This window comes from Camelus dromedarius, chromosome 4 (genome assembly GCF_036321535.1).
Source record: "Camelus dromedarius isolate mCamDro1 chromosome 4, mCamDro1.pat, whole genome shotgun sequence".
Lineage (NCBI taxonomy): Eukaryota > Metazoa > Chordata > Mammalia > Artiodactyla > Camelidae > Camelus > Camelus dromedarius.
In genome coordinates this window covers 29,195,092-29,483,449 of record NC_087439.1, presented here as the reverse complement: position 1 = coordinate 29,483,449, position 288,358 = coordinate 29,195,092, and the positions used below count along the sequence as shown (strand labels likewise).

The 288,358-nt window shown below is 42.0% G+C and overlaps 1 protein-coding gene across 4 annotated transcripts; it reads right to left on the bottom strand.

Moving 5' to 3' along the window:
* Nucleotides 1-103,846: 103,846 nt before the first annotated feature.
* On the bottom strand, nucleotides 103,847-278,882 carry LYPD6B (LY6/PLAUR domain containing 6B). Of its 4 annotated transcripts, XM_064484767.1 has the most exons (7): nucleotides 278,811-278,874; nucleotides 266,114-266,159; nucleotides 126,012-126,070; nucleotides 111,607-111,758; nucleotides 108,457-108,555; nucleotides 106,032-106,162; nucleotides 103,847-104,575 (listed from the first exon to the last, which is right to left on the bottom strand). In XM_064484767.1, the coding sequence occupies exons 4-7, from the start codon at nucleotides 111,719-111,721 to the stop codon at nucleotides 104,411-104,413; spliced, it is 510 nt and encodes a 169-aa protein (XP_064340837.1). In that variant the 5' UTR covers nucleotides 111,722-111,758; nucleotides 126,012-126,070; nucleotides 266,114-266,159; nucleotides 278,811-278,874; the 3' UTR covers nucleotides 103,847-104,410. The 4 variants fall into 4 exon arrangements, with proteins under 4 accessions (XP_064340837.1, XP_064340835.1, XP_031307233.1 ...); XM_064484765.1 differs by lacking the exon at nucleotides 266,114-266,159 and having other exon boundaries at nucleotides 278,811-278,882; XM_031451373.2 differs by lacking the exons at nucleotides 266,114-266,159; nucleotides 278,811-278,874 and adding an exon at nucleotides 243,802-244,042.
* Between the last annotated feature and the right edge of the window lie 9,476 nt (nucleotides 278,883-288,358).

The following is a 288,358-nucleotide window of genomic DNA, read 5'->3' as shown; positions in this document are numbered from 1 at the left end:
GTATACTTACCCATGCAGTTACCATTTTTGATGCTCTTCATTCCTTTGTGTAGATCCATATTTCTATCTCATATCATTTTCCTTCTGTTTAAAAGACTTCCTATAATTTTTTTTTGTACTGTGGCTCTACTGGTGATGAATTCTTTCCACCTTTGTATGTCTGAAAGAAAAAGGCTTTATTTTTGAAAGATATTTTTGTTGTGTGTAGAAGTCCAGGTAGACAATTTTTCTTTTAGTACTTTAAGAATATTTCTCCACTATCTTCTCCCTTGAATTTTTCCTCTGAGAAATTTGTTGTCATCTTTATCCTTGTTCCTCTGTCTGTCCTCTTTAGTCCCTGGCTGTTTCTAGGATTTTTATCTTTATCACTGCTTTTGACCATCTTGATTGCTATGTGTCTTAGAGTAGCTCTAGTTCTATTTCTGTTTCTTGTGCTTTTGATTCTTTGAGCTCCTTGCATTTGCGGCTTTATAGTTTTCAGAAAATTTAGAAAAATTTCAGCCATTATCCCCTCAGTTTTTTTTGTTTGTTTGTTTGTTTGTTTTTGTCTCCTCTTCTGCCACTTTGGGGACTACAATTATACACTTTCTAGACTGTTGAGTGTTCCCACAGCCCACTGAAGGTCCGTTCATTACTTTAATCCTTTTTTTCTGTCTATTTTTCATTCAGGATAGTTTCTACCTCTTTGTCTTCAGGCCCATTAGCCTTTTCTTCTGTAATGTCCAATATGACAGTAGTCCTATCTAGTATATGCTTTCCCCCTCAGACATTGTAGTTTCCATCTCTAGGAGTTCAGTCTGCATCCTTTTCATATGTTTTTCTTCTCTACGAACAATTTGTAGCCTTTTCTCCACCATTTTGAGCATATGGAATATGGTTATAATAACTGATTTAATATCCTTGTCTACAAATTCTGTAATCTGTGTCAGTTCTGGATTGGTTTTGATTCATTGATTTTTTTTCTCTTCATGATGCTTCTCTGCATTCCTGGCCATTTTTGACTGGGTACCATAAATTGGAATTTTACTTTGTTTGGTGCTGGATATTTTAATTCCTTTTTTAACAAATATTCTTGAACTTTGTTCTGTGATGCAGTTAAGTTACCCGGAAACAGTTTGATCCTCTCAGGTTTTCCTTTTAAGCTTTGTTAGGTGGGACCAGAGCAGAGGCTACGCTAGGGCTAGCTTTCCCCACTGCTGAGGCAATACCCTGCAGAATACCTGACGCTTCTTGCATGCCCTTGCATGACGAGGTCTAAGTGGTGAGACCAGGCTCCCTTTCCTGCCCTTGATGAGCCTTGCTGATTGCTCCCGCTAATACTTCCGGGTGGTTCTTTCCCCAGCCTTGAGCAGTTTCCTCACTGCATGCACTGATCAGTACTCAGCTGAGTACTGGAGGGAAACCTTCTGTTCTAGAGTTTTCTCTCCGTGCAGCTGTTCCCTCTCCAGTACTCTGGCCTCCGCTGACTCCCAGCTCCATTTCCTCAACTCAGGGGAACTACCAGACTCTGCTGGGGTTCCCCTTCCTTCTACCGCAACTGGAAACAAATGAAGTGGACCCTACAATTGTTGCTTAGAGAGAACTGGAAACTCTTCCCAGGCAATAAGCTAAGGGCAATGGTAGGGATCACCTCATTTGCTTCCTCTCTCTCAAGTGTCAGTGCCTTCATTGCCAATGTCCAGCATCTTGAAAGTTCTTGCTTTGACTATTCTGTTTGTTTCCATAGTTTTATCAGGTGGGAGGGTAAATCTGCTTGCTGCTACTCCATCTTGACCAGAAGCAGACGCCTCCCCAAACACTTGTTTAAAGTGAAGAATGGAGTTTATACAAATCAGAGTATTACAAAATTGTTGGCCTAATATCACAGGAATGTGGCAAAAATCATGAAAGTGCTTTGTAAATGACCAAAGTTTAGAAAACACCTGTTCACTCCAAATCACTCACTACACAGGAAAGTAGCTGAGGTCTCCATGGGCCAAGAGATGCAGTGAGGCTCCCACATTCCTTAGTGAGAGAAGTAAAACCAAATTCTTTTTTTCCTCTCACTGTGTCCAGTATTCTTGCCAATACTTCCCTGTTTCAGGCTACCCCAAACCTGCTCATTATAAAGAGAAATTTCATTTTCTTATAAAGTATACCTGATCAAATCATAATGCTTTTTTGCATTTGGAAGCCATGGAAAACAGCCCCTGGTCTGATTTATTTGTATTATTATCAAATCTTTTTTTCAACCTCCTTATAGACATTTTAGGGGCCAAATTGCTCACATCCCTTCCACTGAAATGATATACATTTGCAGTTCATCTGGAAAGGAAAGGGTTGCTGTGTCACATTAGGTGATGGAATCTGACACTGGCTTAAGGCCATCTCCCCTTGTAAACTGCTGTTTTTAGGAGGAGCAGGACAAGTCAGCTGCCACAGAAAGTGTGCATCTGACCCCTAGCTCTCCGTCTGGGCAGGTCCTTTCATCTATTAGGCATCATGAGTATGATTGCCTGGGGCCTTCAAAATTTCCAAGGACCTGTGGAAATACTTGCAATGTGGGGAAAAAAAATTGATCAGTTCCAAGTATTAAAAAGAAAATCACACAATTAAAACTGATGTTTTTATTTTTTAAAATGCAGCATGGGAACCTGTGGCTGCAACTCAACTCTTATGATTTCTATATGCATTTAATTCAATATGTTATCAGTTCATTTTACTCTGCTTGACATGATGTGAGTGAGAAATCCACTAAGGTCTTTAAAATGCCTCATATTCTCTTACTGAAATTCCAGAGAATTATCCAGTGTTGCTGGTCACCTTTGCTCGGAAATAGTGATGAATTCCACTACATCCAAGTTCAGTTACGGTTTTTCTTTTTTCCATTTTACCAAATGGGAGCATGGCTTTGGTGATTCCAAATCGGTTTGCATTTTTGTTTGTTAAATTTGCTTTGCCTGTGAAGCCAGTTCTCAAACAAGATGAGAGAATTCCAGATCCCACAGGAATCTATATATATATATTTTTTTTTTTTTCAGTGATCTTCTGTTGAAGACTTGTAACAGGTCTTAATTACTCCGTGGCTTCTGTAACGCAGTAGCATTTATATTTCTTAATTTTTCTAAATTAAATTAAATTTGCTACCAACACTCCTTTACCAAGGTTGATGAGAAGTTCGGTTACCAGGGCTTCAGCACCACTCTTGGCTCTTACAAGAACCCCAGGCTGACGTCATCCAGGCAAATGGAGGATAACCCAATTGGGGTGGAGTTTTTTCCTTATTTCACAGGCGTTTAAGGACATCAAAGCAACCAGTACTGTTGACAGTCCCTCAAACAATCCTTCACCCCCTCACCAAGCTCAGCCAAGGAAACCTTTGCTGGGCCACCCCATGTCTAAGCTGCTTGGTCCTTAGTTGCAAGGGCACAGAGTCATTCCCATCTGAGGCTGTGCCATCCTTGGAATATCGCATTGCAGCTCCCTGATGCCTCTGCCCAGCTTCAAGAAAATCAGCCATAATCTGGGGTCAGGCTTCTTCCTTCTTCCACCCACAAAGTGCCAAGTCCCCATCTAATTCTCTTTCAGGCAGTGTAGCCCATTCCTTTGATGGAACTGGGGCAGTGTTTCTCATACTGTGATCCAAAGAACACTGGTGATCCCTGGTAGCCCATCAAATAATCTTCTTGTGCTTTACCAGTTTCAGATGAAAAAAAAGCATCCAAGCAATGTTATTCCCATCCACTTCACAAACTGGAAATGTAAGATTCAGTAAGACTTTTACAGAAATCCCTTCATCAGATCCTTTATAATAAACCCAAGATTTCCAATGAAGCCCCTGATGGAATAGATGCCAAAGGGAATGAGATGAGACATAGTCTAAGAAAAGACTAGTGTACGAGTTGGTGGTCTTGTTGGCAGCGTTGGGCATTAACTAATGGGAACTCTTCCAAAGGGCTGCCAAGGGCTCCTGTAAATTTGTTACTTATAGTAGTCTGTTTTCTTCAGCTCCCCAACGAATAGAGAACAGAACAGCTGAGGAAGCATCCTTATTACTCAAAAGGAAATGTTGACACACCTTGGGGCTTTGAGCTTTGAGCTGTGAGATGAACGGCCCAGCTTTACACCGATTAAAGGAGTAACATGGTGGATAGTAAGTGAAATCATGTAACGAAATCTACTCTTTTCAAAAGCCCCTCTGGCACTTGTTCTCATGAACATTGTTAGATATTTTAGGAAAAGCTAAGGAAACATTTTTAAGAGAGAAGAATGAGTTTAGTCAGTGGGATAAAAGCTATCTGGTAAAAGCTTCAATTCGCACCCTTTTCCCATGGTAGACCTCCCCAGGACGCTCAAATTCAGCCTAATACGCTCCAGAAGTATTGGTATGTTCCTTTTATTCCAGACATTAAGGTAACAGGATCTGAGATCAAACCATAAACTACTCACACAGCAATACAACACAACCAAGAACAGGATTTTTTACGTGCTGCCTAAGAGCTCTCCTCAGTTCCCTGACAAACCTGCACGATCCTCTTGAGCAACTGCCTGCCTTTTAAATCGGTCCTGCGCAATTAACACCTCATCCCACCCAACTCTGTTCTCTACACTGGACTCTTGAGCACTTTATATTGTCAGTATGAAATACTGCTAATTATCGCATTGTCTTCTCACCAATTGCTGTTTGAGATTATTTTGTTTCCCCAACTAAATTTTAAACATCTTGTGAACAAAAAGTATTGAATCTCTTTGGCATACCAGAATAACAAAAACAAGCCTAAGTACCTAACAGCTATACAATTAGACAATCAGTAATTACTGGACTCTCGTGTTTAAACTACACATCAAAAATTTTTAAAAACTGGGTCATTTTTTAGGTTCCCTGCCCCCAAATTTGATAAAGCCTCAGATGTACTGCAAAATAGATTATTTGTTATGAAATCTTTTTTTTTTTCCTTTTCTTTTAAAAGTCTTTTTTAGAAAACACTGGTCAGGAAAGTACAATGTTCCCAGAGAGACGGTAACATCACAGGACAGCAAACTAAAAATGGACTTTCGCATAGAAATGGAATTGTTTTAGTTCTAATTTGAGTTCTGAAATTGGATTTATTTGATTAAGAAGAATAGAAGCATTTCTCAGGCTGTGTGAAGAGTTAAATTTGGGGCAGGTGGAAGACCAACCACACAAAGAACAAGACCCAGGTCAAAGGTCTTCCTGAAAGAGAGCCTTCCTCTCTCTGCTGATGAAACCCTTAGTGTCTGCCGCTGCCTTCAAAGCACAGGAAAGTGCACAGCCCTGCACAGGCCCTGGTCCCATCAGCTCTGTGACTGGAGGCGAGCTCACTGAATTGCAGGCAGATGACCTCAGTCGCTGACTGAATCTGTCGGGCTCACTTTTCGGTGTCTTAGCATCCTTTGGTAAATAACCAGAGCTTCCTTCCTCCCCTTCCCATCTGGTTTGCATCACTGACAAATTCCACTTTTCCTCTCTTGAAAAAGACATTCTTCTTCAGCCCTGCCCATGTGGAAGGACACATTCCACTCCAAGAAGAGCTGGAATGCAGTCTTCATCATAAAACAATGGTAAGTGGTTGAGATAAAGCACCCAATAAAGCAGCAGGAAGGAAAAACAGGCAGAAAGAATGTGTGCCTTCGCTTGGAGCATACTGTCCATCCATCAGCTGCAAAGGAATTCTGGAACAGGGCTTAAAGTCTCATTAAAATGCAATAGGGCATCAGGAAGTCAGATTTGGACCAACACCAATGAGATATTTTTCTTACAGTTCCTTTCTTCTGAACAGCCTTGCTGTGGGCTTTAAAGTTCTCTCTCTGACCAAATTTAGTGAAGTTGCTTTTTCCTCCTCTCTTTGATTGAGCCCAGAGCTTTGGGAAGGGCAGCGAAGTAAGCCGAAATGAAATTGCCAAACTTATGGTTCTCAAGTAAATGAGATTTTCTCTAATGCTTACCAACTGTCACCAGGTCAGATGGATTTTTCTGCTTGAAGTCCCTTGATGCATTAATTTCTCTGCCGTCTCACGGTAGCCTTCTGAAAGCAACCCGGGCAGCTGTAAAAACATAAAAAGAAAATGCGTAGCATAACTGGTGCACAGAAGGACAGTAAGAGATGAAAAGTGAGGCGAGGGCAGGGAGAAAGGTCTTCAGACAAGCATGTCGTTTGCTTGGTTTTCGACTCGGAGGGCAACCCACACAGTGGTCTACTCAGACCCACTGGGAAATGGCACCAGGTGCTGGGTCCGGGTCAGATGAACGCGAAATCCTAAAAGGCAGCCGCCACATACTCTCTTTTCTTGATTCATCTAGAGCGGAGACTCTTTAAAAGAAACCTTTGAAGCAGTGAAACCACAATAGATGAAACAGCCGAGAGCGGGGCGGCGCTGGCTGAGGCGGGGTCCCACGAGCAGCCAAACAAGGCGGAGCGTGGGAGGCTCGGAAGTCACCATTCTCAAAGGTCTTCGTAGTCCATGCGGCGGCGGCGCAGGATTGCATTGCTTTGAATACAGACGGCTGACATCTAAGTTGGAGGGCTAGCGGGCATTCTCTCCCATGCTGTCCTGTACAGTTTCTTACTCATTCTGGTTTCTTGGGCTAAAAATTAGTATCACTTTTAACAGATACCTCAAGTCTTATCACCTACCGTCTAACTGCCCTCACCTTCCTTACTTCAAAACACATTTCAGCACATATTTACTGGATGCCTCCAGTGTCCAAGGCACAAGGCACTCTGGTTATTAAAAATATAAGTAAGGACGGTAGGAGCCGCAGCAGCAGTGGTGGTAATGACAACAGCAACACCCACATAGCCTTTCTTAAGGGCCAGGCCCTGCACTGAGCTCTTCACATGTATTGAGTCATTCGGTCATCTGAACAACACCCTAGGAAAGATATGATTATTATTTCCAATTTGCAGGTGGGGAAACTGAGGCATATAGCGATTAAATAATTTAGCCAAAGTCACATATGTAACCAGTGGCAGAGCTGAGATCTGCACCAGTCTGGCTCCTGAATCCACGCCTTTAGGATACTTGCTTTCTGCGCACTGTCTCTGGGGGTTATTGTCTCTGCTGCAACATGGAAGTTTCTGCTCCTAGAGCTTTCAAAGCCCATCTCCTCTCTGGAACCTAGTAAAGGACTGTGGGCAATGGATACGCGAAGGGCTAATGACGTTTGGGGGCCCCTGGAAGCACTCAGAGGTTCTCTAGTACAAGGAGAGAGGATCACGGGAGGAGATCAGACATCTGGCCAGCGAGGCCGGCAGGGGCTTTGGAGCATTGAGAGTCCAGCTATGACTACACATGTGACACGTGTACTAACCATCACTGTGTGACGCCTGGGGCTTACAAATTACACACATGATGTTTGAATTTTAGTCCAAATGAATACGTGGTCCCTGTTTTTTGGAAAGGGGTGATGGCAGTTACATTTCAGTAGAGATCTCTGGGGCCTCTGTAATTCATACTCTTCTCCCTTTCTTCAGTTGGCAGACATTTATTGAACATTGATTGTGTGAAGAATGTCACCAGCCTTTTCAGTAAACAAAGGATGTTGTGGCCCTAAATCCATCAGCCACTGCAGCCGTCCCTGAAGGTGCACCCTGAGGGGAGTTCAGGATGGAGAAAAACAGGGTAGTGGCCCCAAATAGTTAAGATGCATATCAAAGGAATGATTTCAATGAGCCCAGACTCTTGCATCCTCCAATTCATAGAAAAGCACTGAAATCATTAGCTGGAGATGTCTTTTTTGTGTGTGATTAGCAGTAATTTTTCTTATTTCTATTTTTTCAGCAAAAACTCATATATATCCTGACCCCTCCCTGACACCTTTGGAACAGCCCCTCAGAACTACCTGAAAGGCTGTATCCTGGGCCAAAGTCCCCAGTAAGTTCGTTGAATAATTCTCAACATTTAGGTTGTGCTTTTTTTTTTTTCTTCAGTAGACAATTGTATGTCAGACAGTAGGGCAGGGGTTGAGAACACAAAAATACATACACAAACATAGTAGTCGTTGCCCTCAACAATCTCACAGTTTAGTGGGGAATTGACCTATTAAATCATGAACACGCTGATAAGTGATGTGTCACAGGAGAGGTATGGCTATGTGTAGGTCGATACAGAGGAAGGGCTTGGAGGAAGTTAAAGAAGGCAGCTTAGTGGACGTGCTGCACAGGTCTTCATAGGTGACTGTGAGGTTGCTCAGATGGCAAGTGGGGGGAAGCACACGGGATCCATAGGGGCAGGTGGAGAGCGTCCAACACAGCCGCCAGGGTCCTGCTCTCCGCTTGCAGCCTGGACCTTTGATTTCACTGTGTCCTCCCTTGTTATCTGTCTTTCAGTTTTGAATTGCCCAGAGGAGGTGCCAGCAGGGACTCAGAGGACAGGAGGGGAGGAGCATTTCCTCCTCCATCTCTTCTCTGCTCAGCCAGGGTTCAGCTCAGCAGGAGCTGTGTTCTCTACCCAAGACTACACAGCTCTCCTGCGTCCAGTGAGAGAAGGGACGGATACCAGGAGGGGCAGGTTTGGCAGCTTCCTGCTGTTGCTGGCCCCAGGGTAGTTCTACGTTCCCTCACTGCCCAGACCTCTGTAAAGGGTTTCTTGAACCGTCTTCCATCAGTCTTTCGGGTGCACCATCTGTTCCTGTTGGGACCCTGCATGATGCAGCACCCTAAGCTTAGGTGATAGGGTATGCAGAGGAGGTGTGAAATAACACGGCTCATTTCAGGAGCTGCCACTAGTTCAAATGGCCGGAGGCAGAATTCAAGCAGAGACAGGAGCTGTGCTCGCTCGGGAGGCTGGCAGGGGCCAGCTTACAAGCAGCCTCCTGTGCTAGGAGTAAGAACCCTTATTCCAAAGACTGTTAATACCACTGTGGTTTCTGTATTTGGCTTTTCTGGTGATTTCCTCAGGATTCCTCAGAATCTCATGTTATTTATGGCCTTGAATTTAAGGCATTGTTCTCCCCCGGAATTACAGAACAAAGCTTGCAAATAACCTGGATGAGAGGTAACAGAACTCCCTCTATGTTCTGCTGAGAAGCCCCTTGAGTTACTCTTAGGATTGAAAACACAGAACTTAGCTGAAGATGTAGCTTTCCCCTCTCAGTGTGGAAAGCCCTGAAACAAATTGTCTACTGGTAAATGATCTAGGATTGACTGCTCCTCTAGGGTAAAATGTAGTTGTCCTTCTTCACTTTATCTTTCTGCTAAACAACCACTGAATTTCCTCAGGAACGTGAGCCAGTTAGGAGTTATGGTAAACCCTGAGAATAGCATGTCTCAGTATATTCCATATTCCTGCTCAAACTCAGACGTCCATCCCATCTGAGACTAGAAAGGGACCCAAGGGGAAGAGAAAACAGTTCTTTATTACCGAGCACAGTACACTGAACATCATAGGATATTGCTGTGGGACTGATTGCTCTGAAACAGAGATACTTCAATATGCTCTATAGCCAGCCCTGGATGAGACAAATATTATAGGTGGGCTGAGCCAACACCCATCCCCAACCCCTTTATCCTTTGTCATCCTCTATCATGGAGAGGAGGAAGGTTAAATATTCATTTTACCTATGTCCCTTGCATAACGGATATGTGTTGAGATTCTGGCCAATGCAAAGTAAGTGGCAGTCTGCTGGGGGGTTTCTGGGAAAGACTTTGCATTTCTCAGAAAAAGGCACAATTGCAATTGGCATCATCTTCTCCTCCTTTCTTGACTTGAATGTGGAAGGGCTGTCTAGAGCAGCAGCAGCCATCTTGTAAGCAGGAGGAAATAACAAACATACATGAGGGCAAAAACATACAAAGAGATTGGATCCAAAATGGCACTGCTGAGCAGTTAAAAAGAACAACAATGTTCCCACCTCTAGATTTCTGGTTACATTAAATGCTGTTTAGGCTACTATTTGTTGAGTAATCCGTTCCTTTTTCCCTTGAATATTCTTTATTGTTTGTTGTTGTTTCTTTTTTTAAAATATATTTTTATTGAAGTATAGTCAGTTTACAATGTTGTGTCAATTTCTGGTGCACAGCACAATACTTCAGTCATATAGGAACATGCGTATATTTGTTTTCATATTCTTTTTAACTGTAAATTGCTACAAGATATTGAATATAGTTCCTTGTGCTATATAGTATAAATTTATTATCTATTTTATAATTAGTTTTTACAACTAAACACATTCTTAGGTAATATAGAAAACCCATAGCTATTCCATACTTCTCATTTCTCAGTTAGATCAGTGCTTTTTAAGACACTAGTACGGGCCAGCATTTTTTTCCAGAATGACTTTGACACGTCTCCTCACAGAAGTTAATGTTGCCATCCTATCTGACACACATTTGGCAGGAACAGTAAGTCCACTTCCATTCTCGTCCAGCTTGGATTCCATGATCATCATTACAATCAGTTTTGAAAAGACCTTCCTCTCTAACCCCTACTCCCACCCTCATACTCAATTGGCAAAACCCCAACAACAGAGAAATCCAACCGTCCCTCTTCTCATCGTGGGCAGCCAAGCTGCTGAAGGTTGTAGACTGGCTTCACGTTAGATTCATCCTTGCAAACCCCAAATGGGCCCTCGACTCTGCTCCCAAATATTACTACATTTTTTTTTCAGGCTTACTTTTCCCTTCTCAGAGCAGGCTTTTATGCCCTCTTTTCTCTTTGCAAATTTCCTGTTCAGCTTTCTCCTCCCTCACTCTCATCATTTCCTCAGAAACTGTAACTATCAGGTCGCCTTCGCTCCCTGCCTCTGCAGCCATCTGTCTTCTCTGGCCTGCCTCCTGCTAGAACTGCAGAGATAGCATTTTTTCAGTTCAAAGTATATCCCTTTTTGCTCCACCCTGCTCTTTGAGCCAGGAGCATCAGCATCACCTGGGAAACTGTTAGAAATTCAGAATCTTCACACCACTCCGAGACCTGCTGAATTAGAATCTGCCGTGTAACAAGCTCCCCACGGGTTTTGCACAGCCACCTATGTAACAGAGCAGGACCCAGTGGGGCCTTCCCAAGACAGACCCCCTCCCCGATATCCTCTGCTGTAGTTTCTCTCTGAAGTACCCAGATACTATTGTCTCAGATGCTAAAAACCACCACTAAATGGAAGAAATGAACTAGTTGATAATCATGAACACGTAGCCCCCAGACCTTCTGGCTACTAAGGATTGATTACCATCAACCAATCTGAGAATTGTGCACAGCTGATCACATACCCTCGGATGCCCCTCCCTGAGCTAGTCCTTAAACACGCTCAGCTGAAACCCTTCAGGGAGGTCAAAGGTTATTCTGGGCATGCGCCACTCACTCTCCTTGCTCGGCCCAGCAACAAACCCTTCTCTGCTTTAGCCGCCAACGTTCCAGTACCGTTTGGTATCGCTCCGCGCCAGACACGCAAACTTGGATTTGGTAACGATTCTGGTGAAGCTAGTCTAAGAGTCTATGCCCTGGCAGGTCAGGAATCACCCTTTTGGGGCAGCCCCTTCCCTGGGTCCCCAGCAGCTGCCGAGCTCACTTCACTCCGGGGAACTGGGAGAACTCTCCCTGAAAGGCGCTGGCCGCCCTGGCAGGAGGACGTTTGGAGCTGAGAAACATTGGGAACTACGGACCCCATTCGGCATTGCCTGCGGGTGAGTCGCACCAGCTTGCAAAGGCTGGGAAGTTTTTCCACTCCATTTGGGCTGGTTACAAGCCTCTCTGTGTTTGTTCTCTTTTGAGAACTGGTGCAGTCTGTCTGGGGGCTTCCGTCTGGGAGTGGAAGTGGAATTTTTAGAGGACACCTCCTCTGTCCCTGCAACCATAGCTTATTTGTTGTTTGTGTTTTTGTGTGTATGGTTTTGGGGTGAGCCACTGTGGTTTGGGCAGGATGGGAAGATTCTGCCAGCTCCACCTGGGCTCATTCCCTTCCCTCCAGGAAGCAAGCCATTCTGGGCTCATTGGGAGCCACTCCGGGTCCATTCTCTCTCAGGAGATCATCTGTTTGTAGGACCATGTTTGTTGTTGGTATGTGTGTGTATAGCAGCACTTGCGTTGGCCTGTTGAGACAGTCTTTGGTGAGAAACGCGGCTCGCTCGTGGTAACACCAAGGGTATCCTTCCCTGTTGCACTGGCTTCACCTGCAGCTGAGTTTACGGTGGGATTGTCCCTTTTTAGCTTTCACTCGGCTTCATCTCTGATGGGGCACTGGCTGGGAGTCTCCCTTTTGGGGCAAGGGAGGCTGTTTTGAATTGTTGTTTGCTTGATATAACATCAGCTGTGAATAATTATGGATGATCAAAGCTCGGATCCATCTTATTTTGCAAAACTGGGAGATCTTCAGCTATGCTTCTGTAAATGAAAGAAAATGGTATTTTACTGTAACATTGTGTGGGCTCAGGACTCCCTGAGATCTGGAGAACAATGACCCCTGACGGCTTTGCTGTTAAATCGCACTGGGCCTTTTGCAGCTTGGCTTTGATCTTGGCAGTGAATTGTGTGTGTGTCTCAGTCTCAGAGTCCAGATCTTCTTCTGTTCTCCTGGTTTTGCTGAAAGTGAGGCATGTGAATGTAAATGAATCACATATGTATTATTGTCTATTACTGTCATTTCTTTAAATTGAAGTGGGTATTAGGGAACTGAAAAAAAAAAATCCCTGAAAATAGCCAAGACGGTTGGGTTTTGTAAAAAGCAACTACAGAATGAATTGACATTTCTCTTCATGTGCCTTTGAGATGTAAATAATCTACCTGAACTCTCAAGGAAAAAAAAAAAAGGTTTTTTAAAACTCATAGGGAAAAACTGAGATCTGATTCTGTCTTTATGTATAAAAACAATTAGCTTGTAAATGAGCTCTGTTTAATTGACTAAAAGTAAGTGCTTACAAATTAAATACTAAATATAAAAGAATGAGTTTCGGGTTCATGTGATCTGGGAAATGTTGAACATTGAATTGATACCTGATATTAAAACTGGTTTGACCTTGTTGGTATAATCAGTAGAGAGATGTCTTTTATTGTTCCTAGGTCTACTGAAGGTCAATAAGTTCATGTTCTTTCTGTTGCAGTTTGTCAGCAAAGAAACCCAAAAAACAAAAAACAAAAAAACCTTGGTATGATGAAATTCTTATGAGTGAATTAAATGCAAATGACAAGAGCTTTTGGGTGAACTCTTTAGAAATAATTATATTTTAAGAATGTCTACTTAAAAGTGATCTCTCCAGATAATTGGTAATTTGAAATTTTAGAGTTGTGCTAAATTAAGCTAAATGATAGAAGTTTATTGAATAGTTGAATAGGTAGGTCATTTCCAAACAAAATAAGATATTGAAACATTCACTGAAAGTTAAGATTTTTAAGTTAGGATACTTATTTAAATATGTAATTAAAGCTACTAAAGAAAACAAAGGAAACATGCAATAGGAAAGTATGATGTGTGTTTTGAGTGAAAAAAAGGTATGAGAAATTGAATTCGATTTTGTCAAGGGAAAAGAAATTTGGTCCTAGAGCTGGTCGTTTCTAGATGGGGGAAAGAATAAAAAAGGACAAACTGGAAAGGGTAGAGAAATTGTGGAAAATATGTAGAAAGGAAGCCCTAAAAAAGGTGTTCTGTGCATGGTCAGGATGAGATTAGATTGAAGTTAATCAGGTAAATGGATTTTGTTATTAAAAGTAGGCTAGTGCGGGACTAGATTTGGTTCCTCTCTGTTAAAAGAACAAGTTTTCTTAAAATCTTTCTGATAACATACTGTATGAAGCTTTTTTTATATTTTGACAAACTTTCAAATTCTAATTAAAGTTCTATTGACTTCAACTAGCTTTGGGATGCTTCAAAGAGCCCCTGAGGCATCTCAGAGAAAAATGTTTAACTGGGAAAGTTCAGTGTATCGGATTGCACAGGAGGCGTTGTCAATGAGTGACAAGCCTCCGCAGGCTGTACGGTGTGCGTGAGTGTTCTTGATATCGGTGTTCTAGAAATTGTATGGAGCTTCTGAAATTTGGACATGTCCTGGTATAATGCTATAAGTTGTTATCTTGGAATGTTGTACTTCACAGCAACTGATTAAGCTTGTCAAAAACACTAATGAGATCTTTGGCCTTGCCTTTTTAAGTCTTTCGTCACTCATAGTTAAGCTGATGCTTTGCAAAAATGCTTCATCTTCAAGAAGATTCATAAAGGGGACTTGACAAGTACAGGTTTCTTTTCTACTGCAGAGCTGGGTAAGATATTTAAAAGGTCTAATGAAAACACTGATTTTTAAAAACTGTTTGTAAAAAGGATTAATTACACAAAATTGAGTGAACTAATGAATATGGTTGGAATTTTTTGGTCTTGTCTGAAGTATTGCTGGCTTTTGATCTATATTTTTCAATAAAACTGTTTACCAAATGTTTGTCTCCATATCAGTATTACCCCTAAAGTTCACAATAGAAAAATAATTCTCTTATGGAGTTGTCACAGTAAATAACTCATGATGTATAACAATGCTTGCTTTGAGTCTGTTGCTACAAGCACACTTATGCTGCTTGTGTAGCAATTGGATACAAGTGCTAAAATGTATGGCTTATAAAGTGTTTCCCCGCTCGCGTACCTCTGAGCCTGTTCACAGTTTCTGATTAGTTTTCCCCCAAGGTGGATAACCAGGCAGAGGCAGAGGAGGCCTTGCCCCGAGGGACATGATCTCAGCCTGGGGCAGGAGCCACCAGCCCAGCTTCGAGGGACAGATATTTTAATCATCAATGCTTTCTATTCAAAGATTTGCAATCAAAAGGGGAAATGATGGGAAAATCTGCACATACTAAGGTATGGGGAAGTCATTCTGGCTTATGCATGGTTTGACTTAAACTTTACTGACCAGAGGGGCCTGTTTTATGGCCTTTTGGACATGCATTGTTCATCTGTTTTGACGCTGAGGAGGGGAATGTGTCTGAAAGTCAAAATGGAGTAGTCGTGGTTCAGACAGCCAAGGTAAACCTAGGCGGCCGCTGCGGACATGGCTTCAGGCATGTGGTCGAACTTCCCGGGCTGCGTCATACATGGGTTGCCACCCGTCATTCTCAACGCAGTGTCTGCTGGCAGATGGCAGCTGCTACCCTGTGACCTCAGGGCCTCCTCTTGTCACTAAATTTTTAGACAATAAAACTGTTTTAGATCAGATGCTAGCAGAATAAAGGAGATATGCGTACTAGCTCTTGTTAGATATATGTTAATACCACATCAAAAGTTAAAACCTACTCAGATAAAAGTAGACAACTGCCCAGCTGGCTGCAAGTCTCCCCCGAAGTGCCAGGTCCAGACTGGTTTTCAGGCTTTGTCTCCTGAAATCCTCAGGAAATGTGATCTTAATCATGTTAAGACTGGGATCCAGGAATATTTCCAACTTAGTGTCTATTCTCCAGATTGAGGTAGGACTACAGCCTGTTTCAGCAGGAAGCAGCCAGAGTGGTCATCACCCCGTTCCCTGAAGGATTTGGGGAAGGGATGGAACCGAATTGGAGATTGAAACCGAGTTCCTGTGCCGGGTTTACAATTAACCTCTGTATCCAAAAGTATCCAAAATACTATCCCCTTTATTGTCCAACACCTGTTCTCAAGACTGAGGAGGATCAGATAAAAGGGAGGGCGTGTGTCCCAGCAGGACCCGATGGGGCCTTCCTGGGACAGACCCTCCCCCATGTCCTCTGCTGTAGCTCCTCTCTGAAGTCCCCAAATAATAGTATCACTGGTGCTAAAAATAACTATCAGCAAATGGAAGGAGTTACCATCTCTTGGTAATCATGAGTATGTAGCTCCCGGACCTTCTGGTGCCTAAGGATTGGGCACCATCAACCAATATGAGAATTGTGCACAGCTGATCGTATTCCCTGGGTCACTCGTCCCTCAGCTGGCTTTTTAAAATGCTCAGCTGAAACCCTTCAGGGAGTCCAGGGTTTTGGGGGCATGAGCCGTCCATTCTCCTTGCCCAGCCCTGCAATACACCTTTCTCTGCTCCAACTGCCAGCATTTCGGTTTGTTTGGCCTCAGTGCAGGTCAGGCACAGGAACCTGCATTCAGTAACACTTACACCAACATGTGAAAAGCACTGCTCTTGACTTGATTGTTTCTTAAACACTTTCTTCTTCTTGTCATGCTTATTCTCCTGAGTCTTCATTGACTTTTTCCCCTAATTCCTTAGTTTTGATCAGAAAATACTGTCCTATGCTACCTAAGAAAATCAAAACACTCCAGGGCCCACATGTTTTCCAACGACTAGTCTGGTTCCCTACTTCCCTTGACCAAGCCCCTGAATTCATTTTCCACACCTGTTGTCTCCACTTCCTCTTCTTCCATCCGCTCATCAACCTGAGCTGATAACCGTGTCTTCCATTCCACTAGAAACAGCTCTTGTCGTGTCCTCCATTTCCTCCATGGAACATCCCCCAGAGCCCACGTCTCTGATACTTCTAGCTCGCTCCCAGCTGAGCTCTCCCAGCTGAGCTCTGCTTAGTCTGCAGCTATTCCTACACTGGCTTTTCTGACCCTGCGTTCTCCAGGGTTTCCTCCTTAGCAGCTTCTCCGTGTCTTTTGCCAACTTCTCTTCGTTTACCTCAACACTAATTGTTGTGGTTCCTAAGGCATAATCTTGGATTCCTTCTCTACCTTATCCTCAGGTGATCTTGTCCCATTTCATGGATTAAACATCACCTACATGCTGTTTTCCCAAATTTCTCCAGGCTCAGAAACCCTTATTGGTAAATTTACCTGCTTGTGTGATATCTCCATGTGACTCATAATATCTCAAAATAGTTATATTTAAAACTGAACTTTTGATTCCTACCCTCTCCTCTCAAAAACTTTTTCTCCCCCAGTCTTCTCCATCTCAGTAAGTGGTACCACCATCACCCGATGGTGTCAGCCAGAGACCTAGTAATCATTCTTGATGGCTCTTTCCCTCACCTCTACAACTTAATCAGCCAATAAAGCTATTCCTTTTACTCCAAAATAGATCTTAAGTCACTCTCCACCTCTCCATCTCAGCACCCTAGCCAAGCTGCTGTCATCTTTCACTTGAACCACTGTAGAAGCCTCTTAACTGGACTCCCTTTATCATCTTGCCTCCTCGATTCCATTCTGCATATGGAGACCAAATTAGTCTTTTCAAAACACAAATCTGATTAAGCACCTGACCGTGTAGAACTCTTCAATGGCTCCTCATTGCATTTAGAATAAACTTCATATGTCTATAAACGGTCTGCATAACGTGACTCCTGCCGACCTCCTTGCCATTCTCTCCCTCCCCATCTGTGCTCAGCTTCCCTTCAGTTTTTGAAAACCCTGAGTTTCTCGCACACCTGGGAACATAATGTTTTCTCTTCCTGGCTCCTTCTAATTGTTCAGGGCTCAGTTTAGCTGTCTCCTCTTCAGAGACCTCTTCCTTGACAACCATATTTAACCACCACATACTTGCCCTTCACCCTCCACACTGCTCCCTCTTTTCTTTTCAAACTCATTTCTAGGCAGTGCGAAGGAATGTGTCTTACTGAGGTAGCTTGAAGTCTGTGGTATATGTTAAGAGAGACACCTCTTGCTGGAAGGAAGGCCCTGGAGACAGCAATTCAGCAGGATGGGATTGGACTGGCACTCTCCCATGCAAGGTGTCTCTGAAGTCTGAAGGTGCCAGTGTTGGCCAGTGCGTACTGGGCCATTATCCCACTGGCGCCAGCGAGCAAGACCACACTCTTGTGGGTGGCGTGGGCTTCCCCGTGCGGAGAAGGCATTTCCCCTGTCAGTGGCCTAGGTTGCTTCTGGAACAGGAAACAAGGTTTGGAGAGATAGGCCTCCGACTGGAGGAACTAGGAATTGCATCCCAGCCCTGGGCCTTGGCTCTGAGGGCTGGACGTGCCTGCAGAACTTGGCGTGACCTGGCCTCTCCATGTGTGGGCCTGTGGGCTGTGTGTAGGGCCAGTCTGCACCCAGCTGTGCTCTGCTCACCGCTGTGGTGTCCAGATCAGGAGCAGGACCTCTTCCCAGGTTGGAAAGGGAAAAGCATTCCGCCTCACAGGGCCAGATTGGTGTTTGATGCACTGACCTGAGGGAGACAGAGCCCTTGGGCTTGAAAAAGAGTGTCAGAGGCCTCGGTGAGGAACAGAGAGCGGTAGGGACCCTCTGAGGGGCTCATTCCTGAGCACTGCTGACAGAGCACTTAGTAGGTCCCCGTACAGTGGGGGAACACGCGGACTTCTGTCCCCACCTTCAGGATGACAAGAGTCTAGCCCCTCTTATTCACAGCTCATTACTTGTATATGTGAAAGTATATTTCTGGCCATAGGCTAGTGAGAACTTCTCTTGTTGAAGGTGGCATTTCTTGACTTATAAGTTACATCTTGTCAGAAATCTTTTAGAGGCTATGACAGAAACCCAACTCAAAGTAGCTTATGCAAAAGAGGAAACTTATTGGCCCATGGATGTGAGAAAGAGCCTGGGGCTCAACCATGTCGAGGACCCAGTGCAGCCCTCTCTCTCCCAGCTTTGCTCTTCTCTGGGCTGGCTTCATTCCAAGGGAGACTCCCCACTGCTGTGACAAAGAGAACACTTGCCAGTCTTAAGTTTTTCTCTCCTTCCAGTTAGCAATCCAAAGGGAAGCGTAAGAAAGAGCTGCTTTCCTGAAATTACTCACAAAAATCCTAGAGAGGACTCTGATTGGTTGGCTTGGGTCACATACCCACACCTGAACCAATCAGTGTGCAGGCTAAAGGGATGGCCCAGCCTGAGCTGGGCTCCAGAGGAGGTGAGACCATGTGGTCAGACAGCACCACCCAATAGGAGATGGAAAAGATGTGGAAGTGACGAAAAATAGCCGTCTCTTTCAGTGAAGAGCATATAATTAGTTGGTAATAAAACCAAAGGCCCTGACCAGTGGGAAATGGAGACGATCGACTGATGTGCAGACCCAAATGGTGCAGAGGAGCAAAGAGGGAGAAGGAAAAATCCTCAGGGCCAAAAAGAAAAGGGATGATAAAAAGCAAAAAAAGGTAAAGATGTATTGATTCCAAACTAACCGAAGAACCGAGCACACAGTGGAAGATGTACCACAGACTATGTGGATTCCCATGATTTCTGGGAGGTATAGAAACGATTCCCAGAGCTGAAGCCCTGCGATGTACAACCCAAGACAATGTCACCCCCTTTAGCCTGGAGGGAGGAAGGGAATCTATTCACAGACTGGAATTTGAGATACCAGCAGAAAAGTCATACATACGAATTCAGATTTTAAATTTGTCCTCTATTTCCTGAAAATTGAATTTCTGTGCAAGATATTCATATTTTAAAATATTCATAAGAGTTCTGGGAATGGGAAATAAGCCAAGAGTGGCCACTTTGCCTGAAGCAGAATATCATTGGGATTTATATCTTATCAAACTAGTATAGCATTTTGCAGATAATACCCATGTAGACAGATTCTACATGTTGGTGATGACCTTGAGACATGATCTGGTGAGACCTTACCAAAAATTTAAAATCAGGCCCCAAACGGCTACCTCACCAGTCAGTCTCTGGAAAAACAGCCTGGCTGTGGAATCCTGTTACAGATAAATGCCTGGAATGAAAGCAGATTTCATAGACCAGAAACCATCCAGTAGCAAGTATATAAGTGTCTTCACTTCTGAATCCCTTAAAAATAAGAAAAGCCATATGGATAGGGAGGGGCACACAGAGAAGGAGAAAAATTTTAGAGTATATTGCCACTGGCACCTTATTTTTTGCAAAAAAAAAAAAAAACAACAACCTACAGAAATTAACATAGCACCACGGTAGGCATAGGACTTTGTTGGCATAACATCACGTGACAGAAGGGTGGCTTTAGCCAAAACTAAAAAGCTGCCATGGCTTTAGCTGAAGGACCAAGAGAAAGATGTATTTTATTTTCAACATTTTCATTCATCATCTTCCTTCCACAATCCCCTGGTCCCTTATCTACAGCCATGTTCCTCGGCAGTGTCTGCAGCACTGGGATTCCCCCTGGTCAGCAGCTCTTTGACAGCTAGCAACGTGAAAAAGAGCAAAATGTCTAGAATGGCTGAGGTACATCCACGGGGCTGTGCGAGTGATGGAAAGGAAAGAAGGAGAGTACAGGTGTCTCTCAACCACCCCCTCAGGAGACTAACCAGTTTCACAAGAAATCATCAAAACAACTATTTCATTGAAACTTAAACACCAGCCATCATCACTCTTAAATTATTTTCTCAGTGCCACTCATCTTTCAACTTCAAGAGCTAGGACACTATATCACTTTGTTCCGAAAATATAATACTAATAAATACCACACCTTGCAGGTTCAGTTTAATCAGCCCTGTCTTGAAATAGCTGTTTACTAACTTTGCATTATATAATTAAATGCCCAAACACTATATTTAAGAAACATTAAAACTATCACTTATGCTGATGGGAGTTGGGAAATTCCAAATGAAGAATGTCTAATGGTACTGCAAACATAAGACTCCCCATGAGGACAGCAAATCAGAATGGGAACTAGCAAGTATGGGTCCCCTTCTATTAACTATTGTGATACGTGAAGAATACAAAAGGCGGGAGCTCAGGGAGGCTTCGAATCTGCTTCAACATTTCTTCCTTTAATGAATCCAATTCTCCAAAACTGAATTTGTTGTGAGTTCCGAGAAGCTCCTAGCTGGGAGGGTTTTCAGGAAGAGGAAGAGGGTTGTGGTCATTTCTTCCACTTTGCAGACTATCCATTTCTTCTCTGTCATTTCGTGTCTCTCCACCCCTCCACCATCAGGTGGGAAACCCTGGGCTCATTCTTGATTTCTCTTCCCGAATGCCTATCTTTGACAGTCTCATATCTGAGCATCCCCATCCACTTCGCATGGCCTCACCCTAGTGGGTCACCCCTACTGTCGTCCCTTCTCTGTCCTATTGTAAGTGTCTCTCAGTTGGTCTCCGACCTTCTGATACCATTTTACTCTAGCCTTTGCTGCTCATGCTATCAAGTTAGCTTCTAAGATGTTGCCTGTTTCACTCCCACTACCCAAACACCACCTGTACACCTCAAACTCTTGTTGCTGGAATTCAAATTTCCAGGCCTGTTTTTAATATGTTTCAAAGCTTTTCTATTTAAAAACTCAGTCAAATCAACCTACTACTTCTTCCTTAATAGAGTAGGTAATTAACCTAGCAGTGTTTGGTGTGTGTATGTATGTGTGTGTGTGTATATACACACACACACACATATACATATATATTTATATATGTATAAATATTGGCCTAACCTATTTGTAATAAAATAAAGCGGTTGCACTCCTAGATCTTTGCCCGTGTCATTCCTCCTTTCTAATGCTCTCCCTGTCTTTGCCACTTGTCAAAATTTGATCTTTCTTCTAAATCAGATTCCGCCTCTTCCATAAAGGCTTTTCTATCCAGACCACTGTGGTTATTCTCTCTCTAAACTTCTGCAGCAGAGGTCTGTTGAAAGCAATATTTGGTTCCCTCTTGAGTGAGAGGAAGCTGAGGTATTTATCCACCAACTTCCATCCATCATTGGTTGAGCTCTGTCTCCAGGAACATTGATGCTCTGGCATCTTGACCTGCCTCATGCATGAGCTGAGAGGAAAACCCTCGGACAGAAAGCAGCTGGTCTTATGGTAGAAAACTGCCAGATTGTAAGGGAATGTTGAGGCCTGGGTACACATAAGCAAATATCCTTTCATGGTATTAAGTGTAGAAAAGCTTCCCCAGTGAATCCCCTGTGTTTCAGATCCACTGCTCCCTGCTCTCGTGTTGTAGCAGTAACCCTATTCCCTCAAACAAACAACTCTAGTAACTTCTTTCTCTACCTCCTAGACCACAGGAGTAAGGAGCCCAGAATAACTTAGCAGCAGTGGATCAGTGTGATGTTCTGTGGAATATCATGAGAACAACATGCTGGGGATTATATTCTGCCAGAGAGCTGGACGGTTAACGTAACCCTGGGGCACAGGTCTGACTGGGTGCAACTGTCCATCCCAGGTGAATGGATGCTACTTTGGGTTTCTACTTCCTGATGCAGCCTGAAGAATTTATGTGCTAGTAAATAGTTGCACACTGAGTGCAAGAGGCTCTTTTGATATGTCCTAGTAAAGGTACTGTCTCCTACACTTGCTGTGATTGAGGCTATGCCTTGGTTAAGTATGTGGTGGCCCTCCATAATGTGCCATGATCTACCTGGATTTCTCAAGGCTTGCATTAGTATGTTAAATGTAGAAACCAGTGTAGGAAATACATGGAATACCCTGGGTTTATCCTTTGTCTGAAATTTATCTGTAGAACCTCTGAAATCTTAATGGAGGTAATAAGAATGAAAAACAAAGCTGCTTTCACTGACAAGAGTTGGAGATTGGCTCCACCTCGATGCAATCTGCTGTTTTGCTCTGGGAAGACCACCAGAATTGACCACTGATTCATGTGAATGATAGATACTATTACTAGAAGTAAGGGCTTTGAGATTCTCTGGCTGTATGTTACTAAAAACGTTACCTATGTCAGAAGCAGAGAACACTGAAGAGGTAGGAGGCTGGGACCTCAAAGTGTGAAATGAGAATCCTAGCCTAGATCCTAGTCTCACTCAGGAGGAGTAATGGTGGTCACCTCTGGATCAGGCTAAAGCTTAGCCTTAACTCTTGGTGTCCTGCACATGGTGTTAAGACGGAGTAATTCAGACTTTGGGGAATATACTTGTGGGTTCTGATACCATTTTTCCAGGAGAGGTACAGAGCCAGGGTTGGGCTTTCCCTCGGGGGCCAGGTTGCTTCCACTCTCATTCGTCCTGGGAAGAGTCATCTCCTAGGATAAGATAAAGACTAAAGAGAGAGGTTTTCAAGGAATTAATACTTTGAGGTAGAGATAAGCATATAAACAAATAATTATTAAAATAATTATAAGCAAGAACAGGAGAACTAGGGTATTTTCATCACAAGTTTAGCTGCCCAAACGGGTTTAGACTGAAATCCTATGAACCCCATTTCCACAGAAGGGAAACACACAATCCAGATTAAGGATCCACAAAACTAGAAAGCAACCATTTTGTTTTGCAAAATCATCTCCAAGGTGATGGAAACTCTATCAAGAGGAAATGGGCTAAGATCTAGGATAAAGGAAGGAGCAAAGGAGATAAGAACAGTAGAAGCTGGTTATATTGGGTTCACTCCTGGCAAAACCTTGGATGGAAAAGACCAACTCTGACTGACCATTATGAGTTTATCCTGCTACTGGAGGCTTGCTGAGGTGCTAAATATAGGTTACTCTCTGACCAGCCCCAGGGACTTGTTTGGAGGGACACGTCTATGACTGGTGCCCATGAGAGACAGTGGGGGCCTCCACAAGGCATAGCCCCATTGTCAGAATGGGAAGTTTTCTCTCCACACATCTTAGGAGACTATTTTGTAACATTATTTGGTTTGCTGTCTCCTATCTCCATTGATTTCTAAGGCAAACACACTTACTAAGCGAGTTAGAAAACCAACAGTTCATGCAGTGACATAATCACCCCTCTCTACAGAGCATATGCTCACAGCCCCAAAGGGCAGTCTTATTATTCTACCCCCACTGGACAGATCCTAATTACTGCCAAGCCTGTTATAATAAAAAGTAAGCATATTAGTCCCATCTTTATGTCACATAAAGAGATGCTAAACATTACACCTGGGGATTTGGTACCTTCTTTTCACAAATGTGTCCCTCTTTCCCTTTGCTTCCAGTGCTGCCAAATGTTATCCTCTAGTCTGAAGCTAATGGCTAATGCCGTCACTTCGTCTACTCAGCAGCTGTGGCCCTCATCTAAATGAATACATGAGTAAATTATTATGCAGTGAGTGCCCATGGTGTCCTGAACTATATTAAAAATGAGGAGTGATGGCCCCAAGGAATAAGTTTCTATTTTCTTTGAAGCTTAGAATCTGTGTGAGGAATAGATTAAAACCAGGACAGAGTTCACCTCCCAACTGTGAACTAGAAAGATGAATAACTTGTGAGAGTACATTACTTTGGTTCTGGGATTCATTTTTGTACTAACCTGTACAGGTATGGATGAAATCCTGGGAGTTGGTAAACCCTCAGTCAGGATAACAAACCCATAAGGTGAAGCTCTAATTCTGCCAGGAAGGTGTTTGATTTGCCCTTGGCGGTCCATTCCAGACTGAAGAGGCCATCCCTGTATAGTCAGGGGCCCCCAGGCTCTGGTAGGATTTTGGAGAGATCCTAACAGAAGGACTCTTTACAGAAGTTTGGGTAGGATTAAGGGAAACTATAGGCAAAGCTGAGGAGCCCAAGGATAGCAGCAGGGTAAGTCATTACCACCCTAAGAAAGATGGGAGGAGGAAGGAAACATGGTGCTGGAGCCTGGGTGAGCTGAAAGAAAGGAAAGGGGTCCCCTGGGGAGGAGTGGTTGTCATGGAGGGGTGCAGCACGGACAGAACTGCAGTGCTGAAGCCGAGGGAGTAGGGAGGAAATACTCTGACCTCTCTCCTCCTGCCCTTTGATCTCTTGCATTGCTCACACTGGTCCAGTCCAACCAGAAACCAGAGGTTGATGGAGCCCAGTTGATGTAGTCAGGTCAGGAGAGAAGAAGGAGGAGTGTGGATTTGGGAACGCGCACAAGATGAATGACCAGCACAATCACCATCTAGACTGAGGCAAATGCCAGCCTCCATCAAATTGTCTTTTCTTGCTCATAATATAATATTTCCCCAAATATATTCCATTTGGGGGTGGGGAAGGAAGGGTAGGTCTGTGCATAAGTTCATTTAAGAAACCCTGAGTTAACACATATAAACAAGATCCACTACTCCAGGAGTTTTCAAACTGCAATAGGCCAAGGTTCATAATTTTTTTTCCAACAAGTAATTGTTCAGAGCTATGATGAACCAGGCGCTGGGCTGGGTGTCGGTGATACGGTGGTGAGCTGGGAAGGCCACTGCACCTGCAGGGCTTGCAGTCACGTGGCGGGCAGACCATAAACAGCAAACAAGAAACTGATGACAAAACGTTGAAGATGAAGTTCTCAGATGAAGGTAAATCATGCAGCATGTCCCAAACCAAAGTTATTTAGCTTCAGAAATCTGTATTTATGAAAATTTTATAGGGAGTAAAGGGCTCTCTTGGAGAAAGGCCGTTCTTAAGTTTCTCTTCACTATTAGTTACATATTTTTGCTCTGAAATTTACATAATTAAGTGCCTAATACCTAGTTTTGATGACAGCTTTTCACCCTGCTGGCCCTAGACTGTCCATCAGAAAATAAATTGGATATTTATGGAAAACGGGTAATGGGAAGGTGACATGAAAAGGGTGAAGCACTGTCTTAGTTGTCAAAGCAATTCAAATCAACTTAGCACTTTATTGCAGTGTAGACTTTTTCTTGGACTCTACCCTGTAAGGCAAGAAGATGTAACTGAAGCGGCCACGAGGTGGATGTGTGAGGAAGATAAGCCTACTTACCAGGTTTTAAAGCAAAGTCCAAAGTGGTCTGACAAAGAGCAGAAAGTAATTTACAGGGAGAGTTTGTTTATAATACACATTTACCTGACTTTCTGTTAAAGTCTGTAGTTTATGCCGGAGATGTGAGGCCAAGGTTCAACTTAACAGGAACCTCAGCCTGGCTGACTTTCCCCCCTTCACCCTCTCTGATATATTTTGCCTAAACAGTGCTTCATAGCTGTGATTGCTAGTCTTCATCAAGTTCACAGGCAATGGGGAATCAGAGGGGCTTTAGAAGAAATCGCACAGCAAGTTAGCGACAGAGCAAGAAAGACATCATTATCCTCTCCACCACTTACTATGCACTGGTCTTTCCATGGCTCCTTGAGATCTAGCCACATTGTCTGTTTTAATAGTTTTGCCATTTTGATTCATTTTCAAAAAGAATGTATATGTAGGAAAGCTTGAATTAATTCTATTATTTTTATCAACTCTTATCCACATCTATGAGAAGCTATTTTGATCATTAGTCACAATTATCCTACTATAGATAATTGATCCATATTATAGGCGTAAGTATCTATGAAGAAAATTTTAAATGTGCACTTCCATGACCAGCACACTAGTGAGCTCTTATAGTAATAGAAAAGGTTACAATCTTAGAACTTTTGCCACATAATATTAAATATTGTTGGGATAATATTTGCACAGCACATTACGGCTTTAAAACACACTATCATAAATATTTCATTTGTCCCCACAGTAACCCTGTAGCCTGAGTGAAATATTGGAGTCTCTGTTTCGTAAATGAAGAAACTAAGCTCAGGGATATTAAGGGACTTGCTCAGTGTCTAATGGTTATTAGGTTGCACAGTGAAATTTGACAGTTTTATTTTTAGCAGATTTGGAGCCTTTCTACTTTATTGCCTATTTTATCCACTTTATCATATTTTGTCATTTCTTAAATTATTAGAGTTTACAACATCAGTTTATGGTTTAGTTGTCATAAAACTCTGCAGTACTATTTGTATTTTGGGACACAAGATCTTCTAGAATTTCTACCAGGCAGCAACATAGGCTGCGTAATTAAACGCTTACCTAATTTCTATGAAGTTGATGTATCGAGATTTTTATTTTTCTCCACTTGTTATAAATTTGACTTGTGGTTCTGTAGAATTAATGTCCATTGATTCCTCAGAAAACTCTGCATTCGTTCCACAGAGGGTTTGGTTTTAGAAAAACCAAACAGTACATCCTTACTGATGATGTATTGCCTTTCCTTAAGAGCTGTTGAGAATGTGAATACTCTTCTACATGGGTACTCAGACGTAACACTCCGTTTAATTCATTTTCCAAACCCAGCCTGTCTCCTAGCCAACTACAGTGTAGTTTACTTTAGAAATATCAATAACTTCTCCAGCCAAAAAAAAAAAAAAAAAAAAAGTCAAACAAGAAAATATTGCCCCAAGTGTTAACTTTATACTTGGAGCAAATATATGGTTTCAGCTTAGTGGTAGAGAATAGAAGCCATCTCTTCTCTCTGGCTTAAAAAGAACATACCCTCCATTTGCCTTATCTCCTTGAGTTTGTGTAGCTAAGTGATGATAAGAATATTGATGATCCAGAGAGGGAAGGCAGAGCTTTTGAGGGGCTCAAGCATATCGTGGAAATTATCATTCCAAATGCCTCCTGCACTCATTTCTAACTCTGGGCCTGCATGAAAGAGCCAAGTGAATTTCATGTAATTGCCATACTCTTAGGGTTCCAGAGGGAAATTACTGATCACAATTATTTACTTAAACACAAATGGGAAAGTGAAGTAACCTCGGGGTCACACTGAAACAGCTCTGGACTTGGGTTACAACTTCAGAATTAATGGGAAAGAGCAAGCAGTAAGGCCATCAGGGTGTACTGAGCAGTCTCACCATAATTAAAGACCGACTCGCAGCCAAATGACATTACCTGCTGCTCTGGGAAAGGAGAGGGTTTATCCACCCCAGCACGTGTCTAAGCATCAGGGGCTTGCCGCACAGCTCTGTACCTTTAAGAAAGCAGCCTGCCTTCAGTGTTGTTGATGAACTGATTGTCGGACAGTCGTTTGAATTACTTCTTAATCCTCAATAATCATGTTATCAAAGGATTTAAATACCACACCATGCCTGGCATGGGGCTTCAGGCGCCACACACAGAAGATATCCGTGTACAATTAGCTCTAATGAGCATGGAGAGCTGAACTCTACAAGCTGCAAACAAACATAACCTGCAAGTCAATCCGGTCACTCAGAGTTGGAGACCTAACTGGTAGATTCTCAGAAGGTACAACACCCTTTGGAAGGTTGTTATAATGAGATGAAGAAAGATTAGGGATGGAACAAGAAACACGTGGAGCCCCAGTTGACAAAACTTGACTGTTGCCAGCTGGACACGTTCAAACAATGATTTAAGCCTGCAGATGGACTGAGATCATTGTCATCGTCTGGCTATGTCACTAAAGCTGGGTTTGGGTCACCGTGTTGGCCAAGCCTTTTCCCAGAGATGGGTCTTCACACAAGGAAATAGATGCCTTTTCTCTGTGCTCCCCCCCCCCAAAAAAAAACTCTACTTTGGCTACTAGCCCTTCAAGATAAAGATACTAGAGAGCTTATTTCATGAATCGTGTAAAAATAAATAAAGCAGAGAACTGAGGTGACATAGTAGTAATAGAGAAAATAATTCTTACGATATCTTGTTTATAATGTTTCAAGAGCTGATGAAATTAGCTGGCAGAAATGACAGGTGTCTTCATTTCTTTCTTTGTTAGTTTGGGTTTTTTTGTTTTTTCCTTTGATTGTGTGAGATTAGCTTTATCTGAATAACTGCTACTGATTCCATCTGCCACATCTTGGTAGTGACAGACCAGAAGTCCAGGCCCCTTCTCAGGGTCCAGAGGGATCTCATTAGAAGCCAAGGGTGACAGAGCTAGTGGTAGCTAGTTTGACCGTGACCAAAACTACATGTTGCCTCAGCTAATCTGGCTTAGAAGGAGCAGTATAGCGTAAGTAGAAACGAGAGCTTTCATGATCACTGCACTTCCCCCCAGGACATTTGAAAGGCACAACTGCTGAGAAGTTGGACAGTGGGGAAAACTGAGGCAGAGTTGAAGAATTACTTGCCCCAAATCAGAGAACTGATAGGGCCAGCTGTCCCCGGTGCCGTGCCACATCCTGTCAGCAGAGGTGTTTGGGATAAGTCAAGTCCCCCACAAAGATGCTCACTGTTCAATTAAACTGATTCTCAGTCGGCACCTGAAAGTAATGTTTGCGAGTCTCTCTGTGACTTGCCAGTGCCTGCCTTGTGATAGATTTCTACTTCCCACTTTTTTATTCATACATTATCAAATTGACTGCAAATACCAAGAGAATTAGGACTATCTGGAAGATCTGGATTTTTAAAGTTTCCCATCCCAAGCATTCAAGTTAAACCTATTTCCCAGTAGAAGTCAGGACTAATTAACTCAATCAGATGAATAGATAAGACCAGGATTTAAATTTTTTTTTGATAATGCAAAATATTTTATATTGCTTTCCAGTTATCAGGCATTGTGTTAACTTTTCTAAAGTACAAACACTTAGTAATCTCTTTACATAGGTTTTAAACGTGCAAAGCTTGCCTGCTTGCTGCTGAGGAGAAAGGCGACTTTAAGGCATGATCTTGGTTGGTTCAGGCACGTGTGCACGAGGGAGCACATAACATGCATGTGAGAGATGTTGCCTCAGGCTCGGGGCCTGCAGCCGCCTCCCTGGACAGTAGGATCAGAAGCTGCTGATTCCCTCCAGGATCTTCTGTGGTTCTTTAAATCAAAGCTTTAATGTGTGTACAAATTAAGTTACACGCGGAGAGAAGCAAAGAAAAGAAGTTGAGGACCTACCCTAATAGTATTCCACCATTCTGTTCTAAAGAAATCCCTCGTACCCCTTGTTGCTCTATTAAAGTAAGGCATTTGTATTTGTGTTCGTGTATTCATGTGCTCAATGACTGATAGGCAGGGTTTTTTTTTTAATGAGTGTCCTTTTTGTTTTTTGAAATGAATTCATCTGTTCTAAATGTAATGCTTTGTTTTCAATTATTCCAAGAACTGCAAGCATTAATTATCCCAGCAGCAAGTCAAGCTAAAACACAGGTTACAGACATTTAAACTTTGACCCTAAGTAGTAGTTGCCCTTCAAGATGACTCATTTTATGTTTTCCCTCTAGAGGTCTTATCTTTCAACCCTTCCCAGACAACCTATAATTCTGTTCCTTTGCCCTCTCTAAAATTACCTAAGTGCTGTCTGCCTTCAGGGGAGATTTACTGTCCTAATGGCAGAAGCAGCGAAGGTCAGCTGAAAACTTCGGGTCTATCTGCCTGGGGACAGGGGATTCCTGAATAAATTCAGCAGTCCCTGAAAATAATGATTGGTTTCAGTAACCTGATGACAGGCAAAACCCCTGCCCCATTATAGCAAGAGAGTTTGTTTCTTCACTGGGAAGAAATGATTCACTGAGTTTCTGTGTGTAAGGATAAGTAACTGGGGGCAGAGTAAACTTGACTGGCTCGGGAGCATCATAAATAAGCCATTAAAACAACAGCTGCGGGAGTTTGCGGGGTGGTTGTCTTGTTGTCCTTTAAGTGCGCAGAGTCTGGTTCTCATTCTACATCGCGCTCACTTGCTTTCCTCAGGGGCCCGCAAGGCAGGCGCCTGCGTTTTCTCATTCATCATGGAACCTCTTCAGACCAGGCTTCCTAACTTAAAAGATTTATGAGATGATTTCAGCTAAGTTCTTTAGAGGGTTTGCTCTCAAACTAGGTTTAATATCCACAAACTTTGTGAGCTAGAAATGGACTGATTGCTAAAGTCAGTTCTCCATTATCTGAGAAGGGTTCACCTGTGGCCACCCACTGCTTCTTCCCTGACTGGAGGTCAGCCCACCCAGCCTCAGAAGCCTTCTTCTGAGGCTGGCTGGGGGTTGAGATGAGAGTGGGAAGGTACCGGAGGTTGCTGTATGTACCTGTGGCTCAGAGCCCTTTCCATGGCGTTACAATGGCAGATATTGACAGCCATTCACTCAATAGCCACTAAGGCCATGTATGATCAATTCCTTAGTATTTCCTAGAACTTCTCCCCCGCTAATTTCATATTTAAATTCTAAATAAAGTTGTCAGACGTGACATTGTGTCTGTGGATCCGTGGACTCTGTAACCACATGTATTTGTCTACGTAATGGTCCTCTTAATTTTCAGTGTCAAGTGAATAAAAAGTAGAAAGAAAAGCATACTACTAGCATGGGGCAAGTCTCTGGAACATTGAAGAGTTGAGTTCCTAAGACTTGGTCTAATTTTGTAGTTGGCACCATAATCAGCATTATTCAAGTAATAGAGAACTGGGATTTCTTTGAGTCCATACCATCTTCTTTCAGGGTTCAATTTCTGGCATGAGGATAATTCACAAAGCACCAAATGAGTACCCCAAACACATGACTGGTGCATCTCAAAGAGACTTGATCTCTACTCTCAAGGAGTATATAATTCAACAGTTTTCCATAAAACTGTCTTCAAAAATCATTCTCTTCCACTCCTTGGCCTTCATTTACCATTCTCAAAGGGTGGTATTGACTCACTCCCCTGATCTGTATGAAGTCAGAATCTCATACTGGTCTAAAATGTCTTCAAAGAATTGTTTCCTCTTAAATTTCCTTACACTCTTCCTTTTGTATGTTTCTTCCTTTCTCTCAAGCTGGATTATTGAACAAATTAAATGGTATATATGAGATATTTGGTTTACATTTGTCCTCATTTTAAGGCAAAACTCCTTCAGTTTTAACAATCAATAACTATATTGAGGTGGTCAGTATATGTCCACACTGAGCATGTAACCCAGCAGGACCCTATGGGGTCTTCCCAGGACAGACCCCTCCCCCATGTCCTCTGCTGTGGCTCCTCTCTGAAGTACCCACATAATAGTATCTCATGCATATTTCCTGAGTTATTCAGATGCAAAAAAAACCACCACCAAAGGAAGAAATTAACTAGAGGATGATGAGCCCCTAGCCCCCAGACCTTCTGGTGCCTAAAGATGGATCACCATCAACCAGAGAATTATGCACAGCTGATCACATACCCTGGGACGCCCCTGCCTCTGGCCTCACTGTGTATCAGGCACACAAACTTGCATTTAGCAACAATGTTGGCAAATCCAGCCTAGGAGTCTGCCTGTGGCAGGTAAATGTGGCCAGGGGCAGCCCCTTCCCAGGGTCTCCAGCAGCTGTTGGAGCTCACTTCCCTCTGGTGAACTGGGAGGGACTCTCACTGACTGGGGCCCACTACCCCACAGCAGGAGGCTGTTAGGAGCCAAGAAACATCTGGAACTGAGGGCCACATTCCACATCACCTGAGGGTAAGTCACTCCGGCTTGCACAGGCTGGGAATTCTCTCCAGTCCACCTGGGCTCATTCTCTTGCAGGAAGTGAACCACTCTGGGCTCACTGCGAGCCACACTGTGTCCGTTCTCTTTGGAGCTGGGCCAGTCTGGGAGGCCTCTATTTGGAAACAAGTGGAATTTTTAGATGACACCTCCCCTGATTATCTCTGTGACTGTAGTTCACTTATTGTTTGTGTTTTCATGTGTATGGTTTTGGGGTGAGCCACTCTGGCTTGGGCAGGGTGGGAAGATTCTACCAGCGCCACCTGGGCTCATTCCCTTCCTTCAGGAAGCAAGCCATTCTGGGCTCATTGGGAGCCACTCCGGGTCCATTCTCTTTCTGGAGATCTTTTGTTTGTGGGACCATGTTTGTTGTTTGTGTGTGCATGTGTCAGTACTTGCATTGGCCAGTTGAGCAGTGGGGCTCACGTGATGACACCAGTGCATCCTTCTCTATCGTGTTGGCCTGGAGCATTGGTTGGGAGTCTCCCTTTCTAGCCTTGGTCTTTCATTCAGCATCATCCCTGGTAGGGCGTTGGCTGGGGTTCTCCTCATTTGGACTGACAGGGCTTTGGTAGGGAATCTCTTCTGGGGGCTAGGGAACTGCGACCCTGAGAGACCACTCGGAATTGTTGTTTGATATTTGATAACATCAGGTGTGAATAACTATGGATGATCAAAGCTCTGGTCCATCTTATAGTCCCCCTAGGATATATTTTGCAAAACTGGGAGATCTTCAGCTATGCTCCCATTAATGAAAGAAAATGATACTTTCTGTTGTAACATTATGTATGTGGGCTGAGTGCTCCCTGAGATCTGGAGAACAATGGCACCTAATTGTTCTGCTATTATGTCAAAATGGGCTTTTGCAATTTGGCTTTCATCTTGGGGAGGGTGGGTGTCTCAGTACCTGATCCAAATCCTGTTTTCTTTTTCTGGTTTTGCTGAAAGTGAGGCATGTAAATGTAGGTGGATGATAGTATATTATAAGTGGACATTTGGGAACTGGAAAAAAAAAATCCCTGAAAAGTAGCCAAGACGGTTGGATTTTATAAAAGTGGTTAGAGGATAAAACTGCATTTTTTTCCTGTGCCTTTGAGATGTAAATGATCTACCTGGGGTCTCAAGGAAAAACAGATTAAAAAAAAGAAAGAAAACTCCAAGGGAAAAACTGAGATCTCTGGTTCTGTCTGTTTTTATGCAAAAAATCAACTTGTAAATGAGCTCTATTTAATTGACTTAAAAGTAAGGGCTTAAAACTTAAATACTTCTAAATATAAAAGAATGAGTTTCAGGTTCATCTGATCTGGGAAATGTTGAACATTGAACTGATACCTGACGTTAAAGCTGGCTTGAGCTTGTTGGTATAATCAGTACAGACATGTCTTTTATTGCACCGAGGTCTACTGAAAGTAAGTTCATGTCCTTTCTGTTGCAGTTTAACAACAGAAAGAGGAAAAAAATAACTTGGTATGATAAAATTCTTATAAGTGAATTAAATGCAAATGAGATAAGAGCTTTGGGTGAATTCTTTAGAAATAATTATGTTTTAGGCATGTCTATTTAAAAATGATCTCTCCAGATATTTGGTAACTTGAAATTTTTAGAGTTGTGCTAAATTAAGTTAAATGATGGAAGTTTATCGAATAGTCGAATAGCTAGGGCATTCCCAAACAAGATACTGAAACATTCACTGGAAGTTAAGATTTTTAAGTTAAGGATACTTATTTAAATATGTAATTAAAGCTACTAAAGATGATAAAGGAAACATTTCAGTATGCAGTAGGAAAGTAGGATGTGTGTTTTGAGTAGGGGAAAAAGGGTATGAAGAATGGAGTTACAGTTTAAGGGAAAAGAAGATGACTTGGTCGTAGAGCTGGTGGTTATTTCTAGATGGGAAAAAATAAGGGACAAATTAATATGGATAGAGAAAGTTGTGGAAAGTTTGTAGAAAGGAAGCCCTGAAAAAAGGACGTCTGTGCATATTTGGGCTGAGATTAGATTGAACTTAATGGGGTGAGTGGATTTTGTTATTAAAAGTAGGTTTGTGCAGGACTAGATTTGGCTCCTCTCTGTTAAGAGAGTAAGTTTACTTAGAATGCTTCTGATAAAATATGGTGTGAAACTTTTTAATATTGACAAACTTCTTATCGGATTCTGATTAAAGTTCTATTGACTTCAACTAACTTTGGGACGTTTCCAAGACCCCCTGAGGCACCCCAGAGAAAAATATTAAACTAACTGGGATTGTTTGGTGTATCGGATTGCACAGGAGGTGCTGTCAAATGAGTGATAAGCCTCCTCAGATTGTACAGTGTGCGTGAGTGTTCTTGATATGGGTGTTCTAGAAATTGCATGGAGCTTCTGAAATCTGGACATGTCCTGGTATAATGCTATCAGCTGTTATCTTGGAATGTTGTACATCACAGCAACTTGATTAAGCTTCTTTGTCAAAAACATTAATGAGATCTTTGGCCTTGCCTTTTTAAGTCTTTCATCACTCATAGACAGTTAAGATGATGCTTTGCAAAAGGGCTTCATCTTTAAGATTCATAAAAGGAACTTTTTGACAGATATAGGTTTTTTTTTTTTCCCCTAATCATGTTGCTGATCTGGGTAAGAAATTTAAAAGGTCTAATGAAAACTGATTCCATAAAACAGTAAAAAGGATTAATTACACAGGATTGAGTGAATTGATGAATATGGTTGTAGTTTTGGTTTTGTCTGAAATATTGCTAGCTTTTGATCTATATTTTTTAACTGAACTGTTTACCAAATATTTGTCTCCATATCAGTATTGCCCCCAAATGTTTAGGCTTAAAAAGAGAATTCTCTACTGGAGTTGTCACAGAGTGTAACTACTCATGATGTATAACAATTCTTGCCCTAAGTCTATTGCTAAAAGCCAATATACAATGCTTGTGTAACAGCTGGGCTTAAAGTGTATGGCTTGTAAATTGTTTCCCCACTAAAATGCCTCTGAGCCTGTTCACAATATCTGATTAGTTTTCCCCCAAGGTGGATAACCAGGCAGAGGCAGAGGAGGCCTTGTACTGAGGGACATGATCTAAGCCTGGGGCAGGAGCCATCCCAGCGTTGTGGGACAGATGTTTTGATCATCAGTGACTTCTATTCAAAGATTTGCAATTAAAAGGGGAAACGATGAAAAAATCTGCACATATTAGGGTATGAAGAAGTCATTCTGGCTTATGCTTGGTTTGACTTAAACTTCACTGACCAGAGGGGCCTGTTTGACGCTGAGGAGGGGAATGTGTCTGAAAGTCAAAATGGAGTAGCCGTGGTTCAGACAGCCAAGGTAAACCTAGGCGGCCACTGCGGACGTGGCTTCAGGCACATGGTCGAACTTCCCGGGCTGCGTCATACTTGGGTTGCCACCCGTCATTCTCAACGCAGTGTCTGCTGGCGGATGGCAGCTGCTACTGTGACCTCAGGGTCTCCTCTTGTCACTATTAAATTTTTAGACAATAAAACTGCTTTAGATTAGATGTTAGCAGAATAAAGGAGATATGTGTAGTGGCCAACAGCTCTTGCTAGACATATGTTAATACCACATCGAAAGTTAAAACCCACTGAAATAAAAGTAGACAGCTGCCCAGATGGCTGAAAGTCTCCCCCAAAGTGCCAGGTCCAGACTGGTTTTCAGGCTTTGTCTCCTGAAATCCTCAGGAAATGTGATCTTAATCATGTTAAGACTGGGATCCAGGAATATTTCCAACTTGGTGTCTATTCTCCAGATTGAGGTAGGACTACACCCTATTTCAGCAGGAAGCAGCCAGAGTGGTCATCACCCCGTTCCCTGAAGGATTTGGGGAAGGGATGGAACTGAATTGGAGATTGAAACTGAGTTCCTCTGCTGGATTTATAATTAATCTCTGTATCCAAAATATTATTCCCTTCCTTATCCAACACCAGTTCTCCTCAAGATTGAAGAGGATCAAAGAAAAAGAGGGGACGCGTAACCCAGCAGGACCCAATGGGGCCTTCCCGGGACAGGCCCTCCCCCATATCCTCTGCTGTAGCTCCTCTCTGAAGTAACCAGATCATAGTATCATGCTTATTTCCTGAGTTATTCAGGTGCAAAAAACCATCACCAATTAGAAGAAATTAGGTACTTGATGATCATAAGCAGGTAGCCCCTAGATCTTCTGGTGCCTAAGATTTGGTCACCATCAACTAGTATGAGAATTGTGCACAGCTGATCATATTCCCTGGGTCACCCCTCCCTCAGCTGGCTTTTTAAAATGCTCAGCTGAAACTTCGGGGAGTTTGGGGGTTTTTTGGGCATGAGCCATCCGTTCTCATTGGTCAGCCCTGCAATACACCATTCTCTGCTCCAAACTCTGATGTTCCGGTCTGTTTGGCCTCACTGTGCATGGGGCACAAAAATTGCCTTTGGTAACAGGAAAACACACAGAAGAAAAGTTGTTGGTTTTCTAAATCCTAGGCCATTACCTCACTAATTGCTATTCTTGTTTGAAGCTACTTTGCAGGCTTGAAGGACATAATTTAGCCTGGCTTCCTTAAATACATTTCTGCCTCATTTTTCTTCCTTTATTCAAACATGCTTTGTCCCTTTTTCATCCTTCTGCTTGATTATTAATCATTCATCCTTGTTTTCCACCAAACTTAGATTAAATTTCTTAATATAAAATCTCCCAGATACTAAATCAGCATTTCCTACACAGCCAAAGACCCAATCATTCACATTGTGCTGAGGAGTTGCCATCTAGCCTCTGTAACATCTGCCTCCAGAGCAGGGCCAGACGTATTACTTCTGTTGATTTTTATATTTTCCTTTTTGGCTTCCTCAGAAGTGCTGGATTTATTGCCCCATTACTATGATTTGGTCCTTTCTTCATCTTTGTGTTGTTGACCCTTCCATCTATTCACTGATACAATTACTTTCCTTCAAAAATGGAAATAAATCTGCCCAAACTTGGGATGGAATTATGGTTTATTCCTTGGGTTGACTTCATTGCTTAGTTTCTCACTGTTCTTCAAGAGTGGAGGATGATGGCACACACCGTCTCTGTCTCTTTGTCCTTGATTGTCTCCTAGAGGCAACCGCCTGGGAGCAATACGATAAGAGGTAGCATTGGTTACACATGCATTTTTCCAATAAATTCTGCACTAGTTCCCTAAGATTTAGTCACGATTACTTGTCTAGTGCCTGGCTAAGCAAATGAGCGTCTTCTTGAAGTTGTTCAAGGAAGGGAACTGGCATTTCCTGAGTGCCTTCAGTGCAGCTGTCATTAATACCATGTTAACTCATGGAAGTGTTGCAAATAGATGCATGCATTATGCACTATTACCCCTATTTTGCAAATAAGGAATCGACAACCTCATAGGTGAAGTGTCTTTGCCCACATGACATGGCTGCTAAATAGCAGAATTGAAATGAGCACCCAGGTCGGCCTGACTTCAAAATAGCCGTTTTGTCTCCAATACAGGACATCATGCTGTCTCTAAATAAATTCTACCCTTTCAAGCAAAAGAAGACCAAGACTTACCAACCCACTCTCCCTCCAAGCCAATAGAATAAATTGTAAAATTTGCTTTTTTTTGGTTAATGGCCCGCTATCTATGATTCCCAGGCAAGTAGGAGCAAGCCAGTCATTTCAAAAGTGTTCATGATGGAAAGATGTGATAATAACATTTTCTGTCTTTAATTCCTAAAGTTTATTTAGGCTTCTATCCAAACTATCCTTACAATTTAGTATCACCACTAACTAGCTCTCAAATCTAGCCAAAATTTGTTAGCTTGTTCTTGAATATTGTTGACCCTAAGTATACATAGCATGTTTGTATCTACAAAATAGCTATCAACTATTAGAAAACAAACAAACAAAAATTTAAAAATGTGGATATATGGCTCATCTAACGCTAAGAATTGGGTTTATATTTGAGAATATCTGAATTTTCAACTCCATGTCTCCATTTCCTCCCAGCTGTTTAGCAGTGTGAGTACACATGCCGCCTGTCACTGTCTCTTGTCTGTTCTTCCTTCAAAGAATTCCTTGGTTTTGCCTCTCACTGTCCATCCTTGTAAGCATGGTCTGCGGCTTTTCATTCTTTTGTTGCTCTAAAACCTTCCTAAATGCAGTCTCTGCCTTCAATCCATCTGACACACCATAGTAGCCAGACGAATCTTTTCAAAGCTTTGCCTTCATCCTTTTACTGATGTGCACAAGCATTTCCAGTGGTTCTGCCTATTTCATCAAATATGAAATTCCTCAGTCTGGCCGCTGAGACTCACTGAAATCAAGCCCTGCCCCTGTCAGAGTCCTTCCTCACTATTCCCCAGTACAAAACCATCACCTTGATCAGACCAGTTATTTCATTGGGCTCCTCGTGAGCCTGTGCTGTGGACACAGGTCATCATATCATGCATATTTCCTGAGTTATTCAGCTGCAAAAAAAAAAAAAGTCACCAAATAGAAGAAGTTAGCTACTTGTTGATCATAAGCACATAGCCTCTAGACCTGGTCTCACTTCTGTGATATCGTTACGTGGCTGCCATGATCTGGAGCCTTCTCCACCTCCTACTATGTTTCATAATATGTGTGACAGAATGAATGTGTGTGACGGAATGATCTGTTGGTGAATAGCCCGAACCGAAGGGCTGAGCAGACACCAGGGGACCTGAAGAAGGTCTGGGAAAGGCGGTGGGAGCCACACTGCCACAGGAACTGAGTCAGCAACAAACCTAGGAGGGCTGCGGCGTGGAAAGAAGAGGGAAGAGAGGAGGAAGCTGATGGAAAAGAGTTCAACCAGTGTTACAGTGACTGGAATAAGGGTCAGAGAGAAACAGGGTCTTGGGAAGATAAAGCATGAGCCCATTTCTGGGACTTTGGGAAGAAATCAGAGATCATCACAAGTCAGTGAACCAGCTGGAGACGTCTCTGTTCTCAGGTGGAAGCAGATTCACAGATTCTGAAGACAGCCCAACCCATAGCTATGGGCAAAGTAACTCAAGGCTGCAAAGATCAGGAAAAGATCATGTCAGGGTACAAACTAGAGCGTCACAGCATTAAAACTCCCAAGGGTGGTTCAGCAGCTTTCACAGGGACCCGAACATGAGATTAACGCCTCTCTTCACAGAGGGCACCTTTGCTCAGCTCAGTCTCACAACACCCAGAGTCTTTCTTGTAACTCCTGGAACTGTCTCTAAGCTTACGTGCAACTCCTCTCTTTGCTTATGTGTGTGTGTGGTTGGGGACACAGGGAGGCGTCTTTATTATAAGTCCTAAAGATAGCACAGCTGGAATAGGAATATGTCTTTGGAATTTTCTTCTCTGTCTTGAAACTCATGCATCTTCTCCAACAGTGTGTGAATCTGGAGATCTTTGGTTGAAAACTTATCTTCCTATAGGCTCCAGAGTGCCAAGGGGATTTTCTTTTTGGCATAATTGAATGGTAGCAAAGTAATCCTGAAGTTGCTATTCATGTTATTATACCACATTTTCTCTGGTAGAAGGAGGTGGGGTCAGAAGTTTGTCAACAAGTACTCAATCCCTAACAATAAACCTGACCTGTCTAGGTTTGGCCACATTCTAATGGGATAGGAGTTTTGAAGGGCCCCTTGAGTGTGCAATGGGCATTGGGAATTCAGGGGAAGTTTATTTTCAGTATGATGCTCTTGAGGAAATATATGGGCAGCTGTCAAATTACTTAACCTCTTTAAGCTTCAAATCCCTCAACTCCAAAATGAATATACTTATAATACGATATTCTGTCTTATACTGTTAGTATGAGGATTAAATGAAGTAATGCATGCAAAATCCTAAGCACATTGCCTGACATCCAGCAAGTGCTTTAATATTAGTAGCTATATAACCGTATTGATAATGTATATAATAACTCCTTAGTGTTGAGCATTGTTTGGGAATGCGAAGCATTTTGCAAATAACTAAAGTTTAATTCCATCTTAAACCTTTAAATTTTCCATTGTTTCAGTTGAAAATATTTCTGAAATATTCAGTACATTTCTGTCTCATTGTGTGAAACTGAGACAAGTTCTGTTCTAGGAACAGGGCACAGGGGCCTCTCTGGGAAGGATGGCATACTTTCACTTTAATCTCCGGATTTGCAGTTACTGTATTTTTAGAAATCAGGCTTCAAAGGGACTCTGAAAAAGACTAAGTTTCAAGATTAATGCCAAATTTGTTTCAATCCGAGTCTTTATTTCCATACCCCTAAAACACATTGCAGCCCCTGGTGGGAGGGAATTAATTTGTCTATTTAACAAATGCCCATTGAGTGTCTACTATGTGCCAGCAGTTGCTCTGCTGAATAAACAGCAGGACACAGACAAAAATCCCTGTTCTCATGATGTTTACATTCCAGCTGGAGCTACATTCAGGCAATAAATAAAGTAAGTTTTATACAAAATATTAAAAGGTGATCAGTGCTAGGGAGGAATACAATTTTAAATAAATAGTTGGGTGAAACCTCGCAAGTAAGGTGCCATTTGATCAAAGACATGAAAGAATGGAGGGGAACCGTGTAGAATGATGGGGAAAGAGCATTCCAGGCAGAGGAAACGACAGCTGTTAAGGCCCTGAGGTGGGACCCACCCCCGGCTGTCAGGCAGTGGAGCCGTGGAGGCTGTTGATGAGTACGAAGAGAAGGGACTGGTAGGAGAGGAGGCCAGAAAGAGTCTGGAGGATATGGAGATCATTTTCAGGTCCTTGACTTTTCTCCTGTACAAAGGGAAAGTCCTTGGAGTGTCTTGAGCAGAAGAGTGATTTGACTTAAGTTTTCAAAACTTCTTGAAACTCCAGCTATTTGAAAGTAGACTCTCAGAAGCAAGGGTGGAAGCAGAGATTGGCATTGTCATGATGGTGGCTACAGAAGGGGGCAGATTCTGGGTGTATTTTGAAAGCAGACTTGCACACTTTGAAAATAGAAGGTACAAGAGAGAGTATCCACCATAACGCCAGAATCTTTGGCCTAAATGATTAGAAGAATGGAATTATGATAAAGTGAGATGGCGAACATCACATGTAGAACAGGTTTGAAGGAGGAGTTCAGTTTAGGGATATGTTGGGCTTGAGATGTCTATTAGACATTCAAGTGGCAATGTCAAGTAAGGCATTGGGATATCTGGGTCTGGAGTTCTGGAGGAAGATTCAGAAACAGACTCTTATATTAACAATCAAATTTTACACAGGCACCAAGATAATTCAATAGGGAAATGAAAATATTTTCAATAAATGCTGCTGGAAGTAGATATTTATGTGGGAAAAAAGTAAACCTCAATCCCTAACTCACATCATACCTATACATTAATCTGAGATGGATCATACATCTAATCATAACTAAAAACTTTTAGAAGAAACATGGGGTACTATCACCTTAAAGCAGGCAGAGAGTTCTTAGACTGGACACACACCAAAAGCAGTAACTACTGGGGAGATGGATAATTTAAATTTCATCAAAATTTTTAATGTCTGTCCCTGAAATAACCACTAAGAAAACTTAAAACAAGTCTCAGAAAGAGAAAATATTTGCAATATATCTGATAAATGACCTGTGTACAGGATATGTAAAGATCTTTTATAAATCAATAATAAAATGACAGCCCAGTTTTTTAAATGGGCAAAAGTCTTGAATAGTCACTCCATAAAAGAAGACCTAAAAATAATCAATGAACGTCTGAAAATGTGCTCAACATCGTTAGTCAACAAGAAAGTGCATTTATAACACCCATGAGATGTTACTTCAAACCAACTAGAATGGCTAAAATTAAATTTGATAATACCAAATACTGAGACGGGTGTACAATAACATGAATTCTCACACATTCCTGTTCAGACATTATGTTATAACCACTATGAGAAATCATGACGGCAGTTCATACATCTGCCCTTTGACTCAAAAGGTCTATTCTCAGATATGTACCCAAGAGAAATGAAAACATATGGGCACAAAAAGACATGCATAAGAATATTCATAGTAGCTTTATTGACAATAGCCTTTGGGCTTGAGACAACCCAACCCATCAACATGTGAATGGGCAAACAATGGTGGTATATTCATACCATGAACTATGACTCAGCAATAAACAGGAACAAATTATTGACACATGCAATTGTTTGGATGCAAATCAGTAACATTTGGCTGACTGAGAGAAACCAGCCTCTCCTCCCCAAAAAGTAAACATGTTAATGATTCCATTTATATGAATTTTAAAAGTAGGCAAAACTGTAACATTAGAAAATCAGAAGGGTGGTTGCCTCTCTAGTGAGAAAGGGTAGACTGGATACGACATAGGGAATTCCTTGAGGTGACAGAAATGTTCTACGTCTTGATTTGGTTGTTGGTTACATGGATATACATATTTCTCAAAACTCATCAAGCTATTTGTGTAAGACCTATATGTTTTATGGAATGGAAACTATTTTTCAATGTTAAATTAGAACTGTGATGCCAGCCATGGCCTCTTCCTCTTCCACATGAACACGTTAGCTCACTGTTCTCTCAGTGCTATTACAAGATTTCTCAGTAGAGCAACAGAAAAGTACACAACTGTAAGTAAGAATCTCTCAAGCCCTATCAGGTGTTGCCATATGTATTTTTAGATCTTACATTGAAGGAAGAGAGAGGAGGAAAGAATTTTTAGAAAAAGTAGAATTAGTTGTTATGGGCACATCAAAGCTAAGTTATTTCTTCCAGGATTCCAGCTGTCCCAGTTGTACTCGAAGTTAAAATAACCTGGCTTAGGTAGTTACACATTCTGTAGAGTAATCTTTACAAAATTTGAATGTTCCCACAAGCAGTTTTCCAAACAAAAAAACGTACACTTGCCAAATGATTGACTCAACATTTTGTGAGCTGATTTAAATTTTGATTCCAGTTTATTTCTTCTACATTTTGCACAGATCATAAGTAGGGACAGATCTATCAAGTAAAATGCAGCTGGCAGAGCAGGTCTGAGTTTCCTCCATTCTTCGCTATGACCCAGTTCAGTCCAACAGATTGGTTCTGAGTCTGGAAATAAATGAACACTTATTTTTTTTTATAACCTGAGTTCTTTATGATTATCAATCACTTAGTGAAAGTCTCAGAGGTTTTTAAGATCCTTAAAGAGCTTTGACTTATATTAAGTAATCCCAAATAACTTTGAGTCTTCAAGACTTCTTTGTACCACCTACCTTTCAGTCAGGCTGATCACAATCGTTTCTTGATGTGCTCATGCTCCTGCTAAGAGCTTGCTGCTTGTAATTTGCTAAGGATCAAGAAACTAGGAACCTAGTCCATATTGCATAAATAAGTATAAATTGAGTGCATACCTAACAATAATTGAAACTAGTATAATACTGATGCAGAAATGTATTGATGAAACACCATAGAAATTGCAGAATAAATTGTATAAATCAGAAATTAGAATATTTCAAAGAAATGGAATAGCAGTAGATTATTTACCAAATGGGTGGGTTAAAAAAGACTAAAAATTTAGGAAAAATAAGGAAGTTTTTCCATTTTAAACCAAACATCAAAAGTAATTCCAATTTGATTAACATTTTAAAAGTACAAAAGAGATGCTATAAAAACATTAGAAGAAATATATATGTGAATATTCATATTCTCTGGATGGGAGTGTCCTTTCTATCATACTCAAAGCAGAAATAATAAAAGAATTGATTTCATAAAATTATCATTTTACACGTAAAGAATGAATAAAATTATAAAACAATCAACAGATAGAAAAATAGCTATACATTGATGCCAGCATAAGAATTAATAGGCTTAGTATGTAAAGAGTTCTTGGAAATCAATTTAAAAATCACTTGAATGAAAAATGGACGAAAAAGATGTAAAAGCAATTCATGAAGTAAATGTGTCTTATAAGAGTAAAGTATTAGAAGTCTTCTCCCAAATAGAGATACATGGACATAGGCTTCATGACTGCTATTTGGGTAGTTTTATGGTCTCCCTAGTCCCCCTTCTTGGTTCTTGAACAGTTAAATTTGTCAGTTAAATGTGTGGGGTAGAGAAGGTTTTTTCACTGATTAAGCCATATTTTCCTTGTGCTTCCATTAAGCCATGACTGCCCTTATAAGACAAGTAGTCTGGGCCAAGAACGCAGACTATGGACAGGGTCGGGGGAGATCAATGTTCCTTGACTTTTCCAGCCTGGAATCCATGACTTTGTCTTTATTTATATAATTGTCCTAAGTTCCTGAGGTAAGCAGCCATAGACACCAAAGATTGTCTTCCATCTCTTGTGCAGGGATCAGGTGGTGGAGGGAGTTCCGTGGTGCGGTCAAAGAAGGGGAACCTAGGCTAGTCTAGAGTCACTTGGAATCCTGGCTCACAGTTTACAATCTGAGTTCTTGACTTCTCTGAGCCTGACTTTCCCAACTGTAAAAATATACATAACAACAGTACCTACCTTATAAAGTTGCTATGAATATTTAATGAGATTATATGTGGAAAGCACTTAGTATTGTGACTATACATAGGAACTACCCGGTCAGTGTTGGCTATTATTTTTATTATGGGCAAAGAACCTGAATCCCCTACCTCCTTTAATTTAATTTTTCAATTGAAGTATAGTCATTTACAATGTGTCTATTTCTGGTGTACAGCACAATGTCCCAGTCATGCATATACATACATATATTCATTTTTATATTCATTTTTATTAAAGGTTATTACAAGATACTGAACATAGTTCCCTGTGTTATACTGAAGAAACTTCTTTTAATCTATTTTTTTATATAGTGGTTAACATTTGTAAATCTCAAACTCCCAAATTTATCCCTTCCCATCCCCTTTCCCCCAGTAACCATAAGATTGTTTACTATGTCTGTGAGTCTGTTTCTGCTTTGTAGATGAGTTCATAGTATCCTTTTATTTTTTAGACTCCACATATGAGTGATATCATATGGTATTTTTCTTTCTCTTTCTGGTTACTTTACTTAGAATGACAGTGTCCAGGTCCATCCATGTTGCTGCAAATGGCATTATTTTATTCTTTTTTATTGCTGAGTAGTATTCCTTTGTATAAATATACCACAACTTCTTTATCCAGTCATCTGTCGACAGACATTTAGGTTGCTTCTGTGTCTTTGTTATTGTGTATAGTGTGGCTGTGAACATTGGGGTGCATGTATCTTTTTGTTTTGGTTTTTTAAAAGTATATTTTTATTGAAGTATAGTCAGTTTACAATATTGTCTCAATTTCTGGTGTACAGCACAATACTTCAATCATATAGGAACATACATATATTTGTTTTCATATTCTCTTTCACCATAAGTTACTACAACATATTGAATATAGTTCCCTGTGCTATACAGTATAAACTTCTTGTTTATCTATTTTATATATATTAGTTAATATCTGCAAATCTCGAACTCCCAGTTTATCCCTTTTTACCCTCTTCCCCCTGCCCCTGGTAACCATAAGTCTGTTTTCCATGTCTGTAAGTCTGTTTCTGTTTTATAAATAAGTTCATTTGCCTTTTTTTTTTTTTAGATTCCACATATAAGTGATACCATATGGTATTTTTCTTTCTCTTTCTGGCTTACTTCACTTAGAATGACATTCTCCAGGTCTGTCCATGTTGCTGCAAATGGCATTATTTTATTCTTTTTATGGTTGTATAGTATTCCATTGTATAAATATATCACATCTTCTTTATCCAGTCATCTGTCGATGGACATTTAGGTTGTTTCCATGTCTTGGCTGTTGTAAATAGTGCTGCTATGAACATTGGGGTGCATGTATCTTTTTGAATTAAGGTTCCCTCCAGATATATACCCAGAAGTGGGGTTGTGGTATCATATGGTAGGTCTATTTTTAGTATTTTGAGAAATCTCCATACTGTTTCCCATAATGGCTACACCAAACTACATTCCCACCAGCAGTATAAGATGGTTCCCTTTTCTCCACACCCTCTGTAGCATTTATTGTTCATGGACTTTTGAATGATGGCCATTCTGATTGGTATGAGGTGATAACTCATTGTAGTTTTGATTTGTATTTCTCTGATAATTAGCGATATTGAGCATTTTATCACGTGCCTTTTGGCCATTTGCATGTCTTCATTGGAGAATTGCTTGTTTAGGTCTTCTGCCCATTTTTGGATTGGATTGTGTTTTTTGTTGTTGTTGTTATTATGTTGTATGAGCTGTTTATATATTTTGGAAATTAAGCTTTTGTCAGTTGCATCATTTGCAAATATTTTCTCCCATTCCATAGGTTGTTGTTTTGTTTTGCTTACGGTTTCCTTTGCTGTGCAAAAGCTTATAAGTTTAATTAGGCCCCATTTGTTTACTTTTGCTTATTTCTATTGCCTGGGTAGACTGCCCTAGGAGAACATTGGTAAGATTTATGTCAGAGAATGTTTTGCCCATGTTTTGTTCTAAGAGATTTATTGTGTCTTGTCACATATATAAGTCTTTAAGCCATTTTGAGTTTATTTTTGTGTATGGAGTGAGGGAGTGTTCTAACTTCATGGATTTACATACTGCTATCCAGTTTTCCCAACACCACTTGCTGAAGAGACTGTCTTATCTCCATTGTATATTCTTACCTCCTTTGTTGAACATTGACTATAGGTCTGTGGATTTATTTCTGGGCTCTCTATTCTGTTCCATTGATCCATATGTCTGTTTTTATGTCAATACCATGCTGTTTTCATTACTGTAGCTCTGTAGTATTGTCTGAAGTCTGGGAGAGTTATTCCTCCAGCTTCGTTTTCTTCAATATTCCTTTGGCAATTATGGGTCTTTTGTGATTCCAATAAATTTTAGGGTTATTTGTTCTAGTTCCATTTAAAAAAAATAAGTCCTGGGTAATTTGATAGAGATTGCATTAAATCTGTAGGTTGTCTCGGGCAGTATGGCCATTTTAACAATATTGATTCTTCCAATCCAAGAGCATGGGATATCTTTTCATTTCTTTAAGTCATCTTTAATTTCCTTAATCATTGTTTTATAATTCTCCATGTATAAGTCTTTTCATCTCCTTGGTCAGATTTATTCCTAAGTACTTTATTGTTTTGGATTTAATTTTAAAAGGGATTATTTCTTTGCTTTCTTTTCCTGCTAATTCATTGTTAGTATAGAGAAATGCAATTGATTTCTGTGTGTTAATCTTGTATCTTCCCACCTTGCTGAATTCTTTCATCAGCTCTAGTAGTTTTTGTGTGGAGCTTTTAGGGTTTTCTATACATAGCATCACGTCATCCACATATAGTGACAATTTCATCCGCATATAGTGAGAATTTAAAATAAGTCAGTTTTTAAAGGCTAAAGGAAAGTAAATATTAATTTGCCAAACAGCTGGAATTATATCAATCTATTATAGCACTGATTATGTCACGTCCATCAGATGCTCCATGGCAGTTAAGCATCTTTGATTTAACTTTTTAAATTACTTAATAAAAAGAGTTCATTTGGTGTGCTGCGAAAGCAGGGGAAGTTCTTTAGTGGTGAAAAGTTTGCAAAGGACATAGCTTGTGTGCTTTTGTATCAATAAGAATATTCCAACCACTAACAGATTCATAGGAGAGCCAAAATCCATGCAGATTTTCTCTCTAGGGCATATAACAATAGCAATAGTGAAGATACCCAATAGTGTTGGGTGTTTATAGTGAACCAAGAACTATTCAAATCTCTTTATGTAGATTATCTCCTTTAGCCCTCACAACAACGTGTTTACTTCCAATTCACAAAGAAGAAAACTGAAACTTAAGAATGGGACCTATTGTCATCTAAATAGATGAATCTCTAGAACTGCAGTGTTTCAAGAATAAAGGAGTCTACCAAAAAAATAGCTTGAGAACCTTTGTAATTAAACCCCTCCTTTTATCAGACAAGGCATTGACAATGTGCAAGACGTACATGTGAGGTAGCTCCTCCCATGGAAGTGCACGTGTCTGGGAGGAAGCAGGAGTTGGTGAAACACATAGGTAACATATGCTGGCATTTAGAGACATTAACTGGATTACACACTTAAGAATTATTGCTGGAACATTTCTAGTTTACTCTTGATGTCTCCTTGCTATTCGGCTCCCTCTAGGCTTGTAAAGCCACATAATTAGTGTGAAAGCACTAAAAAAAACATGAATTTTAGTATTAACCCAAGCAATATGTAATTAAGGAAGTAAATCTGTAACAGTAAAAAAGTATATGTAATGCTTTGCAATGTCCAAGAAAAGTGGCTTTTGGATTATCTGCTCTTAGGAAGTGTTTTATTCATTTATTCATTAATTCTTGTATTCACTCCGTAATTATAGGGAACATGCTAAATATATGGGAATTAGACCCTGGTTTGAGGCAGAGCATGGAAAACCCATGATGCTGAATTGATGTTAAACAAATGTTATCACCATTAACCTGTGGGTTTCCTTCCAGAGGTGTCCTTTGATCTTTAAGGACAGCTGCAAAAAGTAAAAATGAAAGAAAAGAGTCAACATTGGCCACACTTAGGGGCTTTGTCTTTTGGCCAGAGAGTTCAAGGTAGATTTATAGGTAAATCTTTCACAACCGGATGCCAATTATACATCTGAGTCTCACCCTCATGGTTGTTGTTCTAATCTCCCCCAAAATACAGAGGTCACTTTGAAAGTGCCTCAAGCAAACTCTAAATTACCAGGATTACTTGCTGTTCCTTTGAAAATGACTTTCATGTGAAAATGCCTCAGAAACATAAAAGTCAGTCACCCCCTATCATTACTGCATCTAGCAGCAGGGTAAAGAGGAAATTAAACTCTTCTTCATTCTTTCCTACAAAATGAATTAGAACCTCACTCAATCTTCTCTACATTACATGTAGAAATGGAGCACAACCGAATCTTCCTCCTTTCTTTCTCTCTCTCTCTCTCTTTCAAAAAGGAAAAGGTAAAACATAGACTGTTTTGGAGAGGAATTTCAGGGAGAGTTCAGTTTCTACCAGAGGTACATTGTGAAGGTCTGAAACTATGAGTTCATGAGAGGTTAATTCTCTAGCAAACAAGATGTGCCTTATTGACATATTCAACAGAACTGTCAACACCCTCCTAAATGTGTTACCCTCCAAATTTTATCATCAGTGTTCAGCAAATCCTTCATGTTCAGTTTTAACAAGGAGGTCCAATCCCCCAAGTTTTCTTCTATTTCAAACTTTTCCATAGGCTGGACTGAATGTAAAATGGAAACCCGTGTTTTACTAACTCCAGGTGCTCAGCTTGAGCGCCATGAATAATATATGATTCTGATCATTAAAATGTAATAAAAGCTAGTGCTTTGAAACCTTAACCTAAAAAAGCTTTCTCTCTGATCCTGGGGGCGAACTTCAGCTGTTCTCTCAGCAGGGCCCCCTCCGCAGAAAGCCCAGGCCTCATAGAAACCAGTGGAGCCCACTAATCCGACACGCACAGCCAACCACACAGCCAGAGCCCTTTCCACAGTTGGGGTCTCCCGGAGGCTCTCAGCACCCTGTCATTTTCTGGCTGCCATAGTCTTCCCACTCTCACTCCTCCCAGAAGGACTAAATCAGTAGGTAAGAGTCAGGTTCAGGCTGTAGAAAGGTTAAATTTGCAGTTGAGTGGCTCTCAATTTCTCTCTCCAAAAATCTCCTTGCAGCAGAACTGACCCAAGGGAATTTTCAAACAGTTGCTTCTCTATGGGAAGGCTCAGCAAATGTTCACCAAGATTGGCCAGTGGGATTTGAGAGAAAAGATCCTCAAGTTGATAAAAGGAAACAGCATACCTGTGGTCAAACTGTGCTCTTGGAATTTCTTTGTTACTGGGGCGAACGCAACCCACACAGCTGTGGGTGGGAAATAGCCCTAAACTGCTCCTCCCACCAAGATTCCCCAGAAAGGATGTTTAACACCCAGAGAGAACTATTGTTAAGTCCTGTGTTTCTACGCTGGAGTGAAAAGGCCAATTTCAGCTCACACCCCAAGATGGAAGTCACATTTTCTGTCAAGAGGATATAGTTCAAAATTTCACCCCTATTACCTCAGCACAAGCAGAAAATAGAACTGCCTGATCAGGGAAAAAGGTTTTATTGAAGAAAACAAAAGTCATAAATAAATAAAAATTCCCAGGTAATAGATAACTAATGTCAGATTTTTTTTTTTTTTGCAGTGCTTAATTTTATACTTAAAGTGAATTTGGGGCAATCATAAAAAAGAATAACTTCCTGGTTAAAAAAAAAAAAAGCCTTAAAGTCTAAACTCAAGATCCCAAGGACCCTAGTGCTGAGGAAGTGTCTGTCATATACCAAAACAGTGGGGTTTGACTTTACCGAAACACACATCACTGTAAGTTTTTATACATAAGCCATGGCCAGCAGCAGAGGGAAAGGTAATGGGCCAAAGCAAAAATAAGACACATCAAGAGAAGCCTGTATTTGTTCAAGTCTTTTGAAGCTTAGAGCCAATCTATGATCTGACTCCTAATACATGTTTTTCTCAGTTCTGGAACTCTGTCGAGTAAAATTTTGCTTGGAGAGATTTGATCAATGGCTTGAATCTTTTAAAGAGAAGAAATTATCAGATAAGATGGGGTTGGGGTGCTGTTTAGATGTAATTATGCCTCTTCTGTTCTCAATTGCAGAATTTCTCTTAAGTTCTCTAGTGAGCAAGGTGTTTCAGAAGAGCATTATCAATCTAACTTCAAATTAAACTACTATCAATTGTCTGTGCTATTGACTGAATTTCACATCTTTCTTATTCTAGTTTCTTCCAACCTATAGGTGACAATATGGTGATTAGCACAGCTGAAACCCAGAGAATAATCCTTTTTTGCTGGGTGTAGTGACAAAATTCCATTAAAATAGAGTGATATTCAAAATGCTTGCCAACCATTCAGCATGGAGCCCTGGAGCAGGGATATGAAGACCTTTGGGTGTTGGAGGGTGAAGAGCTGGAGGTGGTGGCTAAAGACAAACAGAGCCGAGACTTCGGGGGACGAGTGGTGATGGGGACTGGGAGGTGGAGGGAGTGATTTGTGCATGTATATCTTTTCAAATTTTTTAGAGTTTCCTATGGATATATACCCAGGAGTGGGATTTTCGGATCATGTAGTAAGTCTATTTTTAATTTTTTAAGGCATCTCCATACTGTTTTCCCTAGTGGCTGTACCAAATTACATTCCCACCAACAGTGTGGGAGGGTTCCCTTTTCTCCACACCTTCTTCAGCATTTATTATCTGTGGACTCTTTAATGATGGCCATTCTGACCAGTGTGAGGAGATACCTCATTATAGTTTTGATTTTCATTTTTCTGATCATTAGCAATATTGAGCATCTTTTTATGTGCCTGTTGGCTATCTGTATGTCTTCATTGGAAAAATGTTTGTTTAGGTCTTCTGCCCATTTTTGATTGGGTTTTTGTTGTCATTGAATTGTGTGAGCTGTTTGTATATTCTGGAAATTAAGCCGTCAGTCACATAGTTTGCAAATATTTTTTCCCATTCCGTAGATTGTCTTTTTGTTTTGTTTGTGGTATCCTTTGCTGTGCAAAAGTTTATAAGCTTAATTAACTCCCATTTGTTTTTGCTTTTATTTCTGTTGCCTTGGTAGACCAACCTAGGAAAACATTGCTATGATTTATGTAAGAGAATGATTTGGCTATGTTTTCTTATAGAACATTTATGGTGTCCTGCCTTATGTTTGTCTTTAAGCCATTTTTGAATTTATTTATTATTGAACTATAGTTGATTTACAGTGTTATTTTCTGGCATACAGCATAGTGATTCTGTTTTATGTATATACATATATCCCTTTTCATATTCTTTTTCATTCTAGGTTATTACAAGATATTAAAGACAGTTCCCTGTGCTATGCAGTAGGACCTTGTTTATCTATTTTATATATGGTAGTTAGTAGCAGCAAATCCCAAACTCCCAATTTATCCTTCCCATTCTTCTTTTCTCCCCTTGCTTTGTAATTCTGCGTCTTTTGTGTTTCCTTGATAATTTTTGGATTGTTTGTTCTAGTTCTGTGAAAAGTATCCTGGGTTATTTGATAGGAATCACATTAAATCTCTAGATTGTTTTGTGCATTATGGACATTTTAACAATACTATTCTTCCAATCCAAGAGCATGGTACATCTTTCCATGCTTTCTTTAAATCATCTTTGCCACTCTTTTATAGTTACCAGTGCGTGTAAGTCTTTCACATACTTGGTCATGTTATTTTATTTTTTGATGTGATTTGAAAAGGGATTGTTCATTTTTACTTTCCTTTTCTATTTCATTGTTAGTGTAAAGTAATGAAACAGATTTCTGTATGTTAATCTTATATCCTGCTACCTTGCTGAATTTGTTTACCAGCTCTAGTATTTTTTGTGTGGAGTCTTTGGGGTTTTCTATATACAGTATTATGTCATCTGTATATGGTAACAATTTAACCTCTTCCCTTCCTATTTGGATCCCTCTTATTTTTATTGTCTGATTGCTATGGCTAGGACTTCCAATAATATGTTGAATAGAAGTGGTAAGACTGGACATCCTTGTCTTGGTCCAGATTTTAGCAGGAAGACTTTCAGCTGTTCACCATTGAGTATTATGTTGGCTGTGGGTTTGTCTTAAGTAGGTTTTATTATGTTGAAATATGGTCCTTCTATACTGACTTTGGTGAGAGGTTTTTTCTGTTGTTGTTTGTTTGTTTTACCATGAATAGATACTGAATTTTTATCAAATGTTTCTTCTACATCTGTTGAGATGGTCATGTGGTTTTTGTTAATATGGTTTCTCATTGATTCATTTGCTTATGTTGAACCATTATTGTGACCCTGGGATGAATCCAACTTGATCATAGTATATGATCTTTATGTGTTGTTGGATTCAGTTTGCTAATATTTTATTGAGAAATTTTGCATGTGTATTCATCAATGATATTGGCCTATAATTTTCTTTTTTGGTAGTGTCTTTGTCTGGTTTTGGTATCAGGGTGATGGTGGTTTCATAGAATAACTTTGGGAGTGTTCCGTCCTCTTCAATCTTTTGAAAGAGTTTGGGAAGGATTGGTAAAAGTTCTCTGTATGTTTGGTAGAGTTCCCCATCTGGGCCTGGACTTCTGTTTGCTGGGATTTTTTTTTTAAATTACAGACTATTTCACTTTTGGTGATTGGTCTGTTCAAATTATCTATTTCTTCTTGATTCAGTTTTGGTGACCTATATGTTTCTAGAAATTTGTCCAATTCTTCTAGCTTGTCCAATTCTTCTAGCTTGTCCAATTTGCACACAATTGTTCATAGTATTCTTTTATTTTTTTTGTATTTCTGTGATATTGGTTGTAATTTCTCCTCTTTCATTTCTTATTTTGTTTATTTGGGTCCTTATTCTTTTCTTCTTGGTGAGACTGGCCAGAGGTTTGTTGATTTTGTGTATACTTTCAAAACCCAGCTCTTGGTTTCATTGATTTTTTTTCTATTCTTTTTTTTTTTTTTTTGTATTTTTAAAAAATCTCTATGTTGCTTATTTCCTTTCTGATCTTTATTATTTCTTTCCTTCTGCTGACTATTTTGTTTGTTCTTTTTCTAATTTTTCTAATTATGTGGTAGGTTAGGTTGTTTATTTGAGATGTTTCTTGTGTTGTGAAAAAGGCCTGTATTGCTATGAACTTTACTCTTAGAATTACTTTTGCTGCATCCCATCAGTTCTGTGCGGTTGTGTTTTCATTGTGATGTGTCTAAGATATTTTTTTAATTTCCTCTTTGATTTCATCATTGACTCATTGCTTTTTTAGTAGCTGTTGTTTAGTCTGCATGCAATTGTGTTTTTCTAGTTTCTCTTTCTGTGGGTGATTTCTGGTTTCATGTCACTGTGGTCAGAAAAGATGTTGAAATAGTTTCTATCCTGTGAAATTTGTTGAGGCTTGCTTTATGTCTGAGTGTGTGTTCTATCCTAGAGAATGTTTCATATGCACTTGAAAATAATCTGTATTCTGGGTTTTTTGGATGTAATGTCCCGAAAATATCAATTAAGACTAACTGTTCTATTGAGTCATTTAGGATCTCTGTTGCCTTATTGATCTGTTTGGAAGATCTGTCCACTGATGCTAGTAGGGTGTTACTACTACTATTGTGTTCCCATCACTGTCTCCCTTTATGTCTGTCAGTGTTTGTTTTATGTATTTAGGTGCTCCTATATTGGGTGCATATTTTGGTGGGAGGGGCAAGTAATTAGGTTTACTTATTTATTTTTAGAGGAAGTACTGGGGATTGAACCCAGGCCCTTGTGTATGCTAAGCATATGTTCTACCACTTGACCTATACCCTCCCCACTGGGTGCATATGTGTTAATGATTATAATATCCTCCTCTTGTACTGATCCTTTTATCAGTATATAGTGTCCTTGTTTACCTTTCTTTATGGCCTTTGTTTTAAAGTCTGTTTCATCTGATATGAGTATTGCTAGCCCCGCTTTCTTGTCTTTTCCACCGGCATGAAATATCTTTTTCCATCCCCTCACCTGCAATGTGTGTGTCCCTCAAACCAAAGTGGGTCTCTTTTAGGCAGCATATTGTAGGCTTCTGTATTATTATTCAATCTATCACTCTATGTCTTTTGATTGGAGTACTTAGTCTATTGACATTTAAGGTAATTATTGATATGTATTTATTGCCACTTTAAACATTGTTTTCCAATTGATTTTGTATTTCTTTGTTTCTTCTTTTTGTTTTTCCTTTTGTAGTTTAATGATTTTCTTTTGTATTATGCTTGAGTTCTTTTTGTTTTTTGTGATTCTATTGTATGCTTTTGATTTGTGGTTACCCTGTTTTTCAAGTATGTAACCTATTACTATATCTATTTGCTGTAGACTGATAATCACATATGTTCAGACACATTCTATAAAGAATAAAATCTACATTTTCTTACTCCCTTCCCACACACTTTATAATTTTGATGTCATCTTTTACATCTTCATGTTTATTCTTTTTCTTTTCATTGTAGTTATCCTTGTATTGCCAATTGTGATCTTCTCTTTTGTATAGATTCCTACTTCTTTTCTATTTAGAGAAGACCTTTCAATGTTTCCTTAAGGGTAGGTTTAGTATTGCTGTATCCTTTTAGATTTTGCTTGTCTGAGAAATTCTTTCCCTCTCCTTCCATTCTAAATGATGGACTTGCTGGGTAGAGTATCATTGGTTGCAGGTTTTTCTCTTTCAGGACTTCGACTATATCTTGCCACTCCCTTCTGGCCAGCAATATTTTTTTTTTGTAGAAAATCAGCTGATAGGGGCTCCCTTATAACTAACTCCACTTTTCTCTTGCTGCCTTTAAAATCTTCTCTTTGTCTTTAAATTTAGCTGTTTTAATTATAATATGTCTTGGTGTAGTTCTATTTGGGTTCATCTTGTTTGAGATGCTCTTTGCTTCCTGTACCTGGATATCTGTTTCCTTCTTTAGGTTTAGACAGTTTTCAGCCATAATTTCTTCAAAAAAATTTTTGATCCCCTTTTCTCTTTCTTCTCCTTCTGGGATTCCTATTATGCATAGATTGGCACACTTTGTACTATCCCATAGGTCTCATATATTGCTCCCCCCACCCCATTCATTTTGCTATCCGCATTTCTGATTAGGTGATTTCCACTGTTCTATCTTCCAGGTCACTTATCCATTCTTCTGCATTATTTACTGTGCTATTTGTTGTCTTTAGCTCAGATTTCATCTTGGCAAATGAGTTTTCTGATTTTAACTGGCTTCTCTTTATAGCTTCTATTTCCTTTTTACAGTCATCTTCATTTCTATTGATAGCCTTTCTTAGTTACTTCATATTTTTATTAGCTTCTTTTTGAACTTGTGATCTGGTAGATTGGAAAGGTCTATTTCCTTGTTTGCTTTTTCAGGAGATTTCTATTGTTTTAATTTGGAGTGGTTTTACTTACATTTCTCTTCTATGAATTTATGAGTAACAGTTATCTACTGTTATCTTGAAGGTCTGTTTTTATGTGGGAGTGTCCCTATGTAGCCTGCATACTTCTAATATTTTTGTTGTACGGGTTATTTTTAGTATGAATGGCTGCCACATCTTTCCTCCATTGTGCTGGCTATTATCCCCTTGATAGAGGGTGCAATTGGTGGTGCGGTGACCATAGCCTGTACTGGATGTTGAGTAGGACCTCCTCTTTACTGTGTGGTTGTCACAGCCCTGTTGGGGGCCAGTTTTTGGAGTAGAAGCCCCCAGATCCATTTCTGAGCTGCTGTGAGAGGTAGGTGGGACTGGAGTGCTTCCACTGGGAGAGGAGCCACTGCATATTTCTCCAAAGGAGATGTCCACTGTCCTCTGTTGTGTCACTTGCCACCTGTTGTGTGGGCTCACAATGTACATTGTTATTGACACTGACCTTGGCCCCATCTCAGCTATGTGAATGCAGGCAGTCTGCCCTAGTGCCCCTCTGGCACCGTGCTCACAAAACAACCAGGGAAGATCAGTTGAAGTCAGGCACCAGGGCCCACTGTTGTCATGCATAGTGGTGCTACTGGATCCACCATGGGAGCATGGAGTCAGCCCAGGTGTGTGTGCCTGATATTAACAGGACCTGCCCCAGCCATGCACCAGCTCTCCACTCAGACGTCCCATATGCACTGAATCCATAAAGGCATTGGTGGCACAAATCTGCCAAAGCTGGCCAGGACAGGGCACAGACTCTGCACCCCCTCCACAGTTGAGCAGCCTATGGGAGTGAGCCCACACCCCAGCCCTGCCCCAACCTAGGAGCAAACCCTGAGCAACTGCTCCTTCCCAGAGTTCTCAAAGATGGAGTCAACCCTAGTCCTCTCCTGGAGTCTGTCCTCTGAAGTCAGGCTTCAGCACCCAGCCCCTGTATGCACCAGCAGACACGTATCTTGGGCTGGGGAGCCCAGCACGGTGGCCCAGATCATCCACCCACACTGGTTTCTCTCTGCTCTGGCTGAGGCAAAGCGGCTGCTGTGTGCTTTCTGAGCCTCAGAAGTTCCCTTTCTGCCCCCGCTGATCGCCCTGCTGGTGAAGGGGCTTCCAGGGTGAGGGAATTTTCCTTTCACTGCTCCTCCTGGGGCACAGGCCCCTTTCTGATTCTTTTCTTTTTCTTTCTTTCTTTTTTTTTTTTTTTTTAAATTCTTCCTGGTTAGGTGGAGATTTCTCTTGTAGCTTAGCTAGTATAAGATCTGCTGGAGTTCAGTAGGTTTTCTGTGAGAATTGTGCCACATGTGGATGTATTTTTTGTGTGGGAGGAAGTGAGCCCTATGTCCTTCTATTCTACCATCTTGAGGGCAGAATCAAATTTTTAAGAGCCTAGTTTAATATGCCTGACAGTTGACCTCAACTAAAGCTTTCTTCAAAATTCCTCTGGCTCTCTTTAATCTTCTTTCCCCTTTCTCTTAACTATCTCAATTTTCTTCTATGTAATGCCTCAACTCTTTAATTGTCTCTTCCCATTTTCTCTTAAAACTACCTTAATCTCTCCTTCTGCTCTTTTCTTTTTCTTGCTGTTTTCCCTTTTCTGTTTCTATTTTTATCACTTCCATCCACTACCTATAATGTCCTTAGAGTATACTGTTGATTTTTGTAGTGTTTTTGTGTAGGTCATTGTGGCCCACTCTGTTTAAGGGCTATGTAGGTAGGGAAATGTCCACATGAGACTTCTTTTTTATTTTACATTCTTATCTTCATTGTGTGCAGGAAAAGAAACTCATTTCAAATTTACTAATATTAAAATTCCCCACCTCACCCTCCTTGGATGATGTACTGTCACAAAACACCATGTCCCTGACCTTCCCTAACCAACAAGCCAAACTTGTTTCCATAAATTACATAATTGCTTGTTCAGCCAAAGCATGAGTTTAGCCACTTGGCTGCTCAGTCTTCCTTTGTCTTCTGTCTGCACTATCTTCCCTGGTCCCAGATTTTCACAGCCTTGGACCAATCTGAGGACAGTCATATCCCTTCCAGCTAATAGCAGACTAATCCGTGAAGATTAGTCAGCAGCTTTCCAGGGGCACTGAGACAACCAGCAGATGATATGCACAAAAATAGTAGAAATTTTCCAAATAAAGCAAAAGAGGATTGTTAGTTTTCCATACAGCACAACTGTCCCAAGTATACCTTGCCCTCCTTGGGCCTGTTTCTCTTAGATTGATTTCCTGTCCTTCCCCGACTCTGCTCTGTTTCCCAGGTTCCTAAATCAGTTGGCTTCTGGGTGGGTTCAGCCAAAGGGAGACACTGGCTGGAGGAAGGAGGAAGCCAATGTGTTTCTCCCTTTTCCTTTCTGCTTTGGACTATTTTCCCTCTACTTTCCTGCTTCAGACAGAACCCTGGGATGACAAGCTGTTCCTCAGTTGTTTTCTCAGCCTCTTCCATCTCCTGTGAAACCAACTCCCCAAATTAAATTCCCTCTGTTTTAAATGCTCACAATGGTTTCCATTTTTCTGGCTGGATCTTGTCTGATACATCTCCTTAGGAGCAACCACCTTTCTAAAAGTCAACACTACTCCTGCCTGACCCCACTCACAGCATCCTTATTCCACACCTGCCTAAGCATTTCAGCCACTACCCACACAAATCTGTGCCTTCCTTTCTGCCATTCTACTTAAATTCCTGTCACTGCAGAAACTCTAATTTTCCCCCACTAGAAGAAATAGAAGGGCTGGAGACTAGCAGGTCAGATTCAAATCACAGAATAGGAGCTGTCTCCCCAGCACCCAGCATCTGTCCCTAATCTCAGCCAAGTCATCATAAACTAAGCAGGCAAGTGACAAAAACTTCCATGGAGCTCCACGAATGGATGCAAGGGAATCAGAAAATCTTATGAGACAGTATATGAGATTTTATTAGAATGCATACATATGTTTTGTTCTGTTTTCCTTGGGAGACAGCCTCTTTGTTTCATTGATTTCTCAAAGGGAACACAAGCTTAAAACTGATTGAGAAGAACGTGACTACATCAAAATTTAAAACTTTGTGCATCAAAGGACACAATCAACAGAGTGAAAAGGCAACCCATAGAATGGGGGAAATATTTGCAAATCCTATGTCTGATAAGGGGTTAATGTCCAGAATATATAAAGATGTCCCGTAACTCAGCATCAACAGCAACAAAAAACCCAGTTAAAAATGGACAAAAGACTTAGTAGTACGTTTCTCCAAAGAAGATACACAGATTACCAAAAAGCACATGAAGAGATGATGAACATCACTTATTAGGGAAAAACAAATCAAAACTATGAGATACCATTTCACCCATTAGGATGATCACTAAAAAGAGGTGGGAAAAAACCCATAAAATACCAAGTATTGGTGAGGATGTGGAGAAATTGGAACCCTTGTGCACTGCTGGTGGGAATGTAAAATGGTGCAGCTGCTGTGGAAAACTGCATGGTTGTTCCTCAAAAAATTGAAAATAGAATTACCGTATGATCCAGGAATTTCACTTCTGTGTATATGCCCAAAAGAACTGAAAGCAGGTCTCAAAGAGATATTTGAACACCCACATTCATAACAGCACTATTCACAATAGCCAAAAAGTGGAAGCAACCCAGTGTCCATCAGTAGATGGATGGATAAGCAAATTGTGGTACATACATACAGTGGAATACTATTCAGCCTTAAGAAGGAAGGAAATTCTGACACATGTTACAATGGATGAACTCTAAGGACATTAGGATACGTGAAATAAGCAGTCACAAAAAGACAAATACCTTATGATTCCACTTACATGAGGTACCTAGTGGAGCCAAATTCATAGTGACAGAAGGTATAACGGTGGTTGCTACAGGGAGATGGGACACTGTGGGTAAATGAAATGGATATAGGTTTTCAGTTTTACAAAATGAAAAGAGTTCTGGAGATTAATTGGACAACAATGTGACTGTACTTAACAATTTTTAAGTGTTTAGTAGTGTTAATATGATAAGTATTAATCCATTAGCACATACAATGTGTGTATTTTATCCCAATTAAAAATTTTGAAAACGATTTTTTAAAAAGGTGAAATCTACCATGCACTTGAAAATCTATTTTATTGCCCAAAAATATGGATTAAAATAGATTAGATACAGGTCACATTATGTCTTTATCTCCACAACTTAACTCATTTATTGAGTTGGGATTTTGTTCACTTAATTTAAAGATGTGTTACTGACCACAATTTCTTAGATGAAGATGACTTTGAAGATGTGGTTCAGAAACGCTGATTTGGTTTTAGATTTTAATGGACATCACATGACAAATGGACTTACTGCTGTGTAGCTAAGGCTGGTAGCTCTACCCTCTGGTGGGGAAAAAAAAAAAGGCAATGTGTTGTGATGCAAGGAACTTGAACCTGGAGTCAGGAAGTCTGGACATGAATCTTGTTCCCATCACTGGTAACCAAGGGCAAGTCAAACAACTTCTCTGAGCCTCAGATGCTCCATCTGTAAAATGGGAAGATAATATCTGTTTCTTATTTCCTGGTGTGTTATGAGGCTTAAATAAGAAAATAAATGCAAATACACTTCATAAAGTGTGATCCAAAAAAGGTATTTAGTCAAATTCCTACTTATGATCTTTGGTTACATTCTCCTTCAATTATTTTTACATCACTTTTCTAAGTCAAACTGTTATTGATTAGTTCCATTGACTTAAGCAACTTAGCACACAATGAAGAATGAACAATACCAGCCTTGTGCAAATTATGTTCCAACCTTTACTAATGTGCAGGCACACAGTTCTATACGGGAATTAGCTATTGCATACCACTTTATATTCTGTTTGTTCCACTTAACATTGCGTGCCATTCTTGGGTATTAACATGAACTATTAAACGTCTCCGTTATTGCAAACCATCAACATGCTATAGTTTGTGGCATCTTTCCTGGAGAGGCCCTAGTCTTAAAATATTAGCCAATAAACTGAAGCCTTTAGAGACAAACCTATGTACTGAATATGCCCTTGAACAAAAGTGCCAAACTGTAATCTGATAAAACTGGGAACAGAACGAGTGTCAACCTTTTTGGCTGAGAGAATTCTGAGACAACGACCTAAGGAAGACAGAAATGATGAGTGTGGGAAATGACAGGCCTATGAGAGAGAGGCCTAAATTCTGCCAAGTTATTAACCAAGAAGCAAGCCTAGATTTATCACAAGTGGAGGACCAGAACAGTTCAGTAGGGAACCGAGAGCAGGGAGACTACACAAGGTGGTTCTCAACTTCAGCAGCAGTCTGTGAAACCTGGGTTTGGGTTCTGATTCTGTCCCCAGCTGGTGCCACTTACTTATCATTGGGAAGACGCTTAATCTCTGCAAGTCTCCATTGGCCATCTATGAGAGGAGATAATACTGGTATCTAACTCATGGGGTTGCTTGGAAAATTAGAATAGATAATATAAAGCACTTTGCACATGCTCAGAAATCACAGATAAAAGATTAAATCTGGCAATACATTTCTATATCTTAAACATTCACAGTGTGAAGGCTAAATGAATTCTCTGTGGAGTGCTAAAGGCATATCAATCTTGTGGGAGTCAGACATCCCCACTTAGAAGGTGTCAATTCAATCCCTCCTTAAGGATGTTAACTGTTTTTAAAAAGCAGGACTTCAGTCACATTCAGTGACAAGATGACACCCACACGTCTTACTCTGAACCCTTGACCGACGCCGGGCTGCAGGGTACAGGATGGACTATCTCCAGATGTCTGACCAGCTAGCTTTAATAAGGCAGTGTAGCAGCCAACCCTTCCTCCAGTCTCAGGTACTTGAAATTCATCCTTCATTAGATAGCAGTATCTGTTGGCAAAGAAAAAAAATACCAAAGTCCACTTTTACACATTACAAATTCTGGGTGAAGGGAAAGTATTTCTTAAGCTGCTAATGAGAAGTAGGTTTACCCAAGTGTGAAAGCAAACCCTGTAGTCTGAGAAAGGCAAAGGGCACGAAAGCAGCAGGAGACAGACCCCCAGAGGTACTAAATTCTAAGGGTCTGAAACTGCTTGACAAGCCATTAACAGCCAGCAGCTTCAAAACATGTGTTTTTCTTCCTAGGATTGACCCAGGAGCAACAGTTGGTTCATTTGGTAGAAAAGCTATACTTTCCAACACGTAGAAAACATCAAGGAGCTGATGGGGGGAAGGAGGCTTGTGCAATTTTCCTGTGTTTCCAAAACTGGGCTTTTACAGACATAACGTGTGTGGCAGCAATTCCACTTCTAGGTGTATGCTTAACAGGCAGTCATCCATACGTGCACCAAAAGCATGCACAGGATACCCACAGCAGCTTTGCACACAACAGCCCCAAAGTGGAAACAACCCATAGGTCCCTAATTGAATTGGATAGGTGAATTGTGGTATATTCATATAAATGAATAATAATCCCAATGAAAATGAAACCACCGCACACAACAACATGAATGAATCTCAAAAACGTAATTTTAAGTCATGAAGCCAGATAGAAAAGAATATGTACCTTGTGATTGCTGTTTGAAAAAAGCTCAGAAACAGGCTGGCCTAATCGACGATGCTGAGAGTTTTGAGGGTGCTGGCCTTTGTGGAGGAGGAAGGGGTTAGTGACTGGGAAAGGGCCCACTGGGACTTCTGGGACACTGGTGATGTTCTGTTTCTCAACCTAGGAGGTCGTTATATGAGTGTTAACTTTGTACCAATTCATCAAACTGTCACTTTAATTTGTGCAATTTTCTATATGCATATGTACTTCAGTTTTAAATTTTATTAAAGTAGATTTTTACCAAATTGACTAATAACAAAAAAAAAAAAAATGGAGAAATTGCCTTACTGAATCAGACTGACAGACAATTCAATCCAACTTCCCTATAATGAAACCGAGAGACATATTGAAGTTGCTAGCTGTGCCATCATCAAGTTAAATTTCTTTCTTTGTCCAAATAAGCTGCTCTGAAGCTCTAATCTAATAATCCATTATTACCTTCTTTTTTCTTTACTGAAGTATAGTTGACTTTCAATGTTGTGTTAGTTTCAAGTGTACAGAAGTGACTCAGTTATATATATGCATATATTCATGTTCAGATTCTTTTCTATTATAGGTTATTACAAGATATTGAATATAGTTTCCTGTGCTATACAGTAGGACCTTATTGTTTATTTTATTTATAGTTGTATGTATATGTTAATCCCAAACTCCTAATTTATCCCTCCCCCTACCCAACACATCTTTCCCCTTTGGTACCCATGGTTTGTTTTCTGTCTGTGAGTATTTCTGGTTTGTAAATAAGTTCATTTCTGTAATTTTTTTAGATTCCACATATAAGTTATATCATATGATACTTGTCTGTCTCTCTCTGACTTACTGCATTTAGTATGATAATAGCTAGGTCAATCCATATTGCTGCAAATGGCATTATTTCATTTTTCATGGCTGAGTAGTATTCCATTTTGTGCACACGTGTGTGTGTTTGTACACCACATCTTCTTTAGCCATTCATCTGTCAGTGGACATTTAGGTTGTTTCCATGTGTTAGCTATTGTAAATAATACTGCTATGAACATCAGGGTGCATGTCTTTTAGAGTTTTCTCCAGATATATGCCGAGGAGTGGGATTGCTGGATCATTGAGTAAGAGTATTTTTTTTTTAAGGAACCTCCAAATTGTTCTCCATAGTGGCTGCACCAATTTACACTCCCACCAACAGTGTAGGAGGGTTCCTTTTTCTCCACACTGTTTTCCCCAGCATTTATTACTTGTAGACTTTTTTAATGATGGTCATTCTGACTGATGTGAATTGATATCTCATTGTAGTTTTGATTTGCATTTCTCTAACAATTAATGATGGTGAGCATCTTTTCATGTGCCTGTTGTTCATCTGTATGTCTTCTTTGGAGAAATGTCTATTTAGGTCTTCTGCCCATTTTTTGATTGGGTTTTTTTTTTTTAATATATACATTAAGCTGTATGAGTTGTTTGTATATTTTGGAAATTAATCCTTTGCCTGTCTCATTGTTTGCAAATATTTTCTTCCATTCCATAGGTTGTCTTTTTGTTTTGTTTATGGTTTCCTTTGCTGTTCAAAAGCTTTTAAGTTTAATTAGGTCCCATTTGCTTATTTTTGTTTTTATTTCCCTTACTCTAGGACATGAATCAAAAAAAAAAAAACAAAACACATTGGTGTGATTTATGTCAAAGAGTATTCTACCTATGTTTCCCTCTAGGAGTTTTAAAGTTTCCACTCTTACATTTAGGTCTTTAATCCATTTTGAGCTTATTTTTTTACATGGTGTTAGAGAATGTTCTAATTTCATTCTTTTACATGTAGCTGTCCAATTTTCCCAGCACCACTTATTAAAGAGATTGTCTTTTCTCCATTGTATATTCTTATCTCCTTTGTTATAGATTAATTGACCATAAGCACGTGGGTTTATTTCTGGGCTTTCTATCCTGTTCCATTGATTGTATCTGTTTTTGTGTTGCTACCATTCTGTTTTGATAACTGTAGCTTTGTAGTATAGTCTGAAGTCAGGGAGCATGATTCCCCTAACTCCATTCTTCTTTTTCAAGATTGTTTTAGCTATTCAGGGTCTCTTGTGTTTCCATATAGAATTTTAAATTATTTGTTCTGGTTATGTGGAAAATGCCATTGGTATTTTGATAGGGATTGCATTGAATCTGTATATTGCCTTTGGTAGTACAGTCCTTTTAACAGTATTGATTCTCCCAATCCAAGAATATGGTATATCTTGCCACGTGTGTCATCTTCAATTTCTTTTATCAGTGTCTTATAGTTCTCAGAGTACAGGTCTTTTGCCTCCTTTGGTAGGTAGGTTTATTCCTAGGTATTTTATTCTTTCTGATGCTATGGTAAATTGAATTGTTTCCTTAATTTCTTCTTCTGATATTTCGTTGTTAGTGTATGGAAATGCAACAGATTTCTGTATACTAATTTCATAATCCTGCAACTTTGAGTGCATTGGTGAGCTCTAGTAGTTTTCTGGTCACATCTTCAGGATTTTCTATGTGTAGTATCATGGCATCTGCAAACAGTGATGTTTCTTCTTGTCCAATTTGAAAATTCCAATTCCAATTAACTTCTTGATGTTACATTATTTTTATTTATTTGATTGAACAAGTTTTATATGTTCATTATTGCTATAAAAAATATTGCCTCCTGTGTAGTAATTCTCTTTTAAGCTTCAAGTGGTATCCCACCCAGCCTAGAACACCAAAATTTAATCAGTAAATTTATTTTTGCATTTCATAATTTTGTCAATGTGTTTGGTATGTTCTCTCCACATTTGTATTTCCAGATTCCATAGTTCTAAGGTTTAGTCTCCGATGGTAGACTCTCAGATTTGGAGTTTCTTTTTTATACGTGACCGTCTGGCTTCCTGAGCATTTTAGTGGCCTTCTTTGAACCTGGTCTGCATTGTCTTTCCTGAAGTTTCAATGTGCAGTGATTCTACAAGAGGTGGGTGAGCTCTGCATTGCCAGAGACTCCTTCTCCCGCATGCCCAGCTTCTTGGGCCTTTTGGCAGCTCTCAGGAAAATAACATTTGCCAGCCTAGCTAACCTGGATCACAGCTGTTGGCTCACCTTCCATATATGTTACTGAGAAATGCATTATTTATATTTGCCACACTGAAGTTTGTCTGTCTACCTCATTCTCAGAACATTCACAGAGCCTCTCATTTGCTTCCTGAAATAAATCTAGAGAGTCCTAGAGTCTCTTCATTCTCTTTGAATTGTACGGGCTCAACATCAACTCTTACATAACCCGAGGTTAACCTTGCTGACCCAGACAACAACTTACGTAATTTTTGGTTGACATTTCCTGGCATTAGAATGGTTTCTTTTTGTTGATAATCCATTTTCTAAAGTCTATAATAATGGTTTTTTTTAAAGATTTTGACGTGAAACCTAATCTATGACCTTTTGAAAAATTCAACACATATATGCCACAGTTGACACTTATCTGATGAATGACAATGACGATTAACGTTGGGAGCTGACTATGTACCAAGGACCCTGCTAAGTGATGCCTTTTTCTCTTTTAATCCCTTCAGCTCTCCCATGAGGTGAGTGCTGTCACCAGTCCCTGTATTACGCCTGTCTCTCCAATGGAAGAGCCTTGATAGAAGCTCAGGTGTGCTTGATGTGGTCCGCACTCCGCACACATCACTACTTCCCCTTCCATGTATTTAACTTCCTTAAATAATCAAACTAGATACACCGTGTTGTGTGAAATACTATGAATCTTAATTATCCCTTAAAATTAAAACACCAAAATGTATTTCAAAGCTAATTTTAAGTTATTTTTGGATTAGGAACACTCTGAAATTATCCACCACCATTAGCGTTGGTAATCAAGGTTTGAATGCAAATAGTAACAATTTAAAGAGCTGTTGAAAAAAAGTCTTGGCTCCAAGGTTTGGTGCAAAGAAAGGAACAGAAGGAGTCCCATTCTGGTCTGACTTCACTGCTCCAGGTTAATGTGATCCTGTTGCTCTGAAGATACTGCTAGTAAAAAACAAAAAAACAAAACAAAAAAAAGAACTGTAGGCAGGAGGATTAGGCATCTTTAACTTTACTTTTTTACTTTATTTTTTCCTATTATCCTTTATTCTCAAGGAGAAGACAATGGGATTAGTGTGCCAGTCACATTTTTTAATGTTAATAGTATGGATTGTAGTTTGATATTAAAGGGCTAAGACAAATGCCCAGATCCACTCTCCAGCAATCTCAAGAAAGCAGTGCTTAAACTTCCAGAGAAAAAGTGAAGGGTTAAGGAGTCACTGAAGACATTCTGCAAATGTATGTAAATTCATATAAACAGAGCCCAACTATACAGGAAGCTTTGAACTTCACAGGTAAGGTAAGCTGGGATGACTATGACAATATCCATCTAAGACTGCTCTTGAAAACAGGCTCAGAGGAGGACCAGGAGATTTTAAACGGCAGAGTTTGAGATGAGCTGCAGGAAGAGGTCTGATGGCGAAGCACTGCTGGACAGAAATGAACTGGCATAAATCTAATTTGGGGGGAAATATTTTTATCCTCAACATCATGAGCTCTGTGACTGAATCAAGGAGAATGCTTGAAAATTAATTACACGTCTATTCAAAAATGGAGGTGAGCCAGTACACACTGGCCCAGAAAGGCTCGTTTGCTGAGTGTGTTCATGCAAAAGCCCTGAGGTCAGGTAATACTGAGCACAGGCCTCAGGCACCTTTGGGAATTGAGCAACAAAGAAAGAGGGCTGATGGGACCTGGAAGATCTTTCTTCATTGCGAGTATAAGCCAATTTCACCAAGGTTGAACTATCTCCTTGGAAGCAATAATAAAATACTCATCAGGATTAAGCTTTTCCATGAAAATAAAAGGAAAAAACCCCAGCTCTCCTCACTGAGTCTGCCTTATTTGTCTTAACAGCAGTTGCAAAGCAAGGAGGAAGGGAGAGGAAAAAAGAAGAAGGGAAGGAGGAAATGACAAATCTCCCTTCTTTGCCAAAAGGCAAGGATAATGTTCATGGTAAGGCTAAGAGCATAGAGTATGTAAAATATCCCCACCACTGTCCCATCGTCTCCTCTTCCTCTGCTGTTTTCCTCCAAGTGCTCATCAGTGCTGGACGTCAGCATCTATCATCTGACTCTCGGCTTGTCAGCATGTACTTTCTCCACCGCAGTGCAAGCTGCAGGCAGCAGGTGTCACCTCACTGTGACTGCCCTCCGCTCCCCGAAGGGTGCCTGGAACAGTAGGCACTCAACATATATTTGTGGAATAACAAATGGGTGAACTGTTTGATTAGCTAATCAGTTAATTTGCTGGGGTGTCAGAATACCTGTCTTTCACCTGGGCTCCCTTCTCCCCGTCAGGCATGCAGTGACGCTAACATTACTCCCCCAGGTCTAAGCCCAGTTTAGGACCACGCCTTAAGAACATACACATACAAAATTTTTTGCTTATGCAAAGAAATTCAAACTAAAAAGAGAAGATACACTCTGATAGAAAGTGAGAAGACAGAACAGGCCAAAAAAAAATAGCAAAAAAATATACCCTCTGTGGTGATTAAGGAAATAAATTTAAAATATTGAGAGACCAGTTTTTTTTAATAAGTCTTGGCCATTAGATGCAAAAAAGCAACATCCATTTTTTGCAAGTATACAGTGAAATGAGCACTTTTATGTGCTGTTGGTGGCGTGTGAAGGGTGAGACGTTCTCTCACTCCGTGTAGTCTTACGTGGGGTAGGCTGCCAGCCCTGATGTTTGTCCTGCCACAGAGGAAGCCCAAGGTGGCACAGGCCCCAACACAAGGCGGAGAGGAAATTGTGCTGGGAAGGCTAATTCTTTGGTTCCTGCAGATCACTGCAGATGTTTAAAGATGTTGACCTCATTCAGACGAATCAGTACCCAAGGCTGACTCACTACTCTTCAACTGACCCTAAGTGCAGCATCTTCTATGGACTTCTGGAGGAGAAATTAAGAGAACATGGTTCTCTAGCCAAGACATGGAAGCAATAATTAGATAAATAATTAGATAATTAGATGAAGCTGTACTGTATATGTACAATGGAATACTACTCAGCCATAAAAGGAGGAAGTAATGCCATTTGTAGCAACATGGATTATCATATCTAGAGATAATCATACTGAGTAAGTCAGTCAGAGAAAGACCAATATCATATGGTATCACTTATATGTAGAATCTAAAAAGTGATACAGATGAATTTATTTACAAAACACAAACAGACTCACAGACATAGAAAACAAATCTATGGTTACCAAAAGGGAAAGCAGGTGGGGGGGATAAATTACGAGTTTGGGATTAGCAGATACAAACTACTATATATAAAAGAGATAATAAACAAGGTTCTACTGTTCAGCACAGGGAACTATACTCAGTATCTTATAATCTATAATGAAAAAAAGTCTTTTAAAAATGAACATTGTTCTCTTTAAGAGTCAAGGTGAAGAACACACTGTCTAAAGCAAACTATCCTGTAAGTATCCAGTTCTTCCTAAGCCAAAACCCCTCAGAGCTACAGCATTATCTAATGACACTGTAACGAGGAGAGTAAGAAAGGACATGCCCTGTGGAACTGCGTGCCGGGCATAGTGCTGGAGTCCTCCCCTGTGTGCTTCTCCCTTGGGAGTCCGCACCTTTGTTTTCCAAGGTGTACTAGGCATCTCTCTCTCTCTCTCTCTCTCTCTCTCTCTCTCTCTCTCTTTCTCTTTCTCTCTCTCTCTCTCTCTCTCTTTCTCTCTCTTTATATATATATATATATATCCTGGAGGAGACCTGAACAATGTGGTTTTGGGTATTAATACTAAAAAAATCTTTAAATGGCCTTTAGTTTGCTTTGAGTGAACATAGATTAGCTAGATAATGAGTCATTTTTGAATCAAGGCCACATGGAATTTTTGTTTCATTCATCATTTTCCTAAAATGATTTCAAATAAGTATGCTCTCTAGTCTATATGTTTTTAAAAGAATCAGCAGTTTTCAGCATTTACTCTTGTAAATATCCTCCTCTGTAAAAGTACACAAGGGTTGTCATATCTACAAAAAAAATGTAAATTCTGAACATAGCTAATTTGGAGATGTAAAACTCAACTTACTGAGTCACCAGAGCTGGCTGGTGACAACTGGGGCAGGGCTGGTGGGGGCTCAATTGTGTGGTGTGAAAACCTTTATCCCCAGACATAGTGCCACCAATTTTCACTGGTCCTAAGAGGGGCCCATGATAGAGGGTGAGAAAAAGCTACTTTTCAATTTCCATCCCTCTTCACTGAGCAGTAGACCATGATTCTTCTATTTCCTAACATTCCCTCTCAACCAAATGTCATTTCTAGAATTTTTAAGGAGGGATGGAGAAAATAATACTAAATACAATGCAGAAACCTTACCCAGAGTAATTCAAAACCCTTTCCATGGAAAAGCCTCATCCTTGTTTCTCTTTTCCTCCCTACCCTTCTTTGTAAGTGATAGAATGTTCCCCTATGTGTCTTGAGAAAAACAAACCTTCACTTTTACTGTCAAATCCAAAGACACCACAGTTTCATAATCAGTTGGTTCTGGATCTCATCCTCTCAGCTCTTATCCTCCTAGGCATAAAGTGGCTGCCTCAGCTCCAAGCATCATACCCTCATTTTACATTGCCAGAGACAGAATGGAAGGTAGACTAGTGATTTCTCTCATCTTCACAGGAAAACCATATAATTTATCATTTGAATTAGGCTTTCTTTTAATGAGAGAGGATACTATTAATAATTTTACTAGGACAATGCATATAAACCAGTACTATCTCAGGAAAACTGGGACATGTGCTCACTCTACTTGTTAGAGACAAAAGCATTTTCCAGGAGCCCTGGGGGTTTGGAAGGGGCTCCCCAGCCACAAGCATGTTGCCATCGATGTAGGCTTCTATTGGCAAAGAAGAATGTGGGTTAGCTGTTGAGTCAGCAACAAACTATCTGCCATCAATCCAGGTTTATGACAAGAAAACTAAATTTCCTCTTCAAGTTTTGGAAATAGAGAGGGAGACCTGCTTTCCTGAGAACACAGCTACAGGTGGAGGTAGAACGGTCATGGTGGACTTCCTTCCTCCAGACTTAAATCCTCACAAATCCCATGATTAGGCGCACAGCTCCCCACGGTACCATTTGAGTGAGTCTTCTCCCAGTGCATGGAGCAGTGCCCTTTCTGGGCACGAGCCTGCAGGTGGACTTTCAGCAAGCAGGCATCCCACAGCCCACAGCAGAGGCGTCCACATGCAGGCGAGGATGCTGCTGCCAGGAGACATATTTCTGTCTGAGTGTCGGGTTGAATGGCATTTATATTCTCAAAGTTGAGAATTCCAGAATAAATACTCCACTAGACTTTATCCTAGCTTCATTTGCCAAGTCATAACAATAAACTATTGCCTCTTATATAATCTCCAACCATCCCATTTTTAAAATCATTCGATATACCTTTAAACGAAAACGCCTCGAAGTCCCAAAAGGTTATTTAGAGGCTTGGCAAGCAGTCAAACAGATGTGCAATCAGAATCTTTGTTATCCTATTTTGATGGCATCTGAACCATCTGAAAATGTAAAATCAACATTCTGTTCCAAGACTTTGTTTCTTATAGTGGGAGCACATAAGTAACATGCCTTAAAAACTAAATGCTGACGGCGGTGACTTAGTTCAAGTTCAGTATGTTCACAACCATAGGGGAAATACTGTCAGATTCTGACTTTTCTTTACATTTATACAGTATGATGGCTAAGGTCTAAAAATCAAAGTTTTGACATTCAGCATGAGAAAATACTTTTAAACCCTTATTATATTACTATTATATCTTCATTTCTATCTGGAATAATTGACAGTGAAGACGGATAAAGAGAGGCTTCTTTCCATTTGTCTGTCTGATGCCTGACTTAAGTTGCTGGGGCAAATGGTCTCATGAAGACAGTTGTAGGATGCATGTGCTTGCACATCATGTTTTAAGGGATGATGCTGGTCACTCGGAGAATTAGATCCAATCTCCCCATTCCACAGGCATCTTTCCAACATCCCTGAGGACTAGAAATTAACCTATATGTCAACTGCTGACCCTCTCAGCTTGTGAAATATTGAAAACCCCTAAGTAGAGGGCAATGGAAATCAGACAAGATTCTTGGGTTTTAGCATAATTATAATCCAATTAGCCTCAAGTGATGGTTTTTACTCAGTTTTCAGAATGTGTGTTCAGAAGCACCTCCCTTTCCATGAGTGCATAACATGCCCAAGACATAGAACTAACTATATTTTAGACTTTGGCTCCTGTGACTATTTATCAAGGAAGACTGATACTCTTGCAAATGTTCTTCCCAAATGATAGGTTATGTGCTTTAATCTATGTCTATTTTTTTTAATTAAAAAAATTTTTATTGGGTTATTGTCATTTTACAATGTTGTGTCAAATTCCAGCGTGGAGCACAATTTTTCAGTTATACATGAACATACATATATTCATTGTCACATTGTTTTTCACTGTGAACTACCACAAGATCTTACATATATTTCCCTGTGCTATACAGTATAATCTTGTTTATCTATTCTGCATATGCCTGTCGGTATCTACAAATTTTGAACTCCCAGTCTGTCCCTTCCCACCCCACTCCTCCTTGGCAACCACAAGTTTGTATTCTATGTCTATGAATTTGTTTCTGTTTTGTATTTATGTTCATTTTTTAAAAATTGAAGTATACATATTTATACACATTATTTTTCATATTATTTATTGTAGATTATTACAAGTTTTTGAAGATAGTTCCCTGTGCTATACAGTAGGACCTTATATATGTCTTCCATATAGTTTGTATCTGCTAATCCCAAAATCCCAATTTAGCCTTCCCTCCCCCTTTCGCCTTTGGTAACCATAAGTTTGTTTTCTATGTGAGTCTTTTTCTGTTTTATAAATAAGATAATATCTAGGTCCATCCACGTTGTTGGACCAGTCATCTGTTGATGGACATTTAAGTTGCTTCCACGTCTTGGCTATTGTAAAAAGTGCTGCTGTGAACATTGGGGTGCAGGTGTCTTCTTTTTTTAATGAAGTATAGTTGATTAACAATGTTGTGTTTTCTGGTGTACAGCATAGTGATTCAGTCGTAAATTTGTATTCATTTTCAGATTCTTTTCTTTTATAGGTTATTACAAGGTATTGAACATAGTTCCCTGTGCAATACAGTATGTCCTTCTTGTTTCATCTATTTTATATATATAGTAGTTTGTATCTGCTAATCCTAAACTCCTAATTGATACACCCCCTTCCCCCTTGATACCCATAAGTTTGTTTTCTGAGCCTATGTTTTGTAAATAAGTTCATTCATATCATTTTTTTAGATTCCACATATAAGTGATATCATATGATATTTGTCTTTCTTTGTCTTACTTACTTTGATCAGTATGATAATATCTAGGTCCATCCATGTTGCTGCAAATAGCATTAATTCATTTTTTTTATGGATAAGTAATATTCAGTTGTATGTGTGTGTATGTGTGTGTGTGTATATGTATGTATGTATATGTGTGTATGTATATGTATATATATATCACATCTTCTTTATCCAGTCATCTGTCAATGGACATTTAGGTTGTTTCCATGTCTTGGCTATTGTAAATAGTGCTGCTATGAGCATTGGGGTGCGTGTATCTTTTTGAATTAAGGTTCCCTCTGGATATATGCCCAGGAGTGAGACTACTGGATCATATGGTAAGTCTATTTTGAGTCTTGTGAGGAATCTCCATACTGTTTTCCATAATGGCTTCACCAAACTACATGCCTAAGAACAGTGTAAGATGGTTCCCTTTTCTCCACAGCTTCTCCAGTATTTATTGTTTTATGGACTTTTGAATGATGGCCATTCTGACTGGTGTGAGGTGATACCTTACTGTAGTTTTGATTTGCATTTCTCTGGTAATTAGCAATATTGAGCATTTTTTTCCTGTGCCTATTGGCCATTTGTATGTCTTCCAACCAGGCGGTTAAAACTCCTGTAGCTTTGTAGTATAGTCTGAAGTCTGGGAGGGTTATGCCTCCAGCTTCATTCTTTTTCTTCAGTATTGCTTTGGCAATTCTGGGTCTTTTGTGGTTCCATATAAATTTTAGGATTATTTATTCTAGCTCTGTGAAAAATGCCCTATGCAATTTGATAGGGATTGCACTAAATCTGTAGATTGCTTTGGGTAGTGTGGCCATTTTAAAAATATTCTTCCAATCCAAGAGCATGGGATATCTTTCCATCTCTTTACTTTCCTTTATCACTGTTTTATAGTTCTCAGTGTGTGTAAGTCTTTCACATACTTGGTCATGTTTATTCCTAAGTATTTTATTTTTTGATGTGATTAAAAAAGGGATTGTTAATTTTTACTTTCCTTTTCTGATATTTCATTGTTAGTGTAAAGAAATGCCGCAGATTTCTGTGTGTACGTTACTCTTGTAACCTGCTGCCTTGCTGAGTTCATGTATCAGCTCTAGTAGTTTCTCTAAGGAGTTTTTAGGGTTTTCTATACATAGTATCATGTCATGTGCACATAGCGACAATTTTACTTCTTCCCTTCCAATTTGGATTTCTTTTTTCTTGTCTGATTGCTATGCTAGGACTTCCAATACTATGTTGAATAGAAGTGATGAGAGTGGGCATCCTTGTCTTGCTCTAGATTTTAGCCAGAAGGCTTTCAACTGTCACTGTTGAGTATCATGTTGGCTGTAGGTTTGTCATAAATAGCTTTTATTATGTTGAGGTATGTTCCCTCTATACCCATTTTGGCAAGAGTTTTTTTTTTTTTAAATCATACATAGATGTTGAATTTTATCAGATACTTTCTTTGCATCTATTGAGATGATCATGCGGTTTTTGTCCTTTCCTTTGTTGATGTGATGCATCATATCGATTGACTTGTGTATGTTGAACCATCTTGTGATCCTGGGATGAATCCAGCTTGATCGTAGTGGATGATCTTTCTTATGTGTTGTTGGATTCAGTTTGCTAATATTTTGTTAATAATTTTTTAATGTATATTCACAAAAGATATTGTCCTGTGATTTTCTTTTTTGATAGTGCTTTTGTCTAGTTTTGGTATCAGTGTTGTGGTGGCTTCATAGAATGATTTGGGGAATGTGCCCTCCTCTTCAATCTTTTAAAAGAGTTTTGAGAAGGGCTGGTAAAAGTTCTTTGTCTCTTTGGTAGAATTCCTCAGTGAAGCCATCCGGTCCTAGACTTCTGTTTGCAGAGAGTTTGGGGGGTTGTTTTTTTTTTTGTTTTTTTTTTAATTGCAGATTCTGTTTCACTTCTAGTGATTAGTCTGTTCAGATTATCTATTTCTTGATTCAGTTTTGGTGATCTGTATGTTTATAGAAACTTGTCCATTTCTCCTAGGTTGTTTTGTGTGGTTATGTTTTCATTGGCCTCTGTCTCAAGATATTTTTTAAATACCTCTTTGATTCCATCATTGACCCCCTTTTTTTCCCTTTTTTGTAACATGTTGCTTAGTCTCCATGCAATCATTTTTTTCTCATTTCTCTTTTTGTGATTGATTTCTAGTTTCATGCCATTGTGGTCAGAAAAGATGCTTGAAATATTTTCTATCCTCTTAAATTTGTTGAGGCTTGTTTTGTGTTTGAGTATGCAGCCTATCCTAGAGAATGTTTCATGTGCACTTGAAAATAATATACATTCTGGGTTTTTTGGATGTCCTGAAAATAACGAGTAAGTCTGACTCTTCTATTGTATCATTTAGGATCTCTGTTGCCTTACTGATTTTCTGTCTGGAAGATGTGTGCATTGACGTTAGTGGGGTGTTATAGTCTCCTCCTATAAGTGTATTCCCATCAATCTCTCCCTTTATGTCTGTCAGTGTTTGTTTTATGTATTTAGGTGCTCCTATATTAGGTGCATATATGTAAATGAGTGTAATATCCTCTTCTTATATTCATCCTTTTATCAGTATATAGCGTCCTTCTTTATGGCCTTTGTTTTAAAGTCTGTTTTGCCTGACATTAGTATTGCTACCCCCACTTTCCTGTCATTTCCATTGGCATGAAATATCTTTTTCCACCCTCTCACTTTCAATCTATATGTGTCCCTCGCCCTGAAGTTGCTCTTTTAGGCAGCATATTACAGGTTCTTCTTTCCCTGTCCAGTCTGCCACTGTGTGTCTTTTGATTGGAGCATTTAGTCCATTGACATTTAAGGTAATTATTGATAGATATGTATTTTTGCCATTTTAAACCATGTTTCCCAGTTGATTTTGTATTTCCTCTTTGTTTCTTTTTGTTTTTCCTTTTGTGGGTAGATGATTTTCTTTTATATTGTGCTTGAGTTCTTTTCTTTTTGGTTTTTGTGACTCTATGCTTTGGATTTGTGGTTACCCCGTTTTTCAATTATGTAGCCCATTACTCTACTCGCTTTAGATTGGTAATCACATAGGCTCAAACACATTCTAAAAAGAATGACAAAAATTTACATTTTGTTACTCCCCTCCCCAACATTTTATGATTTTGATGTCCTTTTACATCTTCATTTTTATTCTTTTGCTGTTCATTGTAGTTATTGCATTTCCAATGTGATTTTCTCTCTCTCTCTCTCTCTCTCTCTCTCTCTCTCTTTTTTTTTTTTTTTTTGGTAGATTCTTGCTTCTTTTCTACATAGAGAAGACCTTTTAATATGTCTTTTAGGTTGCTTTAGTATAGCTGTATCCTTGTGGTTTTTGCTTGTCTGAGAAATTCTTTATCTTTCCTTCTATTCTAAATGATAATTTTTCTGGGTAGAGTACGATTGGTTACAGATTTTTCTCTTGCAGGACTTTGAGTATGTCTTGCCACTCCCTTCTAATGAGCAACATTTCTGTAGAGAAATGATCTGACACCTTTATGGGGGTTCCCTTGTAACTATTTGTTTTTCTCTTGCTGCCTTTAGAATGTTCTCTTCATCTTTAACTTTGGCCATTTTAATTATAATATGTCTTTGTGTAGGTCCGTTTAGGTTCATATTGTTTGGGACTCTCAGTGCTTCCTCACCAGGATACCTGTTTCTTTTATAAGATTTGGGAAGTTTTCAGCCATAGTATCTTCAAATGCTTTTTGGAGCCTCTTTTCTCTTCTCCTTCTGGAGCCCCTATTATGCATAGATTGGCACACTTTATGTTATCCCTTAGGTCTCTTCTATTGCTTTCATTTTTTTCCCATTTGTTTTTCTGTCAGCTGTTATGATTGTGTGATTTCCATTATTCCATCTTCCAGATCTCTTATTCATGCTTTTGCATTATTTAGTCTGCTCTTTATTGCCTTTAGCTCAGCTTTCAACTTGACAGTTGAGTTTTCTGATCTTAATTGGTTCCCCTTTATAGTTTCTAGTTCCTTTTTATGGTCCTCTGCATTCCTATCAATAGCCTCTCTTAATTCCTTCAGTACATTTATCACCTCCTTTTTGAACTCAAGTTCTGATAGACTGGAAAGGTCTATTTCATTGTTCTTTGCAGCCAACCCCAATCATCTCCCCAAAGCACGAGCATCAGCACCAGTCTGGAATGCATCATCAGGCTTGCATCTCAGGCTGGGGACCTACAGGCCCTCTGTGCTGATTTCTCTCAATTCTGTCTATTGCAAAGCAGCTGATGTCTCCTCCGGGTCTGGGAAGCTCCCCTTTTGTCCCAGCTGACCTCCCTGCTGGTAAAGGGGCTTCCCAGGGTGAGGGCATTCTTCCTCTTTCACCGCTTTCTCCCGGAGCACAGCTCCCATCTGCATTTTTTTTTCCCTCCTACCCAGTACATGGAAGTATTTTTTCTTTTTTTTTAATATATATATTTTTATTAAAGTATAGTCAGTTTACAATGTTGTGTCAATTGCTGGTGTACAGCACAATACCTCAGTCATATAGAAACATACATATATTCATTTTTATATTCTTTTCCACCATAAGTTACTACAAGATATTGAATATACTTCCCTGTGCCATACAGTATAAACTTGTTGTTTATCTATTTTATATACATATTAGTTAGTATATGCAAATCTCAAATTCTCAATTTATCCCTTCCCACCCTCTTTCCCTCTGGTAACCATAAGTTTGTTTTCTATGCTTGTGAATCTGTTTCTGTTTTGTAAATAAGTTCATTTGTCTTTTTTGGTAGATTCCACATGTAAGTGATATCATATGGTATTTATCTTTCTCTGCCTGGCTTACTTCACTTAGAATGACAATCTCCATATCCACCCATGTTGCTGCAAATGGCATTATTTCATTCTATTTTATGGCTGATTAATATTCTATTGTATAAATATACCACAACTTCTTTATGCAGCCTTTTGTCAGTGGACATTTAGGTTGTTTCCATGTCTTGGCTATTGTAAATAGTGCTGCTATGAGCATTGGGGTGCGTGTATCTTTTTGAATTAAGGTTCCCTCTGGATATATGCCCAGGAGTGAGACTACTGGATCATATGGTAAGTCTATTTTGAGTCTTGTGAGGAATCTCCATACTGTTTTCCATAATGGCTTCACCAAACTACATTCCCACCAACAGTGTGGAGGGTTCCCTTTTCTTCACAGACTCTCCAGCATTTATCGTTTGTGGACTTTTGAGTGATGGCCATTCTGACTGGTGTGAGGTGATACCTCAGTCTAGTTTTGATTTGCATTTCTCTGATAATTAGCGATAGTGAACATTTTTTCCTGTGCCTATTGGCTGTTTGTATGTCTTCATTGGAGAACTGCTTGCTTAGGTCTTCTGCCCATTTTTGGATTGGGTTGATTGTTTATTTCTTATTAAGTTATATGAGCTGTTTATATATTCTGGAAATTAAGTCCTTGTTAGTCTCATCTTTTGCAAATATTTTCTCCCATTCTATAAGTTGTCTTTTTGTTTGGCTTATGGTTTCCTTTTTTGTGCAAAAGCTTATAAGTTTAATTGGGCCCCATTTGTTTATTTTTGTTTTTTTTTTTTGTTGCCTGGGTAGACTGCCCTAGGAGAACATTGCTGAGATTTATGTCAGATAATGTTTTTTCTATGTTTTCTTCTAAGAGGTTTATAGTGTCTTGTCTTATGATTAAGTCTTTAAGCCATTTTGAGTTTATTTTTGTGTATGGTGTGAGGGACTATTCTAACTTCATTAATTTACATGCAGCTGTCCAGTTATAGCAACACCATTTGCTGAAGAGACTGTCTTTAATCCATTGTATATTCTTGCCTCCTTTGTCAAAGATTAATTGATCAAAAGTTTGTGGGTTTATTGCTGGGCTCTCTTTTCTGTTCCATTGATCTATATGTCTGTTTTTGTACCAATACCACACTGTTTTGATTACTGCAGCTCTGTAGTATTGTCTGAAGTCTGGGAGGGTTTTTCCTCCAGCTTCATTCTTTTTCTTCAGTATTGCTTTGGCAATTCTGGGTCTTTTGTGATTCTATATAAATTTTAGGATTATTTGTTCTAGTTCTGTGAAAAATGCCCTAGGTAATTTGATAGGGATCACATTAAATCTGTAGATTGCTTTGGGTGGATGGCCATTTCAACAATATTAATTCTTCCAATCCAAGAACATAGGATATTTTGGAGGCTTTTCTTGTAGCTTCACATATGGAAGATCTTCTGCCAGAGTTCAGTAGGTATTCTGTGAGAATTGTTCCAAATGTAGATGCATTTTTTATGTCTTTGTGGGAGAGGGTGAGTTTCATGTCCTTCTATTCTGTGATCTTGAAGCCCCTCCAATTTAGTCTACCCTTAACCAAATCTTTAGTATTTCATTATTATTTTGGTCCCCATTACTTTGTTCAAAACCAAACCAAACAAAAAACAAAAAACAAACAAACAAAAAAAACCCTTAAACATTAAAAAAGTTCTCTTTCTCATATAATGAAGATAAAGGCAACACTGACTTTTTAGTCACCCCCTTTATGGCGGACTGTTTTCATTCAATGGAAAAAGAAATAATGACATAGGGAAAGATATTAATTAGAAAAGTGCTTTCCAGAAAAAATCATATTCTGGACTCAAATCACTACCAACGGTTGGGGGCAGGGAAGCCATTTTGTACTTGTCCAACAAAAGGAATTTCATTCAGCACCTTGCAAAGTGAACTTGTCACAGTTTTCTGCTAAGGTCTCAGATGGAACCCTAATGTCACCACGTCTGTGCTTTGCAGTTCCTCATGCAAAGATTGCTTAGCAAACATGTCATCCCAGGAAAGGCACAGAAGTAAAATGCAGTCTTAGGGTCCTGCCCAAGTGTATTAGAAGGTTGACAGGCAGACTTGCAGTTGAAATATTTCTTCTTTAATAATAGTCTCAAAAAGCCACAGGAACATGTTCTGTGTGTATGCTTCTTAATATGCCCCATTTATCTAGCCTAAAACTGTATATTGCTTGGCAAATGAGTGTACTATTTTAGTCAGAGGACAAATTTCATTAAAATATGGATGATTTGCTTCAAGCTTCTCAGGCAGCAGTTAGCTCAGTGGGGTCCTCGCTACAGGTATGCCTAACTCGGGATGGCCCCTGAGGAGGAAGAGATTAGAAGATAGAACAATTCCAATAATGAGGTATTTGTTCCTGAACTGTCTCCATGCTCTGATATTAAAAACTAAAACCCCTAAGTGAGTTCAGTATTTCTCAGTACATGAATTCACCTTGTCCTCTCCTGGATGGAAATCTCAGATTAAAGACTGAGATAGACTGGGGTGGCTTGAGCCAATAGTTTCAAAATTTAATATAAAATCTTCACAGCCAAGACACCCTTCTAACTCATGAGGCTGAAATAAAGTTTCTCTGTTTCTATGTGACTCTTCCATTCTAGAGCTTGAGTTCTCCCCTCACCTCTGCATTACATAGTGACTTCAAAAGATGTTCAACTTTTAAAAATTAAATGGAAAAAAATATATGTAGAAACAAGACTAAAACAAGAGTATTTATTCTTGGTTGCAAATTATAAGCATTATTTACATTTCTTTTTATTTTTCAAGTATTCCTAGAATTCTTCATTGAGTATGTGATTTACATAAAGAAAAATAGGTACATAGTAAACTAATAGTCACAGTAATTATATTGTTCACACATTTTCTTTCTAAAATAAAGCTTCTGGACTTTTCTAAACAAAAATTTTAAGCACTTACCTTCAGTGGGTTTATTTTTGCTTAACTTCTTATTTCACCTTCTTCCAGATTTCTTTTAGGTTGGAAAGGGCTGTCTCCTTGGTCCTCTTTAACAGATCTTTTAGATACTAATTGACTACAAATAGATTATGTATATTGTGTTCTAACATATAAATACCTTCCAAACACGTATGTGTTGCTTCTTCAAAGAGACATGTCTTTGGGTAGGGAAACTAGGTGTCTATGTGTTGTGTGCAGCTGCAACTGTGAGAGCTTCAGTGGAAAAATAATACAGGGCCTAGTCTCTTACTTGAAAAGTTTGTTTATTCATTCTCTGTTCCAGTGTTCCAAAAACTAATCAGCTGAAGCCCCAGAGTCCTGAAAGATAAAGTATGGAAGGAGCTGTTCTAGATCTGGGAGATTCTGAGGGCAGAGTTTATCAAGTTTCTACCTCTTCCAAAATATAACTGTAACAGTTTTCCAGTAGAATACTTTATTTTTGAGAAAGCCTGCCTACCAACGAGCCTGCTAGGTCAGTGAGCTGTAAACGTACTTCCACGTGCATCATTTGACCATGCCCTCCCATGCGCTGCAAGAGCTCCTTTTAAGTACAATTTCCACGTTAATTTGAAATTCTTCATGTGCATGACTATCACTTGTTACATGAGGGCTCCATAAGGGCACAACACTTCTCCTTCTTCTCCAGTCCCTACTGTTGTGGGACACAACGGGGCGACTGGTCAGTGACATGGCGACACACGGGTTGGTAAAAGAATTTACCAGAGATAAAGTATGGGAACAGAAAGGTGTTTATTAGGTACGCTGTCAGAGACAACAGTGGGCCACACAGACAAGAGGTGCCTGTGTGAGCACCGAGGGCTGGCTGTTGGGTCTTTTATAAGGTCGTGTCACAAGGTGCCTGATCAGCTTGTGCACAAGGCTCTGATTGGTTGTAGGTGAGGTAAGAGGTTTAGAGTCTGTGAAGGGTGGTGGTAAGGTGGCCATTACATGGGGCTATTAATTTGTTAGGGGAAACACACCCAATAAATCTCAGATGTCAGACATCTGAGAGCCCAGGAATGGGGGTCGTTAGACTTTGAAGGATGTCAGTTGACCCAATACATGCCAGAGTGCTTAGTACTTAGTTGGTATTTATTACAAATTTCTTCAATGACTCACTTAACAGTGCATTGATTATCTGAACTTCGGGATGAAGAAAGCTATAAGAAGGAAATGCTTTTTTAAGATCTATGTGATGACACAGGTGAGGCAAGCCATGACACTTCCGTGGCCTCCTCTGTCCACGCCTGTTCCCCTCACTCCCTCCTTTCACGGGTGTGGATCTCTGATAAACATAATGCAGCCAGATGTCTGTTCCAGTGTCTTCTCCCAGAGAATCCAACCCATGACTACCTGGAATAAAATATCAGACAAAGCAAGACAAAGTCTTGAGGGCAAAACACCTTAACGGCCTCCGCACAAATGGCACCTCCTCAAAGAGGCCTTGTACTGACCCCTATCCCGAAAATAGCTCCCCTCGATCACTCACGCCCACTCCACACTCTCCATTCCCCTGTGTTGCTGTAGTTTCCTTCCTCGCAGTCTTCCTTCCTGGACTGCTCGTCGTCTCCCTGTGCCGGGAGATAAATCCCATAGAGCAAAGGCTTTGACTTGTTCACTGCTGTTTGCCAAGCCCTGAGACCACTGCCTGCAGCACGGGAGGTATTCAGTACGTGTTTATTGAGTGAATAAACCACTGGTAGATTTATTATCTTAGAAACATAAAGGGAAAACCTAGAAGCCAGGTTCTATATATTGAAATTTTAATAAGAGGCTCTTTCTGTGGTTAAATTTAAAAAAATCACTGAATGTACCGAATAGTCTCAGCAGTTAATTGGATTCCACAGTTATAACTATAAGCCTTTGTGCAATCATGGAAATAATTACTAATTCATAAATCCTGAACAAATAAAAATCAGAGGCAGGCCTATGAGGTTCATCCTCCACCTTCCCCCAACTACTGCCTTTTGGTTTAGTTTCCATGTAATTTTCTTTTTTTTTTTTTTTGAAGTACAGTCAGTTACAATGTATCAGTTTCTGGTATATAGCACAGTGTCCCAGTCATGCATGTACATACATACATTCTTTTTCATTAAAGGTTACTACAAGATATTTAACATAGTTGCCTGTGCTATATAGAAGAAACTTTAAAAAAATTTATTTTTCTATATAGTGGCTAACATTTGCAAGTCTCAAACTCCCAAATTTATCCCTTCCCACCCTCTTTCCCCAGTAATCATAAGATTGTTTACTATGTCTGTGAGTCTGTTTCTGTTTTGTAGATCGAGTTCATGGTGTCTTTCTTTTTTTTTTTTTTTTTAAGATTCCACATGAGTGATATCATATGGTATTTTTCTTTCTCTTTCTGGCTTACTTGACTCCATGTAACATTTTGTGTGTGTGTGTTGTTTTTAGAGACAACTCCAAGGGTATTTGTTTCAGGAAGATCTCATTCTCTCCTAGGCTAGAGAGGGAGTCACAATAGAGGGAAAAGCAACAGCCAGGAAGAGAAGGGTACAATATTATTTGATATGGGTTCAGCCTGTTCATTAACTTACTTTAAAAGTGTGTATTTAAAAGTATGTATTGAATGGTTCCTATGATCTAAGCATAACGCTAGACTCCTTACCTCATAAGGAGTATATGCTAGTGGGGAAGACAGATAATAGACAGGTAAACAGATAAGCAAACCAAAGAATTAGAGCTTATGAAAGCCCCTGAAAAGAATAAAATCCAGTGTTCTCCGTGATAAAGAGAAAACAGGGGCGGAGTGGGTTTAGTGTTAGGATGATCGCCTTCCCTAAGGAAGGGCCATTTAGGCTGAGACCTGAGGAGAAAGGAGGAACCACCCATGCAATGATCTGGTGGATGGTAGATTCCATGCAGAGGGAAAAGAATGAGTAAAGATCACGGAGCAGGAATGAACTTGGTGTTTTGAGAAGAGTGGAGATTGAGGCAAGGCACTCACCTAGGTTGCAAAACTCAAGGGGGTGCCAGAAAACTCAGAAAAATAGTATTTTAATGTAATATTTTTTAAATCAAAATTAATACAAAAAAACCATTTATGATGAACGGAATGTCAATATTTCAAAGACAGGCATATGCAGTATTGTTGACTTTCCCTTTTGCCTCAAGGTCCTCCAATATAGCTTAGCATAACAATGGTACTGATCCTATCTTTCAATATTTTGTGTTTTGTGAGTCATTCAACTCATACTAGCTGCAGCCCTGAGAGTGAGAAACAGAAGCAAGGCAAGTGGCTGGAGTGTAATCAGTAAGAGAGGGAAGCAAGGGACATTCGTGTGGTTGCAGAAGTACGGATATTACTCCTGTGGTCATGGGAAGTCAGTGATGTGATTTAAGCAAGGTGTGTCAAGCCCCTATGAGCATTTCTAAAAGATCATTGACACTCTGAGTACTTGAGCAGAAGTGGGGTGACAAGGCAGAAGCTTAGATCGAGGTTGTCCTGGGTTGGTGTGGTGGTGGAAATATACTTTAGAGCTAGAAACAGGGCTTACTGAAGTGACAGATCAGAGAGAATGCGGGGAAAGGGGGAAACACAGTGACTCCTCCTGTCTGGTTTGAGCTGAGTGGATGGTGGTGTCATTTGCTGAGACAGAAAAGACTGAAAAAGGAGTGGCCTGGAGGAAAGGGGGTAAATCAAGAATTCCATTTTGGTTTGTTTATGTTTGAAGTGCCATTGAGTCATATTATGTCAAGTGTACAACTCGAAATACGATTTTAGATTCTAGAGAAGAGATGGGAAATAGTTAGAAGTCTGAGATGTACCAACATGCAGATGGCTTCCAAAGCTTTGGAAATAGATGAAAGCATATAGGAGAAAGCTTAGAATGGGGCGTGTCAATCCACACTGCTCATTAGGATAGCATCATCATTTCACGTGCCACCCGCACACTTTTTCTTGTATTCCAGCTTCTCACTTCACCCTTCCTGTGTCCCACTCACAAACATAAAACTTGGTAACGGCGTACTTTTGTTTTGTCTGCTTCTCAGCTTTTTGCCATTGTTGTCCCATCTTCTACTTCTTTCATCATAAACTCTACCTTAAAATGTTAGTATTTTTGTTTTTAAAGACTCAGATGTCTTTAGAAGGGGAAAAACTGTTTTATATTTACACATTTACCATATTTTGTGCTTCTCATTCCTTTCTCTAGATCCAAGTTTCCACTGTTTCATTTCTCTTCAACCTGAGCATTTAGCTTTTCTTATGGTACAGTTCTGTTGGCAGTCTATTCTCCCATCTTTCACTTATCTGAAAATGTCTTTATTACACCCTCATTTAAAATATATATATATATATTCAGTATATATAAAATACATAGTAGAGAAGTTTGTTTTTTCTCTCACTTTTAAGGTGATCTGATCTCCGTTGTCTTTTGGTGTCCTTTTTTTCTTTTTTTTTTTAAACTCTTCTTTTAAAATTGAAGTATAGTTAGTTACAATGTATCATTCTGGTGTACAGCATAGTGTTCCAGTCATGCATATATATACATATTCATGTTCATACTGTTTGTTATTAAGGTTATTACAAGAAAGTGAATATATCCCTGTGCTATGCAGAAGAAATTTTTAAAATCTTTTTTCATATATAGTGGTTAACATTTACAAATCTCAAATTTCCCAAATTATCCCTTCCCACCCCTTTTCCCCTGATAACCGTAAGATTGTTTACTATATCTGTGAGTCTGTTTTTTTCTCCTTTATATATATATTTATATTTATATTTACATTATTATTTATATATATTTATTAAAGTATAGTCAGTTTAAGTGTTGTGTCAATTTCTGGTGTGAACATACATATATTTGTTTTCATATTCTTTTTTACCATAAGTTACTACAAGATATTGAATATAGTTCCCTGTACTATACAGTATAAATTTCTTGTTGATCTATTTTCTGTATAATATCTGTAAATCTCTAACTCCCAGCTTATTCCTTCCCACCTCCTTCCCCACCAGTAACCATAAGTTTGTTTTCTATGTCTGTGAGTCTGTTTCTGTTTTGCAAATGTTCCATTGTCTTTTTTTTTTTTTTTTTTAGATTCCACATGTAAGTGGTATCGTATGGCATTTTTCTTTCTCTTTCTGGCTTGTTTCACTTAGTATAACAATCTCTAGGTCCATCCATGTTGCTGCAAATGGTATTTTATTATTTTTATGGCTGGCTGAGTAGTATTCCATTGTATAAATATACCACATCATCTTTATCCAGTCATCTGTCGATGGACATTTAAGCTATTTCCATGTTTCCATGTCTTGGCTATTGTAAATAGTGCTGCTATGAACATTGGGGTGCATGTGTCTTTTTGAATTAAGGTTCCCTCTGGATATATGCCCAGGAGTGGGATTGCTGGATCATAGGATAAGTCTATTTTAAGTCTTTTGAGGAATCTCTATACTGTTTTCCATAATGGCTGCACCAAACTACATTCCCACCAACAGAGTAGGAGGGTTCCGTTTTCTCCACATCCTCTCCAGTATTTATAGTTTGTGGACTTCTGAATGATGGCCATTCTGACTGGTGTGAGGTGATACCTCATTGTAGTTTTGATCTGCATTTCTGTGATAATTAGCGATCTTGAGCATTTTTTCATGTGCCTATTGGCCATTTGTATGCCTTCATTGGAGAATTGCTTGTTTAGGTCTTCTGCCCATTTTTGGATTGGGTTGTTTGTTTTTTTCTTAAGTTGTATGAGCTGTTTATATATTCTTGAAATTAAGCCCTTGTTAGTCTCATCTTTTGCAAATATTTTCTCCCATTCCATAGGTTATCTTTATGTTTTCCTTATAGTTTCCTTTGCTGTGTAAAAGCTTATATTTAATTAGTTCCCATTTGTTTATTTTCGTCCTTATTTGTATTACCTTGGTAAACTGCCCTGTGTAGTATCACCATTTTAATAATATTAATTCTTCCAATCCAAGAACATGGGATATCTTTCCATTTCTTTAAGTCATCTTTAATTCCTTTTTTAAAAAATATTTTTATTGTAGTATTGTCAGTTTAAATGTTGTATCAATTTGTGGTGTACAGCACAGTGCTTTAGTCATATAGGAACATGCATGTATTTGTTTTCATATTCTTTGTCACCATAAGGTATTACAAGATATCGAATAGAGTTCCCTGCATTATACAGCATGAACTTGTTTACCTATTCTATATATATCAGTTAGTATCTGCAAATCTCTAACTCCCAATTTATTCCTTCCACCTCTTTCCCCTCTGGTAAACTTACGTTTGTTCTCTATGTCTGAGAGTCTTTCTGTTTTGCAAATAAATTCGTTTGGCTTTTTTTTTTTTTTTTTAGATTCCACATACAAGTGATATAATATGGCATTTTTCTTTCTCTTTCTGGCTTACTTCGCTTAGAATGACATTTTCCAGGTCCATCCATGTTGCTGCAAATTGCATTATTTTATCATTTTTTATGGCTGAGTAGTATTCCTTTGTATAAATATACTACTGCTTCTTTATCCAGTCATCTATTGGTGAACATTTAGGTTGTTTCTATGTCTTGGCTATTATAAATAGTACTGCTATGAACATTGAGGTGCAAGTGTCTTTTTGAATTAAGGTTCCCTCTGGATATATGCCCAGGAGTGGGATTGCTGGATCATAGGATAAGTCTATTTTTAGTCTTTTGAGGAATCTCCATACTGTTTTCCATAACAGCTGCACCAACTACATGCCTAGCAACTGTGTAGGAGGGTTCCCTTTTCTCCACACGCTCTGCATCATTTATGGTTTGTGGACTTTTTAATGATGGCTATTCTGTTGTCTCCATTGATAAGGAGTCCAGCCATCATTCATAGCATCATTCTCCTCTGTAAAGTGGCATCTTTCTCCCGTTGCTTTCCAGATTATCCCTTTATCTTTGGATTTCAGCAGTTTGACCATGATGTGCCTAGGTGTGGTTTTTCTCTGCATTTATTCTGCTTGGGGATCACTGAGTTTCTTGAATATCTAAGTTGATATTTTTAATCAAATTTGGGAAATTTAGGCCAGTAGTTCTTCAAATTCTCATTTACCAGTTACTCTTCTTTTTCCTGGACTCCAGTTACACATATACCAGATCATTTGCTATGTTCTATAGGCCCCCAAAGCTGTATTCACTTCTCCTCAATCTTTGTTTATGTTCTCCAGATTGGATATTTTTTTACTGACCAGACTTCAATTTCACTGACTCGACTCTACCATCTTCAATCTCCTATTAATCCAGTGAATTTTTCATTTCACTTATTGTATTTCTTAGTTCTCTATTTTTCAAAATGCATAGCATATAGAGAGAGATGGAAGGTACAAAAAAGAAGGAAAATGGGATCTAGTGAAAGAGAGGATTTACTGATTACAAATCCATAAGGACAGGAAGAAGAGAAGACAAGTACAGATAAAGGTCAACCTTTGGATTCTATCATCAGGAAATTTCAGAACTCTGTTATATAGCTTCTGATTTTTCTGTTAAATATGAAGCCTTTTGTCATTTGGAAAGTAAGAGAGAAGCTTAAGAAGACAGAGGAGAGGGTAATGAATTATCTTCAAAAGTAGGAAAATTTGTTTAGTAGGGAAATGAGCAGGTTTTTATATGAAGACTGTTCTCACGATTTATCACAGTATTAGGCTACATGGACAGAGATCATTAGAAGTTTGGCAGACAGTGTGACAGAGGTAGTGGGGGGCACAGACGTGAGTGCACTTGATACTCGGTAGAGTGATGAGTGAAAAGATGGAGAGAGAGCAAAGCAAAGACAAAGGAACTTGTGAGCAAGTGTTGGGGTGACTGAAGCGAAGGCCATGATGAGTTTGAAGATCAGCGGTAGGGAGGGTAGAAGCATCAGCGAGCCTTGTTTACAGCTGGGAGTGATCAAAGGATAGGATGTTTAAAACTGAGAATTTTAGTTTGGTACAGTTTCTAGTGAAAAGACTTTTAGGCTCTGAATATGAGTGGAGTTTGTGGTTGAGGAGGTCAGGGAATTGAGGCGTTCAGGGATCAGATGGATAACAGATGGAAAGGTGAGAAATTTTATGAGCCAAAAGGTAAACTGGGTACAGAGGAAGGACTTTGGAGGGAACAGAGAGATGAGATGTGTCAAGCAGTGTGTAGAGAAGAGTCCAGGTGCTGATGGACACGTGGGAATGAGGAGACTTTTCAAAGGATCTGAAATAAACAGGGATGAAACACAATGGAAAAAGTATCAAAGGTCCCATGGAGGATGAGAACTTAGTTCTAAGTTTATGGACCTTAATATTTAGCTCCTTCCAGCTCAAAAGCATTCCGGCAGCACAGTGATCTGTGAAAACTATGTGCCATTCTTTTCTGACAGGCTGGGTAAGGTGTTGATGACCTCTACCTCAACGGTGATATCTAATCTGCCAAAAGATTTTTTTTTTTAATTCATGTCATATACCAGCTTTGAAGTTTTTCAGCTATTTCTAAACCAAGTCAACATAATACCATTAATAAATGTACAGATGGAGATTTTGTTTTCAGTTTAAAGGAGAAATGTGTCTTAGAACTATTTTTACCCGTCAGCATGCATCTGAGTTTGTTCAGGAACAAAACAGCAACATGTACCCAGAGGTCCTTTTGAAATGAGATTATCACACTCAAATGTAGTTTACAAGCAGAGTCTGGAGAAACTTTCTGTTCTCTTCATATTATGGACCAAATGAAATCATACTGAAGAGGAGCATATATGTTAGAACTTGAACTCAACATGCACAGCTCCTTAGGCAAGCAGCCCACAGCCTCCTTCATGCTTGGAAGCTAAACAAGCAACTACAGTATGGCTTAAAAAATCTCTTCATTACACAAAAGCAATATAAGATGATCATCTCATAGACATTCACCCAGAAGGACCCTCTGAAGGTGAAGTCAGTTGCAATAAATCAATAAACCTAATTACCTCCAAAAAAAAAAAAGCATAAAAAAAGAAGAGTTGTTGTTGACCTAAAAAATAATTATATAAAAAATAATGTCAGCTAAGCCTGAAAAAACAAGACTCTATTGATGTCAGGGCCTTCTCTGCCCTATTACAGATGTAGTTAATTTGGGTGAGTGGTAGAAAGAGACAGGAAGATGCAAAAATTAGGGGAGGAGGAAGGGCTGATCATTACGTGTGGAGCTATTTACTGTCTTGCAGTGCTGAGTCTGCTCTTCCTCCGCTCTGGAAGCACCTAGTCGGTGAAGAAGGCAGTCCTGCTGGATTTGCAGTGTTCAGACCCTCTCTCAGTGTGTGCCACCAGCCTGAATGGGCTTTTCTGAGTGTTTTTGTGTGGAGTGAAAGGGCGTGTTGCCTTAGCTACGGTGTATCCCTTCCTGGGATGCGTGGCGTGGCCTCGCACAGCCCTGGCAGGAGTCCCGCGCCTGTGTGCACGTATGGGTGTGTGTGGTGGGTGGTCCGTCCCCGTCCCCACCCCCTCCCGTGAACTCCCGGCAGGCCTAGACTGTGAGGTCATCTTTGCCCCTTATTATGCTAAAAGCTGAGTGGATGTTTTTTGCATTGGCACTTTGTTTTTACCCAGTAAACTTGAGCATGTTGCTTATGAGAAAACAAGTATGGTAGCTTAAATTGGCATGTTCCGATACCTCATTAATTTACTCAGCAGACACTGAGGAATCTGAAAAGCATGGGACAGGGAAGGTGCCAGAAATATAAACACATCCCCCTTCCCCAAGAGCTGAGTCAGGTGGAGAGCCAGATGTGCTGCTGAGAGATTAAGCAGACCCATTCCTCTTCACAGTTTACATTTGTTCTAATTTCACTTTCCCAAAGGCAGACCCTGAAAATAGGATTTGAGTGTGAGTCATAGCCCCTCTCTCTCCTCAGAAGAGCTAGTCCCGGGCAGTGCTAGGAGGGGGCGGGGAAGGGAGCCACGGCCCCCAGGAGGAGACGAATGAGGTTACCAATGGGCAGTGGAGGCTTCCTCGCCCCCCGGATCTCTGGGAGAGACTGTGGATCACACCTCGTCCTCCTGCGGAGAGGGGCCAGGAACAGACCCATCAGGCACCATCAGAGTCAGGGGCAGGCTCTCTTGATGACGTTGACATGCCTATTCGGTCATCTTGAGATGAGGCAGCCTCTGGGGCAGGAACATAGGCCTGGAAGAGAACACAGGCAAAAGAGGAGGCAAACACCTTCCTTCTTCTGTGACAGGTACAGATGGATCCTCGAATAACTAAAGCGTTAAGATGCCCGTGGAGCTCCGGTGGTAGTGGATGCTGTGGGCAAGGCAGGGACTGGACAGTGGTGGTGCGCTGGCCACTGGCACAGGGAGGCACTTGCCAGGGCGTGACCCTGGGCAGCCACTCCGAGTGTCAGCGTCAGTCGTTATGTGTGGTTCTTCCTTTCCAAGATCACCTAACCTCTGATGAAGTTTTGTTCAAACTTGGCAGTGTGGTCTCAGCTACAGCGGCTGAGGAGGAGGGCTGATGCCGGGGAGGCCGTGCCCTGCCCTCTAAGTCCAGAGCGGTGAGAAGAGGGGCGGCAACAGCAAAGCAGAAGGGAGTTCCTCTCAGTAGGGGTGGGGGACAGTTTAGAGAGCAGAAGGACTTAGGGAACCAGTTCCTACAGAAAACAGTATTTTAGAGAAGGTTTTTAAAAACAACAAGAATTACTTTTTCACTGTTGGTCCCCAAGTCTCCTCATACTGGGTGTGCTGAGCGCTTCGTGGATGTCCGTGGTTCCATGCAGTTACATCAGTTTGGTCCGCACGGTGACGTGGGCATCCTGTGACCCAAGACACTCACGCTGGAGCAGGCCAGCCCCAAGTGACTGCTCCCTCTTCTGAGGGTCCACTGCAAATACGGTCCATATACTTCTCATCTCCTAACTATTTGGCAGGAAAAAGCAAATATCATGTTGATTATGGTGCTGGTTCACTATGGTTAATGATTTGTTCCTTTTAACTAGTACGATGTGTTTAATCATTAGGGTCTAGGAGCAAATATGAGGGAATCTGAATTTTCAAACATCTACTCAGATTTCTCCTTGACCTTGGCATTTGAAAACATAATTCATCAATCTGTGAATCCTTTACTGCCATTTTAACATCAGCTTGTTAGACTTTGCCTTTTAATAGAAATCTGTTAGTGCTAATCAGTGGGTGTTAAATGCTAATTCTCCACATCAGTTTCTAGAGCTCCTTTCTCTACACCAAACAACACAAAACCTACACACAGATTATTACAGTGCACTGACATTTGAATGAGACAATATTTCTAAAGATTTGATTTTGGAGTACTTTCCTGAAAAAAACTCTTATACACCGATAGTCCAAATCTCTCGACCTTCAGGGAACAGGAGAGACAGCCCTTTAGCCAGCCCTTGGCCTAATTCAGTTGAGTCCCAGAGCTGACATTATTTATGGAAGCATAAGCAGTTGGTTGGATGAATGCCCAGGGGCCTTGGCACTGTAGGTACTTAAATAAATCAAATGATCCAGAAAACTGGTATTATGTGAGACCTCCACTTGAACTGCCACCTCCCCCATACCCACTGGCAAATCCAAAGGGCAGGGGGGACCCTCGTGCATTACACGAGGGAGGAGGGCCAGGCAGAATGAGGGGGGGGGGGCACCCAGTCTGGCGTGCCCGGTGTTTAGTGACATGGAGACCTTGCAATACCGTGGTCGGGGTAGAAAGAGATCGTGCCCTCCTCCTGCCCCGAAATCAGAAACGTCACTTCGATTGTTTCTGGTGCAGACTTGGCTTCTAGAATCCAGGCTGTTCCTTGGAACCCATACGGAGACTTTACTGAAACAGAAACCACAGGGCCAGGCAGAAGCAAGAATTCATGTTCTTAATCAGGTTCTAGTTTTCATTATTTCTATCATTTTACTAAACACTTTTATCTCTGTGGCTTGTTTTTTCAAAAGTCTGGTTATCTTAAGTGTCAGACATTTCTCAGAAAATTGTCCCCAGGAAAACGAAATTGTCCTTGAGCATAATAAATGCAACCCCGCCAACTAAACATTCAGGATAAAGACCAAAAAGGCCTCAGTGACCAAAGAAAGCTACTTTGTTTATCCTTTACTTTGTGGATGTCCGTGGTTCCATGCAAACCTTATCAGTCTGGCCCCTGTCCTGTCAGACGGGCCAGCAGGACCAGCAGGAAATTGGAAATGTGGCACTAAGATACTTAGGTCATAAGTCTCCAGTAATGGGACCACCTCTGCCTCCTGCCTGAGTGTGGAGCCTTGGAGAGGCTGACGGATGTTCGGTGATCACAATAGCAACACCAGCCAACAGGCAGTGAGTTACAGCGCAACTGCATTCAAGACGGATTTCACCTCCGTGAGATTTAATTAAATGCTATGTGTATAAATAATCTTACCCGTTCTAACTCCCTGTCCCAGTCAGAACAGCCCTGGACTCGCAGCCCCTTGCTCTGCTGCGTGACTAGGTGTTGATTTGAAAACTCAGAGCAACTAATGAGGGGCCAGGCCCACAGGAAAAGCAGGCATCCTGGGCTGTTACCCCTGTCACTTTCTTTGTGTCACTGTCGATCTTTTCCTTTTATAAACATAGCCCTCCACTGCCTGGAACATTGGAACACAGCATGTTTCCCACACTACTTGTTAAAAAAAATTTTAAGCCACTGAAAATGTGATAGCTGGCTAGTCATTATCTTATTAATTGAAGATCAAATGTTGGTGGAATAGATTCGATGTTGAGGAAGGCAGGGCTGTGGAAGTGAGGAGAGAGACCGTGAGAGGAAGATGCCCCTATATTGTCACATTTAGCTTTAAAAAGACCCTCAAAGGTGTGTCCGGGTTTATTATTTGGGGTCCTGACCAATCATAGTATCCAGTCCGCCCATCACCACTTAGAAGGGAGCTGGAAAGATAGGAGAATCGGGGAGCCTGCCCCCTCTCCCCGCTGCTCGACCACATTCCCTGGGGTAGGAGTACCAGCCTCCAAAAGGCCAAGGACCCGTGTGGGAGCGTGGAGTGGAAGTGACTCACTCCTCCAAAGCAGGGAAAAGCAGAGCAGCTGACACTGCGCAGCATGAGTAAGTGCTGGAAGGTGGCGAGGAGGAGAAGTGGCGGGAGCCCAGAGAGCCAGAGGCATGAAGGACTCAAACGCCTGAATACGCAGGAGCCACAGGACGGAGAGAGAGGGTCAGGGAGCCAGTTCTGAGGAAGAGGAATAAAACGGGACATCAAAGAGTGGGGTAAATGGAACCTCACATTAGAGGCATGCCGGAGTGGGAAGATCCAGGCTCCTCTACTTTACAAGGGGCTGGATCCCAAGGGGCCTGTAGTTCCAGTCTGAGGCCAGATCCAGTTCTGTTCTGCCCGGGAGGCCTGCTTCCCACCCCGCCTTGCGGCTGACTTTCTTTCCCCACCCTACTGGCTGTGTAAAAAAACCAAGACGCAGATAAGCTAGGCTAACGCTTTTCTGGTGAACATATTAAAGTCTCCTTATGTGACAAGCGTCAAGGGCAGTGTAGGAAGACTGTGATGAATTTACTTTTAACTGTCAAGTGCAATAGAACTGTTACCTATCAGCATTTTGAGATGCAGGCAGGAAAACAAAAAGGGATAATTAAACCCAGCCTTTCAAATAAGCATTGTTGCAAAGGTTACAAAACACTGCAGTGTTGCCAAACTTGGTGAAATCAATTTCCATCTTGTTGCAGTATGTGTCATGCAGAGACTGCTGAAACCAACAAAATGAAAAGCATTAATAATTGGCATTAATAGCCTGTATAAATTAATTTGCTTATTTGCTAAAAGAAAATTAGCCAAACAATCCACTAAATGGAAGCTCTGCACTTCACATAACATAAAGCATCTACCTCCTATTGTTTTCAAAAATGAGGCATGTGATGTTTGAGGAAATCTAACCAATTAATGAAAACTAAATGAACACCCTCTTTGTCAATAAAGTGAAGTCAATTTGATGGGTGCAGAAGGGGCACCCTAATGACTTCAAAACCACAGAAAACATAAGGGTAGCACATAAAATAGAACGACTGACATGGAATAAAATGGAGATGAGTTCACAGTTGTTGGCAGCACTTGCTGACCACCAGTACTTAAGAGTCATTACTTGATTATTCCACAACGTTTAGGAGGTGGATGGGAAATAAATAATAAACACAAATGGGACATCACATGCTGGGGAGGTTAAGTACTTTGTGAAAAATGTCTCACAGGTTCATTTCAACATGTATTCCTGGTTGGGTGAAGCCATTGTTTACCTGCCGTGGGCCCAATTACAGGAGTCAGGGCTGGCTGTGGTGGGAGGAAGTTGACGACGCCCTGTGCCCGGTTTTTTGTTTATATTCATATCTCTTATCACACACCTAGAACACATTCAGCCCTTCAAGGAAGGGCTAAGTTGCAAGCTTTGAGGATTGGTGGGCTCCAGGCTTCTCTCTCCATTCTTCCTCCCTTCTTGCCTGTTCAGTTTCATTGAGGATCCCACCACGGCGTGGTTTCTAACTGCTCCCTCCAAAGGACAAATACATGTAAAGATGGCTACCACTTCAGAGTCTTAGAAATGTATCATAAAAATAGGTTGGAGTTCAGTCACATGAAGCAAAACACGGGTTGGGAAGACTGAGTCTCCAAAGGGATAATATATTAGATTCCTAAGCCATTTCGTGATCCCATTTTATACATAATTCACCTTCACACCTATTGACCCGCCCGGGGTCATCCCCCCAACCTCCATCCAAGAGAACCGCAGGAAATGAGAGCCATTCTCATCAGCCTCAGAGTCCTGAGTGCCTTTCAGATGTTAGGGCCTAAGTCTGTTCAAACCCTGGTTGCTTATACAGCTAACCTCCCAGAACAGAGCTGCAATGGCCGAGGATCCCTGAGGCTAACCTGTTGGCTGCCCCCCTGCATTTAAGGTACCAATAAACCCCAGCAGATTCCAAGCACCACAAAGCCCCTCTGGGGCTTTCTTACTCACAGATGAGTAAGAAAACCACACGTGTTTTCTTACTCATCTGTGCAAATCTCAGATTACACTTACTGCAAGGCACTGCAGGCTTCTCCAAGTTAAAAAATGAAAAGCTCATTAGGATTCTGCACGTGCGCCGAGCACGGCACCCCACATACCGTGGTGCTGTCCTTGCCTTGTTAGCACAAACACTTACCCACGGCTGCCGAGGGATGCCAAACCACTGCAGGTAACTGCATTTCCAGAGTAGCCGATAATGAAATGGAGAAGATTTGGCCTTGCCCCTTGCCTTGCTCAAAAAGCAGATAAGATCTAGCATTCTTGCTCTTAAAAAAAAAAAAATTACTCAAGAAAGTTTTGCCTCGAACTATTTGATTGTTTTCTCCTTAACCGTGAACTCTTTTACCACCTTCCTTCGTTTGGGATGTGCGCTTCATTATCTGATTTAATCATGGATTATCTTTCCACTTAATTAAACTCACTTTTCACTTTGAAACATTGCATTGAAAAGAAAAATACAGATGTCATGTAGAATTATCTCACTAATCTATTTTATCAGCAAAATAATTGCTCCCTGCCCCCAGGTAGTTAAAGATGAGACATTGTTGCAACTATGATCAAAATCTTTCTCATGTCTTTTTTTCAAATTCCATAATTTTTAAGGCCAGGTAAATATAAAAGAGTCCGATCCTTAATACTGCCAAGAAAACCTCTTCCAAAATTCAATGTTAGACATTTGGATTTCTGATTAATTACAAAAAGATCCACCAAAAGAAATGCATTAAGCAAAATACTGTATTGCTCCTTTACTTTAACTTCATTACATCTTCATTTTCTTTTGTTGGCTGAGATATAGAAAGACTTTCCTTGAGAATATGTCCACATCTCCGACAGAAAGGCATCATCAGTTCACTAATAAATTCTAGTCTAAATTCATTAGTTAAAACGAGGATAAGTACTTAATATGCAAGACCCATCTCTGACTCAAGATTACTTTCACAGTAAATCTAAAAACATTTAGAAATAGCAAATGACTACCTCAGTTAATTCTTCAAAGGACCTATGGAAAGAGAGGAAAACATCCTCAGAGAACACTGCCTTCCAGACTGGTTTAGAGTTGAGTCCTAAGGAGTCGTGGGCCCTTCAGACTTAGAGGAAAATGCCTTGAGTGGGATCAAAAGTAGTTCAGGACACTGAACAGGTCAATACCATGTCTTGGAGGAGTGAGCGTTTCTGAAGGGGTGAAGGTTCATGACTCAGCACACATACACCCAGATACCACTTAGAGGGGGGTCTTACCCACCCCCCGAGTTCTCCAGCTTTTCCCCCTATATTTCTCTACATTTGTAAAGTCAGGCTGGCTTAACAAAGTGTGTGCTATGGAACTGAGATGCTTGAGGAAGAAAAGGTTCTCTTGTAGAAGAGCTCAGCAAGCGCTGAAAACTCTCCACTCCTTGCAGATTTACAACGTACATTAATCAAAAGAGGACACAGTGGAAATCGCAGTAGGCAGGGGAGTGTCTCTGTCTGGGTCTGCTACCGGCTAGCCGTGTGGTTAGGGCAAGTCTGTACAGCTTGGCTGGTTTATCTCTAACAGGATAGTATTTTCTCAGCCACCTTAATAGCTGCCTCCTGACGTAGCCTCAGACTGTGGGAATCCGGAGCAGACGTTTCTGGCTGCCCTCCCAGATCCATTTCTTCCTTCCTCCTTTCTAATACCTATTTTGTTCGGCAGTCTACCCTCTGCCATGCACGACGCGTGCCTGAGGGGACACTGTGCTCCCTTTAGTTATACTAAGCCAAGGGCGACCGCACCTTCCTTGGCTGCGATTTGCTGGGAGCCTGGGTGAAGACCTCCTCTCCTGGTGAGTGTCCTGTAGTATCTCTCCATCTGTTCCCTGGGACCCTGGGACCCTGGGTGGAACGTATAGAATAGTTGGGGCGATCTCATCAGAGGAGGTGGGGGGGAGATGAATCCAAAAGAAGAGCAGAGAATGGAGCTAGAACCACTGAGTTAGTCCACCCAAATCTCACTCTTTCTCTGGATTTCCAGTTGTGTGAGCCAGTAGGTTTATTTAGGTCAATTTGGTTGAGTTTCTCTGTTATTTGTAGTTGAAGTCCTCCTGATGGGTACAGCACTCTCTAAAAGGCACCTTCTTTGGGGACCCTCAACAACCTAGTCAGACTGTCTGCAGGACCCCCTGTTTCTTATCCTCTTTTGAAGAATATTTGCATGGGAACTGATTTTTAAGTTTCTGCTTAGCCGCTGCGGACGGGTTCACCTTGCTCTCTGCTTTGTGTTGCTCCTACCACCTCACTCAGCCCGGACTCACAGGGAGTCCAGTCAATGTCAGAACCCTGGACAGCCTGCTCGGCTGGAAGAGGCCCAGGTTTCCTGGAGCTCCCGCCTGTCCAGGCTTCCCAGGGCATTCCCAGCAGGGCAGCTCTGCCAAGCCATAGCGTCCTTCCTCCAAGTGCTCCTAGCCCCTTCCTTAGCTGGGACCGATTTTCATAGACTGAAAAAGGGCAGATAGGGAGGTTCAGGAGTTGTGTGGTGGATGCTCTCACTTAAGCCTCTACAGCCTTATACTGAGGACCTGTGTTATTGTTTCTAAAAACGATGCCCTGAGACTACTGGTATCAGAATCGGGACCATGCACACCTACAGTCAGTTGATCTTCAACAAGGGAGGCAAGGCTACGCAATGGAGAAAAAACAGTCTCTTCAGCAAGTGGTGTTGGGAAAGCTGGACAGCTGCGTGTGAATCAATGAAGTTAGAACACTCCCTCACTCCATACACAAAAATAAACTCAAAATGGCTTAAAGACTTAAACATAAGACAAGCTATTATAAACCTCCTAGAAGGAAACATAGGCAAAACATTTTCTGACATAAATCTTAGCAATGTTCTCCTAGGGCAGTCTACCCAGGCAATAGAAATAAAAGCAAAAATTAGCAAATGGGACCTAATTAAACTTACAGTCTTTTGCACAGCAAAAGAAACCATAAACAAAACTACAACCTACTGAATGGGAGAAAATATTTGCAAAAGATGAGACTAACAAGGATTTAATTTCAAGAATATATATAAACAGCTCATACAACTTAATAAGAAAAAAACAAACAACCCAATCCAAAAATGGGCAGAAGACCTAAACAAGCAATTCTCCAGTGAAGACATACAAATGGCCAACAGGCACAGGAAAAAGTGCTCAAGATTGCTAATTATCAAAGAAATGCACATCAAAACTAGAATGAGTTATCACCTCCCACCAGTCAGAATGGACATCATTCAAAGTCCACAAATGATAAATGCTGGAGAGGCTGTGGAGAAAACGGAACCCTCCTACACTGTTGGTGGAAATGTAGTTTGGTGCAGCCATTATGATAAACAGTATAGAGATTCCTCAAAAGACTAAAAATAGACTTACCCTGTGATCCAGCAATCCCACTCCTGGCCATATATCTAGAGGGAACCTTAATTCAGAAAGACACCTGCACCCCAATATTCATAGCAGCACTATTTACAATAGCCAAGACATGGAAAGAGCCTAAATGTCCATCAACATATGACTGGCTGAAGAAGATGTGGTATATTTATACAACGGAATACTATTCAGCCATAAAAATAATGCCATTTGCAGCAACATCGATGGATATAGAGATTCTCATTCTAAGCAAAGTAAGCCAGAAAGAGAAAAATACCATCTGATATCACCTAAATGTGGACTCTAAGTTAGTTTTTCTTTTTCTTTTTCTTTTTTATTTACAAAACAGAAACAGACTCACAGACATAAAAACAAACATGGTTAATGGCAGGAAGAGTGTGGGAAGGGATAAATTGGGAGTTTGAGATTTGCAGATACTAACTACTATATATAAAATAGATAAACAGCAAGGTCCTAATGTACAGCACAGGGAGCTATATTCAGAATCTTGTAGTAACCTATAATGAAAAAGAATATGAAAAGGAATATGTGTATGTATATGTATGACTGAAACATGCTGTACACCAGCAATTGACACAACATTGTAAACTGACTATACTTCAATGAAAAAAAACCAAGGTCCTACTGTATAGCACAGGGAACTATATTCAATATCTTGTAGTAATCTATAATGAATAAGAATATATATGTATTATATGTATAACTGAATCACTATGCTGTACATCAGAGACTAACACAACATTGTAAATCAACTATACTTCAATAAAACTAACTAAAAATAAAAAAATAATAATTTTTAGAAAGCCAAACCCAAAAATCTAACCAGGAAAAAAGAGAGCAAAGACCCATTAAAAAAAAAAAAAAAAAGAATCACGACCATATGCTTGTTAAAAATGCAGATTCCCAGACTTGATGAATAGTATTCCTAGCCTTGAGCTGTCAAAGTCCCATTTTTCACAGCTGATATCATGATTAGCTTACATTCTGGATGACCCCGTAGACAGTTCAGCTCCTAGTCTCAGCCTCTGATCAAATGGAGGGCCAGGCACTGAGGGAGGGGGACAGGGAAGGAGACAGACTTATGAAGGCCAACGGAGTAGTGGGAAGTGTGGTAGGAAGATGCTGGACTGTTTCAGGTGCACAGCCACGGAGCTACACCTAAAGGCAGACTCCGATTATGACAGCCATTTGTTTTCCAGTTTCTACAACGTTCACCTTTGTAGTTGACTCCGTCCTTGGGCATGATCTGCCCCCATGACACATCCAGTATCACAGTGAAATCCTCCACAAATCACAGAGTCGATGACAAAGAACTAGGTGGAAAATAAAATGTCCAAAGATCCAATGGTCAGGGCAAAGTTTTGTAAGATGGCAATCAACATGTCACAAAAAAACTGTATAAGAGCTGGTAATGTGAAATATATTTCCCAATTCCACACCACACCTAAATTCCCAAGTCCATGCCAGTTCCTATTGCTCACTTCACACTCTGCACAGCTTTATAAGTCCTTTCCCAGTGAGAAAGAGAAACCAACCCACCTCCTTCCCTTTTCTTATGACACATATTTCACACAGTGACAGACACAGTAGAATGCAGATTGCAGGAAAAACAATGCCTGTAATTTCTGGCTGCTAACTTCACTCAAAGTTGGATTTAGGGAGAGTTCAGACACAGCAGGGAGGAGATGTGTTTCTACATCATTTTTTTTTTCTCTTTCAGAAAGTGATTAATGGATGGGAATTCAAAGTTTATTCTAGAATACAGATCTATTCAAAATGGACCCCTGACAGGTCATTCCCTCAGACCCCCCTCATACTGATAGCTAATCCCCTTGTCTCTTTTCTAAGAACAAATCTACATTTTCTCCTCTTTTCCTGCTGCCACTACTCACTGGACATTTTGAAAACAAGGTACTTTCATTTTCTTTCTCATTAGGGACAAATGAAATTAATCTGAGGTCTGGAACACTTGGCCATTCTAGGTCACTATGCAACGGATTAAAAAAATCCATGTAATGGACTCTAATGATTAGATTTTTTAAATTCTAGTTTAAAAACAAGTACATTGCAGACACCACTTAGGATGCATACGGCTTTCATGTTGGAACCCAAAGGTCAGGTGTGACGAGTATGGGCCTTCTGGTCACTAACATCACCCCATCTCTTCTCTAGGTTAGCGGCTCCCAAACTGGCTGTGTATCAGATTCACCTGAGGAGTTTAATAAAAATACAGATTTTCTGACTCAAACCCGACAAGAAGAATCTGACTTTCTGGAGTTGGGGGCCCAGGAGTCTAATTTTCTTTTTTCTTTTTAAAAAAAGGGATAAGCTCCCCGAGTGATTCTCATACAGTCACCAAGGACCCATTTACAGAAGAGACATCTGGGAAGCACTTCTCTGGCCCAGTGGTTCTTGAATTGGCGTGTGTATCAGAAGCACCTGGAGGCTTTATTAAAACGCAGATTGAACCCTCAGTTTCTGATTCAGTGGGTCTGGGATGGAGGCCAAGCATCTGCATCTCTACCAAGTCTCCAGGAGATGCTGATGGTCCACAGACATAACTCAGAACCACAGCTCTAACCTAGGTTACTTGTGAGCACATTAATTATTCATGAGCATTTCTATCATGTGGCCAGGGACTGGACTTCAGAGGACGGAAGAAGCCTCTCAGGTCAAGGCTAACACACCTGGCTGAGTAACACGATCATGTGGTAACTTTTTCTTTCACATTTAATTACTGGGGTTGGGCTTGGGCTCCATCCCAGATCTACTGAATCGACATCTCCAGGATGCCCTGGGAGTTTGTGTTGTTTTGAAGTTACCCAGAAGACGGATTTATTACAAGGACTTGAAAACATTGCCTTAGATGAGCTAGACTTGTGAGTTCATGAATAACTTATACTAAAAAAAATTATTTGTTGTTTATCTGAAATTGCAATTCAGTGGGGCATCCCGTGCTTTTATTTGTAAATCTGGCACCCCTACTCGGCTGTCTCTGCAGGAGTTTGCTTCCTCTGTGCGTTCCCTCTTTTGCTCAGCATAGCCCTATTTTAAATGCTCAGGGGAGTGGTGGTGAAGCAGGCAATCCAAGAAAATATGATGTGTGGGGGTGAAGAAAAGAAAAATTAAGATGTTTCCTGGGGAAAGAAAGAAAAGGAAAATTCATTAATCTAGACAGCAGAAACAGAATCAGAAAAAATAAATACTGTCTGCGAATGGTCTTTTACCAGACAATTCGTCAATCACACAGACAAAAGAAACCCTAGAGAATAAAAAGACACCCACCAAAGATGCTACTAAAATGCTCCAAGTGAACCCATAGATAATTAATTTCAAACAAGAATAAGCTATAAGAACTCAGATACTTCAAGGTGCTGAGCAAAAGGCAGGATAGATCTACATCAGGTTTCAAAACAGATGCTTCCAGGTGAGCGTACGGTTCGGCCAGAGACAGGGAGGTAATGATGTCTGCCTCCTCCCTGTTTCATTGGAAGCTAAAGAGTCTTAAGATGAGACGCTCCCAGGGCAGCAAGGATAAGAAGAAAGAAACATACAGCCCAGCACCCGACAACAGCACAGAACTACTAAGGGACCGAATCAAATGAGTGGAACAAACAAAACGGAGAAGAAAAATTCACGGATGCATGTTAAGGAAAGTGCTCTGGCCAATCACTGCAGAGGCTGAGTAACTCCCACGGGTACCATGGTCCCTGATGCACTCCTGCCATTTCACAGGTTAGGGGGTCAGTACGCTGTCTTGCGAAAGACAAAATAGAAAATCTTGCAGACTTCGTAGCCATATGCTCTCTGCTGCAATCACTGAGCCCTGCTGTTGCAGCATGAAAGCAGCTGTAGACAATGTGTTAACAGTTAGGCAGGGCTGTGTTCCCGTAAGAGTGTGTTCACACAAATAGGTGGTTGCTATGGACTGAATATTTGTGTCTTTCCAAAATTCATATGTTGACGCCTAAGTCCCGGATGTGATGGCGTGTGGGTGTGGGGCCTCTGGGAGATAATCATGCAGGTGGAGTTCTCATGGATGTGTGATTAGTATCCTTATAAGGGAGTGAAGAGACCCGCGCTCACACTCTCTCCCCAGAGAGGATGGGAGAAGACCTCAGTCTGCAAACCTGGAAGAGGGCTCTCACCAGACAGCACATCTGCTGGCTCCTTCCCAGCCTCCAGAACCGTAAGGATGAAATGTTTCTGTTTAAGCCGCGCAGTCAGCAGTATATTACTGCTCAGCCATAAAGAAGAATAAAATAATGCCATTTGCAGCAACATGGATGGATCTGGAGATCATCATTCTAAGTGAAGTAAGCCAGAAAGAGAAAGAAAAATACCATTCGATATCACTCATATGTGGAATCTAAAAAAAAAAAAAAGAAAGAAAAGAAAAGACACTAATGAACTTATCTACAAAACAGAAACAGACTCACAGACATAGTAAGTAAACTTACGGTTACTGGAGGGAAAGGAGGTGGGAAGGAATAAATTGGGAGGTCAAGATTTGCAAATATTAACTACCATATATAAAATAGATAAAAACCAAATTTCTGTATAGCACAGGGAACTATATTCAATATCTCATGGGAAATCAGGATTCTAGAAACAGAAGTTGCTCATTTGAAATTCTATGACTGTGTTGCAAGAAGGAAAGGAGAGGAGACCAGGGGACCAAATGTTTCAGCATGTGTTTAGAAAGGTTTTTTCGGTGGCTCCAACACTGAGACGAGCTGACCGGATAGGGGAGAGGGCCATCTTGCCAGTGTCTCTGACTTTGAGCTGCTATTACCTGATGTACACATGAGGCGTCACCCTCGTTGACCAGGAAGGGTTCCTGACCCTCTCAATTCACTAATTTTGCATTTAGCACCCTAAGAAGTGTCCTTCCCCCAAGAGAAAAAATCTAAGCCACGTGGCATAGAATTTTATACTTTAAGCTGGAACATCTCACATGTGATGCATACTTCAATTGGCCTCCTTTATGACACTGGTTAATGTATTTCACCTGAGGTCAGCTAAGAAACACAAGCATGCATTTTACACACGCACTCATTTTACATTGTATAATTTAAAACCTTTATTTTCCCCCACAATTAGCAAGTGGGCTTCAAAGTAGTTCAATTGGAGGTTTTCTTTCTATGGTTGCCTTTCTCATCACCTACACCTTTGGTGAGGAAATGGCTTTCCATCAGGGGAAGGGTTAGATTTCATGGAGATGCTCTGAGCTAATCAAATAATGAGAGGGTCTGACCCAGCAGGCCCTGACAGAGTCGATGAGGGCAAGGAGTCCTTCCAGCTAAAGGCCCAGTCGGGTGGGGACAGCAGAAGCTACCACTCCCCTGGAGACACCAGCAGACTCCTCCTTGCAGAAGTGACAAAACGCAGCCCCTTTGATCAAGACGGCCTAACGGCCACGTAATCCCCTCAGTCCCTGCCAAGTCCCCTTCCCAGTGACCTCGTGCAGGAGCACTTAGCTAAGCAAACAACTGGCTTCTGCTTTGGGGTCCAATGCGCCAAATGCAAGATTGGTCTTCAGTCGAAAGTTCACTGTTTACACAGTTGTTAGCTTGTGCCCCAGAGGGCTGGTCTCTGCCTCTCCCAGGGACAGAGGCATCATATCAGTGGCAGCACGAAGACCCAGGCCAGCACTGGGAGGTAGAGCGCCAGAGTGCCGCCACCAGACGTCCTCTGGGCGTGCATCACGGCGAAGATGGCGTTGGTGTGGTTGGTGGGTAATTCCACGTTGCAGATCATCCCTTCGCAGCAAGACCGACACTCCTGTTACCAGAGGAAGGGGAAAACAGGGGAACACAAAAGGCTTCTTCAGCTCTGAGGACGGACAGAATTAGAGTTGGTTTCTCGTTCATGAGTCATCCAGGTTTGGGGGCTCCCTTCCTCCCATTACCCCAAAGTAAGGACCATCTTGAGAGTCTTTTCATTTTAACTGTGATTTATCTGCATCAACCCAAGCATAAGCAAGAGAAAGAGGAGAAAGGGCAACTGAATAAGACCGCGTGACGAATCAACAATTCTTCCAAATGGTTGTTGGTAAGGAGAAACACTGGAAAATTAAAGCCAGGAACCCTCTGGACTGGTCGTTGGTTTCCTTCCTCAGTGCCACCTGTTAGGGATAGTGATGATGCTACCGTCTAACACCTGACTCCTATCACTAACACGGCAATGGCTCACTACCTATGGCTGCCGGGCAGTGAGAAAGCACAAGATGTTCTCAGGGGAAGCACCCTCCTGTCACGCTACCTGGTAAAATGCCTCAACCGCAGAAATCTGGACGGTCACAGAGGCGTCCAAGATAAAGCAGCCACATCAAATGGCTTCCAGGACGGCCGGGTCAGACAGAGTACCTACCCCGGTGGTGCTCAGCCATGGCCACACCCCCAAAGCAGCTCGGGGCACTTTAAAGACAATCCTGATGCCAGGACCTCCCGGGTAAGTGCTATTCCAGTCGGGCAAGGGCGCCCCACCCCAGCAACGGAGCCTGTAAAGGCTCCCCAGGAGATTCAGCTGTGTAGCCAGAGCTAAAAGCCATTGGCGGCAACCAGCTTCTGTACACAGAGGCTCAAGCAAATGCGAAGATATCATGAAATTAACATACTTCCAAGTAAATTTTTCTCAAACATCTCAGGAGTCTAGGCAGACGGAAGAGGAAACTGCTCATTTAAAATGAAGGAAGGAGAAAAATGAAAAAAGCTCAAGTGATCTAAGATATATCTGTCATTCACAAGTTGGGGTTAATCTTTCAGACTCTCACTTCCTCATCTAAGCAGAGGTAGTCAGTAGAGACAAGGTGTCCTTTGTAAAAGGTGTCACCATGTTCCTCTTGCCACCTTCCAGCTTCTCTGTGCAGTGATCTTGGTGATTTCTGGTCATAAACAGAATGTGTGAGCTGGGCGCTGGAGGGTCTGTCTCCCTCCTGGGCTTCTGGAGCTGACTTCAGACAGGTCACCCAAAGTCCAGGGCTTAAACCCCAGGGTGTAGCTCTGTAGCCTGAGAATTATCGTCTGTTTTCACTAACATTCCTCTTTGATGAAGGACAGAAAGTCTTCAACTTCTCTTTCATCTCCACTGCATCAATATAAGGGAGACTTTCCAAAAAGTGTACACATGTTTGACCTAATATTTATCCTTACTGCCCCTTTATACACCACCAACCATCACTAGCAAGACACCCTCAGACAAGACCTTTACAAACCCAGCCACCCACACACCCTCTTACCGTGTGCTCAGAGTCTCGGCTGTGGTGGCAGCCCACGAGATGACATTCACTTCTGGAGGCACACTTTTTGGTGATGGATGTACTCCGTCCATGACTGTTAAAGTGATGTACTGTCAAACAGTACTGGGTATCTAGGCAGGAAAGAAAAAAAAAAAAACCCTTCATTTTTCACATTGCAAAAGAGAAACATTCAACAAGCACTTGAGAAATGCCTAAAATTCAGGATGATCCTTAAGTTTCTAGGTGGCATTTTTGAAAAGGCATTCGCTTCTGAAGCACATGTGTATTTCTAAAATGAACATAAATGGGCAGTTATCCTTTGGAGGCAGGGAAAGCTCAGGAAAAACTGGGCAAGCTTTTCATCAAAACCATAGGTCTACTCATTTCATAAGAAAATGTCAGACTCTGTCTCTCCCCCAGGAGCACATGCTCTGTCACTAACATAAAATAGGAATTCCAGACGTAAAACAGTCGGTCAGAGCACTTCTTGTTGGGCTATTTGACATCTCTTTCTTATAATAACAGGCCATGTGGCAAACAAGCCCTGTGTGAGAGAGGGTGAGGAATCAGGAACCGAGCGTACCCCCTGAGTTGAAAGATAAAGGTGAGTGTGGCGGAAACTAAGGCAGCTAGTGAGATGGAAGAGCTCAGCAGCAGAGAGCACGGCTAGCTTGCAGGAGGGCCTGGGTTTGACCCCGGACCCGAGAGGCAAGGGGACTTTTCCTCCAAATGTTTCCATGTTTTCTTTGGTTAACTCTTAGCTTCAGCTCATTTCTAGAAGGAATTACACTTACACCTGTAACTATTCACACTTTACTACTTAAGGTTCTTTCCAGAAAGTGATTTCATGCAATATCCTAGGAAGTTCCACTTTGCTCTTATTCTGCAGTTATCTCAGGCCAGTGAGGTGCTTCTCGGTTTATTGAGAAGGGAGCACGGCAGGGATGCCATAGAATGAGGGGGCCCGGGCATGGGGGACTCGACAATACAGGGCAGCATGAGGGAGCACGCCGTGTGAGACCCTTCCAGCTCATTTTCTTTTCAGCAAAGTGGTAAGTGCGCTGGTGTTTGGTAGGGTTGTTGTCAGGTTTAAGTGATAGTAACAGTATTAAGTGTGCACTCCTAACCAGGCGCACTGTGTATTCACTCAATTCACACAGTAAGCCTTAAGATAGGTAAGTCATTACAGTATCTTCATTTTTTGATAAAGAAAATGAGGCACCCTCCCACTGGCAGAAAGAGGTGGAAGGGAAGGTTCCAGCTGAGGCAGTTTTCTATGGTTCGCGTGTGTTCTGCCTCTGAGCACCCCTGGTGCTGCACTGGGCACTGTGTCGGGGGTTCCCCCAGAGCTGCTGGCTTCGGGGTTCAGCAGGAAAGGGAGCCCCTGCACGTTCTGCAAAGGCATTTCAATTACTGAAAAAGGGGAGCTGTGTGTGTTTCTTGAAGAGTTTGTTTCTGTTGGCCTTTTATACCTGAAAACCTTAAAACCAGTGCATCCTAAAATCTGAATAGCCTGACCTCCTTATAGTTCTAAGAGTTTTCCAGTTCCACATCCACCAGCACAACCTGTCTGCTTCACCTCCAAGTCTACAGGTATGAAGTCATTCAACTTCTCACCCCCTATGTTCTTACCACCTTAGTCCAAGTCACCAGCTTCTCCCACCCAAAGATGACGAAAGACCCCACTTGGTGTCCCCTTCTCGTCCTTATCTCCATCCTTTCTGCATCTCCCACTGGCCAGCCCCTTCCTGTTCACTGAAGAAGCCAAACCTGGTCTCTTGCAGCCTTTGCAGTTGCTGTTCCCCTTCCTGGCACGATCTTCCTCCCAATCTCCAGGTCATTTGAGTGTTAGTTCAAATGGACATTCCTTGGAGGAAATTTCCTAGCTACTTAGTCAAAGGCATCCACTCAACTATTTACTGCACGCCTGTTATGGGTCTGGCACTGGATTAGGCCCTGGGGATCTATTGGGGACTTCAAACGATGCTCAAATGTCTACTGAATAAATGAACGAGTTTCCCAAGCATCACTGTATGTCAAGAATACATAAACGTGCTTTGCTTTAGCCCAGAAGTAGGACTTTTCTAGAGGTAGCATCAGGCATTTCTGACATTCTTAGAATGCCTTCATCAACATTGTGGTTATTTGTTCTCACTGGTAAATACTGTTTAAGAAATTCTTCCTCAAGGCACACACAACTATAAATCCAGGATCTGCTGTCAGTTTTCATGTCCTTTCAGAGTAGTCTGATGTCTGGGTGTTCTTATAGAAATCAGATTTTTTTTTTTTTTTTTTTTTGACAAGAGCATCGTCAGCTTGTTGGTTTGCTAGTCTCATCATGTGCGATGCCTCTGCCCAGGGCCAGGTGAGGGAGAGCTAGATGAGGTGTGATCACAGAAGAGTCTTCCAAACTCAGCACACTTACTCTGCGGGCACCACTTGTCCTCTGCCCATCGATTACAGTCGTAATTGTCCCCAGCATTTTCACAGGTAAAACACTTGAAGCTGTTTGGAAATGGGGTAGCTTAAAAAAAATGTGAAGAGAAACAGTGTGGTTAAAAGATAAAAATTTCAAACATCAAATATGGTACCAAATTAGCAACTTTTACTAGAGCAAATGAAATATTTTATGATTCTGTGGACCTGGGCTCAGCTGCCAGACTTTGGGACATTTTCTATATTTTTTTTTCTTTAAATATTTTATCTGTGAATATCTACTATAGAGCGATGAGGATGATTCTATGAGCCACCTTGAATACCTATGGTGTTGGGCTGCGATGATGCAGAGCCTGGGGGTAAATGAGGGCTGAGCGTATGGGCAAAGGCGGTGGCAGTATTGGGACCAACACTTAGATATCTGATCCGTCCTCAAAAGAACTGGAGTCAGGTTAATCCAAGGTTGAGTTCTGCCCTTCTCACTAATGAATCGTGTGACTTTGAACCTCTAAGAAATAATGTCTATAATAACAATAAGGGTGAGGACCCCGATGGCTTGTAAGAGGTATTGGGAAGACTAAACAGGAGGCTGCAAGAAAAGCGTCTGGTAGAGTCCCTGCCAAGTCAAACCGTGTGGTTTCCCTCCGTATGCACTTGCGTCACAGCTACGTTTAACTTCAAACAAGTAATCTCATTTGATAAACATCAGTTGTCCCCAAATCAGACTTTGACCAGGAATGTAACATTTAATATACGGATGATAGTAATTCTCAGGCCCTTAGACTCAGGTAAGGGTGTAATGGAAAGAATTATGAGCTGCTGGCAGCCTGGACTGAGAGCAACCAGTATGTTCTTTTTATCTTCAATGCTTCCCACCCCGCACCCTGCTTTGTATCTTACTTTGATGGGCAAGAAGTCAAAAGTAGAATAAATCTGACATTTCTCTATAGGCCAGAGTATCAAGCCCTGTGCGAAACTTTCAATTTTCCTATTTTTGGAGACTGAAACAGACAGAGATCAAGGTGAATCCCAAAGCACCCCACTAGTTACCTGACCACAAGTTGAGTTATAATTAGAAAGCAGTGGATAGTACACATAAAGGGGAGGATATGTATCGACGTAGAAAACAAGAGTGAAACATCAAAACCTGAAGTTCAGGGGACACAAAATTAATTATAGCAAATACATTTCAGTTTTGCCTATGCAGAAAAGTGAAATAGGTAGGTAAATAAATAATGAAACAATGAAGTCCATTTTCACCTATTCAGTACAGTTTAAAAAAATACTAAACTCAGTGCCGGCGGGTGAATAGTTAATACATAAATTGGCACAGACTTTTGATTTAGTAATTCCAAGAATCAATTCTAAGTTCATTAGCCAATTGAAGAGGACGATGCATTTGAAAATAATTTCAATGAAGCATTAAGATTTAGCTTGCTTGTGATGGTGTGTGTGTGTGTATGGGGGTCCAATGTAAAGGGGAAATAGTTAAATAAGCTACAGCCAGCAATATGATTACACAAATTAAATATAAGACATAAAAATACTTTCAAAGTCATGGGGAAAATATTCAAAATATAGTGAACAGGAATAAAAAAAAGCTGCTGCAAAGTTAAATTTGTGTGATCTTAGTATGTCACATATTTAAAAACACACACAGAGGAAAATCAATGGAAAGAAATACAGTTGACCCTCAGACATTGTGGGGGTTGGGGCGCCGGCCCTCTCCGCAGTTGACAATCTTTGTGGAATTAATAGTGAGCCCTCCATGTGACCCCCCCGTGGATCATGGAGTCCTGCAGTAACTGCCACTGAAAAAGATCCAGGTGTAAACAGACCCAGGCCGCTTAAACTCGTGTTCAAGGGTCAACTGCACTCCAAAAATGTAAAGAAGAGCTCACTCTGAATCTTGGGATTATGAACAGATTTTATTTTCTTCTGTATATTTCCTGTGTCTTTGGAATTTTCTATAATGACCAAATATTACTTTTTGCTTTTTTAAATAATTTTTTCTCATCATAAAATTGCATTAGGTTTAGAAAGTTCAAAATTTGTCGATAATTCAGATTTTATGGAAACTCTGTGTACTGACAGCTTAAGGCATGGCATAGACAATCTACCAAGTTGGAAATGTGTAATAAATGGTAGTTCAAGGTGTGTGGGGTATACTGTAGTATATGTGTGTGTAAACACACTAATAACTGAATGTCCTAAATAACAAAACACAAAGCACAGGGCAGTAACCATACAGACCTCATTTAGGAGAAGTATAAAGGCAGTGGTTCCCAAACCCAGCTATGCGTCAATAGCACCGGGAGGGCTATCTTAAAGAGAGGACGATGGAAAAGAGAAAATAGACACTCTGCCTCTCACCCTCCTGACTGCTGCATCTCAGAGGAAGGGACCCAGGAATATGTCGTTTTAAAGGCTTTTTACTGTGAGGTATGGGGACCACCAGCATTCACATTTCTACCACAGAATTTTTTATCTCTAACAAAGTCTCTATAAAGTCTATCAGAGAAGTTTTACTTGTCTGAAGAGAGTAGGAGAGAATATATATATATATAATATAATATATATATGTCTATATACACACACACATATGTATATGAAATATTAATATTTATTATCCTATAGATAATTACACTATTTTCTTACTTTTTAAATTATTACTGGGGAAGTTGAGTTTCACAGCTTTTTTCAGTGGTGACTGTGCAGAATATTAATGAAAATCCAAGTAGTATTCCCCTTCAAATTTTACACATGCTAATCTGCTTTCAACATGGTTAATGACCATTTGAAAGAATAGCTAATTTATGCAGGAACGTCCCATAGCCACATCCTTCTCTAAGGAAGAGATTGACCAAGAACACTGAATTTCCCCTGCTAAAGCCATTCTTAGGCACTGTGTTCAGAAGATCGTTTTAAACAAGAACTCCTCGGAGACATCAGCAGGAAGCCAAACCATTTTAAAGAAACAGAAAATTTCTGACACCATGTGTTAACCTTACCCATGGGACGCGTGGCGACTTTCTGGTTTATTCTGGGTATAAACCAAATGTTCCAGAAAAGGCAAAGTTACTATAGGTGGAAACAGGGACTTTGAACAGTCATCCCAAAGACGACAACCACTACTTACGGTCGAGAGGGGGCCGCACGTTATAGAAGTTGATGTTCTTGGCAAACGCCCAGTTTTCTGAGAAGATAAAGGTCTGGACCACAGCTAGAGCGAGGGCAGGGCAGAGCAGCAGCATTCTGACCCCGGCGTGGGAAAGTCCAAAACTCACAGACCTGCGGAGAAGACACTGGTTGAGTTTATCTGCATTTTACACAGCACTCATAGAGTATATTTTACTTCTGTTTGGAAAGCTTGATTATTCAAATCTATTCAACCATCTCCTTGTTCTGTAGGGCCAGCACCCTTCCCAATCAGGTAAGCCATCACTGCCTTCTACTGGTCAGGCCTCTGGATGCTGGTGGCCCTACGGGTTCCAGAGATCGAGCAGCAGCCCTGGCCCGGCGGCCCCCCTTCCCCTCGCGGCCCCAGGCGGGCCAGTGTACTTTGCGCTGAATCACCCAGTCTTTTAATAACTAGGGTCTGGAGGCACGCTCAGCTGGAGTCACTGAGCCTCCTACCTGAAACGCCACTCCGAGTCAGTACTTGGGCTGGATGAAGTCTGCAGCTTTTTAAGCAAAACTGGGTAGAAACACTCAAAGCTGGAGCAGTAGGAAGGACAGTGCGTAAGAGGACAACGAATTTGAGAAACAAAGACCCTGCTGGACCCCGGAGCACACAGACACTGAGAAGAGACACAGGAGTCACTGTGAAATGCCATCCCCACCCGCTTCTGTCCCCTCGGGAGCGAGGAGGCGCTGCAGGAGGTTCTGGAAGAAGCAGTTACAGCCGTCTGCGTAACGCTGGTCCTGGCCCACAGAAGCTGCCCAACACTGTCATCGACTTAAAGCTGGCAGGGCTGGGACCCGTGAAGTGACAGGCATGCACACAGCACTGAGTGAGATGTTCCATCTTAGGCCGCACAGGTTCTGACTCCAGGAGCAGACTCACAGTCAGGAAATCTTCAGGAGAGATGCTCAGAGCTTGTGGCATCACCCCCGACAGGTTCTCTTTAACAAGGAGGTGTGGGCAGCAGGAAAAGGATGTGACTTGGAGTCCAAAGACCTCAGTCCAGGTGCTGGCTCTGCTATTTGTGAGCAGCCTGGCCTGGGGCAAGCTCTTTAAAACTATTAACCTCAATTTCTTCATCTGTAAAGTGGCTTAATAACACCCACCCTGCCCACACATTTGGCATCAAATAGAGGCTTGGGCAGGATTGCATGTGTAAGAGCACTTGTGATACAAGTTCTATGAAGATGTTGGAATCTTATGGTTCAACAATATTGGCTGAACCCATGTTCTGCTTGCTGACTCAACTGGTCTCAGTGGGTTTAGGGAGTTTTTCAAAGAAGAAAAGTTTGATCTCCACATCTCTGGGCATATTTCTTCACACAGGATATTCTGTTTGAAGCCAAGATAAGAATGTGTGCGTTCTAGGGCTCTTACTCCCTCCTCTCGTGCTGTGAGCACCGGCTTCACAGGTGTGGTTAGTACCACCTACCTATAAAGAACTGGCTATTGGACAGAATGTGGCCACAACGTCATACCATCCCTATAGATGGCTTCTGCCACTGAGAACTGAGGTCCTGCAGAAGTACCCAGGGTGAGAAACACCTGGTAAGTTTCACAAAACAGTGCTACACTTCCTACACTGCATTTTAGTTCAGTGCAGTTTGGCCCTAGTAATATAAAAAATACATATTTACTTCTGTCCTGTTCATTTTAGAAACCAAAATTGACCTTTCACAGTTACCAGGTTTCTAAATCCCATTCTTATGCTCCTTCTGAAGAAATGAACATTTAATGAACTGTGTTCTTCCTTACAGACAAGTGGTTATATCGACACAAATTCTGCTTCTCCTGTTCCTTTCTCTGAGTTGGACTGTTCTGTATTCATCATGAATCTGTAGCTAAGTAATGGATACTCCTCTACATCAGTGGAGACTGTCTGAGTTGGGGAGACCACTCCCTCATCCACAAACCTCAAAATGACCGTGTTCCAACAGAAACCCACAAGTGTCCCTGTAACAAGGAGAGGATGCTTAAGATCATAGATTCCATGTTACCTACATTCAAGTCCCTTTTGCATCCCAAAGCGACTACGGAACTTGAGACAATTAGCTCAAGCCTTCCACGCCTCAGCTTCCCCCTCTGTAGACGAGGTGTAACAATAGTCCTTCCCTCCCGGTGCAGAGGGGAGGACTGAACGACACCATGCACACAGGGCTCTCAGCCGGGGCTGGGCACGTGGGTAAAGCCGTGTTTATTAAGCACTTTCTGTTCGGTGGTAAAGCGCATTGGCTCAAGTACCTGCCTTCACGCCTGTTATCCGTGCAGCATCGTGCAAGTTCCTTAACCTCCCTGTACCACAATTTCTGCATCTATAAAACGGGAGTAATAATAGTAACACCTTGTAGGGCTGTAGGAGTTAAATTAGTTAATACACATAAAGCACTTGAACTATCTAACTAGCTACGTGCTCAGCACTTGGCTAATTCTTACCAATAAGCATTATTATTATCAACAAATCCCCCACCCACTTTGGAATCACAAGTCAGAACCCTTCATTTTCCTCATGGAATCTCAGTGAGACAAAAGCCCATTCACTCATTCAACATGCCATTATTGACACTTAGTACATTACACATTTTTATCACTAGATCCCCAACAAGGTCTTTGCTCTCAGGCAGCTGGCATTTGAGAGAGAAAACAGGCAGTAAATCTGGAAAAAACCCATCGTTTCAGATCGTCATAAATTCTACGGAGGAAACAAGAGAAGGTGACACATTGATGACGCAGAGGAGCTGCTTTACATACATGGCGGGCCTGGACATCTCTCTGCGTAGATGACATCTGAACAAGTGATTAAAACATGAGAAGAAAGGGTCCAAGCAAAGAATCAAGGGAAAAGAAACCAAGGTCCTCAGATGGGAACTCAGGAAGCAGCCAGGTGACTGGAGCACACAGAGAGGGGAACAAAGAGTCGGGGGAGGAGGGCAGGCCACACAGGCACTTACAGGTCACGGCCAGGATCGCAGAGCTAGCAAAGGCAAGAAATAACTTAATTTCAGATTATCTAGGTTTTAAAAATACCAAGAAGCCTTCGTCTCTGGAGGGTAGTCGCTGGCTCCGAACTCCGAGCCTGATTTCTGGCTCCTGGAATTAGGGAATGCAAGTAACAGTGAAGAGAGAGGAATACAGCATTCCCCATACACCGCACAAGCTCCTCTGGAGAGAAGACTTGAAGACAACTGAGGGAACGACACACCTGAGAATTAGACTTGGGTTTTGGTTTCTCCTTTCTTGGAAAGAGCACTGCAGGGAATGTAGCCTCATGACTATTATACAACCGAGGACAGGGGGCTCAGGGCCACCCGTGCAAAGACCCAGCACACTGCCTGGAACACAGCACCCCTCAGGCCGTGCCCAAAGAGCTGCTGCCAGCCTACGGGAGGCGCCAACTAGTGAAAAACCACAGGAATATGCTTCCATATAGGCTCGATGTATTTCCATTTCCATTTTTAACTGAAATAGCAGTCTTAATCTATTAAAATTCTCCAAAACTGCAAAGGCTCTCACCTGCCAAATGAGGAGAAGTGCTAAATAACAACGTCTCATATTTTCCAGAGCAGGCTTCAGACCCTATTACTACTTACTGCTTTTCTCCTCAAGCACCTGCATTTATCTCTCTCTATTTTTCAGTGTATAGGTTTGTGTTAACATGACTGTTCTATTTTTCACAACCAAAAGACATGAGGGTAATGAAAAAGCAAATGACTAAATTATAGTATCTGAAGGTTGTTTTACATTTGGAATCATTTCACGGAGACTCTGGACTAAAAATCATCTGCTGAGACTTTGCTGAGTCGGCTCCTGTTGCAATCTTTCTTGTAGAACAAGGTTACAGCAGAGTTTGTGTTCTGCTCCAGAAGGAAAAAAAAAAATCTTTACTGCAAGTTAGACTAAACTGTCCTGGTACTTTCTCTAGGACCATCACATAGAGCAGAATTCTTCATATCGGGGAGGGGGGATTGTGAGCATCTCAAGGTTACTTGCAAAATTCTGTGTCCATGCACATATCTGCCGCCTGGGTTACTCTCTCAAAGGAATCTGAGACCTACCTCATGGTTAAGAACAGCTGCTTGCTGATTCAGAATTCAGCCATTGTGATTCGGCTTCTTGTAACTTGGATGTTTTCTTATCTTGACACTAAGAAAGCTCCACATATACCTTAGGTATCTGAGCCACACTTCTCAAACTCAAGGGTAGCTCCAAACATCCCTCCCCAGACCGAGCTCATTACCATCACCCACCTTTCCCAGAGAGCAGGCCTGGTCAGCAGCCCCTCAGCTGCAGTAGTCTTCCCTTTATTTTGGAAGTCCTCTCTCTTTGGAAAGTATACTAACTCTTGTTCCAGAACGCAGTGTGCGTCTGTGCCAGGAGAAGGAAGGGCTTCCTGGAAGGCACGTGTGTAGGGATACAGCAGGGACAGGCACCTCCCAGGTATTCCAGGGACAGCAGGCAGGCAGATTCCTAAATGCAGGAAACCCCATGAAGACTTTGGCCCATGACTGCCCGGAGTAAAGGACCTACAAGGTATGGTCAGAAGGATGACTATTCCCCAGGTCTGAGCCACAGTCGTCATCTCGCTATACACATCCTTAAGGAATGTGGGGGCCTCAGGAAGTGGCACGTCCTTGACATCATAAGCTCTTTTGAGGTAGAAAAGGACCTACATTACTTTTTGTATTTCCTAGGCCTGCACTCAGTACATGGTAGATAATCAATAAATACATTTTGGTCTAGAACCAACACCATCAGCTATGACCTATAAGGACCACCTGTCATAACAAAGGTTGTGGGCAGTAAGGAGCTGGCAGAGCGTCCAATGATGACAAAGAAGTGATGGGCTCAAAAGGAGATCTGAAAAAAGAGGAGACCAAACCAAGGCGGTGACGACCAGCACTTCTGGCACCATTGCTAAAAGTGAGTCAGTGCGCACAAGGCCGACCTCAACCGCCAATAAAACAAATGAATAAAATAGATAATTTAAGGGGTGCAGCTCTACCAAGTCCAACACGCCTCTCAACACTCGCATTCACACCTCCTGCAAGTGTTACTTATCCCGCAATGAGACGCTTTAATGACAAGCATTAATAGGCCTGGCCTCTCTTGTAAAAAGGAGAGAAGGCAAAGAGGGAATTCAAAATGAGTGCTGGAGTTTTACTCAGAAATCGTGGAAGAGATGAAGACACTCCTCTCAAAAGGAGAAATCTGCCGGAAAACTTGACCACCCACCCCCAGAGGGGCACTGCTTGCTCCTGGCTGTTAGGGGAAGTTGGCCCCTGGGGATATTCTGGTTCCCATCAAATTCAGAAAGAGCGTTCATAGATCTAGACTGAGACTCTGCCCCAGCATTTCCTTGAGGGGAACTGAGGCTTCAGTTGCTAACCTCACCTGGGCACTGAGAGCTCAGCTCCTAAGGCTCGGTTTTTACCTTCTCTGACAGGTTCTGTTTCTGGTACGTGAAGTGTTCTTTTTCTCCCCTAAGCTTAAATATTAATTTCATTTTAAAGATATTTAATTTAGCACTTCTGTGTGCCTGAAGCAAAATATAATAGAGAATTTGAGCTTATGCTCAATCCCTCCTCTTTATCTAAAAATACAAAATCTCCATGGAGTATCACGGAGTTTACTCTTGCATAACAACGTTCCAGGGGGAAATGGAGCATCATGGTTCAACCTCTCACGACAGCTTGTCCAAAACTTGAAAGTAGCATGATTGTAAGTCACGCATTCATACTAGGTACTGTGTTGAGCACTCAGTACACAACGGTAAGAGAGACAGTCCCTGGGCTATCATACGTTATTGGAGCCACAAAGTCAACATGAGCCGCCAGTGAGCTGTGACTGTCAAGAGTTAATACAGTCACCTTTGAGGGGGAAAACAATAGGCTTTAGATTCAGAAAGACCTAGAATAAAATTCTCGTTCTACACTTAGTAATGCAGTGACCACAGAGTTAAGAAGCATTGTCCCCATTTGCTGATAAGAAAAGTGAGGCTTAGAGCCAAGTAGGTACATTTTCTAAGTTGTGTGGATTGAGTACAATTACATAGGTAACTGCACCTTTTACTTAGATGCACTCAAGAAATGTTAGGAGTCTTCTCCCCCTACCCTCCTCCAGCTGCGTCAGACAACACTAGCAGAATAGAGATCAGATCAAGGGATACACTGCCCAACTCCATTCCACAGCCCACAGCAGCGGGACCAAATCTAGGAAACTGTGTTGAGTTCTATGCACTCATTTCTTAACAAGATTCAGAAGTTCTCTCTATTGCAACCAAGTGGAAGGTTGGAATGAATGACTGTCAAGGTTCCTTCCATTTCTAATATTCCATGATTGTGGGGGAAGGGTATTAATGGAGACTTCCAGTTATGCCATAGTCATAAATGTAATAATACAGTATTACCATGGTATTTCAGGTTCCTGCTGTATCCTTTTAAAGAATACAAAGTGTAAAGAAAATCCGACCAAGCACAGGATCAAAAACTCACAGAACGGAGCATCTCATTTCTAAACATAAAGCCGTACATTCTGCAGTGCTAAAGGCAGGAGTTTTTCCTACTACACGCAGCGTGATACAAGATAATGTCTACAACAGTGCTAATATTAAAAGAATTTCATTATGCAAATCAATTTTAAATCTAATCATGACTAATACAGGGCCCGTAAGTGTGTAATTTGGGTGAAGAAATTAATCAATTTTAAAGACATCTTTTTAAATGTGATTCAAGTTTTAAGAAAAAGCTAAAAGACACTTCCAAAGTAATAGCTTTTCAGCTGCATTTTTGTCAAACATAATTTTACATCTTTTTGAGAAGGCTTTCATGACACTGGAGGAGTAAGAAGGTAATAACTTCGCAGGAAAGAGATTAAAAAGCTTAGATGTTTAGGAGCTGGAAACTGGACTCCTTTAAAAAAAAAAGAATCAAGACTGGTTTGCCATGTTTCACTGAACTACTTGGACAAACGGTAGGGACCTAATAAAAAGGACATTAATTGATTACATTTGAGAGTATCCTTCACCTTTTTACCCAACTTGCTTCTATAAATGATTTTTAGGAGGCTTAATCCAAGTCACATGCATTAAGATGCTCAAAATATGGAGTGAAACGGTACCGGCTGAGGATAAAGATGCTAACCCCTTCTGTGAGTGGGGTTCCTCTGCTGCGTGTTGCCCTTTGCTCTCTACTTCCTAGGAGACAAGGGAGACACACAAGGGACACGTGTTCTCATTATTTGATAAAAGAAAACTCTCCCTGATACTTGTCAAATTAATGGGCCTTATGCGTTTTTATATAGAGTACCAAACTATATCTATATCATATGGGTGATGCCTGAAATTTGTTTTGAAGAACTCCAGATGCATCCCTCACTTGGCCATTTCTTTAAAAAAGCCAAGGACATAATACTAAGAAGGACATAATACTAAGAGGTAATTTTATGAAGATATTTCCACTGTCAGGCAGGCAGATGACAGATACTTTTCCTGTGGGAGAGGGCTGTTTTTCAATTTGAGAGGAGGATATGGTAACTGGACGGAAGTCCTGCAGGTGAGCCGCAGACGCCCAGGTGTTTGGTGCATTGGTGGGCAATTCCCCAGGCAGACCTGCACGGATATAAACTCAGCGGCAACACAGGCTAGGCACAAAGGACGTCGTTTTTATGTTCCCTATCCTGGCTTGCTGTACTGAACTCAGCTCTTTTAATAAGCAATCAAAGATCTCATAGTAGAAATTGAGGCTGAGCTGACCAATAGAGCTGGCTAAGGAAGCATTATTCTGCGTCTGTTGGAGGAGGAGTGTCATCCCAGGGACACAGTCCAACACGTGGCACGTGGGACTCAACTGAGAAACTGTAGCTTTCAGGGCCACTAGGCACGCAGGTGATGGCTAGCACTTTTGACTTCGTTTAGTCTCAGCTGACATAGAACAATGATCATAAAAATAAAGTGTGTATACTGGTGTGTTTCTCACTTGAACCTCTCCGTATATATTCTAAAATGATGGAATGTCTGTACCAAAGCAGAGATCTTAGATGGTAAGTTCATTTGGATATGTGTGTGTGCATAGATGCATATCTATATGTGTGTACATCTGCATATGCATATCCACACATATATATTATTGAATGAATTAATTGCTTAAGTGCTAACTATGTGCCATGTGATAAGTGTCCCTAGAACTCTGTTTAAGAGATTGTATTACCCATCATGTCAGCTGCCTTCAGTGCCCGCACAGTCCACTGGGAGGGCTTTTGGATGCAGAACTGTTACTATGCGTTTGTCCTGTTGTCTTTCTCCCATCCGAGGGCTTTGTGTCGCTGACCATTGTTTATAGCACCAGCTCAAATGATTCTTGATTCTGTCTAAATTGTGGGCATTACTCTGAAACAGCAGGGCATTTAAAAACCAACAATAAACTGCATGCAATGGCAAAAGAATTAAGTGCTGAGTTTTTGCAGAGTCACAAAATCCAGAACAGATTATTCAAAGAATTCTCTGGAAGCTGAGCAGCTTATAAAAGCAATCCTAATAAAAAAAAAATGCCTGCATTCTGCATATATAACAAAGTTACAGCATGTCACTTGTTCCATAAATTGTCACTATTACCACTTGAAGCAGAAGGAAAAGTACATATATAAAGATATATAGGTGTATCATTTTATATTCCCAGTAGAAACTGAAAAATTATGTGCATTAAATAGTGTTTTAACTGCAACGTGAAAAATGACATTTAAGCAACGGCTCACAATCCTACGAGGGTAAAGTCAAGCGTAAATGCTGCTTAGGATAACGGGGGAAGAAGGGCCTTTGAAGGCACTCAGGCCTGGGTGCAAATTCTCACCCTGTCACTAGTTGGCGCTACGGTAGCTGGCTGATCCCTCTATTGCTCTGAGACTTTCTCTATCGGTAAAAAAGAGATATTAAGTATCTATTTTGCAGAGAGTTGTGGGGATTCAAGGAGAAAGAGTGTGGCCCTACCCATCGCTGCTTTAATTGTCAAATTATTGAAAATAAATTTAAAAGCTAAATATAGAGATGTGTGGTTCCTCAATGAATTACGTACCAGCCAACATCATTAAGATTATACCATGTCTGGCTAGACTTAAGACTGAAATTCAAAATACGTATTTTCGGCTCTCAAATGCTATGATTATCTGAGCACATGTGAGACAAGAGTGTAAAGTTCCCCTGAAGACCAGCATTAGGAAAACTGCTCTAGGGCGGATGTGGCACAATACCCAGGCCTCAGCAGAGCACTTCCATTTATCTGCTTTCTGGCAAATCTACAGTCTTTGTCTAAATAATGGGCAGTTCTTACAAAGTCTGCTTTAAAAAGCAGCAGGCCCTGCGCTGTCACACGTGTCGTTACCTTGTGATTCCCACTCTTCTGTAAGGGCCCAAGTTCTAATATTTCTCACTTGTGAAACCTTTCTGTGTCTGCTTCGGCCCACGGGCTCGCCTCCACCCTGGCAAAAGCTTGGGGTTTGTTTGGGGACACAGGACTGCGCTTGCTTGCACCTGGTTGGCCACAGCAGCTCCAGGCCTTGCTTGGAAATGCGCTAAAAGTCTCCCAAAGCCTCAAACACTGGCAGGCATTACCATTTAAAAAAAGTTTTTTCATCTTTTCCACCAACAGAATTTCTGTTTCCATTTTGATTGTTCATTTAGGTTTTGGGTTAGCCAAGTGAAGACTCTGAGAACTCTGTTTTCAGCAGCTGAAGTTCTGCCCACCGATGGCCTAGCGTATTCATGTGTTGTTCAACACACACTAGGCTGGGCCTTAAACAGGCTACGACCATACGACCCTCCCAAGCTGCCCTAAAAGGGTGCAGGGGCGCGAGCCCCGCTGGGCTTCCACCTCTGGCTCCTCCAGCCCCACCCTCCAACCTCCCCCAGCCCGCTCTGTGCCCTGGGGAGCTGCGCTACGCAGACCAGGCACACAGTTCCCTTTTCCAACGGTTTCCAGTTTGGTTTGGCCAATGGCAGGAACTGGCAGGCAGGAGGGAGGGAAGAAAGCGAGATCACAGTGTTTCTGCCCCTGACTCACTCCCTGCCAGGCTGCCATCGTGTCCCTCAGCTCCCGCCAGGTGCCTGACTCTGCTGCTAACTCCTCCTGGGTTCTGGTACCCATTCTAGCCCTTTGTCCATCAGGCGTGTAGGATAGAAATGGCTTCTCTCTGTCACTGACTGGAGGCTGGGATGATGCCTTATTGGTTTCCCTAAACCCAGCCCACACTGTCGTCAGCAGCCCCTTACACATCCTCTCAAATAACACTGCTCTCAGTATGCCATCTGGTTCCTGCAGGACCCTGACTAAGCCTTGAATCCAGTCTCGAAACACCAGGAAAAGAGCCACACTAAACCAAAGCATCAGGACGGGCTGTACCGCAGGGATTACAGGAAATGCTGCAGTGAGTAACCAGTACCTCTTTACCAGGGGGGTGCAGGAGCAGTTGTTACTCTCGGGTCATAGAAAGCCAACAATCGAATTTGTGCTACAAACCAATCAAGGCAAGAATGAAGGCTTTAGAAAGAAAATAAAAATATTAAGATATATTTAACTGAAGAATACTTCATAATCCCATACAAATATCACAAGTCCATTGAAATTCAGCTTTTTCTGCTCCTACCATCATTAAAGAACATCATTAAAGCAAGATTCCTGAACCTCAATAAAAGAGCTGGGAAAAATGGACACATTGTTATGTAGGTAGCACTGAAGCTTTACGATGTTCAAGGCTGCACTCTCTTACTGCATCATAGAACCTAATACACATCTGCACAGAGATAGAAGTTTATTTAACTATAATAATTGCACTGAGGGGAGGAGACAAGATTGCAGAGTAGATAGACCCTGAGTTCACCCCCTCTCGTGAGCACACCAAAGTCACAACTGTCTGCAGAACCAAAGTCGATGAAAAAGACTGGAACCTACCAGAAAAGAGCTACAACTAAAGACATAAGGAAGGAACCGCAACAAGAGGGGCTGGAGGACCAGACTCACAATATAGTCAAATCCCATACCCACCCAGCCCCCGGTGGGAAACCCACAAACCGGAGAATAATTATATTGCAGAGGTTCTCCCTCAGGAGTGAGAGCTCTGAGCCACAGGTTGGACTCCCCACCCCAGGGGTCTGGCACCAGGAAGATGAGCCCCCAGAGCATTTAGCTTTGAAGGCCAGCAGGACTTAATTTCAGGAGCCTCACAGGACTGGGGGCAATGAGACGTCACTCTTAAAGGGCCCACACAAGATCACACACACTGGGACCCAGGGCGAAAGCAGTAATTTGATAGGAACCTGGGCCAAACCTGCCAGTTGGTCTTAGAGAGTCTCCTGGAGATGGGGGCAGGGTGAGTGGTGGTGGGGGGTTGTGCTTCACCCTGGGGACACAGACACCGATGACAGTCATACTTGGGTTCTACCCCATGAACACTGCACTGGTGGCTGCCGTCTTGGCTCATTAGAACCAAGACCTGGCCCCACCCAACAGCCTTTAGGTGCCACTGCGGGGACGCCCCAGGCCAAACAACTAACTGGGAGTAGACAGGCTGCCTTAAGACTTCCTGAGCCACAGCTGCCTCTGGACACACCCTAAGACATGGCCCAGCCCACAAGAGGGCCAAGACCCAGCTCCGCCCACCAGTGGGCAGGCACCAGCCCTTCCCTCCAGGAAGCCTGTACCAACCTCTAGACCAGCCTCACCCTCCAAGGGGCAGACCCTAGATGCAAGCAAACTATGAGCTCGCAACCTGCAGACCCAGCCTGCCCACGGCAAGCCAGACCCTAGCCTGGGTCCAGCTGGGCCCTGGCCCTGTACACCAGCAGGCTAACGCAAGCTTCAGGACACCTCAGACACCATGCCCAACTGTGTCAGGAACTTCCCCCGCAACGATCTGAAATAAGCTCTGGAATGGAATCCCTGGGGTTTACAGCCAGACTCCAGGACCCAGCTCTGCCTGCCAGAAGTCTGGCACTAACCGCAGGATATGGCTTCACCCGCCAGGGGGTGGGCAGAAGCCCCAGAGTCTTCTGGACCCTGACTCTGCCCACCAGTGAGCCAGCACTAGCCCTGGGATCCCCCGGGGTTCTGCAGACAGCTGCCTCATGACCATGCCCTGCTAACCAGCCCCATCCCCACAAGGCAGGGCCTGACTACCAATCGGGCTAGGGGACAACCAAGCCTACCATACAGACTGCCCACATAGTCAGCCCATCACAACAGAAGGGTCCACGCAGCCCTCTTACGGGAACCCCTACAACATGCAGCCTGGGGAGTGCACTGCTGGGAAGCATAGGACTTCTCCTACAGAGGGCCACTCCTCCAAGGCTGAAAAACATAACTGACCTGCCATATATATAAAAATACAAATAGCAACTTAGGCAAAGTGAGGCGACAGAGAAACATGTTCCAGAAGAGGGAACAAGGTAAAACCCTAGAAAAACGACTAAGTAAAGCAGAGACAGGCAGTCTACCCAAGAAAGAGTTCAGAGTAAAGATTGTAAAGATGATCAAAGAACTTGGGAGAAGAACGGATGCACAGAGTGGAAATTTAGACGTTTTTAACAAAGAGTCAGAAAATATAAAGAACAACCAAACAGAGATGAAGAATATAATAACTGAAATGAAAAAAATGCACTAGAAGGAATCAATAGTAGACTAAATAGTACGGAGGAACGGATCAGTGAGCTGGAAGACAGAGTAGTGGAAATCACTGCTGCTCAACAGAAAAAAGAAGAAAGAATGAAAAGAAAAGAGGACATTTTAAAAGAACTCTGGGACATCAAACGCACTAACATTCACACTGTAGGGGCCCCAGAATGAGTAAAGAGAGAGCAAGGGCCTGAGGACATATTTGAAGAGAAAAACAGCTGAAAATCTCCTTAACCCAGGAAACACAACAGACATCCAAGTGCAGGCAGTGCGGAGAGACCCACACAGGATCAACCCAAAGAGGAACACACCAAGACACTTTGCAATCAAAATGGCAAAAGTTAAAGATAAAAGCAGCAAGGGAAAAGCAACCCAGAACATACAAGGGAACTCCCATAAGACTATCGGCTGAATTTTCAGCAGAAACTCTGCAGGACAAAAGGGGGTGGCACAATACAAAATGATGAAAAAGAAAACCCTACAGCCTACAACCAAGAATACTCTCCCCAGCCAGGTGCTCGTTCAGACCTGACGGAGCAATCGGAAGCTGTGCAAGCAAGCAAAAGCCAAACAGGATCAGCGCCACCGAGCCAGCTTTACAACAAGTGCTAAAGGAACTTCTCCAGACGACAAAGAAAAGGCCACAACAAGAAACGAGAAAATTACGAAATGAAAAAGCTCACCGGTCCAGGCAAGCATACAGTAAAGGCAGATCATCCCCACACAAAGCTCGTAGGGAGAGGGAAAGACAAAAGTAGTAACCTCATCTGTTTCCACAGAAAGCAGTTAAGGGGGACACAAACCAGTGAGATGTAAAATGAGTTACCAAAAATAGCAAGCATGAGGGGAGGAGAGTGCAAATGCAGGGTTTGAAATGCATTTGAAATCAAGAGATCAGCAACTGAAAGCCATCACGTATGTATGTATGTGTGTGTATGTGTCTATATCTATATATCTATATATGTATGCAGACTGCTATACAAAAACCTCATAGTAACCACAAACCAAAAATCTGTAATAGATCCACACACACACAAAAGAAAAAGGCATCCAAATGTAACATTAAAGATAATCATCAAATCATGAGAAGAAAAGAAGGAAAACAAAGACTGGCAAAAACAACCCCAAAACAATGAACAAAATGGCAACAACACACAGATCAGTAATTACCTATATGTGAAATTTAAAAATACAACAAACTAGTGACTGTAACAAAAAAGCAGCAGACTCACAGGCACAGAGAGCAAGCTAGTGCTTACTGGTGGGGGCGTGGGGACCAACACGGGCAGGGGAGTGGGAAATGCTAGCTGCTGCGTGTAAGACAGGCTCAAGGATATACTGTACAGCATGGGGAATATGGCCAGTATTTTGTCATAACTGCAAATGCAAAGTACCCTTTGAAAATTGTATAAACATTAAAAAAAAAATACATTCACTGAAAACCAGAATCCCGTATTAATGCAATGGTACCTTCCCCTATTCTCCTCCCTTAAAATCCTGTATTTCAAGAAACAACACAATATTTTCACGTGACAATGGAATTCTCACTTAAATTAGAGATCTTCTTTCCTGAACTGCCCAGTAGTTATTCTCTGGTTACCTCTTACCTTCTACAGTCCCAAACCTTCCTAATTGGTATAATGGTCTTAGTAGCTTCATTTGCCCAGAGGAACCCTTTACTTCACCTCCAGATTCACTTGTCCTCACCTTTCTTAATCAATTTTCTTTTCTCCTCTTCCACTCCTGCTACCGTCACTCAAGGACACCTGAAAGGGGAAAAAAAAAAAAAAAAAGTTCAGCTCGAAATGTACATTGAGATCTCATCCATATTCTGTACCAATTTCCAGACCATAAAACTCCCACTGGCAGAGAAAGTGTTCTATGATAATGCCTGAAATAGCCCCTTTTACCTTGTGCTTAAAATAAAGCACACCTTGAATGTACTTTTTAAAACCGTGGCATGCAACAGTAGACATCAAAGAGGCCAAAAGAGAGGTGTCTCTCCTCTTCCCTTCTGGTTGATGAACATCAAAATTCTTTTCACTGGAAACCCCTGAGAGAAGGCTGACCCGGGGATTGGTCAGGCGGCATCTGGCGAGTGAGGGGACTGTGGGAGCACAGATGACCTTACTTATTATTCAGAGTTTGCCAGAACATGGAGCTGACTGGAGCTGACGCCCAGCTCACGGAACTGACAGTCCCCAGAATCACAGTTGTGGGCTGTCGTCCTCCACTGTGGCTAACAGCACCTCCCAGCAGCCAGCACAGCGCCTGCACCTCAGGGCTCTCACTCCTCATGAAGCCCCCTCCAGCCCCCACCACGGCCGCCTGTTACTGTCGGCACAGGATAGACCCCAGGTAACAAAGCGTTGAACATGCCTGAGTAAGGCTGGCTTCACCCACTCATTTAGTTGGCAAAGCCCATTCCCCTGACTGATGACGACTGGTTTCCATTTACCCTTGCTGTCTGGGTTTGGGCAGCAGACAGCTCGTGGCTGCGTGGCCTCAAGTGAGCACACTCGCTCCACCACATGACTCATCAGCAAGGAACTTTCCCATCTGAAACTCATTAATCTTCCCCACAGCCCTGTGAGGGAAGTGCCGTGTGCTCACCTGCAGGTTAAAAGGAGGAAACTGGGGGTGAGGAGGTTACAGGCGGTGCCAAAGGTTATTAAGGGTGGTGTCTGCTGGGAATGAAGTCATTCCGCAGTAATCCCGGGTCAGTCTGTCCACCCACTCCGCATCCAGCCTTCTCCCCCTGCTCTGACCACCTTAGCATTCTCTGGGCTTTTGTGAAGGTGCACAGAGTCTAGCAGACACGTGCATTTCAGAAGGGAAAAAAAAAGTATTATGATTTGCCCCAGTTAAGCACTTCAGATGTCTTTCCCACGATAACACGTATTAGAAGTCATCTCTCTCTCAGATCTATTCTAGTAAAGATATCTTGTTAGGTGGAGTTCATACTGTCTCCTGGAAAGAAGGCTGAGGGCTCCATGCGTTTTCTGGGAAAGGCACGGTGAGGGCACTCTCGCACCTCCCGAGGCATGAGCCAGCGCTCAGGCATCCTTGGAGGTCAGGGCTATCGCCTGTCCAGGCCTGTGAACTGCCTAGAGCAGAGTGATGGCACGGCCTCCCAGCACGTCTCCTGGGGCCTTCGCAGCTCTGCAGCTCATTTCAGTTTCCCGATCAGTTTCCCAGGGCAGGCACACCCAGCAAATGCTTCAACCTTCTCTACCGTCGGCCCGTCTGACTTTGCCAGAGAGAACCAGGGTTGGCTATTTCCAAGGGAGGAGCAAGCTTCAACCACCAAAACCATGTCCTTTTCCCTTTGCTAATTCCTCTTCCTCTTCCCACCTCCAGAGGAGGATCTGCCCCAGCTGTCAGGCTTGCATGTTATTACTGTTTACTTTCCTGTAGTGTCATTACTACTACTTTCCTTAGGGACCACATTCACTCACACATTCAACCCTCATTCTTTGTCAATTTCTGAATCACCAGACCTACCCCTGATCTGAGGAGGCTGGACTGTCAACTATAATTTTCTGCCATTTTTATATAGCACGAGTTGGAGTAGATAGCTTCCTATCTCATTTGGGGAATGACTAGTCCTGACAGACATTCCAACATTCTCTAATGCTACAGCAATTAATACAGTATAGTAGCATATGAGTCAACAGACAAATGCAACAGAACAGAAAGTCTAGAAACAGCCTCAAACCACATGGCAATGTGTTACATGGTAAAGATTAACATCTCAAACCAGTAAGATAAGGATACACTTTAAGAAGGTGAGTTAGAAGAACCAGCTGACCAGGAAAAATAAAAGGTTTGGCTCATACCTTGTCCTGTACACACAAAACAACAAAGCGACAAAAGCTACAGAAAAGAAAACGGACACAGAACAGCACTGGATAATCTTAGTGAATTATTGGTGTAATAATGATACTGAGGTTATGTTCTAAAAAGTCCTTACATGTTATTAATACACATATTGATGTCCTTTAAATGAAAATAATATGATGTCTGAGGTTTGCTTTATTCTCAAAACAGATGATTGGCAAAGATAAGACTGGCAAACTATGCCTAATTGTTGAAGCTGGACAATGGATAGCTGGAGTTTATTATATTACTTTCTCTAATCTGTGTATCCTTAAATTTTCCTGTAGTAAAATGATATTTTAAAAATACCAGAAGAAAATATGAGTGACTTCCTTGGAGGCCACTTGAACTATGATTAAAAATTCAGAAAGCTTAAGATTAAAGTTTGATAAATTCAGTCACATTAAACAATAACTTCTGTATGACCAAAAAAACAACAATCATAAAGCAAAGTCAAAACACAAATAACATGGAGAAAATATTTAACTCATATCACAGATAAAATGGATAATCTCACTAATATGGAAAGAGCTACTAAAAACAACTAAAAAAATTACCAGCTACCCAAGAGAAAAATTAGCTAAGATTAATAGTCGTTTCATAGAAAAATGAATAAAATGGCTTTTAAACATCATGAGAAAAGTTGAGCATCCTTTCAAATAGGAGAAATGCAAATTAAAAGTGTACTTTATAAATTCCAGATTTTGACTAGTCTGATAGATAAAAATGTTTTCTAATACTCTCTTTCGAGGAGACTATGAGAAATTGGTCATTTTTATATACTGCTGGTGAGAACGTGACCCCAAGGAGCAATTTGGTAACATTATTAAAATTCCAAAAGCATTTACCCTTGACCCCAAATTTCACTTCTGGGAATTTTTTCTACAGATAGCCTGTTTACATGCACAATGATATATTGCCATGATAGTCATTGCAGCACTGTTTGTAATAGCTAACAATTGGGAAAAACCCAAGTGTTCATCACAAGAGTATATGTGTGTATGTATGCATATACATATATACACATACATACGGTCGATGGGATGTGATGCAGCCAGTTTAAAAAATGAGGGTGCTCCCTACATGCTACCGTGAAAAAGGTTCTAAGATATATGTGTATATATGAATAGAGACAGACAGATATAAAGATATGAATATCATGTCACTTTTTGGTTAGGGAATGGAATAAATATACTCAGTAGCAATATACAGGAAACTGACAGAAGTGATGACCTGTAGGTGGAGGGACAGGGGTAAATAACACCCTATAAGGAGACTTATCAGAGTACACCTCATTTCCTTGTTTTGATTTTTGATCCATATGAATGCATAACTTATTCAAAAATTAAATTAAGCCCAAGAGTTTAATTGGCTCTACAGTTTATGGTTAAGTGCCTCCTAGACAGGGAAACTCAACAGTTGTCTCTAAGTGAAGTGGGGGCTTGGAAAAGCCAAAGAACAGATGTTACAAAACAGCATTTCTATTTGGCTTTGAAACATATTATTTGGTGGTAGGGATGGGGTGTACCAGACCATTTGCCATCCTAATTACATTCTGCAAATTCCCCTGGTAAAGCCCCTGAGATCTTGGTAAGAACATAGTTACAGCTGTCTGTAATAACAGCAGGTTAAGAACGCAGGTAAGGAAGACACAAAGCCAGGAAGCACCACCTTCCTGCAGAACAGGAGCGTTCTATCCATCTGAGTTCACTGTGGTCATTGACCATCAGCAATGCCTCTCATAGACTACAGGCCAGTGGGTGCTAATGTTTTCATCCCTAAGGTCCATTTCTATCTTGCCCCTAACTCCAGACTCCAGAGTCCGAGGATTTACCTAAACCGTTTGTAGAATTAATTACCCATTTTTAGGATTAAAAACGTACAATTGCCATGGAAAGTGTCTGACCCACACAAAATAATTACATTGTTACACTAACATGATATATGTAATTTTGACAAATGCAAAGAAAGTTTTTACACACTCATTAGCCTATATTGTTTTGCTGCCCCTAAATGAGCAATTTCTGTTAGGTTCTTTGAAGCATGAGAAGTGGCTCATCTCCTGGGACCCCACTGGAGGTTCTGAGGTCCCAGATTTTAGGCTTTCAAGTCACTAAGAGGCGGTGACCCGGGAAGCCTCTCTCTTAGCGCCTGGCACGAAGGCTTCACAGGTAAGAGGGGGCTGAAACCCACTCCCACGGAACGGATGCAGTGCCTCTTTGTTCTCATAGAGTAAGGGGGGAAATTCCTGTTTAGCTGAGTCATGTTTGGCCATATGTGGGCTATTTCTCAGCATTTCAGTAGCCTTACCTGTAGAATCAAGTGTTAAAAGTGCTACCATTGGGCAAGCTATTTAACCTCCCTGTTCCTCATCATAAAAGGAGATAAGAAAAAATAATGACCTCAAGTGAATGAGTTAATATGTCTGAAGCACTTAGAATAATGTCTGAAGACAGCACAGACTCAATAAATACTAGCTACCCACATGTAACATCTTACAGAGAGTCGAAAACTCTCTTTGGAGCCAGACTTCCAGGGCTGCCTCCTGAGAAGTTACAGAATATATCCCCTGTCACCATTTTCCTTAGACTAATTAGCTCTGGTACAAATGGAAATTATTTACTATCATAACTACGACTTCACTCGTGTTGAGTGATTTACATAATCCTGTAGCTAGGAGGTCCCAGAACTACATTCCTGTCTTTGGCAAATTTGTACGTCTTCCTCCAAAGGCAGTATTTGTTCATCACATCTTGTCTGAGAAATGACTTCAGGCAAGGGTTAGGCGGAGAATGCCAATGCCTTTCTCCACCCTCTGTGCAAAGGCTTGGAACTCCAGGAGCAGAGAAAGGCACTGCACACAGACAAGGGCAGAACCAACCAGCCCACGGCTTCACAGGAGACTTTAGAAGAGACCCCTGGAGGAGGCCAGTTTACAAATGGGAGACAGAGGTGTAGTTGGACTTGGGGATCTGGCACCTCCAAGCCTCTCTTTTCCATCACAAGGGGATATTAAATGGTCATGATGTGGAAGTGAATGAGAGAAAAGTGTTCGTTATAATCAGTAGTTTAAATGTGTGCTTGTCTCTCGCCTACGGTGTCTCTTCTTAACACCACACAAGAGAGGACAGCAGCTGGAAATGCTGCACCCAGGAGACCACCTAGAATGTTACAAAATGCCTCCCCCAGATCATCTGACCTTAGGGAAGAAAAGGGAGATCAAACTGCATCCCTGATGGGAAATGAGAGGATGAACATTTTCCTGGCTAAAAGTTTGAAATATACACCTTTGCTACACTCAGAATTTTCACCTGTTATTTCTTTTCCTTATACTTTTCTCATTTAAAATGCACATTTTAATTAATTTAATAGAATAATTCATATTTATACTCTCAAAATGCACAAAACCCACTTTTTCGTTATTCAACCAGGATTTATGCAGCACCTAGCACGTGCCAGGCATCATTTCATTCACTCCTGTAGCTTCAGTCCCTAAGACAACATTGCTGCTCCTGGAGATCCGGCTTTCCAATGCTTTGCGAATATTTCCTCCAAGGGCCCTCATGTAGAACAACTTCCTGTTTTAAGCTAATGTTACTGGAGGCTTATAGGTGTCGGGCACCAAGCACCATCAATTTATTTAATTCTCATGGCCTTAAAGAGACCTCCTATTTTTCAAATGTCTTATTTGTCATTTAAGCTGTGGATAATAGATCCAGAACATATAAATAATACAGCTTTGAAGAAGGCACATGTGCAAATGTGGAGAAATGCTAAGTAGAGTTGGTTAATGCCGACCGTCACTATCATTGGGCCACACCTGTGGGGTGGGTCCTGTTATTATCCTCACTTTACAGATGAGGAATTTGAAGTTTAAAGAGAGAGTAAGTAACTCACCCAAGGCTACCAAGCTAGTAAACCATGGACAGGATTAAGATTCAGGTCCAAGACCAGTCTCTTCCATCTTAATCCCTACACTACACCGCCTTCAGACCTTCTTACACATGGCTGGCTGTGATGGACACAGTCGGTTTATAACGGTGTCTTCTGCATTTTCTTTGACCTGCTGTGACTCTCATCTCCTGCACAATGCCTTTCTAGCATCTAAAACGTGACCATTTAAAAACAACTGTATGGAGTCATGGGACAATGGCAGAGCAAGCTAAAAAATGACAGCCACTCACACATAAATATTTAAATATACGCACTCTGGTGAGTGCATTATTCAAAATCCCGGCTTACACAAAAAGGTTTCCAGAACTTACCAGCTGCTTCCTTTTGTGAGCTCCAATATGATTCTTGCCCGAACAAAACTCAAAGGACCCATTTTCCAAATCAGCTTCCTTATATTCACACCTCGGCATTGACGTCATTTGCCCTCTTTTCTGCCAACCCCAGACTGACTAGGGAGGAAGATCAATTTGAATTCTCTCAAATTGCTTCCTTTCCCTTTCCCCAAAGCTTGCATTTTTCCCTCCTAAAAAACCCCTGAAGCCAAAACCACAGTTTGGGGAAGTGAGTGTGATTAAGCAAATTATGACCCAGCTCAGGGAGTCGCTCTAATTGTTCTCCTCAGGGATACTTCCCCGGTTCTGCGTGCAGGAGGCCTGGCCCGGCCCTGAACACCCGCTCCCTGTCCGTGGGCGGTGTGTCAGCAGATGGTAATCACTGCTGCTGTTTTTCCAGGTTAATGTGAGATTGTTCAAGTTTGGGGCTTCAGACCCTAATCATTCTCTGTGATGATCTGTTTATTCGGTCCACTGATGCACTTTGCCTTTAATCCTTGAATGCGCCAGAAGCCCACACAACCACTCAGACCATGACACTTGATTCTTCAAAGGGAAGAAGGCGTGTGCAAAGGCAGGTGTCTATCTCCCACTCTCATCACATTCAAGCTCCCTGAAGGCAGGAGTCGCCTCTCACCTCCAGCAAAGGGACTGGCACAGAGCAGGGGCCCAAAAGTTTGCTGAATATTGTGGGGTGAAGAAAGGAGGTCTGAAAGTCAAGTCACATTTTCTTTAAAGGAGCACTTGATGGAACAATGGATTTAAAAGAAAAAAAATACTCGCAGAGGGGATGTGCCTGTCGTCTACAACTCTTAATTGGTGAAAAGACATGGCTGGAGCTCAGCACATATTTTACAGCAACGATTAGCTGATTTGTCACCATTAGGTCCAATCAGTTAAAGGCTGCAAGTCTGCTGGGAAAGAGAAAGAGAGAGAGGTTGAAGAGCAGCAGAAAAGCATCAGACTGACCTAGAGTCACCAAAGGAGACAGGCAGCAACAATCAAGGTTCCAACAAGCTTGACTTGGTTGTGGAATCCTTCAAGGAAACTTCCAGAACCTCAGGAACTTCACAGCGTGCTGCCTGTTAGGTGGTTGTATGTTAAAACACTGCCAGCCCTGCCTAGGCTTTTACTTAACTTTCTATCTCTTTCGGCAATGGTAGTTCATGAAACAGAGTTGGGACAGAGCCGTCACTAGAATTCCTTCAGGTCTGGATTCACTGGGCCCTGCAGGACAGATCTAAGAACGCTTGGCAACGTTCTGCATGGCCACACCATGTGTTCCGTGGGTCTGCCCCTTTTGTGTGGGTGATTATGCTGAGCACCGGATTACAAGTGTCATGTGTGGCATCATCCATCCAAATTTATCCCTGAGGTTTTTCTTAGCTGAGAAAATATTAATAAACTTTTAAAATGGAAAATGCATACACATACACACACAATTTACACCTCATTTTCCACTTAATAAGATTTCCTGAACACCTACTGTGCATTCTATGAGGAACCAGAAATAAAAATTTAAGTAAGACATGGGCCATGCCCTGAAGTTTGAAGATAGTGTTGAAGGCAGTCCATGCACAAATGGCAAACATGTGAAAGTTGCTATGGATACAATGGATGGTGGAGCATTACTAACTCTGCATTTCTTTTCAAAATGCTAGTGATTCCCGTAGCTTGTAGTGGGTAGGGAAGCATATTATCTATGCTGAAATCATGTAGGGAAGCTCCCAGAAATAAGCAAATTTGCAAAAAACAAATCGATCCACATTTGGTTTGGCCAAATAGAGGAAATGCCTCAAGAAAACTTTTTTCTTAAGAAAAAGAAGCATGTTGACTGAGACTTTCTGAAGATGTCACCAGAATCAACGAGTCGGGGTAGACATATGTATCATGTTGAGGCTGTTTCTATATCCTAAACTAGGAATTGGGTAGCCTAGTACTATGATGACTTTCAGCAAACTTTATAGCTCCCATGTCCGCATTCTCGGCTCAGAAATTTCACCCTTCCAACAAAGTTCAGTTCTTTCAGAGGCATAAGTTACACTATATTATGTCAAGCTTGAAAGGGGGAGAAAAATCAAGTTTTACCAATTACCAGCTTACTCATTGCAAATTAAACCTCCAGTGTAGTTAGAAGTACCCAGCATATACCCCTGACCTCCTAGGAGAATCCATCACAACACATTCTCCTTATTTTCCAGAAAGCATTCAAGATATCTTTTAAAATGGTGTATTTCCCTATGATCAGACAGTTTTCGTTTAATGAAGAAGAACTTGCCATCCACTTACTGAAGTGTGAAAAGCACTGACTCTTACAATGGATGTAAGTTAACACAAGCACTTATTTTCCAGGAACATATTTGTCTAGGAAAAAGCTGGGTGCAAAGTTATGTGTGCTGCTAAAATGCATAAGCGGCTGAAGCCAGCAAAGGGCTCTTTTTCTATTTTGGACTGAAGCAGCCACCTCAGTGAATTCTGGTGTCATTCTGATAGTCTGGGGGCATCCTCACTTACTGGGACTGTCTCCTGCTCGTTGTGAGCATCCAGAGTTTTTAAAAGTCACTGTAGTCACTGAGGACTGACTGTCAGACTCATTACTACTGGTCCAAGAACTCGGTTCTACCTTGAGCTCATTTTCAAGAGAGCATCTCACCCAAACAACTTATTTACCCTGCTTCTAAGGTCTCCCACGTCCATTTTAAATCCTTAGAACTTCAACCTTGCTTTGGGAAGATGTCAGAAATTCAAGCATCCTTCTGTTAAGTAAAGTGACAACACCTGCACACCAAAAACTAGTAGGTTCTTAGAGGAAAATATCAGAGATCAAAATTCTATTAAACAAATCCCTATGAAACACCTACCTGTGTGGTCAGCACTGTGAGGACCCTGCAGAGCTGTACTGGACTTATAATTTACATATAAGAAAAATCTTTCACCTAAAGAACTAGTGAGACTAGACATCACACATAAGTGACTGCAGTGAATATAGGGCAGAGTACGATTAACAATTAAAACGAGTGCTTCAAGATACAATAAGTGATGGAGTACATTCACATTCAATACTTCTTTTGATTCTTACAACCACATGGTGAGGTGGGCAAGGGAGATACTGTATTATTAGTCCCAATTTACAGGTGAGGAAACTGAGGTCAAGGGCACCTTGCAAGCAAATGGCGAGATTCCAGGATAGTAGAACTAGCAGTGTCTCCCTGTTCTGTGATCTGGCTGCCACCTCATGCTGCCTCCTTGCTAAGTAACCATGGGAGAAAGAAGAGGGAGCATTGAACGACGTGAAGGGTGAGCTGTAAAGGTACTGGTAGGCATCAAAAAGGATATGGGGTCTTCATGGGAAAGAAAGACACAGAGATGGGCAAGAAGCATGACCAAGGGCTTGGATGCAGGGAGTTGGGAGAGAAGGACTTGAGATATGTATTGAGATTGATAGGAAAATTAAATAATCTTGGAACTTGCAGACAGTTGGAGTCAGGAGTTGAGTTTTAGTCTTTCTAGCAATGTGATTGTTTTCTAGAAGGAGACAAACGTGATCAATACAGAGGTTAAGAAAGGTGGTAAGGTGTTCATGTGGTAGAAGGGTTAGAGGAGTGGGTAGTGGGGGCAAAGAGCCTGGGTTTCCGGAATCCAGGAGTGGGTAGTGGAGGGCCTGGCATGGTGCTGAGATGTTGAGCTGGGTATGCCTGACAGAATTCATCACCCAATTCATTTGCACATCACTGAACAACAGCAAAGCTAAAAATACTCTGGTTACAAGGAACAGGGCATATAAAAGAGAAGGATGACTGGTGCTTGCAAATTTATGATGGATTAAGTCATTCTAGGCTGGGTGACTTAAACCTTGTAAGATGCGCTGTCTCCAGGATTCAGGACTGACAAAGATAAAATTACCTGCATTTTTAGGCCTTAGTTTGACTTCCTGCACTCAGCCAGCTTGTTATCAGGCTGAACTGGAGCCGCCCCATAGGCCTGCTGGAGTTCCAGCAGATGAACTGCACTGGAGTAGAGGGGGAGGTACTCTGGATCCCTCAGCCACACTTCAATGAGAACAGGTCTGATTTTGTATACTGCTTTTATTAGGATAATTTCACAAAATTTCATTTGGGTAAAGCGCTCTATAGCTCTTGGGTTGGTAAAGTGTTCCACATCTGAAAAGCCACTGATCTAGGCCAGTGCTCGCCACAGACAGATGAGGAAGCAGGCCAGAGAAGGGCGGGCCTGGCCCAAGGTCACAGGGCGACTGGCCACTTGAGGGGCATCTACAACTACATTCAACTGCGACTGAAAAGGCTTTTGTACAGCAAAGTAAACCATCCACAAAATGAAAAGGCAACCTACCAAATGGGAGAAAATATTTGCAAATCACTCTCTGATAAGGGATTAATATCCAAAATATACAAGGAACCCATACAGCTCAATAGCAAAAAAACAAATCATCCAATTTAAAAATGGGCAAAGGCCCTGAATAGACATTTTTCCAAAGAAGACACACAAATGACCAACACGTACATGAAAAGGTGCTCAGTATCACTAATCATCAGGAAAATGCACATCAAAACCACCATGAGATATCACTTCACACCTGTCAGCATGGCTGTCATCAAAAAGACAAGTAAGAACTGTTGGCGAGGATGTGAAGAAAAAGAATCCCCGTCCACTACTGGTGGGAAAGTAAACTGGTGCAGCTGCTATGGAAAACAGTAAGGAGGTTCCTCAAAAAGTAACGACAGAACTCCCATATGATCCAGCAATCCTACTTCTGGGTACATATTCAAAGGAAATGAAATCAGTGTCTCTAAAGGATACATGCACCCCCATGTTCATTGAAGCATTATTCACAGTGGCCAAAATATGAGAATAATCTAAGTGTCACCAACAGATGAATGGTGGGGGTGGAGATTAAGATGGCAGACGAGAGACCAGCAGATGGTCCCAGCCACCTCGCCACACCCCTCAACCCGAGGCACGAGTCTGCTGGTGCACACGGAGGCTGGGTGCTTAAACTCAGGCTTCAGCAGACAGACCCGAGGGGATGACTGGGGTTGGCTGTGTGGAGACAGCCCAAAGGAACTGGAGTGAGGTCTGGGCCACAACTGGAGGTGTGGCCCAGGTCCGCCACAGAAGCCCCATTGTTAACATCCCCCCAAAAGGAGGAGTGTGGCCCTGCCACAACAGCCTCATTTCGGCCTCACAACAGGCACAGTCCCACTGCTGTGAGCTCTGGGAGCAATCACCTGCCTACATGCAGAGGCGGGGCTGAACTCTGGGCCACATCTGGCGGCTGTGCTACTTCAGCAGATTTAGGCCGTCAACAGTGCCTGCTGGACATGCTAGCAAATTACTGGCCCTCCCACAGCTGGGGCGGGTCCAGCGTTAGCAGCTACTGGCGTTGTGGGCATGTGCACACAGAAGCGGGGCTGGGATCTGGGCTGATTCCGTAGCTCCCAGGGTGGGTCCAGGCGTGCGGTTACAGCGGGCCTGCTGCCAGACTTTGGTGGGTCTGCATCCGAGGCTTTTGAGCACAGTGCCTGAGGGACATCTGGGCTAAATGCTGGTATTCCCACAGCTGAGGCTGGGACGAGGGCAGTGCCAACAACAGTGTACCTTGTGAATGAGCACAACAGGTAACAGGCGACCCCACAGAGCACGGTTCCTGGTGGGCAGCTCCTGTGAGGAATGCTCTGTGGCTCCTCTCCCAGTGGGAGAACTTCAGCCCCACCTACATCACACCGCAGTTTAGATCTGGGGGCAAATATTCCAATAATTGGGGAGCAGAACCCTGTCCTTTGACAGGGCTGTGACAACCACAGAGCAAAGAGGGGCCCCACTCAACATCCAGTGCAGGCTCTGGTCACAACGCGAGTCACACCCCCCATTGAGGGGAAAACAGCCAGCACACATGGAGGAACGACATGGCAGGCATCCATACTAAAACAGCCCCCTCACCCAAAATACTAGACTCATGCTGGCTACGGAAGGACATGCCCACATAAAAACAGCCCTTTAAGACCAGAGCAGGTAACTGTTTCTCCCAATTCAGTCAGAGAAACATAAATAAAATAAAGGAGCAGGGGAACCACTCCCAAATAAAAGGAACAAGAGAATTTTAACAAACAATGAAACAGATCTCTCCAGTCCACTAAACCATGAGTTCAAAAAGGAGGTAATAAAAATACTGAAGGAATTTAGAAGGCTATTGATAGAAATGCAGGTCACTATAACAAGGAACTAGAAGCTATAAAGAGGAGCCAAACAAAATTAGAAAACTCACTTGCTGAGATAAAAACTGAGGTAAAGGCAATAAATAGCAAACTAAATAATGCAGAAGACTGAATAAGTGATCTAGAAGATAGACTTAAGGAAATCACCCAAACGGCAGACAGGGAAAAAATTTTTAAATCAAAGCAATACATGAGATCTATGAGATAATAAAAAGTGTGTCAGTCTACACATAATAGGGATCCCAGAAGGAGAAGAAAGAGAAAAGGGGGTCAAAAATGTATCTGAAGAAATTATGGCTAAAAACTTCCCCAAATTAAAGAAGAAAACAGATATCCAGGTACAGGGAAGCACAGAGGGTCCCAAACAAAATGAACCCAGACAGACCCACATTAAGATACATTATAATTAAAGTGGCAAAAAGGAAAGACAAAGAGAGGGCTCTAAAGACAGCAAGGGAAAAACAGGGTTAGTTACAAGGGAACCCCTATGAAGCTATCAGCTGATTTCTCTACAGAAACGTTGTAGACCAGGAGGGAGTGGCAAGATATATTCAAAGCCCCAAAAGGGAAAAATCTGCAACCTCAGATATTCCACCCAGCAAGATTATCATTTAGAATAGAAGGAGAGAAAGAATTTCTTAGACAAGCAAAAACTAAAACCATTCAGCAATACTAAACTCATCCTAAAAAAATATTGAAAGGTCTTCTCCAAATAGGAAAGAAGCTTGACTCTATAGGAAGGAAAAAAAATCACAATAGGAAAGTAAGCCACTTAAATAAGCCAGTACATAGATTAAAAAAAAAAAAAAAAAAGACAATGAAAAATTATTGTGAAAGTGATTGTAACTACAAAGAACAGCCAAAGGAATAACCATGATGTAAAGGAAGACATCAAAATCATAAAGCATGGGAAAGGGGAGTAAGAAAATGTAGATTTTTTAAGAATATGTTTGAGTTTATATGACTACCAGTTTAAAACAAGCATATATAATAATGTGTTAACACACTTGAAAACCAGGATAAGCACAAATCATAACATAACAACCGGTTCACAAAAAACAAAAAGAAGAGAACACAAGCACAATATATAAGAAAATCATCAAACCACAAAAGGAAAAATGAAAAAGCACGGAACAAAGAAGAAATATAAAATCATTTGGAAAATTAAGTTTAAATTGGCAATAATTATATATCTATTGACAATTACCTTAAATGTCAATGGACTAAATGCTCCAATCAAAAGATAGAATGGCAGATTGGATAGTAAAATAAGCACCTACAATACACTGCCTAGTCATTTCCAAACATACAAGCATATCAAATCACCATGTTACACACCTAACACAGTTTTGTCAGTTTCACCACAGCAAAGCTGGCGGTGGAGGGAGGGGGAGACTGGGCAGCCAAGAACTCAGAAAACAATAATCACGTAATTTCCTTTGAAGCCCCAGGCCAGGATTCCCTCCAGGCTCTTATCTCTACCTGCAGTGGGGCCAGTCCCTAAAGCCCTAAGTCGACCAGGCCACAGGAATTGAGATGGGGGTACAGCCCCTGCACACACTCGGGCAGGCTGGCCTCAGACCAGTGGGAGTGGTGCCCACTCGAGCTTGTTTCAGTTAAGCCTCCTGCTAACAAATAAAACTTAGGGAGCTTCCAGTAAGAAAAGAGTCTGGTTAATACTTTTCTCCGATTTGTATTTCAACATTTGCTTACTTCTTTTTTTCCTCATTGTAGTCTTTCTTTTGGAGACTAAAGGCAAAAAAAATTTTTTTTTAAATTCCCACCTTATGATAAGAAATATATGTGCCTTGAGGAAGATAAAGGTGTGCTGCAGGTTTGGAATTCTCACTGTTACCAAAGAATTATGACCCTGAAGCAGAGAATCATTGAATCTGCTGGTTTCACTTGTATAACAGGGCATAACATTGTACCTGCTTCTGCATCCCCCACTGAATCAGGAAGTTTAGGGGAGAAAGGCCAGCAGAGCCCCCAGTAAATCTGTCTTTTTGTAATTCCAATTAAAAAAAAGTATTCCCCTCACTTTTTCACACAGAGCCTACCATCACCTTAACCGTGTTTATCGAGACAGACAAAGTGTCTTTGCCAAAGTTAGACATTTCTCTTCTTTGACAGCAAACACTGATTAAATCGACCCAGAAAAAAAGATATGCAGACCAGAACCCACCTTCCTGCCTGTTACAAAGGGATAGACTTTCCAATTTCTTTTCCTTATTGGTATTTCTTCTCCTTATTGTCAAGAAAAACAAAAGTGACAGAATTTTACAGAAAATTTCTACTGAACATGCAGCTGTTTCCATTTTATCTTAAAAAGATTGAAAGATTTCTTACCAGTTTTGTGAATTATCACATCTAACTAAAAGAATTCCTGTACCAATGATTGTAAATTTAGGAAAACTGGAGTGAATACAGATGATGTATGTACAAACCAACAGTGCAAGCTGAGCTTTCCCCTGGCAGGACTGGACTTGACCATTTCAAGATGAAGGATTCTGAGGGGGCTGTCACTTTGCTTACAGTGACATTAGTGGCAAGAGACATTTCCAAAAGGGACTGTAAGTTACGATCAACAACAGTTCTCTGTAAACTGATTATCTCCTCCATATTCAGAATGCCCATTTTAAAAGATAGCAAGTAAACTGACCTTTCCAGTACTCACCAACACTACAAACAGAAATATACCCCAGTTAGAAATCTGGTGGGGGGAATTTTGTCTGAGGCATATGTGCCGATCTGAGCAATAGAGTCTGTTTTTTAATCACCCCCATCAGAAATATAAAATCTCCTGAAAATAAGTTACCCAGAAATCTGTGCTTCATGAGCAATTCACCAACAGGAACGCTACAGATTTCACGATAGTTATTGGCACTGTCAGCTAGCAGCTGAGTTACTGACATGGGTGGACTTGGTTTGAGTCATGAAATAACTCCTGTTGCCTTTGAAAGTCATCTGCATAATTGCAGAGCTTTCTCATCCCCATTGAAGAACCATAATTATGTCAGGAAAAAGTGAGGCTCTCTCATCCCCTGCCTGGTGACCGATGCACAAACTCCCCTTTCGATTATCCCCGAAGGATGGCACACAAGCATCGTTGTGGGAAGGAAAGCAGGCCTCCCGGCATGCACTTCTCTCTCCTGCCAGCCACTAGCCAGTGATTCTGAAATCACAGAGGACAGCTGGAACTTCGCTTCCTCACCTCCAAACTTGGGTGTTTACAGACTGGCTAATGAAGAAACAATACGTAATCTCACTGCCACTGTAATAGGCAGGCAAGAATGAAAACTGACAGATGTACACCTTTATTCTAGAGCAAGATAAGTGATTTCTATCTAGCAAGCTCTCAAAGGCTGCCTTTCACCTCATCGGGGAAGGTGTAAAGCATGCTTTGTGCAACTGGCCTGGCCTTTGATGGATTTATTGACAAGACCTACTGGCTAGAGTAAGTGCAGGGACATGCCATTCATTGAGAGAGAAGAATGAATACCATCAAGAGACTTGCAGGACCTCATAAAACAGTAGTTCGGCTTAGAAGATCAGGCCTACAATGCATCAGTACTAGGAGGAAAGCATTAAAGGCACATCTCAAGTTTAAAGGAAAACAAAGTCTCAAAAGCAAGGCGAGTCAGCTGCCGGTGCCTGCAGTTGCTGGGAACGGCAAAGCTCTTGCATTTTGACAGGCTCTGCTCTGGGAACAGGGCATGGCTTCTGCATAGTTCCAGTCACTTCTGTTGTTTGTCACAGGCAGAAAGGGCAGGACATACAGCTAGCTCTACACAGTCTCGTTTGGGAGGGGTAGGAGACAGTGAAGTGACAGAAATTGAGCTAGTTCTGTCCTGACCTCTAGATCACAGCAGTGACAAGATGCTGTCATCATAGTATCTTACAATTTCAATAAAGCTCGACATTGGGTGGCAATTCAAGAAAAATAAGTCATTGTCTATATGTTGCCTTGTGTATAAAAAAGCTGTGGGGGAGTATTTAAATCTCCAGCCCCTAGTGGAACAGTTATTCTCAAGGTTTAGGGTCCTGGATTTAATTTAGGGTCCTGGATTTAAGGAAACCTTGTTTAGATCCTGAACTCAGGCTCTGATCATCAATGTTAGGAACTGATGGACTTGAGCAAGCCGATTAACTTCGTAGAGTCCCGGTTTCCGCATCTATAAATCAGGACAGTCAAATTTCAATTTCAGGACTGTGATGAGAAGTAAATGATAAGAAACAGTGAGGATTCAGTGAATTCACTATAAAATATGTTTCACAAGGCCTGGTGTACAGTAAGTGCTCAATAAATGACAGTTCCCTTTCAGGTTTTTTCACTTTCGATTATGGCAAAGGAACAGGGTCAGGTAGTGTAAACAGCTGACACCGTGGGGAGCTTTCTGGTTGTCCCGGTGGCAGATTTAGCAGAACCACTATGAGTCCTGTAGGCAGGCTCTGGGTACCACCTGCTGAAGGAGTGCATTGCAGGGGGGTAAGACGTGCCTGGCAGGTGTGAGATTTGTTCCCAGGGCATTGAGCCATCTCTCCTAACCCTCTGCAGACCTCATGGCAAAGCATCCTGCTGTTGACTCTCAAAACGTACACCCTTTAAGCCAAAAGGCAAGGTATGAGCTGTTTCATGGCTCTTGGTCATTTACAACCATTTTTTACATAAAAAGCAACACTACTGGCTCCCAAAGAAACAAGGTGAAGGGGAACAGGAGACAGGAGGAAATGGCCAGATGGAAGAACAGCTAAGGCACCCAATTAGAACAAACATCTCTTTCCTGCCAGGACACTAAAAACAGAATCCCAGCCAGCTTTGCGAGTTACTATCTTAGCCAGTTGGCTGCATGTTTGATGGAAAGAGAGGTCCAACATGGAGAAATAGAAGCTCTTCTTTACCAAATGAGGAATGGTCGGAAATACATTTGAAGAAAACTGCTGTGGTGGTGTTTCAGGTTTAATCTCTCCATGCAGTGTGAATCGAATTTATTCAGCTCACATGCTTGGGGCCGTTTCTCTAACTACCAATGCTGCCAATTCCACCTGCAATCTAAAAAACTGGGCTGTACAACTGGTTCCTTAACTCTCCACATGTAATAACTGAAATGCCATTTTTCATGCTCTAGAAAATGCAAACACAGTTGAATTGATCCACTTCAAATCTTCCCAAACAATTCAACTAAGGATGAAAGCAGAGGAAACATTTCAAAGTAAAGGTGATTGGTTGGATGTCTTAAGGCATGAGGATACTGGGTGTGTGTGGGTGGGGGGAGGTCTCTCTGCAATAGTTATTGCTTTAAAGCATCAGTGTTACCCTAACTTTAAAGTCTGCCAGATATGCATCCTATATGATTGCATGTGACATCTTTTAAGGTCATAACACCAACGCTTTCCATAGTGTCTATGGTGTAGCTGTCATGCTAGGAACTAGGTAGCTACCAGACACGTCCTGTCAGCCACCTGCAGGCACCTGACTATCCTGCATGCCTCACCAAAACAAAGAAAAAAGAAAACAGACTTAGTTTAGAAGCCTGTGAGTCAAGTGGTTCAGCAAAGGGTGAAAAAGCCAGCAGTTAGCATGACCAAGTGCAAGCCACAGGTCTGGGAGTCTAGAGGTCACAGTGGCAGGTGGAAGGGTCTAGGCAGGCCAGAGTCTGGAATCTAGACACTTATTCCTGGAGGCTTTATTCCTGTCTTTGAATGCCTTCCATCCTTTCCAAAATTAATCACCCCTTATTCTGCAAGGCCCAGCCCAAGTCCTACTGTCTGTGATCTCACCACCGGGCAGGTGTCTGCTCTTTTGGACATAAGTTTACTAGGTGTTACATACCATTCTGTTTTTATAAAAGTCCATCTTCATTATATGAGTAATATAAATACCCCCCCACACACATATGTATATTATCAGAATATTCTTCAATAGACTATAAATTTTTGGAAGACAAGAGCCATGTCCCATATGTAGATGGCTGTACCAGACACTGAAGATTCACAAACACAGCCTTGAATTTGAATAAATGAAGGCACAGATGAGTTAAACAGCTGGTTTGTGAGCAAGTAGGAAAGATGTGATTAGTAAGGTCTAGGATGGGTAAACTGAGGTAAAGTATAGCCAAACCAACCTGTCTCCCTTCATAGTATGGCCACCAGGCTATTAAATCAGTGGAATTCCATACATGACCTGAATTTTGGGAAGGCAGTACATAAAATTTTTTATTCTGTGGAAGTGATGGCAGCTCATAAGCTGCCAAATAGTATTTCTAACTAGACGAGCCTCACCCTAAACATTCTAGCAGTATAATGGATGCAGAATTCTGTCTTTATTTATGCTGTTTAACATCTTTACTAACTACTTGCATGAAAATAAGGTGATTTCCTATGAAACCTACTGAGGGTGTGAAGCCAGCCTCTCTGTTTCATAACAAAATCAAGTTCTGGAAAAAGACTTCATAGATTACAGCATCAAGCTGAAACCTACATGATACTAAACATGAAGTTTAGAATTTTGGTTCAGATTATCAACAGCATAGGTAGAGAATAACCACGACCCTACTAGTCAGAAATTAGTTTATATGCATTTTATAGTAATTAAAAACACCACATCATTCATATATACACACATAACTTTATATACCTACACACTCACAATGATATATATATAGTGCTGCTGTTTAAAGAAGCTGGTGCACAACTGAGTCACATCTTCAGATTACAAGTAATCAAGTAAAAGTCCTCTTCATGTGTCCTGATCACCTTTGGAATACAATCCACTTCTAATGAGGAGGCCCGCAGAACCAGACATTCAGGATGGCGAGAGATCTAAAAACTCTGCCTGAACTGTAATACCTAAGAATGTTACACTTGTTTGCCCAGAGAAATTAAAACTTTGGGGGAGTGAAGGGGAGACTGAGAGTTAAAACCCAACCAATAACTTCTCAAATCGCTGGAGATGAGCAAGTTATTTCAGACCATGACTTCATAAAAGCTACAGGGAGACGCACTTGAAGTCCTTGACTGACAAGGGAATGGCTGCCTGAGAGCCAGGTGCACCTGCAGATGGAACTCTTCAAGGAGAGGATGGAGGGGTGACCACCAGTGGGGATGCTGTCAAACGCATTTTTGCACTGGGAAATCCGGACTCTTGAGGGAAGAGACCCCAAAGTCCCTTTCAAGTCTATGGTCTTCATTAAAGCTGATGGGGAAGGGAGCAGAGGGGCAGGAGACAGACATCTCGGATCACCGAGTTGTACCACTGAACGTGACACAATCTCATCTGCATCAGCTCAGACTGAAAATCCCCCGAGAAGAGCTCTGTCCCAACAAATGCACACATGTGGTCGAGGAGCTTTTGTGGCTCATGACGCCTGGTCTGGGTGAGCGTCCTTAAATGTAAGGAGGCGTATGGAAAATGAGGCGGAAATGGGCAAAAAGGGCAAAGTGCAGGACAAATGAGCTTGTAGGAGCGAGAAGGCAGGAAGCGTGCGGTGGAGACCTACAATTCAGAACGGAGAGGGGTAATCACAAAGCTGTGGGTTCTCCCACGGATGACAGGTGTTTACTGCAGATCCTGGGAAGGAAACCATGGAGTAAATTTCCGTAGTAGAGTATTTTCCTCTTAAGCCAGCACAACCAATACTTCTTCACCACAGTGGCTCCAATGTTCTCATAGTGGAGAATAGCATCGATAACAATGCTTTTTCTTGTTCAAAACCTTTCCCTGTGTTACTGCAAACACATGGCCTTTCTTGAGTCCCCCTACCACACACAGCAACAACAGACTGGGGATACAGGACCAAAAAAAAAAAAAAAAAAAAAAAAAAAATCAGGCTGAAAGAAAAAAAAAAAAAACCTTCACATAAAGAATGAGAAAAACAGAATTCCTAAACCTGACTTATAAAAACTGAAAGGTAAGGGGAATTTTATAGACCCAGAAAGTGACAAAATGAAGAGAAAGACATCCAGTCTACCCCAAAGGTTATAAAATATTTTATTTGTGTTTTGGTTGTGAAAAAGAAAATAAATCATTAAAATGACTGTCAGAATGGCTCCAGGATAAGGGTACTGAATAGGACTTGGCTATTAATGTTGGAGAGAGTAATAAAAGAGTCGGTTTTGTTTCCTTAGCATTTGTCTGGGCTGAGCCTTCCTATTTCAACACAAGCAATGGAAAAAGTCAACCCGCCACAGGGCCTGCATTCGTGCCTTCCTTGCAGGCCCATCCAAGAGTCCCAGGGCAGCTGTTCCCCTTCTGCCCCCAGGTTTCTATTCAACGCTGACCCTACAGGTTATGCCATCAAACTGCCAGGGCTTCAGAATCGCAATCTGTCTTATTTTCACGGTTACTAATTATTTCATATATATCTGCTTATAAAATGAGCAGTTTTTTCAGTCCTTATTTTTCTTAGTTCTAGGAATTCAAGATGAAGAAGGCAAAATTCCTGCCCCAAGCAGCTCAGTCTACAGTCTAAAGGGCCTTGGATTAATTCTGATGTGGTTTAATGATGTATTTCAAGTGCCTGAAGATAAAGAAAGGAGACAGAGTAGCTGTTGTAAAAGCAACTGTTGATTTTATTTAAACCCGGGAAGGATTAGTTAAGAATTTGTAAAAGAGGTAGGATTTTCAAGTAACCCCCAAACTTGCACCCAGCATTTCACCTTGAATATTTTTTCTTTTCTACATGTCAAGCTCTCCCATGAATGTGTGATGGGTCAACTGTCTTAAAAGACAGCTCCCACCCAAAACTAAGCTTCTCTAGGTCTGTGATGAATATAAACACTAAGAACTTGGAAGCAAACTAAACTCTGGAACGAACTGGAACTGAAACCACGTTCCAGTCAATACTGATCTCTACCATTACCCATGTATTCAAATCTGACCTTAACAAAAACTGGAAGGTAAGGGGAATTTGCGACTCAGTCTCTGATTTGTCATCCAAATCATACAGAACAAGACCCAGGAATAGAACTGAGAACAGTGGCATGACAGGGGGACAGGTAGTATCTGTAAGACAGAAACAACTCCAGCTTCCTTTCACTGGTACCTAGAAAGGGACACATCTTCTTAAGTGTCAAGTCTCTCTCAGCACCATCACAAGGATTAAGTGTCAAGGTGCTCTCAGTGCCATCACAAGGACAAGGCTTTAAAGGGACTTTACTAAGATCCCCACTGAATACTCAGTGGTCAACCTGCAGCACTTCTGAGAAGGTACAGGTATGAGGTACCCCCAAATCACCATTCGTTTCCATAGCCACATCTTTGCTCTTGATCAACGCCAGGCAGGCTGGAGGGTCTGCTTGCTCATACAATCACTGACCACTAAGATGGCCACTTGGACCATACCAGACAATACAGTTCCTCAGATGGACACATGGCTAAACACCTGAACCTACACAGTACCTTCCCAGGATGAGCCATGCTCCACGGCCAAGGCACGTTTACGTAATTCGTATTACCAAACAGGTACCTTGGCTCTGGAGTCCACGGCCTGAAGATTCTTATTCAGCTGAAGCCAATAGGTGCCAGCCTGGATGACTCAGGGGGAACGGTAATGATGGGATGAGTAACCATTCTCTTGAAGTCACTGGTTAGGATAAAAGCAGTTGTCGATTACCTGACAGGACAGGTTTCTCAGGCTGGCCAAGAACAGAACAAATAAATCAATGTCACTTTCCTCTCCAACATCTTAAAACTCTACATTTGAAGCCCGTGTTTCAGCTCACAACTCAGGGAGAGCTATCCACAGAACTATCCATGAGGCCTCTGGTGATCAGGAATGGAGGAGACAGAGGAGAAACGGCATAGAGTGTCTGTAACCTTAGCGAGGAGAGCAGTCCTCTAGGAGTGCCGCCTGGCTCTCTGCGCTTCGTCACTGCCTTGCTTATTTTAGGAATCTTTTACAAAGAGCGAATACAATGCCTTTTTCTAATAGTGTGAACATATGTTGACAAGTGAAAGTAAAAGCTTAACATGACAGTTCATTTTAAAGACTTGAAAATGGAAAAGCTTTCCCTTTCAGACATACAAGCAATCTCAGGAGCAAATCCATGAATGCATTCAGAGTCTCATTTCCTAGTGAATCTGAATCTCCACACTATCTTCCATACTGCAGCACCCTACTTTACTATTTTGGAGGAGATACATTAAAATGCTATTTACTTGCAACTAGTAGACAAATAAGCACTGTAGTGAATACAGGCAACAACACTGTATCATCAGACTCACTAAGAGACTAGATCTTAATTATTCCAACCACAAAAAAGAAATGATAATTATGGGACATGACAGAGGTGCTATCACTTCAATGGCAATCATATTACATTATATATGTATATCAAATCAACATGTACGCTTCAGATTTACAGCATATGTCAAATATATTTCAGCAGAAAACATTAACATCATTTAATTACAAATGAAATGCTACTAAAAATATATCTATTCAAAAAATAAACTGATTTAACAGATGGCAAGTAACCATCTACATTGCTGCCTCATATTAGAGTTCTGTCGGATAAAAGCCAAATCAGTTTGCACTGTGTGTGATTTTTGACAACGTATTGAGATATATTGCTGAGGCTCCAAAGTAACTTCAGTAAAAAGGCTTGCCTACACCCTTGACCACATCTTAAGTTTCAACGCAAAAGAGAAGCTGGGTTCCTGTGATCAGAGTGTGTGCTGCATGCAACATTTCTGCCCAAACACATTTATTCAGTGTCCATCTGGTGGCGCTACCCCGGGTGGTTAGCACAGATGGGTGATCCCAGAGTAAGCACCTCTGCCCTTTTTATCCCAGCATGGACCCACACTTAGCCAACGGGAGGACCACAGCCGACACGCAGACAGGACTCAATGTCCCCAGGTTAAACATGGGAAGTGATCGTGGTGAGAAGGCTTGTCCTGTAAAAGGAGGACGTTTTCACCTCTATTCTAGACAGACTTCCTGAAGATGAAATTCCAAGAGCCCCTTAGGGTTCCATTTGAAATGCTGTCCCTTGGTTGGATTACTGACAACAACCTTTAAGGAAGGAGCCACTGAGGATGAGTAGAAAGTTGCTAAGGAGCCTGTGCCTGGGGTGTGTGAATGTGTACACGCACAAACTCCCCTTCTCAGCTCAGCCTTCCTTGCCAAGAGCCAGCCTAGAGCAAGATTTTTTTTTTTTAACTTTCTGTGTTTATTGGTAAGCAATCACTGTCACTGCTGGGGGAAAAAAAAAGGAGGGGCTTACACATACTTTCAAGTGTTGTCTTCCTACAACACAGGTTGTAAAACCAAACAGAAAGGGGAACAAGGAAACCTAGCCATCCTAGGGTGAGTCGACACTGCAGTAAATTCAAGGAAATACCACGTCTGAAACGTCCTCTCCAGGGTAAGGTGAGTAACTCCCCCTCGGGAGGACGAGGGCATTCGCGTGCACTCCGAGCGGGGGGTGAGCCCCAGGCTGCTAAGCGCACCAACTCATCCTGCTCATCACCGTCCACTGTCCCAGGCAGCCAGCCACCTCTCACCCACCTCCCTGCACGCACACTCACATCCTTCTCCTGGGCACCACTCGTCCCCAGAATAGGCCATGTCGGCAAGAGCCAAAGGCAAACCAATGTTCTTCAACCAAGCCCACTGGCTTGACCAGACAGGAGGGAGCCAAAGGAACACCGGCCTGTTGGCCAGATCCATCCCAGGAAGCAATTAGGTTTATAGCCAGGAAAGAACAGCCCCAGAGGCCCCAGAAACGACAGCGGCTTCCCGCCTGTGTTCTGTTCTGTGTCATAAAGGCAGGCTGAGCTGTTCGGTTCCATCAAACGCTGTTTGGAGAACTTCTCCTGTAGAGACCTGCCTGTCAGGCTTTCATTTCTGTGCTGGGGATAAACTGCTGGCTTGAATAAGAAAAAAGAGAAGTAAGCATCCAAAAAGGAAAAATACTTAATGCAGAACAGGATTGTTAACTCTTTAAGATTAGCTGAAGGAAAAGGTTACAAAGGTGACAGAGGATCTACTGCTATGGGGAAGGCACCCCTGGGGCTTTGAGCTTGACAATTAAGAAATCCGGCTTCAGGGAAGGTCCTGGGGTGGGGAGGTGAGAGAGGCTGGAAGGCGATGGGCGGACAGCAGTGCTGCCCACTCTGGTGGGGGGGTGCACGTCCAGACTGCCTAGCTTCCTGCTCAGATTCTCCTTGAGTCTCTATTAAGGTGACCACGCGGCTCTCATGTATGTAGAAGATGTAGCAAATACCTCTCAGGAGTGGGAACCAACACTGGTGCTAACCTGAGTCAGTGCACGAGGATGAGGACGTCAGAAGGAGAAGGCTGGTTGTGGAGTCAAGAGATGACAGTGGGACCAGATGGCAGACGGAAGGAGATGCAAGCTAGGAGAGTAACAGCCCTTTAAGTCTTAGACTGGTGGTCTCTCCCGCATTCTAGTGTTAAATGCAAGGTGAGAGGGGACCATTTTGAGACTCGAGTCTAATCCTGGCTCCAAAACCTGCTCCCCATCTCTCACACCAAGGAGGAGCTGCGGGCTCATTACTAAGAATGTGGGTGCTGTGGACCACGTAATCCAAGGCTGCAAGGATGACCTTAGAATTGTCAGTGAAATGTGTCACTCTCCTTAGATAAACCACCTGGTACCACCTGGAGATTGACAAATACTGCATAAAAAAAGATTGTCAAGCCACCCTTTCCCTGGGGTAGTCCTTAAACAAAAAGCTAAATAAACACCACATTCTCTCCTTTGGATCTGAAGCTTTCTGATTACCTCAATCCAAGAACAAGAAAGAGGCTGTCTGAAAGGCTACCAAAGGCATTATTCAGTATTTTCATTCTTCAATCACTTTCCCAGCAAAAGAGCAGAGTGACCCATGACCATGACCAGACACCCCCATACATACAGGAGAATTACCCTGTTCCCTGGGATCGAGGGTCTTTATTATCTCCAATGAGGATCTCCCACAAGTGACTGGACCCATTTTTGGCCACATGGGTGTACCCAGAAAGGCCTAGTGTCCCTCCCCAAAGATCTAATCCTCCTGTCTCCAGAAAAAAGAACATGGTCCAACAAGAACTCTAAAAGTCAGGAAGGTGTTGCTTCCATTAACTTGAGGGGCATTTGGGGTTAATACACAGACTCTGGAGCGAGATCTCCTGGGTTGAAATCCCAGGTCTGCCACTTAGTAGCTTTATAACACTAGTGGAAGCTCTTATCCTCTCTGTGCCTCAGTTTTCTCACCTATAAAATGGGAATTGAAAAAATACCTACTCTAATGAGTTTGTAATGACCAAATGTCTTATGATACGTAAAGAACTTGAAACAGTGCTTGCCATATAGTAAGAACAATGTTAACGTTTGCTGTTATTGTTAGCTTCATCATTATACTCTTGAGTATGTTACCGAAGGCATGTTTTCCAGATTTCTCACCTCTCAGATGGGCTGACTATACCATCTATACTTCAGGACGACTTAAAAGCAAGTAAAATAATTTTAAAATAATTTCAGGTTGCTTTCATATCAAAGTTAAGAGCCAAAATAAATTTTAAGTGGCCATCAATTCTTTGCAGCTACTTCCATTACAAGGTGGAGTCTATTTTCAACACCCTCCCCTTGAACTCTGGGCTGGCCCTGTGACTTTCTTTGACCAACAGAACGTGCAGCTTCACACACATGACCCTCGGGCCAGACACTCCCACCGGGTGAAGGAGCCTGAGCCAGCTGCCCGGAGGATGAGGCCACAGGACAGATGAGTCCTTGCAGCTGAGGCTCCCTGGATCAGCCCCCTCCCAGGCACAGCTGAGGGTGGGGCATGTGTGACCCCAGGTGAGACCATCAGGACCACCATCCCGTTGTGCCTAGCCAAAATCGCTGATCCACAGAATCATGAGCAAATAAAATGGTTGCTGTTTTAAGCCCCTGAGTTTGGGGTGGTTTATTATTATGCAATAGATAAAAGATATAAAGCCCTCAACAAAGGAGGCTTTATTATCAGTAGCATTTAAAATACAAACACTCGCATGAAATGAAGCCACTTGTCTGTCTGCCAGCAGATTTACCAACCACCACAGGGTGCTTCCAAGTTCTCATCCCACCCACCTGGGACCTGTGAGGGCGCTGCACTCAGCTCATGAACTTGGGAAAAGCTACGACCAATTAATGATCAAATCTGGGGAGACGGAGGCAAGCTCTCCACACCCAGGTAGATACCAAATTAGCTCTTTCCAAGGAGGGTGGTGGGAACACAGAAGTTTGTTCCCTTTAGTCTGTGATAGAATGTAGGGCCAGAAATGGCAAGATCTGGCTTCCTTGGAAGCAACTTTATTCCAAGAATCTTGGATATTGTATGACGATGAGGGCAGATGCCTTCAAGACACGAGCAAGCCAATTCAAGGTTAGCATCACCCCAGGTAAGAATCGGGGGGAGCCAGGTGAATCAAGCACGTAATCCCCATGGGTCCAGACACGTGGCTCTAAGAAAGCAGGAAGCTCCAGACGCCCTTACTTTTTCTGCTGGTCAAAGCAAGACAGTTATTACAGGCTAAGCTGTGATTTTGCTGTGACTGAAACAAAAACCTATCTCACCCTACAACACAAGGAGAAAAATACAAAGTTCCATAAATCAGTGTTTCCATCTGTAACACGAGGAAAGAACTGACAATCAATATTGTAGGGAAACTGCTCTCAAACATGTTATGAGAGACTTTGGAAGCTTGTCCCTGTTTGTTATAAATAAAACCATCGCATCTAAATTACTCATTAACTCGATAAGGTAGAACAGCCACGGTGCTCAGGATTCTCAGATGAAAACCGGTATCATCTGTCTGTACACATACTCATTTGCTCAGCCCCTATTTGTTGAGCACAGATTTGTACTGTCTACTCCGTGGAGGTGCAGGCCTGGGGGAGAAGCCAGTAGTGGTGGGGGTGTACAGAAGTGAACAGCAAGAATTAAAATGAAGTAGCTGAGACACTCCACCTTCCAAGAGCTTACAGTTCTGGTTGTCGTGAAAAACAGAAGTTCCTGCTTAAAGCAACTCAGAGTAACCCATATAAGCCCCAACCCTGAAACCGCTGCATCAATTGGAACCAACTGGGTAATCAGTCAAGAAGACTTCAGAAAACCCCTGAGTTTTGTGGAATTACAGTGCTGACTAGATACAAGCAGACCATAGATGAAGATGCTAAAATCAAGTAATTTACTCAAAGGACTTGCAGCTAGTTTCAATGCAGAGCCTCATCTGGGTCTCCTGAGCTCCAGGCCAGCAGGACTCCTGCCAAATCCCACAGAGACCCCTCTCAAGATACAAGGTATTTACAATGTGAGCGGGCACAGACAACCCCAATTCCAACCCAACCATCGACAGACAGAAATAAGCTATCAATGTGGTGAGGGGAAGCCCTGCAATGACACACAGGAGCTGCTCGAGGACACAGCCTCTCGTGGTGCGGACATAAGAGCCCTCAGACCACATGAACTTCATACAGCACTCAGTGGTCAGTACAACAGGCTTCCGAGAGCAAAGGCACAAGAAAATACTTTAAATTTAAGATTCAAAACTTTAAATACAGAATAACTACGTGAAACTATTCACAGGGGGAAAAACCACAGCAAAACACACTAGTGTGTTCGTGACTATCGAGTTGGGGTATTTTAAAACTGGGTGATTTTTATTCTTCATTCTTTCTGCTGCTTCCTATAGGCCAAATATTCTTTAACAGCCTTGAACTACTTATATATTTTTGAGTGTTTCGGTGACCTTAACGCAGAAGAGACAAAACGTCAATGGTAGATGGTGGTCAGAGGGCCAAGTGTCAGTGTCGAGAGGAGTGCCAGCCATACCACCTGCCTGTGGGGCAGAGTGGCAGTGAGGTGGGGCCCTATTCTGCGCTGTCCGGTGGCTTACATCCTGTTCTGCCACTTGGCTGTTCAGCTTTGGGTGACTTATCTCTTTAAACCTCAGTTTCCTCAACTGTAAGAGGTGGGTGTTAATAGGATCTTCCCCACAGGTATCCTGTGCAGATTAAGAGAGAGAATGCAAATAAAATGCTTAGTCTAGGGCCTGGCAGGAAGTAGGAGGCAACACGTGTTAGCTGTCGTGATGGCAGTGATAGAGATACTTAATATTAGAGTTCTTATTTTTATTGCCATTAGTTTCATTATTATGATTGTCATGATCATTATTATAATGTTCCTAATGTGAAGGAAAAGCCCAGCTGGGCTAATGAGCTAAGTCACAAATCTAAGTGTGATAAGTGTCGGTTTACTGATCTAAGTTCTGCTGGGCTAACTCATAAATCTGAAGTTTAGTGTCAGTTTACTGGGCTAACAAGCTAACTCGTAAATCCAAGCTCAACAAGTGTCAGTAACGTGATCTGTTCCAAATTGATAAGCTCCAGTGTACTGATTCCTTGCTTTTTGTTGTTTGAACCTTATTGGCTAATAGCCCCATACTTGTAATTAACCCTATAAAAAACCTCATGTGCACGTCTTGGAGGTGCTCAGAGCTTCGGAGCAGAAGCCCCTCTGAGCCCGCCGGCATAATAAATCTGAGTACTCCAACCCTCCGAGTGGTGTTTGTTTCTTGGCTGGCCTGTCATTTCCGTAACACTAACACTGTGTTTAACCTGTAACCAAAAAAGAAATAATTTCCTTGCTTTGGGAGATAACCCGCGGCTCTCCATTTGCCTCACTGCTGGACCATCACTTCCCTGATCTCCATATTCTTCGGGTTAATAGCAGACTCTTAAGTTGAAGGAACAGCCTGCACACCACTCATCATGCCCTGGGGAAACAGTGGTGATGATATGCAGATTCCCACTTGTTTTCTTGAGCCTAATTAGAGCAGTACAATGTCTTCCTTTTAAAAAAACAAAGAGTAAAGCATCTCAGTAGATATTCTACAGAATTCTGCTTTGTACTTGAAACATGTAATTATCATTAACAAACCCAAGTGCTAATGATTCAGTCTGCTCTTCAGACAAGAAACAGGAAGGTAAACATGGCCCTGGCCCCATCAGCTCACAATCTCACCCAACTTCTTCCCTCACCCACCAGACGCAAGGTGGGAGGTCGGTTACAAGGCAGAGGGCCTCGGGGTGGGAGCTGATAGCCCAGCCAGGCAGACAGCCGCTCAGCCGACCAGGCTCGGGTCTCTGAAGCTTGAAAAAGACAGTCCTCGGCCTTGGCAGCCTGACCTCAGAAACCAGACCTCAGATTTAGTTTTTTTGCCAGGAAAATGGAGACAGGCCTAACAATCAACACTGGCTGGCCTGTGTATTAAGCACCACACCTAAAACCAAAAGGGCCAAAAGGATGAGGTAAAGAGCAGCCACGAGTAAAACATGCACTTGAAACGTGCCCGCGTGGACGGACGCTGCGCCTCCCCTTGGTTGGGGTATAACACTCATCCTGACTTGGATCAGGAAGTATCTTCTAATCCTGAACACCGAAACGTCCTTTATAATTACAAATGCTCAGTAACAGTGAGTGTGTACACTGACTGAGTAGAGTCAGCAATCTATTTTGCTTGATGTGAACACTTTTGAGCATTGCTCCCCCCCCCCCCATATTCCCCACCATCCCTGGGCGGTTACTCTCGAAGGTTCTCTTTTAATTGAACAAGTTAGTGTACCATACGCGAAGCAGAGAATTCTTTCGCCGCTAGCCATTCTCTGGGCATGGGCACCCCCTCCTTAGATTCACCAGAATTGTCACTCAAGCCAAAACCAGGCTTCCGAAACCTAGGACAACAGTGAGAAGCGAAGGGTCAGGACAGGAGAGAAAACCTGGCATCTATGCTGCTGAGGAGATGGGCCAAGTCAGAGTCCCAGGATATTCTGGCGTCTGCGAGGATCCCGACCTAACTCTGTGCTCTCAAATGAGAAGCCGACCGTTGCCCATGATCGCTTGCTTCTGACCTTAAGAGCGTGTTGTCAGGCTCCTCTCTCCAACAGTGAAGAGGGCTGCACCCAAACAAAGCAACCAGCCTCCCAAAGACAAAGGGATAAAGTAAGAGCCACTGCTGGGGATGCGCATTCCCGGACAACTGTAACGTTTTCTAGCGTAAGGCCAGCCTCCGGACGTCGGAAGACTTCAGGATAGAACAGCAGCAATATCATCAACTGAGCAACATCAAATGCGTGAAAGCCCTGGAATCGAGGCAGGTGGGGCCGCTAAGGTTACAGAGAGGGTGAGCTAACGTTTTATCCACACACGCGTGGGCCTGCCTAATTGGGAATGGTAATAATTGGTGAAATCATGCACCTCATCAGGTCCCTCCACAAAAAGGGCTGTTTCCCAAGGAGCTGGCAGAGCTCTGTATAACACTGACTCGTATCAGAGCGCTGGCAAGTCAGAGCATTCACACATCCACACGCAATGAAGTCTGTGCCATTCAGCCAGCCCTGCTTGGAAGACAGCCCTACCAGCTGATGAAATAACGACAACATGAGACTTGAACCTACATGGAGATGGGAGTCTCTACAAGCAGTCAAATATGTGGACAATGCCAATTTTAAGGAAATTCTATTCTGTATTTGCATACCTATCCATGATGGTTAATTTTACATGTTTAATCAGCCTAGCTGGGCAATGCTGTCAAACATGAGTCTAGATTTTGCTGTGAAGGAAATTTTTAGATATGATTAACATTTAAATAAGGGAGATCCGCCAAGATGGCGGAAAAGAAAGACCCTGAGCTCACCTCCTCTCAAAAGCACACCAAAATCACAACTATCTGCAGACCACCACCAATTAAAAAGACCAGAACCTACCAGAAAAAGTCTTCTACAACAAAGACAAAGAAGGAAGCACAATAAGACAGATAGGAGAGGAAGACTAGTGATGGAGGCAAGTCTCATATCCATTTTGCTTTGCAAGCCAGCAGAGCTTAGTTTCCAGAGTCCCAGAGGACTGTGGGAAACAGACTTCACTCCTAAAGGGCACATTCAAAATCTCACAAGCTGCAGGACCCAGGGCAAAGGCAGTAGTTTGATAGGAGCCAGGGTCAGACCAATCTACCGGTCTTGGAGAGTCCCCTGGAGAGGCAGAGGGCAGCTGCAGCTCACCCGGGGACACACACACTGGCAGCAGCTGCTCACTGGAGCTCCTTCTAAAACACAGACACTGGTGCTGGCAAGGACCATTGTGGATCCTCTCCCTAGCTTATCAGCCCCAGGACCCAGCCTGCCCTGGCCCAACAGCCTGGAGGCACTAGTGCTGGGACGCCTCAGGCACCAACTGGGTGGGGATACAGACCCACCCATCAGCAGACAGGCTGCCTTAAGACCCAGAGTTCACAGCCACCTCTAGACACAGCTCTGCCCACCAGAAGGTCCAGGACTCAGCTACACCCACCAGTAGGCAGGCACCAGCCCAGAACCCCCAGGACCATGGCCTTAATTTCCAGGAAGCTGGCTGTAGCCTCTGGACCAGTTTCACCTACAAGGGGGAAGACACCAGATGCAAAAAAACCTCACAATCCCACAGCCTGTAGACCCAGCCTGACCACCTGCAGGCCAGACTCCGCCCTGGGACAAGATGGGCCCTAGCCCTGCAACTAGCAGGCAAACACAGTCTTCAGGACACTCCAGACCCCATACCTAGCTGTGTCAGAAACCTCAGCACCACCAGCAGCAGCAACCTGACACCAGTTCTGGGAGCTCCTGGCCCTGCAATCAGATTCTAGGACCCGGCTCTGCTTCCCAGGAGGCAGGCACGAACCCCAGTACTTGGCTTCACCTACCACTGTCCTCTAGACCCTGATCCTGCCACCAGAGAGCCACCACTAGTCCCAGAGCCCCCAGGGGTTCTATAGCCAGCCACCTTGTAACCTGGTCCTGCCAACCAACGGCTGGCAGCTGCTGCACAAGGCAGGGTCTGGCAACCAGCTGGACCAGTGGCCAACCAAACCTGTGAGACCACCCACAGTCAGCCTACTACAATAGAAGGACTCAAGCAGTCCTCACAGGAGGAACCCTTAGAGCATATAACTTGGGTGACAAGAAGGGAGTGCACTGCTAGGATGCATAGGACATCTCCTACAAAAGGCCACTTCTCAAAGGCCAGGAAATGTAACATAACGTAACAGATACATAAAAATACAAACAGCAACTTAGGCAAAATGAGGCGACAAAGGAACATGTTCCAGATGAAGGAACAAGAAACTCCAGAAGAAGAACTAAGTGAAACAGAGATAGGCAATCTAACTGAGAGAGAGTTCAGGGTACTGATCGTAAAGATGATCAAAGAACTTGGGAGAAGAATGGATGCACAGAGCAAGAAGTTAGAAGTTCCTAACAACGAGTTAGAAAATATAAAGAAAACCAAACAGATAAAGAATACAATAACTGAAATGAATAATACACTAGAAAGAATCAATAGACTAAATAGACAGAGGAATGAATCAGTAAGCTGGAAGACAGAATAGTGGAAATCACTGCCACTGAATAGAAAAAAAGAAAAAAGAATGAAAAGAAATGAGGACAGTTTAAGAGACCTGTGGGACAACATCAAGCACACTAATCTTTCATATCAGGGTCCCAGAAAGAGAAGAGAGAGAGAAAGGGACTGAGAACATATTTGAAGAGGTAATAGCTGAAAACTTCCCTAACCTAAGAAAGAAAATAGTCACCCAAGTCCAGGAAGCACAGTGAATCCCTTACAGGATTAACCCAAAGAACAGACCAAAACACACTGTAATTAAAATGACAATAGTTAAAGATAAAGAGAGAATATTAAAAAGCAGCAAGGGAAAAGCAACAAATAATATATGAGGGAACTCCCACAAGGCTACCAACTGACTTTCCAGCAGAAACTCTGCAGGACAAAAGGGAGTAGCACAAAATATATAAACTAATCAAAGGGAAACCCCTACAACCAAGAATACTCTACTCAGCATGGCTCTCGTTCCTATTTGATGGAGAAGTCAAAAACTTTACAGACAAGCAAAAGCTAAGATAGTTTAGCACCACCAAACCAGCTTTACAATAAATGCTAAAGAAACTTCTTGAGGTGAAAAATAAAAGGCCACAACAAGAAACAAGAAAATTACAAAATGAAAAAGCTTACCAGTAGGGGCAAACAGTCAGTAAAGGTAGGAATTCATCCATGCCCAAGCTAGTAGGAATGTTAAAAGACAAAAGTAGTAAAATCATCTATATCCACAATAAGCAGTTACAGGATACACAGAACAATTAGATATGAAATATGACATCAAAACCAGTAATCATGAGGGGAGGAGACTACAAATGCAGGATATTTAAAATGCATTTAAAATTAAAAGATCAGTAACTTTAAACAATGAAATATAGATAGAAACATATAGACAGATAGATAGGTATATAAAAACCTCATGGTGACCACAAACCAAATATCTACAATAGACACAGAAACAAAAAGGAATCCAAACATAAAGATGGCCATCAAATAACAAGAGAAGAGAAAAAAAAAAAAAAAAGAACTACAAAAACAATCCCCAAACCATTAACAAAATGACAATAAGAACATACATATCAATAATTACCTTAATTGTAAATGGACAAAACACTCCAAAAGACAGACTCAGTGAATGGATACCAAAATAGACTCAAATATATGCTGCCTACAAGAGACTCCCTTCAGATTTACAGACACAGACTGAAAGTGAAAGGATAGAAAAAGATAATCCATGAAAATGGAAATCAAAAGAAACCCAGGGTAGCAAAACTCAGAACAGACTTGAAAATAAAGACTCTTACAATTGTCCAAGAAGATAGAACAATTGTAAATATACATACACCCTAAACAGGAGCACCTAAGTACCCAAAGCAAATATCAGATATGAAGAGAGAAATTGACAATAACACAGTAATAGTAGGGGACTTTAACACCCCACTTACATCAGTCCAGAAAATCATCCAGATCAGAACATCAATAAGAAAACAATGGCCTTAAATGATACATTACATCAGATGAACTTAATAGATACATACAGAGCATTCCATCCAAAAGTAGCAGAATATACATTCTTTCCAAGTGTACATGGAACATTCTCCAGGAGAGATCACATGTTGGGCCACAAAGCAAGCCTCCATAAATTTATTGAAATTGTATCAAGCATCTTTTCTGATCACAGCACAATAAGACTAGAAATCAACTACAAGAAAAAAAAAACTGCAAAAACCACAAATGTGGAGACTGAACAATATGGTGCTAAACAACCAATGGATGACAGAAGAAATCAAAAGGGAAATCAAACAATACCTAGAGATAAGTGAAAACAAAAACAATCCAAAATCTATGGGACGCAGCAAAAGCAGTTCTAAGAGGGAAGTTTACAGTGATACAAGAATACCTCAGGAAACAAGAAAAATCTCAAATAAACAACCTAACCTTATACCCAAAGCAACTAGAGAAGAACAAACAAAACCTAAAGGTAATAGGTGGAAGGAAATTATAACAATCAGAGCAGAAATCAATGAAACAGAGACTAAGACAATAGAAAGGATCAATGAAACTAAAAGCTGTTTCTTTGAAAAGATTAAAAAAAAATTGGTAAACCTATAGTCAGACTCATCAAGGAAAAGAAAGAGAATGCTCTTATCAATAAAACCAGAAATGAGAACAGAAGTTACAACTGACACAAATACAAATGATCATAAGAGACTTACTATGAGCAACTATATGCCAATAAAATGGACAACCTAGAAAAAATGGACAAATTCTTAGGTACAATCTCCCAAGACTGAACGAGGATGAAACAGAAAATACGAACAGACCAATTACCAGTAATGAAATTGAATCAGTAATTTAAAAAATTTCAACAAACAAAAGTGTAGGAACAGATGGCTTCACAGATGAATTCTACCAAACATTTAGAGAAGAGTTAACATCTATCCTTCTCAAAATGTCCCCCAAAATTGCAGTGGAAGGAACACTTCCAAACTCATCCTATGAGGCCACTATCACCCTGATACCAAAATCAGACAAAGATACCACAAAAAAAGAAACTTACAGGCCAGTAACACTGATGACTATAGATGTGAAAATCTTTAACGAAATCCTAGCACCAATCCAGCAATATATTAAAAGGATCACACACCATGATCAAGTGGGATTTATCCCAGGGATGCCAGGATTTTTCAATATCTGCAAATCAGTCAGTGTGATACCCCACATTAACAAATTGAAGAATAAAAACCATATGGTCATCTCAATAGATGCAGAAAAAGCTTCTAATAAAATTTAACAATCATTTATGGAAAAATTCTCTAAAAAGTGGGCATCGAGGGAATATACGTCAACATAATAAAGGCCATATATGACAAACCCACAGCTAATATCACACTCAACAGTGAAAAGCTGAAAGAATTTTCTCTAAGATCAGGAACACTACAAGGATGCCCACTCATGCCATTTTTATTCAATACAGTATTGGACATTCTAGCCGAAGCAAACAGACAAGAAAAATAGAATCTAAAGGAAGTAGTAAGACTGTCACCCTCTGCAGATAACATAATACTATACATTAAAAATCCTGAAGATGCCATCAGAAATCTACTAGAACTTATTAATGAATTTGGTAAAGTTGCTGGATAAGAAATTAATATACAGAAGTCTATTACATTTATGTTCACTAACAATGAAATATCAGAAAGAGAAATTAAGGAAACAATCCCATTTACCATCACATCAAAAAGGATGAAATACCTAGGAATAAATCTACTTAAGGAGGCAAAAGATCTGTACTCCAAAAACCATAAGACAATGATGAAAGAAACTGAAAATGGCACAGATTTAAAGATATATACCATGTTCTTGGATTGGAAGAATTAATATTGTTAAAATGGCCATACTATCCAAGGCAATCTACAGATTCAACGTAATCCCCATCAAAATACCAATGGCAGTTTTCACATACCTAAAACAAATAATTTTAAAATTTGTATAGAAACACAGAATACCCCAAATAGCCAAAACAATCTTGAGAAAAAAGAACAGAGCTAGAGGAATCAAGCTCCCTGACTTCAGACTATACTAAAAGCTACAGTAATTAAAACAGTACAGCACTGGCACAAAAACAGACACATAGATCAATGGAAAAGGATAGAGAGCCCAGAAATAAACCCATGCACTTGTGATCAATTAATCTTCAACAAAAGAGATAAGAATATACAATGGAGAAAAGACAGTCTCTTCAAAAAGTGGTGCTGGGAAAACTGGACAGTTACATGTAAAAGAATGAAATTAGAACATTCTCTAACACCATATACAAAAACAAATTCAAAATGGACTAAAGATCTAAATGTAAGACTGGATATTATAAAACTCTTAGAGGAAAACATAGGCAGAACTCTCTCTGACATAAATTGTAGCAACATTTTCTTGGATCTGTCTCCTAAAGCAAAGGAAATAAAAGCAAAAATAAAGAAATGAGACCTAATTAAACTTCAAAATTTTTGCATAGCCAAGGGAAACCATCAATAAAATGAAAAGACAAACTACTGAATAGGAGAAAATATTTGCAAATGATATGACTAGTAAGAGTTAATAGCTAAAATATATAAACCAATCATACAACTCAACATCAAAAAACCAAACAACTAGATTAAAAAATGAGCAGAAGACCTGAATAAACATTTTTCAAAAGAGGACATGCAGATGGCCAACAGCCACATGAAAAGATGCTCAAGATCACTAATCGTCAGGAAAATGGAAATCAAAACCACAATGAGATGTCACCTCACATCTGTCAGAATGGCCATCATCAAGAAGAACATGAATAACAAATGCTGGCAAGGATGTGGAGCAAAGTAAACCCTCATACACTGTTGGTGAGAATGTAAATTGGTGCAGCCACTGTGGAAAACAGTATGGAGGTTTCTAAAAAACTAAAAATAGAACTACCATATGACCCAGCAATTCCACTCCTGGTTATCCAGCCAAAAAAAACCCTGAAAACACTATTTCAAAAAGATACATGCACCCCAATGTTCACAGCAGCATTTACAATTGCCAAGATATGGAAGCAATCAACAGATGAAATGATAAAGAAAATATGGTGTACACACACACACACACACACACACACAGAGGAATACTACTCAGCCATACAAAAGAATGAAATTTGCCATTTGCAACAATATGGATGGACTTGGAGGGTATTATCCTAAGTGAAATAAGTAAGAGAAAGATAAATACTATATGGTATCACTTATTTGAATCTAAAAATTAAAATTAACTAGTGAATATAACAAAAAGAAACAGTCTCACAGATACAGAGAACAAACTAGTGGTTACCTGTGGGGAGAGGAGAAGGAAGAGGAGCAATATAAGGCTAGGAGATTAAGAGATACAAACTATTATGTATAAAATAAGCTACAAGGATACACTGCACAGCACAGGGAATCTAGCCAATATTTTATAACAACTATAAATGGAGTACAACGTTTAAAACTGCAAATCACTATATTGCATACCTCTAATTTATAATATATTATACATCAACTACAATAAAAAATTAAAATGAGTGGACTTTGAGTACAGCATATTACCCTCCCTAACATGGTTGGGCCTCATCCAATCAGTTGAGGCCTTAAAAGTCTTGGGTCCCCCAAGGAAGAAGGAATTTTGTCTCTAGACGGCCTCTGGACTCAAGACTGTGACATTAACTCTTCCTGGGTCTTCAGCTTACTATCCTACCGTGTAGATTTTGGACTTGCCAGCCTCCACAATCATGTGAGTCAGTTCCTTAAAATCAGTCAATCAATCTCTCTCAGCCTCTGTCTCTCTCTCTCTAAACACATACACATACACATACACACACACATACACATACACATACTCATACTCATACACATACACATACAAACTCTCCTATTGGTCTCTTGAGAATCCTAATAAACTAATTACTGTCAAAAAAGGATGAACTGACTTATAAAATATGTTCAGTTTGTCAAGAAGACAACATAAAAAGAGGCTAGGAAGGCATGAAGGAAAGTCAGACCACAGAAATGTATTTTTATAAATTACTCACCTATTACTTGGTATGGTTTATATTTTAGGTTCTGAGCATCCTAGTGGCCAAAGAAGGAAACAGATACAAGATATCACACTGAGAAAATACAATGTACATCTCAAGAATGTTAGATTTTTCTGTCATTGAGAAATTTCTCCCAAGGTGCTAACCTTTCCTTTCAAGGGTAAATTCTTATAAAGTATCTTTTATCATCCACACTGGGGTATTGGGGAGGGAAAGTAATCAATTAATAGTGCCTCAAAGTATATACAGTAGGGTGTGTCTTACAAAGCTTCCTATTGCATCCCTCAATGGGACAGAGGATGCCAAAGCCCAGCTCACTGAAGTGACTTAGCAAAGCCATAAAGGAGTCCAAACACAGCAATCTGATCATCTGGCTTGAGCTGAGAAGAAAAATCAGAATTTCTGGAGGAGACTCCATATCCTTTGAGATGTTTCCCAGAAATAATATTAATTCTTCCAACAAAAAGCTGGATAGGAACTAGGCGACAATTATCTGAAGCCGTGGTCTCTGCCAAAAGGCTGGAGTGAAGGTTTGCTCTACTGCTGATTAAGGGCAGAACTGCAGAAAAACTGCCCTCAGACAGCTTTATAAGTTCAGGTAATATATCTAAGAAATATACAATTTAATTTTTATATTTTTGCATTTGTAGAAGTCTTATATACCCTTCTTGCATTGGAATCAATTTTTTAAACTCATTTTTATTATGGTAAAGTATACATAATATAAAATTTACTGTTTTTAAGTAGAATTCAGTGGCATTAAGTCACAGTGGGGTGCAACCATCACCACTATCCATCTCCAGAAATTTTTCATCATCCCAAATAGAATCCCTGTACTCATTAAACACTAAGTCCCCACGAACCCCTCTGTCCCAGTCCATGGTAACCACTCTTTTACATTCCGTCTCCATGAGTTTGCCTATTTGAAGTACCTCGCAAAAGTAAAGTCATACAATATTTGTCCTTTTCTGTATTTCACTTAGCACAGTGTTTAAGGTTCATCCTTATTCCTTTTTGACTGAATATTATTTTATTGCAAGGATATACTACATTTTGTTTATTCTGGACTCAATTTTCTATAATTAATTCAACAAGTAATTGAATATTTATAAGGCAAAAAGTCCTGATTTTTAAAATATTAACTTCAGTCTGAGAACAGTGTGTAAGAGGCAGAACAGCTACTCCACAAGGAACCAATTAATTGTACAAATCCCAGTGTCAGAGTCAGTAGCTGCAGCGAGAAAACAAAAGTCTGTTTAGTAGCTTCTCTTCCCTGAGGGTTAGGTAAATCTCCCCCACAATCTTAATTAATGTTCTTCATATTTAAAGCTGAGATGAGATTCGAACGTCCCCAATCTGTGGCCAGTGTACCCTGTAACTCTTCATACTATGCTGTCTGAATCTTATAATGTGTCATTCTTGCCCCTTGACCCCATGATAATGAGCTATTGACACAACTGATGTCAAGAAGTCAGAGAAACTGCAGTTCTGTGAGGCTCTGCTTCCTATCTCTGCAGATAAAATACCCCTACGGAAGTCAACTAGAAAAGCACATCTTTTCTGACCCGCTTGCCATCCGTTGTAAGCTTTTCACTTCCAGGTCATATAAATAAGGCAGCCAGCCTCTGCGTGGAAACACGAGCCCTAAGAACACAGCTCCCCAGCAAGACATTTTCCTAGTTGAAAGAGGAAGTGAGAGCTGCACTCCGCTCTGGATTCCACCTTCAGAGAGCATAAAGGAGCAGGTGGCATGAAGGGGGATGCCCCCGCACACCTGAGTTCACAAAAGCGGTCCAATGTGAGTCATCAAAAGATGTCTGCAGGAAGCTTTTTTGCACCCTGGCGAGGGAAAATGCAAGCAAAATCAAGAGCCACTTTGATGCGGGCCACTTTGTTCAGCATAAACTTCTCAGCTGGGAGGGTTCGCTGTCGTCCAAGATTGTTGTTAGCTCTCGGCTGAGCTCTGCGTTCCCTTAGCTGGGAACGTGTCATTTAAACAACAAAAGCTGTTTTAGAAAATTATAGAGAATCCAGCCTTGAGTTCCTCCTGCATGTTTTTAAGACTGATTTTGACAGCAAGAATTTTTTTTAAGATAAATACAAAATAAACACTGTTAAGATTGTTATTTTTAGTAAACAGGTAAAGAATCCATTGCCGCTAAAACAGGAGACATTTCCATAGGTTGTAGAAGCTAGTCTGCAACAGGCTGAAAGGAGGATGCTAATGCCAAGGATCTCAAATTAGCCTAAGAAGAAGGCACTTAGCTCTCCATTCCAAATAATCAATCAACCCCTCTTCTCAGGGCATCAGTAATACACATGCTGGAAATGGATGAGGGCACAACTTGAGCACTAAAATTTTATCTGTGACAATCATTCCAACCCTCCAAGTAAGGTTAAGTTCATTCAAGCCTTTGTGATACACCCGCCCTCAAGAAAATTTGCCATGGCCTGATCCATTCTCAAAGATAAGAACCCCAACAGGACAATCAGGGTTCACCACTAGTCATAAAACTGAATTTGGTAGAATGCCAACTCCCTTTTGTTATAGGCTGAATCCTTTCCTCTTCCTTCCAAAATTCGTGTCGAAGCCCCAAACCCCAAGAGCCAAGAATGTGACTGTACTTGGAGACAGGGTCTTAAGTGATTAACTTAAAATGAGGTCACTAGAGTGGGCCCTAATCCAGTATGACCCATGTTCTGACAAGAGGAAATCTGGACACAGACACTTACAGAAGGAGGACCACACGAAGACCCAGGGAGAAGACAGCCATGTAATAGCCGAGGAGAGAGACCTCAGAAGAAACCAGTTCTTCCAACACCTTGATCTCAGACTTCCCGCCCCCAGAACTGTGTTTAACCCACCTCACCTGTGGTACTTGCTGTGGCAAGTCTAGACAACCAACCCCTTCTCTTCGTCTTTCTCCTTGGATTGCCAGGATTCCCAGGCAGAAGTCTGTAAAGGTCGCAGGGACGCTCTCTCCCACCCATCAAGGACCTCTCTGTCATCCATTTCCTTATCCCCAGCAGGGTAATCTCTAAATCCAAAGAGAATGACAAACAGGAACACCTCAAACATACCCTGAAGACCCCTGCTCCCAAACAGGGGACCGCTGCCTGCCCGAAGGCCCCGACCTCCACGTCATGGGACCTTCCTCTGCCTTGCCCAGATGCTCTGTGCTAATTGGAAGTTGCCCTGCAAACAGCATCCTTGGGACACTCTTCCCAGAAATTGTGTCTCCATGTCTCTCGCCTCAATCCCCACAGCTGCTCAGATGCCTTAACCAAGCTCAGCCCCCTCTCTCCTGAAAAAGAAAAGAAGAGTTGGGGGCCCAAGCACCTCGCATGTTACAGAAGCAAGTCCAGAGCAAGAGATGACCAGAGACAAAAGGACTGGCAGTTGCCTTAACGCCTGATTCACAGTAATGACTCTCTTTCCCTGGAAAAGTGCACACAGGAGAGCTAACTGATGTCCTTTGTTGGTGCTGGGAGCCACGAAGACTGTGTTTAATTTCCATGCTCTCCATGTCTAGCCTATGGTCACACATGAGATCTGGCTCCAGAAGCTACGGCTTGAAGGGGCTGTGCTGGGCTCAGAGGACATCGTCACAGGGTGAACTGCTGGAGCTGTCACAAGTAGTAGCACCAGGGGTCACCCAGCCTGTCCTCGTGTCCCGGCTTCACTGGTCTCCCCAGGCTCTTCACTTCTGCTCAGCCCGCCTCCCCAAAACCAACACAAGCTTGCCACAGCTTTGCCTGGAAGTATCCAGAAACAAATGTGAAATCTATTATGAGAAGTAAGGCCCTTGAGCGCTCCTGGGGTCAGCTGACCAGTTCCCTGGGTCCCATCTGGGGACTGGGACTGCTAACGCTTGTGCCTGCCAAGAGAAAAGAGAGCAGACTTGTGCAATTAGCCAGGCGAATGGGAGCTTGTCAAACCATTTAGATGAGACAGTACTTGAATTTATTCAGTTCCCAACACTGGAGGGTGACTGTGCTGGTTCTGTGGGCTGCACTGCATTTTCCTAGCAAGGAAGTAAGGAAAGAAAGGCTGATGGCTCAGCCCACAAGTACCAGGGCTCCCTGCTGCTCAGTCAGCACACATCACGCCTCAAGCCCAGGGGTAACCTGACCTTAACAGGAACCCAGCGATGCACCCTAAGAGTGGCTGTCACAGAATCTGAAACTCAGTGATGAATTCTGAATAAATTCATTCAAGTGCCCAATTAACAAGGAAACAAACTAAGCTGCTTTTATCCAATTCAGTCTTCCCCACACCTCTTGGCAACTGGTTACATGTCAGATTTGCTAATGTTTTAGTTTCAGTCACTGAGGTGTGAGCATCTCAAGAGTCCATATGGAATCTTTTTCTTTTTTATCCCTTTTGGTGACTCACATAGTGTTTGACACAAAACAGAAACTCAGTAAAGGCTCAGTTACTGATTGCTTCTTGTTTTTGAAATAGTTTTCCCTGTAGGGAAGCAAATGCACTCTACCTGCCTAACTTAATCAACAACACAACTGTCTCCTCACCCTCGCTCCCCACGCCACCGCCAGGGACATCAGTGACAGGACCGTCAGCATCAATGCCCATCTTCTCAGTGGGTCATACAAAACAGCTGAGTCACAGGCGGAGCTTTAAGGCTGATAGATTCTTGTCCTCTGTTTTAAAATCCGAGCATAACTATTAGTTTCCTAAGACAACAAATTACCACAAATTTAATGGCTTCAAAAAACAGACATTTGCAAGGACAGTATAGTTCAGTGGTAGTAGAGTGCCTGTTTAGCATGCTCAAGGTCCTGGTTCAATCCTCAGTACTTCCATTAAGAATGAATAAAAGCATGAATAAATAAATAAATACCTAATTACTTCCCCCCTCAAAACAAAACAAATAAACAAACAAAAAAACAGACGTTTATCCTCTCATAGTTCTGAAGACCAGAAGTCCGAAATCAAGGTGCCAGCAGGGTGGATGCCTTCTGGAGGCTCCGAGGGAGAGTCCGTTCCCTGCCTGCCTCCTCCCAGTTCCAGTGGCTACTGGTAATCCTCGGTATTCCTGGGCTTGTAGGTACACAGCTCCCACCCCTGCCTCCGTCTTCATGTGCCCTTCCTCTTGTGCACATCTCTGTGTCAAATCTCCCTCTCCTTTCTCTTGTAAGATCCCCCATCATCATGGGATCAAAGACCCACCCTAAATGCAATATGAGCCCATCCCTAGATCCTCAGCTTAATTACATTTGCAAAGACCCTATTTCCACATAAGGTCACATTCACAGGCATGGAGGGTTAAGACTTAGCTGTACCTTAGATACAGGACTTAGATACTATTCAATCTACTCCATGTCCAGAACCAGACACATCGTCTTCGCCGCAAAATCCCATCCTCTTCCCAATGCTTTTCTTCCTATTAATGGAATCACTTCCTGGTCAGGGCTCAGGCCCAACTCCTTGAGTCATCATCAAGGACTCCCAGCCACTGGCTCCCCAATACCAGTCAGCCCCATAATCCACAGTCATGAAGAACAGCTGAATCAGCTCTATCCTCACAAGTGCTCATGCCTGACCTCTCTGTCCCCTGCCTGCTGCTGGACCACCCTGGCCCCAGCCTGAGTCACCTGTCTCAGACCAGGTCGTGGCTTCTTCCTACCTGCTCTGTCAGCTTCCCTTACTGACCATGCTGCATGTAGCTGCCTTCAACAGAGCCCGATCATGCCACAGGCTAGAGCTTCCCCTTGCTCTCTTCCTTAGAAATAAACACTTCCCTTCGATGAGTATCCATATCTATACAGAGAAAGAAATGCAGTTGACCCTTGAACAGGGGTTTAGTTCAAACTGCACAGGTCCATTTATACATGGGTTTTTCCCAATAGCACAAGCTACAGTACTTCACGATTGTGGTTGGTCGAATCTGAAGATGTGGAACCACAGATAGGGAAGAATCCTGTGTACAGAGGAGCTGCACAGACTGAGGGCTGACTGTAAGTTACATGTGCAGCAGGTGGATGCCCTGAGCCCTGCACTGTCAAGAGTCAATAGTATACAGACACACACAACAATACAGCATTGCTTTTGTGCTCAAATTACATAAACGATACCTTTAGCAAATATTGTTCTAAACTTGCTTTGCTCACTGTAAAGCATCTTTAAACTTTCAGATTCCTACATTCCACCCAGATCTAATAATCACAATTACTGAGTGGAGATGTCCAGAAATATGCACTCTTTTAAACTGCAGTTCATTTTGCTGTCACTAGATCTGCAGTTAGGAGTCACTGGTACAGAGGGTGAACTGGAGGGAAGATGCAGTTCAGGTGGGGAGAGCACTAGGAAGGTTTTGTGATAAGTCAAGCAAGAGGTGATGCGGTCCTAGGCAAGGGCAGTGGGAATGCAAAGGAACGATGGAGACAGGTTCTGAGGCCCTGTGAGGATAAAAGCAATAGGACTCCACAACTAATTAGATTCTGGGGATGAGAAAAAGTAGTAGCTGAGAAATAGCCCCAAGGATTTTGAAGGAATTGGAGGACAGTGACACCATTAACAAAAATGGAAAACCCAGGAGGAAGAACAGGCTATGGGAGATGAAACTGGTTTGGTTTAAGATGTGTGAATTGGAGGTCTCAGCAGGACCTCTGTGTAAGTGTCTCCAACAGGCACTTATACATGTTGGACAAGGTCAAGGGAGAAGGTCAGGGCTCAGGATGCAGACCCAGGAGTCCCTACCTAAAGGCAACAGCTGTGCACATGGAATTGGGCATTTCTGTTTCAGAAGAGAGCCTCGGGCAGGTCCCTGGGGGACACAGACATTTCGGCGGGAGCAGATGAAGGAGAGGTAGCTCATGAGACTGAGCAGCGGCCAGAAGTAATAGAGGGAAGCTGGGATCAGGAAGCCATAGGAAGGGTCAGGCATCAAGAGTCCACAGGGACCAGAGCGTGAGACTGAAGAGAAGGTCATTAAATTGGAGACTCAGTGACCTTTCAAAGAGTAGCAGCAATGGGGGGGCCGGTGTAATGTCAGAGTGTGACACGGGTTAAAAATACCAGCAACACTGAGGTACTCTTTTAGGGTTGAAAGTTGAGGTCAAAAAGAATAGTTAAGGGATAATTATTTTAGGGTTTAGAAAGAGAGATGTGAATACGTAAGAATGTGAGAAAGGAACCAGTGGTAAAAAAACTGAAAAGATGAGAAAATAAAGACAAATAAAGGTCTTAAAGAAATAATAAGGAATTGAGTCAGGAAGTAAGAAGATGCCCTGTTAAAAATGGTAGATTAATGACACACATTCTTGTCCTTCTCTTCCCAAATCCCCACTAAAAGACTGTTGGTTGAAACTATTAAATTGTTCTTTACTATAAGAAAGAAAACTAAGAAGGAGCTAAATGCAGAAGACAGACTTTGGAAAACAGAAAGAAGAACAAATGGTAACTTAGCTTATGGTGTTCTGCTAACAGCCTGCAGAATAGGGTACCAGCAGGAAGCAAATGAGTTGTTCTACAGAATCGCTGAAGGGTTCAGCACCTGAAGACACCAAGTAGCGAGAGAGTAGGGGTGTATCTTAGGTTGAAAACATCATTTCAAAGCAGACAGACCAATGTGGACCTCCAGAGCCTCTCCCCAGCTCTGCAAAGCAAGGCATCTAACCCTACAGAAGAACAGGGCTTCATCCTTTGGAAAAAATTAACAAGAGGATTCTCTGGATTCAAAGGCATCAGGCACAGTGGAGCAGACAGAGGAAAGGTAACACTGAAAACTGGTGGTTAGCGGTAACCGGCTTACTGAACCGCCCACTCCCGCACCAGCAGCACAGCATCCAGCTACAGAAGCACATACTTCTCCCTCCCCTGTCCCCCTTCACACCCTGCCTCACTGCTCCCTCCCTGGGGAGACCGGACAGTTCTTCTCTAGGAAAACTCAGTGGCCCAGAGAAACATCCATATATACTCACCATCCATCACCTATAAGAAAGCCTCACCCACCCACACTCACACGACTTACAGCCAGACCCACACTCACACAACTTACAGCCAGACCTTTGAAAAAGCCTCCCATGTGAAAAAGTGGAGGCAAACCAAATGGACCAAACAAACACAAAAAGATGAAGATTTTATGACAATCTGGAGGCTACAATGGCCCAGAATAGTACTGAATTTGGCTAGCACAGTATTTTTTAGTGGGGGGAAAAAACCCCCCATAATATATATTTCTAATTTATCTTGAAAAAAACTCAAAAGCTCTGACAATTCCAGACTCACATAGCAACTCCACGGGTAGCCCTAAGAGCAAGAGCAAGTAACCGATGAACCCAGAGTGTGTGAGTCTGGACACTCTTCTGGGGAGAAGTTCCAAGCTATTACTGGATTCACAAAGAGTCCACGACCCAAAAAGCGGTTAAGAGCACTGAAACAGCCCTTCTTCCTTTCCCAACATTTTATCATCCTCTAAGTGTTTTGGCCTCTGCTTCTCCCACATCTGTAGTTTGGCCAGGACATGCATTTCACTCCTTTAATCTCTTTTCAGTCACTCCCACCAGCCCTTAATCACTTTTATGACTCTCTAAATTCCTCCAATTTGTCCATATCCATCCATGAAGTCCTGCATTTCTTTTCCCTGGGAAATGTAACACAGTTTAGAATCACTAAGCAAGAGTGCACATAAAACCTTTTAGAATGAATATCCAAGATTTGACACATTAAATCAGCTTCTCAAACGCAGCTGCCCAGTTTAGGAAAGCAAAGTTCCTAGCAGTGCAGGGAGTGCGAGGACTGGACCTTCCATCTAGGTATTCCCCCAGCACACCCTGCGCACCAAGACTACACAGATAAACGGGCAAGAGATGTCTGCTCTTCTGACAAGGGCTTACTTTCCAAAACATACAAACAGCTCATACAGCTCAAAATCAAAAAGACAAACAACCCACTCAAAAAATGGGCAGAAGAACTAAACAGACATTTCTCCAGTGAAGACATCCAGATGGCCAACAGGCACACGAAAAGATGCTCAACATTGCTAATTATTAGAGAAATGCAAATCGAAACTGCAATGAGACATCTTACAGTGGTCAGAATGGCCATCATCAAAAAGTCTGCAAAAAAATAAATGCTGGAGAGGGTGTGGAGAAAAGGGAACCCTCCTACACTGTTAGTGGGAATATAAATTGGTGTGGCTACTAAGGAGAACAGTATAGAGGTTTCTTAAAAAACTAAAAACAGACTTATCATATAATCCAGCAATCCCACTCCTGGGCATATATCCGGAGAGAGCTCTTATTAGAAAAGGTACATGCACCCCAATGTTCACAGTAATACTATTTACAATAGCTAAGATGTGGAATCAACCTAAATATCCATTGACAGATAAACGGATAAAGAAGATAAGGTACATACATACATACGATGAACTATCACTCAGCCATAAAAAATGAAATAACACCATTTGCAGCAACATGGATGAACTAGAGATTATCATACTAAAATGAAGTAAGTCAAAGAAAAATACCATATGATTTCATATATGGACTCTAAAAAATGATACCAAATGAACTTATTTACAAAACAGAAACAGACTCACAGACAAAAAAAAAATGTATGGTTATCAAAGGGGAAGGGAGGGAGCAATAAATTAGGAGTGTGGGATTAACAGATAACACACTACATAAAATAGATAATAAGGACCTATTATATAGCACAGGGAACTATATTCAATATCTTATAATAACCTATAATGGAAAAGAATCTGAAAAAGCCTATATAAACGTATAACTGAAACACTTTGCTGTACACCTGAAACAAACACAACATTCTAAATCAACTGCACTTCAATTAAAAAGAAAGAGGTCTGCTCTTGCAGCCATCTTGAAATATTCTGAAAAAAGGAAGAATCAAAACCATCCACAGCTCATAAAACGAGACTATAGCCATGTCTGATATGATTAGAAAAAAAAATTAACACACACACATTGGCTCATATGCATAAATTTGTAATCAGCCAAGCCTGCTCTACCCAATCGGAAGGCTTCCTGCAGTCACACTAAAGCATCAGACAATCTGCCCTGACGGGAGGTAATCACAATACATAAATAAACTCCTGCCAAATGAGAACACATTTAAATTCCTCTCAAAGCTTTTTAAGGGACAGAAAAGCCTGCCCTTCAGAGATACTTTCTCCTGGGTTAATGAGTTGCATTATTCTGTTTATCACAAGCCAAAGGTAACCTGGTCGTTGGACTGATAAAAGCTCCTTCTCAAATTGCTTCACTGTGGGGTTTCTGCTTGGCGTCGTGTTTTGCTTTAAATGTGCAGAGCTTGGGGCCGTACAACCATCTTCAAAGCCCCTGAATGCAGACTCGTTCCTGGGGCCCCGGGCACAGTAAGGTTCCAGGAGAATGTGAGGCAACACATAGGGGAAGATACTGAGGCCCTGCGGCCGCCCAGGCTCTGGGTAGAGTCCGGGCCCAGGACTGTGTGGGAGGGGCCCGTGGCCTGACTGGCACCCAGCACTGCCACCCGTGGGATGGGTCCTCAGGAGCAGGCCTGAATTCTAGATTCACTTCTGGAACTTTCCATGCAGGCATCTTGAGCTTCACGCCCTACCTGACAGTGTTGCTAGGAAATCTGAAAAGGCGATAGTTTAGAAAAAGCTTTGCAGCATTTGAAAAATGTTCCTAGAGGCCAGAAGTAAGTGTGAGGGTCTCCCATAGTCACCAGCCCCCAGATCTCTAGCACCTTTTGTTTGCTGCTGCAAGGATTTTCCTGGAGCTGCTTTTCCTTCATCTATCCTTGGGGTTGTTAAAATGTGGGGTGTCCCAGGAATGGCTCCAACAGCCACAGCTCTGGCATGGCCATCTGAAGCTGAGAGGGTCTTAAGTATCTGGGGGTCCTCTTGACTGGGCCTTCCAAACTACCTCTAACTTGATTACAACACTTCTCAACTTAAATTCCTCCAAAAATTTCCCATTCCTTCTCTGGGAGAGGTGCAACTCCTTTTTCACACAGCCTGGGCTGCCTCAGCCCCTATATCCTCTCCCCTCCTGCGTGCTCTGCTTGCTCCTGTCATACTGGCCTTCTTTCTGGTGTTCAGACTTGCCAGGCTCCATCCTAGCAGAGCCCTTGGACATCATGTGTCCCGACCTAGGGAGCTCTCCCCTCTCCTCCTCCTGCCCGGAACCCCTACTAGTCCCTTCTGTTTCAGATCACGAGCCACTCTGCCTGGAAAGCCTTACCTGACCTCTCACTGGGTAAAACAGAGCAGGCTACTAGGGGCACTTAACACAGTTGCAGCTTGACATTTGCAGTATGATGGTGTGATCAGCATCCGTCTCCCACACTGGGTTTTAAGCTCTGTGAGGGACCACACCGTGTCTGTTTTTGCTCACCCTTCGTACCACCGCTGGCACAGAACCGAGGCTGAAGAAGTATCAGACGGGTGCAGAGAAGGCAGGGTGAACACACAGACTCAGTGGGGTGTCTCCCTCCCCTCCCTATGCTCTCCACTGTCACCTCTGTCAGGGGTTTCCTCTGCCGAGAAGGTCCTGCCCCGACCTGATGCTTCCTTGGAGGTCTGCCTCTTATTGATAGAAACAAACCTTGCGCACCTTCTGATTCCTTAGAGCACTTTAAAGATTTCTTTCTTTTGACGGTCATCCCCACTTTCACTGGGTCATCCCTTCTGGACTGACCAGACCCACACCCTGCAGAGCGTGGGACCCAGCTTCCCGAGCCGTCCCGCGGGCTGGGGGAGGCCACCATGAAGGGAGGTAGAGTTAGCGTCTCAAAGGATAAAGCTTCACCTGCTTCACCTACGTGACAAGGAGTCAGGAGTGAGGCCGGCCCGTAAGTCTGTCCTCTTCTCTCTCCTAGGGACTGTTGCAAGGTGTGGCCCCTCCCGGCAACCCTCCCAGACAAGTGCGGAGCCAAGGGAGTAAGTTGGGAAGGTTCAGAGGTGGTTCCTCACAGCTGCTGAAAGGCATCAGCCAGCATCCTCCCTCCCCGGGTCTCCTCCTCACCCACCTGCACCTGGGCTCGCCATCTTCCAGATAAATTGGTGGCATCTTAAGACCCCATTCTCTTGAGTATCCAGACCAACATCCTCCAGTACCCCTCATGTCCCTACGGAAACTGCTCCTGTAGCCCCGCACAGAGTACTTTGAGAGGAGCCTCTTACTAAATGTCCTGTGTGTACACAAGGCCGCACAGTTGTTGGCCTGGACTGACAGAAGGGAACTCATGATCCCCCTGCTGAATTCTGCACTGATCAGAACCCACCATCAGTGGTCCTGACTAGTTCTGAGAAACCCACTTTAAAACTGTGCTTCTGAAATTTCTGAATGATGGACCTCTTAGAGAATCGGATGAAAGACATGCATGCTTCTCCCAGAAAAATGCACATGTGCATCGGTTTAGGGGGGCCACGAACCCCTGAAGCCCCATCTGCAGGGAACACAATCAGTGGACAGTGACAAAAGAACAAGCAAAGCCACGTTTTATAAGGAGCAAGTGAAAGAAGAACTAACTCTTAAAAGAAAAATATCAGGGATGGACAATATAAAAGCTGGTGTATTTGAAGGCTTAGCAAGTGGAATTAGATGTTTGTTCCTGTAGTATCTCCTCTTCTGGGGGTGACTTCTCCATCTTCTCCAGTCTTACTTAACTGTCCTTCCTCTGTCTCTGTAGCCCTGGGAGTGTCTGTGATTCTGACCCTTAAACCTTAGACCTTTCCCCACAGAACCAGATAGGGGCTTGGCTAGAAATGCCCAAAAAAAAAAAAAAAAAAAAAAAAGGAATGCTAGGAGACCCCATACCCATCCCTGTTTCCTCTTTGCTTTATAAAAATCATTCTCAGCTCATGGGTCATACAGTACCAGGTGCCACGGGCCAGTTTGCCATCCCCTGCACTAACCAGAGTGCAATCACTGATGCATCAGTCAGTCCACCCCCCACACTATGAGCTCCCCAAAGGCAAAAGTCATAGCTTGTTTCACACTGGGGTACAAGTTCTAACACAGTGATGGGAGAAGCTTAACAAATGCACGGTGAATGAAAGACTCCTGCCCGTCTTCCAGGAGCAGGTGCAAACGACACCTTACAGAGATGTTCCTCGTAGAATGGATCTCACCTCATCTAGTCACGCCCACTGACTACACTTAGGCCCCTAGGCCATGTATGGTGGCTTAAGTGACCTACAACAAGCAGTTGGGCAGGGAAAAAAAAATTCATTTCTTGCCACTTTTCAGGTTGGTTTTTCACTTTCCTGTGTAAAATATAAAATAACTGCTCACTATGTATTTCCGTAAGCTAGCCTTTTCAAAAGTCCTATCAAAAGTGGGGATAGCACCAAGAAATCTGTTACATATTCTTGTGCGGTTGTTCACATCGTAGCATTTAATTAGTTATAACTGCAATTTAAAAAACAATTAAACCCTACTGCTGTTATTTACTGCATCTCACGATGATTCTGTCTTTATGCTCCCCCAAAGAGAGGCAACTGGATGGAGATATCTGGGGTCTAGAAACTACTGAGACTGAAATGACAAGTTTTTGTCACCCACAGTTAATTTTCTTTGCCATTCTTTTGGGGTGAAGGTGGAGTGATTTGAGAAAATCATTTTGCAACTTCAAAAGACAAAATTCTAAAAGCATCAAATGGGACAGCCAAAACTGGGTCGTGCAGACCTGTGGTCTTCACTCATGTCCTCAGCACAAGAAGATCAAGAATAGCCACGTCCCGTTGAATGTCCTTGCAGGGATTATAAACTCATTGACATGTACATTCCTTAAAAAAAGTTGGAACCAAAACTTATAAAACACTGGCCAGGAAGTTGGGGTGGAAAAACAAAGGGGAATTAAAGTGTGTTAATATTCTTGTCATGTAAGAGATAAAGCTACCAATTAAACTTTGCTGGAAAATAAATGGATTTGTGAATATATATATATAAAAAAAGATAGTCCTTAAATGTAATGTGGTATCCCAGATGGGCTCCTGGAACAGATAAAAGACATCAGAGAAAAACTAAGGAAATGTGACTAAGTATGGACTTCAGTTACTTATAATGTATCACTGCTGGGTCATTAATTGTGGCAAGTGGACCACACTAATGTAAGATAGTAATAATAATGGAAACTGGGAGTTGGGTATGTGGGAACTCTCTGTACTATCTTTTAACTTTTCTTAAAATCTAGAACTATTCTAACATAAAAAGCTTATTAACTTTTAAAAACAGGGGTAGTCCCTAAAGAATTTAATTTGTATTTGTAGCTTATAATCTGGTGGGAAAGAAAAGGTAAGTTTTGAAAATTTTAGTCAGTCCAAGAGAATGCAGGTAATAAGAATATATTCATAGGGGTACAGATAGGTAAGCTCAGTACACAGCAAAGACGAAGGTGGCAAAAATAAGGGCTGAATGTTAAGGATGCGGTTTCTCTTATTTTCCTAATTAGATACTGGGCTGCCACCTTCCAACTCCCTTATTTTTCCTTCCTAAATTTTTTCACTCTTATCCCAGGCAGCTCCTCAGTTATCTGTGATTAGATGAACCAGTTAAGAAATATTAACTGACTCCCAGGTGTAAGGCTCTCAGTAAATGCTTTGGGACCACATCCCCAGAAAACACAAGAACCTTCCTCCGCTGTGCCTCCCCAGACCGAGCACAGGACCTGCAGACCGGACGTAGGTGACTGCACAGCCGGGGCGCTGCCCAGACAATCAGCTCACCTGGGGAACTCTTAATAAGACCACTGCCCAAAGCCACAGCAACAGAGATTCTGATTTAACTGGTCTTGGGTGGGGCCAAGACATCAGTACTTTTTAAAAGCTTCCCAGGAGGCTCTAACATGCAGCGGGGTTGAGAGTATAGGGTGAGCCTGTAAGGTGAACCAGAGCAGACCAAGCCTGCATGTCAGGAAGTCAGTCAACTATTTATGACAACAGTACAGGTGTGGGAATTTCAAATCATTACTACTAGAAATCATTCCTCTAGAAACCATAATTCACCATGCTTGTCCCAAGCAGCTGAAGTGTGCAGAAATGTAGCTTTGCTTTTAAAAGTGAAGGAAAGGGATGGGGATCAAGATGGCAGAGTAGGAAGACATGGAGCTCACCCCCCCCCACCTACAAACCCATCAAGTATATATCTAAGTGTGGAACAATTCTTATGGAAAACCAGTGGGAAATTGGCAGAAGATCTCCTATGCAGCCAAAGCTACAAGAAAGATCTCGAAGTAAACAGGTAGGATGGAAAAAATAAAAGGCATCGTGACAGGACCAGCACTCCTGGGAGGGATGTGTAAAGGAGAGAAGGCCCCATGGGCAGATCCTCGCCCTGGGGAGGCCCCCTTGCCTGATGGGAAGTGCACTGGGACACAGAGAGGGGCTGGAGAAGCCCCGACTCCACTGCGAGGAGCGGGCGCGTGCCGGCTTGCTACACAGTCAGGGCAGAGAGAGACCTGTGCTGGTGGCTGCCGCCTCACCCCACTTCCCAATCTGAAGGGGCCAACGCCCCAGACCCCCCGGCTCCACACCGCAGTCTGGCACGAGATCAGGGCAGAGATTTGGTCCAGCTGCGCAGAGACAGCCAGGAGGCCCGGGGCTAACCCCGCTTGTCGGGGGCACTCGGCAGGGGCGGGTCCAGCCTTGGAACCCACTGTCAACACATGCGTGGTGGGGGCAGGTCCGGTGCCACAGAAATCCACATCTCGGGGTGTACAGCCCCTGGGGAGGGGTACACGGAGGTTCGTTTCCCAGTGGGAGCATTCTAGCTCCACCTACTAGCACCACCACCTACTTGATGTCCACCACAGCCTAGCACTAGGTCTGCGACGGACATTAAGGAGAAACCCTGGGCTGCTTCGGGGCAGAGACACAGATGCCTGCACAGGGGCACACAGGTTCACTATGACCACGTGGGCCTCACTTGATTCAGCGGTCACCTCCTTTGGGGCAGGGCACACACTCAAGGACAACGGAGCCTGAAAGAACCCCACCCTCAGGGCTTCTACTCCAACATCTGGGGAGCAATCCTGCCCCCAACAAAGTAGTGACAGCCACAGAGCAAGTAAGAGAACCCAACATCCAGTGCAGGCTCTGGGCATCACACCACCAGTCACACCCACATCAAGGGGTACCAGGCAGCACCCTGAGGGAAGATGCGGCTGGCACCCATACCAAAGCCAGCCCCCGCACCAAAATTACTTGACTCACACAGCCTACACTCCCACATAAAAACACCCATTCAACACTACAGGAGATAACTGTTTTTCCTAAATTCGCAGAGTCAGAGAAAGTTAAGTAAAACAAAAAAGCAGAGGAAATACTCCCAATTAAGAACAAGAGAAATCCTCTGAATAATGAAACAGACGTCACCAGTCTATTAGACCCTGAGTTCAAAAGAGAGGCAATAAAAGTACTAAAGGAATTAAGAAAGATTATCGATAGAAATGCAGATCACTGTAACAAGGAACTAGAAACCATAAAGATGCACCAGTCAAAATTAGACAATTCGACTGCCAAGATAAAAACCAATTTAGAAGCAATGAAAAGCAAACGAAATGACACAGAAGGAAGGAGAGTAGCAAGATGGCAGAGCAGAAAGACCCTGAGTTCACCCCCTCTCACAAGCACACCAAAGTCACTACTGTCTGCAGAACCATCGTCAATGAAATAGACTGGAACCTATCAGAAAAGAGCTGCAACTAAGACACAAAGAAGGAACCACAATGAGATGGGTTGGAGGGGTGGATTTGTGATATACTCAAATCTCATACCTCCCAGGCGTGCAACCCACAAACTAGAGAATAATTATGTTACAGAGGTTCTCCCGCAGGAGCAAGAGTTCTGAGCCCCACGTCAGGCCTCCCTGCCCTGAGGTCTGGAACCAGGAAGACAAGTCCCCAGAGCATCTGCCTTTGAAGTCCCAGCAGAGCTGAAATGCAGAAGTCCTCCAGGACTAGGGGAAATAAAGACTTCATTCTTAAAGGCCACACACAAAATCTTATGTGTACCAGGCCCCAAAGCAAAAGTAGTAATTTGATAGAAGCCTGGGCCATACCTATCTGCTAGTCTTGGAGAGTCTCCTGGAGAGGCAGAGGGCAGCTGTGGCTCACCCTGGGGACACAGACAGTGGTGGCAGTCACATTTGGGAATATTCAGTCACACTCCTGGTGGCTGCCATTTTGGCTCATAGCACCAAGACCTGGTCCCAGCCAGCGGCCTGGAGGCTCCAGAGCTGGGATGCCTCAGGTCAGACAACTCACTGGGAGAGGACACTGCCTCACCCATCAGCAGACAGGCTACCTGAAGACTCCCTGATCCCATAGCCGCCTCCAGACAGGCCTCTAGACAATCTCCCAAGACTGAACCAGGAAGAAACAGAAAATATGAACGGACCAATTACCAGTAGTACCAAAGTGACCCAGTAATTTAAAAAATTCCAACAAACAGAAGCCCAGGACCAGAAGGCTTCACAGGCAAATTCTTTCAGATACTTAGAGAAGAGTTAACACCTACCCTTCTAAAACTATTCCAAAAAAACTGCAGAGGAGGGAACACTTCTGAACTCATTCTATGAGGCCACCATCACTCTGATACCAAAATCAAAGACATCACACACACACAAATTACAGGTCAGTATCACTGATGAACAAAAATCCTCAACAAAATACTGGCAAAACAAATCCAACAATACATTAAAAGAATTATACACCATGATCAAGTGGGATTTATCCCAGGAATGCAAGGATTTTTCAGTATCTGCAAATCAATAAATGTGATATACCACATTAAGAAACTGAAGAATAAAAAACATTTGATTCTCAATAGATGAAGAAAAAGCTTTTGATAAAATTTAACAACCATTTATGATAAAAACTCTCCAGAAAGTAGCCATAGAGGGAACATACCTCAACATATAAAGGCCAATAAAGGTCTAACAAGGACCTATTGTATAGCACAGGGAACTATACTCAGTATCTTGTAATAATCTATGATGAGAAAGGATTTGAACACACACAAATATGTATATGTATAACTGAATCTCTTTGCTATAACCTAAAGCTAACATAACATTGTAAATCAACTATAGTTCAATACAAAAAATTTTTTTAAGTCTCAGTTTTGAATTCTAGGTAGAAAAACTACAGAGCTACCATATGATCCAGCAATCTCATTCCTCACTCCTGGAAATTGATCTGGAAAAGCTGAAAACTGGACATAAGTCTAGAAAAGATGAAAACTCTAATTCAAAAAGATACATGCACCCCAATGTTCACAGCAGCACTATTTATAATAATCAAGACATAGAAGCAATCAAAGTGTCTGTCAACAGATGACTGGATAAAGAAGATGTCGTATGCATACAGTGGAACTTTACTCAGCCACAAAAAAAACAATGAAATATTGCCATTGCAGCAACATGGATGGACCTAGAGAATATTACACATAGTGAAGCCAGACAAAGACAAATATTGTATGATTACTTTTATATGGAACCTAAAAAAAAATACAAATGAATACATTAACCAAATAGACTCACATACATACAAAACCAACTTATGGTTACTAAAGGGGAAAGGGTAGGAGAGGAATAAAATAGCAGCATGGGATTAACATATACAAAGTACCAACATAAAATAGATAAGCAACAAAGATTTACTGTTTAACACAGGGAACTATACTTAGTATCTTGTATTAACATAATGGAAAATAATCTGAAAATACATATGTAACTGAATCACTTAGCTGTACATCTGCAACTAATATTGTAAATCAATCATACTTCAATAAAAACTAAAAATAAATAAATTAAATACTTATTTAGTAGGGGAGGGTATAGCTCAAGTGGCAGAGCACATGCTTAGCATGCATGGGGTCCTGGGTTTAATCCCCAGTACCTCCCCTAAAAATAAAGAAACCTGATTACCTTTCCCCTCTCCCCCACCAAAATTTAAAAAATAATTAAATAATACAATAAATAAATACATAAATAAATATTTCAAAAACCTTAGACAAAAAGTGTTAAAAATATAAGGGGGGACAGTAGGGTCACATAACCCCATGGTGTATTGACTGGTCAATCAGATAAGAAGTGCTCCTTATGAATTCAGAAAACATTTTAGTCTTCAAAGAGGAAGGATGCATTCTGAGAAGACCTTAAGAAATGCACTGACCTCTCAACAATTGATAGAACAACTACACAGAATAGCAGCAAGGATACAGAAGAATATAAGAAAAATATCATACAATGAGCATCATTACAAGGTGTTGGTTAGGATGTGAGAAAACATGGACTCTTGGCCAAGGTGGGAGGGAATTTGGCAATATCAAAATTTAAAATACACATTTCCCCTTTGCCCACCAATCCATTCCTGGAATTTTTCCTACAGATACCCTTAAAAATGTGTTAACAGTGTACAAGGATCTAAATCACAGTATTGACTGTTATAGCAGAAGATTAAAAAAACCTTAATGTCCATCCATGTGGGGATGATGAAACTGTGGTCTTCTCAGATAACTGAGTATTAAGAATGAGGCAACGCCATGTTTACGATGGAAGAGCTCCAGGATCTCCAAGACATGAAACAATGTGCAGAGTCACGACTGCTAATTTTTTTTGTAGAGGGAAAGGATACCTATTTTCATTCTGGAAACATACCCTGCTTCACAGAATCTGCTAACAGTAGTTGCTTCTGGAAGCACTGGGAGACCGGGAAGGCTTATTTTAACTAAAAGAGAGCACCTGCATTTTTGCCATGTTCGTGTATTACTGTTCAAACAATAAACAGGCAAAGAGCCACTAGTCATTTTAATCATTCATTTAAAATACAGCGTCTAACTAAAATGAAGCCTCTAGTGATGAGCCTAATAGACCTCAGGTATTTCAAATTCCTTTGCACATTCCCTTTAAATTCCTTTATTGATGAACTGTCAGGGCTAACGTGTCTGTGCAATTAAACCAGCAAACATGTTCAACAAGGTTTTCAGGAGGTTCATTACCTGACTGGTACATGTAAAAGTGCTCAGTCACAAACTGCAGGGCAGAAGCAGTACAAACAAATGGAAGACTGCTGCCTTCTGTGGCAAACCAACTTAATGAATCCTGGCTCCCTCTCTGATCTCTCTCCCCATCTGACTCCCAAAGGACATACCAAGGAAATTCTAGCCCTACCTCAGGACCTTGGCAGGTGCTATTCCTGCTTCCTGGAATGGTATCACCTCCCCACCCCACCCACCACCACCCCAGCATCCCTCCCACACATTCCCCCAGGCTTACTCCCTGGATTCACTCAGATTTACCTCCTTACCCTAATTTCTTTCCACCTGACATGATTTTCATTGCTTCTTTGTTTGCTTCCCACACTAGAAGGTGAGCCCCATGAGGACAAGGTTTACTGCTGTCCACCAGTACCTAGTAGCACACAGCAGGTACTAAATAAATGTACGTGACACACATAAAACTTGCAGATGGGAAATCTATAGCATAGCTTTATGTATGTTTTAGCCAAACCCCATCTAACATGTTTATTTTTTTCAAACTGCAGCTTTTTCTTATCTTCTACGTGTAGCCGATGTTCAAAGATAGACAAACAGAGAGAAGTTCTCTCTGGAGGAAGAGCAGACTCAAAAACAGAGAAAGAACTTGCACCTCCATGCTGGCTGTTGCTGTTGGTGGTGATGTTTGAAATTCACAAGGCTAACATGTTACAGGTTCAGAACCAGCATTTATTTTCTTGGTCATCCAATCATTAAAGTTAGGGAAACCTTTCCCAACAGCATGGGGAATAAAAACCCAATGCTACAGAAGTATTCTCAAAGCAAGGATAACTTCAGTGATGTTATTTGAATCTAAGCATATGGGAACCTCATGGTCCAGCAAGTAAATCAGATCTAGTGAAGTCCTTGAGGATCTAGGATCCAGCAGCCCATCCCCTGGAAGGATGCCCCTGATGCCTATCAAATTCACCCTCTATTGGACTTGTCCCACTTACCACCTCTGAGCTTCACTTACTAGAGAAACGGTGCTAACATTTGTCAGAGAATCATAGGGACAGAAAGTAGTCTCTCCACTTTGCTCCTTCCAGACAGTTTAGCTTTGAAGGCACCCCCCACCACCACCGTGGTTCTTTAAGGGAGCCCCACACCCTGTTAAGCACTGAGTCACAAGCTCGCACAAACACCCTAGTCACCCAGCTCTGACCCAGAGAGAAGATGGTGTTAACCGTACGGCACCAAGCCAGATGCTCCACCGTGCCCAGCCCTTCCCCACCACATGCTCATAACCTGCTGTACACAGAATGACCTGTCCAGTGCATGGTTCTCTGGGGGCAGGTTATACACTTCTGTGAGATAGTACACAGCCTAGTTTCAGCCCAACAAACAGCTTCTGGAGTCCAATTCCAAAGAAAATAACTGCCTACTATTAAAAGACTAACACACACACACACACACACACACACACACGTGTGAAATGTGGGAGCCCATTCCACTCTTCACTCACGGCTTTTCTAGTCTCTAGCCAGGAAGTTCTTCTTATAGTCCAACCTAATTACTCCTTGAATCCATATAAGACTTCTGTTTCTCCTGTTTTGGAAACAACTGGAAAAGGAGAAGAGTTAATACATATTGTCCTTCTTATATCTCTTCAAATACTTAAGGGCCCCTTTCTGCCTTCTCTAGAATAAATGAACTCTCTTCTGTAACTCCATGGCAATCAGCCAGTTTATTTCATCGTCCCCTCAATCTTGAAAATCTGCAAGTCTGAATCAGATTTTTAAAAAGTTAAAATGCCGCACAAGTACTGCTCCTCTAATATTTAAACCTAGCCAATTATTATACCTCTAGGTGTGTGATATTTTCAACAGAGCCAGGAATGAGAAAACATTGCTTTTTCGAGCATCTGTCGCTGCTAACCCTGGGTTACCTCTGCAGTGTATGCTTACAGCACTTACCTAGATTATTAAGTGCTCAGTGACATTATTACAAGAGGGGGCAGAACAGTGTCAACCTAATGAGGCGGCAGATTATATCTGATGGTCTCCATCTGAAAACCTGCACAGGCCAAGCTGTGCACTAATCAAGTCACCCAAGGCCCTTCACCTGGGACAAGGGCCGCCTTTGTCTCCACCTGAGAGGAAAATGAGCCACCTCCTTTCTAGTGCTAATAAGTTGAGAGAAGACGGGTCACGTTCCATGGGAAAAGCTCTCCCCTTCTGGGGCAAGCATCCATATCAAGGGGCTCGAGAGGGCAAGACACCATTCCTCCTCAAACTGGAACCCAAATTCCTTTTCTGGAAGGCTGACAATGGGTCCTTGAGCTCAGAATCACTGCACTTTCACGGTACCTGACACGGAATAGGGGCTCCATGTATGTTTTACTGAAGAAATAATAAATGCATTATTAGAATTTACATGTCATTCAGAACTTCCTGGTAGCCAAAGCAAAAGGAGGAACAAGGAGGTGAGGGGCACTGACCCTCCACGCAGTTGAAAATCTGTAACTTACAGTTGGTCCTCTGTGTCCACAATCCTGCATCCACAGATTCAACCAACCGTGGATCCAACCAACGGTGGGTCATGTAGTACCGCGTTATTGACTGTCGAAAAAAATCCTCCTGTAAGTGGAGCCATGCAGTTCAAACCCAGGTTGTTCAAGGGTCAACTGTATACTTGTTTGCACAGTGTTCATGTGTGACTAAGACAGAGAACACTATCTACTTCAGAAGATGCAGACTGCTGACTTTGTTTTGGAGAGTGTTGAGCATGTGCTTCTGTGAATTCTTTAAAATCCTCTGCTGAAGACCCATGCAAAGCAAAGGCCAACAATAAGTCAGTGCCTTTTACGCTCCTTACAAGGTGGAAAGACCTGTTGGTCACACACAGATCTTCTCATTCACACCTGCTTATGGGGCAACGATCAAGGTCCGGCAGTAGCTCCTTCTCCGCAAGCTTCACAGTCGACAGGAACATACTATGGACCCTCAATGCATCTGCACTGCTGGCTGAGCTCGGAACACGAGACCCCACGTTCCCAATGGCAGATCATTCCCAGAGGGGTTAAATCTGCTTTAGAAATACATCCATGCTCTCTCAACAAGTGGTCCAATTCCACTTGCTAATGATATACGATCAATTACAGACTCATTTTTTTCTCTCTAGGCACATACTTACCAATGACAAGAGAGAGTCCATATATTCAAATAGCGGTGCAGAGAGTAGGAAAGAGAACATGACTTGGGTTTAAAAAAATAACTTCATTAAATAATAATATCACACATACTCTCTCAACCCAGGAGGAAAGGAGCCACACTGCATTGTCCTAGCGTCTAAGAAGGATAATCAGAAATTTAGAGGAAGCAATAAGCCTACCAAATTTTGGGATTCAATAACAGATTAAAAGAGCAAAGAGCCTGATAACTCCTACTGTCACCCAGGTGGAGGCGAAAGAGTTAATTTTCCATGCTAACAGAGGTAGTGTCATCAATATACTATGCCAAACTGCCCACAGAAAGGTTATTTCAAAATCTAAAATATGTATTCCTTTCACCCAGCATTCCATCTTTAGTAATCTATTATAATGAAATAATAGAGTATTTCTTTATAAAGTACAAAGGTGTAACAATGTATTTGTAGCATATCTAAGTATTGCTTATAAAAGAAGAAACTGGAAACAAACTAAATGTCTGTTAATAGAAAGTTGACTAAAAGACATAACAAAGACAAAAACCCAGAAAGCTGTCTAAGTTAAACATGGCTTATTTAAAGAACTGTAACAATTCCTCCACTCTCGGCCCGCACACACACTAACTGAGCGTCTGCTACGCTGAGCTTGGTTCTGGGCACTTGAGTTACATCACACAGAATACACACAAAAAAATCTCTGGTCTTGTTGAGTTTGTATTCTAGATATAATGCTTTCAAATAAATCTTTAATGGGAAATTTCAAAATGGCTACACATTTTTGAAATACAGACATACATGACTGCGAGGCATTTTTGTATTACAGATAATGCCAGATGTGCTCTTGAACAAAGCCCTTGTAATAGCTCTGAAGCCCCTGTGGGTCCCTGAGGTGCAAATGAGAAGCCACTGGAGCAGGTTTAAAATAAAAAAATTAACACCAGCCTGAGCTTCGGAACACACTTAAATGGCTTCATTCCTGGCTTTGATATATATTTTAACTGCACAGTTTCAACAAGTTACTTAACCTTGATAATCCAGCTTCCCCTTCTCTGACTCATAGAATTAGCACAAGAGTTCAGAGGAAAAGAAAACTATCTCAGCACTCTTTACGGATGCCTGGGAAGAAGCAGATGCTCAGTAAATACCTGCTTCCTACCCTTTCTCAAGATTCAGAACCCTTAACCACTCAGTCTCTCTATCTACTAATTGATTCTCCAACTTAAAAGAAAGGACATCCTTTAAAAACATTTAAATAATGATGTTGCTGGATCAAAGGACTTTTAATTGTCTTCTCTCTCCTGTCTCAGCCCATGGATCACAGCAAAAATCAATCTTCTTTCCTTCAGCAGCCACATCTTCGTACTTCTTAGCGCTATTCCGTCTTCACAAAGGAAGCTGGTTTAAAAATACTTTTTAATTAAGCAGATATCCATTAGCTTATTCTCACCTGTATTCCGATACCGACATTTGTTCCCACAAAATAACCCTTTCCTCACAAAGCCTCCAAGTCAGCAAGGGCAAGTTTTTCGTCAGAACTGGGAGGACCCACACCCGGCTCGGGCGTGCTGAAGCCCTCAGTTGACGGCAGGATCCTCACAATTTGTTTTCTATTGGATGCTTTCCCTTAATTCACACATTTCACTTAATGCCCCAGCCTGTGAGCACTATCAGATCTTTCCGTGAGTATCTATTAGATATTTGCCATTATGAAAACAAAATCCAGTGGCATAAAATAAGCTGTCTCATGGACCCGCTGCCATCTGGGAAAGTGATGTTCTAACAGGGAAGCTGCTAAGAGGCTGACGAAGACCCCAATTCCCCAGGTGCTGGAGTTGGCCTCCAGCTGCCAGGTTCCACCAAAGCCTCGGAAATGCTTTCATTTAGTCCAGGGCAAGAGTAGCTGGTTAACTATTGAAAATAGCCTTTCTCAAAACTCACTCTCATTGTATCTTGTTCCCTCGGATACTTTCAGGAACAGAGCACCAAGGGAAAAGAATCTTCTGAAGTAAAGCTCTGGTTAATCTTATATGCCTATGAGAACTGTGTGATCAATATATTTTTCTTTTTGCTTTGGTTACCAAGAAGTTCAGAGCCAGATATAAATCTTAATAACTCATTCATTCATCTCTTCAATAAACATACATGGGGCCCCTATTATATGCCAAGCACCGTGCTAAGCGCCTGTGATTCTGAGCTCAAGGACACAGAATCAGCTTTTCAGAAAGATACTGGATTAACAAGGGGCCGCTTCTGTGACTGACATACACACAGGCTACTGTGAGAGCTCAGAGGAAGCGCCTCACCCAGCCTGGGGGAGGGGGTGGGCTGGGCTGGGAGAGTCAAGGAACTCCAAAGATCTTGATCCGGTGGCTCTGGGCTGGCAGACAATGACTGACAACACAGAATGACTCTATGGTTTCTAGATGGATTCTGGCTTACGTCCAGATTTGGCTCATGCAAAGCCAATGCATTCCTTTGCCGCCGCCTCCACAACTTTTCGCTCTGCCACATCACACACTGGGAGAAAATGGGGTTGTTGGCCTAATTTCAAGTTCTATCATTGATTCAAATCTACCCCTAAGCAAACCTGCTTTTATGTCAGAGGAACACCCTCCAGCAATCCGAACTGCAGAGGCAGTAAAACAAGTCTACATCTATGTAGCATTCTCATCCCCAACGAAATAGTTTTCTATGCCTACAAATACCTCAGAAGCAATAAAGAGTTTGGTGGGTTGGAGTCTTTTTTGAGACTTTGTGAAAAATCAGAATTCCATGTAAGAGAAATAGGATGAATTTGATCCTTAACAACTACTATAACAAAGACTTTATATGTATAATTCCCATTTAGTACTAACGACTTCACATAGACCTACGGTAAAAATAATATCCAGCTTATAAATCCAAAACAGCAAGGCAGGTAAGCTGTGCCTTTGGGAAGGGCTGCAGGGGAGGTGGCCTCCAGTCTCCAGGCCCAGATTATTCTGCAGCTGACACCTTCCTTCAGATCTCTGCCTAAGCCCCCTTATCAGAAAGGTCTCTCCAGACCACACTTCTTTAAAACAGCACCTCAGCATTCCCTAGCCCCTGTCCCTGCTTGCTTTTCTCTTTTTCCTTCTTCCTTTCCTCTTTCCTTTTCCTTTTCTCTCTTTCCCTCTCTATTCCTGCACTGCACCTATCACCAAAAACACATTTGCTTTCCCCTTTCCTCAATATAACATATGCCCTAGAAAAGCTCACTACTGTATCTCCAACTCCTGGCACCAAGTGGGCAATTCAGTAAGTATCTGTTGCATAAATAAATGATTTTTTTAAAAAAAATCATTGAGCTCAATCACATTCCATCCATGCATCTCAATACTGAAACCAAGACACAGTGCAGGTAGAAGGGACATGTCCCCAACCTCCTCTCTTCGTTTATTCTAGCAAGGAGCAGCACCCTACAAAACGCCCAAGCCAGTCAGAACATATGCCCCAAGAAATTCTGTTACTCCTGCAGTGAAACATCTAGAACTATACTGTATAGACCAACAACTGAATGTATTTTGACTTAGTGGTTCTGACACTCTTAAAACCTGCCCACTCTGCACGGCTCCCAAAGATGTTTTCTGAGAGTTTCTCAAAAGGAAGAGAAATCAAGCAGAATGTCTAGTGACGTCTTTGAAATGAAACAGATTTATACTGGCTATGTTGACTCCCTTTCTAACATCTAAAGTTAAAAGCGGGGAAAAGGTACTAAGACCACTGATTATCAATGACACAGCGTTCGTGAACCTCACTGCGTTGAGCACACAGCCCCACAGTGCTGAGGCCAGTTTGTACTTCCAGATCTCTCTAGCCAAAGCGTTCACCTTCCCAAGTATGAGTCTGTAAACCCTTTGAAGTCTTACTGAGTTTAGCTACAGAGGAAGAAACCCAGATATGCACAGAAATGAGTCACTTAAACCACAGGAGATCTAGAAATCAGTAAAAAGAGAATCATAAAATATAACTAAGTAAGCAGGAAACTGTGTGATCCATAGTTGCTCTCGGTTGTGTCCCTGCTAAGGAAAGTACCATAAAGAAAAAACTTTAAGAATAAGTAAACAAATAAAAGCATCTGTCCACAGAAGCTAAAGAGCTTGGAACAGACCATAATTCTAAGTCTCAGTATCCTGCCCTGATGTTTGCTACCAAAGTGTTCTACTAACCTGCCTGCCAAGAGCAACAAAGCAGAGCCCTGGCAATTCTTTCAACAAGCTACCGAGAGTGGAAGGCTAATTTAATGGGGCAGGGCCAAGTGCAGTTAACAAACTGCGCATCCGTCAGATGGAAATAAGCTGTCCTCGTCTTCAGCAGAAGCTCTCCTTGCTAAGTAGCTCCAAAAGTGTTTTGAAGCCTTTCCCCGTCTTGGTATGCAGCATCTCCATCAGTGGAAAAGAAGAGGCTGCCAAAATGTGAGTCTCTGCCCGAGCACCCACTGGAGCTGATCCCGTCCCTGGAGAAAGGACACATGGAATCACGTCTATCTGCTCTTAACCTGTGTACCTTTTCCAAGTTCCTTTCCCCTTGCCCCAACGGACATCCAAGCACGGCACATGGAAGGTGAGTCCATTTCCACATCAACCTTTTTGAGTGTGAGTCTGCACCGGGCAGCCTGGACTCCATCTAGAATGCTGCTTCTATTTGCTGCACCCGGAGAGTCTGGCTCAGCACAAAAAGGACAGGACCTCAAAAAGATGAGCTCCCTTTCAGTCATGGCTCTTCTCTTGATGGAATGAGTCAAACTTGTCTGTCCTGTTTTACTTGGTTCTATGCAGCACGGCTCTGACGGCCCGTGATTCCATTTCTAGAATCGGTATGGGAAGGACACAGGACCCCTGGCTTTGCTCAGCCAGGTACCGTGCAGCAGATGGCACGTCCCACCCTCCTCCTGGTCCCGGTTTCCCCATTTCCAGAGCACAAAGATGAGACTAAAATAATACCTGGGAGTACTGGCACCCTAGGATTCTCTGGTTCTGCGGATTTTTCTGAGATGTTTCTCTCTTTGAAAGAAGTATTTTCATCATCAATTCATTCTGGCCTTTCATCCAGTTTTGAGCTCTTATTTATCCCCAAAGACTCTGCTAGTCAGATGTCCTCTGTCTTACGCAGGAGACCGACTGAGGACTCAGGAATCTCTAGCTCTCTGCTGTTCTGAGCCCTGACGATGCTTCCATCCCTGGATCAAACTCAGGGAGGAGGGAAGTGGCACCGACTGGCCCACACTCGTACCTTCTCTGGGGGCCTGCAGACAGGCCCTTTCATACCCTTGGCTTATCAACTATTATGCAGAAGACTCGCAGCCCTGACGTAGTTTGGGGCCTGTATCACCTTCCTAAAACACTGCCATCTTTCCTCTCTCCCTGCTCTTTATCTGTCTCGTGCTTTCTCAGTCTGTCTTTTTTCCCTCTTCTTTCTCATCTTTTCTCACTTAAGTCCTGCCTGAACAACTAAGGGGTTATCCAGTCCCACCGGAAACCCCCATGAAAATAAAAAACTGCTGCTTATCTTCAGTGAACAGAAGCACGAGATTAGGACTGCGAGCTCTTTGAAGCACGTTCCTGTTGACAACACTAAGGAAGCTGTAACATAAAAGCACACGAGATGAAATGAATTCAAGATCGCAAATTAAGATCAGCGACTACCTTTACGTTAAAACATTCTAAGGCACAGCTTAGTATCAGAAGTTCTTTCACAAAACTTGGTCTGATTAGAGGAAGGTACAGAAACCACAGTGTTTAACCCAAGTGCAAGCAGCATAATCCCCGAGATTAATGAAACTCCAGATCACAACTGTTTAATATATTTTTGCTAAGCATGAGTAGCTCGTGTGGTGAGGATTTGTAGTTCAATCAAAATATCTTCTCTACATCCACTTGTGAACATAATACTCACAACATCCATGCGATTAGCAAAAGCAGCCTAGTCCAGGAGGGTTGCCAAAGGCAGGCAGAAGTGTGGCATATCCAAACAAACGAACATGGAAAGGTATCATTATGGCTGATGTTGCAGACATTTGGGATAAAAGGCTTTTCAAGTAAGTAGGAGGCTTTTGGCAGGGGACAAGTCTTAAAGAGGCCCTTAAGCTCAGTAACCTTTCTTAGCCACACACACCAGGTGCAAGAAAGACCCAGGCTTCATACGGCGTCCTCTTGTCCCCAGGTGGAAAGATCCAGCGGATGTGGATGGAGTGGATGCAGATTTTCAGCGATGGCAGAAACAGGGAAGAACACGGCAATGCCCCTCTCCCCAGTCATGCAGATCCACTTAATCCGGCCCTGCTGTAACTCAGCGGGCCCAGGCCGCCCTCCCTATCTCAGAGGTGGAAACCTTTGGTTTTTAAGCAAGCACCTTGAAATTTACCTCCAGGTAAAGCAAACAGAATTTGCCAGGTACCTAAGATGGATGGCTAACTTTCATCCCTCCTTAATTAATCACGCCATGCATGTTTGCCTAAATAAAGACTCATTATGGAATGGCTACAGGACACGAGCCAAACCACTCTGATGTCCAAATTAAAACAGTTGGCTTTTCCTCCTTCTCCTACCCTTAAAAGGGCATTTAAAGGTTTTTTTTCCCCCCTAGAACAATACAAATGCAATACATCAGGGAATTTGCCATTCTAGAAGCAGGGGCTAGAGGACAGATCAGCAGAGCGGCACAAACGAAGTCTTGAGCAGGAGTCTCATGGATGGAGCAAAGTTTCTGGCTGTGTCTTAGGTAAATCCAAAGCAGAGAAAGGCAAGGCTTGTCTTAAGATGTGGAGGGAGGACAGTTGCTGTTCAAGGTCCTGGTCCAACAGGCCTTCCAAGAGCATACAGAGAAGAGGGGGGTGCATTCCCTATATGTGAGCAGAAGACCCAGAGCATCCAGGCTCCTGGATCAAAGGGCCTGGGATGGAGCAGAAGCAGAAGTCCGGGAGAATAAAAAACAGGTAAGAATGAGGGGAGGGCAGAGCTCAGTGTTCAAGCACATGCTTAGCATGCATGAGGTCCTGGGATCAATCCCCAGTACCTCCACTGGAAAAAAATATAAACAAATAAATAAACTTAAATACCCCCACCCTGGCACCCTGCGCAAAAAAAAAAAAGCAAAGCACACGCACACACAGGCAAGAACAAAAAGCCACTTTTCATAAAAGGAAAAACCATATCAAGACGGGCTGGGACCATGAAAAAAAGAAAGAGTAAGACGAACCTGGTGTTCAGCACACCAGCCCTCCGAGTCGGGTACCTGTCCGAATGCCTCTTTCTTCCTCCTTCCCAGATGCCCTAGCCCCACTGGCAGGTCCTGAGCTGACATCCATTCCACTCAACAGTCAATATTTATGGAGCTCCTCCCTTGCACCAGGCACTGAGTTAGAAATGAAGGATGCAGAGGAGCTTTCTACAGGTTCTCTGCTCTGAAGATATAAAGCCCCAGCAAAAAAGCTGGATGGAGTCCACCAGGAATCTCATCTACTTCAACATGAGCATCACCAGCTGCAGGAGCTGCCAACCTCACAGCAAAAGCCTTGTAACTCTATAAAAAGCACTTAGCACTCCCCATTCCTCCTTCAAGAGGTAACTTCCCCCGCCCCATAGATATACTGGCTTTCACACGACTGGAGCTGCACTCCCTTGACTGGAGCTGCACTCCCTTGACTGAAAGATTATCGCCTGTTAAAAACCAGGAGGAAACCCAGGAAACTTATTAGTAATTTATGGCTCTACGTGAAGGAGTTAATGGCATCCATCCAAAAGAGAACATCTCAGAGGGAGAGCATCCTAAAAGCAGCACAGGGTATTCGGACATGCGGAGGGCAGCCCAGGCCTGGCACCTGTCCTAACTCCTTCAGCCACATGCCCAAAAACCATTACGCTTACTCTATTCTATATTATCTCGAGCTTAGAAACTCATTCATGCTCTAAGTAACTTCACATACTATAACCATTAGATTCTTTTTCTTATTAGCATCTTAGAAGTCTACAGGAGACTGCTTTTTCAAGACCCTTCCTAAACATACAGATTTAGGTCATCCTTGTCCTGCTCTGAAGATACAAATGCTATCTGAAGGTACATCCCTAAATGCCATACCTACCCAGAGCTCTGTCAAGCCATCTGGGAAAACGTAATTCAATTCCAGAAAAGTTTATCACATGGTAAGTGTAGCAAGGTAGAAAAAAAAATAAGATACAAACCTGATTTTCAAAAAGCACATGATAGGAATATCATATCCAAATGGGGAGAGCCACTTGGAAAGTGGGTTATGTTTATTCTTTTAAGAAATCAGTTGAAAGCATGTGTTAGATGAAAAAATATGTATTAAAGGAATTAAATACTCAAATTTGGGGTCCTGTTTTTTTCCCTTAAAAAAATAGTCATTTGTCTACTTAGTACTGTATTTTGAAGGCACACCCCTGATTAATGACCTCAGGGTAATCAGGATGGTGAAAAAAAAAGTCATAAGGTAGTGTGTAAACACTAGGTGATTAAGCATCATTATATCTCATAAACCAAAAGTAGTTCCAGGGCTCAGCCTACACTGAGGCACTAGTTAGTTGTACCTGAGAGGAGACAAGGGACTGGGGCATCCTCTTAAGGGACTGGTCAAATGTTCTGCTTCTAGCCCATTTTCTGAGAGGCTCTTCTACTACAATATAGCAAGATCCTAGTAAAAATAATAATAAAACAAACTTTATAATGCATTTCTGACCATCAAAATGGTAGAGGAAATATTCCAAAGGAGTGGAAAGAAAAAAAAAAGGAGGAGAGGAAGGGAGAGACTGAACTCCGGGTCCCTCACAAGATGGAGTAGCTGAGCCTGAGAACCGGGCATGAAACCAGGATCCTTGAAGGTTGCTGACTAGCCCCAGGTCAGTCCTGTCCTGAGCTCCAGGACATGAGAAATGCACATCTTCTCTGGAGGAAAGCTCTCTATTAAGCCCTTAATACTATTATACATTAAATTTCATCAAATACAAGCTCACAGAAAAATTATTCCTCCAAACACAAGGAAACAAATAAATGAGAACTGCCAGAAACAACAGAATCACACCCTCAATTACCAAATATTTAGCATTCTTAGATACAGAGCAATACTATATATAAAATATTTCATGTAATAAACTATGGAATAAAACATATTCCACATAACTGAAGTAATACTGCAGAATGCCAAAGACAATGACAATATCATAAAAAGTAGTCACAAAAGGAATCAACAGTTAGACTGAAAGCAGATTTCTCAACAGTGACCACTGGAGTCTGAAGACAGAAGTTATCTTCCAAGTCCTGGAGAAAATAATTATTAAATAGAACACCCAATGAAGCTATTTTTTAAGAATGAGAGTGCAATAAGTATATTTTCTTATAAACAAAAATGGAGAGAGTTTACTATTAGCAGAACTTCACTGAAGAAATGTCTAAAAGATGTACTTTAGGAAGGAAGAAAATGACCCCAGAGGGATAGCTGACATGCCAGAAATGATGAGCAGAAAAGTTGGCAAACATGTAGGTGATGTTATACAGGTATTTTTAACTCTCTCTGTAAAATAATGATACAGCTAAAGTAGATGATGTGGTGGTAAAAGAACTCAGAACTGAAATACTAGACAACAGCATATAGTTCATGAGAGGGCAACAATAGAACTACCACACAATCTAGCAACTCCACCTCTGGGTAGAATTTATCCAAAGAAAATGAAAATGCTAACTCAAAAAGATACATGCATGACCATGCGCACTGCGGCATCATTTACAATAGCCAAGACATGGAAGCACCCTAAGTGTCCATTAATTAACAAGTGAAAAAAGAAACTGTTTTACATACATATATATAGGAATATTACTCCATCATTAAAAAGAAGGAAATCCTGCCACTTGTGACAACATGGATGGACCTTGAGAACATTAAGTGAAATAAATCAGAGAAAGACAAATACCACATGATCTCACTTATATGTAGGGGGGATGGGAACCCAAACTCATAGATACTGAGAACAGATTGGTGGTTGGGGGGGGTGAAGGGGTAAGGAATTGGATGAAGGTGTTCAAAGGTACCAACTTCCAGTTATAAAACAAACGAGTCCTGGGAATGTAATGTACAGCAGAGTGACTACAGTTAACAATACCATATTGCATATCTGTAGGTTGCTAAGTAGACCTCAAAAGTTCTCATCACAAGGAAAAAAATCGTAACTATGTAGGCGGACACATGTTAACTAGATTTACTGTGGTGATCATTTCACAATATATCCGAATATCCAATCATTATATTGTACAACCTGAAACTAATAAAATGTTAATGTCAATTATATCTCAAAAAAAAGAGAGAGAGGGAGAGGTTCATGAGTTACAACACTCCAAGGAGCTGTTTTGTTTGGAGCAGGGGCTATGATATCCATTAACTGCATTCTCAGTTGGGGAAATGGAGGCATGGCCCTCATCCACCTGAATTGCGCCAGGACTCACCACCTTCCCTCCCACCCCAGGCCTGCCCTCCCTAGTTGTAATCCAGGCCAGAAGGGAGCGTGGGTGAGACCAGCAGATCCTGGTGTGTTTGCTGACAAAATGGGATTCTGGGTGGGTTCCTGGAGAGAGGAAGAAGAGCCCTGAGCAAAGAAAGGGCCTGGAGGAGAAGAAAAGGCAGTTCTGGCAGCCAAACATTCCACTGTGTCTAGAAAGTAATCTACTTATCCTAACCTGCCAGCCAGGCGTGGCTCTGTTTGTGGAGGGCTTTGCTGGGGCTAGGCAATGTTTGACTTGCAACAGGCTTGGAGATTGGTGAAGTCCCTGCATGGGCTGGTAGGTGAGGATGTCTTTAAGTTTCTGGGTTTTGCCAATCAAGAGGTTTGGGGTGACCGAGGAGAGGTGATATGAAAGGTTTGACTGGGAAAGCCCAACTTCCTCCTGGAATGTTTCTGTTAGATGCAATCTGACCTCATCAACCCACATGAACTTTCCTCATGGGAAAATACAAATCATAGCCAAGATCTTCCTTCTTCAAAGGCTTCCTCACAGCTTGGTTACTGAGTGAGTCCAGGTTTTCTTCAGAATTAGGGTTGACCTCCAGGAAAATTACCCAAAGAAGCTTCCTGTGGTCATTTTTCATGGGCAATAGGATTGGTGTGGGGAGAAGGATGTGGGAAGAGAGGCGGGGAGGAGAAGCACTGTAAGTGGAACCCTACCTTGTGGAATGCAGGTCCCCTTTTGCATAATCCTAAAGCAAACAGTAGAAAGGTCAATAGGCAAGGGAGAAACTGCAGGACTCATTTCCAGCCAGCTCCAAATCATTTCTGAACTATCTGTTACTTGGATTATCTCTGCCTCCGATGAACTCCATTAGAAGAATTAGTGAGCGGTGACAACAGTTAATAGCTACCCTGTTACAACAACTTCAGAAGCATGAGAAGTGATTCTACTCTCACGAGCTGCTAAGGACAAAAGGTGCTGCCTAGCTGAGACCAGCAGGCTACTCCAGCACGCACACCTGCTCATGGTATCAGATGATCCCTCAGTTACATTATGTGTTTTATAACCTCTGCCTAAAGAACAGACCTGTGCACTGAATTCCAAACACAGCATTTCCTGGTTTTCCCATTTGCATGCAGTTGCCTTGAGTGTTGATATTAATTATCTGCCACGTGCACAGAGAAGACAATGCAGCGGGAGAAGTGTCACTGATAATTACAAGGTAGTTTCTCCCAGCCCCCAAAAGCACTGCATTGGTATCCCCCAAGAAGCGCTGCATTCAAAATCCACATTATTGGAGGAATTAAAAGGAGGAGACATTCTTTAGTATTTTCAACCAATGCAATTAATACCTTAGAAAATCAGTCAGCAAATATTTACAAGATCTCACCATGCTACCCGGTTATGGCAGAAACAGGAAGAACCACCCCGCCCCCCCCCCCCCAATTCCATTCAAGAGTCCTCAACTAGAAAAGCATGGAGCAAATGAGCCGGTGGGATCCTGTAGGTTCGTGTGAGTAGTTCCTAAATGTGAGCTACTAAATCATCCAAACCTCATGAATTCTTGGGGTGAAGATTCATAAAGTCTTTTTAGAGCTAAAAGAGATATTTCAAAAAATCACTTCCTTCCCCCATCCCTTAACCAGTTCACAGAGGCTGAGATTGCCAGTCTAGCCACAGAGCAACTGTTCAACTTCAATTATATGCAGACTGTTTTTGAAAGAAAAATGTTCCCTCAAATCCCCCAGTGTTAACTTTATTGTTTCTAGAAAACAATCAATATAAAACCAGGTGCAGAATCCTCAGATGTATCACCCTTAACCTATACAAACCAAAGCACATGTATAAATAAATACAGCCCAAACGAGAAAGCCAATAGCACCCAAATTAATAACACGAAAGAGATTTGCCTGATGATGTTCTCCTGAAACCACACTGCTGCCCAAGCGAGGACATGTATGGCACGGGTCACTGACTGATGTGGCCTGGGGTCTTTCTGAGCTCGGCCACGCGTTTACTTCCACATTCCACGTAATGCCTGGGTTCTCCCACCACTTCGCCTACAGGAACTACTGTGAAACCTTGCTTCATCAGCTGCTCTGTGAGCTTTTGGTCTTTCAATGTAAACAGTGCTTCGGCATCAATCTACCCTGATTTTTCTTACAAACCCTCCACATTTAAACTGGTTTGACTTGACACTAATTTGCACACAAACCACAAAACTAAATGCAGGTACAGACACAAATCATATCACAGTACTCAGTTATAAGACAGTTGTTCAAAGATCCGGGATACGTCCAGATTAAATTTTTACTGCCATCCAAATGTATGCAACATTTAAAAATTCTTATAAAAGAATCAAACCCCTGAAGTCCACAAATGCTCAGACTCAGCTTCCAATGCAGGAAGCTTCCCTGTAGAATGTTGTCTGTGACCAGGTTCTGCCCTTAATGTGTCCTTGAAACTAAGAACATGCATAGATCAAAACATTGAGGGGTGCGGTCAGGAGCTGGAGGCAATGTGGAAGAGCTGGGATATAGGATAAAATCAGAGCTGACATAAAATAACCAGATACTGCCAAGAAGCAAGCCCAGAGCCCGGCAGACATGTGACTTGTTCTTGCCAGTACCAGGTGCTCATCCTGAGTCCCCTCAGAACAGCGAGTTCTCTCACTGTGACCTAGTTTTCATAATAGAGGAAATGCAATAATTAAGGCCTTTCTCAAGGACAACCGTTTAGAGAGATGTGAAATATCACCCAAACTTGAGATTCTACCAAACAGGCCCTGCACTGCCATTGAAGCAAACTTCCTATGATTGTGCTAGCTTTTGTCATCTGTACCTTCACCTCAACAGCCTGATCCGTTTTCTGCCCTGCTCTGTGCCCTGGGAGGGGACCCTGGTAGACTGCAGCACCCTGGTTCCGTGCCAGCTGATTCCCGGTTGGGTTGGTACAATGGAGGCACCAGCAGGAGAGGAGAGCAAGGGAGGAAAGGGAGGCCGGAGTGTTTCCTCCCACACCCCACATGCCTCAGCTCAGCACCCCTGGCGGAAGCTACATCCCTCCGCAGCCCCAGCCCCACCCCCAGCAGGCACTTGCTGCCTCCACTGCAGTTCTAAGTGCTCACTAAACACTATTTCCTTCCCTCGTCCCTTCGGTCCAGGGCTGGCATGGCTTTCCACCGCCGGCGTTCCTTACCCACATTTCTTCAGGTAGTCTTGTACTGAATTCTCTTCATTTGAACCAATGAAGTGAATTCTGTGCCCTGCTGGGACCATTATTGATGTAATCACCAAATCTGACAAATCAGTACTATATGAACTTCGAGGTGCAGATTAAACTCTCAAAAATTAACAATATAGGAAAAAAGAAAAGTCACACCATCTATGAGAGAAGCGCTCACCATCTATCAGGAAGATAATCACATAAACAGTAAAACAGGCTTTGACTTTTTAAGTCCACTTGCGAAAAATTCAGCTTAAGGAAAACAATAATTTAACGGGGGAAAAGCTATTCATGAGTAAGTTTGTTACACTGTCATCTATAGAGGAGGAAATTTTGGAAACAACCCTAGATGTCCTATCATAGTAATGAAATCGCTAAATTATGACATATGAACTTGATAAACTATGGTATTACCATGAAATAGTATTATTGTTAAGATTTTTGTAGTAGCCAATGATAACAGTAAGAAAGACATATTTGAACATATTTTGAACATACATTTGAACACATATTAAAATTTTAATTTTGTAAAAACCAATATGCATGCACCTAAACGTTAGGTAAAATTTCACAAAACTAAATCCCATCTTGGAGGACTCAAAAACTCTAAGTACTCTATATTTCTTTTCTAAAATATTCCTTAAAATAAAAGAAATAAAACAAAGGTACAACATCCAGAGACTCAGGGCTACAGCTAGTGAAAGGAGACGGGCTCTCTGGGAGACTAAGGCTCGCCCAGACCACACTCTGCCCTCCCACCGATCAGCAGCCTCAAGCAGGACATGAACTCCAGTCTCCATGTTCCTCTTCGCAGGAGGACTGACTACAGACGCGCTCACAAGAATGTCAAGTTAATGAAACCGAGTAAGACTGAAAAAAATTTTTTTGCTTTCTTATACCTGCCTCATTATATACAGTGAGTGATGTATATGCCGACTCTAGCTGGGACAATTTAAAACGAAGGCATTTTCTTAGGCAAATTTTGTGGTGCAGGGCTTGTGAGCTCTGTTTCAGAGACTGAGCACTTTCATTAGAAAGTAGTAAGATGAACATCGTCATTTGCAGGCTTTCAATGGAGGTTTTAAAATACATTTCACGCTCCTCAAAGAGATTCTATCTGGCAGAGTGATAACAGACTGATGGCCATGAACTTTTTCACATCCTTCTAATTCCTTTCACAGTGAAATCAAGGCTCCCGCTGCTGGTGTCTGTGGGCCGGGTGCCAAGGTGCTGTAATGAGGGCTACATGTCATCCCCCACCCTGAAGACAACATCTCAGTTCACTGTGAATGTGTTAATGCCACCAACAAACATGTGGAAAGAGGGGAAATCCAAGAGAAACATGCTTTCCTCATTCCCAAGGCTTATTTTCTTTAAACAGTGGTTGTCAAAAAGACAATGTCTCTGTACTGAAAACAAATAGGACACCATGTCAGCATTACAACAAAACACTTTTACAGACATAAAGCTCTTTATGCTTAATTTTAAACTGATGATTTGATACCTTCCTAAATTATACATTTTAGCAGAGTTTTCTAATCTAAAACATTTATTGGTCTAGAATATATATTAACTTGAAATATTACCATTCCTATTTCATAGCCGAGAGGATAATTTTCTTTAATTACATATTAATTCCAATGGATTACCTGGTTAGGCAGTTATTGTTCTAACAGGATTAGGATTAATGGGCAGGTGTTCTGCTATAATCTGACTGAAGAAGAAATAGAGAAATTACACATGATTCATTTTCTTATTTCTCTGAGTAAAATAATATTAATAGCACTGCCACCTTACATTTATAAAGCACTTTTCATTTTCAAAGTGCTTTTGTATCTGGGATTACATTTTCCTAGCTCTTTTACCGTTGACAGATCCTTCCAGATAACACATAACTCTACAGTTTTTTCAACCCTCTCATGCCCAAGCATTTTACGTACATCAGCATTTATATCAATGGGATAGATGTGAGAGAGAGTAACCATGGTCTTCGGAGATAGATAGACCTGGGTTCAAGTCTCAGCTCAACCACTTACTACATGACCTTGGACAAATTACCTTGAGCATCGGTTCGGTCATATTTTAAATGGGGATATCATCTTCCATCAATGGCTTCCATCAGTGGCTATTCGAAGGACTAAATAAGATGTAACTTATGAAAAGAGTCTGACACATAGCACGCACTCAAAAAAAAGTTATAGCTATTATGTGACTATTTTACTCAGTCCAACATTTTCTTGCCCCAGTCTAATTTATTTTCTTTAAATATTGGATTCAGTGAGGTATGGAAGAAGTAGAAATCAAGAACAATGAAGTTAGTCCCAGAAAGTGTACCAGAAGTGCTACATCAGTGCAATCTCAGACACCTTCTGTCTGGAGGGCTCTACCCCAGCAACCAGTCTACAAAAACTCATCCATCTCTTCTCTATTCAAGTGTACAGTTAACAGTCCTATGGATAAACCCCAGTACTAATCAGTTGGCATTCCTGTATTCTGAGTTTAAAAGTGTACTTTAGCAGTGCACTCCCCTACCCCCAACACACACACTGAAGCAAGGCTGGTTTATTATGCAACCAATAGAATTAGGTGGAAATGATGTGTGACTTCTATTGCTGTCATAAAAAACACTGGAGTTTCTGCCTTGGTCTCTGGGGAGAGCCAAGCACTGTGTCATGAGGGCACTCAAGCTACCCCATGAAGAGGTCCACGTGAAGAGGGACCGACTTGCCAGCACCAACAGTCAGCCATGAGAGTCACCTAAGACATAAATCCTCCAGCTACAGTCAAGCCTTCAGATGACTGCAGCCCAGGCCAACATCAGACTATAACCTTATGAGAAACTCCAATCCAGACTCACCTGGCCAAGCCACTTCTCAATTCCTAAACCACAAAACCATAAGTAGCAATAAATGACTGTTGGCGTTTTAAGCAACTAAAATTTGAAGTGCTCTGTTACATCACAATAGATTATTATTACAGTGACAAGGGTCATTTGGCAAGAATATGAACTGGAATAACATGACCTCTTTTCATGTAGCTAAATAACCCAAAGAACATGTACACGAATGTGGCCCTGCTAGGCAATGGAAAATGGCTTTACAACATAGACCACCTTCACATTCTAAGCACCATCCCATCACACATCATTAACTAAGCCCCAAAATCCCACATTAATTTCAAAAGCCTGGAAAAAATGACATACTTGATTATGTAAAAATGTATAATGCATATATGGAAAAACTGTAAGTAAAAATGTAATGGCAAATGAGGAAAATTATTAAGCATGTAGGACAGACAGAGGGTTAATACTCTCAATATAAAAGACAAAGTATACATCAATAAAGAGAAATCACTCAGTAGAACAGAGAGCAGTATGACTGAGAAGATTCAAATAAAAGAGAACAGGTCCAAAGACTCAGCTGTAAGGCATTCCAGTATTTAGATGCCAGGAAGAGGAGGATTCAGCAAAGGAGACCAAGGAGTGGCCACTAGGACATGAGGAAAATCTTCTCGAAGATTCTGGTGTCCAGGAAGCCAGAATCAAAGAGAATTTCAAGAAAGAAAGAGTCATCAAATGTGCCAACCCCTGCTTGTGAGGTCAAGCAAGATGAGAATTGAAGGCTGACTACTGGATTTTGCCACATGAGTCATGAATAATAGCCATATCATCCAATTTTTCTTCCTACTGTCAACAAATGTTTGTTGAGTGCCCATTATATGCCACATGCACTGCTTCTTTAACTTAGCTCCTTTCATGTTGTGAGTGCCAGTATGCTATGAATGCCAACACAGCTTGATCTTTGAGTTTACATCCAAAAGGACATTAGAGAGTTCTGAAGGTGGGGGGATGGGAAGAGAGTCAAAATAATCATATTCAAATCCATTAAGGTGTCAGAAAATGGCACACTGGCAAACGAATGGTAAATCTTACGAGTCATCTGGGAGACTTCTGACTACTCATAACAGTAATAATTTTGACTTCTTTACACCTAGGACAGTCTGGATAGGCTAGGTTATGCTGCCATAACAAACAAGTCCTCAATCTCAGGGATCTGACACAGTTTTAAGTCTATTTCTTGCTGACTCAAAGCCCACAGCAGGGGAAGAGAACCCTAAAGGATCTCAATTAAATAGTCTGGCCTGGGAAAGATTCATGTTCTACCACAACTCAATTGCAAGGGGAGCCAGGAAAAGGAATCTTTCCCATGAAGATAAATTAGATATAGGTATGCATTAAGTTATACCATTGTTAAGTGGTATAAGCATTACACCACAGAGTTCTAGTTTCTTAAAGGACCTGACATCTGATCATCCATTTGACCATGAAAACATCCCAATCAGGTAGATAAAGAAGTTATTAGAAGCTCTATTTACAGATGTGAAAATTAAGACAATAAAGGTTTAAACAATGTATCTAATTACAATCATGGTAGTAAGGACTGCCTCCCAGCAATATGAGCTTTCTTTCCACAAGTCCATGCTGCCATTAACTTGGGAAAAAATTCATCAGCATCATTGATACTTGTGGTCATTATGGTATATATAAAATACACCACAGAATAGAACACTGCATGATTTTCTAAGTACTTTACACAAAAGACGACCCTTTGAAATAGCTGGGATCAGTCCCTTCAGGCATATTCCTGGCAATGCTGGCTGATGCCTAAAATGAAAGCCAACGGGGGCTTACTTAGGATGGAAGCCTTGGGTTTTTCTAATAACACTTGAGGCTCCTTTCTCTGCATCTGTCACTGAAGGTTAGCCCTCAGAACAGCACTGTGTGAACCTCCTTCATGTTAAACATGAACTTTAAGTTTCAACATTCCCTAAAGTCCTCATTCCCAGGCTGCTGCCAGCTAAGCTTTAACAGAGAACAGCCTTTACGACTTCTGTGTTAAGCCATAAGGTACAATCTACCTCCTCTCAGATATGTGCGGTCTTGGTATGGTTTTAGGACAGCAAGGAAGAGCTGTATTGGGGTTTTTCTTTAAGTAGTTACTTAATCCAGCAGCACGAGATGCTAACATCTTTCAGTAAGAAATACAGGGCCAAACCCCAGATTCCAAGATCAAAATGAAATATCACTTGGCACTGAGATAAAAGAATTACTTACAATGATAAGACTTCTCTGCAAAGATTCTGTATTCAGAAAGAGTTGAAAGAGCAATTAGCCACAATCTCTTAGTTTTCCTTCTAATTCTTCAATTCCATAGTATAATCCTCAATTTAGAAGTTGGCACGTGAGGCAAGCACACTAAGCAAGAGTCTCAAATGGTCTCAGGTCAACCCCTCGAAGCTCTTTTAACTGCTCTGTCTGCAGCTCTCCTCCCCTTTGCTTTGTGGGGCTTTCCAAGGAAAAAAGAAAGGAATCCGATTTCCAACATCAAGATAAATGGCACATAACCAAATCTGACAGTAGGTAACCAATCACTAGTATTCCATCTTGGAAATGGGCAAGGATTTTTTAGTCCTAAACTCTACATCTTCTCAACACCTTCTGTAGCAAAGACATCTTCTATAGTGAAGTTAACTTGGTCTCCAGAAAAAGTAACCATGCACAAAAGTAACCTAAACTCAATTTTTGTCCTAGTCAGAAAAAACCCCATTCCCAAGAGTGTGGAGAAGGCTCCTGGATGTGTGTTATCAAGAGGAGGAGATACGACTTTTATTCTCAGATCAGTTACTAGCTATTTCCCTAACTATTAAAAATGTACACGTGCATGCACATGCAGACACACACACACACACGGGTATGTTGAGATACAAAAGCAGTAATACACAGGGAAGCACCTTACATTTGAATGGAGTCCTACAGTTTGCAACAGACTGTACTCACTATTGCTCTCTGTGGCCTATCCTGAGAAGCCAGACTTGCACTGCCCACCCAGCAGGGACAGAAAACTTCACTGTGGGGATCTGCCTTCCCATTCCAAATGTTGTTTATCATTTTCAACTTCATGGCAGAATTAAAATCTGGAAGTGGACCTTGATATCCTTTTAAGCTCATCGGCCCACCATCCTATTCCCCATCCTGAGATAGAAATCTTTGAGCAAAACCATCCAAGAGCACTACAGGGTCCTGTGACAACTTTGAAGGGTTCCACCCCTCAAACAGGAGGATCATACAATTTATCATCCACACTGGGACACCTCTAAAAGTGAAAGGAGACTCTAAATACTGACGCCAGACAAACCGCCCTCTTTACAAGCTTCCCAGAGCTCTTGGTTCCTCTCCCACCACCCCTTCCTATACACCTTCTTCTCTTGTTCAACAAGCCAGTCAGCAAAGTGGGCAAAAAAACACAGACCACCTGAGGTTCCTATTTAAAGGAACTATTTGTTGGCTTGTTGGTTTCAAAAGCACAAAGACTATACTGAGTGAAAAATGACCCTGAACCTAACACTGCTAACATTTCAGCAACTGTTGTTCCAGTCTGTTTCCCATGGTTCTAACTTTTAATGACACAAGTAATATATGAATATTTTATCCCTTTTAAAACATTGGAAAACATGGAAAGTTAAGTAGTAATAATGGCCCAGGAACCCACTAATTTCCAGGCCCTTAACACACTGTTCCATTTAACACTTAATGATGGTAGTACTTTCTCCTCAAATTTTACTGAGATATAATTGACATACAGCACTGTCTTAAGGTTAAGGTATGTAGCATAATGACTTGACGTACATACACCATGAAATGATTACCACAGCAAGTTTAGTGAACATCCATGACCTCAAGCAGAAACAATATGAAAGAAATAGAAATTTCTTTTTCTTGTGACAAGAACTCTCAAGGTATACTCTCAACTTCCATATATAACATACAGCAGTGTTAATTACATTGTTACACACTGCGTCCCTAGTACTTATCTTAGAACTGGAAGTTGGTGCCTTTTGACCACCTTCATCCAGCTCCCCCTCCTCTTACATCCTCCTCTGGTAACCACAAACCTGATCTCTTTTTCCATGAGTTTGTTTTTGAAGTATAATCGACTTACAACACTAGGTTAGTTCCTGATACACAACACAGTGATATGATACTTCTATACATTTCAAAATGATCACCAGGATAAGCCTAGTTGTCATCTGTCACCATACCAAGATATTACATAATTATTGTAATTACTATATTCCTCATACTGTACATTTCATACCTGTGACTCATTGATTTTGTAACTGAAAGTTTATACTTTATAATCTCCCTCATCTATTTCTCTCCTCTCCTTACCTCCCCTCTGGCAACCACTTGTTTGTTCTATGTATCTGTGACTCTGTTTCTGTTTAGTTCTGTTTGTTCATTTGGTTTGTTTTTCAGATTCCACATGTAAGTGAATTCACACAGTATTTGTATTTCTATCTCTGACTTACTTCACTTAGAAGTCCATCCATGTTGTTGTAAACGGCAAGACTGCCCTCTTTTATTATGGCTGAATAGTATTCCATTGTGTGTGTATATATTTCCATTATGTGTGTGTATGTATATATATTTATAATATATATAATACATAATTTCTTCAACCATTTCAGCTATTGGTGGACACTTAGGTTGCTTCCATATCTTGGCTACTGTAAATAATGATGCAAGGAACAGAGGGGTTCATGTATCTTTTCTAGCTAGTGTTTTCATTTTCTTAGGATAAATACCCAGGAGTGGAGCTGCTCAATCGTATAGTATTTCTAATTTTTTTAAGTAATCTTCATACTGTTATACATAGTAGCTGTACCAATTTACTTTCTCACCAACAGTGTGATGGTAAACAGGACTGTTTTCTTAATTTCTCTGATAGCTCATTAGTGTATAGAAATGCAACAGATTTCATTACTGTTAATTTTATATACTGCAACTTTACCAAATCCACTGATGAATTCTAGTAGTTCTCTGGTGGTGTCTTTAGGATTTTCTACGTAAGGTATCATGTCATCTGCAAACAGTGAGTTTGTCTTCCTTTCCAATTAGGTTCCTTTTATTTCTTTTTCCTGTCGCCAGAACTTCCAATACTATGTTCACTAAAAGTAGTGAGAGTAGGCATCTTTGTCTTGTTCCTGATCTTAGAAGAAATGCTTTCAGTTTCTCACCACTGAGTTTGATTTTAGCTGTGGGTTGTCATAAATGGCCTCTCTTATGTTGAGGTATGTCACCTCTATACTACCTTTGTTGGAAGTTTTCATCATAAGTGAATGTTGAATTTTGTCAAGAGCTTTTTCTGCATCTATTGAAATGATCATATGGTTTTTATTCTTCAATTTGTTACATGGAGACTAAATAACATGCTTCTAAAAAACCAGTGGGTCTCACACCAGTCATTCTTTAAAAAGTCCATGAACAACAAATGCTGGAGAGGGTGTGGAGAAAGGGAACCCTCCTACACTGTTGGTGGGAGTGTACTTTGGTGCAGCCATTATGGAAAACAGTGTGGCGATTCCTCAAAAAACTAAAAACAGGCTTACCATATAATCCAGCAATCCCACTCCTGGGCATATATCTGGAGGGAACTCTAATTCAAAAAGATACATGCACCCCAATGTTCATAGTAGCACTATATACAATAGCCAAGACATGGAAACAACCTAAATGTCTATCAACAGATGACTGGATAAAGATGTTATGGATTATTTCTAAAATGGAATACTATTCAGCCATAAAAAAGCATAAAATAATGCCATTTGCAGCAGCATGAATGGGCATGGAGATCATCATTCTAAGTAAAGTTACCTGAAAGAAAGGAAAATACCACATGATATCACTCACATGTGGAACCAAAAAAAGAAAAAAGACGACACTAATGAACTCATCTACGAAACAGAAACAGACTTGCATACATAGTAAACAATCTTATGGTTACCAGGGGAAAGGAGGTGGGAAGGGATAAATTTGGGAGTTTGAGATTTGCAAATGTTAGCCACTATATATAAAAACAGATTTAAAAAAGAACCCAATGGGTCAACAATAAAATCAAAGAGGAAATTAAAAAATACCTTGAGACAAATGACAATAAAAACACCATGCACAAAATCTATGGGATGCAGCAAAAGCAGTCCTAACAGGGAAGTTTATAGAGATACAGGTCTTCCTCAAAAAACAGGAAAAATCTCAAATAAGCACCTAACTTTCCATTTAAAAGAATGAGAAAAAGAGCAAATAAAACAAAGTGAGCAGAAGGAAAGAAATAATAAAGATCAGAGAGGAAATCAAGACTAAAAAAATAGAAAAAAAATCAATAAAACCAAGAGCTAGTTTTTTAAAAGAGTAAACAAAATTGACAAATCTTTGGCCAGGCTCATCAACAAGAAAAGAGAGGGGGCCCATATAAACAAAGTAAGAAATGAAAGAGGAGAAATAAGGACTTATATTGCACAAATACAAAAAAGAAACCATTTAAAAAAATACTATGAACAATATATGCCAACAAATTAGACAAACTAGAAGAAATGGACAAGTGTCCAAAAATATATAGCCCACCAAAACTGAATCAAGAAGAACCAGATAATTTGAACAGACTGATCACTAGAAGCAAAACAGAATCTATAATTTTTAAAAACTCCCAGCAAACAGAAGTCCAGGACCAGATGGCTTCACTGAAGAATTCTACCATACAAAGAAGAACTTGCACTGGTCTTTCTCAAACTCTTCCAAAAGATTCAAGAGGGAACATTCCCAAATGCTTTCTATGAAGCCAACATCACGCTAATACCAAAACCAAACAAAGACACTACCAAAAAGGAAAATTATAAGCCAATAGATCTGATGAATATAGATGCAAAAAAATTCTCAACAAAACATCAGCAAACCAAATCCAACAACATAAAAAGATCATATACCATATGTTCAGGCTGGATTCATCCCAGGGTCACAAGGATGGCTAAACATCACAGACACAGAAAACAAGCTCATGGTTACCAAAGGGGAAAGGTGGGGAGGGAGAAACTAGGAGTTTGGAATTAGCAGACAGAAACTATTATATACAAATAGATAAACAAGGTCGAACCGTATAGCACAGGGAACTATATTCAATATCTCATAATACAACTATAATGGAAAAGAATCCAAAAAAGAATATATACATGCAAAACTGAATCACTCTGTTGTACACCAGAAGGTAAGACAACATTGTAAATCAATATACTTACATTTTTTTTAAAAAAGTTTGTGAAGGTCAAGAAGAGCTAAGATGATACTATAGAGGGGGATTGGAGGAAAATGAAGTTGTTATTAAATAATAATCTCTGACCAAGAAAAGAATAAAAACACAAGCCACAGGAAAAATATTTGCAAAGGATATATCTGATACAGACCTTGCATTTGGAATATATAAGAATATTCAAAAATGAATGCGAAAATAGAACAATTTTAAAAAATACACAGACACCTCATCAAAGAAGATATACAAACGGTAAATAGTACAGAAAAGACACTCAGTATCATTACTCAATTAAGAAATGCAAAATAAAACCACAAAGAGATAAAATGGCTAATAAGCCAAGTGTTTGTGAAGACGTGGAGGAACTGGAACTCTCATACACGAGGCACAGAATTCTCGTTATGGTGGGGAGGCAATATGGTACAATTCTTTGGAAAATAGCATGATGGCTTATTAGTTATTATACAACTACCATATGATCCAGCCACTGCACTTCTAGCTGTTTACCTAAAAGAAAATATAAGTCCGTACGAAGACTTGTGCACAAATGTTCACAGCAGCTTTATTTGCAACAGCCCAAAGGTACAAACAACTGGAAGGGCCATCAACGGGTGAATGGATCAACAGATTGTGGCATAACCATACAACAGAATGTTATTCAGCAGTAAAATGGAATGAACTAATGATACACCGTACAGGAATCTCAAAATAATTATGCAGAAAGAATTCAGACGAAAATGAGTATACACTGTACTCTTAACCTAAAATTTTTGAAAGTGCAAACTCATCTCCAGGAACAGAGGCGTCCCCCGCCTGTGAAGGGGTGCACAGAGCAGGGTAGGGGTAGAGATTACCAAAAGGCACAAGAAAACATTTGGTGGTGATGAATGCGTTCGTGATCTCGATTATGGTGATTGATTCACAGATACATACATGTCAAAACTGAGCAAACTATACCCTTTAAGTATGCGCAGTTTATTGTAGGTCAATTATATCTCAAAAAGCTGTTTAAAAAAAAAAAAAAAAGATGAGATTGCCTATTTGAGGTTGCTCTTTTGCCAACCTAAATTTTGACCTCATGGCAAACATTTTCCTGAAGAGCATTTACGAACAGACTGACATTGTTAACAGCTTAATGCTCTGTGAAGAAGTCTAAACTAATTGTCTCAAAGGCCTGTGGCAGCAGTTTTCTGAGATTATATCAGAGGACAATTTTTCCCTTATGTAAACATAAATTACTGTTGCCACCGGATATACCAAACAATGCTTTTACTGCAGTAACCTCAACCATGCTCATACCAACAGAGGAGTGTTATTTCACCTGCAGAGTTCTGAGAACAATGCTTTTATAGTTCCCCATGTCACGCCTGTGACTTTACATCGTGGCTTCTACAGGATACTCTACTAAAGGGAGGCGGCAGATTCGAATCACTGGTGGATAGCGGGGTGCAGGGTGGTGGGCAGCATTACGTATGGTGCACTAGGATGTGAGAAAGATCGAGACGGAGAATGAAGGCGAGAGACACAGAGGGACCCTCGAAGGGAGCTCTTGAGTCAAGGATCCACTAGCTGTGTTCCCCTTCTAGGACTTTCTGGCTTTAATACAACCATTTCCTCCCTCCAGAAAAAATGCGGGGTCCATTGCTTGACTTCTAAATAGCTCCTGTCCCTCCTACATATCCTCGTCCCACCCTCAGAAATTCAGAGTCCACAACTGCTCAGCTTTCCTTTACAGAACAAGTACACACAAACACACTGCACACTTGAACCTAAGTCCCTCCAACAACTGTGCAAATGCTTCCTTTTACTCTCTTGTTGCAGACGTTGTCTGAAACCTGCGTTACTGTGAAGGCCTCTCTTCTTCACACCCAAGTAGTTCCTTCCCACATTCGGTCTCTTTACTGACCAAATCAGTGTTTCCTAAATTGAATCCATGCCACTACGACTGGGATTTGACTAAGACAATGAAGAAATCAATTATATATTCACTTATATTTTAAATGTTGCTTCACTTCTTTAAACAGAAGGCCAGTAACCCTTGGCAAAGATAGAAGGACGTTCTACAAATACAACAGAAAGCTGAGCGAGCCTCTGGGTCCAAACTCAGCTCCTGTGGGGCTGGTGCGGCTCACCTGGCACCTCCAGCAGGTGCCGTCACCCTTCATAACACACAGATAGCTTCTTCCTGACTAGTGAGCAGGACTGGAAGAGTTAAAAGGGAAGCCTTCCTACAGGTGTTGTCATGTGCACCCTGAAATCATCTCATGCCACGGAGCCCCTGCCCTCCAGGATGGCTGAGGGTAGAGCCCATCACCTGAGCCACAAGGCTCAGATGGATTCAGAGTTCACATACAAGTGTGACCTACTCTGAGGGCCCCACGAGTCCTTCTGGCACCTTTATGCAAACTAGGAAAAGGCATGCAAACTGGGCTTGGTGAGAGGACGGTGTGTGTGTGTGTGAGCATCTGAAAAAGGCCCCCCTTTCTCCCGGCCGACTCAGCCTTCCGCCAGACAGAGCAAGGGTTGGATTTTTGACCCCACTTAACCCTCTGGCTCAGTGCCCTTGTGCAGTGAACAATAGGCACAAATACACTTGATGGTTTGCCAAGTCTTACCTAAGCCTCAGCATTTCCACCAGCTATTACTAAACTCATAATTCAGTGGCTGACTTTCTAGGACTACCTCTGGTGTCCCCTGCACCCCACCCCAGTTCCTTTTGATTCCCAGCCTTTGCTCTGTGCAGTGGCTCAGCGGTGCTTCCATGGGGATGTGGAAGGGACTACACTGGAGAAAAAGGAAGCTCTAACGGTTCCCTTGCGGGTCCCACACTTCCTCCGGTTTTGCCTCATCAGTGCTGGCCCCGTGCCTGCCACCTGCTGCACTCGAGGCTGGCCCTGGGAGAGACGACCCCGCCGTGGAGGCAGGCCGCTGCGGAAGAGCCGAGCTTGGAGGTGTGCCTCTTTTGGCAACGGCACACACCAACGAACGTCTCGTCAAGGTAGATTACTGAAAGCAGCAGACTGACAAGAGGGTCTGTTGTTTAAGAAAATGGGTTCTGTCTGAAGACACAGCTCTGCACCGACAACGGTTGGCTCAATCAACAGGAGTGTCAATTAAAAATGCCACAAATACGTATGTATATGCATGACTGGAACACTGTGCTGTACACCAGAAACTGACACATTGTAACCGACCGTACTTCAATTCAAAAAGCAAAAAAACAAAACGCCACAAAGAGCTGGCTGGCAAAAGAGGCCTGGGTTAGTACTGGCACAGGCAGGAAGCAAATCTGAATTTGTTCTGCAGTTTATACTCCAAATTCTGGGCAACTCACAGCCCAGCCTGCATGGTAATTTTGAAAGGAAGTTTGTAAAATGTTAAGTTAGCCTTTTACAATACCTTACACAAAGGCATCATTTTAAAAGTCCATATTAATCAGGGTTCATAAAGCCCCGTGGGAGAGGGTGGTGAGGAGGGATTAAACTTGTCCAAGAAAAGGACATAGTGGCCAGTTAGCTCTCCTTGAAGGTAAGTCTCCTAAAAGGTCCTCTAGCCTTGTCCAGGGACCCACTGCCCACTGGTGACAGGGCAGGGGGACTTAGAGGGAAAAAGCAAGGGTTCCTACGCCCAAGCCCCCCCGAAACCCCTGCTGTCTCCAGCCCTGGCCCTTTTTTTCTTTTTGCCAAGGTCAAAGGACATCAACCTGAGACATGCTTTTAAAAGACCCACAGAGCTGCTTGTGAATACAAATTTCTAGAGAAAGAAACAGAGGAAATAATCCACCTAAAACAAAAGTGGCAAACTGGCATCAGCTCATGGGTCAACACCAGCTGATTCACAGTGACTGTTTGGAACACCGAGTTGAGAGGCATTCCTGGGCCCAAAGGAAAGGAGGCAACTTTAAAATATGGAATGATCCAGTTTAGACAACCTACTCCAGCACACCCCACCCCTCCCAGCAGCCCCTGGCAGACATCAATAATCAACCTTTTCCGAACAGGAAGTGAGTGAGTACAGATAGTTCTCTTTAGAGCAGAAGTGTGAAATTCCTCATCCTGAACACAATGTGGACGACCCGCCCACTGAAAACAGCAGCACGGAAACAGTGGAGGGACCACTCCTGCTGAGAACGGCTCCACGCAGCCTGCCTGAAGCTAGGAAGTAACCCCTCACCAAAGCCTCTGGCCACCTGGTCATTAACTATCACACTGCTTTGCCCACAAGCTTCCAAGTGGTCTAGCTCTCAGATGTGGTCTCACCTTGAATGCTACCTCTCTTTGCAGTCTCTGGGAAAATGAAGTTTCAAAAGTACCTGGGTTTAAGACTTGCATTCTTGAAGGTCAGCCATCGTAACAAAAGACATTCAATCCTAGACTAGGCGTTGCCCCTGGGGCCACACACAGAGCTTTGAAGAACTGTGGGAAGCCTGAGATGGGTCCGGCTACATCCAGGTCACCAGGGCTCATGTCCCTATTCACAGATATGGTATCCCACAGTCCTAGGGCTCTACTGACTTTCAAGCTTGGGGAATCTTAGAACATGCCTTGCCTCCTGCTGGCTCTGGTGTGATCTTACCACGAGAGTCATCAGGCAGTCCACAGACCTACTCTGGTCTCTGAAGAAACAGATGTAAGAGAAGTGCGTCTATCCCTCTGAAGGGCTTTACTTGCCCACCCTAGTCCAATGGATCCCAGCAGCAAAGCTTTTTTTTTTTTTTTTTTTTTTTAGATTTTTTTAGATTTCACTAAAGGCATATAGGCAGTATACCTCCAAAATCTCAGCTCGTGACCAGTTGTACATGGGGGGCATTAATGGTCACTGGACATCAGGACACATTTACTTAAGCCCTTGTTTTGGCAGCTGGTCAGGAACTCAGGAGGCATTCTAAGCCACCGATCATTGCTGTGACAGTTCAATATGTGGGAAAAGCATTTGGGAGCCTTGTAAAATGTAGGATGTGGCAGGGCATCAAAGTCCTGCCATCTCACATTTGTCTTGAACTTTCCACTCTTAAAGCAGCATGATGAAAAAAAAAGTCTATGTATCTGTATCTAGACATATGTATATCTACACATGTATCAATAATCAATCGATAGAGTTTCACGTACTCAATACTAGATAAGCCTAAGTTACAGAAGCAATGCAAGAAATCAAACCCATTTCTTACATTTCCTTGGTCACATGCTATAAAACTCCCACAACGTAAACAGATTTCAGCAACATGGCTCCACCTTAGTTTGAGAACATAAAAGTCAGGGAAACCTCAGGAAATTTCAGTCTCAGGAGTTCGAAATGAAACTCAGAACGTGTGCACACTGGCACCTACTCGCAAAGGAAAGAGTTCAGGGAGAGCACCGAGACTGGGTCCCTGGACTCCTAGGATTTTCCACCACCCTACGCTAACTCTCAAACAGTGAACGAAAGGCAAACTCATATAACAAATAAGCAATTATTCAATTTTTATTTGCAAGATCTTTAAACGATACAACCTTAAAGTAATCAAAAACGCAGTATCTGACTCAGTGATTTTTTTAAAGTTAGACTCCCTCTCTTTCCTCATTAAATAGATCTTGTGTCTGTGCATTAAAAACCGTGTAGGGCCTATGATGGAATGACCAACTAGCCCAAGAAAACTGCTGATGTTCAGATTCAAGCTCGCTTGTATTTCTCGCTGATGGATCAACAGCCATTGGCTTTTCCCAAAGTCGGCAAAGCAACCTCATTTATTTAAAAGGCTTGTTTTATTGCCTACCCTAACTTTTATAAATCTTTGATGACATCTGATCAAAAAACTCTGCCGTCCTTATTTTACAATAATTCCCAGTTACATCTACGCTACCTTCTGGAAGAAGGCACAGGGATCCTAGAACAGAAGAACACAGGGCAACCCCGGGAGTACCAGGCTCGATCACTGCCCAGCTGGGCTGTTAGGGTCGGGCACTGCCCCACAGAGGTAGTGGGGGTGATGCAACCTGGGTTGCCAGTTTAGCAAATAAAAACACAGGATGCTTGGTTAAATTTGCATTTCAGATGGACAATGAATATAACATTACTTGTTGGTTATCTGAAAGTCAGGTGTAACTGGCTGTCCTGTATTTTCCCTGGCAACCCTACCTCCCTCCACTGTGAGCTCCTGTGTGTGGTGTGTACAAGAAGAGACTCCTTTACTAACATCCTGTTGAGATGGCAACGTTCACATAAGGTTGAAGACTAGTGCCTGCATCTACCCGGCAAGTCTTTGTGCTTTAAGGACTTTCTAAGTGGCTTTGCCCTGTTCTTCCAGCAGAGTAGGTTCTCTTTTGGGGGTGGGGAGGCAGGTATGGGGGCAGGAGGCAATGCCACCAAGCAGCACACCTACAAGTCTCACAGGTCCTGTTTCTGCAGTAATGCTCAGCTCCCTTGGCACTTCATGGATGATGATAATAATAATGATTATTATTATTAGTTGCTATTTTTAGCACCTGTTTACTAATTGCCAAAAAATGAAATTGGCAAGCATGTTTGGTCAGCTCCCACTGAAGACGGAGATTTAGCTCCACGTTTTGAGATCTCGCTCAAAAATATTCCTATGAAAACACCTGGAGTTCTAAAGGTTCCGTGTATACTTTTAAAAAAATATTGAGCCACAAGAAAACAGATACTCCTTTTCTTTTCTTCAGGTTAAAAATATCCTGTTCATTCCCTCCTTCTCGTGATGGGAACTTTATCTACTTCAGCTAAAGAACCCCTCACTCAGCAGCAACTCTCACTATCTTTTCCCACCTGCAGAAACTAAGTTTAGGGGCAAAAAATAACTAGAAGAAAAAAAGATCAACCACCCAGGGATGGCTGTGAGGTTTAATTATTGCCTGGAAAGCAAGACCCTTTCACAGCCTCTTTAAGACTAATTTTCATAATTACTTACTGATTGAAACTGGGACTTGCAACAGGGTAACCTCATTTCCATATAAATATTAAGTAATGATTAACGCAGCTCAGAACCCAAGTGCAGGATCTGAAAGCATGGACTAAGCGGAAACCAAAGAAATTTAACCCATAGGGGTAAGTCTGCTACTTGTCTCTCCAATGACTTTCTGTTCATTAGCTGGCATACAAGAAACTTACAATTGCTCCGCTCACCAAGAGGGAATTCAGGAGTTACCAAGGGGTATAACAAACAAGACCCCCTGAGACCTGACTCCCGACCTCCCTCCCGTTTCTCTCTCTGTCCTGTTCCCTCCCCAGCTGGTGCTTGTTTCAGCATATTCTTGCCCTCTCTGTTCCTCCCTCCCTCCCTCACTCTGTGTCAGTATGTCTCTGTCATCCATCTGTCTCTCTCCTTCTGACACCTTCTATGATCACTCTCTCACACGCTCACTGTCACACTGCCCTCTCTCCCTTTCACTTTCTTGACACCTCTTGCTCTGAACTGTGCTCTCTCACATAGCCCCATACATGTTTTTGCTCTCAATCCCCCTCTCCCAACCCACAGAATCCAATGGCTGCAACATTGAACACAAAGCAATAACTAACTAGATTAGCTAAGAATAAGTCATTTCCATTGTTCACCCCAAGCACATAGAAATCACTAAGCACTACTGTGCTTAACCATACTCCCATTTGAGGAGGGAGGAACGCCCAGCTAGACACACATACACACATACAAATTTTCACTGTGAGAATGAAATGTCTTCCTTTGTATTTATTTGGGGGCATGGTACCATGTGGGACGGCGTAATACAGAGAAATGTCCTTTCAGCTTTTATCTTAATATATCAGCTATGGTGTCATGCTATAATCCTCTACAACAAAAATTCCTGAGCAGTAAAAGTCACACAACCAGACAGAATAATGACATAAGATATTAGCAATTTCTCATTGTCTGATAGGTATTTTTGGAGTTGCTACTTGATACTTGTCCATCCTCCTTAAAAGTCCTTTGAAAAGGGGCTAAGTAAAGGCAAGCAAACAAAGCCAGTACAACACACACACACACACACAAAACTGTGTGTGGTGGTTTGTAAGCTCCTTCATTACGACTAAGTTCTATGTTGGGTCTGTCTATTGGCAAGGATCAGACATGAAATCAGGGAATGCAAATGGTGCCTATATTCTTATTATCTCTAAATGCTTCATTTTTAAATAATTTAAGTTTAAAGTAAAATCTAATTTTATTCATTCTTCTTTTCAAAGTAGGATTCATCTGAGAGTTAATGAGTGCTCTCAAAGAATTCCAGTCTTAACAGGAAATGTATAATTACTCTCCTGTTCTAATAGGCACCATATGCAAAACTTACTCCTTAAGTGGTTAACCCCAGGGTAGCAGTCTCCTAACTATTCATTTCTCCCTGCCTGGGGTTCAAGAGCATTTTTCAGACAGTCTTTTGGATAGTTGGTTCAGCAAATCTAATTATGGTCTTTACATGCAAAATATGTCCCCAACATTATTTTATGTCCCTGGAATTCCAGCAGTGAAGTTACAAGGCTTTGTTCAACTTTTCCTTATGGGAGCCAGAGTCTAATCATTCCTATGTCCAAACTTCATTCACATTTATTTAGTGAAATTGCACACTGGCATTCAGATCTTTGCTTGAGCATTTAAAAAGAAAGACAAAAGAGTTTTGCTCTATGTGCTATTTATTATGTAAATTCATTTACACACAGGACCAAAATAATTAAATCACTATCAAATATCAAGTTATTATTTTATTTGCTAGAAGAAATCTTCTCATCCTTTTATTTTACCCATCTATTGCCCCACAACTTTATATCAGCTCCACAATACCAAAGTAATATTCCACTAGAATACAACAGGCACAAAAAAACTCAAGAAAACTCTTGTTTTAGAATAGAGAGCCCAGAAATGAACCCACAAACTTTTGGTCAACTAATCTTTGACAAAGGAGGCAAGAATATACAATGGAATAAAGACAGTCTCTTCAGTAAATGGTGTTGGGAAAACAGGACAGCAGCATGTAAATCAATGAAGCTAAAACACTCCCTTACACCATACACAAAAATAAACTCAAAATGGATCAAAGACTTAAACATAAGACAAGATACAATAAACCTCCTAGAGGAAAACATAGGCAAAACATTATCTCACATACATCTTAAAAATGTTCTCCTAGAACAGTCTACCCAAGCAATAGAAATAAAAGCAAGAATAAACAAATGGGACCAAATGAAACTTACAAGCTTCTACACAGCAAAGGAAACCATAAGTAAAACAAAAAGACAACCTACGGAATGGGAGAAAATTTTTGCAAATGAAATCGACAAAGGCTTGATCTTCAGAATATATAAGCAGCTCATATGATTTCATAAGAAAAAAACAAACAACCCAATCCAAAAATAGGCAGAAGACCTAAACAAGCAATTCTCCAAGGAAGACATACAAATGATCAATAGGCACATGAAAAAATGCTCAATATCACTGATTATCAGAGAAATGCAAATCAAAACTACAATGAGGTATCACCTCACACCAGTCAGAATGGCCGTCATTCAAAAATCCATAAACGACAAGTGCTGGAGAGGCTGTGGAGAAAAGGGAACCCTCCTACACTGCTGGTGGGAATGCAGATGGTGCAGCCACTGTGGAAAACAGTATGGAGATTCCTCAAAAGACTAGGAACAGACTTACCATATGACCCAGGAATCCCACTCCTGGGCATATATCCAGAAGGAACCCTACTTCAAAAAGACATCTGCACCCCAATGTTCATAGCAGCACTATTTACAATAGCCAAGACATGGAAACAGCCTAAACGTCCATCAACAGATGACCGGATAAAGAAGATGTGGTATATTTATACAATGGAATACTTTTCAGCCATAAACCCCGACAACATAACACCACTTGCAGCAACATGGATGTCCCTGGAGAATGTCATTCTAAGTGAAGTAAGCCAGAAAGGGAAAGAAAAATAACATATGAGATCACTCATATGTGGAATCTAAAAAAAAACAAAAAACAAAACAAAACAAAAAAACCCCATAAATACAAAACAGAAACAGACTCATAGACATAGAATACAAACTTGTGGTTGCCAAGGGGGTGGGGAGTGGGAAGGGATAGACTGGGATTTCAAAATGTGTAATAGATAAACAAGATTATACTGTATAGCACAGGGAAATATATACAAGATCTTATGGTAGCTCACAGAGAAAAAATTGTGACAATGAATATATGTATGTTCATGTATAACTGAAAAATTGTGCTCTACACTAGAATTTGATACAACATTGTAAAGTGATTACAAATCAATTAAAAATGTTAAAAAGAAAAAAAGAAAAGTCTTGTTTTATTATAACTAGAAAGACAAAGTTGATGTGAAGGAGTCTCAAGGTGATTGATAAGAATCACAGATGAAGGAGCAAATTCATCACCAAAACAGTGGAGCTGGGAGTAAGTGTGAAAAAAATAAAGTAACCATCATAAATTGGGAAAAAAAATCCACACACAAAAGTTGAAGTAAAACAAAATGCACGTTTTAAATATATGCAAGATATGCAAAAAAATTCTAAAGGAAAAAGAAACTGCAAATTGTAAGAGCCATGAGTAATGAAGAAAATGAGATGTTAGAAGATACATGTAGAAAGAGAGAAAAGAGAAAGAGATCTAATCCCGTCTGGACAATGAATCCTCACTAGCCATGGGCAGCTCAAAAGGTCAAATCCAAGGGGAAATATCTGACTTGGATCTTTAAAGCGGTGACCCACGAGCACTTGAAGAGTAGGAACCACAGGGATTGTCCCAGAACAACTGACAGCAGACTTTTACTACCTCTTTGAGTATTATTCCCCAGTCTTAGTCCTGGTAGGCATCTGACAGTCTACTGTGAGATCCCATTAGACCCAGGCCTCTTCCTGCCCCAGGCCTCAGCACCAAAAGACCTTACTTCCAATTGCTATGTTCATCAGGCCTTCTACCTGTTTTGGGCTGGTTGCATCTGGACCAATAAAGATACATCAAACATCTGCTGGAATCTTTGAGACCAGCTTCTGCAACCATGTCTCACATCCTGATGACTTTGATGTCTGCCAAAAAAGTGAATTCCTACACACACATTCACAAACTCTCTTCCCCATTTTTGCTCCCCTTGCCAGCCATCTTCCCCTGCTCCCTGCCCCTTAAAGCTTTCCAACGTACCTTCTGGCAACCTTGTTTCCAGGTGAAACAGTCCTTCAGCATCCATAAGCTCTTCTCAGAATACTGTTTCTACCTTCTGACTTATATTGAAATTGGTCCCTCTCTTAGACTATTGCTTGCTCTCCTGCTGATGCCAGTTACCCTCTCCTCCTAATCTGAGACATGTGGAAGATTCTCTTGGCTGTGAGGGACAGAAACTCCGAGACAGCAATGGCTTTAGGAGGTAAGACAATGTGTTTTTCTCTCTCACATGAAGTCAGGAGGAACCAAGGTTATTTCTTATCTCGTTGCTCTGCCACCCTCAGCAGTGTCTTCTGCCTCATGGTACCAAACAGCTGTCATTTCACAAGAGAACACAAGCGTATTGAAATTAGCCAGAGAGAAGGCTTCTTTTCTAAGGAAGCTTTGTGTCAGTTGCACTCACCACTTACACTTACATTCTTTAGATCACAACTTAGTCACACGGCCATGCCTAGTTGCAAGGTAGGCTGGAAAATGTTGTCTTACTCAGGTAGGCCACGTGCTCAGCTAAAAATAATGATTATACTGTCAAGAAGACTATGGGGAGTCAACTCAATCTCTGCCTCAGATGTGAATCTCTGATTCCTCGTGATACTTCCAACACTGGATGCCAATCTTGGTTTATGAAGATTGCCTAAATCACTTCCACTTTCTCAATGACACCTGGCTCATGGGCTTCATAACATCCCAAATCCTGCTGTTACATAAGACTTTCATGTCCATGCAGATAGCCTACTCAGAACACAGCATCACAATTACTGGACTTCAGGGCCAACACTCCCACCTTCCCTCCAGTTCTGCTATCCCATCCCCCATTCACAAATGAGATCTTGTCATCACCTCTGACATTTTAAACCCCTACACCAATCCCAATCTCCTATCCTTCCAGCTTTCCTACTCTGTCACCCATCAAGACCACTTGTTCCCAATATTTCTCCCCATCAGTTGGGCTTTCTGTCTCTATCTCTCTTTCTTTCCCTCTTTCTCTCCCCTCCCTCCCATAACTAACCTGGACACCACAGTTGTTCACATGAACTATCTCCTTACCTTTCCAGCAAATTCCATCCTGAATAAATTTTCTTAAGCAGTGATCCTCAAAATTGACCTAAGATTGTCACACAGTCTTAAAATAGTCCTTTTATACTGCTTTCTCCTCTACTAGATTACAGTCTGTATCTTCTCTACATTTTAGTGGCAGAAGTGGCACAGAATGTGATTCACAGAAATCATCTAGTAAATGTTGATTGGTTTGTGCATTAGGACAGACAGACGAATGACTGATGACAAGAAGAATATAAACTGGATTTTAGTATACGTATATTTGTAGATTGTTAACTACTTAGAGAAACAAAGAATGCCAACTAGAATGAATATAAGCCCAAGGGAAGCTCACGATGGGCATAGTCCAAGACCGTATCCTTGGGCTTGTCTTGTTCAGCAACATGAACAAGAACACAGTTGGCATGACTATTAAAAATAACAAAGACTTGAAACCAAGAGAATAAAATAAATATGGTACACCAGAAGCAAGATCCAAAGGCTCCTGATAGGCTAGAATGATGGGTCAAATCTATCTTCTTTACCTACATGTAATTTTTATATATAATCTCTATCAATCTACACACACACACGTAGTCATTCATTTCATTTAGGTCCTTATATTCAAAACCCCAGCTTCACAGATACAGAGACATAATAGAATAAACAAAAGTGTACAAATGAAAATACATACGAAATTCTACTTTATTGCCAAGCTCGGTTTAAATGAGGAGCTCTCCCAAAGCTCATGCTACTTCATCCCACCTTAACAGACACAATGGCATCAGGAACGGAGTCCTGATTTATTCTGTGTGCGATCACACTTCAAGCACCGTGTTTAACGAAGGGCACCCAGATATTTCAGAATAATCTGGACTAACCAGAACAAATTAAAAAAATAACCTCACAAAACTCATGGGAAAGGTCTGCATTTTAATGGTGTCTGTCCCCATGCTTAGCACACTAATGCTGCCAAATGCTGCCAAACAGCCTCGGGGTTTCAAAATGATCAATACCTGTCATACAACACGCACTTAGAAATCAGTTAGATAATTAAACAGATAAAGACAAACTTTACTGTTTCTGTATCAAGTATTTTGTATAAAGATTTAAGACTCCTTTATTTATTTATCTATTCTTTTTATTTTATTGAGTTATAGTCAGTTTACAATGCTGTGTCAATGGACTCATTTATTTCATACAACCTGTATCATTGGGTCCCCTCATCTCAGTTACCACCCTTAACGGTCTGAGATCACTTTAAGAAATTGGATTATCATCAAAATAACTACAGTATTTTCATAGTATATTTAATTAATTTTTTAGATTAGCAAAAAAAATTACATTTTATTCAAGCATAGTTGATTTACAATATGGTATTAATTTTAGGTGTACAGCAAAGTAATTCAGTTATCTATATGTGTGTGTACATATATATAGTTATATATACATAACTATAATGGAAAAGAATATATAATTAATATATATAATATATATATATTATAATTGTAATAATTAACTATAATTATAATTAACTATAACTATAATTATTAAACTATAATAATTAACTATAATTATAATAATTATATTAATTATAATTATTATATATAATATATATATTAATTCTTTTCCATTATAGTTTAATACAAGGCATTGAATATAGTTCCCTATGCTGTATAGCTAAATCTTTGTTGTTTATCTTATATATGGTAGTGTTAATCCCATACTTCCAATATAATTACTCGCCTTCCCTGCGGTAACCATAAATTTGTTTTCTATGTCTGTGAGTCTGTTTCTGCTTTGTAAATTGGCTCATTTGTACTATTTTTATGATCACACATATAAGTGACATCATATTTGTGTGTCTGACTTACTTCACTTAGTATGAGAATCTCTAGGTCCATCCAGTTTGCTGCAAATGGCACTGTTCCATTTTTATGGCTGAGTAATATTCCCCTGTATATATATACTACATCTTCTTTATCCAGTCATCTGTTGATAGGCACTAAGGTTTCTGCCATGTTTTGGCTATTGTAAATAGTGCTGCTATGAACACTGGATTCATGTATATTTCCACCAACAGTGTAGGAGGGTTCCCTCTTCTCCACACCCTCTCCAGCACTTATTTTTTTTCCATGAAAGAAAGTGATAGCTTTATTTTTTGTGCTTATTTTTTAATTTTGTTTTTTATTGAAGTGTAGTTGATTTACAGTGTTAATTTCAGGTGTACAGGAAAGTGATTCTTCTATACATACACATTTTTTTCAGATTCTTTTCCACTAAATGTTATAATGAGAAATTGAATATAATTCCCTGTGCTATACAGTAGGTCTTTGTTTATCTAGTTTATATATAGTAATGTGTATCTATTAATCCCAAACTCCTAATTTATCCCTCCCCGATCTTTTCCCCTTTGGTAACCATAGTTTGTTTTCTGTGTCCATATTATTTGTGGACTTTTTGATGATGGCCATTCTGACTGGTGTGAGGTGATACCTCATTGTAGTTTTGATTTGCATTTCTCTAATAATTAGCGATGTTGAACATCTTTTCACATGCCATCTGTATGCTTTCATTGGGGAAATGTCTTTTTAGCTTTTCTGCACATTTTTTGATTGGGTTGTTTGCACTGTTTGTATATTTTGGAAATTAAACCTTTGGCAGTCACATCATTTGCAAATATTTTACCCCAGTCTATAGGTTGTCTTTTCATTTTGTTTATGGTTTCCTTTGTTTTGTAAAGCTAATAAATTTGATTAGCTCCCATTTATTTTTGCTTTTATTTCTACTGCCTTAGGAGACTGATCTAAGAAAACATTGTTACGATTCATATCAGAGAATGTTTTGCCTATGTTCTCTTCTAGGAGTTTAATGGTGTCATGTGTTATATTTGAGTCTTTACACCATTTTGAGTTTATTTTTATGTATGTTGTGAGGGAATGTTCTAACTCCACTTACTTACACATGCTGTCCAGCTTTCCCAACACCAATTGCCAAAGACACTGTCTTCTCACCACTGTATATTACTCCTTTCTTTGCTGAAGGTTAATTGACTGTAGGTGTGTGGGTTTATTTCAAGGCTCTCTGTCTCTACACAGCCAAGCTGAGCCCTCTTTCCAGGTCTGTCCACTAAAGCCTGAGTTTCAGCAGCCAGTCACTATGCACACCAGCAGGCACACATCTCTAGCTGGGAAGTAAGGCAAGTTGGCCATGACTGGCTGTGCTGGTGCTGTCCCGCTTCCTCTCCTTCTCCCTCTCCCTTTGTCCTACCCAGTTACGTGCGCATCTCTCTTGCAGCTCTGGTTGTATGAGATCTTCAGCAAGCTCTCAGTAGGTGTTCCGTGAGAACTGTCCCCCATGTAGATGTACTTGTGGGAGGAGGTGAGCTCTACGTCCCTCTACTCTGCCATCTTGATCTCCTCTATGTAAGTCTTATATGTAGAATTCAAGTCTGGTTTAATATGAACAATCCCACATAAAGCAATACTAACAATATCGATAAAGATCATTTCCACTTCTGGCTGGAAGGGAAAAAAAGTCTAAAATGGAAAGGAGTGACCCAGAAAGGCCGGTTTATTGTATTATTCAAGTGCACAATGATTTCATTTGCCCAGTAAGTCATTATGACCCACTAGGCAGTTGGAAATTATATCTGAACCACCCTCAGAAAATCAGCCCATTTGCTAAAAAGCCGATATAACCACATGTGAGTCTATGTTATGTTAGTACCTTAGGCTGAATATATTTGAAAGACATAAATCTCTGAAACGTAGTGTTTTTTTCAGGATATCACCTGCTATCATTAATTCAACATCTTCTGAGGACACAAAATCCTCACCACAATAGATCAATAAGAATATATGCAGAGAAGAACCACAAAATTCCCTGATCCTCCCAATGTAAAAATCAATGCAGACTCACAGATGCTGCATTCCCAGAATAGACCGTCTCCACCCCCTACCACACACTATTATATTAGGTGCATTTTGTGTAGGAAGAAAGTGAGGTGGGATATCAGCACTGAGGGCCACGATTTCCACCCCAGCTCTGAACGACAACTGTGGTTGGGCAGCAGCAGTGCTCCAAACACACACCCAACCAGCCTCTGCGCCGTTAAAGCGACTTCAAGTTTTAAACAGATTTACTTGTTGTTTTATTAAACCACTTAAATATTTGAAATGCATATTTTAAAAGTCTTCAGAAGCTACAGGACAGGCACGACTGAACAGCAACAATTAAAACCAACCAGCAAACAAAAAAATAAATAAATAAATAAATAAATGAGTTGTTCATAAACAGCAAAAGGAGTTAATTTACTTCCTCTACTTATTCAAAATGATGCTTCCCTTTAATTTTCTAGTGTAGCCATTGAAACATAATATCGCCAAACCATAAGTACATACAGCATGGATGATCATAGGGGGAAAAGATGATCAGATTTCAGCATTCTAATTACCTTATAGAACCATTTGTTCCTATCAAGTATAAAGAGGAATGGAGGAAAACAGCACTGATAAAGAGCGTGGCTATGAATTCGAGTAGAAGACGCAAATGCACGGCCTGCAGAACCCCCTACAGACACCTCAGCACCTCCAGTGGCTCCAGACACAGCCTCCCCATCCTCAACTCAGCATGCCAATCAGCCCCTCTCAACTTGTGATAAAATATACTACCCAGCTCCAAGCTGGATTCAGAATAGATTACATGCAACTGAAGGTGAACGAACTGCCCCCATCCGTGTGTTATGCCACATGCCAAGTAACTCTCTCAGTGTTAAAAAGCAACATTCACGGGCTCTTGAAAATGCCCACAGATGGGCTTATAATATGCCAGGCACTACACTACATGCATTACATGTATTGTATCTTTTGATCCTACGTGAGGTACTGTTATTATCACCCTTTTAAGGGGAGGAAACAGCTTTGAGAGGGCAAATACCTCCCCTAAGGACGCCCAGGTAACACCTAAGTTCTCATGGCTGACACTGCGCTCTAAGCCACTGCACTGTGCTGTCTCTCCTTTTCTCCTCAGAGGCTCAAGCTGTCTATTTGATACAACTATTTCCCTTTAACAGGAGAACGTCACACTCTTCATCCTAGAGTGCTGGCCGTGACAGACTAGCATGACTACCATGAAAATCGCCTCTACTGTCAACTCCACAACACTTGGCTTAACCATTGCACGTGGTCCTAACACTAAACACTGAATGTTCGGTTTATATCTTGTTAGTATTACTTCATGCGCTATCCAAAATGGAATAGTGCTTAGAAGAATTCCTCCACCTGGAAGATAAACTTTTAAGAGGAATGTGTGTGACAGAACTGACCACGGTGACTGTGTTCTTAGGTGTTAAGAAGGGCATGGGTGCCACCACCAAGAAGCAGGAGGGAAGACAGCGTGGCTGGGCTGTGCTCCTGGACATCAGAATTTTCCAAGTAACCAAGGGTCCAAAGAAGAAATTCTCAAACCAAAAAGACAACATGCTCATGTAATTAAAATTTAGAACTAAAAGAATAACAAAAGAACATTTATCACACTTATTTGTCTGTTCATATGTTACTCCCCCTGCTAGGTTAACCATATTCTGGGCTGGAACAATCTAGCCTACACGGAACACAGGCCACAAGTAATTAGAAAAAAATGTCTCCAAATAACCTTGGTCCTAAGCATTCCAAAGAAAACCTCTGCAAGTGCTCCATGGTTAGTCTGTTTTCTAGACACTACCCACCATCACAGGGACGCATGAACCCAGGAGATACCTGACACCACACAAACAATACCAAAGACAGGGAGGGGGCAACATGGGGACAAGGAGAAATCAATCCTGTTCTAGTGAAGACCAAATGTGGAGAGATGAGAGGGACCAGAAACCACAGCATTAAATTATTTACCTACAAACAGTGGCTTCTGAGAAGTGAGCTGACTGTCACTTCACGGCGGTGCAGAGTTCCGAGTCCTGCCAACCCCCCAGCAGTTCTCCAGTTCTATTTGCCGGAGAATCTCCTGATGCATGTACTTATGATGCATATCCCTAGGCTCTACTCCCAAAGACGCAGGGAGAAGGTGCCCCTCTGCAAGCCCGGGAGAGAGCCCTGAGAAGACACCGGGGTGGTTGTTCAGTCCGCCCCGGCCATGGTGCTTGGTTACGGCAGCCTTAGCCAGCTAACACATCTCCCAGGGTCAAAAGCAAGGCAGCCCCATTTCATCCAACACCTTCCATAAGACAGTGTACCTTGTCCCAGTTCTAAAAGGAGCTCGGCCTCACTCAGGATTGACACTCTAAGAAAAATGAAGGAGAGAATGAAGCACCAGACTTTAAACAACATATCACTTGGTGACAACCTGAAGCTCACGGAACCACTGCTGTTCATTTCCTGTGGCCCCTCTTCCCCTCGCAGGTCTGGAGGAGCCCAGGGGGCAGGTGAGGGCTGCGAAGAAAGAAGTTCAGTATGTACAAACCCAACACCAGCCTGCTCCCTCCTTGCCATTCTTATTAGGGAGAGAACAGACAGCTCCTTTCCCTCTTCTAGGTGTAGCCCCCTTGGGTCTTGTTATTACATGTATGCATATACGACTAGGCGGTTTAACACCGGACAAGTGTTTACATGTATGGAGGCAGGGGAATGTATTCTGGAAACATTTCATTTTGGAATTAAAAAACAGGCTACATTCCTCCCTGGTCCAAGCACTTCACCTCAGGTGCATCTGTGCATTCGAAAGGCCCAGGCCCACCACCTGAGAACAGCTTCCTGGCAACATCCTGGGCTCTGATGGTTTGTTCTTAATGGACCTCTCTCCCGCTGCCCGCATTACCAAGAGACACTGATAAGACTGACTTCCTCTTCTGGGTGATTCTTGTCCTCACTGATCAGCCTTCTGAACAGGGCTACCTTCCTATCCTCTCCCACTAGACTTTGACTCTTCTTCTTCCATGTAAGTGATGGGAAAAGTTAGAGAAAGGATAATTTTTCAAATTAAAAAAAAAAAAAAGCTCAAGTTACTTTAACACAAAGGTTACTAGATGAATTCGTCACTCTCCTCCTTCCTTTAGCAGTACTCAGCATCACATCTCTTTCTGGGTTTTACAATTTTATAGCTGCCCCAGACAAAACTGGTTCTTACGGAGAACCAACCTCCATTGCTGGAACATTCTACATATTTCTGAACACAACCAATTTTTAAGCCAGTTGCCTATAGTTAACAAATTACTTTAAACCACACCCCTATAACTCTTACCCAAGCAGAACTTGTCAACTAACAAAATCAACTTCCAAAGATCCTTCAACATGAAGGACAGTCAAAGGATCAAAAAGACTAATAGCCATAAAAATCCACAAATGTATCACTGACACTCAGAAGAGGGGTGAGTGAGGAAAACTCTTTACAGACGAATGCCAGCAGCTCAATGCAGAAGCAATGAGAGAATGTAATCACTGATTCAAGTAGGGATCAAAGGAAGGCAAAACTTGGTTGAGCAGTTGTTAGGAAGCAAGGTATTTGCACTTTGCCAAAAAATCACCCCAAATTCTTACCAACTGCAAGGAAAAATGCACTTTTATGGTGGAAAGGCCCAGCAGCCATCAGCTCTGCATCAGAAACACTGAGACAGCAGGACTTCATACAGTATGTTCACAGCATCGCCTATGAAGAAGTTTTGACAAAAATGTTTGCTACAGACTGAGTATCTGTGCCCTGAACCCAAAATTCATGTGTTGAGATACTTAATGCTCAATGTGCTGGTATCTGGAGATAGCCTAGCGCCTTGGGGAGATGATTAGGTCACAAGAGTGGCGCCCTCATGAAAGACCCTACAGAGCTCCCTCACCCCTCCTGCCGTGTGAGGGTGCAAGGGGGTCATCAGCCCCAGAAGAGGGCCCTCACCCAACGGAGCCGGCACCCTGGTCTCAGACTTCCAGCCTCCAGCTCTGTGAGAAATAAAGCTCTGGGTTTATAAGCCATCCAGTCTATAGTGTCTTTGTTACAGCAGCCTGAATGGACTAAAATAATGTTTATCTACTTACTCTCCTAAACCTAACTTCCCATTGACAGGAAACAGACACGACAGAGAACAAATCATACATGGGGAACCCTCAAGAAAACCATAATGTGGGACATCATGGAGAAACCTGTAATTCTCCAAGACAACTAGCCTAGACTCTCCAAAAAGTTAATGAAAAAGATGTGTGGGTTGTTAAAAGTTAACAGGGACAGAACAGACATAACCAAATGCAATTCATGAACCTCGATTAGATCCTAATGTTGAAAAAATACTGTAAGACACTTTTCAAATAAGTAGGGAAATTTGAAAGCACTGGATATTAGATGGTAAAACAATCACTGGTAATTTTCTTACGTGTACTATTCTATTACAGGGAAATAATGCAGGGGAAATGTCATTTTTTGGAGATGCATTCTGAAGCTTTTAGGGGTGAAATGCTCTGATGTCTACAACACAAGGGAGAAAGGAGAGCAGACACAGCAAAACAGCGTTTGCTGGTGCAGCATGCTGGCGCAGGAGGCACGAAGCGCTTTCCTTTTGTAACACCCGGGCTCCGCTGTTACGCCCTGCTGTGCCATTTCACCCCCATTCAAGGCTACTTCGTCCAGTGTCTCCAGACTAGCCCGGAGACAGGGGTTTCCGCACTGGCTTTCTCATCGGACAGCAGGGGCCTCTGCTCCACGTGCTGGCATCGGGTTTCCTTTATGGAGGCAGGAAGGAGCACGCAGGCAGGCAGGGAGGCAGCTGTTCCACAACCTGAATTCCTTATTTCCTACAAGCAATGAGCTAGAAAGGGAGGCCTGAATTATGGCTGTACCCAGCCAGGTTCAGCTGATGAGCTTTTCCGGCTGCCTAACTACATGGTAATTATTAACCACACAACTGAGTCCAGCCAACCTGGGCCCTCTGCTGGCACCGGTTCCAAATCATTTCAAACAACAGCAAGGACAGCCACGGTCCCTGAGTACTTACTAAGTGCCAGACCCCGTTCTGAGCACCTTATGTACCATCACGTACGGATTTATAGACTCTGTCAATCTACCACATTATCATTAAGTACGACTATCAAGCACTGACTGACACCCTCCCTGTGGGCAAAGGCTGAAGAGTCACTGTGTAGCAGTATTCACATTCAGGAGGCTGAGTCATCTTTGCTTGAAAAAATGCGAGCTGATACTGGAGGTGGGAGGGGGTTCAGCATTTCTTCCCTAAAAACCATGAATGCAAAGCACCCCTCAAATTCTTGCAGGTCTCAATATCCATAACCACTCATCCTGAGAAAGAAGGTGCCACCATCAAAAATCACAGCTCACTTCCTGAGGTCCGGCAATCAAAGCAAGGGAAGCAAAGACATTCTCACCTTACCGGCTGCTCCTCCCGGCCTGTGCTCATTGCCACTTGCCACCGCTCATGGCGCTTTTCACACATCAGTGTTAGAAAACCCAAAAGCCACAGAGCAGATGTTTCTCTCCTTAAAACTACTGCACATAGTTATTTCGGGTGGGGAAAACTTTAAGTATCCCTTGGGGATAGAATGCAGGGGGGAAAAGAGACCTTCAGCACATCAAGGAAGTTAGGCAGGCATTCAAATCTTGGAGGGCGGCAGCTGAATTACAGGAACAGTACAAAGGAAGAAGTGGGGCAGACCATTATCAAGGGACTGAGGAATTTTAACTGCATGGTAAATATTCAGAAGACAGTAACTTTTTACTAATAAAATAGGAAGGCTACACTGGAATATCACAGAGCAACTGGAACTGAAGAGCAGAAGAACATGTCACCCCAAAACCGGACACCATGGGAGTTCAGGACATGCCACCCAAAGGAGGCCACTTTGGTTTATTGATTATTCTGAGCTGTAGGCATTTGAAAAACAGCAAACACAGGGAGAGGCTTTCTCTGAACTCCCCTAACTGCCCAAAGACAGAGCTTCCAAAAACAACTCAGTTGTCATAAATCCCCTCCCTGGGAGTTTCGGGGAAGACTGATTCTTATTACAGGACAGGAGACCAGAAGTCAGCACCACACCCAGACAAACTTTGCCCCAAACTAGCACACCTCCCATCTTTTCTTCAAGGCTGGTTTATCTTCCCTAAAAATCACTCTCTCTCCCCTAGGAGGCCTACATCCCCCTCCCCTCTCCCTATTAAGGTGTTCTTTAATCCTGAAATCTCAGCCACTTGGGGGAGTGACAAATTTTTCCCTGGTATCACCCATGTAGACATAAGATATGCATGTTACTAAACTTGCTGTTCTCTGGTTAAGAACTCAGAAGGGTAGAGGGAAAATTCTTCTTCCTCCCCTACAGAACAAGCAGACATCACTACAGGCAGCAACATGGATGAGATCTCATACGATGTTGACAGAAAGAAGCCAGACACTAAAAACTACGTACTATAACTATATATAGTTTATTTGTATAAATATTTGTTTTAATTTTAAGAAATATCTTGAAATATGTACACAGAATAAAATTCAACCCAAGTAAAAATAATTAATGCTACTTAAATTCAGAATAATGGTATTTTTGAAGAGAGTAGTAACTCAGAAGGGGCACAATGCGAGTCTCTCTGGGGGCTGGTGAGGTGCTTATGGGTGCTGGTTACACAGTTATGTTCTGCATGTGAAAATTCATTGGACTGCACTCTTCTGTGTGTACTTTCCATGTGTATGTTTTACTTCAAAAAGTTTAATTAAAAATGTGAAGACAATCAAAACCACAATGAGGTATCACCTTACATCTGTTAGAATAGCTATTATCAACCAAAAAAAAAAAAAAAAAGAGAGAAAACAAGTGTTGAAGATGTGGAGGAAAGGGAACCCTCGTGCACTGCTGGTTGGAATGTAAATTGGTGCAACCGTTGTGGAAAACAAGATGAAGCTTTCTCAAAAAATTAAAAATAGAATTACTATGATTCAGTAATTTCACTTCTGTGTGTATGTTCATATCCAAAGGAAATGAAATCACTACCCTGAAGAGATTATCTACACCCATAGGTTCAATGCAGCTTTATTTACAACAGCCAAGATATGAAAATAACCTAAGTGTCCACTGATGGATGAATGGATAAAGAAAATGTGAGAGATATTATGCATACATATATATATAATGTAATATTATTCAACTATAAAAAAGAATGAAATCTTGCCATTTGTGACAACATGGATGAACCTTGAGGGCATTATGTTAAGTGAAATAATTTAGAGAAAAACAAACACTGTACGACCTCACTTGTATGTGGAATCTAAAAAACAAATAAGTTCATAGATACAGAGAACAGATTGGTGGCTGCTAGAGCTGGAAGGTGGGTGGGGTGAGTAAAATGGGTAAAGGCGGTCAAAATGTACAAACTTCCAGCTATAAAGTAAATAAATCATGGAGATGTTCTGTACAGTGTAGTAACCATAGTTAATAATACTGTATTGCATATTTGAAAGTTGCTTAAAGAATAAATTTTAAAAGTTCTCTTCATGAGTAAAAAAAATCTATAACTATGTATGGAGACAGATGTCAACTAGACTTATTGTGATGATCATTTTGTTATATACAAATACCTAGTCATGCTGTACACCTGCAACTGATATAATGTATGCTAACTGTATTTCATACATAAGTAAATGTGAAGACAATTTAATATTCCTATACCCCAAGATCTGACTGCTACTTTTGAAACCACCACAGAAATGGTGGTGGTGTTATATAAAATCACGCACACTTAAAGGAAGTGAGAGCTCAGGGCAATTAAGAACCAACCTCTAAGTGTATATGTAAAGTGAAATTAGACACAGCGCCTGTGATAGCTGTACAAATAACCCAGCAGGCATCAACAAGAACTGCTGGGGGGACATCATTACAGAGGCCTTTGATCTTCTACCTGGGGTCTCAAAGAAGCCCACAAACAAGGCCCAGCAGTGCGCTGAGAAAGGCACCTGTGTCTTCATCTGTTTACAGCACCAGACCCGGATCCTGGTAGCAGCTCAGTTCGGCAAGGGACCAAGGTGTTACTAATGTCCTGATACAAAAGCATGATTAAATCAAAACTTCATGGAAGTGAACTTCTGTCTGGTCTTTACAAGCAGGACCCTAGTCAGAGAGCAAATCTGTGTGGTTGGCATTTTCCCTAATATATTAGATTCTTCAAAAGCAAAGAAGAACAGAGAACTTGAGAGAAATTGCACAGCCTGTTACTTCAAACCTCCCAATTCTATGGGACCTTCTTTCCTACTGTTATGGGTTGAACTGTGTCCCCACAAAATTCCTGTGTTGAAGTCCTAACCTCCAGAACCTCAGACTGTGACCTTATTTGGAAACAGGGTGAATATAGATGTAATTAGTTAAGATGTCATCATATTGGAGTGGGGGGTGGGGCTGAATCCAACATGACCGTTGTCCTTATAAAAAAAAAAACTCAGACACACACACACACACACACACACACACACACACACAGAGGACAGCATATGAAGGCTGGAGTCACACTGTTGTAAGGAAGGAAGTACCAGAGCTGGGCAAGACCTGCAACGGATCCTTTCCTAGTGCCGTCAAAGGGAGCAGGGACCCGCTGACACCTCCATCTCAGACTTTGAGCCTCCAGAACTGAGAAAACACATTTCTGTTGCTTAAGCCCCTCAGTTTGGGTTAGTGCTTTGTTCTGGCAGCCCTGGCAAACTAACACACCCACAGAGCCCGGGCCTGGCTGTGCTGTTTAGCAAGGCAGTTCTCTTGGAGACACAAGTACAGAGAAACAAAGTCACAAAGCCCCTGCTGACCAAGATCAGAATTCAAGGATCAAGGGGAAAAAATGAGCTGCAAAAAGCTGTAAGAAATAAAAGCCTGAAAGACTGCACTCTCCTTCCCTGGAGGCCTGCTGACTCCTTCTGGGATGGCTCAGGGTGGTTCTGCCTAAAGAGAAAGGTGCCTAAAGGCCGTCCCCGAAGCTGCCTCCTACCCCTACGAATCTAAGCCAACACCAGCACACCTTCCCGTGGGACTCGTAATTCCCACTGCAGAAATGAATTACTTTTCAAAGGCCTGAATCTGCTAAAAAGAACGCAGTTACTGAAAATGAGGCAAGAAAAAAAGAGAATGTGAATAGAAATGGCCTTTTAATAAGTAATAAGACTTCAAGGGGGGCTAGCAGTCCAGAACCACTTCTGAACTTTAATACAGAATTAATCTCCATCGTCTTCCAAAAACGTCAGTCCAGCAAAAAACCTTGCACAATGGTGTGCATTTTAAATGCAGCCACAGAAAATAAAAATGAACCTCTAAGAGCAGTCAACGTTAGGGTAAGTTTTATGAATTGATCGCTAGTATGTGCCAGTTGCAGCTGAAGTCCAAATTATGGAAACATCAGTAGTAGGTAGATTAAATTTAATATTAGCTGTAACAATATGGCTAGAGTCAGATTTTATGAAATGGAAATCCACACATTTAAGATGTATTAATTGACCACCTGCTACATGCTGGATACCACACACTGAAAGTCAGACCCAGGGGTGAACGACACAGACACCAGCTCCGCCCTCAAGGATTTCAGAGTGGAGCTCACAGACTGAAGTTCAGAGCTAGCTCACACAGTGGAAGTATTTGCTGGTCTTTAAAGGGGAAATTTTAGGGACAACAACCTTAGAAATTTCTATTTGTTCCTCTTAGTTATAAAATTAGCCATATCTCGGTGACTATTGTTGAAATTAGTGCCAGAGGCTGGGCTCTGGTTCCTCTCAGGTACAGCGTATGGAGGAGCGTTAGTTACCCCAGGCGTGTGCACCAACTTCAAGAGCAGGCCAGTGAGAAGCTTAAGAAAGTCAAGGTCACTGATTTACTCCCCAAAGGAGCAGGTAACTTCAAGAAACTGCACTCATGATCTTGGCTGACAACCCCACACTGTAGAACACTGGTTTACAGAAAGGAATATGCTTTCCAACACACTCAGAGGTGTTCTGGGCAAAGCATTTCATGAACGGAGAGGGACGCAAAGCCAGTGCAGATGAAGATCCGTCATGGTAGGACATAGGCCTCTGTCCAGCCACCGCGGCACCTTCCCAGGGGAAGGCCAGGGTGCAAGGAGTGCAAGGAGGGAGCAGCGCTCCCTCCACCCCCAATATGGGATGCCCTCAGTCCTTCAAGGACCCTCCTCTGGCCTGACACCACAGCACTGTGACCTGACATTCTCAGCCCATCAGGCAAACCAGTCATGTTGACAGTCACATTCCTCAAGTGAATCCCACAATTTCCCTTTCCTACTGAGGGCTGAGCAGTTCAGAAGCAGCCTCTTTTTTTTTAATTTTTCAATTGAAGTATGGTTGATTCACAATGTTAGTTTCTGGTATACAGCAAACTGACTCAGTTATACATATATATTCTTTTTCATTTTCTTTTTCATTATGGTTTGTTGCAGGATATTGAATACAGTTCCCTGTGCTATACAGTAGGACCCTGTTGTTTATTTTATACATAGTAGTTTGTATCTGCTAATCCCAAACTCTCAATTGATTCCTCCCCTACCTCCTTTCCCCTTTGGCAACTAGATTCGTTTCGTCTATTAGTCTGTTTCTGTTTTGTAAATAAGTTCATTTGTATCAGATTTTAGATTCCACATATATCATATGGTATTTGCTTTTCTGTCTGAATTGCTTCACTTATTAGTATGATAATTGCTTCACTTATTAGTATGATAATTGCTTCACATATTATTAGTATGATAATCTCTAGGTCCATCCATGTTGCTGCAAATGGTATTTCAATCCTTTTTATGGCTAAGTAGTAGTCCATTGTGTATGTGTGTGTGTATGTGTGTGTGTGTGTCACAATTTCTTTATCCATTCATCTGTCACTGGACATTTAGGTTGTTTCCATGTCTTGGCTGTTGTAATTAATGCTGCTATGAACACTGGGATACATGTATCTTCCTGAATTAGAGTTATCTCTGGATGTACTCCCAGGAGTGGGATTGTTGGATCATATGGCAACTCTAGTTTTAATTTAAGGCACCTCCATACTGTTTTCCATAATGGCTGCAACCAATTTATCATTTCCACCAAAAGCGTAAGAGTTCCCTTTTCTCCACACCCTCTCCAGCATTTATTATTTGTAGGCTTTTTAATGATGGCATTCTGACCAGTGTGAAGTGATACCTCGTTGTTGTTTTGATTTGCATTTCTCTAATAGTTAGTGAAGTTGAGCACCTTTCCATGTGCCCATTGATCAGCTGTACATCTTCTTTGGAGAGATGTTTGTTTAGATCAGAAGCAGCCTTTTTAACAGTCTACTCTTCATGAAGCAGCAGCCCCTGCTTCAAGGAGCAACAACTCAGTTTTAGCCCAAAGCTACCCCACTGGGACTTGATGAGATTCCAACACACCATCCTTCTCAAAAACATCAAATCACCTTCAGCCAAACGACAAATTGAAAGCTAGATGCCAGTGTGATTCACTTCAGTTATTACATTATTAAATTTGCATTTTACCCACTAAAAAATGCCCAGCCCTTCAAGGACAGGAGCTCACACACTGTGTCAGTGGTGTTCATCTTTCACGGTGGCACAGGTGAGCTCAAAAACGGAGCAATCATAATTGCATGTGTCCATGTGGATACATTCAGCTCACCGACTTTAAAGAGTAAGATACATGAAAAGGGACGGAAACCTTAAAAGCCACTCCCTTCAAATCACTTTAAAAACATCCTTCGAGGAACTGCTCCAATGGAGCCCTCGGGAAATTTTTTAAAATTATAATTACCACTTCTTCCTACATGTCATGTTGTCTTTAAGAAAAATCAAAATGTATAGAAATACAATGGTTTACTAATATAACGGGAACAAATTTTTCAGTTAATCTATTACATCCAGACAGATTAAGTACAATCTACTTAATCCATGCCAGAAACCAAAGCCCTCACCTCCCCAGGCTGCTGGAAGGCTGGTAAGTTTCCTGCAGACATTACTGGGGGTTGCTCATGCCCTGGGGGATTTTTTGCCTTATCTTTTCAAAGTTGCAAGGAACTTTCTGGGAATTAAAAATGAGCTGCCAGGGCGTGCTGTGGCATTTAACAGAACACTAGTCACTAAGTCATCTGTGGCCGTCCATTCCAGCCAGCCAACAGCTTGGCCATCTACAGCCCAAGGCATTCACTGATTGTCATCTCCACAAGTCACAAATGCCTCAAGTTCATGGTAGGGCTGCCTGCAAACTATGCATACCCTAGGTTAGGAATGTTTTACTTCTCCCTACCAACAGTTCCTTCCTCCTCTCCCCTCCCCATATAACCAGCTCCAACCCCAGCACATCTTAACCTTGACACTACACTGCTAAGGAATTTTAAAAGTAATTTGAACATCTCAGATATAAAACACTCATGATAATCTCCTCCGCTATTTAAAGGCAACCAAGTTTTCTGTCCAGTTCAACCCTTGGTCTTGGGGGAGGGGGGTTATTTTAATCAGAGCAAGGATTTCTCCTCTACTTTTTCCAGTTAATATTCTGCTCACTATACAGGTCATTTATTAGATCCAGAATTTTTTTTAATTCCATCACATATATACAACCACCACCAAAATTCCTTCATGTCATTTTTCCCAACAGTTTTTATCCTGCTTCACACCTTATTTAGAACATATCATCATTTTAGCTGCAGAACATCCCATCTTGTGGATGTATTACAACTTACTTATCCACTCCCTTGTTAGACAATCCACTTACAATTTTCACTGTAAATTACACTTTAAAGAATTTTTATGCCAAAGTTTTTTTTCAATTCCAGGCATTCCCTTGAAAATAGTCCCAGAGTTAGAATTACTCCAGGTGTGAGTCATTACCTAGATCAAACAATGTTAAGGTTTTCACTAGCACACAGCCCAGAGAACTCTCGTTCCTTTCAGTGTTAAATCTTGACATTTCACTTTTCCATATTCAAAACTCTTTCTTCCCCTACCCCATTCTTCTCTGGGATCTTCTCCCCTGCACTGGCCTTGTTCCTCCCTTCCGCCTCCTGCCTGCATCCGTAGTAAAACTGGCCCCAATTTCCTAGGCTTAATTGTCTCACGTTTAAGAGGGCAGGGTTTTGTGATGTATTTGCTGTCCTTTCTACTTCGCTCATGCTCCAACCCTGCCATAACACACTCACACAAGTATCCCATTAACATTGTTTTTTAAATGATGTGGATTACACGTTTAATCTTACCTGTTTTACAGAATGTGAAACCTTTAGTGATTAGAAACATTTATTTTTTAAGAATCTAACAACAACGGAAAAAACTTAATATAGTCCTATGACCTACTTTCTAATTTCCTTTTTGTAAAATTTTCCACAGGTTCCTAGTTAAACTCAGAGTCATGTTCAAATTATTTGTAGCAGTTTACAGGTTCATCTATCATAGGGCTTCCAATAACTGCTGCCTCTATTCCTCCATTTACACAAAACAAGTTTCTTTCTTTTCTCCAAGTTTGACAACTTTTCAAGAATTTCAGTCTTTTATTTCCAGAATCCCACGAACTATTTAGTTCCATCACACTGAGATTAGCACAAACATATACATTAAGCCTAAATTGCTCATAAATGTGAAATTTAATAAAATGTACAAACATACTACAAAACATAACATAAAACCACAACCATAAATATATGTATTAATCAGACCAGAAGTTGTCGACCTAAAACTATTTGGCTTTTTCTGTTTTCTTATCAATATCTGCTTATTACTTATATACTTAGCACCAGCATGGTCCCAAAAGGAAGCAACAGACAGCAAGTGCCAAAGGTTTAAGAACAATTCATGAGAAGAGATGGAAGGAGAGAAGGAGGAAGATTTCTGAATTTAAAAATCAAAATCACAAAAAGTTTACATAGCACCTTAATTTGTGACTGCAAATTAAGGAAAGATCATCACTTAACTTTAGCAACAAACCAGCACCCTGGGAATAAGTGAGGAGCCGTGCTCCAGGACTGTCTCTCCCTTTCTTCATGCCACATGGACCTCCAAGTACTGTGCAGCCTGAGGCAGTGTTGTAAAAATGAGACACAGCAGTGGCTTCTCCAGCCTTCATGCCTCAGAATCACCTGTGCCATCTATGAAGTGCTGAATCTGATTCTGATTGAGGAGGTCTGGGTGGGACCTGAGATTCTGCTAACAAGTTCCTGGAGCTTGTTACTGCTGCCAGTCTGAGAACCAAAAAACCTGAGTAGCAAATATTTGGACTTCAGTATCTATGAATTTTATAATTATTGGACTCATAATAAAAGTTTCCACCATACAGCTATAAATGATTGATTGGCTCACTTTTGTTTTATTAACTAGAAGGTCTTTAAAGAGAGAAAAGCCACCTTGTTCTTCCTTAATATTGTTAGCACAGGTTGAGCCCATTCCATCGTATATTAGCAAAATAGATCAGAAACAGGTAACGTGGGTTGTTTTGAGGGAACTGGCCTCCTGGAGAAGGAGGGAAGGAAGGGAGGGTTTTCACAGAATATTTTGCAGCTTTTAAATGTTCAATCACGTGAGTGAATTACTTATTCCGAAAATAAATTGTACTTTAAAATTTTAAATCATTTCATAGGATATTCTGGAAGCTGGCTAAATGTTAACCCAGATTAATCCATTTCCCAGGAAAAGCAGGAGGCCCAGGGAGACCACTTACCTGAAGTTGGCGTTTTTCTTCAAAGCGGGAGCATTCCTTAGTTTAAGCACCTTCTTGGATCATGCCAATGTTATATTTTTATTATAATAACATTTTCCAACCCCATTAGTCTTCTCCAGCTCCAGGAAGGGCCCAAAACCATCCCTTGATTCACTTACTAGGGTGCACCCCTAGTAAGTCAGGCTCTCACTGCAGAGAACTTTCTACCCCCTCAAACTCTAAGGTGGAGAACTGGGCCCCTCTGCACTATCACTGTTCCCATTAACAGGATTTAAGTTGGTGCTTTACATCTACATAGAAGCCACAGCAACTGAAAACAGAAACCAAAGGACGGAATGGGTGGGGACGTGTGTGCATGTATGTGTGCACAGGCGTGTCCTCACAGAGGTGGCCCGGCGGCTGACCCACAGAGTAAACATTAGCTCGACCACCTGATCTGAATTGAACCTGTACTGACCCAGCCCTACCTGTGCCCTCACAGGGTCTCCAAGGCATTCACATTCTTCTTTACATAACTTGGTCATGACTCAGCTATAAAACTCTCTGATAGTGCTAGTTGCATCTGCAACTTCTGAATTAATATTCATCCCTATGCCCTTAAGTGCTGGTTTTGGTTCTGCTTTTTACTGAGTCACCATAGAGCAGACTGTACCAAGTTCTGTTGAGGCTTCTTTCTCCAGATTTATCACTTCTGTCCCCCTCCATTCGCACTGCCAGCCCCCTGGCCCGGGTCTCCCTCCTCTCCCTGAAGGTAAAGGACTGGGGACAGGCAAACTCAGGCTGGAGGGAACCCACGCATCACGGCCCTACCCCAAGGACTTTTGGCAACGGTCCAGCATGTGTGGCTCAAGAAGCAGAGGCCACTGCACCTAATTCTAGTTTCTGTTATTCAAGGAGACGCGGCAGTGGTGGGGAGAGAACCAAAAACACTGGGGTGGCGGAGGAGGCCCCAGTAGCACAGAGGCTCTTCCTAACTCCCTACTCAGCACACGGAGCCCAACAGCTACAGATACGGCCCAGAACCAGCACTGACTTCCCGCAACACGCGGACGGGCTTGGCGGGGAGGATGGCAAACACCAGGCAGAGCCAAGGACACAGCCAAGAGGGCTACCGTTCAGAACAGGGCTGCACTTCCAGCAGGAACCAAGAGCCAAGCAGAAAATCGAAGGAAAAACTCAGAATTTCAGGCAAAGAAAACACCGCGAGGCTTGAGACAAGGCTGTCACTCAGCTCTCACCCAGGGCTTGAGCTAAATCGATGGTTTCCTACCTGCCAGGTGATGGATGCAAGGCTGCCAAAGCACCTCTGCCCACGTCAGCAACAGATCAGGAACTGAGAGCTCCGGAGCTGGGCTCACCAGTGAGAGGCAAGAGGAGCCACGGCTGCACGGGGCTGGCAGAAGCAGATACAGCTGCCAGACTGCAACTCCACGAACTCCACTCACTCAGAACTCTCAATAGCTCCTCCTACATCACCACCAGCGCCATCATCATCAAAACCAGCAGCAGCTGGGCACGCACTTCCTCTAAAGATACATCACCTGCTACCATTCTCCTCCCCGCTCACTATCCTCCTGCCCTGCTGACCTCACCGATGTTCTTCAAACAAACCATGTAAGGTGCCACCCCAGGGCCTTTGCACTTGCTGTTCCCTCTGCCTAGAAGGCTCTTCCCATAGGTACCTTCATACCTCTTTTTCTCTCCTCCTTCAGCCTTCACTCAGAGGTCTTGATTAGCCTTCCCTGGCCACCATTTTACTGTTTTTTTTTTTTTAATTGAAGTTTAGTTGATATACAATGTTGTATTCGTTTCTGGCATATAGCATTGTGGTTCAGATACATAATTCGTTTTCATATTCCTTTTCATTACAGGTTATTGTAAGATATTGAATGTAGTTCCCTGTGCTTAAACAGTAATACCTTGTTATCTGTTTTAAATACAGCAGTTAGTATCTGCTAATCCCAAACTTCAATTTATCCCTCCCGATCCTTTGTCCTTTGGTAACTATAAGTTTGTTTTCTGAGTCTGTTTCTGTTTTGTAAATAAGTTCATTTGTCTCATTTTTTTTTAAGATTCCACATATAAGTGAAAGCATATGCCATTTGTCTTTGACAGACTTCACTTAGCATAATCATCTCTAGGTGCACCTGGCCACCTTTTTCAATCACATATCCCCTCCTTCACCACCTCAGCATTCATTCCTTTTCCTGTATTCATTCATCTTCCTAGCACTTATCACACTGACGTTCTGTATGTGTTCCTTCCATTTTTGTTTATTGTCCCCTTCACCAGAAGCGGGTGCGCTGAGAGTCTAGGGCGGGTAGAACAACTCTGCAGAGAGACAAAAGGGTATAACAAGGGCAAACAACAAATGCCCATCATGTGCTTTTCCTTCTTGCCGTCACACAGCCATCTGCTTCCCAACCTTTAAGACCTAGATTGAGAGACCTCTTCCTTAAGGTTTTTCTTCATGTCTCTCTGCTTCCCTAGTCTCCTCTTTCTCCAGACTCCCACAGCCTGTCTGTTCCATACAAACTTCACACTAACCTGCCTCATTCGGCTACTGGGAGGACCGAGGGAGTCAGTTTGTGCTTAGAAAATACGAGGACCACTAGGTGTGGTGCTGTTAATTATCCAATAAATAACAGTCATTATTATCATTATTTAGTATACATATCTTGTATCACATATAGCGATTAAAGTCTTAATTTCTACAGCTAGATTACAAGCAAATGGAGGGCAAAGATCTTACCCTGTATTTTGGAATTCCCCTGAGTACTTAACACGGGTTTTTTAATAATTATTTGTCAACTGACTAAAACACAGGACTTTCACTTTTAAAGATTCATTTGAAACCCCTTAGAACCTCTATTTAAACAGTGATTCCAATCCTTTACCTCTTCCAGGACTGACCTGGTGTGCAAATACAGCAAATCCCTGAAAAATGACATTTATAATAGGAACTTTGCTAGAGCATGAGTAGCAGAGCCGAAATACTATATAAAAGATCAAACAAATATTGACTCAAAAGAATTTTCCCCAAGGCAACTGTTATAGTCTTATCTTGAATAGTATGTTTGCACAGTTAATTACGTATTGCTAGGACTCAGCAAAATCCCAGGCAGCCCCTGCCAAGCCGAGTTTTACATTCCCACCCTCTTATCACTATTTACAAGACCCTCGCCTCATACCCCCTTACCTATCGCCCCTGCTAACGCTGTGTGTGGGATTAAAATGGTAAGTAAGTCATACACTTTTTATCCGTGGGCAGAGGATAATGGAATCCCAGTGCCAGAGATTCTATTTACCTATCCCACAGCAAATATGCTCTGTCTGTACCCTCCCAGAAATCAATCAGGCTGCCTCTGTTACTACCTGTTGGCTTCTTGGAAATGTATGAAATAGTAGACCCATGTGGAGAGAGAGGTGCTTACAGTGTCATGGAACGTGCCTCTATACACCAAACACTAACAAGAGCTTGCTTCCTCTGGTTACCGACCTTGCAGCCTGCCAGAACCTGGGAGCCTCCAATGCACCCCAAAATCCCAGGCTGTTCTGTGCAGGGAGTGGGCTAGCTTACACCAGGTTGTCTGGAATGTAGGGGAGGACAGTTATGACAGGTAGGCACCAGCAGGAGTTATTCATAAGCTTTCTTCCTTCCCGCCCACTACCCAGCCATTATTGACTGCACACTTCATATGATGCTGTTGTATTTAGATGACTGTCTAGGCACTAATCTAGGCACTGGGGATACCAGTGGGAATGAGCCTTGCCACACCCTCTGGAAGGTTATTCTAAGTGACAGAGAGAGCAATCAACAAGAGGAATAAGCAACATGTATATTGTGTTAGATATTAATAAGTACTAAGGAAAAGAGGACAAAAACAAAAAAACAAAACAGAGAAGCAGGATACGAACTGTCAAAGGGCCAAAGGGAGGGAGTGAAATTACAGATGGGTCACCAAGGATGTCCTTGAAGTCGAAGGGAGTGAGGGAGCCAGCCTTGGAGATTAATGGGGAAGAGCACTGCCAGCAGAGGAGAATCAAAGCAAAGCACGGCTGGTACGTTGCGGGCATTGCGGAGGCCAGCGTGGCTAGAGCCTGCCGGTCACACGGGGAGATGTAAGAAACAAGATCCGAGAGGAGCTGGGAACGAGGCCATACAGAACTACGCTTCCCAAACAGATGCCTTCTTATCAGTCACAGAAAGGCCACCCATCTACCTAATTTTCATTTACTCAAAACTCTCCAGGGGTTATTTTTCCAAGAATTTAGCATCTCCATATTTCAAGAGAACCACTCATCCCCTACCAAAAGAAAAGAAAAGTTATACAGCAAGCCAACATATTTGCCTGGGGAAAAATCCTAAGCTTCTATTAATAAAAGTGGAAACAGTCTGTGGCTTTGAGTGTGAGCTTCTGTGGGATTGGGACCAGGCGTCACAGCAGAGAACACAGCTCAGCACCACAGGCAACTGGACATGCAACAAGGCTATAAAAAGACGTCAAGCCGGTTAATAGGAGTAACATGCAGAATTACAGGAGACCGAAGCATTGAAATTTACCACAGGGACATTTTTTTAACATGTTGCAATACCTCAAACTCTTTGGCAAATTTAAATGCCAAGCTGGCTAATGCAACATCCAGACCACACGTCCATCCTGCCCAACCAGCTTCTCAGCAAGAATAAGAAGCTATCAGCCAAGATCTGCAACAGCAGGGTTTGGGGGTGGTATCTTAAGATCTACTATCTTCCAATTCCCTTCAGTCCTGATCAGCCCAGGTTCACGCACCACATGCCCAGTTTTTCAATGAACAAATACTCATGACAAATTCTACAGAAATCGCTGTAGTGATTCCACTGTTCTTAAGAACACACAGTGTCGCCAAGGCAACAGGCATGCACTACAGGGCATACTTGAAGCCTGTGTAACCAGAAAAACCCAGCTATTATTATTAATAACTAAGTAGCCACAATCCTTCCCCATCAGGTTCTGCCGAAGCTACACCTATTGCCCCACCCACAAAATGGACAGATTCCTGTTGCTGGGTTATTTCATGACTCTCCTTGGTTGGCAGTTCTCAGAAAGAAAACTAAAAGAAGTCAGTGGGGCTAAAGTGATTTAAAGAGTGAAGAAATGCAGGGGAAGAAGTGACTAGAACTTCAGAAAGGCATGGATCAGAGGGGTGAAAACGAGCTTTGAGGAGAGGCGATCGGGAAGTGTGAGGCAGGAGAGAAGGGAAGGGGTTTTTAGAGATGTTACTTGGAACTTTTAGAAATGTACACTGAATCTCTTTTCAATGTTCTGTGAAAGAGGCAAGCAAAGTTTGAAATTTGGAAATACTTGTCACTTTAGTTTCTGAACTGTGTTCCTCTGGATGGTAAACTGCATCAGCTACTCTTGAAACAGCTAATCTTGAGCAAAGTCTAGTCCATGGACATAAAAAAGTGCAAGAAATTCTTCACCCGACATAACGCATTCTGCATTATTGGGGGCAATGACGTATTCCAAAACAAAGTATGGCCAAGATGTTACAGGGAAAACCACAACCAGACGTCCCCTGCCTGCCTTAAATACTGAAGCCAGTTATTCTACAGACGTTCCAAATCACATGCCAAATTCTTCCCAAGCTACCTAAAACAGCAGAGATTTGCACAAAGATTCGTTGTCTTGCATTTTTCCAGTCTCAGCCGAGAGCCCAGGTAACAAAAACCTTCTTCCTTGCAGTGGTGTTCTCCAATCATCTAGAATTCTCTAAGCAGTTGACCTAAGGAAAAAGGACTTTCTCTAAGGATCATCGGTCTAAACAACCCCTCCCTGTCCCCTCCGGAAGACAACCTACCAGGCAAGTTGAAAGGGGTGTGGTCATGATCCTTCAGCAGTGAAGGCTTTTCTACCTTCTGTGAAGAGGAGTCACATATTATACAGAATACGCCCTGCTGGTGAGGAGTCAATTACATTTCTCAATTGCACAAAAGAGCTAAATTCTCCGTTCTGACCCTAAGTATCCAAGACACTGATGATTAGACCAGAATCGTTTAAAACTATATCAAACTTAAATAAAATAAGTAAAGAAACAGGACCTTTAAGTAGCATAAGAACCAAAAACAAGAATTATCTGAGCAGATCCTCTAAAACCAAAGGAAAGAAGCAAAAACGATGAAGCAGCACTTTATAACCCATGTGAAACCCCAGAATCTAACTATATAGGATGGTTTCCATTCTCTGTTTTACACTTTTCCAATTTCTTGATTTTCTACAAGGATCATATATAATGTCTACAATCAGGAAAAAAAACACTAAGTTTTTCAAAATTATGCCCAGAACAGACAGACAGAAAAATGTACTTTTAAAATGTGATGAATAAGTATACTTGAGGGGCAAGTTGCTCTTTTCACTTCTTTGTATTTTCTGAAGCTTTTAGAATGAGAATATGGTTATTTATAACAAAAAAGCTTTTTGAAAATATGTTTAATTTAAAAAAAATTTAAAGGATGTTTAAATTATTCAAATGTCAAAGGACTAAAGTATTTACTATGGGTCATAAATGTATAAATACAAAACATTACCAGGAAGGAAGCTTTCACCACTGATCAAGCTACCCTTCATGGTCCAGCAGTTTACGTGTCACACACCAGTGCTTCTCAAACTGGAGGATGCGTCAGAGCCACCTGGAGGGGGTGTTAGACCATGGCGATGGGACCCGGGCAGTTCTAACAAGTTCTCCGGTGCCACTGATGCTGCCCGTCAGTGGACCTCACTCTGAGCAGCCAGGCTGGGTGCAACAGGACATGAGCAGAGCCTCGGGAAGCATGCTAAGCTCATTCTAGAGTGGACAGAAGAGAAACTGAACTCAGAGTCCCACCTTCTCTCAGAGTTCTACAGCAGGGGCACAGGCCCCTCTCTCGAGTCAGCCCTTGGTGATGAGATGCATAGTCATGTCCTTAAAAGGGGGCCAATGAAATGAAGACAAACATGATTCCAGAACATGACGAGCTTGTCAGAGCATCTGATGGAGCCAGCCTGTGGCTCTAACGGGACAGACTGCCTCTGTACTCCCTAGAGTTCTCTGAGTATCAAAGCTCTTGGCGGTAGTTTTCAAACACCACATTGTTTCCTGCAATACTTTTGTCAGACGCCTAAGAACAGGAAGCAGTCCACCAATGCCAATGCCGTATCTGTCACTGATAAGGAGACCAAGCATGCACTCCATCAGCTGACCAGGTGACTCTGAGGATCCTGGAGCTGCTGGGAAGGAGGGGGAGCTTGTAAACAAACAGTTCCTGCCCTTTCACTCCCAGCCTCACACTCCCCAGCCACCTCAGGGTCCATCGGAAGCTGACAACCAAAACCACACTCAGAAACTCCAAAAGCCTCAGGAAGAGACGGCAATGCCTAAGAAATCATGGAGGCCCACACCCAACAGCCTCCACCTCGCTAGCCCCTCAAGGTGCTAGAGGGTGACTGCAGTGTTTCCTTTCACCCTAAAGAATAAGGTACCTGGCTGACAGGCCTCAGTGTGAGCCTCAGAAAGAAACTCCCTTAATTAACCATTCAGAAGAGCACAGAGAATTCCCACCAGCCCTCGGGTCCCCAAACACTGCATCTGCGTTTATCCCCCATGCTGTCATTTCCTGCCTGCAGTGAGCTAATTACACACGGTGGGAATTCTGGAACTGCCGGTTCTAATGTTTATCTGCTGTTAACTTGTTGGGTGACCTCAAAGATATTTCTCTAGTGCCCTTATTTCCTCTTCTATAAAAGCAAGATAAGGGAATGACATGCTTGACAAAGTGCCCTGATGTAACACTAGCGTCACCACCACCCTAGACAGGCTCACAGGGGTGGTCATTAACACGTTTCTTTTACTCAGGCCTTTAAAGATAGCTGATGACATGTTGTGAAAAACATGGGCTCTCACATGATACTTCCTCTATGGCTAAAACAGGTTTCAGTGGCAAATGCTACCTATAAAATTGTTGATAAAAACAGTATTGGGTGGGCTTCTTTGTGAAGTACTGTTTCAATGGAATGTATTTTTCCACAACCATAAGTCAAACAACAGACCATGGCTTCATAAGTAGAAGAGACAATAGAAAAAAATCACCTTAAATTAGATTTCTGTAACCTTCACATCCAGTATCAAAAACTTAGTAAAATTGGGCTGTAGTTCCTTACCAATAAAATAGTTTGCGACCACTGGAAGCTGCTATAGAAGACTAGTTAGTAACACAACCTGGGCAGGTGAGAGAAGCTGGTTACAAACGTCGTGCATCTGAAACAATCAGTATAATCTGATTTTTTGTAAATCTATGTGGGTATAGAAAAATACTCAATAAATGATAACTATTATATTTTACATCTATTAGGGCCCCAGTCCTTTTTTTATACAGTTGAAAGACCTATATATTAAAGTTATAATATATTAATCATTTATGTGTCACAAATTTAACGCAAATTTTCCCAGTATGCTGTCCCTTCATTTGTATAGAAGTTTCAAATTTTGATATACTCAAATCTGCTCATTTTTTTTCTTCACTGCTTGCTTCTCTTGCTTTAAAGCCATGAAAACTGTCATTCCTATGCAGACCTCATAAATATTGAATTTTCTGCTAGTGTTTCTATCATTTGATTTGCAATATTCAACCCTCTGGAGTTTATATTCAGGCTATGGTATATTGGGTGGGGGTCCAAATAGATATCTTCCTATGTCCAAACCATTTATGAAATAATCTATTCAATAATTCTCCCTCACTGCCTTATTTTAAGAATTTAACACGTTTGAACTATATGCAGTTGGGAAATGATTCCAACTTACTTTTTTAATACAAAGTATAAGAATCTCAAAGTAAAAATCCAAATGTGCATAATAGCTTTACAAGAAATCTCAGTAAGAGATTATGAGCAAATCAAATCATCACCAAGCCGTTTCATCTTCAGTGGGGCATCAGTCAACCAAGCCGTAATTCCTGTTTAAAATCAGTTCTTCCTATTCAGAAGGCTTTCAAAGTGTAATTGTAGGGCATGTAACTATATGGTAGCTGAGTCACCAACTGCTTGAATCCTCTGCTTATGTTATGGGGAGGGACTACTTCTTGGGTGGCAATGTTATTCTAACCCTAACACACCTGGAAATATCACCCCTCGGCCGAAAAAAAAATAAATGCAGAGAAGTCAAAGAATTCACTAATTTGATCAAGATTTAGAACCATGATTTTGACTCTATTGACTTATCCTCCAGATATATTAGAAACCTACCATACACGATATAAACCATATGAATTTGCTCTTGTTTTTTAGGTTTCTAATGTCTGCATCTTGCCATTTCTGGTAAGATAAAAGCTCCTGAAAAGTAAAGGCTGCGTTTATTAGAGAATGAAGGAAGGACAAACTCGTTTGTAATCTTTGCAATTACCTCTTTGTGAGCCTTGCCCACAGTGGACACTCAGGAAAGGCTGCCAATGGACCAAATATTTCATTCTAGGCTTTAAGCCATAAGCGATGCTTAAGGGGGAAAAAAGAAGAACATATACCACTGAATGCGTTCCTCTGCGTTCATCTCCCTTACTAAGTAATATGGACAGATTTTTCCCATCAATTCACACCCTGAATCACAAGACATGATGATCTTTCTTTTCATTTGCATAGCTACGACTCGTCATTATCCAGCCCTATTTTTTTGACTCAACAAAACAGAATTGCACCATTAGGATTTCAGCATGTCTATTCTTGCAGTGACTATTTTGAACTGTGCCTTTTAGAAGCAACCACTTTAAGAAAAAAAAAAAAGTTGTTAACTTCCAAGGTATACAACTGACTTGGTTTTTAGGACCTGAGCTTCTCTGGCCCATTTTCCTGTTGCTTTTCCAGGTAGGGAGGGAAGAGTTGAAAGAGCTAAAGTGCCTCTGGACCAAGGCACTTGACGGCAGTGCTCAGCCTGCTATTTTCTGCTTTTTTTTTAACTTTATTTATTTATGTATTTATTTTACAGTATCATATTTTTTAAACTGAAGTCTAGTTGATGTACACTATTATATGTTACAGGTATACAATCCAGTAATTCACAATTTTTAAAGGTTAGGGTACAGTTATTATAAAATATCGGCTCTATTCCCCATGTTGTACAGCACATCCTTGTAGCTCATTTTATACCTGGTAGTTTGTACCTGTTCATCCTCCACCTCCATCTTGCCCCTCCCCCTTCCCTCTCCCCACTGGTGACCACTAGTTCCTTCTCTACATCTGTGAGTCTGTTTCTTTTCTGTTATATTCACTAGTTTGTTGTATTTTCCTTAGATTCCACATGTAAGAGATATCTTACAGTATTTGTCTTTCTCTGACTCATTTCACTTAGCATAATGCCATCTAAGGCCAACCACACTGCACACCGGAAACTAATAAAACATTTTGAATCAACTGTACTTCAATTAAAAAGCACGCAAACAAACAAACAAAAAAAACCATTTAACATATGGGCAGAAGAACTAAACAGGCATTTTTTCAAAAGAGGAAATGCAGATGGCCAACAGGAACATGAAAAGCTGCTCAGCATCACCAGTATCCGGGACTCTCTGCTTCTAATCCCCTCCACCGATAAACGGACCAGAGAGGGCACCATCACCATCGCCACCAATGCCACAATTTACTGAGCATCTTATTTCTATATGCCAATCACGCTGCTAAATGTTTCACTTGTTATTTCCAGTGTTGTTCCTGTTGCCAAAAAAATTCCAGAATCTATTTCCTCCCCACCTCTGAAAAAAACTGCTCAACTTAAGATTATACTTAATTATTAAGTGTAAATTTAGAGATCTTGCTTAATTTTTTCATCTCATAAGTAACTAGCATGTTAAGAAATGTGATATTTAATTTCACAATATAGTCTCATACATAAAATAGAAAAGTCTAGCCTCTAAGAATGTCCTCCCTGCCCCTGTTTCTCTCTTTTCTATCGGAGAAGAATGGATGTGTTTGTCATGCAGCATAAGGAGGCCAGGGAAGAGGAGAGCGATTACCTTTCATGCTGGCAAAGCAGTCGTATTCGCCTCCTCCCATCACTGGCCCTATCCTACTCCCAAGCCCGGAGGAGGCTGGGAGAACAGGAGGTCGAGTTACATACTAATAAATACTAACCAGGCTGCCCCTCCCTTGCCTGGGTCCCAGCATTTGCCTCGGGTTGATCACTGGAGAGCCAGGCAGCCTCACAGGAGATGCCCAGCGACTAGACTACAAATACCAGGGAGCCCAGAAAAAAATGCAAGTCTTTTCAACTATCCTGGGAGAAGGGTATCTAAAAACACATGTAAGCAAAGATATTTTATTCTTGGATTTAAACAGTGAGTCTTAGCATAGAGCTCACATCTGCTAACATGTTCAAGGATGTCACTGCAGCTGGTGAGTCTGAGAAAGAGGCTACAGGGCATTTCATTCCTGCACAAACACCTCCACTCCTCTCCAGGCTTTCCAGTATTGTTAGAGGCTATGATCATCCCCACTTCACAGACTCAAATCCACACCAGTACATTTTCCCCTCAAATGTGCAGTCTCTCCCAAAGACTCTGACAGGCAGGAGAAAGAATGCACTTGCAAAGCCTAAATGTCAGTGCTGGGGCCAATGCAGGAAAGGCCCTAACTGAAGCCAGGCTCCTGGGTTCAGGCTTGTCCAGGTGAGTGTCGGCTTTGCCCCTCACGGAAACTCCTTTGCAGAAGTTGCAGTTGTACGAAATAGCAGTGCAGCCCATGGAACCTCACTCGTGGCCCCAACCCGTCACCCCTCCCTGTGTTCATCGACTTTACCGGGAGACTTTGCAGCTCCTCCCACTAATGGGGATCAGAATCGCCCCCTACAGATCTGCCCACCCCACCCCCCCCAACTCCTCGACCCTGGGCTTGCTTGCCTGTGACTTGCTCTGCCTGCAGGGAGCCTAGGCCTTAAGAAGCCTTGCAGGTTTCCTCATTCCCCTCCCGGCACCACCACAGCCTTGGCAGAGCTGCCCCGGGATGGCTGCCACCCTCAGTCTGGAGCCCACGTGGGGCAGACATGAACCCAACTCGTGCGCCCAGCCAGGGCCACAGCTTGAAGCTCGGCTGCTCGGTTAAGTCCAGTGTGAGCTGCCAAGCCTAGCACCAACCAGCAACTGCAATAATAATAAATCACTGTTCTAGGCTGCTGAGTTTTAGAGCATTTTTTTACCCAGCATTATTACTCCAACAGCTAACTGACACACAGTCTAAGGAGACTGCACATGGAAAATACGATATGCCCCCTTGCCCAAAATGTGGTAACTAAATTCCAGTAAGTTCTTACCATGGGCCCATTTTTTCTAAGAGCCATAGGTGACTGTTTATGGCTCACAAGGACCCTTTAAGACAAAAAGGGTTTGCATCCCTATTTTAAAGATGAGGCAACAGAGACACAGTTAATTAACCTACCCACAGCTGGAAGGCAGTGAAGGCAGAATTCAAACCCCAATCCCCTAACTCCAGAGCCCCTCCTTACCACTTCTACACTCAACAGCCTTGCTCAACCAGCCCCAAACTCTGCTGTAGGTTCCCATACCCTCGGGGCAAAACCCAAACTGACAAGCACAACTGAAAATACTCAAGGTCCTTCCCAGCCTGATGACTGCTTGTTGCCAGGCTCCTGCTCCCTCCTCACTCTCCCTCAAGGCTGGCTCCAGCCACTCTGAGCTCCTACAGTTTACCAAACCCACCCACTCCCTCCCCTCCTCTCTGGGGCACGTCCAGGTCATCCTCCAGGATACAGGCCCCGGGGAATCTCCTGCAGGAACTTCCTGTCCCCAGCCAGGGGCAAGTGGCTGCTTACCCTGAGGGTCCCCCCACTTCCAGGACCTTCTGGAAAGTGCACTGACCACTTGGGGCTCTCACTGCTTAGCTCTTTCCTGAGCCAGCCACACACCCCTTGAGGGCACGGCCTGGTCTTATTCATCTCTGTCAGCCCAGTGCTTGGCAAGGTGCCTGGTCTTATCATGGGAATTCAAGGAAAGTCTGCTCAATTAAGAAGAAGGGGTTGCTGGATCATATGGTAAGCCTATTTTTAGTCTTCTGAGGAATCTCCATACTGCTTTCCATAATGGCTACACCAAACTACATTCCTACCAGCAGTGTAGCAGGGTTCCCTTTTCTCCACAGCCTCTCCAGCATTTATTGTTTGTGGACTTTTGAATGATGGCCATTCTAACTGGTGTGAGGTGATACCTCATTGGAGTCTGATTTGCATTTCTCTGATAATTAGTGATATTGAGCATTTTTTTTTTGTATGTCTTCTTTGGAGAACTGCTTGTTTAGGTCTTCTGCCTATTTTTGGATTGGGTTTTTTTTTCTTATTAAGTCATATGAGCTGCTTATATTTTCTGGAAATTAAGCCCTGTCAGTCTCATCTTTTGCAAATATTTTCTCCCATTCCCACTCCTGGGTATACATCCAGAGAGAACCTTAATTCAAAAAGATACATGCACCCCAATGTCAGAGCAGCACTATTTACAATAGTCAAGACTTGGAAACAACCTAAATGTCCATCAACAGATGACTGGATAAAGAAGTTGGGGTATATTTATACAATGGAATACTACTCAGCCATTAAAAAGAATAAAATAATGCCATTTGCAGCAACATGGATGGACCTGGAGAATGTCATCCTAAATGAAGTAAGCCAGAAAGAGAAAGAAAAATACCATATGATATCACGTATTTGTAGAATCTGAAAAAAAAAAATACAAAACAAATTTATTTACAAAACAGGAACAGACTCACAGACATAGAAAGCAAACTTACAGTTACCAGGGTGGGGAAGGGGATGGGAAGGGGTAAACTGGGAGTTTGAGATTTGCAGGTACTACCTACTATGTATAAAACAGACAAACAACAAGTTTATAGTTTATAGTACAGGGAACTATATTCAATATCTTGTAGTAACTTACGGTTAATAAGAATATGAAAAGAAATATATGTATGTTCCTATATGACAGAAGCTTTACACAAGAAATTGACACAACATTGTAAACTGACTATACTTCAATAAAAATACATTTAAAAAAAAAGAAGCAGGGGAAAGGAACAACAACGTGAGAAAGAAACGGATATGGAGACAGGTTTGCATCTTCATTTTGAAGCAGCAAGTCTTCATTTCTAATAAACGTTAATTAAACGGCTCAACACCCCTGGGTCTCCAGCTATATATTCTTCAATTAAAATAGTTCTTTCATGACGGCTTCCTCTGCCCATCCTTTCTTCACAGGCTTCTGTGTTCACCAGGGCGTCTTGGGACAAGTAACAAAAGACACTACATCTGCTTGACACAGCAGGGAAATTGAAGGCCACTCCCTGGATGTTCAGTCCTGGCAACACAAGAGTATACGCAGCATGACTTCAAAACAGACAGAGGGACGTTTGTGGTTTAGGAAGGCGCATTATTTAGGAGTGAAAGGAAACGACTCCCAAGACAGGGACCAGGTAAGTAACGACCTGACATGGGAAGAAAAAGCTTACTTAACACCAACTAGCAAGCGATTCTTGGGCGCGGCCCCGCGCTCAGCATCCCGACTTGCAGCTGACAGGTGGTTATTACTGTCTTAACCTCAGGGACACCCGGGAAAGGTTCAGGGCGGGGCAACCTGACAGCACCCGTGGGAAGCTGACTAGGGCCACGAGAGGGTGGCTACAGCTGCCCTCAAAATCACACGGGTTCCAGACCACTTCCAAAAGCCGGGATCCAAGCTTGGAGCAAAGGGGAAACCACACCCAGGAAGGGTGAAATGGTCTGTTCCGGGAGTCAGAGACTGAAACCCCACGAACACAGACTCCTTGCCCCACTGCAGCTTCATGTGCACTCGTGAGCTGTGTTTCTGTGGCTAAAGTCCCTGGTGTTTCCTGACAAAGATGAGGAGAGGCCAGGATGACGGTCCCTTCACATTCAGTCTGGATGGGATGTCAGCGCTGTAGACTGCTGGGATGTGAGAACCAGAAGATCTCTGAGACCAAGCCACCTAACAGATCTCACTCTCCAGTGCCTATTGTGTTTAAACAACAGTTTGCAGAAGCATAAACACAAGAGAGGACACTGAAGCTGTTCCCTCCCGCAGGCAGGGGCCAGGAACCCCAACTGGTGATACAAGGTGAACCTCTGAGATGGCCTGATGGAGGCTTGGGAATTTGGCTTGGAAATCATGGACTTAGTCCAAGTCTGCATTTTACAGTATGGGAACCACAGCTCAGGGAGGGCAAGGTCACTCATTCAAGGTCACACAGAAGGCAGAAGGACCAAGAACAGGACTCAGGTTCCTGACTGCCAGTCCAAATACTCTTTCCTCTACAGGGAGCCACCCCCTTAACTAGGAATGGCTCTTCAAGCCCTCCACCCCACCCTCCCCATTAACAAGTTCCAGGCACTCTCCGGCTTAGACTGAGGTTAAGGGTAACTTAGTGACAATGTGTTTTACGGATGCATTTACCACAGACAGGAGGGAAAGCTCTACTTTCCAGCAACCCCTCCCCTCCACTCCCCACCCCAACCAACCCCAACAAGGGCAAATCATCAGACGCTTTCAATGACCTGGAACTTTCTCAGGCTCCCCTTTGCCATCCTCTTTCCTTCTCTGTTACATTTCTTACAGCACTGAATCAAATGACTGCCTGCAATGCTGTGAGTCCTCAATTGGCTGGGTTTGTTCCTATACAATATATGTGCTTGGTTTTAAAATGCTGTTCCCTCCACTTTTTAATTCCATTTTAGAAGCCTGCAAGGAGAGAAGCCAACATTTAATCGTAGGGGCTGGAGGGGACTTTACAAACTGCTTACGAGGCACAAATACAGTAGTTATTTCCCTATTTCTCTTTTGATGGAACTGGCTGCTGTATCACACGCAATAAACAGCGTGAATCAGAAAGCACTTCTGAATCCTTATCTCACCCCTCACATAATCAAGAGAAAAAACACATTGTAATAAAAAAGAAAAAAGGAAACTAGAACTTCGTATTAGTCTAAAAGTTAATTAAACTTGAAAGGTTTGCAGGGACAATTCATTTCCTTTTGTAGCCTAACACCATAAGGTTCACATTCCATTTTACCAGAGGAATGATAAAAAGTAACCTGGTGTTATTTTAATTGTAATAATAAATAATATATAGTAAAGCTAGAATAAAGAGCATTTCTTTTAAATAGCAAAGTAAAAACTAAAAACGCATGTATCATCCAGTTCTGAATTGACTTATTAAAAACAAGCCTCTGTAAACATTTTTAACATGCGTATCTATTTAATTGATTTTGTTAATACCACTTTTCCTCTTTTCTAGAAAGATGACTTTACAGTGAGCACACAGGTATGACTTCATATGCATCCTAGTTAATCCTCTGAATTGACAAGTTTAAATTGGATGGAGTATGCTCTTTACAAAGAAAGTTGAATGTACAATTAAACAGAACAGGAAGCCTCCCACAGCCTTCAGGGTCACTCAGATTTGGAGTCGGATAACGTCCTGTCCTTGTCAGTTCCACGTCATAAGCACCTATCAGAAAGACAATGCTGAGCAATCTTCAAGGGCAAGGTCAAGAAGGAATCCTAGACAAGTTACACTGAACAGGGACCTGGGGGACGGTGTTATATTACCCCAACCAGACGCAACAAACGGAGCGAGGAAGTGGACTGAACGTGGATTGCCTCTCTACGGAAAATACTGTGCATATACATCCGTGTGTGTTATCTGTGTATCTCTGTGTGTGTGTGATAAAACATTTCAGAGAAAGAAGAGCTGCTGATGAGAAACAACAGGAATTGTTGGAAAAGGTAAGAGAATGATTCTATGGAAAAATGTGGGGCTGGATAAAGGCTTCCTAAGCCTCCAGTCCTAAAACTCTTTGATTCTATGGTGTAGAAAGTGGATGTTCCATCAGCAAACAGATGCAAAAACTCCAAGGGTGAAGCCCACATCTTCTGACATGTTACACTTTGATGGAAACCACTTGCCAGAATATTAAACTTCCTGTTTCCTGTCTCCCCCAAAAGACTTTTCCACAAGCACCCCGAGGACATAGTCTGTGTTTAACTCATCTCTGTAATCCCAGTACGATACCTGAAACAGAGAGTGGGAAATCAAAGTTGTGGAAGGCAGGATGGAAAAATTAGTAGGGACAATTTAAGTTTTATCTTTAAATAATGAATGCTTATGTATTAGAAAGCATTAATCAAACTCCTTGGCACCTAAATGTTACATGAATAGATTCCTCAATTAAAATACTTCTTTTCTAATACTAAGCCAAGCCTCCCAATGCATAGAACAAAGGAATTCTTATTTTTTTATTTTATTGTTTGACTGTTTATTATTCCTCCTTCCCTAGAAAAAAACCAAAGCAGCAACTCCTGCCCCAACACTCAGATTCTTAGACTATAAAGACAGTCATCAAAAAACAGCATAAATAACCCTGGCCATCTCATCAACCAGGAACATTAGGAACAAGACAAGGAAGGCTGCTCCTATCTCTTCTATTCAACATTGTACTGTCGCTTCTAGCCAAGGCAATTAGGCAAGAAAAAGAACAGTATCCTCACTGGAAAGAAAGAAGTTAAACTACCTCTATTTTTAGATGATCTTGTATATAGCAACTACTAATACATTCACCTAAAAACTATTAGAGCCAATCAATGAGTTCAGCAAGGTTTCAGGACACACAACCAAAATACAAGAATCAATTGTATTTCTATGCAGTACCAACAGACAATCCAAAAATGAACTTCAGACGATTTCATGTACACTGCAGCAGAAAGAATAAAATGATCTATAATAAATTTAACAAAAAAAGTGTAATACTTGGACACTGAAAATTACCAAATATCTTTGAAAGAAATTAAAGAAGACCTAACAACTGCAAAAACATCCTGTGTTCATGAATGGAAGACAATATTGTTAAAATGCAATAATCTTCAAACTGATCTACAGATTCAATGTAATCCATATCAAAATTCTATCTGGCTTTTTTACAAAAATTAACAAACTAATCCTAAAATTTATATGGCAGACTAGCCAAAGCAATCTTGGGGGGAAAACAGAACAAAGTCAGAAGACTTACACTTACAGAATTCAAAACTACTACAAAAAAAAAATCAATAAGATTGTGTGGTACTGGCATAAATTTGGCATAAGAGATCAAGGGAACAGAATTGAGAGAACAGAAGTAGTTGCATATATTCATGGGCAGTTGATTTTTGCAACAGTGCTATGACAAATCTACAGGGGAAAGAATATTCTTTCCAACAAATGGTGCTGGGACAACTGCATGGTTACATGCAAAAGAATAAATCCAAATCCCTAATTCACACAATATACAAAAGTTAACTCAAAATAGATCAAATATCTAAATGGAAGAACTAAAACCATAAAACTTTTAGAAGTAAATTTTTGACCTTGGATTAGGCAATGGCTTCTTAGATATGACACCAAAAGCACAACTGAAAAAAATAGGATGTTATCAAAATTAAAACTTTTATGTTTCACCAACAAAGGCTTGATCTCCAGAATATATAAACAGCTCACATGACTTAATAAGAAAAAAACAACCCAATCCAAAAACGGGCAGAAGACCTAAACAAGCAATTCTCCAAGGAAGACATACAAATGATCAATAGGCACATGAAAAAATGCTCAGTATCACTGATTATCAGAGAAATGCAAATCAAAACTACAATGAGGTATCACCTCACACCAGTCAGAATGGCCATCATTCAAAAATCCACAAATGACAAATGCTGGAGAGGCTGTGGAGAAAAGGGAACCTCCTACACTGCTGGTGGGAATGCAGTTTGGTGCAGCCACTGTGGAAAACAGTGTATGGAGATTCCTCAAAAGACTAGGAACAGACTTACCGTATGACCCAGGAATCCCGCTCCTGGGCATATATCCAGAAGGAACCCTACTTCAGGATGACACCTGCACTCCAATGTTCATAGCAGCACTACTTACAATAGCCAAGACATGGAAACAGCCTAAATATCCATCAACAGATGACTGGATAAAGAAGATGTGGTATATTTATACAATGGAATACTATTCAGCCATAAAAATGACAACATAACGCCATTTGCAGCAACATGGATGTCCCTGGAGAATGTCATTCTAAGTGAAGTAAGCCAGAAAGAGAAAGAAAAATACCATATGAGATCACTCATATGTGGAATCTAAAAAAAAAACGAAAAACAAAAACTAAAAAAAAGAACATAAATACAAAACAGAAACAGACTCAGACATAGAATACAAACTTGTGGTTGCCAAGGGGGTGGGGGGTGGGAAGGGATAGACTGGGATTTCAAAATTTGTAGATACTGACAGGCATATGCAGAATAGATAAACAAGATTATACTGTATAGCACAGGGAAATATATACAAGATCTTGTGGTAGCTCACAGCAAAAAAAATGTAACAATGAATATACGTATGTTCATGTGTAACTGAAAAATTGTGCTCTACACTGGAATCTGACAGAACATTGTAAAATGACTATAACTCAATAAAAAATGTTAAAAAGAAAAAAAAAGGATCCTACTGGTTGGGACTTCATATATAGAAAATAAAAGAACCAAAAAGAAAAAAAAAAAGTTTATGTTTCAAAAGATATTATCAAAGAAGTGAAAAAACCATCTACAGAATGAGAGAAAATGGGGGGGGGCGGCGAGGGTATAGCTCAAGTGGCAGAGCACATGCTTATAATGCAGGAGGTCCTGGGTTCAATCCCCAGTACCTCCAGTACCTCCTTGAAAAATAAATAAGTAATATGTTAATGTATAACTGAAAAACTGTGCTGAACACTGGAATTTGACACAACATTGTAAAATGATTATAAATCAATAAAAAGTGTTTAACAAAAAAAACAACATAGAGCTACAAAAAATAAATAAATAAATAAATAAACAAACAAACAAACAAACCTAATTACTTCCCCCTCCAACAACAACAAAAAAAAGAATGAGAGAAAATATCTATAAATCGTATGTCCGAAAAGGGTCTAATATCCAGAACATATAAGAACTCTTACAACTGTACAAGAAAAAGACAAGCAATCCAATTAAAAATTAGCAAGGATTTGAACAGATGGTTCTCCAAAGAAGATGCACAAATAGCCAATAAGCACATGAAAAATACTCAGCATCATTAGTTACTAGAAAAATCAAATTGAAACTACAAAGAGATACTACTACATGCCACTAAGATGGATACAAGCAAAAAGATGGACAATAAAAGTACAGGTGAGGATGTGGAAAAATTGGAACCCTCACACATTGCTGGTAGGAACGTAAAATGATACAGCTGTTTTGGATACAGTTTGGTAGTTCCTTTAAAAGTTAGGCATAGAGTTACCATATGATTCAGCAATTCCACTCTTAGGTATGTACCCAAGAGAAATGAAAACATATGTCCACACAAAAACTTGTACATGAATGTTCATAGAAGCATACTTCATAAAAGTAAAACAAAAACAACCCAAATCTCCATCTAAATGCATGGATACACAGAATATGGTATATCCATACAACAGAATATCTTTCAGCTGTAAGAAGGAATGAGGTGCTGGTTTATGAACCTTAAATCTTGAAAACATTATGCTAAGGAAGCTAGACACAAAAGGCTGGATACAGAATGATTCCGTTTATATGAAATGTCCAGAACAGGCAAATCCATGTGACAGAGAGTAGATTATAGAGATTGCTGGGGGCTGAGGGAAGCGGGGAATGGGGCGTGATTGTTCATGGGTATGTGATGTCTTTGTGGAGTCATGAAAACATTCCGGAATTAGATAGTGGTGATGGTTGTACAACTTTATGAATATACTAAAAAACACTGAATTGCATACTTTAAAAGGGTGAATTTTATGGCATGTGTATTTATCTCAATTGAAAATTAGCAGTAATGATGGAGAGATAGTTTCCTGTACTGCTGTTGAAAATGTTTACCAATAGAACTTCTTGGAAGAGAGGTATGGAAAAGGGGTAACAGATTTTTTCCTAAGAATTCAAACTCAAAGAGCTTATCCTTCATCAATAATTATGAATGTCACAACTTTAGCTATAAAGATTATCTGCAGGGTTGTTTATAATAGCAAATTATTGGAAATACCCTGAAGGCACAACAAAGATTTTGTTAAACCGATTATGGTACATTCATTCAGTTTAATATGAGCCACCTATTAAAATTATGTTTATGATACACTGTTAGCCAGAGAAAAAGAGGATACAAAACACAACATGCAGTATGATCCTAATTTTTTTTAACTACATACATACATATCCATGCCTCCATATTACGGAAATAATAGAACTAGGCTGCCTAACACTATAGCCACTAGCCAATGTGGATATTTAAATTTAAATTCATAAGAATTCAGTTTCTCAACACTAGCCACATTGCAAGTGCTCAGGAAACACATGAGGACCATGGCGACTGGACTGGACAGCACAGAGCATGTCCATCATCACAGAAAGTGCTACTGAAATGAGCTGATCTAGAAGAGTACACACTAAGTGGGCTTCGAGGGGCTTTTTTTTTTTTTCTTTTTTAGTGGAGGTTCTGGGGATTGAACCCAGGACCTCCTGCAAGCTAAGCATGCGCTCTACCACTGAGCTGTTACCCTCCCCTCCATGGTGCTTTTAATTTTCTTCTCTTTATGTTTATTTTCCACTTTTTCTGGATTAAATATGTTTATAATAAAAGAATATTGCTGTTTTTATTTTTTGAAGATTCGAAATAAACTGAAACCGGGGAGAAGGGATCTGGAAAAACACTCACTGTGTGCCGGCATCTCACTGTGTGCCAGCATTGCCCACACCACAAATGGAGCGAGTTCCTTTGATCTCAGCAGCAAAGGGGCTGGTCCTCCCTTGCTAAGGACAACACCTTTGCACCTACAGGGCAGGAGCACACTTCACAGATGGATGTGTGCCTTTGATGGGTTACCAGAGTAAGCGAATGGCTGTTTCTGTTCATTTTGTCCAGATTTATAGTTGCTTTCTGGAGGAGAGGATTTGTAACCTCCTCACTTGGCCACAGCCAGAAGTCCTGCCTCCTAATACAGAATCTTAAAAATAATAATCTTGGTCCAGCAAGAGGTTTAGGGAAGAGGCACTCTCAACCTTCAGGTGATCAGTTCATGCTTTCTGGAAAACAACATGGAAATATGTATCTAAAGGCTTAAAAATATTATACCCCTTTAAGCAATTATGCCACTTCTTGAAACCCTATTCTAAGGAAATAATTGTGGATGTGCTCAGAGACTTAGCTAAAAGAATGTACATGACAGAGCTGTTGACAAGAGCAGAAAACTAAATTCAAGCTAAAAGTACAAGATACAGCCTTATGGTGAAATATTATACCAGCCATCAAAAATAATGCTGTGCAGGAACATTTAACAACATGGAAAGTGTTTATAAAGGTTACGTTTTTGAAAATGAGTTTTAATGCAGTCTGAAAGGTATCATTTGATTTTTGTAGGAAAAAAATATATACACACATTTGCTTAGAAAAAAAATTAAAATGATTAAAACGGAAACACTGTCAACTACTATGTGGGGGGAAAATATCTGATGGGGGAGGTAATCGATTATTTTCCACACTTTCTATAGTGAACATGTACCTCTGTGGTAACAGGGAAAAAATACAAGTTACTGTTCTTAAAAAGATGAAATTGTATGATTTAAGACAGGAAAACTTTGTCCTTAGAACTTAAAATAAAACTATCACTATAATCATTTTCACATTTAGCTCTGGGTTTCCTGGCTCCCAAGGCACAAAGAGACATATAAAGAATTATGTAGGCCTCCACTGTTTATCAGTTCTTCCCAGGAGATCAACCACCATCCCGGCACTAGAGTCTAAAAGACACGCACGACACCCATTTCTCGGTAACACTGATACCTCCCCTGTAGTGTGGAACAGCCGGGTTACAGCCCTCATCTTTGTTCTAACCGTTCTTGGAGTTGCTTAAGAACTCTGGTCCCCCAATCTTGCGGGATAAATACCACGTACACAGCGCCTATTTTTTCCATAATGTACTCCCATCCCTATTTTCCTACCATAGGAAAATAGTCCCAAAATACATGAGATATGTTTTCAAAAAGACACCAATGATAGAACAGCCAGCTTTTATGCAGTATGTGGATGGTGTCACTGTTTCACGATACTACTCAGAAGACTGTCTCACGGGTGAAGTGGATCATATATGAAGAGTGGGAGATGTGACAAACTCTGAGAATGTATGTTTCTTAATAATACATCTGTTTAAGAGCCCTCTGAGAAGAGAAAGTAGAACAAAATAGGTCAGTGGCTATGGATGGTTGCTCTGAAAGTCGGCGGAAGCCACAAAGAGGCAGAGCTAAAATGATCAGCCCTGAGGCGGCCCCTGGCAAGCTGAACCTTCTTCATGACGAGAAGTCGCTTCCCAACTACACCCGTCAGAGGAGTCAGAGTCTCTTGAGGGCTCAGACGTGTGGGGCGGGGGTTGGGGGAGCTGAGCCCGCTACCCTCTGTTGATGTTCATCCTTCCTACAGAAACAATTTAAATTGGATTTCCCTCTGTCTTACCTACAGTTTCTCTCAGATCTTTGGATCTCTCAGCTCCAAGTCACTCCTAAAGAAAGCAAAGATTTCATAGAACTTAGGAAACTACTAAAACAGTGTTCTTCTCCTCCTAAATCCTCCCTCCCCTAAGTACCTGCAATCTGTATGTCCGATGCTTACGGTAAAGGCCAAGACAAGTCTCTCCTAACCTTTCTTTCATCTGAGACCTCTAAGAGCACACACCCACTACACAGCTCACAGACACTCATCTTGCATGGCCTGTGTCCTCAGACAGGCTGTAGGCTATGAAATCCTGGCCCTCAGCACCTGCCACCGTGTCTTGTGCCTGAGTACTAAGGTGGCAGGTTCATCTAAATTCCCAGTTTGCCCACTGCCCCTTCGGTAACTTACAGATAAGGCTGGTAACACAACTGTTAGCAAAGCAATGGTGCTAAAAGGTCAAAGTTTCTTGACGGGAAACACAGTTTTCTAAGATTAATTCAACAACTGAAGTTGTCAGTGATCACTATGGAGAAAGAGAATGAAATATTCTTCTTGACATCTAAGGAGTTCACAGTCTCCTGAAAACTAAAAATGCATATGTAGCTGACTGGGATAACATGTTATTTATATGAAAAAAAGTGGAAGACATATAAAAATCACAAAGAGAAAGTCATCAACAATGTTCTTCAAGAGGTGGTGTCAATGTACATCCCATTGAATTTGGACCACAGGACTAGAAATGGTGTCTAGAAGAAGCCAAGGGACCCTTCCTCTACTCTGGACGGATCTGCCCACTTGCAGAGCCCTGGCCTCTGAACCAGGCCACTCATTTGCAGAGAACTCCACACACAGAAACCCACCTAGTGCGTGACACTGGCCAGGGCAGCGAGGAAGCCAGCACAGCCGGAGGAACTAGCATCACCCTGGGGACAAGAAAGCTCTGAGGAGCCAGGAGAGCAGTCGTGAAACCTCTTGAAGCCTGTCTAGCGGAAGACGGGCTGGATAAGCATTTTTCATACTGCAAAAAACCACCCATTGGTTGAAATCGATTTAGAGGTACAAGACTTACAGTAATGGCTATTTCGTAAAAATGCTTGTCTGAGTGCGAGTGTGTGTGCACACAAGCATGTGCACTGGGTCATGCAAACAGATTTCTTTCAAAACAGTTTGCAAGGCTGTGAATTAGACAAATTGTTTAATAGGTTATAGAAGGACACATTTCAATTCAATAGGAGAACACCCTAACAGCAAAACTGTCTCACAACGGGGTTTGTTATTTTGAATGCCAGAGAGTGTCCAGGCCCTGAAAGACTTTAAGCAGCACCAAAACCATAGACAGTCTTGGAGGATATTCACATTGGTGGAAAGTTAAATGACAAGAACTCTAAGCTTCCTCCCCACGCTATGAGACTGTGAGTCTACATCACAGGCAACTACCACTGAACTACCATTGAAAGCACAGCTAGGAGGGCAACAACCCCACGAAGTCACAGGGGTGAATGCACACAGGCTGCAGTTTCACTGGGTCGTTTATACTGGAATAGCCCTTCTGTGAAAGGAAAAGCTGTGATACCCAGACCGAGGGTTCTCAACCTGGATGTACGTCAGCATCACCTGGGGAGCTCATAAAAGATGCCCATGCCTGGACCCCAACGTGCATTAGTTAAAACACTGGGGCCCAAGATTTGTATTTTACTTCATGTTCCCCAGGTGAGAGCTGCAAACCACTGATTTATATAATGACATTTTATAAAGCACAGAAGAAAGGAAAACAGAACTGGAACTTTACATGAGGATCACAAAAAAGAAAGAGCTGGAAAAACATCAAATCAAGCCTTCTGGACTCTGCTCAGGGCATAGACCTGAGAAGAGCATCACTCCCAGGCTTATAAATAAAAAGCTAGATAAGCTGCAAGTTCATAACTTTCTTGAATCCATTAAACAGCTGAGGTCACGGGGAACAAAGCAGTCCAGAATCTGAGGAAACCAGGCACCTGCAGGAAAAGACAAGACATGAGCATTTGTCTACCGGAGGCAGATGCATCTGGACACCGGCTAACAAGCACCAAGCAACACGTAACAATGGAATATTGCCGGAGAGCTGAAAGAGCACGGAGCCGGACCACTCAGGCACAGCACGAAAGGAAGACCTGAGGCTGACACCAAGGCGGACAATGAGAAAAGCCCTTCAGCAAACCAGCCCCAGCTCTAAACTCAAGGCATCAGCAAAGGAATCTGAAGTCTGTGCTGCACTGAGGATACGCACACCAACAACAGACCTCAGATCCAGTCAGCTCCTGACCAGACTGACCAACGCCCTAACGCCGAAGACCTCGTGGAGATCGAAAGGCATTCCCGTTTCCAGGCATAAAAACTATTTAGCTCAGTCTCTAATATCCTACACAAGATGTCCAGGTCTCAACAAAACATTACAGAGCACACAAAAAGCAAGAAAAACCAACATTGACAAGAGACACAGCAATGAACAGAATCAGACTCAGCTATGACACAGATGGGGAAGCTATCAGACACAGAATTTAAAATAACCATAATTAACGGTAAAAGATCCTAGAGGAAAAGGTGGACACATGAAATATCAAATGTATAAGTTGAACACAGAGATGGAAACCATAAAAAAGAATCAAATGGAAATGCTTGAAAGGCTAAACACAGTAACAGAAATGAAGAATGCCCTCAAGAGGCATTCCTCAGATTTGACACATCAAAGGAAAGAATCAATTAACTTGACAAAGGCAGACAAAAATTATCCCAACTAAAACAAGAAGAAACAAAAAGAAGAATGAAACAAAATAGTGTCCAACAGCTGTGGAATAATACCAAAAAAATCCTAACCTAGGTGTAATTGAAAGTTCAAAAGGAGAAAAGAAAAGGAAAAGAGCAGAAGAAATATTAGAAGAAATAAATGCTGAGAATTTTCTAAAAATTAATGACATTATAAATCAATAAAAAAAAGTTAAAAAAAATAAAAAATAAAATAAATAAATAAAAATTAATGACAGATACCAAACCAGAGAACCAAGAACCTTTTTGAGCACAAGACTACAGAGGGTAAACACCAAGCATGTGCATGCATGTGCGCACACACACACATCATATTAAAGCAGCTGAAAACCAAAGACAAAAAGAAAATCTCAAATGCAGTGGAAGAAGATGAAACACTACATACAAAGGAACAAAGATAAGAATGACAGAAGACACCTTGTCAGAAGGCATGCAAGTAAGAGGACAATGAAGTCACATTAAAGTGCTGAAAGATAAACTGTCAACCCAGAATCCTATATCCAATGAAAACATCTTTCAAAAACAAAGAAGAAATAAGAACTGCCACAGCACACAAAACTACAAGAAATGCTAAATGCAGTTTCAGAGGCAGAAGGAATATGATGCTAGACAGAAACCTAAATCTACACAAAGAAATGCAGAGTCCTGGAAATGGAATAAATGAAAGTCAAAAACAATTCTCCTTTTTCTTATTTTTAATTGCTGTAAATGATAACTGATGTTTAAAGCAAGAGTCAGCAAACTACAGCCTACAAACCAAATGATGCCTGCCATCTGTTTTAGTGTTATCTATCATAAGAATGGTTTTTATATTTAAGTGTTGTTTAAGAAAAAAAGACTATGCAGCAGAGACCATATGTGGCCTCAGAGCCTACAGTATTTCTGAGCCTTTATTTAAAAAAAGGTTTGCTGACCCTTGGTCTAAAGCAAGAACAGCAGCAATGTTCTGTTTACAGCACACGTAGAGGAAAAATGACAACAACCATAGCACAAAGAATGGAAGAGAAGGACTTAGAATGTGCTGCTGAAACGTCCTTGGACTACACATGAAACAGTATAATGTTACTTGAAAGTCGAAGCTGATTAATTAAAGACATATAGATTTTAAAGACTCTAGGGCAATCACCACAAATGTTAAGCAGAAATAAAAACTTGAGATAAAAGGGAATCATAAGAAATGCTGAAGTAATAGGGAAAAAATGGAACAAATAGAAAATAGCTAGCAAGATGGTAGATTTTTGATTAAACCATATTACCACTACAGTTAATGTGAACAGTCTAACACATCAATTAAAAGACAGATATTGTCAGATTGATTAAAAAGTAAGACCCAATTATCTGAGGTCTACAAGGAACCTGCCTTAAATACAGATATAGACAAGTTAAAATTTAAAAAATAGGAAGACCTAAACAAGCAATCCCCCAATGAAGACATACAAATGGCCAATAGGCACATGAAAAATGCTCAATATCACTAATTATCAGAGAAATGCAAATCAAAACTACAATGAGATATCACCTCACATCAGTCAGAATGGCCATCATTCAAAAGTCCACAAATGACAAATGCTGGAGAGGCTGTGGAGAAAAGGGAACCCTCCTACACTGTTGGTGGAAATGTATTTTGGTGCAGTCATTACGGAAAACAGTATTGAGAGTCCTCAAAAAACTAAAAATAGACCTATCATATGATCCAGCAATCCCACTCCTGGGCATATATCTGGAGGGAACTCTAATTCAAAAAGACACACACCCCAGTGTTCACAGCAGCACTATTTACAATAGCCAAGACATGCAAATAACCTAAATGTCCATCAACAGATGACTGGATAAAAAAGTTGTGGTATATTTATACAATGGAATAGTACTCAGCCATAAAAAGAGAATAAAATAATGTCATTTGCAGCAACATGAATGGACCTGGAGATCGTCATTCTAAGTGAACTAAGCCAGAAAGAGACAGAAAAACACTATATGATATCACTCACATATGGAATATATATTTTTTTAAAAAGACACAAAACTGAAGCAGACTCACAGACATAGAAAACAAATTTATGGTTACCAAGCAAGGAAAGGGATGGGAAGGGATAAATTGGGAATTACAGATTTGCAAATACTAACTACTATATAAAGAACAGACAAGTTTCTACTACATAGTACAGGGAACTATATTCAATATCTTGTAGTAGACCTATAATGAAAATGAAAAGGAATATATGTATGTATATGTATGACTTAAACACTATGCTGTGCACCAGAAATTGACACAACATTGTAAACTGACTATGCTCCAATTTTTAAGAAAAAAGTAAATATTAAAAAAAAAAAACAGGAAAAGATATGGATGCAAACATTAAGCAAAAGAAAATTGGAGTAGCTATAGTATTTACACCCAAAGTAGATCCCAGAAAAAGGAATACTAACAAGGATTTGGAGGAATATTATATAATGAGAAGCCAACCACTCTACTAAGAAGACATAATCCTCAATGTGTATGTACTGTGGAATTAAAGAAACCAGCTAAAACTGAAATTGAGACGGGCCTGCAGGGGGAGCTCTCACACCCTACCATGCATCATCAATTACTCCAAACAGGAAGATGTTTCCTACTTCACTATCCAGCAGAAAGAAGAAAACTTCTGTCTGCTGGAGGACAGCCCAGCCAATCAGAGACAGTAACAGCCCAACCAATCAGAGACTGTAGCAGCCTAACCAATGAGAAGCCGCCACACATTGGCATTCCAGCTTCCTGCAACAAGACTCTGGTTATTACAGCCGCTCCCAACTTTCCACTTTTCCCTATAAAAGCAAGTTCCCCTTCTTTGTTCTTTGGATTTGCCAATGGTCCACCATAGTTCACATATCCTGAATTGCAATTCCTTTGTCTATCCCAGAAGAAACTCACTATTGCTGGTAAAATAACTAGCTTTATATTATTAAAGTTGACACCAATTAAGGACAGATGGTTAAAAACATGAATCAAAAAGTCACAGAACTGAAAGAAGAAATTTAAAAATCCACAACAGTAGCTGGAGAGTCTAACATGCCTCTCTATTACTGTTAAAATAAGTAGACAGAGAATCAGTAAAGACACAGAAGGCTTGAATAACCCTATCAAGCAACTTGATCTACTATTTCCACAAAATTCTACCCAATAATATCAGAATACACATTCTTTTCAAGTGCACCTGCAACATTCACCAAGACAAACCATATTCTGGGCCATAAAACAAATGTGAACAAATTTAAAAGAACAGAAATCATGCAAATTATACCGTAAGGTAAGAGAATTAAACTAGAAACCAATACCAGGAAGACTCCTGGAAAATTTCCAAATATTTGAAAATTAAACAACATACTCTGAAATAACATATGGGTCAAGAGGAACTCTCAAGAGAAATTTTTAAATATTTTAATTTTAAATAAATGAAGATACACATATCAAAATTGTGGAATGCAGCTAAAGTAGTGGTTAGAGAGAAAGGTATAGCACTAAATGCTTATATGAAAACAGAACAGAAATCTCAAATTAATATTTTAAGTTTACCCCTTAAAAAATAGGAGTGTAAATTAAACCCAAAGCAAGGTGAAATAAGGAAATAAAAAAGAGCAGAAATCAATAAAATTGAAAACAGAAAAATAAACAAAATTAATGAAGGCAAAAATATGGATCTTTGAACGAGTAATAAAGTTGATAAACTTCTAGACAGACTGAATAAGAAAACGATTGAAGACACAAATTACCAATATCAGGAATGAAAGGGGGACTATCACTACAGACCCCAAGGACATTAAATGGGTAGTAGAAGAATATCACAATTTTATGTCCATAAATTTGACAACTTAGGTGAAGAAGACCAATTCCTCAAAAGATATAGACTTCTAAAACTTATCAAGAAGAAACAGGCAACCTGAATTGTCCTACGTCTATTAAAGGAGTTAAATTTGTAGTTTAAAAACCTTTCATCAAAGAAAATTCTAGGTATAGATGGTTTCACTAGTGAAATCTACCGAACACTGAAGGAAGAATAGCAATCCTACACAGTCTCTTTCAAAAATACATCACAACTAAGTGGGGTTTATCCCAGGAATACAAAGCTGATGCAACATTCGAAAATCAATCAGTGTACCTCACCACAGTAACGATGAAGAAAAATCGCATGATCCTGTCAAAAGACAGAGAAAAAGCATTCGACAAAATTCAAAATCCAGCCATAATAAAAACTCTCGGTAAACTAGAGATACAAGGGAAATTCCTTAATCTCATGGGGCATCTACAAGAAAAACCTCAACTAACATCATACTTCATAGTGAAAGATTATTTCTTCCCTATTATAAGAAACAAGGCAAAGATGTTTTCTCTCACTGCTTCTATCCAACATTGTCCTGTAAGTCTTAGCCAGCTGAATAAGGCAAGAAAAAGAAATAAAAGGCATCCAGATTGGAAAGGAAAAAATAAGAAATAAAACTGTCTTTATTCACAGATAACATGACTGTCTATGTAGAAAATCCCAAAGAATCTACAAATATACCTCCTAGAACAAATAAATGACCTTAGCAAGGTAACAGAATACAGTGGCAAAACACAAAAATCAATTGTATTTCTATATACCAGCAACAAGAGCAACCCCGAAAATGAAATACTTAGGTATAAATCTAACAAAACACGTGGAAGATCTATATCTTGAAAACTGTCGAATGCTGATTAAAAAAAAATCAAAACAGAAATAAATGGAGAGATAAGCTACATTGTGTTCATGGATTAGAATACTGAATATTGTGAAGATGTCAGTACTTCCAAAATGAGTCTATAGGTTCAGTGCAATACCATTCAAAATCTCCGCTGAATTTTTTTGTAGATATTGACAAGCTGACTCTACAATTTGTGTGAGAAGGCAAAGGAACCAGGAGAGCAATAAAATTTTCGAAAAAGAATGAGGTTGGAGGATTTATACTACCTGCTTTCAAAACTTATTATAAAGTCACAGTATCAAGACGGTGTTGGCACAAAGCAGGCACATAGATCAATGGAACAGAACTGAGAGTCCGGAAATAAACCCTTGTAATTATGGCCAATTGATTTTCTACAAAAATGTCAAGACAATTCCATAGGGAAAGGATAGTCTTTTCAACAAATGGTGCTGTAACAACTGGAATTCCACATGCAAAAAGAAAAAAAAAAGTTCCTTGACTCACAGTTTACACCTTATATAAAAATTAACCCAAAATGGATCATACACCTAAGTGTAAAACATAAAACTATGAAACTTCTAGAAGAAAATGTAGAAAATTTTCAAGACTTCTAGCTAGGCAAAGAATTCTTAGATACAACAACAAAAGTCTTATCCATAAAAAGATTGATAAATTGGCTTAGCAAAGTTTAAAAAAATTTTTTTTTACCCTGAGAAAGACACTGCTATGGGAATTAAAAGGTAAGGCTGAGAGAATTCATTTGAAAATCACATTTCCAACACAGGACATATATTCAGATTATGTAAAGAACTCTCGAAACTCAACAATGAGAAAACAAACAACCCAGTAAAAATAGGTAATCAAAATTACCTCTGTGTAACACTTCTATGCTGTAAATTTTTACTTGAATTTGTGTATTTTTCCAGTTATGGGTCCAAACAACGTTTCACCAATTTTTATTTACACCGAATTATAGCCTGGAAGTAGGCTTTTGATCTCTGTTAACTTTTGACACACTTTACACTGACCTAAAAAAATGTTTTAAAAAACCATTCATTTTCTTTGAACTGAGGAGACAATTTTCATATACGTCTTTAGTAAAGAGACCATTTCTTCCTATCAAATAAAATTGGCTCTTTACACACACCCAAAAAAGTTATAACTTTCTGAGGCATCAAAATTTACACTGTCACCTTTTAAATAATGAACCCTGAGCATGAATCACCACACTTTTAACCACATACTTCCTTCTTCCCCTAGTACCAAATCTAAACAATTCTGGAACACAATGATGAAAGAAATGACCCTTATGTTCCCTTTGCTCATATTTCTTCATTTATTTCTCACCACCTGGTACCATGTTTTGTAAGTCACTGTAGATCATGTTTGGGAACAATGGGAGGTATAATAAACAAACAGAGAGATTCTGCATGAAAGAAATGCTTTAAGATCAAGTTATTCAATATGTAATCCTCTTCTTCCAAGTGAACGTCCTTTTTTGCCCGGCACCATACCCGCTCAGGCCATATTTCTCTGCTGGAAACCAGAGAGAGACTAAACCTTGAAGGCTGCCAGCACCACGCCTGGCGTGTTTCCAACTACTGCACTCTTCTCTTAACCTATCTCATTCTTCACAGCAGTACATCTCAGCGCCTGACATACGAGACAAAATAGACATGCCTCCTTCCAGTAGAGTGTAAGTTCCATGAGAACAGGGACTTTGTCTTTCTTGTGTACGCTTTTTATCCCCAGAACAGTGTCTGCCACACGGGAGCTGTTCAATAAATACTGGTGCATGAATGACTCCCAAGGCACCTCTCCACCTCATTCCCTCACATTCTCCCTGGGCTGCCCTGGGCAGGACTGCTGATGGAAACAACAAAATATGCTGCCTTCCACGCCCTCCTTTCTTCCAGGATTAATGACTAGGTCTTTTTGCCAATTTCTGGGCTGAGTAGATACTGAAGATGGAGGAGCATGAGAAGGAGCACCCCTGGCTGCCCAGTCTAACTCCAAACGTCCACCAACGTCCACCGTATCAAACGGAAACAAAAAGCAGCACTCACGTCAGACTGCAAAGGAAAACAGTCTCGGTGTTCTTGGTGCTCTAGCAGTAGATGGTGGAGCCTGGTTTCCTACTAAACACAACTATGAAGTATTCACCTGCTGGGCGATCGTCAGGAGAACTGCTTTCTAGTCCAGGATCTACCACTAACTGCACCTTCACCAAAGATTTAGAGCGGCAAGTGTTCTCAGGAGGGGGCGGGGAGAAGAGAAAGGGGGTCCTGGGGGGTGGGAGGCACAGCAGAACCAGTTCTGAGGCTTCTTCAAACTACGCATGGCCCCTCCCTGAATTCCTCCAGCCCAATCCACCCCACAGAGGTGCCACCATAGAAAGAGCCACTGCTGCTGTCACCATGGGAGTAGGACAAAGGAAGAAAAACTCTTTCAGGTTTTGAGTGTAAGTTCTTTGAGGAATGAGACCGAGATGTAGGCTTCTTAGGGACACCCAGAGTGGCATCTGACACAGGGTACTCCTGTCTCTACTGCATCTCCAACCTCAGCTCCTTTCCTCTCCTCGACCACACCCAACACTTCTCCTATTGTCCTGAACGTCTCCTGATTGCCCAAGAGGCCAAGTCTGTCATCATCTGTCACCACCCGTTGGAGACACGGATGACTGCCTACCTAACAGCCTGATAGGCAGTCTTGCTTTCTTCCCCGCTAACAGAATTCTGATTTTCAGATACGGGCCTCACTGTGCTCAGGGAAGGTGAACCCTCCCCCAGCTCCAGAACACTGCTTGGCCACAACAATCACCACCACCCTCTTCTTCTTTGCCAGTGACTGGTTAAGCATGGGCATGTGACCATTCTGGTCAATGGCACAAGGAACTTCCAAGAAATTTTGTTCTTATCTAGAGAATCACTGAGAAGCAAGCCGTCTCCCTCCCTTTTTACTTGGATGCTCTCATGTGAAGGCATAATGGAGCTCCAGCCACCCTGTGGCAGGGCAGGGAAAACCAAGAGAACCTTCAAGAAGCCAGCCTAGAACTGGGACCACTTTGAACCACCTACCTCTAGGCTTCTTAATCAAGACAGTAATGTAACCTAAATAATGTTACTTACAACAGAAAGTTCCCTAACATACCCCACCGTTTGGCCTGGGAAATCCCTCCAACTTTTTCTCCTAGAGCAGCCCTACTCGTCTCCAATTTAGAGATCAGCCAGTTTCCTTGGGAAGTCTTCGCTGTCCCCAGACAGGTAAACAGTCCCAGACACTGTTATCTGCACATCTGCCTCTCCAACTAAACTGTGAGCTCCTCAAAAGCAAACATTTTCACCCTTGGCAGAGGCCCTGGCATGTGCTGGGCATTTATTAAACGTTGAATGAACAAACGAATGAATGAACAACAAAACAACGAATTAGAGGATGAACATGCGGAATGCCTTCTACGCCTTGGATAAAGACTTGACAATTGACAGATGGAATATGGTGTCCAGGCTGTCTACACTCTACTAAAGATTTCCTTTCGGTGGTAGTGAGCAAAGGCAGAGATAATGCAATGAATAGGTCCTATTTTTATCTTCCCCAAAGTCAGACTTCTCATTGGGAACTGTCCCTCCCAAATCCCAGACAACTAGGGTAGGACCATATCTATCACAGTAGCATTTGAGCAAAGTACCCACTCCTATGGTGGAAACCCCTCCCTGTCCACTGAGATGGCTTGGCCCTGCTTTGGTCTAGAATATTAAGATTTGCTATAAGGATGGAGGAGATGGAAGAAGAGAGAGACAACCCTCCCATTACCCGCTCTCTCTAAAGGAACAGATAAGCCTGAAGGTGCCAGTGCTTTTTATCACCCCATACTAAGAATCAGTCAACACAGAAGGAAAAAGAGCCAAGATATATATGAGAGACAACAAGCCCTGAAGCCTTATGTGAGCCCCTGGATCAAGCTATGACTGAAGCTAAAACCCTCAGCCTTTTCATTTAGGTGACCCAATTTCTATACTGCATAAGGCAATTTTCAAGTGACCAAAACCCAACCCAAAGGATTCTGACAAATACAGTCCATAGTGACGAAAGCAGGCTGATAACATCCCTTCTATATTCAAGGCCTGTGCAGTGGCACCTCTCAAACTTGGTCTCTAGGATGCTTGGTGTCAGGAATTAAGACAGTCTGGAGGAGGCTGGGCCATGAACAAGTCAGAGTGGAAAAAAAAAAATGCCACCCCTCCAAAAACACACACCACCACCACTGTTTTCTCCTAAAGGAGGGCAGCTGGAGCCTCCTGGATCTCCCTTTTGTCAGAAATGAGTGGGGACCTCTGGGAGGTAGGAAATGTTACAGTGACAGAGAAAAAAATGGAGACAATTCTCATCAAGCAATGTTCTATGGGCTTTATGAACATCATAAACTTAAGGCTGTTGTAAGGATTATAATACCCATTTTACCTTTGAGGAAACCGAAGGTCTGTGAAGTTAAGTAACTTGCTCAAGGTCACACAGCTAGTACCTAGAATTTAAATTCTAGACTTTTTCCACTTTATCATTCTGATGGCTAGGACCTGGGAGATGGAGAGCACCCCTCCACACCAGTCCCCCACATCGCCCCAGGGCACAAAGACCTGGATGGAGCCTTACAACCTCAGGCCCCTGGAGTCAGAGCAGCCTCGCATACCCAGTGTTTTGGAAGCCCCAGGTAACTAACCCAGGTGTATGTCGGTGATTCGACACGAGCACTAAAAGTAAAGAACCACGCAGAAGGAGCACGGCAGGGTCGCGGGCCACTGGAAAGCACCGCAGAGAGAGAGGCGGGAGCTGGCTCTGGGCTCCCCCAAAGGCCTGAGCCCCCGGCGCAGCTCCGTGCTCTCCTCCGCAGTCGGCCCCCCAGCCTCCCCTCTCTCCACCAGCGCCGCGGAAATAGTGGCTCCTGGGCCACTCGGAGACCCTCGGAGACCCTCGCAGCCCGGGTCCTGCCCCTGCCTCCGCCCGCAGCTCCTGCCGGGCCCAGCTGTTCGCAGCTGCTCGCCCCCAGGCAGCGACGGGACCCCGACCCCTCCGCTGCGCCGCGGCCCGGGCGCGCCGGGCGGGGGCGCCCCGCACTGCCCGCCGCAGCCCCGCGGCCCCGCAGAGCCCGGGCGCGGGGCCCGCCTTCTCCCTCCCCCCGAAGCCCCGCCGACCACCTGCCCCCGCCCGCCGTGCCCGGCCCGCTCACCTGCACCGCCGGGCCTGTCCGCGCACCCGCCGGACCGACTCCCGACTCCCGGTCCCGGCTCGGAGCGCGCCCGCGGGGGGCCGGCGTTGGTGCGGCCGCGCGGGGCGGGGCGGGGCGGGGCGGGGCGCGGCTCCTCCCCTCCCCGAGCCACCTGGGGCGCCCGGGAGGGAGCCGGGCCGGGACAGGTGGGCCCCGCCCGCCGCGAGCAGCCGGGGGCTCGGGCTCCTCCGGGAGTTTCGGGGATCCTCCGCGGGGTGGAAGGGAGAGGCCGCATGACACCTGGGGCAGTTAGTGCTTGGGAGGCGGCGGGGAGCCAGGGGCCGGCCTGTCTCTGCACAGCCTGGTCCGATGGAGAAATGGATCACAGAGTTTGTGAGCCAGACGCCGCTGAGCACAAGGAGGGGAGGCCAGCCCCTTTCTTTGTGGGCTGTAGACCCGAGAACCGCGACCCAAGGGGTGAAAATGATGGCGCCAAAGGCAAGTTCAGAATTGGAAGAGCTCAGAAAAGCTTCTACCGACCATCCAACCTCACCCTCCCCCAAATGATTCTACCCCTTTTTAAAATAATGGTTGTAAGCTGTAAATAAGATCATTTCAGATAGTGATGTCCTCCCTGGCCCTGGACTGTAAGCCCCAGGTTGGGCAGGAACTTTCCCTGTCCACTGTTGAATCACCAGAGCCATGAACAAACCAAGGACTGAGCAGGTGCTCAGGTAATACCTGATGAACAAATGAGGTGTGATCCAGTCTTTTGAGTCCAGCCTCCTGCTGGTCCGCCCAGGCTAGAGTCTGCTCCAGCATCACTCACACTTTGTCAGCGAGAGCCCAGAGTCAATCTGCCTACTTCCAGGCCACTCATCCTCTCTGGATTGCTTACCTCCCTTCCCAGTGCCAGCCAAGCAGCTGGTTTGTGGGAGGTCCACACACCTTTGCTCTCAAGCAAATCTTTAACTTCTGAAGATGTCACAGGCAGAAGAATTTAGACATAGAATACTGTGCCACCAGCCTTGCACTGTGGAAACACAGCCCAGAGTTTGGGTGACTGAGCCAAGATCCCATGGCTGGTAGCACAGCTGAGTTTGGGGCCCAGGAGTGGCAGGGAAGTCTTGACCGGGGTCAGAACTTCTGCAGAAACAGGGCTTGGGTTTGGTCTGAGTTCTCTAACCTGTGGCCTTTCCAGGCCTCTCAGAGGTCAAGTGTGACCTGAGCTACTTGGATTTACTAAGGCCCTGACAGTTTCAAAAACAAAGATGTGTCAGAAGGGGATAGTAAGAATGTGGTATATTTTTTAAGTGTTCCATCAAACAAACAAATGGTCTTAACACACAAAGCAGAGGAGATGAGTTATGATGCAGCTACTCACATGTTCACTTCAAGACTCGTCAAAGAAATCCATTCCAAGCGCACTGCCGGAAATGCTGCACAACTACACAGTTGCATGGAGAACATTCCTTCCTGTAACTATTTCCATACACTTCAGTGACTGCACATTAAACCCCAGAAGCCAAAATCGGAAGCTGTCTGTTAAGGTGAAGTCAGGGCTAAGTGGCCTGCCCCACCCCTACCCCCAGCAACAGGCCCAACAGTCTCAAGAACTGGACCCCCGTCCCCCTTCATCAGTGAGCCCTGCACACTGGGTGTTTAAGATGTGGTGAGGCCCGGCTGGGAAAAAACTTCACACCTAAGGCCAAGCTGGGAAAAATGCACAGGAGATGCCCCACTAGGTGTGCCTGCTCCAGCTGCACTCCCTCTGTGGTGGGTGGGGAGGCTGGTGTCCCAGGGTGGGGCTGTGGAGGGGCCTGCCCTTGGGACAGACACTGGTACCAGCAGGTGAGGCTGAGCTCAGGAGCCGCTCTGGGTCTTACCCACGAGCAGTGGACCCAGCCCTTCTCGTGTGTCAGTTTCAGTCAGTGGAGCATGTGATCCCCTGTGATTTAGGATCCTCTCGCTATGTGTGTGATCTTGGCTGGGCCAGCCTGGTAGGTTTGCCACCCAGGCTGGCCTAGGAATCATCAGGCAGGTATAAATTCTGCCCTGGTGTTCGTGTTCGTGTTCTCTCTCTCTCTCTCTCTCTCTCTCTCTCTCTCTCTTTCTCTCCTGGGCTTGCTAAGTGACCCTAGGCATCTTCCTCAGTTACGCATTTCTCTCACTTGGGAAACATGCAGGGGTGAAATCAGACAAGATTTCTGCTGAGGTTCTTTGCTTGAAAGAGGTAACTGAAATATGAAGGTCTGATATCATCATGAGGTTAAATGAAATAACACACGTCAAGTGTGTGAGTGCAGCACCAGCTCAAAGCACCTGCTCAATAAGCGGTACTCTTACTCTTTAATGGGGCTCAGCGTGGCGGGGCTAAGGGAGTCAGCCGATGTCTGCGAGTCATTAAAGTGCTAAAAAAAAAATAAGGGCAAAACCATTGAAAGATCTCTGAAGAACCTAGACTAAATTAATTAATCTTTGCAAATAACTGTGTGTTATTCTTCCCTGCTGGCCCCTAGGAAAAGGATTTTTGAACTAGGACATCTTCAGGTTCTCCTGTCTCTAGTTCCCTGAGAGCATAATGGAAGAGAAATTATCCAAAAAGGAAAAAGTCCAATATTTTTCTGAGCCTTGAGATGTATTTTCCTTCCTAATCATACCTACCTTTTCACAGGACTCAGTGTGTACATTAATACTGTACATCATTTTCTGAGCACATTTTTCAGTGAAACAATGCATATAAAGTACCTGGAATAGTTCCTGGCACATAGCAGCTGCTCAATTAATTATAACGACTATGGGAGAGGTATAGGGCAGTGACCAGAAATATTAGGGTCAGAAAGAGACATGAATTCGGGTAGGCAAATCTGATAACCACTTTAATTGCAAGTTCACTGGCTCTGGAGTCAGACTGGGTTCAAATCCAGCAACCACTTACCAGGTATGTTAATCTCTCCATGCCACAGTGTGTCCTGTAACATGAAGATAATGTTAGGATAACGTAGGAAAAAGCTGGGAGACGTAAATGGAACAGCTAGCCTTCAGTGAGCAGCTGCTTTGTGCTCGGCACGAGTCTAGGTGTTTAGATTCTCTTTTGAGGGTTGCCTTTAGGGTAGGAATTCTTAATCAAGGATCACAGACCCTGAAACTGGATTTTGTGTCTGCATATATTTTTCCTAAAGAGAGCATCCACAGCTGTCCTTAGATTTGCAAAGAGGTTTGGGTCTTAAGACTACTGAGGAATCATTGCCTTCTAGACCCACCCAAGGGTTTCAGAGCTGAGACACTTAGTAGAGATCACACAGGCCAAACGACCTCCAGAAGGAGGGGCCCCTGGATGCTTGCACAAGACATAGATCACTGCTCCTGAGAATTCCGATTCAGGAGGGCAGAGAGGTTTTGAAACAAGCACTTGGTTGCTTCTCACTGAAAGGTGAGCCTACAAAACTGATCTCGTCCAAACTTCCTATTGCATAGGTGAGGAAACAGGCCTCGGGACCTGTTCACTTTGAACCTCCCTCAACCCCGCATCTACTGAGAAGCCTCCTTCCCTCTAAGTGAAGCCCTCAGCCCACCTGAACCAAGGAAATGAAATGCTTCACCCTCCACAACCCAGGTTCACATGAGCAGCACTTAGCAAGCAAAATCAGGCTTCTTTCAACAGGAAAATAAAATGTGCAGCCACCTCTGGATCAGCCCTTTAAATCTCAAAGAAGCCTGGATCTTGCCTGCCAGGATTTTGGATGTCTCACTCCAGTACCCACGCCCTTCACCCCAGCCCATCCCACTCCACACACCCCACTGTATCTAACTCTATTATTTGAACAGCTGAGGCTATTCAGCGAACACTTTCAACTGACAACCTACAAAAATGTAGATGTTTTGTTCCACTTCCTAAAGCCACAGGCTAATTAGACCCTGAAACAGAGGACTTTGCTTGATGCCATGTCGTTGTGTGAGGCCCACGGTGGGAAACCCTTCTTGCCAGGCAGATCTGGGCAAGGACTGAGCAAGAACAGGGCGGGCAGCAGCTGCGGCCAGAGAGGGTCTGTTTTAGAGATGCCCCAAAATGTCAGCCTAAGAATTATCAGACAAAACTCAGAATCTTCTCTACGTGCTTACCAAGGGCAGCCAAGGGTGCTTAGTTTTCTTTGGGTTTTTGATGTTCACCAGTCACAAAGTCCTGATGTAGCAGAAAGTTGAAATAACCTTCCCAAAGTGAGTTGAGCACACCTCTCATGTACGAGGCCAGCAAGCAAAATGTCCAAGGTGGCACACTGCGACCGTTCCATTTCCCTGAGAAGACTATAAAAAGATGTGGCTGGCCCCCTCGGGCCTGTGCTTGACCCTGAGGCTGGCAAATCAGCTTTTCCATATTTATCCCACAGTATTAACTCTAACCTCTCAGGGACTATGGATCAGTGTGAATTTGCTCGGCTGTCAAAAACACATCAGCTAGGGATGGGAGGGCCCTCTTTTCCTTGGTTTCAGAGTGAGCACTAAAGCAGGGACTACAAATATATGGGTCTGCTTACAAAGTTGCTGGCTACAAAAATGCATAAATGCCTTTGTTGTTGTGTTTACCCAGGAAAGAAGCTCCTGATTATTCCAAACTGATTCCTTACTTTCAAAGGTGACACAAACATATTTATCATCTTTATAATTTGCTAGGTCAATGAGAAACTGAAATACCATTATGGAGAAAATTCTTTGTGTAAAATCAGAGTTCTAGTGCCACAAACACACCAAGAAAAATCTGCCCCGGGACCTTTGCACTTACCATTCCTGCTGCTTGGAACTGTCTCCGGATCTTTGCAAGGCTGGCTTCTTTAATCATGCCCAGAGGCCTTCCCTGACCACCCAAGCCATGTGTTATCATAGCACCCTGTTCAGTTTTCTTTGTGGCACTTAACTGTACTGAATCATTTTAGAAAGCATTGCTCACTGGTTTATAACTTGCCTCTAAGAAAATGAAGACTTTGTCTTATTTACCACCTCTCCCCAGCTCTGAAAACAATGCTGAGTACAATGTAGGTGCTCAAATCTTTGTGGAAAAATTGCTGAGTGCTTACATTTTTGCAGCAGGCTTTGAGTGCCTCACATGAAGATGTCAACTGCTCCTGTACGTTGCTTAGGTCTGGGAACAAGCTGTGGTCTGGAACTGGAGCACGGTTTCGGCTCAGTCTCTCCACGCTCTCGGGCAGCCACGTGACCCCGGGGAGAGCCTAGCCTCCTGGTTAAGAACGTGTTCTCCGGAGCCAGCTCCAGCACTGCCCAGGTCTGCGGTGCTGGGCAGCTCGCCTCACCTCTCCACACCGCAGTTCCCTCATCTGTCTGTGGGAAGAGTAACAGTACCACCCTCACCTGTTCCTCGTTAAGAGACTCCAGAAAGCACACGCAGGGCAGGCTCTTACCGTGAGCCGGGCACGGTACCGAGCACTTCGCTTCACAGAGAGGTTAGGTACTTTGCAAGGCACTTGGGTAATCCGGGGAAGACTGGGGGCTACTGGAACCAGTCCAGAAGGTGCTGAAGGCCACTCTTAATCACCAGGGTCCTGACACACAGTACACACATGATGCATGACTGTGGCAAAACATTTTCACACAACTGACTTCAACAAGGCTTAACCTCACGTCTGGGAGGCTTCATTGTAGTCAGAGTGATTGTGATTGGCCTCGTCTTTGTGGGCCAGGGGTTGGTGCAGCACAGTGGCACCTGAGTAGAGGGAGGTGCTCTGGGCTCTGGCCCTCTAAGTGTGCCGGGTGGGGTGACACTGAAGCTCGCTGGGCAGAACCAGATGAGCCCCAATGGCCCTCACAGCCTACTCTTCCATAAATACTGATGTACCCGTACCTCTTCTAAGAACTTCCCGACTCATGCATCCAATATAGTAAAGTGAAATCCACTCCAAAAGGCACTGTTCACGTACAGCAGCTCACAGGGGAAACTGGGAGTGGCAAAAACTGAGGTGGGCACGCAGCAGACTGAAGTAGAAGGAGTCTGAGTTCTGGAGCCCAAAGTCACCACATGACCTCAGACAAGCTACTTGAACTCTGGGGATTTCGGTTTCTCCTAGGTGTAATATCCAAAAGGAGACGGTATAAAGCAGAGACCATGATCACAGTCATCTCCCGTTTGCCAGCGGCGGGACGCCGTACAGAGGGCAGACCCTGCCTGTACTGTGCAGTGAGTTCCCGCCCCTGGTGTGCATGGTGCTGGGTCGGGAGGTGGGGAGCTTTCAGATACCAGGAACTTTCTTTTTGTTTTTTAATTGAAGCATAGTTGATTTACAATGTTGTGTTAGTTTCTGATGTACAGCAAAGTGATTCATATATATATATATGTATGTGTATATATATGTGTATGTGTATATATATATATATATATATATATACACATACACACATATATATATAATTTTTCATACTTTTCCATTATGGTTTATTACAGGATACTGAATATAGTTCCCTGTGCTATACAGTAGGACTTTGTTATTTTATAGATATTTTCTATATAATAGCTTTTATCTGCTAATCCTAAACTCCTAATTTATCCCTCCGCCACCCCCTTCCCCTTTGGCACCCATCAGTTCATTTTTGATGTCTGTGAGACACGGGGTACCTTCTAGCAGAAGGAGCAGACAGCTTGCTTCCAGATGCTGGCAGAAGCTGCGTGTGCTTTTGTGTTCAGGCTTGGCCAAGAGACTCCCCGCACATCCCTGATCTCATTTTGGGGAACTTGTTAAGCTCCTACAAAGATGCTGCTGGGCTGCAGGCTCTCAGCACTAGCTGTGGTTACATTACTGGGAATCTGAATGGACTTGATTCATGATCTCATGTCAGGACAGAGTGGGGAGCACTCACAGGAGCCCTCGGTATGAGGAGCCACTGGGCACAAAGAAGGAAGCTAGCCCCAAGCCCTGCTCCCTGCAGGAGAGCTCCCATGAGATTCGCTCTCACCAGGTAGAATCACATGATTCCCGGGGTGTCTCAGGCTTCCCTCCTGGGGACGCTAGGTGAAGGGAAAGCTGGGGTCCAGGGCAAAAATACCTTCTCCTGGGAAGTTTTTTTTTAATTGTAACTCTCAGAAACATGGCAATAGGCCCCAAGTGGAGTCCCTTATGCTAAGCCCCATGTCACCAAACTGAGACTTAATTACAGTTTCAGCCTTCCCAGAAATGGAATGTTAAACCAGGCAATCAGGAATCACCTGATCATCAGCACTTAGGCAATCTGCCCTTAGGCAATCTGCCCGAGAGACCCCTGCCAGCCCCTAAAGGAAAGTGAGCTTGCATTTGCAATAACCAACCTGCTTACTGCCTCTTTGTTTCCGTTCCCTTTGGCCTATAAAAGTCTTTCATTTAGTACAGCTCCTCAGCACTTCTTTCTGTCTGCTAGATTGGATGCTGCCCGATTCACGAATCACTGAATAAAATCAAATAAGACCTTTAAGATTTACTCCGCTGAATTTCATTCTTCAACATAATCTCTTATACTTGAGTAGCACTTTTACAAGATGCTTGCACACAATTTCTTATCTGATCCTCACAACATACTGAACTGTGGAGGGCAGTGGGCTACAAATCTCTGTAATTCGGGTGTGGAAATGAGGTCATTGAGACTCTGCACGTGGTCATTGACCACGATCACATAGTGGGTCAGTGGGATTTAGAGTGGGATCCAGGTCCCATGTCCATCATTTTTTCCATTTGGAATTCCTCAGTAGAATCACTGCCTGATAGCCAGTGCTCCAGGGTCTTGTGCCATTGTGTGCATGTCCCAGAAGGGGCACTGCAGGGCAGCAGGGACACCTGGTCTGCTGGTTAAGGTCTGTCTTGCAGGCTGCCTCATTGGCACTGGCTGAAGGAATTAGCATCCCATGACCTAGACACATCTGCCATCAGCCTGTCCCTCCCAGCCCTGCAGTGGCCCATCAGAAGCATCCTCAGACAGGAGAGGCCCACACAGGTAAGGGAGTCTTTGGTAAAGCAGGAGGCTCCTGGGGGAACCCTACAAGTGCTGCTCCTGGCCCTTTCTGTAGTCGGACATGCATATGCATGTGTGGTATGATTGGCATGTTTACTTTTTCTAAAACCTAAAGCACTAAAATGAGGTCCTATTAATCATCTTGACAGGACTGGAGGTGAGGTATGAGGCAGCTATTATCAGCAGGGCTCCCGGAGAGCCTTCTCCGAGGCTGCACACAGATCTGGGGATGAGGGGACCCACCCAGTGCCCCCTCAGACTTTTCGCTAGAGCTGGCTCAGCTGGGGCAAGAGAATCCTGCTTTCTTTTCCCCTTGAGAAGCCGAGGAATACAGATGATAGATTTTAAAATGCTACCAGAGATAATGCCCTAAAGAGAAAAAAACCAATATGGATAAGAGAAATTCTTACTACACACAGTTTGAAAACTGTGACAGAGTGATAGCCACACGTCTAAGTGTCTGCTATGTATGAAAAATATTCTGAGCATGGCGTTTCTGCAGGCAGCCTTCCTCCCGAAGCCTGCAGCTGTACATTCCCAGACACCCCTGCTGTGAAGCATCCTCTTTCATTATTATTTCGATGATTCCCTCCTAGATGCATTTGATTGCTTAAAGTAATTCAAATAACAATAAGGTCTCAGACTCGTAGGAAAGGAGAAAACCCAGAAAAGTTGCAGAGGAATAAAACTTTGTATAAATTCTTTACAAAAGGATTTTTGAGGCTGGTGGCTGGTTATCACTAGACACACACACACGCACGCACGCACGCACGCACGCATGCACACACAGCACTGGTCTGAGAGGCAGTGTTACTAACTGGGGAGAGCACAAACCTTGGGACCAGTCTGCAGGGGTTTCAATCCTGCCTCCTCCACCCAGCTGTGAGACCTTGGGCAAGTGACTTAATCTCTCTGTGCCCGTTTCCTCCCCACTGAAGAGGAGATAATGATGCCTACCTCATGGGGTTATTAGAAGGATTAGATGGATTAATACATGTAAAGCACTTAAAACAGTGTCTGGCACACAGCCAGGATAGTCCCACCTGAACGGACTGCCTGCTACTGCCTTTTGAGCATGAGGAGATTCTGGGGCTGGTCCATGTCATCCGGAGCAAGTTTGCCGATTTCCCTCACTTCGGGTATACATTCTAAAGGAGTAAAATATCATTTTAGGTGGATTTTTGGAAAAGCTATCCTATGAGAATAGTCGGCGGTCTGGACGTGGGGAGGGGTAAGGGTTTGGGGGTCCTAGAGACAGAGAGGCTCCAAACAGAATCTCTCTCAGCCATGGGGAAGCAATGCAGGTGGAGAATTCCAGCCTCTGCATCCACAGCGCCTCCCGAGTGGAAAGATCCACAGATGTTACCTGCAAATCTTTGATTATTTTGAGCCCAGCTAACCACACAGAAATTGATGAATATTGAATTTTGTGCATATTGGCTGAAGAATCACCAAACACCAAAAGGAAAGGAAAAAAAAAATCCCACGGCTCAGGGTGCCTTTTGTCGAGTGAGCCCACATTTTCATCTTCTATGTCACCCAAGAGATGCCTCCCTCACCTGCTCAATTGACTACATACATAA

What these genes read in the sequence shown, in the direction of transcription:
- LYPD6B (XM_064484765.1), bottom strand. Translation starts at nt 111,721, where the DNA reads ATGCTGCTGCTCTGCCCTGCCCTCGCTCTAGCTGTGGTCCAGACCTTT. An exon ending in CGTGCGGCCCCCTCTCGACC is followed by an intron (nt 108,556 to 111,606) that starts GTAAGTAGTGGT and finishes ATTTTTTTTAAG; the next exon opens with CTACCCCATTTCCAAACAGC. An exon ending in GGACAAGTGGTGCCCGCAGA is followed by an intron (nt 106,163 to 108,456) that starts GTAAGTGTGCTG and finishes TTTCCTGCCTAG; the next exon opens with ATACCCAGTACTGTTTGACA.